At 38.3% G+C, this 219,541-nt stretch overlaps 1 protein-coding gene across 4 annotated transcripts; it reads right to left on the bottom strand.

The window, feature by feature from the left end:
• Positions 1 to 34,343: 34,343 nt before the first annotated feature.
• Positions 34,344 to 216,555, bottom strand: LOC114472209 (teashirt homolog 1-like). Of its 4 annotated transcripts, XM_028461394.1 has the most exons (5): positions 216,388 to 216,555; positions 74,985 to 75,028; positions 71,925 to 72,002; positions 71,520 to 71,720; positions 40,033 to 44,086 (listed from the first exon to the last, which is right to left on the bottom strand). In XM_028461394.1, the coding sequence occupies exons 4-5, from the start codon at positions 71,557 to 71,559 to the stop codon at positions 40,755 to 40,757; spliced, it is 3,372 nt and encodes a 1,123-aa protein (XP_028317195.1). In that variant the 5' UTR covers positions 71,560 to 71,720; positions 71,925 to 72,002; positions 74,985 to 75,028; positions 216,388 to 216,555; the 3' UTR covers positions 40,033 to 40,754. The 4 variants fall into 4 exon arrangements, 2 of the variants coding, with proteins under 2 accessions (XP_028317195.1, XP_028317194.1); XM_028461393.1 differs by having other exon boundaries at positions 71,520 to 72,002; XR_003675070.1 differs by lacking the exons at positions 74,985 to 75,028; positions 216,388 to 216,555 and adding an exon at positions 34,344 to 34,356 and having other exon boundaries at positions 40,131 to 44,086; positions 71,520 to 72,590.
• Positions 216,556 to 219,541: the final 2,986 nt, after the last annotated feature.

The raw sequence follows: 219,541 nt of genomic DNA, 5'->3' as shown, positions 1-219,541 counted from the left end.
GTAACATAAAAGTGTACACATAACACATAGATAGCGTGGTATCGGTCAGTTACTCCTGGTGCACATCAATAAGACAAAGACAAAGCATGCAGGGTGTAAAAGAATCAAATCTAAACACACAAAGGTAAGTCCCTAAGGGAGCTTAAACTAAATGAGAGAAAAAGAAGAGCTTTCTTTTGCTCTAACTAAATTTGGCCTGTGCCTATATAATGAGACGAGTTGGTGGTCTCAGTTACAGGGTGTTAGATATGCTAATGTCTGGGGCCTGATCAATGGGATGGCTGATTGGAAGTTTACGGATCAACCAGCACGGTTAAATCCTGACCCTCGGGTGTGTCCTCGGTGGGACCAGATAGCGTAGTGGATTCTAGTTCCTAGGTCTGAGTTTATGTCGTCCTTGAGGTGGTAGATGTTATTGAACGTGACGACTGGTAGGTTAATTAGGAATGCTATCTCTTGGCTCGTAGGGTTTATTCAGCTCGCGGTTGATGGCTTGTCTGTTGATTTTGGTGTTCTGTATAGCTTAATTTGGTTTTCGGTGGACCCATTTGAGCTTTGATTTGGTTTTTGTGCTCGGAATCTTTATTTGGTACACCACTGGAGACAGTTTATCGGTGACCAGGTAGGGTCCTGTTCATTTGGGAAGAAATTTCTTCTATTTATTTATTTATTTTTTCAGTTTGGTTGCATGATGATTGGTTTTGCCGGCGGGCGGAGCAATGCTATAATACCAGACGCGGTCTCCCACCTGTAGTTCCTCTTGTGAGGCTTTTTGGTCGTAGTAGGTTTTACGGCCCTTCGCGCTCTCTTTGAGGTGTTTTTGAGCAAACGCGAACGTAGCTCGAAGGTGGTTCTCAAGATCGGTCGTGTATTGGTGGGTGGTGTAAGCGGTAGCGGTGTCAGCTTGGTTTTGGTTTTGACTCCTCTGTGTCTGGCGTAGGGCATGTCATGGGCATGTGCCAATATCACCCCCCTTTGGTTCTGTGGGACAACGAACGCATGCGTTTGGGAGTCCGCAGAAACATGGACCAAGGTGCCCTTGACTGTCTGTAATGAGCGACGGGCAGCGAACAGATGGCTGGGTGTGGAGGCAGAGTCAGAGGAGACTTTTAACGTCACTGGGCCATTGTCGATGAAAGCGGGTTTTATCGGTGCGATGACCTGCGAAGACGATGGGGCGATGGTTTCGGCAGCCGCACGAGAGCTCGTAATCGAATTCACTGAGAACGGGTGGGGCTCAGCGAGCTGGGTGGGGTCAAAGGACCAGGGTGTTCCTGATAGCGCCCTTTCTTTGGCGAGAGCATCGTTGATGTGTCGGTTCTGAAACGCAAGACCATCGGTAGCGAGGGGGTTGTTGGTTAACGAGCACAGGGAGGTACTTCTGGTCGTTAGAGTACGGTCTACGGTTTTAGTAGCCGGACGCATTTGGGCCGGAGACCGGCTTGGGGTCTCCTTTAGAGCCCGAGAGTGGTTCAGTTGGTAGCACTGAACTCCGTCGGGTGAGTCATGCTGCAGCGGCAGTGGCTGCCTGACTTGGGCCCAGATTTTCAGGTTCCGAAAGTCGATCAGGGGCTCAAATCGGTTGAGCAGATCGATACCTATGAGAAGAGGAATCTGGTTGTGGTCTGAGATGTAAAACGGGTGCACCAGAGTCAGCTGACCTATGGTGACTTGAACGAGAGCCTTCTTCGTGATAACGGTGGCGTTGTCGCCATAAGGTTTGATGTCAATGTGGCAGTCTTGGAGTATCAACCTTAGGTTGGCCTCCTTGGCTAGGCTGCGCAGCTCGTTGAATAGTTGGGCTGACATGAGGGATATGTCTGCTCCAGTGTCAAGTAAGGCTTCATTGGTAAGCACACCTTCAAAAGTGGCTGATATATAAAACTTTCGGGCGATTCCTCTTTCGTAGAGGTCGCACAAGAATTGGTGAATTGGTGGTTCACCCTCAATGGACTGATGTCCATTGGAAAAACGGTGGTTTGGTGCATGTGTTTGCACCAGCAAGACAGCACTAGGCGAATTATCGTCATCTTTGCATTTTGATCGTTTTTGCTTTCTATTGATTTTGTCATCTATCATTTGTTCGAACATTTTCTTGATGGATGCCATTTCTTTAGTGATTTGGTTAGATAACCTAATTTCTAAACTTTCTATTTCATTAGATTCATCGTCTGATCTTGATCTGTTTGGCTGCTGGTCGTATGACCTTTGAATATTTTTGTGATACCAAGGTTTTGAGTGTTTGTTTCTGAGTGGAGGTGTTCGGCGGTCGTTGTTGTGTCTTTTCCACTGGTCAGAACGGTCGTAATCATACCACGGTGGTCGCGGTCGGCGATCTTGGTGGTGTGAGTTAGGGCGAGAATTTTGGTGCCGAAAGTTTTGTTTTGGCGCATAATCTCGATAATCGGTGTTATCTTGGTATTGTTTTGGCTTTATTCCATGGTACGGTTGCTGGTTGTACCGCGGAGAGGTCTGTGGTGCTTGCGGTGGAGGCATTTGAGGACTGTCGGGTGTCTTTTTTGTGCCTTCCAATTGCAGCGAGTGAGAGTTATTCTTTATCGTGAACATTTCGCGAGGTGTGGATTTTGCCGAATTTTGTTTGTACAAGAGGAAGCCTCTGATTGCAAGATCGCGAAGTTTCTTACTGGACATGGTATAGGGATCTGCCGCGACGCCGAGATGGGTGCTCGTGCTGTGGTGAAGGTTTCTGAGGAACAGTTTTTTGAACTGCTCTTCTTCTTCCATACCTGGGTCGTTGCGATTACCAAAGTATGCCTGTAGCAAGGTGTGGTAATATTGTTGGGGTGATTCGTTTTTCCCCTGTTTAACGGTGTGGGCATAGTCGAAACCTGTTTGGTGAAGTGCGTCAGAAAATTCATCCACCAGGAGGCGGCACAGTGTTGTGTAATCATTTCTGATCTGAGGTAGTTGACGTTCAATGAAATCATTGACAAGCCTGCTCGAGGTTGCTTTGATTAGGTAGATTTTATCTTCAACATTAGCCATTGGATAACTTTTTAGATAAAAATCAATGTCTCTCAAAAATGCTCTAGCATTTTGGGGTTCGTCGAACTTTGGTTCGAATCTCGGAATGTTTCTGGCGATTTTATCCAGGTCGCGGTTGGACGGTCGATTGCTATTCGGGGGCCTGGCGGGCGTCGGTCCGCCGTCAATAGGAGGGTCCGCGGAGGCATCCCGGGGCCTCCTTAAGCGACGCGGACGTACCGGTGGGTCGGTGGTGCGCAGGACTTGTCGAGTTGCGTCTTCACCGTCGGAGTCAGGATCGCCATCAGCCTCCGACATTGACAATGATGAGAGAGCGTGCCCGAGCTCACGTCTTGCGTCTAGGAGCTCTCTCCTGGTGAGGTTCAATTGTCGTTGAACCTTAGCAGTAGCTACTTTACCATCAGCTACTTGTTGTAATAAGTCATTAACCCTCTCTCGTTCTGCGTCTAATTCTCTAGAGAGCAGTTTAGTTTTGGCTTTTGAGGCTTTGATCGCCCCTTCTGCCTCAAGGAGGAGTTTCTTCCCAACATTTGACTCGTGTAGTTGTGCGTCTAATTCCCGGGTGGTGGTGTCGAAATCATGTTCGAGAACGCGTATTTTATCACCGAGTAGCACTTTGGATTTTTCTAATTCTTTATTCTCAGTGATTAATTGATTAACCTGATCTTCCGCTTCTTCTAGGTAAGTCACACGCATTTGGAGCAGTCCATTTTCTTCACGTGTTTCGTCATACTGGACCGTGAGGTTCGCGCAGCGGGCTTCGCGTTCCTCGATGGCTTCGAGTTGAGCGTCTCGTTCGCGCTCGAGGGTTTTAACCCGATCCTGTTCGTATTTTAACTGGGCGGAGAATGCTGATATTACAAAGCCGAGCTGTTTAACCAGCTCCTTATCTTTCAACTTTTTTGAAACGGCTGCAGTGACGCAATCGGCCACAAGGTCTCCTAATTCTTGAGGGGGAGATTCTCGGATTTTGGCATCGATTGTGGATTTGCCGTCACCTAAAATTTCTGTGAGGAGGAATTCTAAGTTCTCGGCTGGATGGTCTTCTGAGGAGATAGACATGTTGATTTGTTGTGGATCAAAATCGTACGAAGAACTCTAAAGAATTTCAAAATTTAAAATAATTTTTCAAACAAAGTTTAAAAATTACAATGGTAGTAAATTGTTTTATCTTATTTCGTTTGTTCTTAGCAATTCACTGTTTGGTAAATAAAAACTGAGTGGTGAACTTGAAAAAGTTTGGTGTGGTTTGTTTAATTTAAACAATTGTTCTTACTCATTTAAGACTTGTTCTTACTGATTTAAGACTTTTATTTAAATTAACTTTACTTTAATTCAATTTCGTTGAATTAATCAACAGATATTTTTAATCAATTAAAAAAAATGTTTTATTGAAATTAAATTCAAATCTTATTGAATTTATTTTAATCAATAAATGTTTTCCTCAATTAATTTAAACTTTAGTTTAAATTAGCTTTACCTTGATTCAGTTTCCTTAGATTAATCAGGTGATCAATCAATTGGAAAAAGAAAAAGAAAAAGAAAAAAAAAAAAAAAAATTTTTTTTTTTTTTTTTTTTTTTTGAAATTAAATTCAAATCTTAATGAATTTATTGTAATCAATAAATGTTATTTTTAATTAATTAAATTCTGTTTTAATTTATCAGTTTTATTTCAGTTATAATTTTCTTTAGGTTGATTTTTAAGAATGGTTTGTGTTTAAATTCGGTTGTGTTGAATTTAATTACCTTAATTAAAACTGGTTTAACTTTTATTAAACTTATTTTAATTAATAAATCCTTCTTAAATTAGTTGCTTTCATTTAATTAACTTCCTAATCAATTTAATTGTTTTTAATCAAATTGATTTGATTTTAATCACACTGGATTAATCATTTAGTAAAATGTGTATTCTACTTTAATCATTACTTTATTTATTTAAACTGTTTTAGTTTAATTATTTTTTCCAAATTGGTTTAAATCTTGTTAAACCTTGATTTTAGTGCGTCACTTGTATTTAAATGAGTTACCTTAGTTTTAATAAGATTACCCTTTTAATGGCTTAACTTCCGTTTAGTTATGGGCCTTGTGTGTGCGTGCGCGTGTGTGTGTGTTTCTGAGAGATGACAAAATCAGATCGAGCACATTTAAAACCACACGATTTCAGCAAAGTGACGGTAAAGACAGCTGTATCGCTGCACAGTTGTCAAGCCAAACGTGTCTAAAAGACACGCTGTAACTTGAATCTGTTTAAAGCCTCACTGGGCACGATAGGTTAGCTTGATGCTAACCGCTTAGTAGCAGGCTGCTGCTGCTAGGCTGAGGCTCTCGTTAGCCTGTTATTCGCGAGCTCGCCACGAGGGGCAGTCGCGTCTCAAAAAGGGACAGGAAGGCCTGTCTTTGTGTATGAGCGGTGGCTTGACACACTTGCTTCCGGTTTCTGGAGCGTTACACACATGTGTCCCAACCACAATGAGCTAACATGAGCTAATACAACGATAGCTTGTCCGTTTTAAGGAACGGAAGATTCAGACGACTTACTCTTTGTTTGCGTCGGCAGATACCAGAGTTTCAGAGCTCTTCGGGGTAGCAAAGTCCTAGTTTGCACTGTCTGCGTATCTTTTCCTTTTATACGGGGTTTTCCCGGTTCTGGCAACTTACTGTTTACCTCTGACGTCACAGTCACTGACGGCGCAGTGATTAATTTTAACTTTTTCTTTTGGCGCGGCGGCCTTTCATAACATTAGCGCTTTAAACACAGAGACACGGCGGTCTTATTTATTCAGTTTCTAAGCATTAGCGCGGCGGCTTTGCTTAGAATACAACATTGGTCGGGGCACGGCGGCTTCCGAACCAATCTGGCAACACGAGTGTTCAGTTTTTAGACCGGCTTTTGATTCCAATGATTATTCATTAACGCTGTGTTTATGGCTTCAGCTGGTCCCATCTGGAGGTGTCAGAAATTATGTAGGAAGATGAGATGAGTTATTATTAATGGGTTATATAACTAAGAATATTAATTATGATTATTAATATTACTTCAAATTTGCGGGGTGCCACTCCTTTTAACAGGAGAAATATGTCTAAGTTTTTAGACTAAACTCATCAATGTGAAACCAGGGAAAAGTGAATTCTACCAGACATCTACACCATAGTCACAGCTTTAATGAATCAGAAGAATCAAAGATTATGTTTAACCTTTTATTCAAAAGTCAACAATTAACACAGTCAAAATATCAATTGAAATGGGATAATTAAATCATGATAAAATGCATTTCTAGGCTAATAAAAGTGAGGATTATACGTAATAAAGTGAAATCACTAATCTAGAAGGATGCTATTCTACTAAATATTGAATAAAAATGCAGGATACATATTCAATAATAAGATCACAAAATCAAAGAATAAAATAAAGAGAGCTCATAACAAAGAGAGGAGGACGGACAAGGGGGAGACGAACAAACATGAATGAGATGTACTGTGTGTGTAGCATGTTGTTAATGCGTGTAAGTTTGTAGTTATGGAAATATGTATGTGATCTATTGTGGATGAAGTTGCTGGTGAAAGTTCGTTCTTGTACCTTGGAGGTGAGGTCAGGCTGGACCTGGAGGTGCTGTTGAAGCAATGTAGCAGGACGTGCCACCGTTGGTTCTGTTTCGGTTCCACAGAATTTAGCCCCTTCAGCCGATCCGGGCGGGTTAGGCCTTCGCAGCTGGCTTCGATAATGGCTCTTGGCTAACCCCAAGGGTCGCGGGCCGGGCTTCCTTACGGCTGTTACGCACGTCACTGGGTGCGGAATTCGTCCGAACCAAGCAGCTGTTGATTACAAAATCTAACTGTTTCAACTAAAAATAAAAATGAAATGAAAGACTGGAGACAGGAGGGACACGTGTGAGCATGAACGCCCGCGTCCAAAACTGAAGTTAGGAACGGCGTTCTTCCTTTTAAAAGCTTATCTTTGGGGTTTGCCTCCTGAAGAGGGAACTTCGTTGATTGGTTTAAAGTTGCCAGCATCTCAGCTGGGTGCCTTTGGGTGTGTCTTGGGTGTGTGTAAGTGTAAGACAGAGACAGACAACAAGGGATGATTCTAAACATAAAAGAATGCCTAATAATTAATTCCACATATTTCAAAACATCTTTTCAACATCATATCCTGAAATATCATGTATTACGAAAGAGTTTGATACCAAACACGACTAGGAAATAGCCTCGAATCACTTTAGGAACTAATTAATGCATTTTACCTGTAATTACTCATAACATAAATGTCAAAAATCATGTTATGCCTCCTCTTAACTATATGGTTTCCGTAGATACCTCAAACTAACTTTTGTGATGTTTTTCTGGTAATTTTAAGCACTTTTAAATGATGAACACTTTAAAATAGCTTTCTGTTGTTATTAAATTACATGACACGAGTGCAGACACATTTGCAATTTCAATTACAGTAGAAATCATTCCAAAAATGTTTTCATTTGTAACTTTTCAGTCCAGCACATGTCCTTTGTTCTCATTTGAGCAGGAGAACTGGGGTTATTCCATTGTCCTGTGTAACCATTGGTTTGGGTTCGGGAGGTGACAACATCTGCAGGGGGTCAAAGGGGTCATTGGGACAGTTCTTTGATGTTACAGCATCCAGAGGTATCTGTTTGAAAAAGGGGGAAGGAGAGGGGTGTTCTTCTTTTGATTGTAATGTAGCAGGGAGATGATAACAGGAGACGACTGGTCTGGGATCCTTCTATCTTTTTGTTCGGCAGGAAGGGAAGAAGACCCCCCTTGGGGCACGTTTGCATTTCACAGCAAGAGGTAGACTCTCTGACTCCACGGACTGGTGAAGCCGGTGTTCTAAGTCAGGTCAACTTGGGGGTTTAGTTCCCTACAGCTTTAACAGAATTAAACTGGGATATGGTTTATTTCCTTGATGATGCCTTCTCAGCCCGGTTGTAAAAGACAAGCTGAAAAATAGTTTTGTTCTGACAATTTTTTAACAAAAAATGCACCTTGTTACACCTCTCAGAGTCATTTACGCATCTTCTCTGTGAACCATTGTTTTCCGTGGTGATGTGCCATCATCCTCACGGCTGAACCAAATAGTCACTTAAGCTCTGGTAACGTTCTTCCCCAGAGTGACAAAATCCGTTTACAAGGAAATGCAGAGAGCTACTAAATTATCAGGTGAGCCCAGACACAAAGAAGAAGGTGATTTACCCTGAGCGGGCCACATGTCAGCGCCGCTGCCTTTGTCTCCCGGAGGTCTGATTTCAACTTAAATTGATTCTGTAGGAACGTGGCTTGGCTTCTCATTTAGTTGCTCCTCCTACTGCTAAAACATGAAGGAGCAACATGTGCGGTGCTGCACTGCATTCTGTGCCGACTCATTCTCATTATTACGACTGTTGAAGCCAACAGTCAACCTGCTGAGAAACATTACAAGTGTTGTTTTGCAGGTCATCAAATAATGCAGAGACTTTCACTTTTTACCTTAATGAACTGTTACTTTTGATGCAAGAATTTGTACATTTTCCTAAAATGTGGACTCTGATATAAATGTGAAACTATACACCAGTACTTTTCTGGTGTAACTTCTATCTAGTTCATGCGACTTTGTAAATAAAATAAAATAAAATAAAAAAACAGATTTTTCCTGATTGTTTTTTGAGTAAATACACCTGACAATATCTGTACAATAAATAAATAAAAGCTCTGCTTTTACTGGATTATACTTTAAGTATGGAATTACTGTTATACAATATATTTTTGAACATTTCTGTGAATATAATATGATATATGATGAATAAACAGTAAATTTACTCAATAATAAAAAGACATTTTCATTGAAAATATACAACCATCATTGAAAAAAAAAGAAGTTCAATGGCTGGCCTGGATTCCATCTTTAATGTGATGATAAAAAACTTACAGCTCCTAAACAAAGCAAAAAACTGATTTTCCTCTCCAGATAATGACTGAGATGCTGATATCTAACACGTAACTGAAAAGATTTTGGTAACAGTGCAAACTCCTGATGTTTGGGTTTTTCTTTTATTCGGCAGGGAAAACATGACCATATCTGATCTTTTTTTTTTTTAAAGAGTAACTAAACCCCTGCTTTCTCTTGACCTGCCACTAGGAGTGAAATTAAAAAAATGCTTTGATTATGGGCGGGGCTCCGGGAGCAGTTAAAGTCCGTGTAAAACAAATTCAGCCATTTTCTTCTAAACACATTAAACTGATCATAAATGTTTTCCTTTAAAACATGTAAAAAAAAAAAATTTCAAGGATCAGGATTTAATGGGCAGGTAAGAAATCATAGCCACGTTACGTAACAGAGCCCTCATTAGCATAAACCCGACCCCGCTGCTGAAACACACCAAACTTCCGCAGCCTCCAGCGAGCGCAATTTGGCCCCTAGCCGAAAACAAACCGCATATTCGGACTCGGGGGAATAAAACACGTCTGCTGGTGCCACAGTTTTTTGCCTTTAGCGGGCGCAGTTCTGACTCTACCCGGGAGGAATGTAAACACCTGAATTCGGACTCAAGCGGAGCAGACCTTTCCTCTGACAGCTCGTTTGGCCTGATCCGAGTACTTTTGGAAACTCTATTGACGCTGGAGCCACTTTCACACTGCTCTCTCCCATTGACAGTACACAGAGGCGCTGTGCTTCCCGCGCGTGGGCGTGGTTCCAGGGCCTCTAACTGTCTCACCAGCGTTGAACTCAAAGGGGAAAATCTGACGGAGGATATAAAGTGTTCTTCAACCCACAAGGCACACTTTCATTCTATCACACTGTTTCTGGTAAAAGAGGGAGGAGAAGAAGACAAAGAAAAGAAACACTGCGCCTCACAGTGGCGAACACAACACATTGCACCTTAAACAAACAAGACCTATCAAAAAGTAAAACAAATTGAGTACACATAATAAAATGAGTCTCTTAACAGTTTCAACCCATAGAGGGCAGTCAGTCTGACATTTTACAACTAAATATGCCAAATTGAAATACTTTGGCTAAAATGTTGAGAGTTGAACCAGGATCAATCAACAGCACTACTTGTCTACTTCATACCCAAATACATTTGTAATCAGCAGAAATAAGTCGTTTGGGGTTTAGTTACTCTTTAAGGCAGAATGTTACATATGCAAAACTAATCCTCTACCTAAAACAACTTCAAATGAACAACGGCCGGGCCTGCGGAAAGTCTCCACGCCAAATAGCAAATACCACATTCCCGGGAATTCAGTCAAATGACTTGGTTCCACCGAGTAAAAAAAAAAAAATGGTGCCCCAGTGGCACATACGGCGTAATGGGCCTCATTCATGTGTTGGTATGTGTCAATGATTCGGTACCACTAACTGTCACAATATTTGACTCACAAATAAATGAGAAATCAAGTTTAATGGAAATTGTCGCCCCTAATCAAATTGTGCGAGGCATCATCGTACCGGAAATGGGCTCATTATATTCATTCATAGAGTATTCATACCTAACTTTATTCTGATCTAACGGAGGAGTAGTCATTTGAAAAATGGGTCCCCCTGGCGTCTCCATGACATGTACGGTGTAATGGGCCCCATTTATATATTGGTTTGTGCCAATGACTCGGTACCACCAATCGTCGTAATATTTGACTCGCAAATAAATGAGAAATCGACTTTCGTTTGCTTTTTCTTAAGCGTTGATACGTACACATCCATATATTATAGCTACCAAATTTCAGCTCGATCAGTTCACGAATAACAGAGGAGTAGCGATTTTAACTAGTGTACACAAGAAGAAGAACAACAACAACAACAACAAAGTGAGGGGCATTTTGAGTCCGGTAGCCCGGCCTAAAAACCCATGCACTCAGACTGTAGAGCTCTGCAACAGGTCGACCAATCACAATAGTCAGAAACCAGATGAGGAAGGATAAAGCAGGAGTCAATGTGTACATTAACAAAACTTGTAAGTGCCTCTCGCCCTCCAACGTGAGCAGTCGTGCAGCCATAAGCAGACGTATCAAGCACACATTACATTCCTGTAGCCTGTATTTACTCTGCCATCCAGCCAGAAAGATTAGTTTAGCTGGAGAGTTGATTTATGGACGACAGAGAGTAATCCCTTTTTGTCCCGCGCTCTGTACAGCCGGGCTTCCTTCGCCACAGCACCGAGCTTACACAGTCTGAAAGCCCTTGATACCATGTTCACCCTAAGGTGGAATGTTTGATAATAGAACGACTGCTTCTGTCACCCCAGACCTCCTCATCTGCACCCACCACAGAGCCTCCACCACCCCTCACAAATATATTACAGCCTTACAATGCTGGGAGATTTATGAGGGAGTAGTGGCACAGCAGAGAGAGTGAGAGAGAGAGGAAGAATATGCATTGATTGAAAGCCCCAGATAGTCCCATCCAATCCCGCCCCGAAGAACATCAGTTATTTTGCATCCTGACAGCGATTGATAACTCATAAATGTGTGCGGGGATGACGAATGCAGATGGAAACTGACTCTGACAAAAATGATAACGGCATCGGTCTTGTGGGAGGTGACAGAGGTGTAGGTGGGATGCTTCTTAAAATATTTAATAATTGATTCCGAGGCAGTGAGATGTTGTTTGACCCCGGAGGAGTGTGAATGTCATCAGAAAATTGCAGAGACTTTGAAGTGAAACCTATTAATAGTGTGTTTGTGTGTGTGCGTGAGCGAGTCAACGGATACATGTTTTAAAAACGGTGAGAGGTGTTGGCCTTCAATGCCAAGTAAACTGTATTTGCATTATTGTTTTATTTTTCCATGAAAACTTTAAGTCATTTTTATTCAATGTTGTTAAAGTGAAAATAAGGGTGTTTGTGCTTCCCAGGCAGGGAATACATTTGTACAGATTTGGGCTGTGTGTGGCCTTGAAAACACACTTATTGAGGGGTTGGAGGGTTGGGGTGGGGGGGTGGGGGGGGGTGGTTTGTTCATTTCTATCAAGTGACTGTAGCACTCAGAGATCTGCTGATGTAAAATGCAACACAAACAAAAATTATTAATATTTTCACCAGCGTTTACTCATTTGTTAGTAGGATTAAGTCAAAAGTGCATTTTAACAAACTTTTTAACAAAGACAAGACCTTACGTCATTGAAGATTCCATTGAATTTTAAAGAGTTTCTAAATCAGTTAAAAAAAAAAAAATCCCTTTCTTCAAAAATGTCAAAAAATCTTATTTCAGTTTGTAAATGACAAATCTCCATGAAATTTGACTCAGTTATGCCGCATTGCTTCCACAATTATCCCATAAAGTTCCATCCAGATCCAGAATTGCACATTTCATCACATTTTTTTTTTTTTCTTAAATAATGGGGGTGTCCCTACATTATTAATAGAGATATACATTCCTCATAAGCCTTTTAAAGTGTGGATGATCATGGTAGCATGATCAGGATCACTTAACTTAAATATCAACTTGTCTAGATTTAGTAGAATGAAAAAAGTGTGGCTGTAACTGTTCATACATTAACCCTGTGACTGTTGTTCAGGATGTCATTTGCTCTAGACACTGGGTAAACTGGGAAAGGCTTCAGTACAGCGATAGTGTTGTACAGAACCAGACACGTTTCAAGTTTTAACTGCACAGTCCCTCAGGAGAATAACATAAATACATATGGCCTCAAAACTGTCAGCAATTTGCTTAAGAAAAAACTTTAGTTATAAAATAATGTGTCAAGCTTTGTTTTTTGATCAGATGCAATAATAAAGTTTCCTTCACTGACGTTTATGATTAATCTATTATTATTATTGACTGAACAAGCTATTCTTAGTCCTCTTATACCTTTGTTGAATATACAGTGTGTTACATTTTAAATGTATTCTAAAGCTAAGTTATACTGTACACACTGTTTATCTTTGATAAGAAGTAACAAAGTTCTCTCTTGTTATTCCAGCTTCCTCCCACATAGTGTTTGAAGTGAGTAACTCTCCATGGAGGCTCTACACTGCATGCTATGCTATGCTATGCTATGCTAGGCTAGGCTAGGCTAGGCTAGGCTAGGCTAGGCTGTGCTGTGCTGTGCTGTGCTGTGCTGTGCTGTGCTAGGCTAGGCTAGGCTAGGCTAGGCTGTGCTGTGCTGTGCTGTGCTGTGCTGTGCTGTGCTATGCTATGCTATGCTATGCTATGGCGACCTTTAACCCTGCAGGTGAGGACACACATGCAGATTGGATGAGATGGATGAATGGAGATTGCAGGCGCTGAGTGGATCAGCAGAGATGTGCTGGAGTCTGCATTTATTCACCACAGCAAACACTTATTCTGCTGTTAATCTGGCATCAGTGATAGATTAGGAGCAGCGTTGGCTCTAGTGTTCTGGTGCACTCCAACATATTGATCACTGGCGCAGTAAAACATTCCCTATGTTGTCCACGAAGATAACATGTGATTACATGTTGTGATTGTGTTCCAAGCGCTCTCTTTAAGAATAGATGCTACACCTACGACCGTCACATGCCCTGTCAGAGATTTGTATCTTTGTATCCTGATCTATGGTGTCCTTTCAAAAATCACCACAATTTTTTGAATAAACTTAGGGATAGCGGATCACTGTATCACAGAAATTTAAATTGTGTAGGTTAATTAGACCAAAGATGGAAATAAATTGCATGTTTCTGAACAAATTCAATTACATTTTACTTTCCTTGGATTGACAGTGTTTGATACGTTTTGCATGCTTTGACTAGCACATTCTCTTTGACCAAGTTAGTCTGTGATGCAAATCATTTTAACTCATTTACTTGGCTTGAATTCAATTTAAATTGTGTTTTCCAAGCACTCCAAACTGACAAACAAAAAAAATCCCATTAGTGTTAAGAGGTGCTTGTTTTTCTTTTTAAGTGCTCTGATTGAATTATTATTATTTTTTATTTAAGAAAAAAGTGCTCTGATTTAAATCAGACACTGTTAATATGATTGTGTGCATTAAAAAAAACTGTAGAAGAAGCAAAGTCATGGTGAATAAGTCACATATGTTTTATTTATTTATTTACTTTGGTTACAGTTTTTACACCTGTGCGACTTCACCTTCCACCTGCTTAACTTGTTAAAAACAAAACGTCATTATTTTGGTGAGTTTCTGCTAACACCTGCTCCTCCTTACAGCTCCATGTCTGCATACGAGTCATTTTTTTTTAATCTTTGACTCTTTCTTTACTTTTAAACCTGGCTGTCTGTCTCACCTCAGATATTGTCCCCTTTTTGATCCATGCGACGACGCAGACTTTCCAAAGAAATCTATCCCTGGTGCTGTTAAAGTGAGCTTAAAGGCCTCCAACCAAAAAGCAATAAAACACTTCAACATTTTAATTGCTGTTAAATGTAGGCAACAGATGCTGCATCGCTGATACTTAAGGCCTCAGGGCAGATTGTTTTAACCTTTTCAGCACATGATAGATTGAATTAAAAATGTAATTACACAACTGGAGAATAGGGTGTGTGGATTCTTTGAAAAAATGTTATGTTAAAAATAAGCAGACATTTTATATTTAGATTAATTTTTAGTTTAGGTCAGCTCATGTTTACATTTTTTGATGCATTTTGAAGTTATTACTGAGATTTATGATGGCAGTCTCCTAAAGCTAGAGATTACAAAGTGTATAAATGAACTACTTTTTAGGGTTTTCACACGGTTATGCACTTAATGCTTTCCATATGAGACAGTAATATTGTAAAGGGCTTAGATTTATATAGGCATGTAACTGCCTCCCATTATAAGATCCAAATTCCTCTCCATATGGTAATTTGTGAGCCCCTGTGGTGCACACAGTGGGAGTCTGAGCGGCTTCAGCCTCATACCTGCTAAACAACCCCAAACGTTGTCTTCTTGTCTCGCTCTGCATTAAACAAATCAGTCTCCGATGTACAGTACGTGAAGCATTTCAATCCTCTTACACGATGTCTGATGTCTGAACGGCAACAGACAGTTAAGAAGTTCCAATTAACAAAGTGCAGCAGATTAAGGCTCATTTTGTCTGCGAAGTCCATTATGTGGCCTCAGGGAGGACTCCCTGGTGAATTATATTATAGGTCCATTTTATGGCTTTATTAGTCCAAGGGAAGATTAAATGTTTCATCAGACTATAAATGGAAATGGACGGACGAAGGTAACGACCAAACAAACGCTCTCATCACATCACATATAATGAACTATCTGAGATGGAAGACAAAGAAGGCTGTGTGAGTTATTATTAATAAAAGACATTAAGTGTTATATTTATTGTCATTGTTTGATTACTCGATGGCTTGTTTGGGCTTTGGCAACAGGGTTAAATGGTATACAGAAAACCAGCAATTAACCTTTTTAATTCGGTTTTAATTATTCCTAATTAAATAATTCCGAATGAAAGTATGCTGCTTTGTTTTTACATGCAAATAGTAACTCCAAATTGAGGTTTACATGGTTTGTTCACCTTCAATTCCGCTTTAGGTCTGGGGGTTGAGAAGGATTCTGATTGGACAGGGGGCGAAAGTGACGTATTCACTTCTATCGGGAAAAAATATAATAAACCTTTTCTTTTCGGCTACAACATAAACATAATAAGAACTATTTTTACTTTTATTTTGATTGTAGTTTTGAAGCAGCTGCTCGACAATAACACACTTTCACGTTTCACTTTCGTCAGCTGAGCAGGAGATGGGAGATAGAGTAGCGGAGAAGGGAGGCAGACAACCGTGCATGCGCAGAATGACCGGAATTCATTTAAAGCGGAATTAAACGTATACCAGATCAAACCAGCCACTTAATTCGAATTTAAGTTTTATTTGGAATGGCCGTTTATATTCGGAATTAGGTGTTTACAAGCTCAGTTTAAAGAGGATTCAACTTTTGTTCTGAATTAAAGGGGAATTAAAGCTCTCATGTAAATGTAGCCACCATCCCTTTTATCAGTGTGTGTGTGTGTGTGTGTGTGTGTCTGTTGTTGAACAGAAGCACACAATACATGGCAGCTTAAGGGCAGCACTGAGGTTCGTCTCCCTGAGGAAGGAGGTGCAGAGCCTTCAAATGGCATCGCTTTCATTAACCAACTTCCTCTAAAAGCTGCGCTAAGATTCTGATTAAAGTTGGACTGATGTTTCTCAGAAGTTAGTTCAAGTCCCATTTTCTAATACGTTTGACAATCCCACCCCCTCAAAGAGGGGCGAGGAGAAGAGGTGAAGAGAAGCACAGCCGAGAGAGACGACAGGAGCAGGCTGTGAAGAGACATTAAAACATTTCAAATGAAAGGTGTGTCAGAGGAGCTTGTCAGTGCATTACCGCCAAGATTAAAGGGGTCTCGGTGTCTTCTGTCGGGTTCAAGGGAGACTGCATGAAGATTTGGCTCAGACACTTCTGTCGACTAAGATTCAAACAAACACTTCAACAATAATTACGTGTTGACTTTTCTTCATTTCTTGAGGAGAAGGTAAAATATTTCCACATTAAAGTCCTTCATTGTTAGCGTAATGCACTCGCTGGTGTTTGTTCAAGCGGGGAAATTCCTAACTATTATTCACTGATTAGGGTGCAGCGCTTAGAAAATAATAAAATAATACGTACACATTTACAATCCTTTGGAGTTCAAGAGGAATAAGACATTTAGTTCAGGTATTAGCGCGGAAATGAAGGTGCCATTGGTTGTCATCAGGAAACAGGCAACCGTGGGGAAATTGTTACTTGAGGGCATCTCGCGTTGACGTTTTGTGCTCGCGCTGCACTTTTCCCTTTCCCTTTCATGTCCTCGCAGCACATTTGTTGTAAAAGTTAGTTATAGTGAGCGTACCTGAAGAAGCCGTCACACTGATGTGTCTCCTGTTCTTCCATCGTCTTTCAACAACGGCTCTGGAACACAATCCATCAGGGGGGGCCGAGAGCTCGCTCTGCAACATTCCTGAGGAAGTCCAAAGAATGAAACATTTTTATAACCACCAACAACTTTCATGTCCAGGATATTTGAAGCTGATAATTTTTAAAGGAAGCCGTCTTCACTCTGAGCTCTAAAGCAGTGGTTTTCAACCTTTTCAGGCCTCGACCCCAAAAATAAAGGTGCCAGAGACCAGGGACCCCCACTATACCTGAATGTGGTTGAACACACACATGAACATTGAAGAACAGTCATGTGGAAAAAGGGTCATCTATAAAGGGGAATAATGGGGAGAGCTTTTGGGGGGCCATCCGTAGAGTCAGCAATATGATGGTCCATTGTTCTATGAATCTGTGATAACCACATTTATTTATTTATCTGATTAATATCCACTGTTATACAGGAAGTTTATTATTTGCTCCATAGTATATAGTTATCTTAAAGATGTAAATCCTTGTTTTAATTAAAAATAAAGTAGGTTAGAAGTGACCAAAAATGGTGCGAAAGGTTAAAAGTTGCAAATTAGAGTGGCCAAAAACAGACGTGGTAAAAAGGGTTCAAAGTGTCAATATTGGAACAGTTAGTTTAAACTGGAAAATAATGGGCATGACAAATCGTGAATGAGGTTAAATTAGCAAAAATAAGCATGAGATATGGTGAAAAGAGGTTAAAAGTGACAATAATGTGAAGAAAAGGCTTTGAAATGTGATGGAGAAGTGGCAGAAATGAGAGCAATGTAGCAAAAATGCATTAAAAGGAGCAAAAATATGGCAAGCAAAAGTGATGAAAATAGGTTAAAATATGACAAGTTTGGTGTAGTTGCAGAAAAAGGGAAAAAATAAGCAAAAATGGATTCAATGGGTTGTTAAAAGTTTCTTGAAGGCATCTGGCGGCCCCAAATGGGATCCTAACCTCGAGGTTGAGAACTCCTGCTCTAAAGCAATCACTAGCTCGGTTGGAAGCCTGTCAACATGGACAGGGCAGCTTAACCGTAAACGTGCTGTCAGACTATCAAGCAGCTGTGACCAACATAAATCCAGCTGTTTGTAGCAACTGTGCAGGCTGAGAGGTAACGATCAAAGCCTTGTTTAAGGGAAACATGTGCTCCCTTTCTGACTGGAGGGAAATAACGTTGCTGGATGACAAACATTAATTATACGTCAATTGATTTTGACAATTTCTTGACCTTTGAAACAACAGCTTGACAAAACGGAGTTAACTCAGCATCAACTTTCATCCTGCTTTTTTCAGAAAAGGCTAAATTTGAATTATACTGTACATGAGATAGAGCACTATTTTTCCCTACATTATTATGATATGTAAATTTAGTTACATCTGAAATATTACAATACAAGGTTTTATGGAACAAACATATTTTCATAGTCTAAAATGTGTTTATTTGGTTACAGGGGCCAAATTAGAAGCTATGATGTCCTAAATTGGGCCCACAGGCCACAAGCGCCACACGTGCAACAGTCATTGGGTAAATCATGATTAAATAAATAAATCTGTTATTAAATGTGTGACACTTTAGGATATTATAAGTGATTTATACACTGAACAAAAATATAAACACTTGTTTTTGCTCCCATTTTTCAACTCAAAGATCTAAAACATTTTCTATAAACACAAAAGACCAATTTCTCTCAAATAATGTCCTCCTTTGCAGAGATCATCCATCCCACCTCACAGGTGTGGCATATCAAGATGCTGATTAGACAGCATAATTATTGCACAGGTGTGCGTGCCTTAGGGTGGCCACAATAAAAGGCCACTCTGAAATGTGCATTTTGGCTTTATTGTGGAGGGGGGGGTTAGAAAACCAGTCAGTATGTGGCGTGACCGCCATTTGCCTCACGCAGTGCAACACATCTCCTTCACAGAGTTGATCAGGTTGATGATTGTGGCCTGTGGAATGTTGGCTGTGTGAAGTTTCTAGATATTGGCAGGAACTGGAACACACTGTCGTATTCGCCGATCCAGATCATCCCAATCGTGCTCAATAGGTGACATGTCTGGTTAATACGCTGGCCATTCAAGAACTGGGATGTTTTCAACTTCCAGGAATTGTGTACATATCCTTGCAACATGGGGCCGTGCATTATCACGCTGCAACATGAGGTGATGGTTGCGGATGAATGGCACAACAATGGGCATCAGAATCTCGTCATGGTATCTAAGTGCATTCAAAAGGTCATCAATAAAATGCACCCGTGTTTGTTGTCCATAACATACACCTGCCCATACCATAACCCCACCATGGGCCACTCCATCCACAACGTTGACATCAGCAAATTGCTCACCCACACGTTGTCACACACGCTGTCTGCCATCTGCCCTGAACAGTGAAAACCGGGATTCATCCGTGAAGAGAACATCTCTCCAACGTGCCAGACGCCATCGAAGTCGGTTATGACGTCGAACTGCAGTCAGGTCGAGACCCCGATGAGGACGAAGAGCATTCAGATGAGCTTCCCTGAGACGGTTTGTGCAGAAATTCTTTGGTTATGCAAACCGACTGTTGTAGCAACTGTATGGGTTGCTGGTCTCAGATGATCATGGAGGTGAACATGCCTCTGAAACGCCTTTGGAGGCGGCTTACGGTAGAGAAATGAACATTAAATTCACGGGCAACAGCTCTGGTGGACATTCCTGCAGTCAGCATGACAATTTCACGCTTCCTCAGAACTTGTGACATCTGTGGCATTGTGCTGTGTGAATAAACTGAACATTTTTAGAGTGGCCTTTTATTGTGGCCAGCCTAAGACACACCTGTGCAATAACCATGCTGTCTAATCAGCATCTTGATATGCCACACCTGTGAGGTGGGATGGATTATCTCAATAGATGAAATATCAATAGATTTAACAATATTTGTGAGAAATGGGTCTTTTGTGTACATAGAAAAAGTTTTAGATCTTAAGTGGTGCGTTTATATTTTTGTTCAGTATATGTACTCTATGTATTTATATGTTTAATTAAAAAATGCCAGTAATTTATGATGATTTTGACCCTGCTGCTCTAAACTCTTGCGATGGGAACGACTGATACGGAGCAGACTTTGACACCCATCTGTCTCAGCACAGCATATATCGCAAATATATTTTTGCCTGAAATCTAAAACATGTGCGTTACTCTCTTCCTGAGCATTTAAGAGTTTTCCTTTTACTGATATATTTTGTTGTTGTTGTTGCTTCTAATCCATCAACTGCAGATGTGAGAGACTGAGCTGCTGTATTAGTTATTCATTCATAGTCCACACTCCACACAGGTATGAAAACATCAATTATTACTCAAGCACTTCTTGCAGATGGCTCATTTCTGCCTGGAATGTAAAACAGTGAGGAGCGACTGAATTACATTTGGTTTGGGTTGTATTTTTTATTTTTTTCATTTTTTTTCTCAGCAACAAGAACAAAAACACACTCCTGTTGTGTGGGAGGTTAATAAAGCAGAGTGCATCAAAACAATCCACTAAAGACAATGGGTTGGAACACATTCCAAAACAAATGGACAAATCATCTCCAATCTAATAACAACAAAACTAAAAAAAAACAGAGTGACGTTAAGCTTCTTAATGTGAATTTTGCCCCAGGGAGGAAACCTGTATTCCTTTTATTTGACCGGTACAAGAACGTACAGATATCACAATACAGTCAGAAAGGATGACTGGAGGATCAGCAGAATAATGGTGGAGACCAAAGATGGGCAACTCTATCACAGCGGGGGCCACAGACATGTGATTGTATCTAATCTGAGGGCCACATGATCTACATTCATGTCAGAATAAATGAGAATAATGACCAATCAGAGCATTAACACTGCGGGGAAAAAGGTTTTTTGTATTTTGGTTGTTTATTTATTTAATAAGTTTATTTGGGACAATGTACATAATACACTGATCTTATGAAAATATGCTAGTGCTAATTTCCATCTGCAGTCCCTGGGCAGGTACACATAGTATTAAAACATTACATTACAAATAAATGTCAGTAGCACTAACAAATACATGCAATATTAGCTGAACAGTAATCGTTTAAAATTAATCAGCCTAAAATCTATACAACATAGTAAAAAAAAACGTTTGCTACAATATTACATTTGTAAAATTGAAGTGTGCGAATGCTGACACAGCAGGACATCGAAGATGTATTTCTTTAAGTTTGTAGAGGAATGATTCAGATCTACAGACAACTTCAGACCGTCAGGGAGTTGATCCCATTGTTTAATGGTTTTATAACTGTGCTAAGGCAGAGGATCTTTTTGGGACGGCACATTTTCTGTGAACAGAGGCGCGTGAAGCTGTTTTCTGTATTTTCAGTCATTCTGCATATTTCTCTTGTTTTGTGTGATGAGTCATTTCGGGTAAATTCGTTTTGCGTGTTTTTTGTTCTCATTATTGTCATCATATTGTAGATATATTTTTTTTCTGTCGCTTTTGTTGTTATTTTGTGTTCTTCTGTAATTTTTTGTCATATTGTAGGGGTAAAAGGTTTTTTTGTTTTTGTGGTTTTGATGTTTTGTCAGTTTTTAGTCATTGTGTGTTTTTCTTTTTTGTGCGTTCTGTTGTAATTTTGTGTATTTTTCTGTCATTTTCTGCATTTTTTGGTGTTGATTTCTTCATTTGTGCGGCCACTTTCTGCATTTTTCTGTCAGTTTGTGTAATTTTGTGAACAGTTTGTGTGTCTTTGGAGCTATTCTGTATTCTGGTTTTGTGTGGTTTATAGTCATTTTGTTTGTTTAAGTGTCTGTCTTTGTCATTTTATGTTTCACGAGTCATTTTGTGTATTTTGGGGGCAACAACCAATTAGAGCGAGGGCCACATGTGGCCCCCGGGCCACCAGTTGCACATGTCTTGTGTACAGTGAAGCAGAAATGGCTGAAAATTGATTTCAAGTTCTGTCAGTGAAGGCGGAGAAAGGAAACACCAAAAGCAACAAACGCTCAGTGAGAAAACAAAACTGTGCCATTAAAAAAACATAATAGGATTATCATTTCTGTTTGTTTGTCACGGTGGATCAAGGAAATTACAGTTAGGAGAAAAGCTTTGAGCCACATTGTTATCACCGCTTCAAGAAGAAAGTTGCCAAAAGACGCACGTCATTTGCATATTCATTTACTGCTTTTTGAAATTTGCCTTTTTAATTACCCGATGTGTAACAATCACTTAATATCTGCAAACACCTTGACACCAACGTGGTCCTCAGCTGCTGAGCACTTAACATGGCGTCGTCAAACAGCAGGGAAGGTTTGTGAGGCTAATGGGAGCCTGACTGAAGTGTGAGTGGGAGGAAAAGAAACAAGGAGGGAAAAAAACAAATAAAGTCAAAGAGATGAAGACAAACAGTCGCTCTCCAAGAATGTCGGAGCCACGTTTTACAAAAACAAACAAAACAAAACAAGACAAAAGCTACAGGAGATCAAGTTATTCCGACAGAGCTGATTCAGATCACGCACGTTTGTTGCGTCTGGTTTTGTTTGTTTGTTGTTCTTTTGTTTACCTTCCTCTGAGCCGTGGCTACAGGAAGTGTCAGGTGGTCTCGCCTGCCACACTGCTGGACCGTCCCCTCCTCTTCCCCTGGTTCTCTTGTCATAATTATCCTGGAGAACAACAGGACGGATCACACATACAATCCATGGTATGCCCGGTGTTGTTGTTGTTGTTGTTTGGCTAGCCTGAGCTCACGGCAGCCGTATGGCTCACAGAAAAAAAGATGATTTTAATTATGTGAAGTTGGCAGGAAGAGTTCACGTCTATTCCAGCAGGAAAAGTAGATGTCTGAACTTCAGCAACTTGCAGGGAACTCAAAACTCTTTTGCTTGTGTAAAGCCTACAAATCACAGCATTAATCCTTCATGTTGTATCTCTACCTCGTCTTTTTTTTTTTTTTGCCATAACTAGTGCCGGGTTATATTAGTGGTTCTTTTTATCAATCATTTCCATTGGCAAAACAAACAAGACTTGTAATTATTATTGAACCAGAGCATTCAGAGAGCAAAGACCTCCAAATATTCTCTTTGTCAGATATTAGCAGTAATCTGGATGATTGTACATAATCCTGATCATGGTACCGTGATGACTCACACTTCAAAGATTTAGAAGAAAAAATGATATCCCCATTAAGATACGTAGAGTAGGTCCAAATGATTGAATGCATAATCTAGATTAGATTAGTATGAAACCTGGTGGAGGAACTGAGGAACCAATCCAACATAACTGAGTGAAATTTCAAAAAAATCTGTCAGTTTTGAGATATGAATTTTTGACATTTCACCAATAATAATAGATTGATTTTTTTTTAATCTTTCAAACTGAGTACAGTATACAGTAAGTGCAGTATATTGGTCCAAATCCCCTCCAAAATGTAATGGAATCTTCCATGGTATAAGGTCTATCTTTGGTTAAAATGATGTTAAAATGTGTTCTTCAGGCAAACACACAAACACTGGTGAAATCAATAGATCTCTGGTGAAGGCATCTAACAGATGTGGTGTTAATTTGAATCTCTTAGGACGTGTTCACATGAACCGCTTAAGGCTTTGTTTAGCCCAGTGTGAACGCGCAACCGTAGAGCGGATCAGAAAAGCAGGTTCTACTCTGGTTAAAAACTGATCTCTGAGCGGTTGCAATTGAATTCACTGACAGAGTGAAAATAAAGTTAAAAACTATAAAACATTATAAATGACTCACATGTAGACAACAAGGGGCAGGTGTGTGTGGCGGTTTGAAGAATGTCACGGTAAGAACTTGTTTATTGGGATGAAGACGTCATGGCTTTAACAACATCTGGGAGAACACACATTTAATTTGAAAATCATATCAACACTGGGTCATTGGCGTAACAGCATCAGGGTTTTTCCTGTCAGTTTGGAGCGATTCCAAAATTGCATTATGAATGCAAACGAGCTTTATTAAAGCTGATATCCGGAGTTTCTGAGAAACGTCTCGATGTCCCGCCCTAAACAGCTCCAGTTCCTCCCCCTGCCTATGCAATCTACCAGAAGCCACACCTCTATTTTTCTGCACGCGCATCGCGGAACATACAAGGTTACATTGGGTCGCATTGATATAAGTCTATGGGTCAGGTAAGAGCCAAAATCATATTTATATGTTTGCTGTTGTGACGCTGTTGTCTCGGCCTAATCCTAAATTACCCATAACTTCCTGTCTAATAAAACGCACAAATCCAAGCACAACAGGGACTAAAACGTAACAGTAAAAGTTGTGGTTCCTTACAAAGCTGAAATATGAATCCTACACCAGTTGCTCTTGTCATTGTAATGCTTAATAAATAAATAAATACTTTATCAATGAAAAATTCATAAACAAACAATAAATGAAAAACTATTGTACAATTTTCATCGTTTTACTGTTTTCCTCTCAGACACGTCACTTTACATTTTCTATTGATTATTTAAACATACAGTATGTTGAGTTTAAATGTCTGTTCTGACTAGCGCTACAATCACATCCTTGCTGGGACTTTAAAAAGGAGATGTTGTTGCCTAATCAGTCCCCAGGCAGTGTTGAAAGAGCACTGGGAGTCATTCATGTTCCAGTCATGGTGCATTAATGTGACAGCTGTCAGTCAGGCTTTTCTGATGTCTCGCCTCAGTTTTTTACAGCTGAAGCGGCTGTTTGTGTGTTACAGTGAACATCAGCAGTGACAGATGCAGCTAATGAATCAGACAGTCAGACGGAGTTTGTCATCATTGGTTAGGACAAAGCATGCTGATGGCTTGTTACATCCTCATCGTTGCTACTTAAACGACAAAGACAAGACTTCAGCAAAGTGGCTGAGCACAAACAAGTATCGAATGGAAACCATAAGAAAATGATAATTACTCACACCAAAAGTCTTTCAGTGCCATGCTGTCCATTGTTCTGACTGGTCCTTCCTCTCTCAGGTGAACACCTGAGTCTGATTAGCTACTTAGCAGGAAGTGAGTGAGAGGACTGAGACCAGAGGTGCATCCCAATACCCACACTAAGCCCTACAGACTTCCACAAAGGGCACACTTGGTTTAAGTGCATACACAAAGGACTTAGTCCACTTGCATGCACTCTTTGCACAGGTGTGCATGAAGAGCGCATAGTGGGCGGAGCTAAAGCACACTTCGTACTATTGGTACACCCTACGCACTCTCACCCTTCAGTGGGACCGCGCAACAGAGGGGCGCATTGGTATCAGGACACAGCACATGAGCAACAGCAGACATTAAAGAGGAGGTCTTTCCTGTCCCAACATGTCTGTTTATTGTTTTTATTTGGGCTGCAGGCAGCTGGTGGTCCTGGTTTTTTTTCACTTTTCATGTCTTGGTGGTTGGACTATGAGTGTGACGGCCTAATGTATGCTGGCCAAGTATCATATCTACGTTTGTTCAGTTCAGAGAGGCTCTCCAGCCCCTTTTGCTTCCTTGATTTGATTATATTCCTAGAATGACTTTTCATGTATTTGAATTAATACAAGCGCCTTTAACAACATTCTTTATATGTTGCAACCGCCCCCCTCAGTCCCTCTGTCAAGCCTTTGACTTCAAGTCGTCTGCAATGTTGGAGAGTTAGCAAGATTTAAAAGTTGAACCTCATCTAAGCTCCATCCACTCCTCCCATCAGTGCTCCATCCAAAGCCACGCCCTCACAAAATTTGAATGCGCATCTATTATTTAAAAAAAAAAAAAAAAAAAAAAAAAAAAAACTATTTCACTCAGAATAACAACAAATATTTTTGAGCAATGTTTCAGACCATACATTTAAGCAGGAGGTCACATCCATGTGGCTTTCTCGTACAGTATTTTTGTTGGTATTTTCTTACAATCTTTAGACTTTTTCTTTTACTGATTGTTTCAATTTACCATTTCTCTATTTCTTAGTCCTTTCACTTCTATTTACTTTGTCTTTATTGGTTTTTGATCATTTTTTACTTCCCCTCCCCTATTTGTTTTTGGGTTTTTTTTAATATCTTGTTTAATTTAAATTTCTATCTGCCCCAATAGTTGCAGCAATGTCATTATAAGGTAACATGTACAATAAATAAATAAAACTACTTCAAAGAATTGACTAATGAATAACATTGTCATCCTGTTACTTAGATTATATGACAGATGTTATTTCAGTTTCAGGCTTCTTGTTCTTCTTTGTTTGGGAGGAGAATAAGATTTGGATCGGACTGAACAGAGCCCTCACTATGTCTGTTTAGTTGATCCACCTAAAAACAGTTTGCCATAATTTCAGGGATATTACAATCAATTGAAAAGTGTTCTAACTATTTGTTTAAGTTACTTATTGCACACTAACCCATTCTCTTCACATTCTCCAACCCAACCTGTCTCATATTAGGGGTCTGCACGCAGCGCTCTGACACATTTGATGTGTTTGCATGTCTCCCTGTGATGTATGTGTACATAAATAACACAACTCTGGGTATCTGTGTGTACAGTGAGGAGGGGTTGGGTGAGCGTGTGGATGTTGCTTCTGCGGTGCCGTCTTGTTGCTGCATTTCCTGCTGACAGGTCTGATCAGAAAGTGATGACAGCCTATGATTGTCAAAACGTCTGTCGCTGAGTGGCAGATCGGCTTTGGCTCTGCCTTATTTCCCACTTCCCTTCCCCCTGGTTTTGTCACATCTCTTTCCCAGCAGTGGGGTTGGCTTAACTTAGAGTGAAGGTAAGAAGAGACGCGCACAGGCAGCATGAGGAACTCAATCTCAGCGTGTTGTGTTCAGGCCATTGTAGATGTCACACGTTAATACTCCCACGGCTGTGGAGAGGCAAGCCGCACACTGACAGTGTTGGAGTTAAACCAGGAGTTTGAGAACTGAGTTTGGTGACTGTCTTGACAAACAAAGCCAAGTTGCTTCCTGCATTGTCTGCTGGACAGGTATGACAGGAGCAATATATGAAGTTTTCCATGAAGAATGGCCCGAAACGGAAATCTGCGAGTGTGCACGGATACGAACATTTCAGTCTTGTGCTGAAGGTTGAGTGGTTTTAAGAATAAATTGCCTCAAATTCAAGAGGAGAATTCACCAACTGGAATATTTTTAGTGAAACTTATGTTTTTGTTTTTACTTTGCAAGCTTATTCATTCTGTATGTGTATAGCTCAGTTTATTTTCAATCTCACTGTACAACCCCTCACTGGAAGTAGACTGGGATAAGTTCCAGTCCCTCAATAATGCTGCAAGATACTGGTAAATACAGTAAAAGTAACAAGTGAAAAAGTTAGGAGTGAAAAAGTTACCAAAGGTTTATGCACAAAGTTTCTTCTATAGGTGGTAAAGTATCAGAAGAGTTGTTTTGTGTATGTCCGGTTTTCAGTTTCTGCAGCATACACATTAGGGGAATGGTCATTCATTATTTGGGTGCTTCAACATAAACTAGACTATATCTACATTTTCAAGCTGACGACAACGTATTGTGGTGAACTCAGGACTAGCTTACTAAAACGGGGTACACACAAGGATTTTCTAAATCTGAAGAGATTGTTGTTAGAATACAGCAGTTTTGGTCGTACTGTGTGTGTGTGTTTTGCTCTGATAATCTCAACACAACACAAAACGATTCTGTCCAACCACCAATTTTCCTCCAAGCCAGAAATCTCACATGATCAAATGAGATCTAACAACGGCATCTAATGCTGCGTTCCATGCGACTTGGAACTCAGGAGTTTCTGATCTCCCGCTTGAAAAAGTGACTTGGAACGCCACCAGAGCCAGGTTTGAGATATTTCGACGTGCTGCTGCTGAACTTCGCTGAACTCACAGATCAAAATTTTCAACTCGGAAATGGTGAGTCCTGTGTTACCTGGAACACAGCATGTGTTTCTCAGTCAGCTCGCTTTTTGATTGGCTACATTATGTTTCATGTCACAAACCACATAATCACGAGTCAGGAGTTGTCGGCGTTCCTCATACACAAAGAGCTTTGGTTGTAAATATTGAATTTGGTAGTGAATTTTGAAGAAATATCAAATAATAAAAAATGTATTTCAAAATTTACAATTGTTGGCCCTGACCCATTTTGAAGGCAACTATCGGGACAAATGTACTCAACACACCTCAGACCAAATGATAATCTTATAAAACACAAGATAATCTGGTGCTTGCCGTCCATTGTCGGGAAGAGAGAAAATCAGGACTAAAACAGCCCGATTATCTTTGTGTGTACCCTGTTTAAGACTTAGGCTGCGTCTAAATAGTCCCTCCTATCTCCTTTCCTATCCACTTTTCCATAACCCCGTGGATGACGTCACGGGTTTAAGGAAAGGTGTTAGGAGAGGAGTAAAGAAAAAGCCATCACTAATGTTTTGACAGTGTGACAACTGATAATGTGACGGCCGCGAAGGTTCGTGACTTCTGCCGTGATGAAAAAACTACAAATTTCCAAAAATAGACCACTACAAGCACATTTATAACACTTTCCGCTGATATAATCTCAAAAATCACAAGGTTCGAATGTAAATTAAAAAAAAAAGAGGCTACCAGGCAACGAGGAACAAAAGTGTAATCAAAAGAAAGTCACATTGAGAACGGTTGCTCACACTCACCTTCCACTCAGAAATATGAAATATGTTGAAAATAACATAATGTGGATAAAAATGTCTCTGATCCCTTTGTCTTGAACCACAGAGTGTCTGTTTTATGTCAGTTATAATCTGATAATATGTCTTACATATCATAATATATGGGTTTTAGAGTATTTAAAGTTGTTCAAGGCATATTATGGCATTTACAACTTACATGACCTCCATTTTTTGTCGGCCATCATGAGTTTCCGAAAGCGCTCGGTTGTGCATTTCCCTTTAAATGTTGTCGCCGCAAGGAACTGTGGGTCAGCATTATCTTGTTTCCTTTGGTAAAGGATGCATCAGTGTTTCCTGGGCTAAAGGATGTAAAAAAGGAAGCATTGAGCCAGTTTTCCTGAGCTTAAAGAGAACTTGGACGCTCTTTATCATGGCCACCACTTAAACACTTCTGTGGGTGAAGGAACAGTGGATAGAAAAGGAGATTTGATGGACTCGGACGCAGCCTAGAGTCTTTCCCTCCTGTACAGGAAAGCTAGTTTATCACAGCTCTAACAACCTGAGTCAGTCAGGTTGGAGAATCACCAGTGGGACCTAAACCCACAGTCTCAATACCATGGCACTGAGCGCATCAGTGGCTCAAACAATGTTATGGTAATTCACTCAATAAAAGCAAAAACCATCCCAAATGTGCCTGTGAGACATCAATGAGTCATTGGTGTATGTTTTCTTCCAACTTTGGCAGGTCACCATCAAAAGGGACAGTATGTTACCCAAATTACCACATTTAATCTGTGACATTATGTGTCAACACCCTTGTCATACTTGCCAACCGATACAGATTACCTGTTTTTGGTGTGAATTTTTGCCATTTCCAATTAGAAAATAGATTTTCTGTGGAAAATAAGTTTGTTTCTGTTGGAGACTGGTGACCACTGTCAAGGGTTGGCATGCATGCATTTTCCATCCTGGGAGGGAGAAAGGCCTGTGTGTGAAAACATCTGTATAAGCGTTTTACTCACATGAAACAAATCAACCTAAAACTATTTATTACAAAGTCTTTGTTTGCCACCATCTCGTCACTTTTTCCCTGCATTTTTGTCATTTCTTCCTCACTGCCACTGCCAACCTGTTGGATAACTGAGTATTAGGTGCAGGCTAACACATGCTAATGATACCAACTTTATTTTAAGCTTGGAAATAAAACACTAAAATTCTTTCCGTTACAGTCAATGATGAAGAGCCAAGCGCGCTAGCAATTTTAGATGAAGTTGGTAATAGATTGAGTCTATCTTTAGTGTAGATGTTGGGCAGGGCATAAGTGACAGGCCAACATCCATCCGCCTCCTCAACTTGTCTATTTATATGTATATTCATATTCATGAGCTATTGGACCATGTGCTGTTGGCGATGCATTTAGCAATATTGGAAAAAGTGAATCTCTGTCCTCCTCTCTGGCAAGTGACAGAGAAAGATTGCTGTGCCCAAGTGCCCAAGGACTGACAGAGACTGGTACTAAATCACTATACCGACATGGGCAATGAAAACTGAATCTCGTTTGTGAACCTACAAAAACGACTTTACTCTTCACTTTGAGCATTAAGTGGATTGGTGGTTATTTTATTAACACATCGCTAAAGGATTGACAAGTCTTTGGCCGGATGTTTGAAGATAGTAGAGGAACACAAACGACACAATCATGTGCTAGAACATTATCTGCTTTGCTCCAATAGAAAAACTTTTACATCAGCATAGCAACAGATAAGAATATTTGGGAACAAAGGCATATATCAAACAGGACACCAACTAACCTTTGAGTCAAAGGATATTTCTCCAAAACAAGCCAACGTGAGAGCGTCAAAGCATCAAAATGCTTTATGAAAGAACAGGACTAAAATACATAATAAAAAGATACAGTTGGATATAAAAAATTCATATAAACCTTGATTTTATGAGTGCATATTTAATACAGGAAACAATGTAAAAATGTCAGGGTTTGGGGAGCTCATGACCTCAAGATGCTATTTGGTTAGCTTTGATTCTGTGAGGGAGAGATTATTCTCATCTATGCAACAGCATATTGAAAATAGACTACGGTATTTCTTTTAAGGGGGGGTATCATGTTTTTTTACAGGCATATACCACCATCCTATAGCATACTCAAATAACTATGTTACCCAATTTTTTGGGGAAAATGCAGCAAATATTAAAAAAAACAAAATTTCCCTCTGTAGGACACGGTTCATGACGTGTCGTTTTGATGACGTCTTCAGTACGTCATACAAAAACGCATGGCTGTTGTTTACTTCTGTATTTGGCTACTTTCTACATTTTAACACTGCTACAATACGTTAGAATGATCATCAAAGTGAGGAATGCTAACGTACGGACTGAGATCTCTGTCACCAACACACACGCGCTTTCCCCTGTTGTTGCTGCTGGCGCTATAGTCTAGAATAGGGATCGCATGCAGGGAGCTACTACGATGAGCAGAGTAAACCGATCGACATGCAGCTATCTCAGCTGTTTGCTGTGACTGCAGCTGATTTGACGAAGCTGGAAGCGGGGGAGGGGTCCCAGTTTTATTTATATTTCATTTTATTTTTATTTTAATGCGTACATTGAGTTCAGACAACATAAGGCATGGGTTTCTTACAAAAGTATTTAAAATAAGTAAATGAAAAGCTAAATCTGCTGAGGCGGGTGCTCTGGGCTGAACTAAGGAAGAGAACATAGGAGGGGGAGGGGCTCTGAGGTGTTTCTAGGAGGTGGGGGCGTTCCTAGGAGGACTATTTACACCTAAAATGGCTGCCGTCAGAGTTTTTAAAGATTACTCAAACATACATGAATGAACCAAGGCAACACTCCAGGCATGTGTTTAATGAGGGAATGACAAAGTAACATGATATAAATCTTGAAAAAGTCGATTTTACATAATACCACCCTTTAATTTAAAAGTTTTCACGTTATTTCAACATAAATAAAAATAAACAAGTGAACCGAATGACAAGAGTAGAATCTTTATAAACGTGCAAATAATAATGAAAAAAGTACAAATATTGTTCTGCAGCTGCTGCAGTGATTATGTTTCATACTAATGTGATGTTTCAGGTCTTCACCCCTTTTTACTTTTGCATGAAAGCGAAAGCATTGCAGGGTAATGTGTGTAAGACATTCAGTTGGATTCTGGCAAAGTAAATCAATATGAACTGCAATATGTAGGGCGAGTTCAGATTTAAAAGAGAAAAAAAATCCACACAATCCTCTAGACAGCAGATTATTATGGTTTGTTTTTATCTTTAATATTCCTATTGAGTTATAAAGGTCATACCCAGAGTAAGTATGTAAGTGTGTGTAACCAGAGTTAAGGTCAAATAAAAGCAGGGTTATTTTTCCAACTGCAATTTTTCACTTTTTTTTCCTGTCCAAAAAATTAGTGTGAACCCATTATCGGCTATTGTATCATCCCACCCCTAATGCTTAGGCTACTTAAAGCTGGTATTTGGACTGGATATTGTATAGAGCCACATGAGTATATAATTACCTTTACCCCAGCTGGATAAACACTGTGTTACCTTACAGATCACTGTGTCCACAATGTAACTGACCCCAGTGCTGTAGACACTCCTGTCTCATGCAAAGTACCACAAACTGAAAGCACTGAAATATGAAATAAAACTGAAACAGTGGCGAAAATTCAGTGGTCTGGCATCATGTAGTCAGTGCCACTAGCACGCCGCTGCTCGGCAAATTGAAACTGACACATGCCCCATTGTGTCTCTAACAAGAACGCCGTCCAAGGCGGAGTGAGTCACAAAAAACACCAGAAAGCACAGGTGGAAGAAAAATGGCTATTGTCCAAAACAGAAATAGACCGAGGCCTTTATGTGTTAGACATTGAAGCATACAACCCAACTTTTAGATATTTGTGTTGCAACCATGACATTGCATTTCTTTAAAGGTCCCATGTCATGCTATTTTTTCACCCATCTCTATTTGATCTAAGAACCTCAAAAACATAGTATTCGAGGTTTTTTTTCCCAAACTCGCCTGTTTTCCAGAGTTTTAGCCTGTGAAAAGTCACTTTCTGAGCAACTCTACACAAACAGGCTGATTTGTGCCCTACTTATGCATATTCATGAGTGGGCGTGTCTATAGACGGGACATTGACTTCCTCCTCCCCACGCGGTGACGTAGGGCCAGAGGACGGCCCGCCCTCCTCCCACCCACTTCATAGCCGAGCTCATGCTGCTTTATAAACACGAGACAGAGCGTGGGGGCGGGGCGTACACCGGCAAATACCTAGACTGTAGAAAATACACACACAGAACTGGCAAAGGACGCTGAAATGCTCACCTTCGTGGGCGTGTCCATTTACATGTCAATCACGGCAGAGAGCTTCCTGAAGGCGTGGCTTCTCCAGCTCAGTGCCGCATCAAATTCGTCATCAAAGTGGGAACGAGGTTTCTGGGCTCACCCTGCAGTAAGAAAGGAGCAAATCACCCTCTAACGATTGAGGGAATCAATGAAAAAAACACTTTAGGCATGTGTATGAATCCCAAATAGCACTTTATGATGTTTAAAGCACAGAAAAGTTGATTTAGCTTAACATGGGTGGGGTTAACAGTACTTGTTTGTGACGTAAGATGGTCCCAAAACATCACATGATCTTGTTCTCAGCCAATAGCAAAAATCAATTGTAATAGCCCGGTTTCAACTCGTAGAGGGCAGTCACTGACATTTTACAACTACAGTAAATACGCCAAACTGGATCCAGGATCAACAGCACTACTTCATACCCAAATACATTCATATTCAACAGAAAAAGTGGTTTTGGGGTTGAGTTACTCTTTAATGAACTACAACAAAGGGTTTTCAGCACATTTTTAGTTTTAAAAGCAAATTCCTTCACTTCCTATTTATTTGCAGTGATTCTCCAAGTGGCTTCCTCCTGTCCCTCCTCCCCCCAGGCTCCTGCACTTCCTTCCTCAGTTCATCTCGGAGCCCCTGACAGTAGGGCGGCTCACATAGAAACTCTGCTGCCTTTGCATAATGCGGATGCTCCTTCCGTAGGTCGAATGAAGCTCCTTCGACACATGTCAGACGCTTCCCGAGTAGGCTTGGACTAATGATGGCACAGCGTCCAGCCCACTGCCCCTCAGCACATGCCCACTCTCTCATACATGTGTGTCTTTCACCATCTATGTGTCTATATGTGTGTCTCTGTGTGTGTGTGTACAGGAGGTGGCAGGGTTCGTCATGCTGATTAAAAGCAACCCCCCCCTCACAAAGCCCCTCAGAAAAAGACAGCAGGGAACATGAACCACTGTCAGGTTGGCCCAGATGAGGACACAGGATCCGTGTCACCTGAATTTACCGGCCTAATATGACAGCCGCGTTGTGATCCCGTGTCTGGGACGTGTCAAGTTTGCAGAGTTTTGGGGCTTATTCTCATGCAAATGATGTCAGGTTTGGACAGAATGTGAATGAGACTCGTCACACTGTCCAAGGGTCTGAACCCAAACACATGACAGTGGTTTCCCCCCACAAAAACCTCCAGATAAAATGAAATACGACATTTGACATTCAAACCTGGCAACTAAACCCAGGAATAGTTGAAAATAATGAGGAATTTGCGGGAGGAACCACAGCCATGAGTGTAACCTATTTACTGTTACTGACGTCGCAAATAGCACAGTTGAGTCTCCAATGGGAACATGCAGAGATCCCCATTAAAGACGTGGATAGCAGGACAATATTAAGACAGATGCTTCCAGGAACTCTGAATCTGAATTATTAAATACTTTGAAGAGACAACTTAAACTACCCGTGGTAAAAAATCATGGACGATTCAATGACTTGTTCACATAAGGACACACACACACACAAGTGTCAGAAATTCAATAGTTTGACACAGCAGTGATTGTGTGGTGCATCACACCTGTGGGCTTTACAGCTGTGGAACAAAGGCTTTGATAGATCCTAAAAGACACTCCATCCATTTGGAGCGCTGGCAGCCGTCATTATTCTCGAAAGGATCTACTTTGTCACTTCTCCATTCTTCAGGAGGCTCCTTCTCTCGGCCTGATGAATTATGTTGTCGGTATCTTCCAAAACAAGGCTCATCCCTGACAGGTACACAACACTTTACAAGATACTTGTGGCTGCCTGCTGATCTCAGCAGGGACAAATATGTCAACAAGCGATCGGATTGAACCCTCTGTCCATGATGAGACGTCTCGGGTGATTTCCAACCTTCATCCTTGCTTCAAATCCGACATCGAGGTGTAGTTTTACAAAAAAAAACTTAAGGTGTGATATTGTTTTGCTGTCAGAACAACCAGAGCCCAAAGAAACGAGTCTGACACCTCAGGTGTATTTATTTCTTGGGTGAGAAATTAGATTTAAATAGGATTTTAGAACAGTGCCTCATAGCATCAACTGTTAAGGAAGCATCATTGTTTGGGATAAAATTAATATTTATAACATTATAAAAAGTTTAAGGAAGACTATGAGACATCAATTAGACGAGGTGGTAAATGTGGATTTTTTTCATTTGCAAAAATTACAAATTTATAGGCCATAAATCTGCAGCGACCAACTGAAATAGAACAACCAAAGAAAAAAGCTGACATCCACCCATTCATCCATCCATCCATCCATCCATCTCCTCTGAAGACTGTTCCAGGTCATTATTTGTAAATGTCACCAACATTTTCCTTTCTTTTTATGTTTTTTACCTCATGAAATGATTCAAAGGTTTAATTGGATAGATATTTGTTGATCATTGTACGCAGTTACAGAGAAACTCTGATATTAAAGTATCATTGTTTAATTGATGGATTAAAAATGTAGGTTTGGTTTAACACACAAACTGTGAAACTCGAGGCCCACGAGCCAAATCTGAATTTTTAGAGCATCAAATTGGGCCCGCAGCATGAAGTCCAAATTACAGAAAACATGAGTCTGGGCCTCCCTGTTAAGGACGCTGCCTCCGGGACCTGGCAGGGGATAAGCGGAGGAAAATGGATGGATAGATGGATGAATCATTGTGTAAAAGCACCAAATAATTCAGTTGTACATATCTCAGTCCTTCCAAATACACAATCTCGACGAATATCCAAAATTTTTTGGCAGCGCTCACAGTTTTCAAATGATGGCAGTCATTTTTAATCGCAAATTGTGGCTTAAAAAATCTTTATCTTTTCTAAAATCCTGTTTTTATCCAATTTTAAAATCCAATTATATTGAAAATATTCCACAAATGCTGCCCAAATTGAAAAGAAATTGGTTACAATACAAAGTCAAGGAAATTTAAAGATTAGATATTGCCTGTAACTTCCATTGCTTTACATATATTTACAGTATAGGGCATAATATTGTATTGCTTGTTTTTGCACCTAAAAATTAAAAAAATTGTAGCCCACTTGACTTCAAACTGATCCATATTTGGCCCTTGAAATAAAATATGTTTGACACCCCAGGTTTATCAAATGACTAAAAAATTATCAAAAGTGGAAAACAGAATTCTAAATAGTTCCCTACCTGAAAATAAAGCAGTAAAAGGACTTTTTAAACAAAATCATGGATTTTTTTGCACCCAAACCCATGAAATCCTCTGGCTCAGTTTGTGCACAGGGGTTTAGAGGGAAATGATTCCACATATATTTCTGGGAGAATGCGTTTAAAAAGCAAGGTGTTACTTTCTGTACTATGAGGAAATCAACACTCGCTTGGCAAGAAAAAAAGCAGCGGAAAAAAGGACGAGGGTTAATTTAGCGAATCGTAGCCGACAGCACGAGTGCACAAGATATGCATGTCATAAGGACTCAAACACTGCCTGCCCCATTGTGTGCATCTGCATGACATGTAATACTTCATGGCTGTACAGATGTTACTTCTCAGTACCCAAACAGCCCTCTGCAACTCCAACTGTTCCGTTTTGATTATTATAAATGGATAACAGGCTGCATCACGACGCCTCTTGTCATAAACAGCCTTTTGTTTAACATCAGATTTGTGCGGCTGTCTTGTGATTCTCTGTTTGCCTGATAATGGTGATGACACAGAGCCAATTTATTTGCGGTGTGTGTTTGTATGTGTGTGTGTGAGTGTGTGTGTTTTAAGGCAGACAAGTCATGTGAGAACAAAAAACAACGAATGGCTGACAAAATCATATGTGGAGCTCTGGTATCTGTTGTGACAACACGACGGCGGCTTGTTGTAGAAGCTTCCACAAGGGGCCGCATGTCACTGCAGCATGTTTACAACACACTTAATGTATCGACTGAATGATGCTGACAACCTTGCAACATTTGTTCTCCCAAACCTAAATAAAGAAATCCTTAATTGGATTGTCATGGGATCTACATATCTGATACATCTACTGCATCTTATTGTGAAGGACCATCTTAACGTGTTTAAATGAATTTGACTCATTAAGGGAGGGTGTGGCATCTGGAACAAAGATGTTTGCAAAGCAGACACTCTATCCTTCATGTTTTACTTGGCTGTGTTTTTTTTTTTTTTTTTTTTTTTTAACTTTTGTAAATAAGGCTTTTGTTTTGAAGTTAACCGGAAGTTTGGTCAGTTGCACAATGGAAAGTCTCTGAAAGTCTCTGAAATGTTGCCATGAAATGTGTTTCCTCAAGTTTTTTGGATCAAATGACCACATGTTGATATTCTACTTGGTCACTTTCTCGCTTAAAATGCTTTCAGAACTTTCAAAAGTGGAGAATTAACAGATATTTAGCCTCAGTGTGCTTCAGGTTTTCCTCATAGGTTCAAAATGCATCTTGGGAAACTTGGAAGTATACATGGGAACGGTCATCCTCCTAATCATACTTACAGTATATAGTAGACAGTGTATACTACCGGACAAAAGTTTTAGAACACCACACTTTTTCCATTTGTTTTACTGAAAATGATTCAGCTTACTGTGTCATTGCACTCTGAAATGAAAGCAGAGAACAAATAAGCAATTTGAGTTGAAAAAGAAATGATGGAATCCATGAACAATACTGTTCACCTAATGCTCATGAGCGTCTGGTACCACATTGTGTTCCAACACTGCTTTTATGCAGACAGAGGGGGTTGGAAGTAACCAACAATAGTTAGAACACCTGTAGGAATTAGTAGCACCAGCTTTAGATTCTACCTTCATTGCTGCAGAACAGCTTTAAATTGTTAACCCACTGTAAAAGGTCTATTTGTATAATTCTGAAATGAACATTAATTTTTAACCTCTGGCTGTTCAGTACTTACCTTTGTACCATTTAAAACTGTTCATTGGACTTGCAAGACTTGAATTGCAATAAATAAGTGGTAAAATTAGGGTGTTCTAAAACAGGGGTTCTCAACTGGTCTCACCCTGGGACCCACATTTTGACATGGTCATTGAACCGCGACACTTTTTTTTCCAAATAGCTGTATAATACAGTGTAAAATATTTAAATAAACATAAATCTATATATTTTCCTGTGCAACATAAATTTCAAAGCATGCCTGTCAAAAGAAAAGTTTCTTTCAAAATAAAAGACAACCCGGTACAGGTCCACGATAGCTGTTCTAAAACTTGTATACTCATTGAGCGTGTAGTGTGTCGTACATTAGTATGCCATTTTGAACACAGCCGATGTCTCTAACATACATGAATCTAATGATGACATTATAATGCAGCTGTACAGAAACCCTGGTAACGAGCCACTCCTTACAATCAGCTGTGGTAGACCAGGGGCGCGTCTAAAATGATGGATGGGGGCTCCCAAGGACCGGACTTGGCCACCCCTGCTTTAAGTTCTGTATGTTGCAAGGAAGTGGTTGGACTTTATCCTCCCACGATTAGACATTATTTCTAGCTATTAAACAGCTTGATGAGGAAAGATAATTATAGAGCTGGCAAGAGATCATTTGCATAAGAAGTACAGATTTTATTATTTGAAGTTATTGAACTTCAGTATTGATTCCAATTTTGAAATTAAAAATAAATCACTGTCTTAAAAAAGGTAGATTAATGAATTAAATGCACCACTTCAAAGTTAATAAACTATGTACACGTCCTCCAGTTAAGTGTTGTCTTGTGTGAATTGTATTGTGCGCTCTTCCTACTCACAGATGTTTCCCTGCCATCCTGAACACGCTGCAAGTCACAGGAACTCCATTGTTTTTTTGCAGGGACGCCTCAGGCTACTGTTCAGGAGCTGTGCGGGGTGGGAAAATGTCGACTTAAATACCTTCAGTGGAGACATGCCATGGCCTCTTATCAGGTGCCTCACTTTGCTGAAATATTAGGCTTAGTGTTAACCTTAAACCATTAAGTCAAATCCTGACATTTTATAACCATTTTTTTTTTTAATTCACTTTGTTCTCTCTCCTGACTGGGATTATGCTGCTTTTTTTTAACCCATGTGCTTGTTTAAGACTTGCAAAAGTTTAAAGGTTGCCATACATCTTTATAGTATATTTAAATTTGTTTTAATAGTGTGTCAAATCATATATAGTGACAAAAGCTGTTGTGTGAAGGAATGGCTGAATGAAAAACTTGGTGAAGATGTTTTTTTTTTTTTTGATATTCATTATGTTGAATCTTGAGTTAGCTGATAAACACATGCCTGTGGCTTTTAATAGGTAAACTATTGTACATTGCCATCTCCATTACAATATGTTGATTAACTCATTCAGTGCCAGCCATTTTCAGATTTTCTATCCCCCTCAGTGCCAGACGTTTTTGAGCATTTTGACTGATTTTTAAAGACCCACAGAATATTCTCTACTATGACTATCTGAAATCTGACACCGGATTCTGAAAGATTGAAGCCTCTACTTTCACCAAATTTGTTTCTGGCTCGTTTCGTTCTTTTGTAATCAGCCGTTGAATAAAGCAAGTTTTACACAAATCTTCAGTTTCAGAGCAAAAAGCTGAGAAAACAGGCTATTTTGGCACTGAGCGTTTGGATTTGAAATGACGAGTGATCTCGTCAATGGCACTGAGTGAGTTAAGAAAGAAAAAGAGTTTCCTTTTAAATATGAAAGCAGTAATTTAAATTACTTTAAAATAAAATTAAAAAAGAACAAAAAGGTTAAGCGTTGCTAAGCGTTTTGCCTGTAATGTCTCAGGCTTTTTCTTTTTGTTGCATTTGTGTGAAATTCACACTCAAAATCACAAACAACAGCAGTTCAATCCAGGACATGGAGTTTATTTTACAACTGAAGATAAAAGAACGTCAATCTGAATAACTGGGTTGGTGACAAAACCTTAAAATTGGTCAAAGTATTTTTTTTAATATTATATACAGTGCCAAGCATCAAAGCAGATGCCAGTAATTTATGTCTTCATTTAAACCACATTGAGGAGTCTACCTCTCACTTAAAGGACCTTTGCAGTCCTAAAATACTCTGAAGCTTCTTACATTGCCACCCACTGAGTACGGTACATTTGTCTAGAAAATAACATTGTAAAAATGCATACAGTACACATTATGCCAAAGTGTGAAGAGCAAGATATGCTGACATACATGTATACACACTTGCTGATAATTCATACAATAAGGTTTAAACTTCATTTACTTTACAACTGTAGAATCACGATTACAAATTATTAGCCCAAAAAAAGCAAATAAGACTGTACATGTTGAAACAACTGGTACATTAGATTTGACCAGAAACACAAAGTTTTGTCATGGTTTTAGTGATTTATTGTAAAATAACAGGAAGTTAGCTTTAATAACGTAGCTCAAAGACAATACAAGTTGTCACTGTGTTGTCATTTCTACATACATTTCTTCATTATTTTACACTTAGCTAAAGTGCTGAGATCATTCTGACATTTTAGAATAACCTTTTTATTTATATATTGCTGTATCCAAAGTTAATTTTTTTTTTTTTTTGACAAGGGGCATAAGTTTTGTCATTATGGATGACCAAAAAAAGATATAAAAGTTGCTGCTTTACATGAAAACATGCACAAACTGCCACATAAATAATATGCAAGAGTTGAAATATATTTGTTAAAATTATTTGAAAAAGTAATTAAACATAAGAGCGTGGCCCAGTTTTTAAACAACTGATTCTACAGGCTCAGATAAAATGCAGTGCATTAGGAAAGCAACAATAGGTCAAATGCTATATAGTGCCATAGCTGCTGCTCAAATATAGCACCGTTTCACCCACTAAAACTATAAACCCTTAATGTGGCTTCATGTTTCTACAATCTGAACTCATGCCATCAAACACTAAACAATTCAATTATGTCTCATGGTTCCATGAGTTATAACGATGCTTGATGCAGTTGTGGCACTATCTGCTTTGGCGGATTGTAGCTTGGAGATATAGTGCAACAGTAATCTGTTATGCAATCAACCTATCTGACTTCACTGTTTATCAAACTTTTCCAGCTCTTTAACAAACATGAGATGGTCCTCGGGCGACTTTCCATGTGTTTTGCAAAGGTGCAATTTGATTGCATGTTTGCTCACAAATGTCCGATTGCACAGTTTGCACTGATGTACTGAGCCAGTGTCTTCATCTGAAAGTCCAGAAGAACTGAAAGTCTTTTCCTCTATTCTACAAATAGCTTGCTGCTCGAGTAAGTCTAGAGAAAGCTTTGAGAGGTCCTTTAGTGTAAACCCAAGGTGGGATTCCAAGTGATGAATGTAGGACGAGGGAGTCCTGAACTGGGAAGCACAGTCACTGCACAAAAACAGGGGTTGGCCAGAGTCAATACTTTTGAGGAACTTTGTGCTGCCTGTTCGCTTTAACTGATATTTTACATTGGCCAGCCAATGTGAGATAGTAGTCATGGAAAGCCCAGTGAATTTACAGATGTGGACTCGTTCTTGTGGTCCCAAGTCATTGATTATGAACTTTCCTTCAGGGCCCTCTTTCAGAGTAGAGGCAAACTGGGCCTGAAGAATCAACAGATGTTGGGGATTCCAGTTTGATTGCCTTCCTTTTCTTCTCTGGATCGGAGAAAGCTCCTCTGTGCCATCTTCTAGCGTAACGCCATCATTATCAGACTTTTCAGAGACGGATGATGGAGTGGTAGATTTTGGTGTCAAACGGCCCGTCAGATTTTTTACCATGTCCGAAATATCCATTAAAGCATTCTCACGAAGAGGCGGAGATGTTGACTGGGAGAAATTCTTAAAAACAAGCTTACTGTTGACATTTTTTGGAATAGGACCCCCCTTACCCGGACTTGGATCTTTGTTTTTGGATTTTGTCAAGTCCATGGGCTGATCATCATTGTCACTGTTGTACTGACTGATAGACTCTGCTTGCTTCATATTAACTGAGTTGGTCATTTTAGAAAGCATTGAAAATGGGTCTATAAAGGGGGTGGCGACCTTGGCAGCCTTGCCCAAGTGATTGTTCATGATGGACTGCAAAGCACTGAGGGGGTTCACAAGAGGTTGCTCTGGTGAGTGATCAGTGATGATACTCAAGTTACTGCAGCCATTGCTTACGGATTTTTTTGGTGAATCAGCTTCATTTTTTATTTTCACATCAAATTTGACCTCTTTCTGCTCTCCTTCAGTGCTTCTTGGCTCATTTTGCTCCTCTGAGATATAGTTTTTTACCACCCTGGAAATGTTTTCTGCTTTTGGTGATGCTCTGTTGTCCTTATGATTTAGAACTGGAGATTTGCCATGCCTATACTTAACATCTACGGGTTTGTCTTCTTTTTCGTTTTTGACTGTGGTTTGTCCTGTCATTTTTTCAACTAACTCCTCCATGGCCAATACGTTACTCCTGTGACTTGGAGGTGGAGACGAACTATTTGGTGAGTTCATCAAAGAGCCCAAATCTGAAGGCATTGTCTTCAAACTGGTACTGCTGAACAAAGGTTGAATCTGTGCTCCTGAGGGCAAGGAAGACTTTAAAGATCCATGGAGCTGATAAGCAGCATGAATGCTCGGGTATCCACCCCAGGTTGGAGTTCCAGTTTGAGCCTTACTGATTGCACTTGAAACTGTGTTCTCTAAAGACTTGAGGATATCTAGACCACCTTTAGGTGTCTCTGCTAAGTCTTCTTCTGTAAGATACTGGGAAGATCGTATTTTCCCAGGTTTTTCACCTTTTTCAACAGGATCTTCTTTTTCCTCTTTAATTTTCTTTTCTGGTTCTCCAAGTTCTATTATTTGTTCTTCAGTTTCCATATCTGTGTTATCTTCTTGGTGTTCATCAAAAGAGGGAGGTAACGGGGAGTCTGAGTGTGGCTTTCCATTGGGTGCAGGCAGTCGTGTTGTTGTGGGAGGAAGAGGGATTGACTGAATTTTTTCTTCAAAGACTGGATCGAACACCAACTGCTTACCCTTTTTAGATGCCGAATTTGTAACTTTAAGAAAGTGTCCCGTCACCATCATATGAGCTGTCAGTTGCTGCAAGGTGTCATGAGAACTACCACACTCCATGCATTTCAGAATCTGTGCCTTCCTTGCCTCAAACTGCCAAGTATAACTGGCACCGTTTTGGTAGCCGTACCGATTGTTTGGTGTGACATAGGGGTTGGCTAGTTTTTGGTCTTTAGGGACCTCACCTTGGAGCATGCTAGGTGAGACGGACTCTGGGGAGCTCGGTGACATCAAGTCTTGAAATGCTCTTTTTTTGGTTGGGGGAACCAGCTTTGTGGCAAGCGCTGGCATTGGCTCTTTTAGAGGCACTTTCTGATAGTGTTTTGTTTTGATCATGTGGACACTGAGGTCTTGCAAAGACTCAAATGAGTGACCACAGTACATGCATTTAAGAACTTTCTGAGCATCTTCTTTGCCTTCCATCTCTAACAAAGAGCGCTTGCGTGGCTTGGACCACTTTTTGCTTCGATCATCCTCTGTATCCTTGTTGTCATCCCGGTAGTGGCCCGTCTCATTCATATGCACAGTTAACCCAACCAGAGTGTCATAGGCTGCACTACAGTCCTTGCATCTAAACTTGCTGGCACCAGTAAACACAGGGCCGTAAAGCTTATTGTTTTGCCTATAAAGCTGCACAGTGCTGAAAAGGCTGGGCTCAGGAAGCAGTTGGTATGGTGTGTGCTGCAGGGTTTTAGCCAAAGCTGCCTGATGCCAGTCATAGGTCAAGCCTCCCGTGCTGCCAGAACTTACGTTGATGCTACTGTTGCTTGAAACTGTTCTTGCACTGCTGTTACTGTTGCTGGTGGTGGTAACACTAGTTGTAGCTGAAGTGTTGGTACTGCTACATCTATTTTTAACATGACTGTTTCCTGGACTGTGACTGTTGAGGACCCCGTTGCTCTGTTTGTGATTGCTCCCGTTTCCATTGTTGACTGCAAAATTGTTTCCTTGTTTACTTTTAAGCATATCCAGAGCAATGCTGGACCAGGAGGCATCTGAAATCAAATTTGCATAGACGGCTTTCATCTTGGCCAGACTGTCCTGTAATGAGAGTCCATTGACGGACTCTGTATCTTCTTTCAACTTCTCTTCAACACTTTCCTGATCAATAAACCCGGAAGTGTTCTTAAGATCCGCCAGCTGATCGCTGGTGGTGCTGAGTGGGGAAGCATACCCAGCATCAGGGTTGGTGCCATTACTGAGTGGGGAGTTGTGGCAGCTGTATTGATCTCTTACATCCTCATCGTAAAGACAGTCACCATCTTGACCGTCAAGGGAAAGGCCATCATCTTGCAAATGCTCCTCATCATCAGCATTTCCCACTTTCAGTTCATCTTCAGATCCATAAGCTAGAAAAACACAAAACAAAGAATTGCTGTTAGGTAATTGCTGTGATTAAGGACTATAGTGGCTTACTTGGCCATGTCAAAATAATAGTATTTTTCACTGTACTGCCTAATAGATATATTGAACAATACTAGTGAGTAAAGTTATCGAGACCAATGAAACCACTTGTAAATCTGTGATGCTTTCTTTTCCCTCTTGGAACATATTTTCAGTTATTGACAAAATGTGATTCAAAAATCAGATTTTGGAGGCTTTCAATGTGCTATGATTAATATTTAATAACAAGGACAAAGTAATACATTTAAATGTTTGTCCATTGGGGATGACTTCTCCTTACAATTCCTAAAAAAAAAAAAAAAAAAAGTTGGAGTCATTTTTCAAAAATAAGTGAAATGCAACCATGATATTTTTCCTGGCTTTTAATATCTCAATTCTTCCAGCATGCCACATATACTGTATGTTCCCCAGTAAAAGATAGCAGGGAGAAAATGCCAGCAGCATTAGCCATGCCAAGCTATAGTTGGCTGGAGTCAGTTTGGCATCTGCTGTGGAAGTCCTCACAGTGTGATACGAGGAAACGGCCAGTGGACATGACAAGCTATGTTGTTACTGCATGCACTCCCCGAGAACCAGCAGCCATGAGTGTGCACTCAGAAAATAGGGCAGAGTATATCATCAATGAAAAACTGAACATTCCTATTTCATAAAAAATGTTCACATATTTTAGGAAAAAGTGTAACCAATGACTTGTAAAACAATAAAGCTGCAATATTTTTAAAGCAAAGGGGGATATTTTACAAGACCACAGAAGAAGATTGAGAGGGAAAAAGATCACTGAAGCATAGAGAGGAAAAATGGAGGGTTAAATATGCCAAGGCAGCTTCCCCATTCCATTCTCCATAAGATGCTTGTCTGGGGTGCCAGGATCAGTCTCCAGAGAGGAGGCAGATGTGCTGTCAGCTTCAAACAGGATGTAGCTCTCTATCCCATAATCGGAATGGACATAATACCTGATGTTTGTGAGGTGCCAGTTACTGCTGCCTGGGAAAAGCTGCAGGTCCTACAGCTGCCTCATCTGTGTGTGTAAGAGAGATGGTGTGTGTGTGTGTGTGTGTGTGTGTGTGTGTGTGGTGGGGGTAATGTGCATGTGTGTAAAGGCACATGATTAACATATGTCCCTTCTCTTCTTAATTACACTTTGTGTGCTAGGTTTGCTTTTCAATGTCTACATTAGAATATTTTCCAAAGCAACTGTACAAGTTTTTCCAAGCTTGTCTCATTTCCACTCATCAAGATGTCGTCTCTTATGAAAACAAAAATGTTAAACTGAACCTATTAATTCGGCTGAAGACAAAACAGCCTTGCTGGCAAAGGAAGGGAATCGTGACAGCGGTACAAACCGTCTCTCACAGGGCTAAAGCACACCAACACTAACTTCTCCTCTATACTTGCCATCCACTGTATGTTTCCTTGACAGGCATCAGTGTTAGGAGTGTGTCAGTGTCAGCCTGAGGTGTCAGTGTCCACACAAACAAGCCTGAGAAGAGGTGGGAAGGGGAAAGTAGCAACAACAAACACAAGTCAGCCATTTTTCCCCCCTTTCCTTCCTTCTCGCTCAAGCCTCCTCCTTCACCATCTGTGTCAGGAAAGCTGCGGGTGCCACCGCCGGCTAATAAGGCAATCAGAGATGGAAAAGATGCTGACACGACGGCTTTTCGAGCGTCACTCAGAACAAAAGAAAAAGAGGAGAGGGAGGGAGAGAGGGATTAAACCTGGGTGGAGGGGAAGGAGGGGGAGAAGTGTCTGTTGTGGTTGTCAGTCAAAAATGTAAGCCCACTTTGTGCTGTCAGAGAGGAGAGGGAAAAGAGGGGAAGTTTTAAAAAGAGAAGGAAAAAAGATTTGATAGGACCAAAGAAGGTGTGTGTACGCATGCTTGGAGATGTGCGTGTGTGTGTGTGTGTGTGTGTGTGTGCGTGTGTGAATATTTGACAAAAACCGGAAGAGAAACAAATTAAATAGCAAAGTAAGGTACTTTGCTCCTGTGTCAGTGCAGATTCGTCACTGTGAATGTGCATGTGTGCGCAAGGTGCGGCTGATTGGTAGCTACGTGTTGTTGTGTGTCAGGTGCGCACGGGGATGCAGTGTGGTTAGTGGGGGGAAAGCGAAGCCATCTGTGTCTGGAGAATAGCCTGTCACTATTGTTGTGCCCAAAGTCCAGGATTTCTCGCTGCCGACAGGTGACACCACAGTGGGACAACCCCCCCACCCGTCTTTGGAAGCACACACTTTGATATGCACGCGCACTCCTCTCCCTTAAGCAACACTCTGTGCCAGATTCTTACTTTGAATAGATTTGCTTTGAGACATGAGCCCAAAGCTTTTATATTCTTTTGACAAAAAAAAAAAAAAAAACTTAAAAAAAGTGAGTGAAATCAATGATCTTCAGGATCCATGACTCAGGATGTGTTTCTGCTATAAACCGGTTTGTGTAAACATTAAGAGGCATTGGCCACGTTTACATGGGAGCTTTAATTCCTCTTTAATTCAGAATACAAGTTAAATCATCTTTAAACTGACCATGTAAACTTAATTCCTAATGCAAATTTAATTCCGAATGAAACTTAAATCCGATTTAGGTGGCTGGTTTATTCCAATTTTAAATTAGAATTAAATGATTCCTCATTCTTGTAAACACTTAATTCTGCTCTTAGTTAATTCTGGTCATTCTTGCTGCAATGACGATATAGTCCAGGAAGGCCGCCCGGACTCTAGCCGAGGCTATTTAATAAGAGCCTTAAAAGACATGGATATAATGAAAAGAGTGGATGGACAGAAGAATAAACATGCTGACATTCACACGGACACACAGACTTAATACATACACATACGGAACAGGCTTCATCGGGGCATGAAGCACCAGAGCTTCACAAATGATGCGCGGATCATTATAAAGTTATTTTTTCACTCAACATCCTGTATAGTGGAGGTAGAACAGCTGTTGCATTAACCGCTAGCTTTGATCGACCAAAGTAAAGACTTCTATCTCCCTTCTACGCTGCTCTCTCTCTCTTCTACTCCGCGGAGCAAAGTGAAACTGCGTGTTATTGTCAAGCTGCTGCTTCAAAACTACAATAAAAATAAAATGATCATCATCATGCGGTCTTCTATGTTGTAGCCAAAAAGAAAAGGTTTGTTGTGTGTTTTATCCCGATAGATGTGACACGTCTCGTTCTCCCCCTGTCCAACCCCCAGACCTAAAGCGGAATTAAATAAAGCAGAATAAACCTGTTTTTCATGTAATACTCAATTCGGGAATTACTATTTCCATGTAAACACGAAGCAGAACTTCATTCGGAATAACTGATTCCGAATTAAAAAAAACATCATGTAACAGTGGCCATTGTGTGAATCATTACCGTTTCAAAAGTGGTCTTAATTGTGGATTTTTGCTGATCCTGCAACGCCAAATACAGAACACTCAGTTTGTGTCATGAGATATTGTTTTGGAGCTTCGTTTGCATCATCAGCAAAAAACAATCCTATTGATGGCTATGCACTACTGCACTGTTATCCTATTATTATTATAATCTTATTATATTATCCTATTTAGTTTTGAACATATTAGTCTTTAGCTACTGTTTATATATTTTCTAGTTGATTGTTATTAGTTAATGTTTATAGAGAGAGCACCGTTCAAGTCAAATTCCTCGTGTGTATAACATACATGACCATTAAAGTTGATTCTGATTCTGATGTTTAGACAGCGGGAAAGATTCAAGATACAAGGAGGTAATATTTTCACTCGCGTTTATTTATTTGTTTTTTTGTCTCTTAGCAAGATCACGGCAAAATGACTGGAGTTTGACAGTTTCAACCAAAGACAGACCTTACACGAGCAGTTTGATATCCAGAGGGCCACAGATTTTGTGGGAAAATGAGTAATTTCAACATTATTGTGACCTAGTTTGCATTTCTACGTATACATAAATTACAAAATGTTAAACCAACCAAATCCAAGCAAAAGTGAAAGATATCAGTCCCAACAGGGTCTTAACTGTAAATTCCCTAGATTAAGTGACCAATTTCTATTTAATTATGGAAATAGTATGTGATAATTTGAGGAAAAATAAAGGATTTTGCGAGAACTTTTAGTTTTTTTCAACTGTTTAACGTAAAAAATGACTGCAATCATGCAAATATTGTTGAGTTTCACGTACACGATTCATGTTTTCATTGGATGCACCTGGGCCATAAGTTTGACACGTGCCTTACATGATGGAAGACATCAATACATTATGGAGGTGATCTGGATCAATATACAGATTCTAGATCAGTTACAAAAATCCCTATCATTATTGGTGAATTTTATTAATGGGATATAAATGTATTTAAGCCTTTAAAGTGTGAATGGTCATGGTAACACAATCAAGATTACTGATCCAGATAACTGCCAATATCTGGCAAAAAAGATATTTGGTGCCACGTGGAGGTTTGCATTCTCTGAGTGCTGTTGTTTTAGTGTATATTGTTTCACACAAAATCCATCAATTCATGACAACACATCCCTAATGACACTCCTGGTCTGTAGTGAGGAACCACTATTAAAACATGTTTAATTGTCATTTGGGTTAATGTGAACATGTGTCCTCCGTTAAGCCTTTTTATTAGTAGAATATACGCATTTTCATCGATACATCAGTGGCAGCTTTCTGCTTGTTCGCTAAAACAGATTTGGTTTCTCTTCAAAATGATAAAACTGAATATTAACACAATGAAAACACTCAATATAAGTTTTATATCCACTGCCTGCTAAAAAAGATTTGTTTTGCAGTTGGTAGGCATTTGTGTCTTGTTTTAACACAAACGTTTGGGTGGAGATGCTAATGTAACGTTCCTAATGCTACCAAACCCTGCACAGACAAACCTTTCCGCTTTGAAAAGCTTTCGTATTTGATGGTGTTGTCTTGAAGGAGAGGGCCAATCCCGGCACTCATTTGCAGTGCTAATGTCCAATTCCGCCAGCTTTCACCCTACTGACCAGGAGGGTGAAAAATGGGAACTGTGGACTGGCAGTCTTATTTCTCTCTCCCGTTACGCTTTGTCACCGTCTTCTCTATTCCCTGCCACTCAGCTCTGATGGCTTTGGACAGGCCTGATCAGTGTGTGTCATTGACCTGTAGGGTGTGCACAAGTGTGTACGTGCTTCAGCAGAGGGAAGGCTGTAAATAAAATGACATTATTATTTCCTCTGTCCTATCATGTAGAAAAGCCATTTATGGTAATGCTGAGTATGTCAGGCAATCTCGTCTCTCTCCTGCTCTCCCTGGTCCTGTTCGTTTCTCTTTTTTTTTCCCCTCGTCTGGAACAGTTGTGGCTGTGGATTCATCGGACCTGACACCGTCTGGACTTAGATTACTTTGCACACGAGGCAAACAGTGGCAGACTAGCAACGCAAACAGCTTTTTCACAGCCATTTTTAGAAGTTGTTTGCAGAAATGAGATTTTAGAAATAAAGCCGTAAAACACACAATTGTAAATCATTTACATATTACGAAGATTATGTATTTTGGTAACACTTTGGTAATACGTTTTACATACATAGATAAGGCTGACATAACGCCATCACTAACTGTCATTTGAATGAATAAGGTGTCATGAAGGCTGTCATTAAAGACTAACTAAACCTCTGTTTTCTCCTGACCTGCCACGAGGAGGGAAACTCGAAAAATGCCTTGTTTATGGGCGGGGCTCCTGGAGCAGTTAAGACACGCCCAGTCTATACTATAAAATCTCCAATGAACAATCTATGCTATGCTAACTAGCTACTCATTACACCTCTCTATTCACTCTTCTCTCAATCCAACCAACTCACCACAGATTGTAGAGCCAACAGGTGCTAGTTTTTATAAAAGGGCCGTGGCTAACAGTGCTTGTTTGTGATGCAAGATGGTCCCATGAATACGTCACATGATCTTGTTCTCAGCCAATAGCAAAAATCAATTGTAATAGCCAGGTTTCAACCCGTAGAGGGAAGTCAACTACTTTTACAACGACATTTGCCAAATTGAAATACTTTGACTAAACTGTTGAGAGTTGGACCAGGATCAATCAATGGCACTACTTCATACCCACATACATTTGTATTCAGCAGAAAAAGGTGGTTTTGGGATTTAGTTACTCTTTAAGTGTTTAAATTATGACACCTTTGGAGCTATGTTAGCATTTTTTGTGTTAGGTGGAAAGATCTTGTGGAGTTAGGTAGGGTTAGGGTTCAGAGTCGGGGTTAGGGTAACCAACAACACTTAATGACAGCCTTCATGACACCTTATTCATGCTAATGACAGGTGTCATGTAATATTAATGACAGTGTAATGTCAGCCTTTATGTATAAAACTTCACATAAAGTGTTCCTGGCATTTTAAACTGCTTCAGAAACCTACAATCTCCCACTATTGAAGGCTTTTTCCTCTTTCATTTTCACTACATATTTTTTTTTACATTTCTGCCAACTTCCCATACATTATAAGGCTCCATTACCAACTGTTACCATGGCTACTGCTTATTAGTAATAATTTAACCCACAGCTTCACTTGAGCAGATATTTAAAAGCTCACCTCACTCCACCCTCTGTAGCTTTGCCCTCCTTCAACCCACACAGAGCAGTCCACCATATGGCACCATAGCTCTGGGGCTTCTAATAGCTCGTATGTTGTACAAATCCACCTTCTCAGCTTCCACAGCTCTTCCGGTTTAGGAAAACAAAGCAGCCGGGACAGTCTGTTCCTCTTAACCCGGGCACTCAAACAACAGTTCTACCCACACTGAAACATAGAGGTGTAATCCGTCTTCAGAAAAAGACATTTTCAGGATGTGTTTGGACAGCGTAGGGAGTTTAAAGATCAACAGTGTTTCAGAAAAATAACATATATACATTAATTATTGAGCAACAAGCTGCACCGAACGTGTTGAAATACTCTATTGAATCCAAGTCAGATGTAACCCTCATAATGTTTTAAAGCAATGCAAACTTCTTTATCTTCTCTTTCTTTTCTATTGTAGTTCTGATCATCCATGAGCTTGTTTCTACACACCATGATGGTCACGGTGGTCTATCAATCACCTTGATCGTGACTTGTCAGGGACTGCTTATTTTGTGCAATAACAGCAGCGTTTGGATCATCCCTACAATATATTCTAACTTTATTGTGTTTATCCAGTACAAACTCAACACATGACGATAGCACGAGTAACGACAACAGATTATTTTTAAGCCGTTTTTCCTTGTTGGCTTTCTAAAATATTCCTTTTGGTGCTTTGGCATCTGTTGAGCTGAAAGTCGATGGAAGATGAATGTGAGTGGTTTGATGAAGAGTGTTTTGAACATGTAGGCTCTGGCTTGGCTCTTTCTCTGGTTTAGATGAATAAGGTTACATCCCACCTCCTTCAGCATAACGTAATGGATTGTTGCTGTGGACAGATTGATGGGCCTCAGATTGTTTGCAACATCACCTTCTGTTGCAAGAAAGTTACTCAAACAGTAAATTATATATTTGTGCACCTTTGGTCACTCTTAGAATGTGTTTGTAAGAAGAGCATGATATACTCCGTACACAGTTTTAAGTGTAAAAGAGGATGTTTTTGCTTATTTAAGCACAAAACGCTTACGAAATGAAACTACAATATGCTCCAGGACTGCAATGTCTGTACATTTACAATAAAGACTTATTTTCCTTTTCAAAAAAATATGATCAGCCACAACAGGCTAGTAAAGTAAGTACCGTGGCTTCTAGTTTGAATTCACCTGCATTGCCCCTGACAGTAAAGCTTCCCTCGACCAAACAACAGCTGCTCTCATTGCTTAGCAACAGCCAGTTGATGGATGACCCTGAAGAGAGATAATTACCATAAATCACTAATGCTGTGTGGAGACCAGAGGCAAAAAAATAAACCCTTGTACAAACTGCAAAAACTATATTAAACACATCTGATTATCGTGATGGTAACTATTTATTCTTTAAAAAAAGAAAAAGGATAAAGAACATCTGCAGTTAAAAACCAAAGCTTCATCAGATAGTTTACAGAATTTTGAAGTTTTTGGGGAGTGTCCAGTGTTTTAAAGGAAGGATTGCTTGATAAAAGGTTGTAAAACGAACCATAATTGCATAAATCATGATAAAAAGAGACAAACAAGCCGGACTGGGGAAGGAAAAATGGAAACAAAGTTTAGAACGTGTATGTCTGTGCGTCTAAATGTATGCATTGTAAGAATACGGGGACATCATTTAGCTTTCTTAGCAGCTTCCTAATGCTACGACCCTCATTTCACATTCTTCTGCACACAAAGGAGATAAAGATGCATAAAAAAGAAAAAAAACATTAAAATTCTTTGATGACAATTATTTCAAACTCTGTAAGTTCCTCCAGTGCAATGTTTACTGATCTTACAAACGTGTTAAATGCTACTCTGTGCAACACAGTAGACTTGAGTAAGACTTCAGGTTTGAAATATTCGTACGGACAATGCCAACCTCTCCTGTCTCAGATACGACAGCTGAGAAAAGCCCGAACACACCACACTAAAAATGTCTTAAGCTGCCTCATCCAGTTTAACTGGAGATGCTGTCAAGAGGATCATTCTAAATTACTGACTCAAAAGTCCCAGGTTACCTAATAACTGTTGGTTAATATGTGACAAATTAGGAGACTTTTTGGAATCCAACTTCTCAAATAAAAAAGCATTTTGTTTATATTGAAGTTTCTCAGTTTATTAAGTTATTACTTAAAACTAATTGGAAAGAATCTTTCTGAATAAACTGAGCAAAACAGAAGGATTGGTCTCTGCCACTGTGAGAAGTTCTTAGGAATTACATCACAATCAAAAGAGTATCACAGCCATTGTTAACGCTTATCACGATTCCTCACAACGTTTTGAAGAAACATACAACTCTCAGGCTAAACTTGGATTGCTTTACTAAAAATCCACAGATTAGTGATACGGTATCCTAAAAATATTTAGATTTATTTAGATAGTGATTGTAGCTAAACTAAGCTAACAACTACTTAGGGGTAATATATAAGTCTCTGATGAAGGACAATAAAATATTATAAAGCTGTTACCCACGATCTTTTTTTGGAAAAAACCACAGTGTTTGCCTCATAGATCAATGAATCAAACACTATTTACTCCAACAGTGTATTCCCATGACTGAGAAGTTAATACGTTTATATGATTACACAGATACTAATACCTAAAACACATACCATAAGGCAGTGGCTCCCAAACATTTTTTGGAACGTGACCCTATTTTTATATCACAAATTTCTGGCGACCCTTAAGAATTTTTCTAGAATTAGTTTTTGATCATGTTTGTTATACTGCGTAACCAGTTGTCCCAGCTCATATTTTTATACTGCCTTTTATTTGAATTATTTATTTTATTTAAATTGATATTTGACAAAGTGAAAGCATAGAATACAGTTGTTTTAGATATGTAATATGAATAATATATTAAAAAAAATAAAAAATCTATTTTTCTTTTTTATTATCAATTACTAGGCATTTCAGGTGACCCCATTTAAACTCCAGGCAACCCTGAATGGGGTGCTGACCCAAAGGTTAAAAAAAGAATGCCATATGGTTCAAACAACTTGTAGACTAGAATAACACCACCCCGTCAGAACAATGAAAAAAATAAAAACACCAACATGATTTCCATCAACCATCCAGTCACTTCAGGGGGAGTTATTTTTAAGCCCCTCCCTCCTGGTTGGGATAACTAAATGTCCTCAAACATTTTAGTGCTCTTAACTACATGTGTCACCAGGGACGGCCCGGCAATTGTTCGCCATCAAAACCTTTATCTTTTATGCATCGCCGCACTTTCCCTTTTCCTCCTGTATGGAAGTCTGGCACTCTATTAAACAAGGTTCTACTGTTTCATTTCAACACTGGTTTAGGAGTTTAGGCTTGATAAATAGCTTGGGGGGTGGGGGGGGGGTCGCGTAACAAATAACATGACAAAAGAATGAGCTGAAACGCACAATAGTTTGAAATGTGTGTGTGTGTGTGGACTTTTTTTTACTCTTCCTTCTTGATGACCAAAGCAATAAAGTGACAAAAGAAGAAATGATGGCAGGGACGAGGCATTAGGGGCAGAAAAAAGGTCCCAGAAGAAAGTCGGTAAATTATGTAGTGGGCTCTCAAAGTCTTCTAGTATCAGTAACTATCTCATTCTAATTGTGTCTGTGTGAGTATGCGTGACTGTATGTGTGTATGCGTGTGTGTGTGTGTGTGAGCGTATGTGATTACAACAATTCACAGTCGGAGAGGGAGAGAGGCAGGAAGAGAGGAAGCAATCCTTCACCGCCGCACAATATCAGACTGTGGACAGACAACCGACGGCTGGAAGGTTCTGGAAAATGTGCCTTCCTCACAATTTAGCGCCAAAGTGCCCCACGTCCAACACACGCACACACACATTAAAAGCAACACAACTCCATATCCACAATCAATCTCTGCTATGAAGACATCCATCTTCAGTAATGCTAATGGGAGTGTTTTAGAGTTTGGGAGGAGGGCTGGAGGACGGGGGAAGGGGGGGTAAAACAGAGGGTATGTGACTGAAGAGCTTACCTCTTAGGTAATACGGCCTCAGAGTGTGTGTGTGTGTGTGTGTAATAGAGACGAGTTAAATGAATAAAAAAGCGAGAGGAGAACACTATGGATCCGTGAGTGCATGTTAGTGTTATTTGTCTGCATGTCAGGAGGTCAGGTGTGTGCGTCACTGCGTGTGGGAGAGTGATTGATGTGTGTCAGCTTGCATCTGGCAGAGAAAATAAATTAGGCTTATGAAGACAAATGAACAGGCTGTGGAAAGACTAAAAATGGGGTGGAAGGAGAGGGACGGGGAGGGGGTGGTGGGTTTAGGCATCAGGAAAAGAAAGAGAAGGAAAACAGGGAGTGACTGAAGAGGTGGCAGACATAATGGAGGAGGACAAGAAGAAGAAGAAGAAGAAGAAGAAGAAGAAGAAGAAGAAGCATATACTGTGTGTATGAGGTGGCAAGGATATAAAAAAAAAGGAAGGATATGAAGCTCGGCGTTTGCCAAGTAAGAGAGAGTTCCTCACGGGAGCCAATGGCTGTTCATTAAGAAGGACGGGGTGGCTGCTGCTGGCAACAGGAGAAGTTTTGGCTGTCGGAGAGGGAAACGCAAACGTGGGTGTTTGAGTGTGGTTATGTGTTTGTAGCGGGGCTGCCAACAAATTCAAGTCGTGAATACAAAAAATTTTCCCTTGGGATTAAAAAGTCTTCAAACAACACAAAAAAAAAAAAAGAAGTGTTGTATAAATTCCAGAGCGTGTGTGTGATCACTGTGTTGGTATCTGGGCTGGAAGTGGCTCCTCTGTGTGTGTTTCCTATGCTTGTGTGTGTCGGCGTGTATCCATGTGTGTTCTATCTGTGTAGATTTGTCAGTGTCTATCCCATGACACGCTTCCCTCTCTGTGAGTGGAGGAGAGCTCTCCTGGGAAGGGGGGGGGGCTTTGTCACGCGGTGAGGCCCTGGCGCCCCCTCGTTTTGATAAATGACACATGTCATTCTGTCAGCCCCTGCTATCCGGGCTGGGAGGCCCCGAAGCTGATGTATGGCCGCCCAGGCTACAGGAAATCAGACGGGTTTTGGCAGCGCCCTGAGAACACGGCCTCTAATAACTGCCTATGTGTCTACTTTTTGTATCTTGGCCAGTGAGTGTTTGTGTCTGTCTGTCTTTGATACCGACAGCATGTTTAATTGTGCGTGTGCCTGTTAGCAAGTGTCTATGAGTCACAGAGTCGGTGTGTGTACATGTGTGTGTGTGCTGCTGCTCTCAACCTGTCAGACGGACGGGCAGAGGGAAGCAAATCATCGTCATGGCCGCCCCAGCTGTTCCCCAAATTTGGTGTGAGGAGCAGAGCGAAGGGAGGGGGGGATACTGCCATTTGAGTTTTAAATGGTTGATGCTTCCCAGAAACAGGAATGAGTGAGTGCAAGTCAAACACGCACACTTGGATAAAAATATACAAAAAGTAAAGCTCGCTACAGTAGGAAAGACTAGACACTAAGCTAAGCTAGGTCTCTATCGCAGATGAAACTGACTGATGAAAACTATTTTTACTAAACTGTTACATTTGAACATGTTTGTTTGATTCATTAGCCTCGTCTTTAGTCCAACACCATTTTCTTCACACATTCCCATTGGAGGACAGTCCCACCTGGAGGTTGTGAACTCTATATGACCTCGTTTGATTGGGTGCGGGCCGACCCCCCCTCCTCACCCCTCTCCCATGGAGACGAAGCGGGAGAAAAAAAGAAAAACAGCGTCATTAAGCTGTGAGTGATGAGTGGCAGCCATGGGTGACATCCTCCCTTCTTTCTCTCCCCTCCGCCTTCATTCTCTCCCTCCCTCAATGTTTTTTTTTTTCTTCTTCGCTGCCTTGATACTTTTCTCCCTCTTGTGGCATTCACCTCTCTCCATCCCTCAACCCCTCAAGTCATTTCTCTTTCACTCCTCTGTTGCTTCGTCTTCTCTTTTTCCACTCCCTCCCTCCCTCCCTCCTGCTTTCTTCACTGCTCCTTTTTGTCTGCTGTCAGTCTCTTTCTCCTCTAGCTTCTCTTTAACCCCCCCCCCACCACCACCACCATCTTTTCCTCTCTCTCATCGACTCCCACACAATGGAGACCCTGCTCAGTCCCGTCCAGCTCTCTGGTCCCACCAATGTACGGTACACACTCTGTGACACAGATCCCAGATATCCAGGAGGGGTGCATGTTTCCCATAGTAGGCCTACTGTCTGCTGCTATTGCACTCATGTATATCCAATAGTAGTTTTGCAGATTTCTTAAAGAATGTGTCAAAATTAAGCTTTTTTTTCTGATCAAACCCGTTCTTTTACACACAAGTTGGACATGTACTCCTACATTTAGCGAGAATTAAACTGCTCAGAATAAATTCTGGAACAATACTTGAACATTGTGGCAATGGATAAATGAAGCCATTATGAGAATGCATGTTTTTATCACGGAGGCAAAGATTGTAAATAAACATATTGTCTGTAAAATGATGGAAAGCATCGACCGCCTTGTATTTAATGTACACCAAAAACTTCTTGTTGCTTCTCACGAACAAAAACAACAATATCGTATGAATGTGTAACTGAACTTGGTGAGTAACCTGAATCTTATCCAGGTATGAAGAAGTTTGGTGACCACTGTACTAGAAGTACAGGATTTATGAACAGTTTTTATAAACAATAGGGTGTTTCATGAATGATTTAGGTATATGTTTATTTATTTTCTATTTTTTGTAAATATGTATTTTGTAATTACTGTATGTTTGAGGAGACTGATTGTTAATGGAGTAGTGCAGAAGGGATGGTGTGTCTAAATACGCTTATGCTTCATCCTGCTCCTTTTCAGACATGTTGGGTTCATTTTATTCAATTATTTCGACAATTCTCATTGGTTTTGTTTGTTTCTTTGTTTTTGTAAGTTCACTTTCTCGTGTCACTCATACTGTGCCAGTTCAAAATAACGCAAAAGCAAACAAACAAGGAAGGGAAAGAGGAAACTTGGGTGCTAACTTTAATTTAAGTTACAATCTATACAATATTAACCAGGTCATTTTAAATATATGGCGTTGATTAGTTGTTTTCATTTCTTCTGCCATATATTCCATCAACAGCAACTCACTCAGTGTACCTCGTACAACTTTTCAAAGGTTCAACTTTTCCTCTATAAACTAAAAAATGCCCATGTCTCCTACAGTCTTTTGCAATTTCTTATTTTGTTCTGCCAGATAAGGTGACGAGTAAATTGAATAAACATGACAAATGTACTGTTAATTTGGTGTGACAGCACAAATTAAACCAGAGACGAGAGCGACACTACCTTAAAAAATAAACAAGGTGATTTACTACAAATGTCCAGAAAGTGCACGTGGCCATTTTGCAGCCACACTTCCTTAGTTTGTCAGATCACATGTTTGGGGGGGGTTATTATTACATAATAAAGGTAAAAGTTTATCTTAAATGTATGTTATTTTATATATGAATCGCAATTAGTAGGACGTTAGAATAAGAGCCTTAGACGTTAAAACCCTTGTACGTAGCTTTTTTTATTAAAATCATACACATTTCTGCTTTAGCCCCTATAGAAAACTTGAAAAATATGCCACTATTTTTCCAGAATAAAAAATATTCTACCCTAAACTGTTAAAGAAAAAAAATCTGAAAGCTGTTAGATCAATGTTGAAACATTGTGTAAGGTATTCAAACAAACCGTATCTAAACTTTAAGTTACAAGCTTAAAATTACCTGTTGCACTCAAAATCAATGTTTTCGGTCTTCATGAAAATGACTGCACATGCTTGTGAGACACTTCTTTGTTGTTTTTTTGTTTTCTTTACAGTTCTACTATAAACTTTAAGCTAAAATTTTGTTTAAAAAAAAAATTATTCCAGCTGTAAACTCCAGCTTTGAAGCAAGGAAACAAGTGATGTACATAAATAAGATGAAAAAGAAACAACGAATGACTGAATAAACATGTCACACGCATCTAGAAATGAGTCACAGACAGCGAATCCAGGAAATTGGCCATCTGTGGGCTTTTTAAGACCAAATATTTTCTTAAATATTCTCTAACTGAAGTTACAACAACGTAACTCTGGCCAAATGAATGTGCAGTTATGATCAACTAGCTACGGTCTCTCTGTATTAGAGCTGGGAATTGATTCAAATTTCCCAAATTGATTAAATTCGCAAGGGCCGGATTTGATTCAAAATTACATTCGATTTTTGATTTGGTTAACATGTCAGTCACAGTACCAATTTTACTTAACAATGAATGAGATTCTGCAGTAAATAGTAGAAAGTAACTCTAACATAACTTGGTGCAGTATTTGAGTTATTACATGATCACATAAACAATTGAGCCCACAGCACTAAATTACACACGGTAGAAAATACATATTAAATAATTGATTTTAGGACTTAATGAATCAATATCGGGCCATTCTAAGGAAAATTGATTTTTTTTAACCCGGCCTTACTCAGTATTAAAACACCTACACAATAAAGTGAGAAACAGCATCATAATATTCTTATATTGATTAATGACAGGTCTATAAATAGCAGAACTCTGTCTTTTATTGGAAGAATTTTCAATTTAATGAAAAGTTTTGGTTTCAAATCAAAACAAAGCAAGAAATACAAGTGGGTTCTGACATTTTGACACACAAGTGTTAACGTTCAGACAAAATATGAATACAAGTGCTGCACTATTGTTGTGCCTCTTAAAGAAAACTTTGAGTATTTTCTTTGGGGAACTTGCGTTGAGGTTTAACATTGACTCTTCACATGAGCATTGTTTACTGTCACTGTTTTCTGCATAGCTAGTTTGACAAAAGGCTGACCTGTCATCAGGTACCTTTGTGATGAAGGAGACAAGAGGCAGATGGGCCGCAGTTAAACAAGTAAACAGGCCAGTGATTAGGTCGCCATACTGAGACAGGTGATCCGAAACAGATGCTAAGGTGGACATCCAGCCAGTGACTTAGACAGACAGCTGGCTCAGCGTGCGAGGGACTGAGTGACGATAGAAACAAGGCTGTAGGAGAGGCCTCCCGCTGTTCGCTAAGAGACAGACGACTTAGTCAGATAGAGCCCAGCTAATGCCCCGACCAACCAGCAACTGTCACCGTCTGAGACGGCGCCGCAGCTCTGGAAAGATTTGAGGGGAATTTCCGAGGGTAACGTAGTGTTGCCGAACCAGGGCCAGGATTCCTAAATACTCTATCCTCCATTCAAACGTCCATCAAATGCTGCACTGAAGCTGAAGACTGTTATGCGATTACTTTATGCAAGCCCAAGAAAACTGTGCTCAATGGGTGCCTTTCAAATGATAATACTGAATCGTGCCACACTAAGAGAATGCGCTTTGATTCTTATTCTGCCTGCTTCACAAATAAAATGTTTGCTCATTGGGAATAGCAAAGAGCCTTAGAAAAAAATGTGACTGTCATGTGTTTAGCGCCAAGACAACATGACAAGACTTTCTTTTTACGCGAGACTTCAGATTTTTACAACTCCGATTCCAACTCTGACTCCAAGTTGTTCAAGAAATCATGCCAATGAGAAGAAAATGCAACAAGAAAGAGGCTTGAAAGAGCAGAGTATTAGGCTCTTCGTTTAACATGTGGAGTTCATGTTCCTAGCCGTGACCAGTTCACTGAGTCTTGAGCATTGGGTGATCCAGCGATGAGGGGCGAGAGGCAGCGAGGAAGATGAAAGAAAATATGAGCAGCAATAGAAAGAGAATTGAGTTGGCAAGATAGAGATTGATGACAGATAGGAGAATGAGAAAAGCTTGCAGAAAGAGAATAAGAGAGAGAGAGCGTGAGGCGGTAATCCCCAAAATCTAGCATAGAGAGAGACATAGGAAGTAGGCCGAGATAAAAATGAAGAGGTGAAAGAAGAAAGGATACGTGGCAGTGGCACGACACCAGGCTGCTGCTCCACCTTCCCCCTGCATCCGTTCTCAAGGACAAAGTGTCATCTGTTAACTGTATCCACTCCCAGATGGCGTATCTGCAGTAAACTAGTGTCCAAATACATGATATTCATGGTTCCTCAACACGCATTATCAGTCAAATAAGCATTCCTCTGGGCCTGACTTGCTGAAACCAGCTATGGCCACTTCATGTGTAATAAAACAAGGACCTATATCTTCTCATGATATGCAGCACTCGTCTTTGCCAGGTTTAGTACAGGAAGCATTCACATTTAACAAGAAAGTCTAATTGTAAAGGCAAATAACTTGTTCTTCTCACAAAAGACAAAGAACATACATTTGCTGATTTGTTTAACCAGCCACAAACAGTGATCTCTCACAGAAAGAAGTGACCCAACTGTACTTTGCCATCTGTTGAATCTGGATTGAGAAACAAATACGAAATTGATTTTCAGAGATCACAAAATAACTACACAGTAGGTTTGTAGTCTAGATTTTTAATTATTGATAAAAAAAATTTTTAGGTGCATTTTGGTAATCCAACCTGAATCTCTGAGAATAACTAATCATAAAGCATCTCTAATGTTTCCAATTGCCGGTTCTACAAACTATGGTGTAGTTACTCAATATGTTGAATATTTACATTATGAGAAGAATAATAGTTAGAAAACCCTGTGAAGTCACACAGCACACCTACAGCTAAAATGTCCCAATCCTATTATAAAAAATATTGGTCCGATATCAGCAAAAAACATAATCAGCATCTAAAGTCTTAACTCTCTGATATTATATATATACTGTATTGTTTTTATGAGATTTATTGAGGGTCTTCCCATTCATTTTCAAATGTATTTTATTAAATTATAGAATGTTCATACTTTTAAGGTTAAAATGTATGTAACCCATTGGTTAATTAAAAAATGGGTTAGTTTTTCTCATACCTACTGCTAATGGCTATTCTCGGTTTGAGTAATATCACTTGATCAAGCCTTTTCTAACATTCCAAAGTAAAAAAAATAAGTAACAAAAGTATGTGTGATTTGTGCTAACAATGTATCGAATCAATATCCATAATTGTTGGAATAATATAACCAAATCGGAAATGAAGAAGTTGTCGGGACACCCCTATCCAACTATATATATATATATGATTTACAGTATGTCTATATGATGTGGTCAACATCATGTTTGCCGATTCAGAATCCCTCAATGTAATCAATGTACCTTCACAAGTATATGTGTGTGTATAAATGATTCCATGTTCACAAACAGGTTTTTTTTCCAAGATGCTGTCTTGCTAATACCACTAGAATGTTTGTTGTGCGCCAGTGTGAGCTCATATTGCATTTTAACGTTACCTTTTTGTTATGAATGGCAAAGAATAATTCTTAGTAGTTTTTGTGTACTTTAAAAAACCTTAACGTTATTGCAACTCAGCCTAAAATTTGGAAGTTGCATTTGCCTAAAAGTGAATAAAAAGAGACGTTCTGTCTCTTATTCCTGAGGGTTAACATACCTGGTAACATGCAGTAAACGTTTTAGTGCTGTATGGCTATGGTACAGCCACATATAATCAGTGGCTAATACCAGCACACAGGGAGTCGCTGGCCCAGCATAAATCAATGTGCAAAATAATTGCTAATACACTAGTTATCGATTAGCGTGCCCGCCATGCTCTCATTTTCTGGGGCGACTGTGCTAAACGTTAACGCAGTGACAAGGGTAAAGCGCTGTTTCTCAAAAAGGCACAGACAGGCACAGAGGAAAGATGACTACAGGGCGGCTGCAGTAATTCCTAATTGACACCTGTCAGAGCGATGGCAGCAGCAGTCACAGCTGCAGCAGGAGAACGTCTACCAAGTCTTGTTCATCTGTCACTTTTAATACCTTTTCTTCACAGACTTTCTTTCTCTCCCTCCGTTATCATCCTCCCCTCACCCACAACGGCTTCTGCCCTTCGTGCTTTAACCCAGATGTTCAAAGCTGGTTAACAGAAGCAACACAACTTCAAGGCCACACAGCACCAGGCACACGCTGCAATCTCACTGCTGTAGTCAGGGTTTCGCTGTCCACCAACTGGCTGCACCTGCTCGCCATTAGGAGTTTCAAATGCAACTAGTTAGTATGTCATACAAGGGTAAACGCTTATACTATCACTAACCTATTAACACCAAGACTACTGAACTAATACATAGTACAACAACATTGTGGACAATTCAGCCAAAAATAGATTTTGCAAAACTTTTGGGAACCTAAAGCCAATTTTTACCTGTAATCTAAAAATATTGTGAACTATTTTAAACTATTTTAACAGTTCAAAGTCCAAATTGTGAAAGGTTTAAAGCTCTATTTTTGTTTTGTATTGAAAAAAAAAAAATAATAGACAGAAGTAAATAAACAAATTTGATAAACCATTCCCAATATAAAGATGGTCATCATCTGTATTTTACAAATGTACAAACTGGCTGCTTTTAGTTACACTTTATGGAAACTAGGGGTGTCCTGATCCGATATTTATATCGGTCAACGGTCCGATTTTAGCCGAAAAACGAATATCGGATTGAAATTTGATTTATTTTTTTTCCCCCCAATTCATTTTTTTTTAATTATTTTATTAAATTGTAGAATACTGTAAATATTATGTTGAAGGTTAACGTTTATTGAATCAATTGGTTAATAATAAATGGGTCATTTTTTCTCATACCTACTGTTGATTATTGTTCTCTGTTTGAGTAACATAACTTGATCAATCTAACATTCCAAACTACAAAATAAGTAATTATTATTTTTTTATCAAAGAAAATAAAAAAGTATGTATGATTCATGCTAATATCGGATCAATATCGGTATCGGCCGATACGCAAGGCTGCAATATCGGAAATTAAAAATTTATATCAGGACATCCCTAATGGAAACCTGTTCTGTATATATTTGAGTAGAAAACTGAAAAAAAAAAAGTTTCCATGAACTTTGCCAATAAATAATAATAGCCCGTGTGCAGCCCCTAAATGGTCCAGAAAAAGGGCCACGGCCCACACTTTGTTATTTCATTAGATAGTCTTTCTACTTTAATAATTTGAGTTTGTCACACTTTATTTGTTGTTATGTAAATAATCTAAAGGGGGATTTCCTAAATAGCCTTTTAAACCCCTTATAGATGCTTAATTTAATGCCTAAATGAGGGATTGATTCAGTATCTATGAAGACTTATCCCATTTATGTAAGATTTATGTTCATCAAAAGCCTAAAACTTAAGCAAGTAGGAAAATGTAAAGCAATTAACTGAATATATTACACAATCCCTGCCAGTGAAGGCTGCACAGTAATTAGCAACGGGAGCCCCCACACCCCTCAGGGACAGTCCTGGGAATTATTTCATCCTATTATTGCTGCCATCCTTTTACATTCCCATTGCACATCGTGGATTTTGCTTTTCCAGCTGTACACAATAGTACTGAGACTCTTAGTGGGTCAAATGGAACACTCCAAAAAGAAAAGATGCTGTTCAGCAAACGTGAACTTGATTGTTTCCTTTGTCAAACCCTATCCGTGCCGTACTTGGGAGCAAACCCAGCTTTCCCCTCGTTTCCTCTGAACCTCATTAAGTTCTGGGATAGTAAAAATGTTGTGCCTGCGAGCGCTGAACGCTTTCACATCTTCACTCGGCTGGCGAGTGTAATTCCCCCCACATATTTTCAATTCGACCGTCTCTTTTACATAAGAGCAGTCATCGATCTTCATTTGTCACTTAACCTCCACGAAAAGATCCGAGTTGTGCGAGTTTGCGCATTAGTGTGTGTCTTTGATTTCCTCAAGGCCAACTGGCTCCGAAAAAAAACCACATGCAAATGAAACTCGGGCTGCGGGGATGGCAAATAAATCCACCGACTCCTTCAGTCAATGTCACCTGTTAATGACACTTTACACACACTGCATTATCACAGGATCAGAATAGCTCACATTCGTATGCACGTGCAGGCGCGGCTGCACAAACGCCTCGTCGAGCTCAGTGAAGCAGAGGAGCGTGCACGTGCTGTGTTCACATTCATGCTGTTTAACTGAAAACATTTCAACACCTCGGAGCACTGCCTCCCATCCTGACAAAATGGTATTAAATCCTTTATCAGAGACATCCTGATAAGACTAACAAGGTTCTAATAGTCATATTTGGGTTCTTGCTACGTTTGTTGACAGATGCCAAGAGCTGCACGCCTGCAGAGGAACACAACAGGTGACGACAACAACAAAACATTGGAACACTGTTAAGGACTTTGTTCCTGTTCCGTCAAACAAACCAAAAACACTGTGAGGAGGAACATCAAAGAGAAACGCTCAGTACTAATGAAACTATATATGCTGACAGCCAGAGGTGTAAAGAAGTACTGATATATCAAACTCAAGTAGAAGTACTGTTGAAATTATACACAAGTACAAGTAAGTCATACATAAAATACTCAAGTACAAGTAAATTGAATCGTACTCAAAATAAAAGTTACTAGTTAATTTCACCGCCCACGTTTATATTTGGTAATAAATCTTGCAATGGTTCCCTTGCATACAGTAAATGTAAGGGACTGAGAAAACACAGATAGATAAACGTTTTTATTATAGAACAGACAACACATTTACAATAGGACTTACTGTTTTATGTTAAAACACCATAAATCATAACGTTTTTCCATCTGTTTTGTATTAAAACAGATTTTATTAAATTCGTTGTCTGTTCTACACTAAAATGTTTAAATATAACTGTCTTCTCAGTCCCTTACACTTCCATCTCATGTTTAAACTTAAATCGCAATATTGAGGAGAAAAAAAAAATCACAATTAGATTATTTTCCAAAATTGTTCCGCCCTAAAGGTGAGTACTTGTATTCAGTTACTTTCAGCACAGCTCCTCCTTTGTGAACAACACCTTTAGGTTTGTCACATGATGCTGCTAAATAAACCTGTATCTTGAGTTTACAGTGGAAAGAACCACAGTGGGTAATTTCATCAAGGCAGCTTGCTGGCTTGACATCTTTCTGAATTTGTCAGCAGTAATCGGTGGACCTGTCACTGATCTGTCAGCTACCTGGTTAATTAGGGACCACAGCTAATGATGCCGTCTTGAAGAAGACCACCCCAACCCCCCACCCCGCCGTCCTCTCCCCCTCCCCGAGTTATAATTAAGAGACTTCTTTTGAGGTAGTGATAGTGGCAGAAAATGGCGATCTGTTTTAGAGAAGTAGGAAGGCACTGATGTCAGAGTAGCCAGGGCTAACGTGTGTGTGTGTGTGTGCGTGTGTGTGTGTGTGTGGGGCTGTTTTAGCCTTCACACTGGACAAATGCTGCTGAGTGCGGTAATTAAAGGTTGGTTGAGCTAGACAACAAATGAACCATTAAAACTCAACACTGAAGGTGACACACCAACAGCATGAAAGGCACGTCGGAAGGAATGAAGACGAGCCACTTAGCAGCTGTAACCTGACTGCTGCCATTCATTTCCAGGTGAGTAAACTCACAATTAGCAGCTTCGTCTCAGCTGACTTAAGACTTTCATTCATTCACTCAGAGCTGTGATTCTCAAATGGGGGTACGTGTACCCCTAGGGATATGTAATGTCACTATAGGGGGTACTTGAGAGAGAGCGAGAGAGAGAGAGAGAGAGAGAGAGTGTGGAAAATTAATAAATAGTCAGTCTTGGTCCCATACCTGGCATGAGAAATCCAAAAATTTAAAAAAGTATAGAAATAATCTATTCAGGAGCCATTAAATAATTTTTTTCAACCTTGGGGTTGGGACCCCATGTGGGTTCACCTAGAGTTTAAATGGGGTCGCCTGAAATATCTGAAAAATTAAAATAGACCTCAAATACTATGTTTTTGGGGTTCTGAGAACAAATGGAGATGGGTGAAAACACACAATCTTAAACAACTGTGAAACATAAATCTAGCTCAACTAAAATGCCATGAGCGCAAACATGATCAAAAACTAATTCTAGAAAAAAAACATTTTTGGGGTCACCAGAAAATATTGATATCAAAATGTGCACTGCACTAAAAACTGTTTCTTTACAATTATTTACAAAATGAGTCTTTAAAAATAATCATTTCATCAATATACTCTATAGATGTTTTTTATAGTATTCTAAACAGAATGCTGTAGTCAACAAAGGGGGGTACTTGGATTCAGAAATAAGAGAAAGGGGGTATTGAGCCAAAAAAGTTTGAGAACCCCTGATTTAGAGAAATAAAAGCAAACTTGTTCAAGTTCAAAATGCAAGGAATCCCAATCTGTATTGTGTTTTTAAAGTAATATCAATGCATATTGATAATTTCTAATAGATATAATAAAACTCTCAGAATGCAACATTAAGTGATAAATGGGGATGGGCAAAAAATTAATTTATCCAATTTGTAGATAATAACTTTTTTTATTTTTCAAATTCGAGTTTAAAAAAAAAAAGAGAAGAAAACATTTTTTTTTTTCCCCACCACAGTTTTTTCTGACTTTTTGGTGTTGTGTCCTCTTTGTTTACAGTGTTTACCCTTTGAGTAGGCTGTACTGTATGTGTGCCACAGGCATGTTTAATGTTTTATTCACACTATGCTGAGATGCTAAAGGGAATAGTTTATTATTTTTTTAATTTTAATGTTATATGTTAGAAAATATGTAGTTTTCTGATTTCTTAATCATAAAATTTAAGCTACTATGAAGTTGCTGTTGCACCTTTGTTTAAACCTGGGTTAAAGCTTGAAACTGTTGAATAACAGAACCTCATTTACTTTTTATTTTGGGATTGTTCTATACATTTTCACTCTTGAGGACAATCACAGCAATAAAGTTGCACTTTTGACAATATATCAATATATCTGATGTCTGCAGTCATTTTTGAGTGCATTGAAAAAATCTAATCAAAACGTGTATTTTTCTTTAAAAAAATCTGAGATTTTTTTTTGTGCAAAATCGCCCAGCCCTTTGATACATAGAGACAAAAATGCTAATCAAAATCAATCATAGATTAGCATAAATGACACATGGATGTCCATCCTGTCTCCCCACAGTGGATTGGTCACCCCACGCCCCCCCACCCCCTCACCATGTGCCCCCGTCACTAATACACAGTGTTGCACAGGTTAAGTCATAAATATGGGTTTTTCTGAAGGCAGACCTTTTACCTCCACAGTGTCACATGGTAATCACACCCGCGTGTTGAATGATTAGTTGACAGATTCATTACCGAGAGTGACAGTGTTTGATTTAAGATATTGCAGCTGGCAAAGTAAAAGCGAGAGCAGACGTGCTGCTATAACATTAATTTCCCAACAGCAATCAAAACAGTGACCTCACTATCATGGCAAACATTGAATTATGGTTGCTTTGTATACGGTACATACAGTGGCTGCTCTCAACTGATGGAAGTAATCGCTGGTTATCTTGCTATTATATGTAGCAGGTTGTATTTTAAACAGGGGTTTGAGGCTAAAGTGGTGTGTTAAGCATTATGCAGCATTTCCTTCTGTGGTCAAGACTTCTTAATATTCTATGTTAGCAAAGCTTTACACTAAATATAATGTATGTATTAAAACAAAGGGGGACAGATTTCTATGGACAATGCTCATTTAGCATTGTTTATCTAATAATTAACTGGATCTGTAAATTAAGTAAATATGCAACTATGTATAGCAGAGATAGGCAACTTTTATCACAACAGGGGCCACACAAATATGATTTTCCAATCTGAGGGCCACATTATTAACATTCATATCAGTTTATAGAATAATGACCAAACAGAATTAATACACAGAAAAAAGTTTTTTGGTTGTATTTTTTTGTCATTTTGTGTTTTGGTTTTATTTATTGTTTTTTTTCTTTGTCAGTTTGTATATTTTTCCTTTCTTTTGAGTTTTTCGTAGTCATTTGTGTATTTTGTTGTGTTTTTGACTCTAATTTAATGTGTTTTTGGAGTAATTTTGTGTATTTCTGCTTTTGTTTTGTTATATTTTTCTCTCCTTTTTTGTGTTTCTGGAGTCATTTTAGGAGTCATTGTGTTCTTTTGTTGTCCTTTATATTAATTTCCCCATTTAATGTGTTTTTATGTGATTTTGTAGCTATTTCGAAAATGTACTTTTGGAACCTCACAAAGTTGTTATGGCCCCCTTGCCGCAGTTACCCATAGTAAGAAAATATGTTATTAATTTTCAATTATTTTAAAGGTTAAACAAGTTAGAGTATTACTTTTCCTCTATGTTAGGGTTAGTGAGTGTATAAGAATCCAGTAAGAGTTTGCAAAAAATAAAAACACTGCTTATGTAATTTACCACTAAATTCTCATAGTTACTATGTGAGTTCACAAAGCTCTGTTTTATACCTTTCGTTACTTACGTGAGAAACGACAACTGCATTTCAGCGATCAACAGTCATCATATAAATCCTCTGGAAATGACGACAAATGACTGCAGCAAAAGTCTCTGCTGCTCAAATTGCACTGCACTGAACTACACTGCCAAAACTAACAGATGCGGTAATGCAGTCCCAAATGAAAGAACACTGATGTATTGTCACTGGTCATGAACCAGATAGGGTACAGCGCCATTACAGGCTCTAAAATCATCACTGTGACTGATGAAACAGAGGCCATTTGAAATGGCATACAAAGAGCTATTGAGACCCTCCTTCCAGTCTTTCTCAGGGGCACATGCAACATTTTGGTTTTTAGTGCTGGCGCCTCCCGACTGAAAAAAAAAAAATCTGTATTGTGAAAGTAGCTTGTGTTTATATCAGTGTTTATCTTTCAGCACAAGGGTTTACATTTATGAATGTGTCACATGTCAAAGCACTGGAAATCATGTGAAGACAAAGACTGACAAGCTAGGATTGACCATTACTTCATGTCATGTAAGAAAAAAATTAAAATATGCGATCAATATTCAAAAAGCTGAGCTGGAATGGGACCACTTCAGGACTTGAAGAGGAAGAAGAATCACACATTTTCTGCTCCTCTTCCGAAGGTTTTGTAGCGGAGACATCAGCAGACGTCATTGTTTTTTTTTTTTTTGTTTTTTTTACCCGTGTAGGTTTGTTCTTCAAACACATTTCTCTTTATCTATCACTAAAACCTCGCATCAATTAAAAATTACAGCCCCACCGAGTTCAAAGTCTTGCCGTCACAACCTTGATTAAGTCTGCTTAACCTCACATTTCCAGCGCCTGCTTAACATTCTACAGCTGTTTTATTCAGCTTTGGTCATTACGGCATGAACTTCAAAGAGCTCCTCTTTTCTCCCGTCATTTGGAAATGTGTGTCAATCACACGCGTCTCTCAGGGACATCAAATGGATTCTGGCAAACATGCAACGCTTTCTCAGAACAGTTCATGCCTGGTCAACTCAGCCATAACACGCAGGGCAGACTGTCTAAACAGAAAATAGTACACAACTGACGGGAAGATTATGGACATAAAACTAAGTTTAAAAAAAACCCTTACATTTATTGTAATCAGAGCTTAAACATGTTTCATAGTTAGCACAACTTTATAATAATGAGAAAACACACAAGGTAATTATTCTGTTTGTGCTTTGTATTTTCATTTTATTCAACTTTTGCCTAAAAAGTCTTAAATTATTTACTAAAGTCATTTTTCTGTTGCATCTAAAACCGTAAACGAAGGCCTATGAAGATGTTTTTACACAAATGTGTAAAAGTCTTTTTTAGAAGTGCTCTGGAGACACATTACAATCTTTAAAGTCGTAGAATCCACACTGAAACCTCCATATTTTGTGTTTTTATTTTATTTTTTACATTAACCTATTGATAAAGGACACTATTTCCTACTAAAATGACTCAAAATCTGCATTCTTAGGTCAAAATATGCATCTATAAATCCAGACACCTTGTTTCCAAGACTCCAGATACATACAGCATTTCTAAGATGTAATTGTATTTAAATGAGTTTTATAATTACATGACAAATTAGTCTATGCATTATAAATGACCTCCAGGTGTAATTTCAAGTAGCCATAGTGTTTCTGCACACATCTATTGTTCTCGTAATCTGTGTTTCACTCTTTCCTGTTTCTGAAAGATAAACACAAAAGGTCAGGTCAAGAGACACCAGTGACCATTGTAGTGGTCACCTCCCCTGTTTACTGGGACCCTCACAGAGGACCCTATGATGGTCCTCTGTGATCTTTGCTACGCCCCAGCACCCTGTCTGCGTGCCCCCCCTCCCCGCCTCTCTCTCCCTGTACTCGACCCCCCCCCCCCACCCACTTGGGGTATTAATCGCCAAGTATTTATCCCGCTTGTGAACTTTTCTTTCAATTTGTCTTTTTCTTTGCCGTCTCGACGGGGGCCAAAAGTTCTCCTCCTTTTGAGCCGGCCCAGCTGCATGGGGCGCATGCGTGCTCTCTGTGGTGAATGATTTACTGATGTTTATCAGGAATGAATAGATCAAAGGAGTTGCATGACAGGCGATCAATCAAGCATCAAATCAAGGATGGCAATCCTGAAGCGGAACATAGGCTGAGAACACTTTTTTCTCTTTCTCTTTTTCTTGACACAAACACATCAAACGCCTGTTTAAAAAAAAAAAAAAAAAAAAAATCAAATAGGATGAGCTGTTTGGAGAACATGGATGAGCTCGTGGAGGGTAGAAAGCTCAGGAAAAGTTGGGGTTTATTGACTGAGGAAGGAATTTGAAACTTGATTTTAGAATTTTCTAATTTCTAAAGGCAAATAACACAAATGTTTACTGAGTTTTACGCATATGCCTAAAAAAACCCTGTTGGATTGTTTGGTTCCTTCACTCTCCTGACTGTGCATGGTGGGAATAAAGTTTGTGTTACTGTGCGTGCGTGTGTGCGTGTGTGTGTGGGTGTGTGTGTGTGTGAGAGGGTGGTGTGTGTTACCTGCTGAGCGCCGCGGTGCTTGCTGCTTTCTCCTCGGCATGCTGCGGGACTTCCAGCCTGACTTTTCATGCAGGGATCAGAGGTGCTGAGGGAAGCCGGTGCAGAGGCTGCGGTGGTCGGACTGTGTCTTTAATCACGGTCGAAGGAGGAGGTGGAGGTTTGTTCACAGTCTGTCCATCTCGGATCGTTAGGAAATGATCGCTTTTCACAGCAAAAAGGACTGGTCCGTTAACTTGTGCGGATCACAACAACAACTCATCGGCTCCGTTTACGGGATGCGTCGCGTTTCCAGCAAAATAATAATAATGAAAAAAAAAAAAAAAAAAATGCGAGCCCAGATTTGATCAGATCAGGGCAAACAAATATATATGAAAAATGAACATATGGTGCTCCTGTTTGACTCACTCGGTGTTGGAGGTGTGTCTATATGGTTTCATTGGAGGGTCTCCAGGTGGCAGATCCGGTCTCCGCGGATTCTACGGTCTTTCAGGAAGGAAATCCGGGGGAAAAAAGAGGAAAACGTGACACGTTAAGAAAGATCTGCGGCGTGTCAGTCAGTCAGTCAGCCCGTCAGTGGTATTTGTAGAAGTATCAGCAGCAGCAGAATCCCAGAAATCAGCCTTTTGGATCAGGCACAATGCGCTTCTTACCGTCCGATCGTCAACACTTCTCTCAAACTCATCCCCCCTCCAAAAAAAAGACAGCAAGGCCCGATCCACACCGTGACAGTTATTATTTGTTGTTGGTTTTTTTTTTTTTTTTTTTACACGGAGCGTTCCCGGAAATTGTCCGCAGTGGAAACACGCGCGTGCAGGTCGGGTCGGTCGGTGATGCGCGGTGCGTTCAGGGTAGACAGCTCAGCTCAGCTCCCACTGACAGACAGACACATCCAGCTGCCTTTCCGGCCTCTTCCTTTACTCCACCCCTCCACGAAGCGTCACCCTGACAGTCGGAGCCCACCTGTCAATCTGCTGCTCTAATTGTTCAGTGGGATGGGGGCTTTCATTTCCAACCTATCTCTCCTCCCGTGCGTCCTTGTGCGCGCACAGCGTGTCCTGCACGTTGGACACCGCCGCGTCACCCAACAATAGAATGAAGGATAGGTTTGTGAAAATGAGTTGACGCGTTTTGGTGTGTGTGTGTGTGTGTGTGTGTGTGTGTGTGTGTGTGTGTGTGTGTGTGTGTGTGTGTGTGTGTGTGTGTGTGTGTGTGTGTGTGTGTGTGTGTGATACAATACTAAACATATAAAAACACACTTATGAGATGTTATGATCTCTCTATCTCACATTAGATTTCAATAAAATCATTTCCCCCCCTTTTGAAACTTTTCATGTGCACAAACTAAACAAACAGTGATCGGATGCTGTTGCTCACATGTTGTTTCTAAAACGTTCTCACTGAAAGCCTCCAATAAGCTGAGGTTTGGCAGGAAAAATGTGTGGATTTGTAGGGTGACCTCTTTTAGTGGGACAAAGCAAGCTGTGGATCGATTCGTTCCACCTTTTTAGCCCAGCTTCTGCAGAAGGGGAGGGGCTCCATTAATAGCCTCCACTCCAACCCAACTATTATCCACCGTAAAGTGTTACAAAGCGCACACACTGCTGGCCTAATGCGATCTATCTGTTCACTGCACAATCTGGGAGAGAGGATAGGGGAAAGGAGGATAGTATTAAATCTATATTTATACATCTATATATATATGTTTTAAAGTCCTAGGATAATGTGGCTGTGCCTGGATATGGGCTCACACACTGAATAACAACCGTCGGACTTTTTAAAGCTTGAGATCGGATCTGGAATCCTCAAAGTTTGCTTCTTTCCGGTGAGTTTCTGCACTTACACACCAACCAGGCACCAGCACTGACGATGATGATGATCGTCTAAAGGAAAGCTTATGATGAGGTGAAAGAAAACACCAAGTACCGCCCTAACATCTGTCCGTCCCCGCTGATTGATGGAGACCGATGACGTCACCAATATTTCCCTCTGAGTGTGTGGACAGACACACACACACACACTTTTATAACACTTTAGGTTTAACATCTCTCTATTCACATTCACACTAAGGCTATTCTTAAAATAACTCATGTGTGACATTTATTTGTATTTCTTAGCTTTGAGTCAACGCACTGTGTTTATAAAAGCCACGTTACTGTTATTGGGTGTTTTCTGTTCTTTTTCTACTTTGTTACATTTGCAACTTGTTTGTCATACATTGCAAATAAAATAAAATTATAAAAAAATAAAATAAAAAAGCCACATGTTTACTATCACAATCGAGGCAGCAGCAACAACAACAAAAAGAAGCAAACCCTGATTTAAAACTTTATTTTCCAAATTTGTTCAATGTTTATTAGCTGTAAAACTAGAAATAAATATATTCTTTAACAGAACAATAGAAAACAATTCCACTTAATCTATTATATTATATTTATACATATTTATTTATCTTTTTGTATACTTCTGTTTTGCACATCTACTTATACTGTCTTGGCTGATTTGTTGTTGTATAATTCCATTGTATCTGTTCTTTTTAACGCATACATATGGCAATGAACTCTATCCTATTCTATTACTAAATAGCCAGTGTATAGTTTATGAATGAAGTTTGAATGCTATTGCCCTTAAGACAAATTAGCACATCTCTACTTTGTCTTTAATGTTATTTGTTTTGTTTTGACTTCAGTTTCATCATATTCTATAGTCCATTTGTCTGCCCTGCTTCAACACATTCAGTCTTATCTCATTTTTCAAATGAAAACATGCAGGATAAATTCTAATCTCTAAAACAAAAGGACAAAAAAAAGGAAAATCCCATTAAATATTTAGAAATCTAAGTTTATATATCTATAAATAATTTCTGTGAGCTATAGAATACCACTGTGGTAAAGATGGAGCATAATCTCATCCTGGGCCAGCAGAGGGGGTGGGGGGGCAGTCTGGTTAGGGATGCTGAGGGTTGAAGCGTCCTCTCTTTAGAAATACTACACAGTTTATTTGGATTAGCATTATTATAGAATGTCACTTTGTTGTGCCGTTATATCACAACACATTTTTCTAATCTCCTTTGGGGATGTGCATTGACTTTTCATGATGAAACAGGGAAGGTTAATGACAACAACCGTCTTTCTATCATATTACCTGTTAGTGTAAAGACGTGAGAGAACATTTCACGCTCAAATGTAATATTTAAAAAAGCAGAAAATGGGTCGTGTACGTATATTTAGCTGAGTTTGTCTAAATAAACCCTGCATCTTTGAGGTGATTTTTGTTGCTGTGGTCACATTTTAGGGAAAGAAACCGTAACCTGATGACAGAGTCCAAAAGTCTGGCTTATATTAAAAATAATGGAGGATACAGGTTGTTCCGGGGAAAGAAATAACAGCTGGATCATTATTATTATTTTTTTTACCCTAGGGCCTAGTAAAGCCTGAATCTTATAACTATTAAAGTAATGTCTCTTACCCACTTGGTCGTCCTCTTTTCCTCTTTTACTGCCTTTTTGTTGCCTGTGATGGAACAAGAAGACAATGCTTTTAGTAAAGGTGACCTTTAAACATCTGTCCTCATGTGTAATCTGTAATTAGGATCCAAATGATCCGCTCAAACGTGTCTATGAGAAAGTGGCACGATTACAAACAGATGTTTGTTGCCCCATCGCTACCAACATGTACACATAGAAAACCCTCGTTTCACGTGGATGTGGAACTGTGACAGCACCCTGACATGCCATCCTGTTCATTTACACTGCAGTGCATGGGATTCTATAGTCCCCTCAGAGCGGCTGAAAACATGCATGTTTATCTACATATACTTCTTTTTCTTAGTCTCTCTTTTTTTCGTCTTCTTCTCAGATCTGACATTTTAGCCTAAAGAAGATGTTCATATGATCTCTACTCAATACCCTGCAGGTTGTCAGATCAGGTGAGGAATAACAGATTTAAATGTTAAAATAACATGATTAAATCCTCCTAAGGTAACTCTGTATCATTGTGTATTGTTTTGTAAAACAATCACTAATGAGAAAAGGAAACAAAAGCCAACATTCCACAAAGTTTGTGCATTTCTAAGTTTTACGAGTCCTGATCTTTGTTTTTCTTTCGCAAATAAGAATTAGTTCTCAACAACTTATCTGCTTACATAAAAGGAAAAACAAATATAAAAATTAAAAATAATTGAGGTTTAAACATCTAAAAACCAAAAGTAGTTTTAGCTTTGTCACTATATGTATTTTTCACTCCGGCCATTCATTTTACTTTTATCCCCCAGGGCACAAAAATTATTCTACTATGTTTACATCAAGAACAAAGTGGGAGAAGTGTTTTAAAAAAGTTTAGATTGTCCATAATTAAAAAAAAAAAAAAAAAACACGTATTGTGACTATTTTTGTAAAAGAAAAATAATAATAATAGAATACTACTACAATGTTTAATTTTTAAATCTAGATGAACGTTTATTGAAAGCAGATGAATTTTCCTCCTTTTCATCGTTAAAAGATTCATGTTATGTAGCGTAAATTAGCCCGTGGCTAACCACACAAGCATTTTGCAAGCATGAAGCACCGTGCTGTTGAGTGATCTGAGCTTTTCCAGTGTGCCAGTACAATTAGTGCACTCCACGCTGGCTGTCGGGGGGGGGGGTTCTGTTTTTAAAGGCTTATATTAAACATTGCTGGACTTACAAACGTTCTTGTAGTGGATGAGAACTGGAAGCTAATGTCCCTGCTAGTGCAACATTTGGGAAGATGAAAGGCTGTAGTTTATGATCATCTACCGTAGGTATAATCATGAGTAATCTTCAATCAATGGTGGGTCCTATCAGATTCCAGGCACTCATTGACAGCCTTAATATAAGGATATATAATAAAAAAAATTAATAAAGTGCAGGATCTAACTTTGACATGAGCTATATCTCCACATCTATCAGATAAGACAGCATAATTAAAATGCCAAGGATGAGTATAGAGAGAGCGATGGAGAGAAAGTGAGGGTTTTTTTTTGATAATTTACACACTTTCACGTCTTCATGACTTGCTTAATGTGTAGACTTATAAGACGACATGTTGCCGCAGTTTTGACAATGCAATTAAAGGTTTGTAATCCCCACCTGAGCGTTTTTTTGATTTTGTCAGTTTTGGACGACGAACGTGATGAAACGCCGTGCAGACGGTGACAGACGAGAGTTTATTAAAGGCCCTGGAGTCTCCGCGGGTTTGGAGGTGTTATTTTACCCAGACGTGAAAACCTCAAAACTAAACCAGATGGAAGAAACTTCAGCTTGTTTCTGTAAAGTAGAAGATATTCACTCAGCCATGCACACATTGACAAACTTTGTGCGGGAAAAAAAAAGGAAAGTTGCTGTTTCTTATACGCGCCTCGCTCGGAACCCACTCTGTGAAAAAAGTGACGTATTTTTACTTTTGAAATACCATGCTCTCCGCATGCCACACTACTTCCCTGTCCTCCTCCTCAGCATTTTGTTTTCTTTGACACGTGCATTTCAATTAGCATTTTCAGCCATTAATGGGGGAAGAAGCCATACAAATGTTTGTCTCTCCGAGCTATATTATAAGTGTTCAGAAAAAACAAAAAAAAAACTATATACTCTATATCAGGGGTCAACAACCTTTCTAAAACTGTGAGCTACTTCACAGGTACTGAATAAACCAAAGGGCTATCAGTTTGAAAAGCACTTCTTAAATACTAAATGTTCACAGTTTTGCTTTAATTAGAGGCTAGCAGTAACTTAAAAAGAGAGGACATGTTGAGGTTTCTACATAAAACACTTTATTTCTTTTAATTTATGCAATTGTATCATTTTCATTACATTTCATTGAAAGTTATCATCTTCCTGTTTTACTAGCTAAATAACAAACACCTTTTAACCAATCGTATAACACATAACTTAAAATTGTCATATTTAACAAAAACTTTTATAAAAATCTATTTTATCTATACATCATATTATATAGAACATACCCCTGACTATACACAGAATCTGCAGGACTTAAAAACATTTGTTACAATGTTTTCAGTGAAAATAACATTTAAAAACTCAGGTGCAGCAGTATTTAACTTCACTAAGTACTACCTACCTCTGTATTTATCTTTGGGACTTTGTACCCTGCAAAGTAAATCAGATTTTAAATTGAGCTCATTGGTGACTAGAGCTCCATCTACATATCACAAACAGTGACTTTAATTAAACTTTAAAGTTGTTTCTCTCTACTTTAGGTTGAAGAAATGTAATTTCATCCAATAAGTCCATGTGATACGAGCACAGCATTCTCATCAGGATAACAGGCAAAAACCAGCTTCATAATGTTGACTTACACAGTGAGACTACAGTAAAAAAAAAAAAAAAAAGTCAAGTCTTTTTGTCATGGAACCTCTGACTTGTCAAATTAGAGCTTCCTAATCTTCAGCTTTTTTCCTTAAATTTAAATCTGCAAACCTTAAATTGCCCAGATCCCTCGCTGCGGGCTTTGGCTGCTAAAAATCTGTCACCACTGCTGCTGTAGCGCACATTAAGAAGGAAAATGCTCTTAAAAGGTGCTTTTGTGACATTAACACGACTTGTGCGCATAGCGCCGCTCGATCCGTGCAGTTTGAGGCATATATTTATGAATAGGAACCTTTAATTAGGGCTTGTGTTTCCTCCCTAGTCACATTGAGGGATGGTCCTCGCCGACATTCATTAATGATAATCACCAAGAGCGATGGCATAGCTACAGGCCAAGTCTCAGGGGACCCGACACTTGAAAAGAAGCATTAAATTACACAGAGGGACTCTTTAATTGCAAAAAGGAAAATATATAGCCATCATGGTTAAATATGATCTTTTGTAAGCCTCTACTGGTTCACGGATTTGTCTAAGGGTAACTTATCCTTACATTCCTTTAAATGGATCTCGGGCCACGTTCCAGTGATAATACACCACAGAGCTTTTGTGAAACAGATTTCAAGGTTTGGTGCAGTGTCTCTTATTACAAAACAGATAACCGAAGCATAAAGAGAGCAGTTCAAAACGTCAACATATTGGTTAAGATTGGTTACATTTGTTCTGGTTTAAAAGTTATTGCCTTAAGATGTCTCAATAAAACTTTATGTACAACTGCCACAGGGAAACCCCCCCATGGCTTTATAACAATAATAAGATATGTAAAATTATAGTAGGGCATGCATTATATGAATAAGTATGAAAACAAAATAGCCAATGCTAAAAAAAAAAAAAAAAAATGTATATATCTTTTTTAAACTGTCGTGCTGTAAATAATCAATCCTGTTCATACCACTTACTACAAAGCATAAGCAAGATCCACAACTCTTCACAGCTATAATGACAGCAGCGTTTCAGAATGTCCATTATTTATTGTCTTACGGGGATGCTCATAACATTTTATATCTGCTCCTGGGTGTTGTTGCTTGGTGTGAACTTTCTTTTTAAATAGACAATTTCTGTAACTAGTCACTGCTAAAGAGGAACATAATAGAAGAATGTAGGGATAAGGTGATATTTTACTTAAATTTAAAATATATAGAAGCAGCACAGCAACTTATCTGTTCTTTAAAGTCTCACTGAATAAAACGTTTCCAAATGAATCAGTTTGTCTAAAAGCAATGAAAGGTTAAAAATATACTATTGGAAAAAGTTATCATTATTTACTTTAAGTATTTATTATTCACAAGGTTTCATTTGTACACTTAGTACAGAGTCCAAACAGTACTTTGTTTTCTTTCACTCATTTCCCTCACCTCTACCCCACAGTCCCTGAATAACTCGTTTCACTCCCGTTCCTCCTTCTTTCCCGTTTCGTTTGCAGCTAGCGCACCGTGCGGCGTCTGTAGCTCCACCCCCTCCACTAAGGCCTGACTTAGCCAGGCGGAGTCAAACACACGTGGCTGAAAAACAAAAACAAATTAGCACCCAATCAGGAGCCGACTCACTTCTATCTATCCCCGACACACAAACGCATGTTTCAATATTTGATATGGCGCACAGTAGTTATTGTGGTGACACCTGTGCACTGTCGCTTAATATGTAAAATATATCACGCAAAACATGCTTGATGTTTGTTGTATATATTAGTGTAAGATTTACACAATTTGTTTGATCTGCATAACACACTAAATATTCATGCACACACAAGGAAACTCATGACCTAATTGCTCAGTCTTACTCCACTAATTAATCACAGCTGACTTAAAATGGTGACACGGTGTGAGGAAGGGGACATTTCCCTAAAAAATGTCTTTCAGTCCTTGATTTCATCCATCATCTCCACTTCTTTACTTTGGTATGTTGCATTAGCTCACACGTATTAAACTCAAGGCTCAAGGGCCAAATCCGGCCCTTTAAAGCTCCCAATTTGGCCCGCAGGTGAAAGTAAAAAATGACAGCAAAAACATGACTCATCGCGTAAATCCTCAACTAATTCTGTTGTACATATCTCAGTACCTCCAAATACACACTTTCAATGAAGCGATATAGACATTTTTTCCAGGGCTCACATTTTCCCTCATGCTTACATCACATGATGGCAGTTATTTTGAACTGAAAATTGTTGCGAGTACTTTCAATTTTTTCCAAAATCCAACTATTTTCCTCAAATTTTCCCCAAAAAAAAAAAAAAAAAATTGGTCACAAAATCAAGGTTATTGAAGATCTATCTGTCACTTATTAATTGGATATAGTCGGTGACTTACATACTTTAAATACTTTTATAGTTGAAGTACTAGGGCACATTATTGATAAAATTGCTGGTTTTTCCACCTAAAATTTGCAGCCCACTTGAGATTAAACTGGTCTGTATTTGGCCCCTGAACTAAAATGAATTTGACACCCCTGTATTAGCTGTAGTATATTTAAGGTCTTTGCCTTTTTCTTTCTCCTTTTTGTCTTGGCTTTATCTTTCTTCCTTATCCGATCATGTCTGGCATGAATCTGAATGAAGAGCGTAACTTGGCCCACATCTATTTTTACCTGTTATTGTGGGCTGAAGGTAGGGGGGGGGGGGTGGGGGAAGGGAGGGGGGTCTCTGCAGAGGTGAAAGTGGGCATGCTGGGAAAGAAGAGGGGGTTATGGGCGGGGTCACAATGCAACATTAATCAAAAAGAGTGACACGTATGTCGTCCCTGACAACCATCCTGCCACCCTCACGTCTGCCCCCCTTTTCCCTCCCCTTCCTCCTCCTCCTCCTCCATCCCACTCAAACAGGACAACTTTACTGACGGGGAGGATAAGGACGACGACATCAGTAAAGAAGACTGAAGGGTGGTGTGGGAGTGGGGTGGGAGAGGGTGTAAGGGGTAGAAAGGTGGGGGTGAGCGAACTTTATTAATCAAGCATCTCAGATTAATTGTTATAAAGTGTCAGCCATAAATTCTCCATTTGGATTTAATAATCGTGGAGGTAGATTTTAACAATCTCTGTCGTGAGCTGAGTTTTATTGAAGGGGCTGGAGAGGGAGAGAAAGAAAGAGATGCAGTGACACAAATAGCTTCTCAGCGGACAGTCCCTCTCTACATGACAGTTATGAAATACAATTATCAGCAAGATCTGCTTAAGAATTCATCAACTGCACCCCTGCTTTCCAAGCAGCCACACACACACACAAAAAAAAGTCCAACACATAAAGCAAGACTTAACTGATAACACTTCTCTTTTCCCAGCAGCCACTAAACTATCATTTCAACATCTCCATCTCAGGCGTGTTAAGTCAAGGTAAAGGTACGCTTTGCTTTGATTGTTCTCCGTGCATTACAATAGGTATAAATCACGAGGTAATCAGGGAATATGGTAAATGACAACACATGCAAATCACTGAGATAGTGAGCAGTTTGTTTGAAATGTAGAACCCCTTGGTTTGCACGAGGGTCGATAATAGCAGTTAATCTCCGCATGCTGTGAGGATAAACTGTCACCGAATTGTACAACATTCTGTCAGCTCTCCAAAGTAACACAATCATAAAACGCAATTGGTTTCAATCAACTGTCGACTAATTGCAGTCACATCTTTTCAAATGAAGGAAGAGCGGACACGGTGTAGGTTGACAGCATGCATAACATTTGCATAGCTTTGCATATTGCGCAGCCAATAATGGTAGTTTTATTGGAGGCTTGGGTTTTCGTCTGCGTGCTGGCATTGTCTTACAGAAACATGGGCATGTGCACAACCGGCCAGATGATAGCTATAAAAATGTTTGACCCACCAGTCATTAGAGCGCAAAATTAAGCTAATTTCTAAATCAAAGACACAAAATCGGGCCTGAACGTTATTTCCTCTGATTATGGGAAAGAAAACCACCTCAGAGGAGAAACAGTCTAACCAAACACCTGATTTAAGAAATAGAAAACTGCTCTGTCTTTGCTCTGAGTGATAATGGAGGGTCTTTAAGTGTCAGTTCTTTGGGGGGGAATGGTGCCGAGCAGTGTTAAACACGTGTTTTTAACTACACGTTCCACCCAGCCAGATATCACCCTGATCAATGACATTCCTGCTCCGTGAGAAATGGCAATAGCCAGATCCACCGTAAATGTTTTGGCTATTGCTGCAGCTTCATCCTCTGTCAGCTCGCTTCACGGCCAATCCTTCTCTGACACTCGCCTTAGCTCTGGTTAAACCCAGACCCATTTCTTCCCATCAGTAATCGCAGTTGTTAGCCAGCGGTGTGTGACTTGTGAACGATTCCTTCACTTTAAGCTTGTCTGTTTTACTGAGTTGAAAGATGTAATTCGATGAGATGCTGCTGAAATGTTCTAATAATTCTCTGATGCTTAGAAGCTTCACCAGGCCAGGGCAAAGGGAGTTTACACACAATGCAATAATGTAATAAAGAGTCAAGTAAAGCAACACAAATGACCACAACAACCATGGTAACTCTTTAACCAAGTCAAATTACATGAATTAAGACGATAATTAGAGAATACCCGGCTCTAATAAGATAGATGACATGTGAATTATACCAATGACTCCTTTCGCATGTTTTAAATTGGAGTAAAAAAGTTGTATGATTCACCATGATTTTTCTTCTTTTTTAGCTGAATGCTAAAAAATACCTTTTCATACTGGCTGCTCACATTAGCAACTAGCTTAGGTTGTCCATGCAATCAATAGTGTAACTTTTGCATGCTCCGTTTATCCTTTTCATGCGCAGTAGCTGTAGTTAGGCTCCTTTTTTTAGCCACTGTCATGACTTCAATGAATGTAATGGTGTAACTAAACAGACATATTATCAGATGATGCATTACTGTCAAAACTAGTAACAAACAAAAATTTTAAACAAAGTTTTAAATTAGACTTCTTATATTTGTGTCAGAAATATATTGAACTGTAGTAAGTTAGCACAAGTTGCTACATTTAGCTAAAAAGCCACATAAATACAATCAATGTAACTGTTACCTTCCAAGTGGATATTTTGCAATTCAATAAAAGAAACGTTTTATTATCGAGCATCAAACACAGCAAAGTCATTTAATGGCACGTATCTTGTAATTGTGTTAATAGTTTTGTTTTAACATACATTTGTCATTTGGATTGTCAACTATACGATCCAAGCTAATGTTTCTACTTGTAAATCAAATGTGTTGGAATGTGTAAGTGTATGTCAATAATAATATCAGACAGTTGTCCATGTATATAATGCATTATGCTGGTCACACTATTTAAACATTTGGTTTTTCTCTCCTATAGATGCGGTCCTCCCACCACTAGACACCTTTAATACATTAAACTGAAACACATTTCATACTACAGAAGAAGAAGAAGAAGAAGAAGAAGAAGAGAAGAGAAGAGAAGGAGAAGGAGAAGAAGAAGGAGAGAAGAAGAAGAAAGAAAAGAAGAAGAAGGGAAAGAAGAAGAAGAAGAAAGAAGAAGAAAGGAGAAGAAGAAGGAAAGGAGAAGAGAAAGAAGAAGAAGGAGAAGAAGGAGAAGAAGGAGAAGAAGGAGAAGAAGAAGAAGGAGAAGGAGGAGAAGAAGAAGGAGAAGAAGGAGAAGGAGAAGAAGAAGGAGAAGGAGAAGAAGAAGAAGAAGGAGAAGAAGAAGAAGGAGAAGGAGAAGAAGAAGGAGAAGAAGAAGAAGAAGGAGAGGAAGGAGAAGAAGAAGAAAGGGAAATATCTGGCTTTCCAGACTGCTGCCTCCTTACTTTACTGTGTCTGCCCCAGTGGTCAAGGACACCCGTATCAGTGAACGTCAGGGTGGGCCCCATCCATCAGAACGCTGTGTGTAATGGAATCAACCGGTGACAATGATCATCAGCACTGCAAACAATGGCCCATAAACATCCTTTGACAAGTGGTCAAGTGGAGAGGAAAGGCAGTGTGGGGGGCTGGGCAGGGGATTCCGTGGGCTACATGTATGTCTGTTCACACATGCATGTGTGCGTCAGTTGGAGAGGAAGAGAGAAGAAAAAGATGTTAATGCAAGGTGAGACAATGCTGGTAATGTAGCGGAGAAAGCGTGAGGAGGATACTTGCCCCAGGGATGATGGCGTGAACCAAAGCACGGCCTATGGAAACAAACGTCTCCTGGGCGCATAGGTGGAGTTTGAGATTCTTGCCGTGGGGGCAAGATATATAGATATAAATATATAGACCGTCTTGAGATTTGCGCCAACAGCAATGTGTGTAACATTTAGGATAATGCAAAAATTATTAGTAAGATAATTGATCATGTTGATGACAAACATTTGTGTCGACACGTTGTTTAATGTTATAAATTCACGGTAAATCAGGCTAGTAGCCGCTTTGTGCTGCAGTACCATACATGAACTGCTGGCTGCAGTGTCACTTCACCTTTTACATTGTGAAGAAGAATTGCACAACAGAAGAAGAAGCCTTGAAAGGAAGACAATGGTCACATGACTTGAGCACCAAAAAACTGTTTAAAAAGAACAACAAATTAATTAATATATAATTGTACAGTCACTGTTTGTACGAAACTTAAATATTGTAGATTTATATTAAGAATTGTATTTTTTCGAATGAATTTGAGAAAACTAATGAATATTTTTGACCACTGGGGTGTGGTGGTGGGGGGGGGGCCTCCGCCTATGCCTGGGCATCTTCGCTTCTTGTCATGGTTTTCCCAGTTTTTTGCTTTTTTCGAGGTCAAGACACCTTTTCTCAGCTTTTAAACATGATATTTATTCTCTAGATTTAATAGAAAACAAGAAAAATAGTTTAGTTTACTATAGTTTTGTAAGGGTGTAAGAAAACTCATTTCGGCAAATATATCGCAATATTTCAACCCGTGATTATCGTGTCGGTCCAACAAACGTCTGAATCGTTTTTTTTTAATCATGTTTTTTTAACAAAAAAAACCCTTATTGATTTCATTAACATTATGCATAGCACGTAAATGCCCAGTCACCAGGTGTCAGTGAACCACATCAGACTTTGTTAAACTACCTCACTCCTCCATGTATTTTAGCTTGGAAGTTTATTGCACTATTTTCATAAAACATACTGGACACTTTTATTGATTTATGTTTTTATTTTATTTTTTAAGATTTTCAGAACTTAACAGAATCAGAATCAATTATAAAAGCAAAAGTTTGATAAACATGAAACTTGTTTCTGATATAGGTACAGTACCTACTTGAATTACCATTAGTTACCAAGCTTGTTCTTGCAAGTAAAAAAAAAAAAAATGAAACAAATTGCATTTCATACCATTTTGTACTTGTGAATGTGAAAATTGTAATTCTTGATATTACGATATATCGCAATGTATATTGTATTGATTAATATCAGGATATATTGAATCATGACTGAGTGAATCGTGACGTATCGTCAAATTCATGGCAATGCACAACCGTATGGTTTTGGTTCAACTGCTAAAAATATGCAAAAAACACAACCACACTTTGATTTCTTTTCTCTGTCAGAGCTCAACAAAACCCAATTAAAGAAGTTAAGGATTCAAAGAAAGATTTTTTTTTTTTTTTATCGTAGAAGTAGTAGTTATTGCTTTTGTCAGTCTGGGTGTTTCATCACTTTTTTTGTCAGCTGGTTTCTCTCGCCACAAAGACACACACACACACACTCCACTTTAATTAGCCACCATTTGTCTCAGCTTTCCCCTTTTTTCCTCTGTTTATTCAAGCGTCAGGAGTGACACTGGCCAATTAACGCAATGAAATAGTTTAGCCCTCTCTAACACTTGGAACGGCACAAACCAAGTGGGATATTTGCTCGGAGCTCAAGAGTTGGTGTGTAGCAGCAGTGTGTGTGTGTGTGTGTGTGTGTGTGAGAGTTGCAGTGTGAGTAGGAAGAGGAGGAGGGAGGGGGGGAGATAAGACAAAAGAAATCAGTAAATGAAGACACTCAGTGGGTGTTTAGTAAAGACATTTTTGTTGTTGTCGTTTTTCTACTTTTAGGCCAATATTATTTGTATAATTTACTCCGAAGCTCATCAAACAAATGATGGCTCTGTTATTAGCAACAAAACATGTGCGATGGCGTGCTAGCAGGAGTCATTATTTTATGTTTTGTCATTAGTGGCAGGCTAAATTGACCTTGAGATTGGCTCACTCTTCAAAAAATCCGGAAATCCAGGGCAACAGCTGGATAATGGGTGCTGCAGTGACTTACTAATTGTCTCCGGGATTCAAATTATTAATTGGCAAAGCTTTAGCTGAAGTGCACATCTAAGTACTCTTTGTCGTTCACTTGTAACTTGTAAAAAAAAAAAAATAAATAAATAAAAAAAAGCACAAAAGGCAGCGGAGACTATATCATTAGCAGACTCTGGAAATTGAAACAGTCATTGAGAGCGTCTTTTAAAACGTCTCCGCTTGAGTGCAAATGACATCTCGCTCATTTTTGCTGTTGGCTACATGACTGATGTGTGGAATAAGGCAGGGCCGTTTTTTTTTTTTTTTTTTTTTTTTTTTTTGACGCGTTTGAAGGATCCCCGGTTTGAAGTATATGATTCTGAAGTGGCGGCATATGCTTAGCGAGATAAGTAATTTGACACACAGACATCACAGCCTGCAAATCTTTCGTCTGGCTGCCTTGAGTGTCCACGTCAGCCGCTTTTTCAACAACACTTTACAACTGTCACACTGAATGGTCAGCATGCAAAAAGACGCACGCAAACGAGCTCATTTTGAACAGAGATTAGGACAGCTGTCACATCAAAAAAAAAGTAGAAATCCAGACTAAAAATAACGTTAATTTGATCTCGAAAGCTTTTAGAAATTAATTTGTTATTGAAGCACTAAGGAATCTTATTTACTGGCATTAATGTTCATTAATTAAATCAAGCACCCATCCTCGGGCGTGAAGCTATGATTTAAAGCTTAACTTATTAAAAGCAACACAACAATAATAAAGCCTTTTACAAAAGAGAAAACATGCCTTCCTGTTATTTTGACTGAGCTACAATTCTTTCCACCATGAACAAATAAAGGCACAGAATGTTGAATGTATCTTCACATGACATTCACACACACACATTGTATACACATTCAACAGCTGGGGGGGTTTGGGGGGGTCAGAGCAGCAAACCAAGTCGCTGACATTGTGGCACTTCTTTGGCAGCGTTGTGCAGGTGTCGCCTTGCACACAGGCTCCTGAATAAATGGATCTGAAATGATTTACCCAGGGTATCTGCCACCTGAGCGCAGACACATGCACTACGCCTCGCACACACACACACACACGACTCAAACTTTAACACAAACACACACAATTACCAGGAGAAAAGTCAAGTCAACCAATGTCCTTTTGTACCACACTCAGCCACATCATGTGGAACACACACATTTACTAGTCTGAGTGCAGTTCAGCAACTCCAGTCCTTCCCAATACTTCAGACATGATTGAAACCTGACACCAAAGATTACATGTTGGCTGACCAAAACCGCATCTACAGTACCAGCTAAAATATTGGTTTTAAAGTGGGGTACGCAAATTGTAACATAACATAACATTGAAAATTAGAAAAGAAGAGAGCGCAGACCTACACCAAGCAGCTCAAGCTCAGCTAACATGCTCCGGACACGGCAACATGGTGGACTCAGGATTATGACTACCTGTCAACATTGAGCTGTGTTACCATGACTACCTGTCAACATTGAGCGGTTGACGCCGAGAATCTATGACATCATCGACAAGAAGTGTGGATGGGAAAATGAATGGGATATGTATATGTATGTACAGTATATATATACATATATATATATATATATATATATATATATATATATATAGCTCCATTCATTTTCCCATCCACACTTCTTGTATATTATCTTCTTATGTATATCTTCTTATTTATTTTCTGATATATATATATATATATATATATATATATATATTTTTGGTAGGCAGAACATCACCAACATTTAATCACCTGTTCCTTGTACCATTTATCAAATTTTCTGAAAATTTCATTTAATTCCATTCATAACTTTTCAAGTAATCTTACTAACAGACTGACAGAATCACTGATGGATAAACGGAGGGTAAAACATAACATTATCGCTCTATGCTCCGCGCTTGGCGGAGTTAACTAGAATATAAATAGAGCAGCAGTCAGGAGCCTCCATACATTGCCATAAACAACACATTGGCCTCTGTAAGACCACCCTCTAGTGGTGACAGGGAAACAATCTCATTTGAAAAGCGCAAATAAGACGAGCGCAACATTGCTTTGTGCTAGCCAAACGTTCTGTCACGACTTGTGTTAAAGTTAATTTTCAGCTTTGATAAACATGAAAACAAAATAGAGAAATATTTAAAGAGTAACTAAACTCCTGCTTTCTCCTGACCTGAAATTAGGAAGGAAATTCAAAAACTGCCCTAATTATGGGAGGGGCTCCTGGAGCAGTCAAGGCACGCCCAGTCTATACTATAAAATCTACAATATGCTATGCTAACTAGCTACTCATTATTCAATATACCTTTCTATTCACTCTTCTCCAAATTACTCACCACAGATTGTAGAGCTCACAGATGCTAGTTTTATAAAAGAGGCGGGGCTAACAGTGCTTGTTTGTGACGCAAGATGGTCCCAAAACATCACATGATCTTATTCTAAGTCAATAGCAAAAATCAATTTTAATAGCCAGGTTTCAACCATAGAGGGCAGTCACTCTGACATTTTAAAACTCAATAGGCCAAATTGAAATACTTTGACTAAAATGTTGCGAGTTGGACCAGGATCAATCAACAGCACTACTTCATACACAAATACATTTGGATTCAGCAGAAAAAAGTTTTGGAGTTTAGTTACTCATTTAAAGACTCAGAATCTCTCAAATTCAGTTCTGTGCATCCTCTCAACCTCATCCTTCTCATTAAAAGTTGTAGTGACGTGTATTTCACAGTTTCATAGTGATGAATATATTGTAATACTGTTATATGTTCAATCAACAAATGTTTGGTAGATTTCTTTTACCAAAAAAAAGAGATTTGTTTCTCACTGAAAATGCAAGTGGGCTAATTTTAACACATTTCACTGTAGGGCTACACTGTATATGACATTACATTATTATGTTTTTAAGAGTGCACAAGTCGGGGGTACATGGCTTCAGGGGTACGGGACTGTGAAAAGGTTGGGACCCACTGCACTATTACATCCTGAGCAGACGAGACGTACTGTACGTGCAACTGCAGCAGCAGCAGCACAAAGGACGAACTGGCTCAGGACAAAACATCTGGATCACAGCAGCTGTTGTCACCAACAAGCCACTTGCAATTATTGTGCAGAACAGCCCACGTCTTTGTTTTTTGAAATAAAAATGCAGCGTGTGCAAGATGATACAATGTGTGAACATACTGTGTGTGCATGTAAACTGTTAGCGCCACGCACACACACAAAAAAAACAAGAAATTGACAAAATGCACTGACAAAGAAGTCGCAGTGACATGAAAAGATTCCCAGAGGCATAATAACCTCAGTACAACTCACAGCACTCAGTTGTTTTAAGCTGTGCATCAAATTCCTGAGGTAGTAAAGTTCTGTTTAGCAGAAAAAAAAAATAATATTTACATTTAACATAGAGCCTGAGTTTCTGTAACTCCTTGAAGTTGCATGATTGACGCAGTCGGCACAAGAAGACACAATAATTCAATGTCGTTGTGTGTTTTTAGTGATGGAAAGGTGAAGACGTAATGACACAGCTGAAAAAACATCTGGAAAACATGGATACATTGTTTAAAGACAGTCACTGTTGCTTTAGGCACAAACTTCAGTTTAGAGCCACTATAACAGTATGAAGGTGGAATACTTGAAGCAGTACTAAGAACAAAAGGCTTTCTATGTAGTGTTCATTTTGACATTTAGTCGTTGTCTTTCAACTAAAAGTTTTAATCAAAATGTAGTCATCAGGACTATTTTAGTTGTAGTCTAGCTTTAGTCAACTGAATGACATTAAGATTGTAGTCGACTATATGCATAAGAGTGTATGCATTATTTATTTATTTTTTTTAAAGCTTCAGATACCATATATAAACCAGATAAAGGATGGTATTAAGGCTTTTACCACCTTCCACGTAACAAAAGTAGCTCAGATTGGACACCTTCCAAAAAAGAAACTTAGTTGAAATTAGATTTCGTCCGATGTGAACATTGTAGCCTAGTTTTTATTAGTCAACGAAAAATAACAATTTTTTTTTTATTTAGTCTTCATTCACATGTACTTTTTTTTTTTTTTTAAATTAAGTCATAGTCGCGCTATTATCATTTAAAAATATAAAAAACAAAAACCAGGATGAAACATTTTAGTCATCAAAATGAACACTGCTTCCATGTCCATGACTTTACTTCATTTGTTTATTTGGAGAGGAGGGTGCACGTTAATGAACACCGGTACAATACTTAGTGTAAATGTGCCAGATTTAGCCCTGAGATGCTCTCCATCCATAGTCCTCATACAATGACAATATAAAAGACACAGACATGAACATAATATACAGTATATATATTATTTACAACCAACCAAAGCAATTACTTATTGATATAACAACTTCTATAAATGATCACACGACTGATTTGCCTTCAAATATCAAGTTTCAGCTGTGTTTTGTCAAAAATTCAAAAACACAATCCCCAAAAGTGCAATAATTATAACAACTGTGTTCATCTAAATCAGTGTTTCTCAAATGGGGGTATGTGTACCCATAGGGGTACGCTATGGCACTACGGAGAAACAGAGAGGGGGAAATTAGCAAATGGAAGCATTAAAAATATGGGGTTTTATAATGTTTATCTTTAGTTAAAAATGACAATAATACAAAATATCACCAGCAACTCACAAAATGACAACAAAAACAAAAATATACTGAATAATAAAAAGAACAAAAATCACAAGATCACTACAAATTACACAAACATAACAAAGAAACATGCAAAACGACATAAGAAACAACCAAACGACACCAAAAACACACACACACTGTGAAAGAATAATTTAAATGATACCAATAACACACAAAAATGAGAACAAAGGCACACAAAATGAGAAAAAAATGTACAGAATTTTTAAAACAGACAAACAACAACAAAATAATTATAACAAAAAACTTATACAAACTATGTAAATAAATCTATTCAGGAGGCACTAAATACAGTTTCATTCCACGCATTTACAAAACGAAATTCTTTCAAATGTGTATTATCACTTATTCATTCCATCATTATGCTCTGTAGTTGTTGTTTTATAGAATTCTGAGCAAAATGTTGTCAGACAAGGGACACATGGATTCTAAAGTAAGAGAAAGCCAAACCGTAAATTACTGTCCTAAATAAAGTTTGAAGATTTAATTAACTTTATTTACAAGTGGCAACATGTGAAACAACACGGCTTCACACAAGGTAGTGTGTTCTTGAAACCACAGATACACATTGGGGGGGGGGGGGGGTTAAGACACTGTCCCCAGCAGATGGGTGAAAAGAGAAAAGGGGAAAAACAACAAAGTCGATAGGTTAAAAATGGAGGTATCAGAGAGATACATCATCATCCCACCTCTCTGACACTCTGCAGGGCTTGACCTTACCAGGCTGCCGACTTGTCAGAGCGTTCTAATCAAGTAGTAGGCAGAGCTGCCAGACCTGCCCTGCTCTGGAAACATGCACAACCCTGACTTCATCAAAGTCCAGCTCATACATGTGCACAAAGAGTGACCATTTCACCTCTCGCCCACGTGCACTTTATGCCTTTTTCCCTCCTAACACTTAGCACAGGGGAGGTGCAGGTCAAAGAAAAGATGGGATATTATTCACAACGGAGACACACAAAAAAATCCTTTAAAGTGGAAACACAACATCTTATGATGTTAAATAAAGGAAGTGTTTAAGACATTTTACTTTGCACGTCCAGCATACAGGCTTATTGTCACTACATCATTCATTTCGGGAACATCATAAAATAAACATTTGCAAAATTAAAAACAGCAACTCCATCACATCACTAAAACAATAATCATATATATATTTTTAAACTTTTCATTCCTTTATAATAGAAATATCCACAATATGCTACGCTGACATGCCAGCACTATTTCTTCCCAGTTGACATAATTAATCCCAATGTTATCCACGAAATCCAATTTAAAGGTGGTGACTAAATGTGTGAATATAATTAGAGCTGCATTAAAATATATTATTGACCTTTCTGTGGCAGTGCTAGTGGACATCGAAGCCAACATTGATGGCCCGTTCCAATCTACAGCATTATTAACACATGCTGCTCTTAAATTATTTCAGTCACATTGCTAAAGAAAAAAAAAAGACTAGCGCATTATATGAGCCTGTAAAAATGAAGGTTATATAACATATGAAGTTTATGCATAGTGAACCTTTTTAGCAGCTAATACGTTATTTTTGCCATAATCATGTATGTTCTTTTTATATCATGTTTAAAGTTCAACTGGCACACACTGTTGAAGTAATATAAGAAAAATATGTGTCAACAGGGTAACTCAACCAATCAATATGAATTTGTATATAACTGGAACATTATCTGATAAAAGTAAGCCATCATTACCTGCTTGTTGTTAGTCTCAGTTAAATCCACATCTGCCAACATATGTAGGTCACAGCACAAATGCAGTCCTGTGTGATAAATGACTGTGTATTGAAAGGAAAACATGATCTAAGCTATAGTCTATTCCAAAATATGTTGCTTCAGTTTGGCACAAATTTGTGTGGAGCTGCTGGGACCAAATTGCAAACGATGTATGTCAGTGGGATTCATAACCCAAACTGACTTCCAACGTCTAATTAAAACATGGGTTTGAAAGCAGTGTCCAGAAGCACGAACTGCACGCAGAAATCGTAAAAATGAAGACGTTCCTTTTAGTGACACTGACACGTTTCAATGTGAAAAGGTGTTGGAAAACGTGGGCCACCTTTAAAGAGTAACTACAGCCGTGCTTTCTGCTGACCTGCCACTAGGGGGGAATTCCAAAAATGCCTTGATTATGGGCGTTACTCCTGAAGCAGTAAGACACGCCCACTCAGGAAGCCGGTCAGAGCTGGCAGTGACCGAGCGTTGTCTTCTCAACTACTACACACAATACACAGCCCACAAGCACAAACCTCAGAACACTGCGGCCTCACACACACACAAAGACACACAGCAGCGAGAAGTACATGCACGTTCATGCACATGCAGAGACAGACAGTTACAAACACATGACGTGTCTGTACATAAACACATAGCTTGATGAACCCTCTGATTAGACCAGAATCAGCTCTTTATAGAAGCACAGAGTCAAAAACATCACAAGAATGCACGGAGCATGCACGGAGCTTGGAGTTCTGTATTTGGGTCGTGAATTAATGCTCACTGAGGGCTGTGATAGGAAACACCCTCCTCCCTCCTCTTAGCTTTTATAGGAGGGGCGGGGCCAACAGTGACAGTTGGTGACGAGCGATGATCACGATAATCTGTCTCAGCCAATAGCAAAATGCAATTGTAATAGCTGGCATTCAACCCATAAAGGGCAGTCAGTGATATTTTACAACCAAATACGCACAATTTAAATACTTTGACTAAAATGTTAAAAGTTGGACCAGGATCAATCAACAGCACTACTTAATACCCAAATACATATGTATTCAGCAGAAAAAGGGGGTTTGGGATTTAGTTACTCTTTAATGACTATGATGGAACCATTTTAATAACATTAGGCACTCACAAATATGGAAATTTATAGTGGACGATGTTTGCACTGTTCATACGCAGGTATGCGCGACCAGGAGTGTCATGCTCAGGCCCAATGCTCCACCCGTGCCATGCCAGCGGAGTGAGCTGAGTTCAAGCACTGCACAGTTTCACTCAGAGTAGCCAGACAATCCGGACTTTAGGAGACAAACGCGCTTGGGTATGGCATAGCACCATCCCTCATATCAGTATTTGTTTCCTCTTGTTTTTCAACTTCTTCAAAAGTAAGGTTTAGCCAAAGTGTTTTTTATTCTGTGTCTGTTTCCACAATGTAAGGGGAAAAAGCTAAAAACGGGTATGGCTGCTCTACAAAATCAGTTCTGACAGCTGAGTGACATGAACACAAGAAGCCATCATTTCTCTGTACTTGACCCTTTTCCAGCGAGTGCGTGCCAACACCAATATTGCTCACCATTGCTGTTAAACTCATGACAGCTGAATGGACATTGAGCGAAAGTTTGGTTCTCTTTCTCACTTTTCCTTATCTGCCTCTTACAACTGAAAAAAAAAACAGGCAAATTACATGCATGGGAGATGACACGCAACAGTAGCATTCACCAATAGTGCTGTCAAACAACACCGTCTCTCTCGGATGTTAAAAGCTTTAAGAGCTGAGGCCTCTGTGACATCCATAGCCTCTGGATGTCAAAGATGGTTGAAGACTTGAGAGCAGGCCTCTGTTTTAAAAATACTGTGTGTGGGTGTGTGCGTGAACGTCTCACAGCAGCAAAAGTGACATTTGAGGGGCACTTTACAGAAGCCAGCAGTTGCTAGGGATCTTCTGTATCACCTAAAGAGCCTTCGTCAGTCATTGGAAAGCTGTCACCTTTCGGGGGGCCGATACGGTAGGGGGAGCCGGCTGACAGGTAGGAATTAATGAGAGGTGTATGACAGCAGACCTTGGTGTTCCATGTGTATGTGTGCGCATGTCGGTGTGTCCACACTTGTGTGAGGTCCTTTGTCTCAAGCGGATAAACCACCTTCTTTGTCATCCGGATGGGGGAAGAACAAAAAAATCATCTGAGGTGAAAACAAAAGAAAGTTTTCTTTTACATTCTTGTTTATGACACTTCTCTATTTTCTTTTTTGACTACACGATGTGTTGGTAAATCCAGAGCATTATTTTACCAGCAGCTGTTGCTCAGGTGGTAGAGCACGCTGTTCATTGGTTGGCAGTTTGAAACTACTGTCATTGCATACATGGCCTGGCCTCATGTAACCAAATGGTGGTAGGAGGGGCGGCACAATGTGCAGATTTGTAGCAACGCTTTTGTCCTACTGTCTTACAGCAACTGTGGCTAGAGGTATAGCTGACCTCCAACATTCAGAGAGTGATCATGTCCAACTCTTGACATTTTAGTCAAAGTATATACATTTGGAGTATTTTATAAAAAAATAAAGACTGACTGCCTTGCCTATGGGTTGAAATCCAGCTATTACAATTAGAGAGTGGTGGTTTGTGACGTTTTGGTGGCTTTGTACGTCACCAACCACCACTGTTGGTCCCGCCCCTCCTATAAAAACTGGCACCTGTGGTCTCTGCAACCTGTGGTTAGTAAGTTAGATTAATGTAATAGTGAATAGAGAGGTATAGTGACTAGTGAGTATTGAGCAGGAATCATGACCATAATCATGAAATGTTTTATCATTTCCAGCCTCGAAGCACATTAGCGACAACCTCAAGGTTTAGTTACTTTAAGTGTCTGAAAGAGGAAGCATTTAACAGCACAATTCCACTTCAATATCATTTATCATATTATTACCAAAGCAAACTGTTAATTTCACTGCAAACACTTGTAATATACTCAGTTACAGTTACATTTGTTCACTTTGTCACTACTTTGCCATTTTAAGTCATGGGATCACAACCACAAATGGATGAATTCTCTTAAAAATAACAGATTCTTTAAGCAAAATTTGGCTGTCTGTTCTTGGTGTGTGTGTGTGTGTGTGTAAAGGTGTGTTTATGTGTTTGTACGAGGGTTTGTAATAATCAATATTCTCCTTCACATTGCAAAGTTCTCCATTGCAGTAAATGAGTTCTGTCACTGTTTCTGCATCTCAATTGAACAACACAAATAACAAGCAGCAGTGTGGAAGAGAAGGAGTACAGGGGTAGGAGGGAGATCAAGTGCACCGTTGATGAGACTCAGCGGCTCCTTTTTGCTTCATGAAATTCAGCATAGGTATCATGATTTATAATCTTTGGTATTTTCAAACCAAGATGTGTAAAACTGATAATAAATGGGCTGTTGATGTGTTGGTTGACCTGCCTTGGCCATTGGATGATTAAGTGTGTGTTGACAGATGTAGAAAAAAAAAATGTGATAAGTGAGTGACCTCTCAGTGCATCTCTGCAGTTGGGATGAAATGATACGTATCTTTGATAAAACACTAAAACAATTAAGCTAATCAATGTATTTCCCATCAGTTCTGAAACCAGAGTGTGATTAAACTGATCAACTTTTCAATTGGCTTAGTCTGAGTAAGCGATGCTACTTATCCACAATATGTTGAGACTGAGGGGGCAAAAGAAGTGGCATTTACACTATTTGTTTTGTCTGTTAGCAGGTTTATGTCAAAGGTAATTAATGGGTTTTGACAAAATTTTGACCAAAGAGAAATTACACCATGAAGGATATTCATTCATTTTTGTCAAAAAATCGGGGGGAAAAAAATGTAATATCTAGGTTCGTAATTGACCATTCTTTATGAAATTAATTACTCCACAGAGTTTAATCTGGATCTGATTTGGATTGCATGTTTCATCACAATTTTCTTTGCAAAATGGGGGTTCCCATATACATTTGGACTTGTATAGTATATATTACTAACAAAAGCTCTAGTGCTTGCAAGTAAGTGTGGCAAAAGGAGGATTGTTAGATGTTGACAACGCCACGTTGGGAGTCTCACCCAAAGAAATTAGTAATATTTAAGTTAACAGAGTAATTATTCATTTGCAAGGCACTCAGACCCGTTAATAGAGCTTCAGCAGCACAGTAGTCCTCAGGACAGTACGACAGTAATCACAGTGGAGGCACAGAATAGCAGCGCCCGTGGAAGCCCGTCTGAAGCAGCGTGTGATGTGTAGCCTGACACACGTCTCACCACCTGCCTTTACGGCAGCACACAGCCTGTTATGTTCCACACTATACACAAATAAACTGCTGCCTTTTAACCACTGAAGCCACATATCGTGAACTAATCTGACCTACCTCATACGAGGGAAAGAACCAGGAGAGACCCGAACAGTACAGCCATGACAATGTTTGGACAGCTAAAGTGCTTTCTGAAAGTCGGGGGAGGCTGGCCCGACTGACCGTTTGTTCATTTTTGCGACAGTGCTGTGGCGCTTGTGGCCACTAGGGGCACTTGACGTGAAAGTTACAGGTCTAGCGCCCCTAGTGGCCAAAGGTTACACAGTGTGCCTTTAAAGACAGTCTGAACAACACAATTCTGATTTTTTTCAAATCCGACCCAGGTCACTTTCAAATGTGGTCCTCAATCCAATACATATCTGATTTTTTTGGACTGCGACTGGAGTCTGCATGGCCGAAGTGCTTTCTATCTGACTCCTACGTCATCACCAACCAAACACTTCGTTGTAAAGATGTAGCAGCAATCAAACTGATAGAGCAATAAACCTGTCTCACCTTTTACACTCTCCTTAAAGTTATGTAGTGCTGAATTCTGTTGGAAAAAACATTCCTACCAGACGCCTCCATATTTACTTCCGTAAACAGTACGTGCCTGCGGGATCATGTGTCTCAGAACCTCTTCTAAGCATGCGGGTCACTTCAGGGTCGCATTCCGTTCATACTCCAAACTGATTGAAGACGCATATAATATGTAATATAAACGATCACACAAAAAATAATGGGATTTTTATGAAAAATGCTTAATGTGTAGTATGAACGTAACCTAACACAAATTTAGCTAATTATACAAAGTGTAGCTGAAAATGGAATTAAAAACATTTGTAAAATACTAAAAAATAAAGATAAAAACTGACTGTCTGTAGGATAAATGTGACTAAAATGCAGCATCTTATTAAAGTTTAACAGTGAGAAATAAAGAAAAGCATTGAAGTGTGTTTATGTGTGTATGCATGTGTGTGTGCCTGTGTGTGTGTGTGTGTGTTTTCCTGAGTTTTTATGTGGGCCTGTAAATTGTGATAGGAAGATGTTGATTTAAATAACCGACTCTCTGAGGATCTGACATAAAACTGTGGCGAGAAGAAAGCGATGAAGAAAAAGTAGGAAAAAAAAAAAAAGCCAGCCTTCACTGAGCGAGTTTATCAGCTTGGCACCTGCTACTGGAACATTCTTGATGAACCAAAGGTTGTCTTCATTAAGCGCATTAATATTCATGACGCATGGTAATTTTGACACAGAAAAGGTCTTGGTAACCTTTTCGCGTGTGAAGAAATTTTTTTACTTCTCAGGGAAATTACAGTCCGGCAATGACTTAATTAATGCTTGCTTTCTTGGCCACGGTTTGAGGGCCTGTCAGTTTGGTGCAGGGCTGGCTGTCAGGCTCGCCCAGGGCTCCAACACAGAAGGATTGAAGGAGAGACAAGAGGAAGAGGGAGAGGAAAAGTAAAAGGAGATGAAGTCAACATGCACTCATCTTGCCCAGAAAACATGGCACTGGCACTTTTACCTTTGTCTCGATCTTAGATTTACAACCCTGTCATTCAGTGTTAATTTTAACCGCAAAATTTTATTTAGCTTTAATCAGTTTTTGACTAAAATGCAACTTAGGTATCTATTCATCAGGACTATTACAGTTACTGCCCACATTTTGGTACGGTCATGAAATGGCGACCCACTTTTTTCCCAGAATTCAACCAACCAAATTTAGTTTTTCAAAAATAACTGTTGAAAACACACATAAATAATATTTTGGAAAACATAAATCAATATATTTTCCTGTGCAACATGCATTTCACAGCATTCCTATCAAAAGACAAGTTTCAAAATAAAAGACAAGTCCAACATGAGAGACATTAGGTATTTTTTTTAATTTTTGACAGGCTGTCCGCGACCTACTTTTGGGTCCTGACTCAACAGTTGTGAATCCCTGATCTAAAGGACAATAAGATTTCAGTCAACTAAATTTGTTACAGATATAAATATTTTGACTGAAAAATAAAGCACAAGAGTTTCTGTATTTTTAAAGATTCAAGTCAACCTGATATTGGAGGGTCAGTTCACACAGACATATTTGATGTGATCAATGTGTAAGAATACCTTATCACATGAGTTCTGATTAGATTTCATTCCATGTGACGAAATTATAGTTTAGTCTTTATTAGTTGATGAAAAATATCAATATATTTTGATTCAGTTCTTGTTAAAAATCTTGAACCTTCTTGACGTACGACATCAAATCACAAAGAATAAAGATTCTACATTTAAGAAACCATTTTACAACCATAATCCGACATGTTTTCTTTATTCTATCCAACCCCCAGCAATAAACACACACATCAAAAACTACACAAACTACTTTCCAATATGGTGAATCATTGCATGTCCAACTCTAACAGCAGGCAGTTTAAAAAAATGTGAACACAAGGTAGCATTTCCTTTATCATGCCCCATAAAAATAGCAATTTGCCCAAGCCCTTGTAGCACAATATGGAAGACGTTGTGTTTGGCTGATAATGTTGCGATGACAGATCGTTCCATACAGGGAGGTTTCTCCGCTGTCTGATTGCCCCTGCAATAAATCGCAGAGGACCGAAAGAGAGAGACAGAGGGAGAAGAAAGAGAGGAGGGGTGTTCTGAAATAAGGAGGGGGGGGGGATAAAGCTGGGGTCAGGGACGTTTTTTGAGATTAAATGTATAGCAAACAATACAGAGGTTTGCTAAAGACAAACACAGGTTCTCCTTATGTTACCTACCTACAAATACTGCTCTGCCTTTATTCATGTAATTCACTCAGTGACAGAAAATTTTGTAAATTTTTGGATGACAATAAAATCACCAATATGTAAAACTTATAACTAATGCTTAACATTCCATACCACAGTGTTGATGGCTCTATTGTGTGTGTGTGTGTGTGGAAGTGACAGATTGTTGATTATGTAAATGCTGTTGAGTCAGATCCTTAGACTGATAATGGAGCTCCACCAGTGTGTGTGCGTGAGTCGCACTCTTTTTTTTTTTTTTTTTACTCCTGATGTGTGTGTGTGTGTGTGTGTCTGTTCTGCCATGCTTTGTTGCTTTGATCACGCTCACTCAGCTCAACACTCACTGCAAAAAGCCAGCCTCAAGGAGTGTGTATGTGCCAGTGTAAACAACGGTGGCCCGTGTCCCCAACAAAGTTACATTTCATCATGTCAGCACAGAAGACTAAAGCTACGTAATCATCATTTATTTCTTTGAAAGGACAGTGTTTCTGAAAAGTTTCCATGCATGATGATTGCTATGAAAACTTCCCACGTCTTCACTGAAGAACCAAAAGGAAGCAGCACTTTTTTTCTAGACCAAGGACAATTTGTTTTGTCTTGAATTGGACTTTCGAACTAAACGCACAAAAAAATATAGTAGACAGTGGGCATAACAGTGTAAGTAAAGGAAGGAATAAGAACAGCAGCGTTGTGAGGAATGAAAAGGTGGAGCTTATAGTTTGTCTAGTATTTGATTCAACGTTATTGTTGATTGGATCTAAGTATTAGTATTTACTAGGAGTGGAACGATAGAGTTCACGATACAATAAACCAGTGGTTCTCAACGTTTTTTGCCTCAAGTACCCCCTTTCTAACCTTGCCTGCAAGATGGATTCTCCTGGTGTTCACAAACACCAGAATCCACTTTGTGCTGTTCCCGCCTTTGCCTTTCGAAAACCGAACCCAAACGGTTAGAACCAATCATGAGGCAGTGTTGTGGTTTAGGGCGGGATATCCGGATGTGATGAAAGCAGAAGCGCCGCAGTAAAACTGGCACATGCCCAGTTGCGGGGAGAGTAACTAGCTGGGCTATCGTATCAAAATAGAAAGATTTTGACGCAGGAGGATGGGTAACGTGCCCTTAACTCACATACTCGTGTTGCAAAAATGGCAAAAGTCACTCGACGACATATTGACCACAGCATTACAATCCCAAAAGAATGTTTTCACCAGTGCATCCGTGTTGTTGTTGTAGTAGCGTCTCTGCAGCGCATGCCAATGACGACATAATTTGTGACTGTGTGATTGGCTAAAACAAATCATGCTGGACAGGCGCTTCGTCCAATCAGCTTCAAGTGTTCTGTTAATGTCCCTCCCTGGTTCTAAAAGGATTCGCCAGGCACAGACACAGACCCATGTGGAGAACTCGAGTTAGAAGGAGGGGCTATACATCAATCTGGCTCTTGCCAGGTTACACCCTTTCTCCTATTTCTGAACCCCCTTTTGCAGGATTCCAACGCCAACATTTTGATCATAATACTGTAAGTAAAAACAACTATAGAGCATAATGACGGAACAAGTCATAACACACATTTTTAAGAATCACATTAAGTAAATATGTGGAATGAAACAGTATTTAGTGCGGTGCTTGCTTACCTTTTTTGGATCTTGACCCATTTTTTTGTTTTTTGTTTTACTGGATTTTAGTTTAACTAGATTCACAAAGTGAATGTATAAAAACACATCAGGTCCCGACCCCAAGGTTAAAAACCCTGATGTAGTGGCTCCTGAATAGATTTATATAGTTTTTATTCTTTCCAGACATCTCCTGCCGGGGGTGGGACCAACTCCACTCTCTCTCTCTCTCTCAAGTACCCCATGTAGTGCCACCGCGTACCCCCGTTTGAGAATCAATGCAATAGACAATAACATGCTCACAATTATGTTGTGTTGTTTTTGGAAAAACAACCATGCTCTCATTTGACCTTAGCTCTGGACATTCTTACTCTGGATGTAAATAGAATAGAATAAACCTTTATTGATCAATTCAGTTGTTGCAGCAGCATGATTAAACAAGAGCAGACAGTAAGAAGCAAAATAAATACCAACATAAATAGATATGCCAATAAATAAATGAAAACGAACAATAAAATAAACTTTTCCAATTTGAAGTGCATAAAGTGCCACTCAGCAAGTGGAATGCAAAAACAGAGACCGACAATTCATGCCAATGAAATTGTGCCATTCTTATGACATTATTCCAAAAAATATTCTTATCAATGCATTAACCTTGCATAATATGTTTTTTAAAACATCAAACTAGAACAGTCTACACTACACACATTTTAGTATTACAGTATATTGTTGCACAATTTATCTTATTTACTGTATATATTATATAATTTACCCTAATAAACATGTGGCTATTTTTAAGGATATTTTGGGGTGATTTTAAAGAGGTTTTTTTTGGGAAAAATCATCAGCTGTATTTTGATAAACCTGGTCAAGGAACCTGTGCAGTACTATTTAAGTTCAGTGGTCCCCAACCACTGGGCTGTAGACATGTACGGGTCCAGCATGCTTGGACTATTCAAGGCTTTTTATTCATTATTTGTGCTCATGTGAACATGCACAGAATGAATGAGTCCCCCATTAAGTCCTTTTACAGTATATAAAGCTTTTATTTTCTTTATTATACTGATAGCTTTTGTAGTAAGAGATTTTTGTAATTAAAACAGAAGACAGGATGGTTAAAAATTCTGAGTTAGTATCTGAAAAAAGAGACAGAATGGTGGGATGGTCGAGCAATCTTGAGATCAATGTAAATATACACGACATTCGTCACAGGAGAAAAGCATAAACTACTAAGTTAATATAAAAAACTTTGATCTCTGTCAACAATAAAAACACCATATTCAAACACATAATTGTAAAGACTTTGTTGACTTTAAAATAAAAAAAAAAACCCACTTTAATCATCAGTTTCAAGGTTCACATTAATCTAGTTTTAAAAGTCAACCCCAAGAGCATGTCTCCTGCAACTGATCTTTAACCAAGGGGCTGGAAAATATCTATATTTCATATTTTTGGCACAGACACAATACATTAGTTACTGACTTACTGGCCTGCGATGACAAATAACATGGGACGACAAGTTCAGTATCTGCCTTTGTACCTTTTTAAAATGTGATGCTCAACCCTTCATCTGTCCTGCTGACTGTCCTCCTGCTTTATTCATCCGTCTTTCCCTCTCTCGCTATGCCTTGTATCTGTCTACCATTAGGCAGATAGTTGCCGGTCTCATCTGTATCATGTCTCCGACCGTCCCCATAGGAGCCTCACACAGTTGCTTGCTTAAGGATTCAGGAGCCACAGCCCCGTCCCATTCACCCATCCCATGGATCAAACTGACACTTGGTCAGCATCAGCACATTATGAACTATGGCCACCTGCCACTGCAGACACATTGTTCCCTCTGTAGTAATGTGAAGAATATAGAGGGGACTGGTGGACTGGGTCTGCTGACAGCTTATTCTCTTTCTTATCTCCTCTGTGGTGTGCGCTCATGAAACGTGGACGTAGGACTGCATTACGATGTGAGGGAGTGGATCCTCGTATAGAAATGGGTTACTTTTTGTTGTTCGCAATTGTTCTCATACTGCAGTTTAAAAAATATGTCAGTTCAGTCAGTCATAAAAGGCCAAACTGTAACATATTTAAAAAAAAAAAGGTTATGCTTTTCGTAGGAAATATTCAAAAAGTTTCTTTGTTATTCTACTTTAACCTGCGTTATGCACGATAAATCATTTTGCCCGAAATCCTTCAATCAGCCAAATACAACCTACATTAAGAGATTACAGTCCTGTCGTGCCAACCAACCACTGAGCACACAGTTTACCTTGGACTTCATCATAATGACCTCCAGTAATATAGTTTTTAGAACAAAATAAAAAACAAAAACAAGAGCACTTTTTTGCCAGTGATGAGAGATGGAGATAACGGATCTAGAATCAGTATACAGACCCTTTCCAAAAAATTAGAATATCATGGAAAAATTGTGTGATTTCCATAATTCCATTCAAAAAGTGAAACTTTTCATTGATTATAGATTCAGGGCCCACAATTTCAACGACTTCAAGTATTTATTTGTTTTTTGTTTTTTTAATAATTTGGGCTTCCAGCTCAAAAAACCCACGAAAACAGGATTTCAAAAAATTAGAACAGTGTGAAGAAATCACCATTTACTTTCCAGTTTTTGCAGAAAAAAAGAGGAGAGGAAGAACTGGACTGTTGGCCAGTGGTCCAAGGTCCTCTTTTCTGATGAAAGTAAAGTGTGCCTTTCATTCGGGAATGAAGATCCAAGGGTTTGGAGGAAGACGGGTGAGGAACAGAACATTGCACCCCAAATCATGACTGACTGTGGATATTTCACACTGGACCTCAAGCAGCTTGGTTCCTCACCCGTCTTCCTCCAAATATTCTAATTTTTTGGAGAGGGTCTGTATTAGGATCCCCTTCATGGCGTAAGGTCTATCTTTGGTTACAATGTTGTCAAAATCCGATAGGTACTAAGACAAACAACCAAACAAAGGACAGTGAAAATATTACTTCACTGGCTGAGGTAAAAACCTAATTTCCAAAGATGAATTTCCAATTTCTTTACTTCCACCCTTTAAAAAATCTTGCACACATGACAAAAAAATGCCTGTTGAAAAAATGTTCTTTCACTTTTCTGTGAACTGGACTCTTCAATTCCCCCCACCAGGCTTTTCTTCAGAATTCAGATCCCGTTGACACCTTTCATGTATGACCAGATGGCACCCATCCACTGAATAATAAAATAGGTGATTAAAGTGACTGATGTCCAGCCATCTATTCTCTCAGGTCTGCTCTTTAACGCTGCCATTAGGCTCTTGTATCCAAACTTAGCTCATCAAATGGCTCATTTATGGTGAACTGATACTGAGAAGTATATCGAGCCCAGAGTGAGCTGCAGTTTTCACTAAATTTAGATTGACACTGTGGGAGACTGAGAAAAATTTGCTTTTCAATTAGACAAGTAACAAATTAAATCAAATTAAATTCTATGGAAGCAGATTAGGGCCAATTTTTGATGGAGAAAATAATTTTGGGCAAATCAAGAATAAAGTCGAAATGTGGAGAATCAAGTCAAAATGTCGAGAATCAAGTCAAAGAATAAAGTCGAAGGTTTGCTATTAAAGTCAAATCTACAGAAGCTGCCTAGGGCCAACTCACCATATACGACAAGAGTCTCTCAAACTGGCCCTAATCTGTTTCCATACATGCTCGACCTCTTCTAAACTTTTTTCCTTCTGAACTGTTACGTTTTTGGCAATATCTCTTCAAAGTCCTTGAAGAGATTACAATGCAGTGTTTATGAGCTAAAAGAGAAATAATCTCTGTTATTAAACTTAACTTTGAAATATAGTTTAACACGTTCAATAATACACAGCATTCTGTAAACAACCACGATCTGCTGTTTGTTGTCATATGGTGAATTGGCACTCGTCAGTTTCCGTAAATTTCACTTCAATAGCAGAACTTTGACTTTTATTACAATATTGTATTTTGAGTTCATTTTCAAAATTTCAACTTTAATCTTGATGTCTGCAGGTCATCTATGTGATCATCTACATACAAACAATTTGTACGAGAGTTTTCTGTCTGGCTTTAGAGCCCATCACAGCACAGAGACTTAGTATAAGTAACCAATAATATCCTTGTAGCCTCAGGGGGTTGATCTCAGTTCTGGTGCTCTTAGATCTCAGTACAGCTTTTGATACAGTGGATCATCATTTGTTGCTGCAGAGACTGGAAACTAGACTGAACAATTGGGTTAAATTTATGTTTAACAGTAAATATTAACAATCCTAAATGACAATGACCTGGTGGATTTTTCCCACCGTTTTGAAATGGAAGAGTGGCAAACCACATTTCACACACTTGAGAGCAGAGGCACTACTTGCTGCCACGATGTAGTATTACTGTCACCTGGCATGTCAGTGCTGTCCATCAAATGTGGAGCTTAAGTGGAAACAGGACCCAAACGTGTCACTAACACTCGGGCATTACAGACAGCTAAATGCTCTAATGGCCTAGCTAATGCAGTGCTATTCACCAGTGGGTTGACCACACACACACATGCGTGCACATACAATGATTACATGAAGTGATAGCTCACTCTCACTCATTTTGTCTTTTTATTCCCAGCACAGGTACAAGGATATTCACTCAGACATTAGCACACGGAAAAGGAAAGGAGTTCATATAAGCACACGGGGCATGTCCGCTCAACTAATCCTTTAACTCCAAATAAAAGCACACGACACAAAGAGCAACTGTATGTGTGATATATCTTAGAAGGAAGAAATTAGTATTGTTTTAATGCGTTTGTGTTAAAAACACTTTGAACGTACAGTACGCTTGTGGATACGTGAGACATGACCGATCGTTTTGAAAGAAATAGAGACTTACTGGTACTTGTTTTAAGGTCTCTTCCTTGTTCAGCCAGAAGACATGAACAGATCTATAGTAAGATGGCTGATAGTTGCTTCTAAATGCTTCACCCACCACCATTTTCAACGTCCGATTTCAATATCTACCAGCTTTAATGTTCCTGGTCTTCTTAGAAATAACGTCAAAATCGTCCAAGGAACTGGAAGACATAAACTGGGCCCGTAAATACAAAGAGTAGTTGACATATACAATAACTTAAGGGTTAGGGGTTGGCTACATTGTAGCTTACCACCATCTGTATGACTGCTGAGATTGAATAATGGTTTCTCTTTGAGCCTCCTTGAAAAAAGCGCTATATAAATCCAAGCCATTATTATTATTGAAATCAACAATTTAAGCAGACAAAATTAAGAACAGTCAAATCAGATGGTTCGGGCATGTAAGACGAAGACCACCAGAACATTCCATCGCTGCGGCTTAGACTGACGATCTTTCCTGGCTGACAGGCAACCATGTAACTGGAGTTTGGAAAGAGGGTCAATGATTGGCTGAAATATCCAAAATGGCATTTGAAGGCTAAAAGTTGATATACAATAACTGACTACACAAAAACTAGACTATAGATCTAAAGCTGAATAATAAAACTAAGTGCATTCATGCAAATATAAATTCATATTTAAATAAGGGACCATACAATTATGCAAACTTCCAATTAATGCAACTGAAGTGTTATTTAAATTATTTAAGCTATTGCTAATTTACAACTCTTGTCCCAAGTTGGGCGTATCTATTAAAGGTCAAGCCCTGACATCCATGTATTTATTTATTTTTTTTTTAAACAAAGTTCACCTGACTCTGTAGGACACTGCACACTTGTGTAGGAAGACAGTAAGAGTGATGCAAGGCTTTGAAAGCAGCAATTAGCACTCCTGGTGGTCTACGCTGTTGTGTGCTGCCTTATTTCTTTTTTTTTTTTTGGAATACCTTCCCCATTCTCTTCTTTAACTTTCCCCTGGGAGTAGCTGTTAAGGGATACAATTAAATTTTTGACACAAAAATGAAAGTGTTAATTCACCTGTGATAATTAGAGCTATTCTTACCGCATGTTGATGAATGTAAAAATGCAGTGTTTATTTATTAATTAATTTCCACACCGCCGTCAAAATGAGAGCTCTCAAAAAATTGTGTGATCTCGAGTTAAGAAGAAAGTCTCAAAGGAAATAGATTACAGACCTGCCCGACTGTAATGAAACATTGTCAAAAAAAAATTTCTGAATAGTTGATGCATCTTCACTTTGATGTTTCTTTTTGAACATGTGTCTGAAGAGTGTTTGATGGGATGACTTACATTGAGGATTCAGGATTTGTATGAAGGAAATAAGTAAGATGAACACTTTTAGCTTTTATAGAGAACCATTCAATCTGGATTTCGAAGGGTTTTAATTGAATTCATTTATCTACTTTAAGTATTTGTTTGTCAAAATAAATAGTTTCATCCATATTCCTCTACATCCTAGTTATATGTGTATGCGGGATCCTGTAGTGTTATCTTTGATAAAAGCAAGGCATATTTAAATAAATATCTGGTACAGTATTACCTGCAGTAATTTCAAACATTTGATTCAAGTTGAACATAAGAATGGATCTTATACCAAAGATGCAAAATAGTGCAATTTTCCATATACGTAAAAACTAAGGTAATTAATTTATTTTAAAGTTGATTTAATACATTTAAGTAAGTTTAAACATTTAATGAAACAGTAATTTGTCAAAATAACCTCAACATTCCATTAAACTCCAGAAGTTTCTCCAGCAGTTACTTCTCATACTTGCTGTAACTGATCCTGATCTCGGGTGATGACGTTACTTCTTTTTCACCACATAAGTGGCGTTGACAGCTGTTAATGCAGCGCACCAGCAGGTAGTGTGGAGACAAAGTGTCTTAACACAGCATGAAAACCTGATGAAGACTAAAACGGCCGTTAAATCACTTTTCTAACGGTCAGTTACAGAAAAGTTCCCACAGAACAACGCGGCAAGACTTTTGATCACTCTAAAGTTTTGCCATGTCTTCAAATATTCATTTCGACTGAGGACTGTGTGGCTTACAGGGTTCTCAGGAGTCTAGTAAGTTCTGCATCATTGCATCTCTAAGCTTGTGGGGGCACTTCAGCAGATATGAGCTGCATGCCATCAATACAGTAGGTGCTCATTCTGCAGAAAAGGCAAAAAAAAGTGTGGCCAACTTTGTCACAATATTTAGCAACTGTGAGACCCTTCTAGTAACTTTTATTTTGCACTAGCAAGTAATCTAGTGATTGTTTTCTGGATTTCCAGTCCATAATAAATCATAACTAACCACTAGCAGAGACGTAAATATGTCTACCTAAACAATTTTGAACAACAGTGATGTCTGTGTATGTTTTTATAGTCCTTCCAACCCCCCATGTTGCCACCCTCCCCTGGTACCCGGTCCACTTTAAAGACACGTTATCTAGCTTCATGGACAAACTATGGCAATTTTTCTCACAGCAATGTTGGCCACACTGGGTGGGCTCTTGCAAGAGGCCTTTCTTATAAACATATTGAGCTAGTTAGCTTAGCATGAAGACTCAGTCAAGCTATAATTGTGTGAGTTAACTCCTCTGCCTGGAATGTCCAGTCACTATTTTTTTCAGATTTGTCTCATTCATGGTTGCATAACTCTGACAAGTAGCTTACTGTTATCCAATAATAATATAAAAGCCTGTTGAGAAACACTAGTCCCATAACCTAATAAATAAAACAAATGCTTTTGCATGAACGTATCAACATATTTGTCTGGTAAGAACTGGTAATAGTGCTGGTATATGGTTTCAAATGGATTTTGAAATATACAGTAAAAGAGACAATATTTTCATTATTACCTGTGAAAGGTTAAAGTAGTGCTTTTCAATTAATTTCTGTTACGCCCCCCCCTTGGATGAAGAAAATATTTTGCGCCCCCCCCCACTCTCAGCCGCGACTATAAGTATAATTTGTCTATAAAATTGTTATAAGTACACTTCTGTATAACATTGCATCCTTAACATTAAAGAGAACAAAGATAAATAAATATAGATCAACTTAAATGGTAAATGGACTTGATTTACAGAATATAGCACTTTATCCCTAAATTGAAGTAGTCCCAAAGCGCTTTACATATCATCTCAATCACCCATTCAAACTCACAATCACACAGAGCTGCCATGCAAGGCACTAGTCGACCACTGGGAGCAACTTAGGGTTCAGCGTCTTGCCCAAGGACACTTTGACACATGGACAGGTATAGACTCTGTCCAAGAAATCTCTCGATCACAAGACGAACCCTCTACCATCTGAGCCAGGGTCACACGCATTGATCAGAAACTTGTTCTTGCTGTTTATGATGTGTTAACTTATAGCACTACATATGAACCAGATGTTTTCTATTATTTGGAGATTGACAAAAGTACACATCAATATTCCCCTGATGGTCTAAACTTTATAGTCTCACATACAGAGGAATGGAAATGTTTCAAGTTTGTTAAAAACAAGAAATGACTTTATTAAGCCACTTTCTTATATACCAATGTTTCGTTCTGCCACAATAATGTAATTTCAATGAAAATACCTCAAGTTGAGGGCATTTCTCAGCAATTTTAAAGTGAGATTAAAAAATACATTATTTAGATTAATTAATCACAGAGCATATTTAATTAATCACACAATATTTTTAATCTGTTGACAGCACTATGCGTAACATGAACTAAGCGGTAGAGAAAGGATAAGGGGCACATGGGACGTAAAAGGTTGTGAAACACTGATGTAGCCTTTCATGTAGCAGGTCAGGATGGATAGTCAGTGAAATGTGGGCTCAATAAAAACTAACACAGACACTGAATACTACGCCAAGGCAAAAGCATGCTGCACCGCTCCGATGCATAAAGGAAGTAAATTAACCAAACTCATCAGCCGTTCAAGCCACTCTGTCTTCTTGATATGTGGTATTGTTCAGACCATGAAAACATTGTCAACATCTTTTCTTGTTTTCTAAAGAGTTTACGTTACGTGAAGCAACAAAAAAGCAGGCAGAAATGCCTCAATGGTAACTTATCGCCCTAAACAAAGAGAGATCCTAAAACATTCTTAGTTCACTCAGTCAAGACAATCACTGTCCGGCCTGGTCCATCCTGTTTCATCCTGCCTGGCAGACACATAAAGGCAGCCATCTTAAATCACGTCTCATGGCGCACATCTAATGACTACTGAGCCCCTGCATATTTCAACATTAATTCATTAGAGGCGGGGATATTGGCGGGGGAGAGGGAGGGAGGGGGGGTCAGGAGGAAAATCAGCAGCATGGAGAATCCTCGGCACACTCTGATTAAGGCCGTTATGTTTTATAGAAGCTATTTTTCAATGCCTCCTCTGACAGCACTTGAGGTTATTAAATTGTGGGCTTCAAGGAAAGAGTAAGAGAGGGAAGGAGAAAGTGGGAAGGAGGAGAGAGAGAGAGAGAGAGAGAGAGAGAGAGAGAGAGAGAGAGAGACATGGTAGGAGGAGAAGAAGAAAAGACAGATGGAGGTTGGGAAAAGAGGGAGAGAAAGAGCGATTAACAATAGCGAGGAGACAGGTTGCCAGGTCTCTTTTGGCTCCTGATAAAGTGAACTTCTGGTGATTTGTTTGTGTGTTACCTGTGGTTTCTGGGCTTATCTATATCTCATAGGGACCAGATTACCGAGTGTGCTGTACTGTACGCAGAATGCAGCTATTTTCTCTCTGTCAGATGTGATACAGGGATGGAGGGAAGATAAGATGAGGGGGACTCGACTATGTCCACTGAATGACCTTGAAGCAGTTCTCTAGAGGCCGGCATGTTTTCTTTTGGTGTATATAAAGTCACATTGTTTCACTTTTGGTGAAAAGGCTTATTTTATGCATATTGATCATACATGTTTATTTGTTGGAGGTTATATTTATTGTTCTTACAGCTCAATGCTATTATAACTATGAATAACAGTATGGTCAGTGTTAGTTTAGAGTCACAGGTTAGAGAAAAGACCATCATTGGTATGCAAACTGTTTTTACAATACATAACAAACACAATAAAGCGGGCAACTGTATATCCGTGGATGTCTGTTGAGTCTTCTTTCCTCCCTTTATAAAAGGCACTTGTACATCTTCACCCAGTGTCACATTTAGGTTTTCTAAATGACCACCAGAGTTATCAAAATGTCATCACATCCTAACAGTTGTTGCTTTTCTCTCCCACATTCACTCAATTATAATAGGCATGTATGAATTTATTGCATTAGCAGAAATACCAATATCAAAACTTTGAAATTAGTCACTGTACCAACAAAACTGAATTATGATTGGCTGTAGTATTTTTAAGCTATAAGGCCTCAATGTATTCAAATGACCTTTTAAAATCACAATTGATGGACAAACTTAGGTATACTTACACATACAAATTGGTACGATTGATTGAGAGACTAGTAGACAGTGAAGAAAGTTTAACATGCAAGTTCCTCATGACTCAGATGCACCAAAACACCATCACATCAGCTGCAACTTCAACTGTCCCACCCTAGCTGTCTAAACGGTTCCGACAGACTTATTAAGACCTCAGATGATGCGTGTTGGTATCCAGCACAACATGTGAACAGCCTAGGCTTTACTATAATGACATGTATACATTAAGAAACCTGACACTGGTGAGCCATGCTATGCTAATAGAGAGCGGGGGCTTTTATCGTTGAGATCTCAACATGGAAACAGGCTGACGGAGGCTGCAGAACCGCAGGCTCCTGGTTATCGCCTGCAGTCTACTAACCCCACCCTCCACCCTCTCCCTCCACCTCTCACCTCCCCCCCGCCAAAAAAAAAATCTTTATCCGCTACATGATGCATGAAAGCTCACTTCTCATCTCATACAACTTTACATGACCTCTGACCCTCCCTGCTCAGATACAATATGACCCAGCCGCCAACATCCATTTTGGGGTGTGAAGGAGATTCAATGAATTTTTATTATGCTGCATGAGGATGTCACTCTGTTTGGTGTTTTCTTTTGATCCCCATCGCCAACCAATGTGTCTTGGAAATACATCAGAAGAAGATTTCACATTTCAAATCAAATCGTGTGTAGCAGCTTTGGATTCTGTGTTCTGAAATCTGTGGTACACATTAGTTTTCTTCTTCCCGGTTTGGTTCAGGACCGGCTCATGACAAGTTAGGTTCAAATCCAGCTCAGAGAGTCATTTTAATCAGTTTTTTCTGTAGATCTACTCAAGTTAAGAAAGCTGTAGTTGTTTACTAAAAGCTTAACTGTGTTCAAAGTAGGGCTGTCCAGAATGGTTTCATTTTTCCTCTACACTTGTGTGCTGAGCATTGGTTATCAACTCAGGCTCAACAATGAAAACAAAATGTTAAAAATGTAGAGCCCTAAATTAAGCTTTGCAACCAACTGACTTTTTCTGCCTACAAAAGGATCTTTTTTCTGTGCTTGAATGATACTTTCCATGATTGTCAGTCTCAGACAAAAGCTTGTACGTTCATCTCCCTTATTGAGTGTCTCTTTTTTGTCTCCCTCAGAAGCCTCTCAGATTGTCAGTGCCAGGCAACGACGATATGTTCCCCAGAGGGAGCCCAAATATCCAGGGAATCAGGCGTCATTTAGCCTGTAAGAGCCTCTTTCTTTCTTTCTCTGACACCCTGCATTGCCTTTTATTCCCGCTTTCTCTTTTCTGCTCCATCGTCTCTGCTTTGTACCATTTTTTGTGTTCAACTGGACAATAATGTATATATGTAGTGCAGAAATCAAGGCAGATGTTGGCGTGCTTAAAGTTGCCTTTCATCAATTAACAATGCAGCACATGGACATGAAAACTTATCTATTTAAAAATCATTCCTTGTGCAAGCACCCTTAAACAGATATTTTAATCTAACTCGACTAGAGTTGGAGAACTTACCACAGATCTTCTGTGGATGTAGGTTTCCAAGTCCCTTTCTCTTAATGTAAATTACAGGAAGTCTATGTTATTGAGATAAGGACTCTGATAGGACCAAACCTGAAAGCTATTTCCTGATAACGATTGCTGTATGTTTATTGTTGCTGTCCCCCTTTGAACAATGAACAAAATTTACATAAACAGTAAGAAGACACAAAAAGTTTTCTAAGTAGAATTTTCTAGGACCAGAAGTAGTTGAACACCTGGCTGATTAGCAGTTGTGTTCTCAAACATTTGCTGGATGTGTAGGACATTTGTCCAACTAATGGTTCTTAACCTAGGTTCCATCAAACCCCAATGGTTCCATGAGACTCGCTCCACCTTGTCATCATTGGCTACAGCTGATCACGTCATTTATGATTATCTGAGTCTTTCAATCTCTTCCTACTAACTATGTTGAGCAACAATAGTCAATGTTTGGACGATTACCTGTAAAGGAATGTGATGGGCGTTAGCATTCTTAATGTAGAATTTGTAATGCCAAGTTGAGCAATTCTACTGGAGCACTGGACAAACTAAATGAACTCTTCCTAAAGCAGCATGAAAATGGGAAATGCAAGTACACAAAGCTCGCTAAAATCAAGGTAAATAAATCGTATTAGGTTTTTTAAATTATGAAGTGTTCGCTGAATGTTTGAAGAGTTCAGTACCACCAATAAGGTTAAGAACAACTGGATGAATACATATAAGCATAATCCAATTGCAGAAGAATGCTTAAAGGGGGGTATTTATATTATGATAAAGCTTGCCAGGTGCCAAATATTACCTCCAAGCACTTTAAAGTTAACAGTTGTATCATATAGTGGTGCAGTTCAACTTCCCAACTAATGGGGCAGTATTTTGCCAGTGTAGAAAAAAAGGCTTTAGATTCTTAAAATAGCAATACACTTGCTTGAGTAATTTGCAATTATAGTAAAATATTTGGATAGCCACTGTGAAATGTAAAAACAAATTAAGTACATCACAAAATAACTGGAATAGTAATTTTAATGTACCTGTTGGTTCTACGTGAGCTAGAGAGACTGAGAAAAATCCAATCATCGGAAGCTGCAAAGCAAGTCATTTGACTTATTCACTTCTTATTCAAATATCCCTGACCTATTTGTTGTTCCACGCCAGCCTTTATTTCCTATGATCTACCCACAAGCCCAGAGCGATTATTCCAGCACAAATGGCATGGACTTGACATGGGCCCAAAAGCGTTCATATACCTCTCTGGCCCCAGGCCACAGTTTGTCATAACACAGGGAATTATGTATTGTGCTTGTGCTCGGTGATGACATCACAATAGCAGCATGAAATATAAGCTGTGATATGGCCAGCTGATTGTGGAGAGCTGCAAGGGCTTTCATTAAAAACAGCATATCGCTCATAAAAAGATTAGAGCTGGACAGCTGTTTCATGATAGCGCGAGGCTTCTGTAGTGGCTTCATCACAAGCTGGCACACCTTAAAAATATAAAATAATGCCACACTTGTCTACACTGTGTTCTACTGCTGTGCAATTGTAAGGCAGTATAGAAGAAACACACACACACACACATATATATATATTATACTGCACCAATTGGTCATTGAACAATTTCAATCGGCTCTTGTAATGAATGGTAGAGTTCGTCCAATCGGATAAATGCATTTATTTACAATTCATATTTGTTATTTGACCTACAATCGTATTTATTAATTACCCTTTAACCAAAGTATGAAAAATTAAAAAATCTCCATCTCTCATCATTGGCCAAAATTCATATTGTGGATCGTAATTGACCAATTTACCACGCCCCTCGCATATGGACCCAGCTTCCAGTCTCAGTACGGGAAGCTGCTACCCTCTCCACCTTTAAGGCTAAACTAAAAACCTACTTATATGCTGAAGCGTATACCATATAATAGCATTAACTTGGGCTCATCCGTAAATGGTCGCATTTTACAGTCCTTGGAGTCGCTGTTAGATTTCACATAAACGGGAAGAGATTCAAATTCTGATGTAGCTGGTTATGAGTTACAGTCTGCATAAACAGGACTGAATCATAACATAACCTAACCGCTAAAGGGGACATGGGTTCATCTGTGAACGGTCGCATTTACAGACCTTGGAGACGCTGTTAGCTTACCAATAAACGGGAAGAGACTCGTCACGTTTATAATAAGTGTTGACTAGGCCACTTGGAGTGAGGCCCAAGGCCAAGGCAGGCTGACTTGATAATACTGCATCATGTTTTTCTGTTTTCAGTGCCTTCTCCTCGCCCTTCTCTCTCTCTGCTCTGTTTCAGGTGTCGTGAAGCTGATGATTCACGGCTCAACTAGTCTGGGACACTGATGTTCTCTCTCTCTATCCTGTTCTGTTGGTCCTTCTGTCCAATAACCCCAACCACTCAAAGCAGAAGGCTGCCACCTCTGAACCTGGTTCTGCTGGAGATTTCTTCCTGTTAAAAGGGAGTTGTTTCTTCCCACTGTCGCCAAATGCTTGTTCATATGAATCTTGTTGGATTTTTTCTTTCTTATTATGAATTATATATTTTAATAAGTGCACTGATATGATTTTGTTGTAAATTGCGCTATAAGTTGGTTACCTCATTTACTCCACTGAGTTTCATCTAGATCAGATCCACATTTTATCTCGATTCTGCAAAAAAATGGGAGGCCCATACATTTCAACCTACAATTGTTAATGGGGATACACATTTCTTCTAAGCCTTTAAAGTGTGAATGATCATGGAACCATGATCGGTATCAGTGATCCAGATAACGACCAATATCTGGCAAAAGGATATTTGGAACTTGGAAGAAGTTTGCGCTCTCTGAGTGCTGTTGTTAATTTTAAGTTATAAAAATGTTCAAACAAATAAACATAACATTTCATTCTTTTTACTTTGTCCTGACTCAAATTGTGCTTGGACTCGTGGAGGAACAAAACATGGACCATTTAGAGGAGAACTTGGACCAACAACCTTCTTGCTTCGCAGGGATGCTAACTGTTGACTGTCGACTGCCCAGTCCACTTAAAGAGTAACTAAACCCCAAACCCACTTTTTTCTGATGAATACATACATATGTATTTGGGTATTAAATAGTGCTGTTTATTAATCCTGAAACTGATTCTTTGGATTGCCCCGCGTCATCAACTTTCACTGTTGCCCCACCCCTCCTATAAAAGCTGAGAGGAGGGCAGTGAAACAGCCCGCTGTAGAGGTGATGTTTTTGACTCTGTGCTTCTATAAAGAGCAGATTCTGCGCTAATCAGAGAGTGTGTGTAATTACAGACACATCTATGTATGTATGAGTGTATTCCCATCGGTCTCTGCGTGTGTACAAGGTGGTGGGAGAGCAGGGCTGTTTGCCCCTGAGTGGTGTCTGTAAGGCTGTGTGTGAGGTTCACGTTGTGATTGTGTGTGCCTGTAGTTGTAGTGACAAATCTCACCTTAAGAACTCGCTAAGTGTGTGTTTGTGTGTACACTGACACATCATTGTGTATATTACCTTCTGTCTCTGCACACAGTGCTGGCCTGCCTGAGTGGGCATGTCTTACTGCTCTAGCAGGGGTTTAGTTATTCTTTAAAGACTTGGCTATAACAGCCCATATATTTTTACTTTTACTAAATGGTTTGGGTCATCTTTTAAAAAAAAATGTCTAATAAACTAAAATTATTTTTCTAAAATAAATCATCTGTTGTCCTTAAGATAACCCTGACCTGGTTTAGTATCCCCACCTCAGGCGACTCTTCAGTTTACAGAAAGCAAAGCCTACACCTCCATCAATGACAAACTCCCCATTTAAATTTTTCAGAAAGCAAAGTAGGTCAAAAGCATGACCAAGATCATGGTTGTCATTTTCTCCTCTACTCATTGGGTTGTATGTTGAGAGTTTGTCCCTCAGGGTTACAGTGTGAACATGCAGTCTGGAGCTGTAATGTTGTGAAAGATTTGAGAAGAAGCAGAGAATATGACAAGGAAGCAGCCAGAGATCATTGTTTATACACTTGTTTCATGGCCATATCCATGAAAATGTCATTAACGGTACATGGCATAGTTGGCTTCTTGAAACCAACAAAGCACAAGATGTATTCCACATATAAGAGAACAAGTGCAGAAACTGCCTAAAAATCATGTTTACAGATTATTAATATTAGATGTGATTATTCCCAAAACAATCCAAACAACAAGTTTGGTTCATCTTGCATAAGCTACTTCTCCCTCTGCCACTTATCCCCCCTCCCTCTTTCAGTGTGCTATACATAATGAAACAAATATGTTATGTGGTAGACAAACAAGAGGAAAGCATTGAACATTGATTGTAAAGGAATACAGGAAGTGTACAGGTGCCATTTGTAATTTGGTGCGAGAAGCAGTGGGAGGACGGTCTTAAGAAGCACAAAGCAGCTGGAATCAGCCTACAAACCCATACAACATCAAAGGTTTTTTTAGTTTGTTTCATCAAAGGTGTCTTCATCGCTTGGCTCCCACTGTCTGCACACACACCCCGACTGTGTCACTCTTGGTATGAGTTTCAGAAAATCTTGGCATGAAAGATTTTTTTTTTTTAACTCTCATCCATGAAAAGTGATATTCCTCAGGCACATTGTTTACATAAGGAAATGAAAAATGAAAGAAGGCAGTCACATCTCCAAGCGGCGCTCGTGTTTCAGCTTTTTCATGGGTAAAGAAAAATATATTGCGCTCCGTCTGAGAAAACAGGAGTCGGATGTGACATTTAAACACCAGTGTGAGCCGACAGTTAATCCTCCAACAGGATGTTGGTAAAGTAAAGTAAATCACCTCCGTATAAGTTTTCTCCCTACATTGAGTAACTCATCTGATTGTCTAAGATTACCAAAACACATCACTGTACATCACTCAACATATTTGATTTCACTTTATAGTCTGAGATACTTTAAAATCATGGTGGATCAGTTTATGCATTCAATCACTCTGGTTCAGATATGATTTTTCCAACAAATTTCATGAGAAAAAGTGCAAAAAAAAGCTCATGCTAACTAGAGCTGGCATTTGCTTGAATAATGACTTAATCAATTTTACTGCAATTACTGTTTATTGTTTTGACGCCATCAATTAAATCACCTAAAATACACATTATTCGGTCACTTTTATAGAATTAGTCGAATACACAAACAGACTTAAATACAGAAATGAAAGCTTTTTGTGTCTAATTAGCAGCTGGATTTCCATTACAGATTTTCGGAAAATAAAAGCGATATTTCTAAATGTCGACAAAGTATAATTGCACTTTGCATGTGCTTCCACTGAACGTTGCTTTGGGCAGGAGCCTCGCAACTCTCATGAAATTTCATCCAGCAAGACTTCGCTGCAGAAAGATGGACGCTCCAAACCTCCTTATAACACTAAGAAATGTCTCGGCCTCCTCTTCTGTTTACACGTATCGCGTCATGTTTTCTCGGAGAGAAGTGGTCATGTGACCAGGTACGTCACGTTCAATGACGTGGATTTGCGTAAAAAGTGTTTCCATAGTGCTTTTGTGACACATTTTAATATCGAAACATCTGAAAAACTGCCTCATGAAAGCTTCAAAATGTTTCCATTACCAGTTTTTATTGAGCTATTTAGATTTTAGACACAGCTATTGTTCCATTGGCATTCTGGTCATTATTTCAATGATATTTTTAACTTATAAGGTGCAAGTAAACAACAAATATCTGACAAACTACAAAATTCCATAAATTAAGATTAAATATGACATCTAGGAAAATAATAAAAAAAATATTAGGTGCAAACTATTGCAGATGAAGAATTCGATTTCAATCTTTAACTGTATCACTTTAATCCACTTTCTCAGTTTACAAAACAGCAACAACCTGGTGGCATGCACTTCTCTCCAAATGTGTCAAATGTGCAATATCTGTAAAAACTAACTAAACTACTAAAGAAACACACTAGACATGATTACAAACATACCCTATTTCGATTGGTTATACATATTACATTAGCCATGGTTTATTACTTATCAAAGATTTGCATTGATGCCTAAATCCCACTGGTCTGTGGGTTCAGTGAGAGAGCAGAGAAGGAGATGAATAAAATACATGTATAGATAACGCAGAATGAAGCTGGGTTGAAAACAATGATAAGATGTCAGCAGACGGAGGCACGGCCATTACAGGTGCGCTCATCACTGAGCGAGCACGTGTCGAAAAGAGAAAAGACACTTTCTCCTGGAAGACAATGGCTTCGGACAGACTCACAATAGCTTCATTAGAGGGTTCATATTACCAGGTCACGGAGGATACGGAGGAAATATCAGAGCGGACACATTCAAAAGATCTCCTGCAACATCCTGCCAACTTGGTGAGGACGGGCCTCAGGTGTGATGTAGGATGATTGCGTGCGTCTATTTGTTTGTGCGTTTGCACTAAAGGGCAGTTAGGCTTTAGCATTGTTGCATTCTATTGTGATACCAACCTCCTTCATTCCTATTTATCAACTAGCTTTCACTTCCCTAATGAAATGTTACAGGTTGGAAACAGCAGAGCAGAAAGTCTTTGGTGTCGTATAAAGGAGGGACATTTCTGAAGAAAAGCAATTTCCTGCAAGGCACCATTGACTGTTTGGTCATTTAGGGGAAAATGTTGCTTATATGAAATGCTTGTATCATTAAAAGGGGAAAGTGAGCCAGCTATAGCAACAGGTTAATATTCTATGTACATTGATTTTAATTATTACTGATAGCACCGTGACACACTTGAATCTAAACTATATTCCTGAGGCTACATTTTATACCCCATACCCATTTATCCTAAGATTACTGTAGACTGACAGGCAACTCAAAATCTGGAATACGGTACAATTCCATACAATTGCATGTATTCTTAGAAAAACACCAGGTTGAGATTGTAAAACGTGTTAAAAACAAAAAATCTAAATAATATTACAGGCCAAACAATATCTCGGAATCATTCTTTTCAAAAGTTTCCCACAATTTGCCACCTAATGTTTTTCAGGTTTTGTTTGCTTATCTATTGTAAATGTATATGTTACCACAGTGGCAATTATTTTCACACTTAAAAGTAGTGCACAAGTGTCTAAAGTCTTCATGTTTCAACTAATAGTCATTATCTGGGCCAGGGATGAGCATCAAAGCAGGGGCAAGAAAATTCTACATTCATGTCAGCATTTAGAATAATGGCCAATCAGGGGATAATAACAGAAAAGAAAAGGTTTGTGTGTTTTTGTTGTTTGTGGGTGTTTTGAGTTATTTAGTGTATTTTTGTTGGCATTTTGTATATTTTTCATCTCATTTTGTGTGGGGTTTTAAAAAAAAAAAATCAAATTTAAGTGTTTGAATCATTTTTATGTGTTTTTTTTTTTTTCAGTCATGTTGTGTATTATTTTAGCTTACTATGGGTCATGGGCTGCATGTGGCCCCTGTGGCCCCAGTTGCTCATGTCTGAAGGAGAAAAAGTTAAGAGATCTTGCTCAGAGACAAAAAACGATTTTCAAATACCGGTAAAAGTGGAAATTGACACAGAAATTAGTAGGTGAAGAAAAGACAACTTCAGGATGACTTTAGTGTCAGGTAACAACAATCCAGAATTAATTACAATATCTGATTAAGATAACATGTAGCTCTGGTTGTTAGGGAGACAAGAAAAGACATGCAGGAGAAGGGTTCAGGTTGGTTTGAGAGCTGGCAGAGAGGACACAAGAAAAAAAAAAAAAATGTATGAGAGTTGAGAGCATTCATCTGACCCGTGGGTTGCCAGGTAACGTGTCACCTGGAAGGCAGTTTTCAACGTAAACTGAGATCACACACACAAAGCTTTCAGCTCCAGCCTGCTTATGGATATTAGCTTGTGACTGCAATTCTATTCAAGAGGATCCTGCAGAACGATGACAATACATAACAGAGCATGACACTTCCATCTATTTAGACGTCATGAGCTAACAGTTAATGTCCAATACAAGAACCAAGACCTCGCCCACCCATTCAAAGATGCACAGGAGCCGCTAAGTCACGTTTTTATACAGTGTTAGGAAAATGACACTATGAAGGAAATAACATCAACCAAAAACTTAAAAGCTGCATAATGGACTTTAACCTATACTCGATGATGCAACTCTACCTTATTATTGGTAATAAAACATCCCTAAAAGGAAGAACTTTTGAGCAGGAATGAAACAGATGTACATAAACATGGCTCCTACAGCTTTTTTCAAATTAAGCCAGAAATCTATAAAAGAACTAAGCATTAACACCACTAAGAAAAGTCGTTCATAATTATTTTAGTTGGACAGGCAATTAACATTTTCCCATGTTGTTTATACATTTAAAGAAAAAAGAAATGAATGTTACCATTTATTTTGAAATGTGAGACTAATTACAATCATAAATTCATTCTTACGTGTTAAAATTTAAGACTTGATTTAATACTTTTTGATGACAATTAAGGCCTTATTTTTAGATTCATGAATTTTAATGCCTTTTAAGACTTTTTAAGGATTCACAGGAACCCTGATGAAGGACAGAGGCTTACACGTGAGATTTAGATTTTTGCAATAGACCTGAACTTTTATCAATTTTATATATGTTAACTGATTTTTATATTGTTCCAAATGCAACCGACACCTTTAAAAATTTTTTTTAAAAAAACTTATTTCAAGAGGTCTCTGCACAGCCCTGCTGAGCATTATAAAGGCACAGAGGTGTTCACATGTTGAAAGATAACATGCTGCCAACCAGCCTTGAGTAAAGAAGCTCCAAAGTATTTCCAAGTAAAAACCCCTTAAATGATTCAATCAGCTGAGTTCATCATTCAGACAGCCTAATGCAGCAAAGCTTTTGCCACTTACTGTATTTGTCATTGGCGATATTCATCTGGATATAAATGGAGCTGTCATCATAATGCTGTGAAGGATCACGCTAACCCCCATTTACCAATCTCTTCGTCAAATCCCCGAGGGTGGAGCTTGATTACTCCCGCAATTAGCGATGTCAGCCTCCTGTATGAATTAAGTATTCAGGTTTGTGTTTTCAAACCAATTAGCCTACTCTCTTGCTATGACTTGTTGATTAATTATAGATATTTAGTTAGGAACGAAGACATTAATTATTAATCAAAATTGAATTATGTGGCATAATTAACAACAAAACTTTTCTATTTTTTCCCCCTCATCTGGCTGCGTTTTCATTTCTATAATCTCAGATTGTTTGTGACACGTGGCAGGGCTGTGAGGAATCTTTGACCTTGGCTTGTGCGAAAAGGCGATGAAAGCATTAACAAGGCGTTAATAGCTTCAGTGCGAGTGTTTGCTGTACTGTCAGCAAGTTGGTGTAAGTGCTCGACACGAACACACACTTTCAAATCCAAAATCAATGGGCTCTTAGAAACCTGTAGTGCTGATGCACTGGAAGACTCTATTCATCACTTGTTTATGGCTACATGCTATCAAGTGAGGTAATGGCATTTATGGGTATTTACAAGTGACACGTGGAGTCCCTAAATGTTATTTATTGTGTCTGCCACTCCATTGCTACTGTAGCCAATGTCCTTGCTCAGATGATAGAACAGATATCTGGTCATAGTGAAGTAAAGGTGTGATATACTGCAAGGTCAGAGAGGTTAGCGATGTGCCTCAGCAGCTAGTGGAACGAGCTTTCAGCAGCTCTAGTAACAACAGGCCCGAGTTACTTCACCATGTACGGTAATTAGCACTGACTGACACGTTATTAAATATAAAGTTTGTGATGTAAAAGCAAAACAATATTGATGATTATTGTTATCTAGATGTTGCTGGGCAGATTCAGATTTGTGACGTCTCAACAGCTCCTCAATATGTTGTCTTTGAAAAGTCAGAAGAAACTTATTGTTGATACATGCCAGAAAGTTGGCAAAGTCGCTCAACTTTTGGGCAACATGGGCCTAGCCTGTAATCCATCCTAATCTACGTGTATTATTCAATGCTTTATACAGCCGATTAGTCTGAAAGTGCTCACAATGCGTTTGAATTCTGGGGGGCTGAGCGGAGCGGGACAAACGCTTGCAGAGAAACCAATCAAACGATGGGCTAACTTGACGACAATAGCGTGACAATCTTCGGCTGCGTCCGAATAGTCCCTCCAATCTCCTTTACTATCCACTTTTCCTCCATCCGTAGAAGTGTTTAAGTGGCGGCCATGATAAGAAGCATTCAAATTCTCTTTAAGCTAAGGAAAGGAGGCTCAATGCTTCCTTTATAACCTCATTTAGCCTAGGAAACACTGATGCATCCTTTACCAAAGGAGACCACATAATGCAGCCCCACAATTTCTTGCCGTGACAAAATTTTCACGAGTTCATTTGAGCCTTCACGGAAACCCACAAAGACTGAAAAGGGAAGCAAATTATGTAAATTACTATTGCAATAATAAGCCTGGAACAACTTTAAATAATTTAAAACCCATATTTTATGATATGCATATTATCAGATTAAACTGACATAAAACAGAGCACTCTGTCGTTCAGGAAAAAGGCATTTTTAGCCACATTATGTTTTATTCAACATATTTCATATTTGTGAGTGGAAAGTGAGTGTGAGCAACCATTCTCAATGTGACGTCCTTTTAGTTTCACTTTAGTTCCTCGTAGCCTCTTTTCCTTTGATTTACATTCAAACCTTGTGATATTTCAAATTATATCAGCAGTTAGAGGCACAGGGGAAAGTGTTATAAATGCCCTTTTAGTACTTATAGTATTTTAGTATAGCATTTAGTAGCCTAGTTTCGAAAATGTGTGGTTTTTTTTACCGCGGCAGACGTCACTAACCTTTGCCGCCGTCACATTATTGTGTCACCTCGTGGAAGTGCATCTGATTGTCAAAACAAACATGATCGCCTTTCCCTAACTCCTTTAGAAAGTCTCCTAATACCTTTCCTTAACCCTGTAACGTCATCCACGGGGTTAATGAAAAGTGGATAGGAAAGGAGTTAGGGGGGACTATTCGGACGTAGCCTTAGATCTTTTTCCCTAAACCTTCCAGTTGGAAAGCATGGCACAAACATCCTTCCTCATTATAAATGGTTTTAAAGTCTCTTCTTGTTATGGTTTCAACCAAATATCCAGGTCTTTTAAAACAGAGCAGAGCTCAGCTCCGAACATCCTGTCCATAACTTGTTTTGACACTGCAGGAGATATGACGTTATTTCAGTAGTGCTCTGATTGGCTTGGTTTCTTTTGAAATGAGGAAGTCAGCAGAAATGGCGGCATTACCATAACCACTTTCTTACAAAATGTAAGGTAGCGGGTGTGGCTTATCACCAAGATAACATCGGCCATTTATAACTGCACTTTTGGCAGTTGGAGTTTGCATCATTCAATACCATCATCATGATGCTGGAACGTAAAGGAACAAAGACTGTGGCATTCGTTGCAGTTTTGCAAAATTTCTGCACGTATTGATGCATTTCATAGCAGTTTTCCACCAAGGAGACTTTGATGAGATAAGGAGATTAGCACACTTATCATAATCACCGTTGAACGGCTTTGAATTTGCATGAACACACAGTTTATTGCTCTAGGATAAGGCTTACAATAGCAGCAGCATATTTGCTCATAACTGCAGGTAAATCTGAATGACAGCTGTAAAATGCAGCCGCTAATGGGATGCTAAATTCACAGACGACGCCTCGGGAGATGCAGATCCGCCGAGCTCCTTTACCTAATAAATTAAACAGATATCTGATAACGCTCGCAGCATATGCACCAAGACAAAACACCGAGCTACATTCAGCCTGACCATAATGTGACAAAGCAAAGACGATCAACACCGGAGAATTGTTTATGAATACACAAAGCAGCTTTTTGCCTTCCATTGGCTGTGCACATTCAAATTAGATTAGGATTAGATTAAAAGGATTTCATGTTTGTGCTTCTATAATTCAGTACAATGCATTAAAATACACAGGCCACAACAATAAATTCCTTTTTTAATCAGCACTGAAGAATGTAGCTGATGTAAACTGCAGATTATCATGAACTGTTCACTACTGATCCAAAACAAATATTCCATACCTTATTTTCTTTACATACGTGAAATTAAAAGCTCTCTCTTTAAAAATGGGAGGACTGGAACTCCTCCAGTAACATCTTCTCTCCCCGTTCTTCAGTAAAACATCTACAAATCAGCCAACCTCGTGTAAAACACAATGACTCCTGAAAAAGACCATGTCTGAGGTAGATATACCCACGATGTAATGAAAATGTTCAGTCAAGCCAATTAAAGCTGAGCCCTGATGCCTTTTTGTCTTCTGTTCTTGTGCCATTAATTAAAGCTGGCCATAAAAAGAATATTGTCCTCTGAATAGCTACAACAGACCTCCAGTGGTCACGCACTAAGGTTGAATTACTACATTGTCATTGGAGCTATTATGTGAGAATTAGGTTTCAGCTTGTCCTCCTTTACAAAATACTATTGTATGATGAGATAATGAATGAAAAAGCCCTGCTCCAATCAGTGTTACAGGCAGCTAATGTGAAATCACGAGTTAATCAAATTAAGCAGAGATTCACCTTTTGTGTGTGTCATGTAATCCTTTTTCTGTGATTCCTTTGTTCCTGTGATCGACCTGCGCAAAGTTGTAACAGAAACTTTAACAAGAGAAACTAAAAGAGTTACTCCACCAGTTACTTTATCAGGTACATCTGCCTCCACTTCATGGTCAATGGACGCTTGTATTATCATTTGAGTAGATTTAAAATGTTGCCATGCAGTCCCAGAAGCAGCTAAGGGTTCTGTTTCTTTCTATAAAAAATTTTCAACACATATACATGTAACACTAATATGACGATGAACAAGGGATGGGACGATACACTGAGCCCATGATACAATAGACCAGTGGTTCCCAACCAGAGGTACTTGAACATATTGCAGGAGGTACTTGGAAACATTGATGAATCTATTTCCAACATGCTGAGTCATTTTTAAGCCTATTCAGACACTGTACATAATTATCCAACATCTTTTCCACCCATTGACAATAAACAGCATTTGTGGAATAAACAATATTGTGGCCTTAAAGGTGCAGTCTGCAACTCTTATAAAAGTGACTTTTTGTCATATTTGCTAAAGCTGTCACTATGTAAGGACAGCTTTACATCAAACTAGTAGTTAAAAAAACAGACTCATTGAGCCCCCCCACTGCTGCTCCTGCAGCCTTTGGCAGATTGCCAGAATGCACCGCGACCGAGCAAAAAAAAAAAACAATCAGAGCTCGGATTGTGTTAGAGGGGCTGTCTGACAGCTGTTGCTCACAGGCCCCACCCCTTTCCCAGGGCTGTAGCACCGTCTTTTTTACAGTGTATGGTCTGGACTTTTCTGCTTGAAATGTAATTACTGCTGCTTGATTTACATTATGTTTGATTTGTAATTGCTTCACTAGAACTCTGTAGTGCATGTGTTCATGTGCGCACACAGCAGCCACATGGAGGCTGCTGTAAGTGACACTGAGTTGTTGCTGCTTCTGCTGAGGTGTGCGCACATAGAGAGAGAGAAGAGCTGCAGTAATATGCTTTTAACAGGCCATGTTATATTACTGTGATGTTGCTGTCTGACTAACAATAGCTTGTTAGCTCCTCTGAGGGAGGGACTTTGGAAAGTTTGGAGGCAGAGCAAGAGAGCAGCACGGAGGGAGGGGGAGAGAGGGATTTGAGAGTCACGGACTGCATCTTTAATATCCTACTAAATTGTTACAAACATGTTATGCACATTACTAAAAATTGAGGTAAATAAAATATTTGATGTACAATAATTTAGTGTGCATTAAACGTACAGGTTGATATTTTCAAGCTGTAGGAGGCCAACATGTTAACAACATGTAAAAAAACAAGAAAGGTTACTAAATTGGAGTGACGAAGGGGTTCTCCTAATCTGAAGAGAGGCCTCGGGGGTACATGAGACAGAAAAGGATGGAAAACACTGCAATAGACGATAATGGGCTTGCGATATTGATACGATACAATATTTTTTTGAAAGGTAGAAAAACAAAGAAAAATTGCAGATGAAAAATAACCATTGCTAGTTAACTTTAACTCTGGACATAGTTACATACTTACTCTGGGTATGACCTTTTCAACTCAATAAGAATATAAGAGCACTCCCAGACGGCAAACTTCCGCCAAGGTTAGAGGCGTCACCAACTGTAGAACCAGCCCAATTTGTTATGCTCCAAACCTTATTCTGGATACTGTATCTACAATACATAATCTCCAAAATCAAAACCGTTCTTTTTGACATCGTCTATTAGCTCACCACATTTTATTAAAATCAGTTCAGAACTTTGAGATATTCTTCAAAGAAACATCCATATGAACAGACAAACAGACAAAGTTGGTGAGAACATTAGTGGAGGTAATTGCAATACCACTCGTTCCCTTGACGATACAACTTGTGATGTTTTATTATTGTGATATCTTTAGGATTAACCCCTTGTTCAATAGAGGTAGATCTGTAAAATAAACTAGGCCTGAGTCATAAGGCTAGTACAGGGATGGGCAACTTTGATCAAAATGGGGGCCACAAAAATGTAAACGTCTGATCCGAGGGCCACATCATCAACATTCTTGTTAGCTTTTAGAATATTGACCAATCCGAGCAGTTTTGTGGGTCATTTTTGTTGTTGTTTTGTACAGTATTTATCATGTGGTGGCTTTTTGTTATTCCAGTGTATGTTATTTGTTAGTTTCTAAGTTATTTGTACCTATTTTGTGTACGTTTAATCATTTTACTTGTCTTTAAAGTATTTTTGTTGTATTTTTTCAGTTGTTTTTGTGTATTTTTTCTAGTCATCTTGTGTTTTTGAAATAATTTTGATCATTTTAGTTGAATTTTGTGCATTTTTCTCAAATTTTGATCATTTTAGTTGAATTTTGTGTATTTTTCTCTAATTTTGTATGTTTTTCTCTAATTTTGTATGTTTTTATAAAGTAATTTAGTGTATTTTTTCAGTCATTTTGTGCATTAACTTTAGAGGACCGCATAAAATGAGACCGAGGGCGACATGTGGCCCCTGGGCCCCTCATTGCCTACGCTAGTACAAACACAATCGGTATGAACTACACTCAACACTTATCTTAATAAATAAATCTCTAAACAAGATTACCTTGATTTTACTCGAAAATCTTGAATATATCACTTGAGTTATGCATCTTTTCTGTGGCGTTCTTACAAATTTCAGGCGGTAATAAACCTGTGATAATTTCACAATGGAACTTTCCAAAAATGATTAATATTACACTAAAGACTTATGTAGGGCTGTGTGTGTTGAAAGAGTGTTGCTCATATATGTTCATACCAGTTTTTTTCCTCCCTATGAAAGCCTCCAGGTTGCCACATGCAGCAAAATGGATATCAACTTATCACCGTTTTATTTTATAATAAGCAGCAGGAGCCCAGCATGGACAGCAGAGCAGAGCCTCTAGCCTCACCACAGGCCTATTTATTATTATTAACATCGTTTGTCTGAATCTCTTGCTGCTTTAACAGACACGCTGTGGATGACATGTTAATAAATGACCCTGGGTTCCTCTTTGGCATAGGCCTGTTCCTCACCTGCCCCCTCAGCCTCATCAGCAACACACACGCACACGTGCATAGACACACATAACATCCAATCCCCAACAGGGACAGGCACCGCAGTGATTTGTTTTCCTGAGGATTCCTACTCTGTCTATCGTTGTTTGCACTGAAGGGGACAAATTCAATTCATTCTTATGACAAGATTGCCGTGACAAACAGGAATAAAGACAGGAAAGGAGATGAAAGGAGGATATGAGGGACTAAACTAGAGGAGTTTCCAGGAAGAAGCCAACAAATGAGGCAAAACACAGAAACTTCTAGAGTCCAGACATGGTTTTTCATGGATTATAAAGGTTATAAAGAGCTTTATGGATTTCAGGAGAACATTTTTTCTATTCATTAACTTCTGTGCCCACTTATTCGTTTAAAGTAGCGTTTTTCAACCTTGGGGTCGTGGACCCCAAATGTGGAATCTAAATGGGGTCACCTAAAGTGTCTAGTATTTCAAATATATATATATTTTAAAATGTCTAATTATTCTTTTTCAAATTAAAAACAACACAATCTATTAATAAGACCATTAATATTTTTAACAAGAGCTTTCTGCTAAATTATGTTTAATTAATTTTATTCGCTGTTGGTTTTATTATTGCTTTTATCTGTTGAATTTTTTTCTTCCCTCGTTTCTGTAGCATCCATCCATCCATCTTCTCCCGCTTAGCCGTTTCCGGGTCGCGGGGGCAGCATCCTCAGTAGGGAGGCCCAGACTTCTCTCTCCCCGGCCACTTCCTCCAGCTCTTCCGGGGGGACCCCGAGACGTTCCCAGGCCAGCCGAGAGACATAGTCTCTCCAGCGTGTCCTGGGTCTTCCCCGGGGCCTCCTTCCGGAAGGACGTGCCCTGAACGCCTCACTAGGGAGGCGTTCAGGGGGCATCCTAATTAGGTGCCCGAGCCACCTCATCTGGCTCTTCTCGATGCGGAGGAGCAGCGACTCTACTTTGAGCCCTTCCCGAATGACTGAGCTTCTCACCCTAAGCACTTTGAGCTTATTAAATGTAAAGCGTTTTACAAATTAAAGTTATTATCATCACTATTATTATCTTTTAAAAAAAACCTTTAATTTACACTTTCACTTTCTCATATATAAACCCAGTTCAAATATGTTGCATTCAAAAAAAAAAAAAAAGAAGAGAGAGAGAAAAAGGAAGAAAAATAAATAAAATGCAGTATAAAAATATCTGAGCTGGCACATCTTGTCACTTTGTGCACTAATCCTAACAACTCTGTATTTGTTACATATTATAACAAACATGATGAAAAACTAATTATGGGGGGGAGGGAGAAATGAGTGATATCAAAATGGGGCCACGATCCAAAAAAGGCTGCGAACCACTGGTGTAGAGGCTTGCAAAGGTCTACTAGTGTCTATATCTATACTGGGCATGAAAACATCATCAGGGCCCTGATATAAAACTTCCCATGATCCTTCCCCCTGAACTGCCAAATTAATATTCCATACGCTCATATTCAAATGTTCTGTCCAACGACTAAAGAGGATTGAGTGCCTCTGCTACTGTGGGGCTAAGATTAAACACATGTCCCACTGACATTGTTAAAAGTTTATGAAAATATATGAATCCACAAATGTCTAACTTGTGCGGATTCCCAGGACTGAACTCACTTTTTTAATAAACATGATGGAAGACCAGCAGGTTGGAGTCCGATTTGAATTAAACAGGTAGTCGCGGTTTGATGTTGAGCATCTGTGGCTCAGGTGATAGATCGTGTAACACAAAATACAGGTGGGAATTTTTGTTCACACATGAGACCTGACTTTAATCTAGCATTTTATGCCCCTAACAAAGTCCATGCTCTTTTAAATAAAGATGTATAGCAGACATAGCGAACTGGCGGCCCCAATAATTATATTTCAAGAAGTTGGAAGGAATATAAAGCCCAACATAAAACACAAAATAACTCCCAAAACACATAGATCGACAGCAAATTGCACAAAGTACACAGAAAAATCCTAAAATACACAAAATGACAACAAAAACAGACACACACAAATCGACAACATGAATACAGAAAATGACAGAAAAATATACAAAATGACTCAAAAAACTGACAAAACAACAAAACCACAGACAAAAAAAAGGAAAACTCTTTCCCTCCCATATTAATTTTCAGATAGATTGTTATTCTAATACAGACAAATGTAAATCATGTGGCCCTCGGATCTGATACATCACATTTTTGTGGCCCCCGCTGTGATAGAGGTGCCCATCCTAGACATATAGGGTCGTATCTGCAAGCTATGGAAAACATTGTGGATATATGGATGCAAAGCAGTGTCAGAAATGAGTGAGGACCACAGGCCATTTGACCCTCAACTTAACCAACAATTCCCCCATAAACCTTATTCCACGGGTCAAAATCGCCTCAAAGTTAATAAATAAACAACTTATTATACTCGGATTCTCTCTGCAAAAGAAAGGGTGTGCTTTGCATTTATTTGTGATGGCAGAAGCTACTGTGCATTTTAATCTAGAAAAGTAGCCAAGCTGTCGCTAATTTATTTTTTCTTCCCATGGCCCGCAATCATCTTAAAAATGCCCCCATTTTTTAGACCACTTTTTTGGCTCAAGTACCCCCTTTCTCCCATTTCTGAATCCAAGCACCCCCTTTTCCAGCACTTCGGCTGCAGCATGATCATAATACTAAAACATCTATAGCGCATATTGATAGAACAAGTGATAACACACATTTTAAAGAATCTCATTTTGCAAATAAGTAAATAAGTAGAATGAAACAGTATTTAGTGCAGTGATTCCCAACCTTTTTTGGATAGTGACCCATTTTGACCCCAGACGTTTTATTTACTGCATTTTAGTGTAACTAGATTTACCATAACAATACAGTTGTTTCAGATTGTTGTTTTACTTTAAAAAAAAAAAGAATAATACTTATAAAATAACAAAAATGTATTTCTATTTTTCAGAAATTTCAGGCGACCCTACATGAGGTCCTGAACCTAAAGTTGAAAAAATTGAAAATTTATTTCTATAGTTTTTATTCTTTCCAGACATCTCCCGCTGGGTGTGTACCACCTGTAGTGCCATCGCGTATCCCTAGGGGTACACGTACCACCATTTGAGAAACACTGTTTTAGAATACTAGAGCCGAAATTGGCCCCATAATATTTTCCTAATTTCATACCCTGATGTAAAGACATGAGTAGTAATAATAATAAAGCCCGACCAATTAATCAGAGTTTGGCAAGTCACAGATGAATCAACATCGGTTAATATGTGACCGTAAGTATTATAAGAATATGTGTATATCAATGTTCTTCTCTCGTATATCGGCAGATTTATCAGTTACCATCCGATTTTTCGGTTATCATATGATTTATCGTATAGGCTGATTAATTGGCTTTTAAAGTTCCCAAATACCGATATCGGTCCCAAAAATCCTGAATCGGTCGTGATTTAAATATCAATATTTTTCCTAATTGAATCTTACAATATCATACTTTTAGGATGTATACTACATTCTCTGTTGATGTAGACTAAAGTAGAACTATTTCTGAAAAAGTTAGCATGTGGACACAGCGTTCCTGACGGTCCAGAGGGAGCTGCTGCTGATAGCGAGCGCCGCTGTGTGACTGGGAGAGTGATGGAGTGCCGCGGGTGTACAGCGGTCGGCCTGTCTGCTTTGTTGCCACTCCGTTCCATCATAGCTACATTTGCCCAGAAGGGAGTCTCCGGAGAAAACAGGTGCTGACCTCGTGCACCTGGGCTTCTCTTGATGAGAGACGCTCACTAACCCCACAATTTTTCCCCCCCAACTCTGTCCTCGACCTATCTGGTTGTTAGTTCACTTCAGGTTTTAACTCCGAGCAAGGACAAAAGACGCAAGCAAAACTATGCAAATCTGCAGATTTAAACCACTTGAGCATCTCTTAAAAGATGTATTATGACTGAGGATAAATGGAGTGTTTCATCAGGTTTCTTTTGAAAGCTTTCATTATTGTGTGGGTGATGCTGTTGATGAGCTGTGAACTGGAAATCACCCAGCGGTGTAGCATCACTGCTAAGGCCTGTCATTCAGTGCAGAGATACATTACTGTGTAGTAACAGAGGCTGGTAATTTAACAACTGTAACAACAATCAATGGAGAATCCCCCTTTTTTCTCTAAAATGTAGTGTGAAACCATCCATTGACAGAGGTTTCATTTTACACTTTACCCTCATTTGCATGCAATACTCCTCAACCAGCCCAATTAGTGGGACAAAGAAGGGCGTAATTGCAGATTAAAAACCAGAATGCTATATGTAATCGCATGGATCAAAACACAATTAAAACTTCATCTCAACCTGTTAAAGCTTGCTGACGAGCCCGAGCCCCTCTTCGACCTTAATACTTTAAATCATATAAGGGAGGGTCGTTTGCCAACGGACAGATGAAAACACGCCTCACGCCCAACAGTAAATTAATCGCGCCAATTATTCACCACCAGGAGACATTTAATGCAAGCCTTTGGAGAAAGGAAAAGCCCAGCTCTCAAATCCCCTAATTTGTAATTGGCTGTCTGCTTCAATAATTGATTGGAACAAATGTGAAATGGATGAGAGGGTCTAAGTGTTCTCCATCACACGCTTTCTGGTTCGGCAAGTTCACGGACGGCTGCTCAAAGAGGAGTCCCACTGCACAGATTTAGCTGATTTTTTTTTTTGACATCGTCTGATCGCTATGCATGTAAGCAGAGGTGATAGCAGCGAGTGTTTGATGCAGGAGAAGCATTTCAAAGACAGCTTGTGTTGATGTCCACAACTGATGCCATGTAGACCTTTGGGGTCAAATGTCAACGCTACACATACAGTTAAGCTGCTGTAGCCCCTGCACTCACTTAAACCACTTAAAATATTAAATAGTGGCGTTTGTAAGATGTTAAGAAAAGGGTTTGAATCCAGACGGAAACAAAAAAAAGCAACACTCCCCTGAGTAATCAACAACTATTGATTTCATAAAAGTTGTAAACAATTTGGACAATTCTGATTTAGTTTGATGAAAAGAGGGTCATGATTTTTTTTTTTTTTTTTTTCTTTCCAATTCAACCAACCAAATTTAGTTTTTCAAAAATTGCTGCTGAAAACACACACATATATATATATATATATAATCTTTTTAAAATCAAATCTATATATTTTCCTCCCTGTGCAACATACATTTCAATGCATGCCTGTCAAAAGAAAAGTTTATTTCAAAATAAAAGACAAGTTCAGCATGAGAGACATTAAGTATTCATGTATTTGTGACCAGTTTTCCACGCCCCACCTAGTACAGATCCACGACCAACTTTTGGGTCCCCACCCACCAGTTGAGAATCCCTAGTCTACTTTAAGTCGACTAAATGTATAATAAGAGTTTTTTTTAAAGTTTTTTAAAAACTCAATTACAGTTGATCAACCATGTATGAAATGGTACTAATGTTTGAAAATACACACAGACTGATTTGATGTGATCAATGTTCAAGATCACATGATCACAACGTTTTGATTGAATTTTATCTCATGTGACAAAATTATAGTTGGACGAAAATATCAATATAATTTGATTTAGTTTTTGTGTGTGATTTTTTTTTTTTTTTTTTTTTAGTCCAGTTATTGTCACTTACAAAAACGTAATTGACAAAAACTATGAAAAACCTTTGGTTTCCAACCTTTAGAGACCTGCCCCACATGTATACATGCATGTTAAGCAAGGAAACCTTGATGAATCTTTGCTTTGATTGAACTCTTACGTGTGTGCATGCTTGTTCCTATTCTTGTTTTTTTTTTTGTTTTATTAAACATGTGTCAGGAGTTCTTTTATGGCGATGGAAGATGAAGTCATGAAATGAAATCAACATGCCCAGTAAGGCCCTGAGGCAGGAAAATGAATCAATGATGCTAAGCAAGAACGCTTAAGGGGGCATGTGGGATGTTTCTCCTCTTTCACCGTCTCGTTGAAGACAACAAAGCATGATGCTACAATGTATAGCTCATAGTCATACGTGCAGTACATGCTAGCTGCTCCAGGGGCTTCAGAGTTAGGTTCTTATGGTAATTCTATACAGTAAATTGTTGGTAATTTGGCAAATAAAAAGAATTTGGTGAACATATGTCAACTTTGATTTTCTAGAAAGAGAGGATCACATCTAAAGTGACTTGTATAACAATAACCAATGTCAGTGAAGTCAAGGTCAAATACAAGATACCTACAGTATAAACCCCTTAATGGCTTAGATACAGTATATATAAACAGTAGGGCTGGGCGATTTTGCCTTAATAAAAAAAAAAAAAAATCTCGATTCGATTTTTTTTTTCTCAATGCACTTAAAAATGACTGCAGACATCAGATACTTTATTTATTGCTGTGATTCTCCTCAAGTGTTAAAATGCATAAAACAATCCCAAAATAAAAAGTAAATGAGGTTCTGTCATTCAACAATTTCAAGCTTTAACCCAGGTTTAAGCAAAAGTTCAACAGCAACTTCACAGTAGCTTCAATTTTCTGATTAAGGAATCAGATAACTCCATATATTAGAACATATAACATTACAATTAAATAATAAACTCTTTCCTTAGAATCTCAGCATAGTGCGAATAAAAATTAAACATGCCATGGGTAAACAAATGTAAATAAAGAGGAGGCTAAGGTAACCCACAGGGACGGAACGCGAAAAAGTCAGAAAAAACTGTGATGGAAAAACAATATATATATATATTTTTTTTACTCAAATTTGCAAAATAAATATCGTTTTTATCTACAAATTTGATTAACCAATTAAATTGATTTTTTGCCCAGCCCTAATAAACAGTAGATGACGCAAGCAGGATTCGCTTAAACAAAAATGCCCTTAACTCAATGAAATATTGACGGATTTACAAACAATTTGCCTTATTACGAAGCTTATTACACGTAAGTATGACATAGGATGCTTGTAGATGTTGAAATTGCTGCTTGCCATTTGAAAATTGAGCAAGTTAGGGTTATTTAAATAGTACATGCACCATTGACATCGATGTCATGAGCGGGGCCAGCTGTCTGAGGTAAGATGGCCGCCACGTTGCTACCCATTGTGTAACAGCGCAGGTAAGTCATCTAGTGTTTTCATATATCTATGGTGGTTTGCCTCCAGGCTAAGCCCCGCCCAACAAAATACATCACAATGTTTACAAACATTCAAAGTGTCTATAGATGGAACATTTTGCTTTTGTTTTAGTCAAAATGTAGTCACCAAGACTATTTCTGTCCACTAAAATACATTACAATTTTAGTCGACTGAATCTGTTACAGATATAGTCGACGAGTTCAGGAGTTTATCAATTTTCTAAAGATTGAATCATCATTGATCATCCTGATATTGGATGGTATTAATGTGTGTAAATACACACAGACAGATTTGATGTGATCTATGAATAACAAGCCGTCTTACGTCCAGAGAAACAATCAGCTTAATTCCTATTGGATCACGTATCAGCTTGTCCCGCCTTTTGAATAACAAAGTAATTTCGATTAGATACCTTCCAAAAAAAACAAACAAAACTAACAGTATTGATTGGATTTCAAATTATTACTAACTCTATTACTAACTATTCTATCAATATTTAGGGCAATGGTGTTCCTTAACAGGTAATGGTTCAATTAGGATAAGTCACTTGTTTTTCGTAAAAAAAAAAATACATATTTTTTTTTCTTCGTCTGCATACCACAGACTGTCGATTCATCCTTCCACTTATAGACCCCAGCCAGGATGAGGAGCCCCAAATACGCATCTAAATGTGTTTTGTCAAGAACCTTCCATTTCTCCCTAAAAACACGCCTCCCTTCTAGATTAGTCATTTACTGAATTATTTGCTGTATTGAATCCGGTACGACCAGCTCAAAGCTGACTAGATGGCAGTCACACAAGTCACTGCCATCCTAGTGGGCCCTGGCACTGTCTTTATTATGTTTTCTGCAGATAGTTTTGCCCGACTCATATTTGGGGATGAAGACCACTGTACTTCACCAGCTTTATACATGAATGTCTTGCTTGGAGTAATAGGAGTAGCAATTCCCTCATCTGGTTGAAAATCAGGATAATTAGAATCAGAAATTAGCTCAAGCTAGTCTTCATCTTCAGACACATCCTCTTCTATTTCACTGTCATGATCAATGATGGCTTCCAGAGCCTCCTGGACTGTCATCTTTTTGCTTCTGCTGTTCATTTTGTAGAAGTCTGCCTGACAGAGTGTAATGTTGGTAGGACTCCCATGCAGAGAATCGTTTATATGTTTTGCCCCTCCCCTGTTGAGTGCCCACTAAATGTGGGTGGAGTTTTCCCGCGAGAACATAAATGGTTCTTGTCAAAAGTCATAACACCTGCACGTGTGTGTGTGTGTGTGTGTGTGTGTGTGTGTGTGTGTGTGTGTGTGTGTGTGTGTGTGTGTGTGTGTGTGATTGGGGTAAATTATGTCTCACAGTTGCAAAGAAAGAAGGAGTCTGACATTTCTGACACCCTTTTACCTCCAGTTTGACTGCTGGGTCAAATTGACCTGGACAGTATCTATGTAATATAAAAATGCAGGGGGTGGTTGCAAATATGCAAGATGAACCATTTTCACATATGTTGATTACACTAATTAAGGCAAGCAGAAGAAGTTTCACACTGAAAAAATACTTTTAACTATTTTTCCTAGATCTTCAAACTTTAAAATAACATAACAGGAGGGTTAAAAAACAAAAAAGTTTGAATTACATTACATATTTTGACCTTTTTGTTATGGTATTTTTTAACTCAGTAACATTTGCATATGTAAAATATATATATATTATCTCCTTAAAATAAAATAAAAATAGCTACATACCTAATATTAATTGGTTAGTGGTTATATATAAACAATTTATACATGAATATGATGAGCATATTGATGTTTTACAAATTGAAAGTGTGACCTTGTAGTATGAATGAAGGGGAGTTTATATTTGCATGGTGCACGTTATGCTCATAACGTGAAAGCACAATATCATTTTCTATAATTAATCTAACTATACAATATAGTAATGTGTAATAAATGTAGCGTTCTCTTGTAAACTTTCCTCCCCTGTGATTTTCTCACACTGGTTTACTTGATCTCCGTTTTCCCGCGTTAGCCCTCTTTCTAATCTAAGCCTCTCACTTTGCAAAAGGACAAGATCCTGTCGGAATAATGCATGATGGGAAAGAGAGAGCAGGTGTCAAAATGATCCCCTTTCATGCTGAATAATTGCATAGCCGTTCTTCCACCCTCCGCCTCTTTAGTTGCTGAGCAAATCCTCCCAACAAGTCTTTGCTGCCGCTTGCTGTGGCGGGTCCTATCCACCTGCCATGGGCTAAACACTAGTCCATCCATCACCGTACCACTTGACAAATACATTCCATAATAGAAGTTTATTTTTTATGGGAGGCTGAATCAGAGGCCTTTCCATGCATACAAAAATGTGTCAAAGTTATTTATGGGACCTGCTGAGAAGCACAATATGTCATATCAAACTGCTATTTTCCCTTTTCCTAGCACCAGAACGCCTGTCAATATCACTGCAGCTATCAATAATGTGGAGCACAGGCAGAGATGAAGCACTGGGTCAGACGGAAGAACGTCCTCTCCTTGTACAAGACCACACACACGCTACACAACGCTGAACAATCACATAAAAGAAAGAGGACAACAAAGGGAAAAGCTTACACATGAGCACATGGTTGTCATAAAAAAGTATTAATGACTGTTACTGGGCAGGATCAGTAACACAAATATAAAAAAGAAGAAGAAACAAATTGTGTAATGAATATATAGCTATTATTACAAAGGTAAATGCCTAATTTTAATGGCTAAGTCTATTTTATTTTATATATTCACAAGATTGAATAAGAAATAACTAATATACCATATTATTATATTAAGTGCAATAGAAAACTGATAAATAAAAAAAGCGACATTTAACATTTTGTGTTTTTCTCATCACTGAATATTCAGTAGGAGTGGAATGAAATAAATAAAAAAATATTAAAACAATAACTTAAAAAAATTTATTCTTGGCAGTAAAGAGATTATTTGAATATTGTAACACACACACCTACAGTTTGTGTGTTTCACAATTGGATAAATTCACAAGATTGAATAAGAAATAACTAATATACCATATATTATTGTATTAAGTGCAATAGAAAACTGATATCATTATTAAAAGCAATTATCCTGTTAGAAGTGAGTTTTTTCTCCCCACTGTAGCTGATGCATGTTCATGAGGATTTGTTGGGTTTTTTCTTTTTTCTTAAGAATATTATATTTTGAGATGACTATTGTTGTAATTTGCGCTATATATATATAAAGCTGAATTGAATTGAATTTAAGGTGTTGCATTTTTACTCATCACTGAATATTCAGTAGTAGAATGAAATAAATAAAAAGATCTTAAAACAATAACTTAAAAATATTCTTCTTCGAAGTACACAGATGATTTGAATATTGTAATACACACATTAAACTTTTAAAGTGAGCAATAAAATGTGATGCGTTGGGGTGGCTTGTGGTCAACACTTTCTGCTGTGCAACTTCTGTGTAATGAAGAAAAATTGTGTTTTCTTAAGTTCTTCCTTTATTAAAAAACTAAGTTTAGTCCTGTTTAACTGTTAAATACAGAAGTGAAAGACACACAAACAACATAGCAAGGGTTATATTCTAAGGTTAAGGCAAAGATTGGTTCGAGTTCTTACAATTATATGAGGATGTCGATGCATAAATTGGTCCGTAGCACATTATACATGCTCTAAATGTGTGCAATAAAGTCACGTTTGCCAGCAGCCCAATTGAATTCAATGCATCGACTGCCTCATCCGTCTCCAGGTGTCTGAATGATTTCATTCACCAATGCACGCCTCGGTTCCACTCTGAAATTCAAGTAGCGCGACATATTAATTGAAATCGAACACTGTGTAACAGTTCACCTTAGAACACTTTATGTTAACAGCAAAGTCCAATAGTGTCACTATGTTAATGATTCTACTAGCTCACTAATGAACAGCTTTGCTGAGCTTGTTATAACAGGGAACGGGCAAAAGGAAGAAAAAGGGGAAGGCAGTAGAAAAGGAAGGATGTTTAGTGAGAACAAAAAACCCTAAAATAGTCCGTTACAGATTAAACAAGAACTCTTCAATAAATATAGGGACTTTTTAGTTCAACTGTTCATACCTATTTCATGAACATTTATCAAAATGGTTTCAACAGGAATGGTTATTCACACAGATGAACAGCTTTTCCAACAACACATGACAAAAAACTAGGGTTGGGCATCATTTGAATTTGAATGATTCCAGTTCCGATTTTGATTCCGATTCCTAACGATTCTCGACAAAGGCAATTGTACAATGTATGTATTGTATACTTGTGTGCCCTCCTGTGCATAATATAATCTTTTAACAAGTGTTGCCGAGTTGTTATTTTTACTATCGCCACACTTTAAACCGCCGCCACACGCTGTTCATGGTTTCATGGTAACGCAAACACTTCTGGTAGATTCTTCTTCCGGTCGGCAGACTGGGTATCAAAAATAGGAATTGAAATTTTAAAAATGTAACGATTCCGGGAAAATCTTAAAGTTAGCCACGTGACCAATCTATCCTCAATGCCCAACCCTTCAAAAAACCCACGAATAAAACCCCCCAAAAAAACACGAATCCCTTGCCTGTTTTCACCTCAAGTGGCCTCTCACTTGAGGTGATCTGAGAGATATTTGCTAAGTTGCGCACCAGGCTGCTGGAAATGATGACGTTTCTACACAGGCCCTGAGGCCTGTCAATCATTCTGACAGACACATCGTCTCAGTGTACAAAAACATAAGGGTCCCCTGATAAAAGCTGACTAAAAACAGACAGAAAGTAGACAGAAACTTAAGAAGGGTCCATTACGTTGATTGGCAGAATTTGCAGGTGACTGATTGCTAAGCAACAGAAAGAATGTCTGCTTTAGATAATTTTAGAACCTAAAGTCTGTGTAAAGCAGAAATAAATTTGTGGTACGAGTTTGTCACACCACAGAAACATGTCATTGACCACTGAGCCAAATTTGAAAGATGAAAAAAATCGCCAAGTATATACAATTAGGTCTCAAAATCATGTAAAAACAAGCACTTCTCTCTGCTCTGAAACGCTGGGGGCGTGTCAGTTAGAGGCACTGGAACCACGGCAATGCACGGGAAGGGCGCCACCTCCTTACTGTGTCGATGAGAAAGAGCAGTGTGAAAGGGGCTCCAGCCTCGATAGTGTTTTCAGAAGTGCTCGGATCAAGCCAAATGAGATAAACAAAATCTGTGCTCATGGAAAATCCGTATATGTGGTTTGGTTTCGGCTAAGGGCCGAATTGCACCTGCTCGAGGCCGCGGAAATTTGGTGTGCTTCAGCAGCAGAGTCGGGTTTATGCTAATGAGGGCTCCGTTACGTAACACGGCTATGATTTCTGACCCGCGCATTAAATCCTGAACACAGAAATTGGCAACCGGTTTTGAAGCCTAGCTCCTCAATTTCATTATAAATGGTGAAATGGCTTTGTACATGTTCTAAGGAAAACATTTGACCTATTTAATGTGTTAAGAAGAAAATGTCAGAATTTGCTTTACACAGTCTTTAACAATAAACTAATTACCTTTTCTTTACATTATAAAATCTCTTCATTCCTCATGTTTGAAATGTATTAGTAAATATAGAGTGGTTTCACCACAGACAGAATCCTCCAGCTACTAATCATGGATGTACGAAGTGTCTACCAGCCTTCCTATTTATAATTCTCCCAATTTTTTATTTTTTTTTTAACATTGTTCCCCTTACCGAAAAAGTAAGTCATCAATACCCAATAACTCCAACTAGTTATAGGAGTAGCAATTGTTTCTAATGTTAAATCCAAAAAGCAGCTCTGATCTCCTGATCTGAAGTTCATTTCATACACCTCAGAGAAGTGTGAATAAGCGTTGGCCTTTGCAGAGTCTCATCTCCATGTAAAACTATTAGAGAGGCTTACTTACTGTAATAATGAGATCCTGCAGCAAATTAAATGTAGAACTCCAACAGAGTGGAAGAATACGCTGAGTTTAAGAAGCAAGTTCTTGAAGGTGTGTTGAATTCATGCAGAGGTGTTGAGACTTGATTGTGTACTTAAAAGTTCTTATTCAAACGATGTATTTTTTAAAGGGTATGCATACTTGGTCACTGAGGTACTATCATTTCTATATTCTACACAGAGGAAGTAATATAAACACTACTTATTTCTCGGTTGTGTTTTTATGTATATTAGAAACCAACTTTGAGTGTCTGCCAACTTTAAATCTGGATACCATCCAGCTACCATGAAAGCAGCCATTGTTACCAAAAATGTATATCAATAATGTTGTGTAAATAATCAATTTCAAGGACAGCATAGCATTTGACTAAATTGTTGAGCGTGTGCTACATTTTGCACTTTTGTTTTGTGGCTCAGTTTTAATATGGCATAATTCTGTGAGGGACTAAATGACTAAAGCCAGTCAACCAAGAGCTATCAACTTTTGCATCCATTTTAAACTAAAAGCTCTTCTTTCACATTAAAAGCCATCTAGAGATTCATAGCCCAGCAGCGTACTGCATTTGAATGCTTTTGCCTCGTCAGACGCATAATCTATTGAATCCCGACTTTCAACCCCCAAGAAAGGTATTCGGGCAGTTATCTATAGACTTTTATTTCTGCCTTGTGCCGAGGGAGCCCTACGTGAGTAAAAGAGCGAAGTGTGAGGGTGCTGAACAGTTAAATGAAGCAAGTATGATGGGGTGAATGAAAGGGCCACTCTGTTGATCATAAAAGACAGCTGCTAATGACAAAATGTAAAACACCAAATGACAAAACTTTACAGTCCTCTGGATGAAATCCCCTGGCAGGGGGCAGAGCATTTCTCCCTGAAGCCTCGTGTTAACAAGCAGCTCATATAATGATCGACAAATCCCCCAACAGTGACTGTGACAGACCACTGCCTTCATTTGCTTTTATGTGTTAATCCTTAAAACATGTTTGAAAGAAACCAAACATCTGATGGTGATAGGGCCAAGTCAACTTTTCCAGTGATTAGGGTGTGTTTGCAAGTGTTGAGGGTTGAACCCAAACTGCCTGGAACTGTTTGACACCAGTTGGGTTGCAATGAGGCAGCATCGCTGGAGAAAATGAGTTCATGCTGAAAGAAGAAGAGCTTGTGTCTGGCTTGTTTTGCTCAGTCGAACGCTGTCTAGGCCCATGTAGTGCACGGTGACACTCAAACAGTTCTAAATGAGCACAGATGCACCGAGTGTTGATGTGTTGTGCCATTTGCCGTTTGCCTCATTCATAACTTATGATATTACTCAGGGTAATAGTCCAGTCCCTTTTGCCAAACATAATGAAACCTGATCGGTGAAAAGGGAACTCAGAGCTGGCTGTCATTTCTGTCTCAGTAAAAATCTCTGTACGCTGAAGCAAATCAACTGTTCAGTTCTTGATCTCACTGCTGTAACTTTTGCTAAAGCCAGATTCAAACGGCTAAGTTAATTCCAGCTTTAAAACATTAATCAATAAACTTCAATTAACATCAGCCGTAAATTAAAGTTTGCGTTATATTTCAGAGGGTTGGCATTTGGCTATATTCCTAATAAGAAGGATGTTTGTGAAGAAGTTTGGCGCCCTATGTGCTCAACTTTTGAGAACTCTACAGCACAACTCCTGCATAATGTTCTCTATTAAAGCAAAAAATAATTCAGTGATAAAAGTCAGGACATTTAGATGCCCTACATGCCTGTCAATTGTTTTTCTTCTTTGTTACGTTCCTCTCAAGATAAAAGGAGCTGTACTTCCTTCACTGGCACTGAATATTTGGCAGTAAAAATGAATTGGGTGGTGAGATCGTCCAAAAGGAACTTGATTCCGAGAAAACTAAACCATGTGATAACAGGCAGATGAGGGCATTTGAAGAGAATAGTGTTTTGTTCCAGTTTGGACAACACTGCACACATCTACAACAGCTGCTCATTTTTAGCTGCTGTTTGAAGGTCTATCAAGTTTCCTGCTGTATTAACTTACTCATAAATGCATCCCAGATTATGGAGGCTTCCATTGATATTGCTTTGGAGTGTTGTATTCAAACCCATGAAACCATCTCCTGATAATGCATGCAAATAAGCTGTTGAGTGTTTTTTTTTCGTCGTTGTTGCAGCAAATGTATCAACTGTACCAGGGTTTATATGGGAGCAATTTGAGATCTAGGTTTTCTAGTGAAATAGAGTAAGGTTGAAACGATTCGGTGACCGATGCTGCTTTAGAACCAGGACAGTCCAGGACTTAGCTCGAATGGTCAGAGAAAACCGGATCATTTTAAAACTTTAATTTGGCACGGTTTGCATTTGCAAAAAAAAATTTTCAGCACGTAGAGCTTAGACTGGATAGTTAACTGTGATGTGTGATACTGATCCCATTTCTGCTAATGTTCATAAGCAGTTGCTGGCAGACTATGGTCGTGTAAGTATGGTTAGGATGATTAGTATGGTGACCGTTCCCACTGAAGTATACTTGCAAGTTTTCCAAGATGTATTTCGAACTTACAACGATAAAAAACAGAACCACACTGAGATTCTCCACCTTTGAAAGTTCTGAAAACATTTTAAGCTAGAAAATGACCAAGTAGATGATCAATTTCTGGTAACTTGATCCACAAACTCGTGGAAACACATTTCATGTTGACATTTCAGAGATTTTCGGAGACATTTAACTTCAAAATATGTGCCCTATTTACAAAAGTCTTAAAAAACTAATGAAGGACAAGAAGATATGCTTTTCTTTAGAAAAGGAGATGTTTGCCTTTTAGCTTGAAGCCGGTCCAAGGACGTTATTACGTTCTGATCGCAATGCATCATGGGGCGGTTGAGATAAAATGTCCCGATATAGTATACTGTACATCCGGGTATTTCTTGCGTACTCGATCTTTCCATACTATCTAATGTGAACACATTACATACTCATTTTGACGTCAGACTTAGTATGAGTAGTACGTCAGTATGCCATTTCGAACACAGCCTATAACTGTTAAAGGACTCAGAAGTTTGTCCCAACATGATCATACAACTGCAATGCACTCAACTCTGAATGACACTTGACCAACGTACAATGATAGCAAATTGGGGTTTGGACATTACCTGTTGAGGAAAACTAAAAAGAAATGCATCCTTTTTCTTCATTCAATTAACCGATTATCAACTAGTAAAATAATCACTCACTGTTGCCCTAAACCAGATTTGGCATCTTTAGGGCACAACAGTCTACTAAAGAGGAAGCATAATTTTAAGGAAACAAACCAAACAGGATGGGTGTAAAAAGGATTTTCTCTTTTGCAGTAGACTTGACAGACAATACCGTTCACGTTCTGACAACATATACTACCTTTTTTCTTCTTTAAATTGTAACAGGTTTAATGTTTTAGGGAGACGACCAGAGTCCAGTGGAGTTCACCCACTGTGTATACTTCAAATGCCACATACATAATTTACAGTGAGAGCCGAAGTGATTTGTAACCTTTTTAGTTTGAGTCGCAAAAGGCTTTTTGTCCTAAAGCGTTAAGTTGTATATCAAAGCTTGCACAACATTACAATTACTTTGATGTTGACCTTATTGTGGCAGTTTATGTTTACAACATTTTTCATAAACGCACTTTTACAACACACTCCGTTTACTGCACCGAGGGCGTGTTTAATGTATGTTGTCCCATAAAAAACATCCAATAAAAGTAGTAGCATATTTACTATAACTCTCTGGGGGCTCTTCAGTCTTGTCACACAGGGTGAAGTCAACATAACCAAAGCAATTTAAGGCAGAGTGAAATTTCCAACAGTGTGCAGAAACTGTTAATGTATTTTGGGTGCATAATAAAAAATGAAAACATGTTGATTGTCGTTGTCATAGCTGGAGCCTTATCCTCCTCACATCCCTTCCTCTGTCCTCTCTCAGCTGAACACCTGAGCAAAATCAGCAATCAGAGAGGGAGGGGGAAGTGGATAAAAAGTAACACACAGGGAGTGTAACAGCCTCACCCTACGCAGCAGTTTGTAGTGTCAGTACCAGATCCTTTCACGGGCCTGACCCTTTCAGATCCTTTAAACGCATGCACGTAGACTATGTCACTTCCTTCACTCGCAATCTTTATGACAGAGCTCCTGGGATCTGATATTTGAATGTAAACCGACCATATGTTTGTTAAAATATTTTAATTGTACACAAACGACAACCAAACAGAAAACTAAACAAAAACCACAATAAATCGGAATTCACGCAAAACCTAAATTTGCAACAATTTTGGAAATAACAAGTATGCAGGGATGTCCTATGATGGGGGGGCAGCAGCAATCATTTATTTGTTAAGTTGCATTTTACTTTGCTTTAAATGGTCCACTTTACATATGAAAGGTCAATGCTATACAATATGCCATGCCCAATATTCACAGTCTCTTTACGATTTAATTATAGAGGACCAAATCCTGTCAGAAACAATTGTCATCACTTTTTTTTTTTTTAATCCATCTACAAAAAAAGAAAGAAAGTTAGCCATCAGCACTATTGGAGAAACCAAGCCTAGAGAAAATCTCCTGTCTTTACCTAATCAAAAATTTCATTTCCTATCATTGTGAAGTTCTTGATGCGGTACAGCCTGTGCTTTTATCCCAGAAGGAGGTTTAATTTGAAGAGGCATGGAAATTAAAAAGCCAGTCTATGTCTACCTGTCAATCAATCGAATGGGAAGCTCTGCTGCTTGGGCACTGACAAGAGCGAGCCTATTTGATCTGTGCTTTTCAGAGCGGAAAGAAGCGCGGATGGCCACCAGGAATCATTTGCTTCTCACCAGGACGTTGGAGTCGAATCTTTACAGAGCACAATCACTCAGCGCTTCACGCTTCAGGGTCTTGATAATCCTTGTACCATTACAATTTACTTTGATTTTACATCAGAATAGTTTTCCTCTGATTCAAACTACCTCAGGATATTTCAACTGACAAAGAAGCCTGAACCATATTTAAAGATATTACAACGTCATCTCCATGTGCTTGATGTACATTCTGGACACACATTAAACAAGTGACCTAGGGCCCTGTTTCCTTTGGAGGATTTTAATCTTCTTTATTAATGATATGTTTCAGTTTGCCCCATCTACCCGACTGTGCATTACTACGTTATTGTGCTACATCCACAATGTTACTGTTATTTTTACCTTGTATTTGTGCATATACATCTTTTCTCACAAAATAATGTACTAATAATGTAATCTACATCAAGTATAAAAGAAACTAAAGAATAATATCTTTAAAATACATAACTCATTTGTTTTGTTTCATTTATGATTAATGGGTTGGAACAAGATATTTCATTCACAAAAAAGAAACGATGTATGTGTTTATATTATGGGTATAGTAATTCGTTGTTGCTTATTCGATTCATTGGTTTTTTCAGAACAATTGATCTTCTGCTTAGTTATTCAACAGAAAAATAACGGCTACGGAGTGGTTGGGAGGAGAGCGGGCGGTCCTCTGGCCCTATGCCACCGTGGAGTGTCACGTCCATAGACATGCCCACTCATTAATATGCATAAGTAGGCCGCAAATCAGCCTGTTTGTGTAGAGTTGCTCAGAAAGTGACTTTTCACAGGCTAAAACTCTGGAAAACAGGCGAGTTTGGGAAAATAAACCTCAAATACTATGTTTTTGGGGTTCTTAGAACAAATGGAGATAGGTGAAAAACAGCATGATATGGGACCTTTAAAGGTGCAATGCGCAACTCTCAGATCACTCTCTCCCCCTCCCACCCCCGCTGCTCTCTTGCTCTGCCTCCAAACTTTCCAAAGTCCCTCCTCAGAGGAGTTAACAAGCGAACGTTAGTCCGGCAGCAACATCACAGTAATATAACATACTCTGTTAAAAAAGTATATTACTGCAGCGCTTCTCTCTCTCCATGTTCACAAACCTCAGCAGCAGCAACAACTCCACATGGAGGCTGCTGTGCGCACTACAGAGTTCTAGTGTAACAATTACAAATCAAACATAATGTAAATCAAGCAGCAGTAATTACCTTTCAAGCAGAAAAGTCAAATTCCATCTTCTATTCCTCCAGACCATACACTATAAAAAAGACGGCCCTCTAGCTCCAGCTGTGAGCAACAGCTGTCAAACAGCCCATCTAACACAATCCTGTCTCTAATTGGATCTTTTTGCTCGGTCGCGGTGCATTCTGGCAATCTGCCAAAGGCTGCAGGAGCAGCAGGGGGCTCAATAAGCCTGTTTTTTTTTCCACACAAACTACGAGTTTCATGTAAAGCTGTCCTTATATAGTGACAGCTTTAGCAAATATGACAAAAAGTCACTTTTAAAAGAGTTGCAGACTGCACCTTTAATATCGAAGTGCAACAAAATCTGTTCAGGATAAATGAGCAATATTTGAACCTGATACTTTTTGTTAAAACATGCATGAGGCAGCTTCTGCAGAGCTAACGCTAACGAGCTAATACTACATGCGCTGCCAGAAGGGCCTGGACCGTCGATAGTTGACACAGCGAGTAACTTCTTTATTAGTACCGACAGCGAGACAAAGCCAGAAACAACTAAGAAGAGATGCATGGATGTAAAAAGACGTTCCGGCGAAAAAAAACCAAAGAACTGGTGTAAATACCTTGTAAAATGGGACAGAGAGTTTACCTTCCTAAAGAGCAGCAGGATGGGACACAGTTACACGTTCTGTAAGAATTGTAACTGAGATTTTAGCGTCTCCCACGGGGAAGAAACGGCGTAAGTCAACCAAGCACAAGCGCCACAAATACACTGCTTTCAAAAAGTGTTAAAGGATGTAAAGTCTGCAAAAATCTATCTAATAAATCATTAGTGAATGCCAGAGAAACACATGAGTGAGCATGAGAAATTAAAAGAAAATATGTAATGAAAATAAAATGTTAATGTCTAACTTAAAGACAAGCCAGGTGAAATTAACAGTAAATATGCAATGTGTATGTTAAATAAACAAATGTGCTTCATATACCCATTTATGTTTTCATTTTGGTTGTTTTATAATGTAGGAATTAGAGCAGGGCAATATATCGAGATTCAAGTGACAATATTGCATATATATATATACATATATATATATATATATATACATATATATACACATACATATATATATACACACACATATATATATACACACACATATATATATATATATTTCATAGCTTATTTTGTATCAAAATACTCATTTTAGGAGTCGCTGCTTTTACTTCTCAGAACAATATGTAAAGCTCAGTTAAATGGATTTCTGAGTGCATTCTAACCCAGAACTTCCCCATAACAAGCTACACCACAGAACTCACTCACACATGCTGTCCCTTGCAGGTGAAAAAGCCAAAAGTGGCACATATTGACCAGCTGTTTGTTAATAAATGTGCCTGTGTGGCATTTTGCATCAGAAAATTTAACCCTGAATTGTCTTTCTGGTCAGACCAATGTTTTTATTAAGATTTTTTACTTATTCGTGAGGCTAAAATGCACCAGAATACAGGAAATTGCATGCATTTTGTTAATATTTTTTGAAGGGGAGGACCCACAGACCTCCCAGAGGGAATTCATTCTCAACCCCCCCTAATATGCAAACAAACGTTACGCGCTTGGTCTGTTGGATCATGGCAGTTACTTCTTTATTATTGAAAGCCCCTTTAAAACATATCCATATAAAATCTGCTGTTCTTAAATCCAATGTGTTATTTCCGTGTATCGATACAATCGATCGATTACCTTTTTAAACAATTTTAGATCGATTAATGTCACGCGGAAAGCCAACTTGCAGAGCACAGATCAGTGTAGATGGATCGTAGAAATGTAAATCCGGTCATCAATCTAATGGCTGAATCGTTACACCCTTAGTTGATATAGTAAAAATTGATTGGCTTAACTAACACAAAATTCCATCCTAAAATACAACATAAATTATGAATCTTTTATAGGATGTAACAATTCACTCAACTCCCGATACGATTCGATTCACGATACTGGGTTCACGAAACGATTCTCTCACGATTTATTTTACAAAATGGGACTGTAGACAAATGATGACTGAAAAATATTCCTGTACTATTTTCCTTTTATTTTTCATTGTCAAAAAAATTAAATAAATAAAAGAATAATACAAATGAAGAAGAAGCCTATTAATTTAAATTCTGGTTCTATAGTAAACAATGCAAAACTGCATAATAGTTCTTTTTCTTTTTAAAAGTGCAACTGAAAATGTATTTTGTGCCTTAACAATTGAACTTAAAAAAAAATTGCACCGTATTTACGTCAGATATTTGTTTGGACCAGCAGAGGGCGCTGGTAACCCAGTGGTCGGTTGGCATGCAGATATTCTTGCAGTGAAGAAGAGATGCTATACTCTAGCAGACAGAGCTAATAAAAAAACGTGACTTTTACAGATATTCATGCAATATTACAAATATTTTTTCAGTGCTAAAGGGGTAAGGAATCATTTATGAACATGTTTAAGAGTAGAAGGCGGCCATTAAGAAAGTAGTGGCAGATTCCACCCACCACCTACACTTCCGGACAAGAGATGGATAAATATATAGCGCCCTTTGCTGTTTAACAAAAAGTACTGCGATTCAATTTTCAGAGAATCAATGTGAACCGTGATACCTATGAATCGATTTTTAACTGCCTTACGATTAATCGTTAAATCCCTAATCTTTTAAATTGTTAGATTAAATTTCTTATCATTCCGGCAGTTTTGAAATGTAAGTGAAAACCACTATTCCAACTATTCCATGCCTCAAAAGGAATTACTGTTGTATATGCTCTCTCTTTTTTTTTTTTTTTTTTAGAGGTCATTCATGTATGAAAACCTCCCCCCCCACTAGAAAACTAGATTAGAGGTTGATAAAAAAATGCTCAATTAAATGTTTTACATGCACATTGTGACATACTGTAGCTCATGCTGAGGGAAAGTCTGAATCGAGGCGACATGGAGACGCACATGACTCATAAATGGAATTGCAGTACTCGTCATACACATAAAACTTGCATAAAAGTGTATTTAAGAGTCAATGTATGTCAGTGTCATAAAGATTCGATGCACGCTGAATTATTTCTGAGGTTAAGTGTGCATGCTCCATCATCAAAGAGAACATGAGATATCATTTTTGTAAAAAAAAGAAAAGAAAAAGACATAAAAAATGTAACTGTCGTAGCAGGAAATGTGATATTTGGCAAACATAACAACACTACGTGTTTGCAAAATGGACAATTTATATCATAGGATGAACAAAACACTGAAAAATCGTCAATAACATTTCCAGATCTAAAGTAATAGGAATAATTCAAAACTGTACCCACGGTTTATCTGAGCATGCATAACCTCAATCTCACTACAATGCCTTTGCCAACAACATGAGTAAATTTGCACTTGTGGCAGATATAAAGAATATGCAGTTTAAAACTATTGCATCAAATGAAAATCAGTGTATGACTTAACATAGCTACTATATACAGACCCTTTGTTTTTACCTTTACAGTGTTTTTATGTATATATTTGAAGCATTGATTTTCCTTCAAATGGAATCATTTCTACTATTCATACAATTAATTTTTCTGATGCATGATTTGCTTTACATGCATCAAATCCTATACTTACCAACAACCTCATAAGTACTTGAACATGAAATGGATAATGGATACCACTCACGTTTGAAATCACAACATTATTCCACTTAACTCATTTTAATTGCTCGAATGGACATTTAAATGAGATTTAAATGAATGTAGACAGCTTCAGGACCACACTAATCGTATAATGAGAGTTTTTTTTTTGTCCTTCCGCACCATGTTAAATTTGTCCATCCTAGAATCCACAACCTACGCTCCTGCAAAAAGGGAAAGCTGACAGTAGCCCCCGGTACCCGCTGCGATCTACTCCACAATGCCCTGGGCAAAAGGGAAAAAAAATGTTAATTGCACTTCTAATGTGCAATTTTTGCAGGCCAGGAGCTGTAAATATCACTTAAAATCAGCAGAACAAACCAAGCAGAGTGACATTCACCACCCATTTGGCACAGTTGTCCAGAATACCGACAAAGAAATGTACCTGTTCGCTCATTCTGTTCTGAAAACAACATTAAAATGAATATTTTATTAGTAAACTCCTGGTAAGGGATTTATTGGTGCCAAGTTTGTGAATTTAAAGAAAACAAACAATAAATATTTGGAGTAAAATCACGAAAAGAACAAACAATGACCTTTAAAAGAGAGAAAGAAGTGCTCTCATTTTAAGTGCTGGTCATCTTGCATTTGTTAAAACTGAACCCTAATAGAGACTTTAAATATATACAGACAGACATGCATTATTTTGACAGTAATGCTCTAAAATGGCCCATCAACAGCAACAACTGTTCATGTCCCTGAGACAACCTATGTAGCTTATTGCTGTACATTAGGACACTAAAACACTTCCCCAATCCCATTAATACATCTCATTGCATAAAATTTCCATTTGATTTGTATGCAGAATATTAGATGACCAGTAGAGCACCAGAAGACCCTCATTATTTCATATTCAATCAATCACTCACCGGCGAGCGCCCATATTATGCCAGTTTTGGCAGTGTATGTTTTCATCTTGATTATGGAGATTGGCATTAAAACCAAGGGAGGAGGCAAACCTCCTTGCACATGGCCGTTCCTGAACATGTGACAATTTCATTAGTATTGACAAGCTGCATCATAATGTGCTAATGTGTCTTTCCTTGTCTTCCCTGGGATCGAGTGAATTGCTGAAGGCACTTTGAGCCTTGTAGAATGTCACTTTATTTTGAATACTGTGTCTTCTTTGGTGTCGGGACAATTACAGGAAAAAGCGTTTTGGTGAATATGCAAAAGCTGGAATGCATGCACTGGAGAGATTCTTGAGTAAACTACATTTAGTACAAAACAAATTCATGAATTTAATAAAGGAAAACAAATAATTGGTTTTTTTTTGTAAGTTAACATTTAAAACTAATATCAGTGTCCTTCCAACACCTTAAAAGATGGAATAAAAAGGCACCATTTTGTACATTTATGGTTAGAAAGTTTCTATACTGACATTCTTGAGGTCATGACATGACCAACAATGGATTTTGAAGTGGAATATTCATACACGAATAGCCTTAATGCACATTTTAGCAAGTTTATAACAAAGCACACCAGTGCTAAACTATTTACATTGCGTTAAATGCAAAAATACTCCATGAGGTTTTCTGGCCAAGTATATTTGAAACAAAAAAAAGAGGTGTCACCAAGGAAACAAATAGTTTTGTTACCATAGTGACGAATGCTCAACCTTTACCTAATCATTGTAGGACATGAATACCAACATTCATCATCTCGGAAATCAGCTTTAAAGTTCATCTTTCATATTGATACACTAGCAAGTTAGACTTTTACAGCCACAAAAATATACTCTTAAAGATAAATTATAAACCCTTAATGACTTAATCCCACATGCTTAGGGAGAACATGCAATCTAGGCACATAACTAGGCTAGACAGGCTCCAAAACTACCGACTTCATTTATTCCACTAAGTGGAACCACAAACAAAAACAAAACAAAAAAATTAAAAACAGACAAAGATAAAATACAAGAGCACTCAGAGAGTGAAAACCTCCGCCAAATGCCAAATCTTCTTTTTGCCAGATATTGGCAGTTATCTGGATCAGTGATCCTGATCATTGTACCATGATCATTCAGACTATGAAAGCTTGGAAGAAATTTCTATCCTCATTAATAACAACACACTAGGTCCAAAGGTATTGGCACTTCCATGTTTTTTGGTTGAAATATTGCAGTGAAATGCGCAATCTGAATGAAAACTTGATGGTTTAGTTGAGAAACCAACTTGACATAACTGAGTCAATTACAAAACAAGATTCATTTTTGAAAATGTTGCTAATGAGAGACTAATCTACAATCATATTAATCCAGATCCTCCAAATATGTAATGGAATCTTCCATAGCGTATGGTCTGTATTTGGTTCAAATATTGTATCGGGACATATTGAATATGAATATTTTTTTCTATATGTTTCGTTAGATCGAGCACATGTAAGGAAATAGAAAATTAAATAAGGAAATGTAAATTGTACTCCTTGAGTGTGTTCTAGCTCCTCACAGTTGGGTACCGCCAACAGCTGGATTTGCACCAGGACATCAATTCGAATGGAGTGACTGATGAACGAGAAATAACTGCTACAATCAAAGTTATTGTAGCAAACAAAGTCGTCGCTGGGGACAAAATTTACAACACTACAGCAGAAGCGTTACTGTCACACCACAGGAACCCGCGAGGGAAAGAAGGTGGAGGATGGGTCGCCTTAGCGGCCACAAACTTTTTCAATTTCACTGTCAATTTCCTGGGTAATTACTGGTGCTTTTGATGGACTTTTTATGACACTGGCTCCCCTCCTGTGAGACAATGTACGTGCTCAGCTGCCAAGAGAAGGGAGGGAAGTTCCCCACTTCTGACACCAATTCCCACCTCTCATAAATGGACCTTGTCATCACTGGTGACCCCAGTGGTTTCCAACAGAATGTGGCCATTGAGGCCAGCTGTAGGTTATCTGCACCACTGGGCTGACGATGGGTCGCCTAAGTTCACCTCTTTGTGTGAGGTTGTATTTGGGTGCAAGGGATAAGTCCAGAACCAAGCACCAAACTTCCATATAAACTAAACCTCAAACAGACCCAAAACGTCACACAGGTCAGTATAACGTCTGTTGGTGATATCTTAGTGTAGAGGTATAGAGCATTTCTGACGACTCATATGCTTTCCAGATCAGCAGGTTTGTTGAATCAGGACATTGAGGGGCTTGTTGGCCAGTGACGTCTGCTCTGCTCTCCGTCTAAAGAGATCAGAACACCAAGCACATCTCCTGTGAGATCGACAGGCCGACAAACAGATGAGCCCACAGGCTGAGGGTCACAGATCATTAAAAGCCATCTATCAGCAGCTTTCAAGGCCTCTAAATCCCCTCGAATCGAATATTTCCATGTAAATATGTCAAAACAGGAATGAAATTAGCGCAGTAGTTTATTGACTGTGATAAAATCTGAAAAGCACCACTGAACATAATTACATACTTGTCAGAGCCATAAAAATTAGCTTTAATATCAATGGAATGGTTTCGTACAACTTCATTATGTCCGATATCTTCCAGATGGGGCTGCTCTCTGCACTCCAGCAGTTTTTATGCAGTCCACACACACACACACACACACACACACACACACACACACACACACACACACACACACACACACACACACACACACACACACACACACACACACACACACACACACACACACACACACACACACACACACACACACACACACACACACACACACACACACACACACACACAACTTTCATCCCCTTTATTCTCATGCTGAGTGGATGAACAGAATCAGGATGATCTGATATCTGAGGCAGAGTTGAGGGCCACACAAGCCGTTTTGATGCCACAAGTTTTTGATCTTATTAATGACACTGCCCTGCATTAGAAAACCTCATCCCAAACAAATCTAAAAATTGCTGATGCTAAAGATGCTGAGGGTAAGAGGGCAGCCAATTCCATTTTATCGTGGAGCTTCTGGCCTTCAACATCTGTGGCTACATCTCACAACATCCACTCATTTTGCTGTATCACCCACCCAGGCTTCCTCACTGAGGCTTCTCTCACGTGTCACTCGGCTGCACTAACAGTTTTACCTTCATCACTTATTTAGCTTTTCATTATTTGCTGCTATTGGTCCATCTTTTTCCAAACTCCATTATCATATCAATTATCGTCTCAGTCACACTTCTTGATTTCCACTCATATCACATCTACATCAAGTCGATAATGCATCCCTCTTGCTGAATTATTTAGCTAACAACTTGAACTAGAAGAAGGTGATTCATATTTAAAACAGACACCTATTCTTAATGACAGCTTCTGCTTAATCCTTTAGTGCAGTCGACGTGCTCAGATTTGGGCTCTCTTTGACATGCACATTTGGCTCTCTGCTTTTAAGAGTATTTCCCCACATACACACCGTACCACAAAGCTCCACTAGACTATGGAAAACTTTATTTCTTCTTCTTTTTCTCTGCAAGGCTCAACTCTGTCAGACTTACGACTTTGTATTATTGTCTGAGTAGAAAGTGCATGTTCTCACTGTGCATGTGTGTGGTATATACCTCCCAAAGTCCAAAAACATGTTTTTTTTTTCAATTTCAAGCAACAAAATTTCACAAATGAAACAATTTTTCGCGGTTTCACTGTTTTATTTTATTGTTTTCTAAAAACAGACTACTTTGTGCATTTTATACTATTAAAACTATAAATACGACAATGAAATTGTTAAAAGCTTTGAGGGTTTTCATAAAAACAAAAACATATTTCTTCTAACAATTCCATAAAGTTCTTTTTGTCTTTTTCAATAATATGTTACAGTTTCATTTATTCAGACAACTTTTTTCGCTTTGATCAAGGCGCCTCTGAAGAAGACTGGCAGTTGACAGTCGAAACATGTCAGGAGATCAAAGTTAATTTCCTGAGAAAAAAGTTGTCTGAATTAAATGAAACACATTAACATATTTCTTCTGCTTGTTCAACAGCTTAGAACAACTGCGAGCAGCATATTGAACAAAGTACCAATAAATGGCAATAACGGTGTTTGGCCCTGAGGATTAGTGTTGTGGAGTCTTTTAATAATCCCAGACAAAAAAACTCAAACAGCAGCAAAACGATAGTGATTATAAAATGTTGTTGCTCCTCCCAGGTTGCCTATCCAGGACTTTCAGAAAGCTGTTCCATAGACTAACCTCTTTCTAATGAATACAGTAATGACGCTACTGCTGTTGAGAATGACTTTCCAGGTTGTTTTGTGGCTACAGGAGGCTCTCCTCTAATACACTTTTTCTTTCAATGTCTCCCATGTGTGCTGTGGCTCCTTTTTTTAAAACCTCTCAAAGGGCAAAGTAAACAAAGCAAAACATGCAAAGAAAGTATCCCATTATTATACAATCAGATTTCAAGTTAAAGGATCAAATTTAATGTGCAGAGGACTAAACACAAATTTCCTCTTAATGTTGAATCGGACACATTTAAAGCAGTTAGATGGCACTTATTGTACTGGTAATATATTATTTATTTTAAAAAAAGTTTCAGGTCTTAAAAAGATATGCAGTTCTTGTTTGATCTAAATTGTAAATATTTGTTTGTTTTTAAAAAAAATAACGTACAATTATACACCTTCATCTCCAAACTCCATTAAAAAAAGTACACACTAGATTTTTCCTTTATGTATATTGGAAGAACTTGTCAAGGACTTGGTAGGAAAAATGCCTTAAAATATACAGAATAGTAAGTAACAAAGCAATAACTAAGTGCTAGCTCCTGGACCCCCCCCAACTTTAAAGGGCCCATGTTAAGGTAAATCAACTTTTCTGTGCTTTAAACATCATAAAGTGTTATTTGGGATTCATACACATGCCTAAAATGTTTTTTTTATTGATTCCCTCAATCGTTAGAGGGTGATTTGCTCCTTTCTTACTGCAGGGTGAGCCCAGAAACCTCGCTCCAATTTGATAACGCGTTCCCACTTTGATGACGAATTTGACGCGGCACTGAGCTGGAGAAGCCGCTCCTCCAGGACGCTCTTTGCCGTGATTGACATGTAAACAGACACGCCCGCGAAGGTGAGCGTTTCAGCGTCTTTCGCGCAATGTATGTACCGGTGTACGCCCCGCCCCCACGCTCTGTCTTGTGTTTATAAAGCAGCATGAGCTCGGCTACGGAGTGGGTGGGAGAAGGGCGGGCCGTCCTCTGGCCCTACGTCAACGTGCAGGGAGGAGGAAGTTAGTGTCCGGTCTATAGACACGCCCACTCATGAATATGCATAAGTAGGCCGCAAATCAGCCTGTTTGTGTAGAGTTGCTCAGAAAGTGACTTTTCAGATGCTAAAACTCTAGAAAACCGGCGAAATTGGGAAAATAAACCACAAGTACTATGTTTTTGGGGTTCTTAGAACAAATGGAGATGGGTGAAAAAAAGCTTGACATGGGACCTTTAAGATTCTATATAAACATCGTAAACCGTATCCACAGCATGGAGAAAATGACTTACACTGAGGCAGACACTGAACAATACCTGTATCAAAAACTGCAGCGTGCTACCTAACTTTTGGATTTATTTTATCTTTTTATCCATTCTTGTGTTTTTTTTTTGTACAACCCAGTCTCCTGTTTGGTCCATAGTTTATTCCATATTTAAAAAAAGATGATAAAGTTTAAAAAGGAAAAAAAAAGAAAAAACTACACACTTCGTGCCATAACATGCGACTCCCCAGACGGTTGTAATACTCTTACCTTTGTGGAATACACAGGGCCATATATTAACTAGAATACTGTCAGGGACAGTGCTAGCGTTGAATAAACAGTGTGCGTCTTGCTTGATTTACACAAAGTCTACGGAAAAAGGTTGTCATATGTTAACAGTTGTTACAGCAGTGCAAATTTCTTTGGCATGTAATGAATGTATGATTATTTATAGAGAACATGATTTACAAATGTGACTGCTGACCAAGAGGCCCGTAAGGCTTTGATTTACATCCTGACGCTGACGATCAATGTTACTATATCTAAACTAAGCTTGAAAATCAACCCAACCAAAGATATGTGACTCGCTGCGTGATATACAACGACCATCGCTGACAACTTGGTGCTGATGCTACATAACAAGTCTTGATGGGTAACGTCGGAGCATTCATGGGATACGTCTCTCCAGCTTCTGGGAATACGTCGGTATAAGTAACCTGCTAATAAACTATTCCATCTCCTTGCGGCAGCATCATTATTTCCATTTCTAATTTATGCCAGCATTCTACAGGATTGTAGAGATGGAAAAGTAGACTCATCAAAGTCAGAGCAGGAATCATTAGGTGAAGAAAACACATTTTTGTCTACCTTAAGTCTTCATCGTCATTTGTCAAAGAGCAAGAAGATCTAGTCATTTCATTTGACTGATGTTCCTCTACCTGTTTGTCCTTCACATCAGAGAATTTCTCTCCCACTTGTCTAATTACCATGAAAGTATTTTTGTTCCCCAACACCGTCCTCCATCTTTCCCCGAAGGAAACCACATGCAACTATAATTGCCTCCCTCATTAGTTATGTTTTCACAGGACGGGATGGGGGCAATTAATTTTATCACTTAATTTTGTCACCAATATTTCCGCCAGCCCCAGAACTGATGCGTCTGCCATGACCAGGCCCATTTTTCAGGAAAATTAATTGACAAAGCAGTAAAAAAATTTATCAACATATCACCAGATTAGGCGACAAATTGATGCAATGAGGGAATCAATTGTGCCTCTGTCATCGTGCGCACAACAGCACAACCCCACACAGCTGAGCCGGACAAGTTGGCCCACTGTGACAGTGACTTTTCTGGCAGGTGCTGTGATTTATGTGTTCATTTGGACAGAGGGCATAAATCAGAATGAGTTACAAGTGTGCTGCTACCTCCCCTCGAGAGTCACAGCACAAAGTACATGTAAGGCTCACAAAGTTCACATACAGGAAGGGACACACAAAGGCAATTTAAAAAAACATGGAAAATACACCAAAGATACTGAAATCTATTTAAAATTTTAAAGAAAAAAGAAAAACTGCTGTGAGCTACAAATTTCATAAAAAAGTAATTTCAAATGTACAAATATTGTATAATTATATATATTCTTTAAATAAATTGCAGTCTTTCGTATGAAAAAAAAGTTATTTTGTCATCTTCAATCCTGATTCACCCAAAGATAATTGCAGTGATGTCCAGAAGCGTAGGCGGCAGGCGGAATCACCTACAACTCTCTTTCTGGCCACCTTCTACTCTTAACATGTTCATAAATGATTCTGCACCCATTCAGCACCGAAAGAATCGTTAAAATCCATGAAAGATTGAAGTTTTTCACACTTTGAGCAACTTTTTCAACGCTATTTCGGTGGCCATTTTCTAAATCTCGTGCAAAGTCTCGTGAGAGCTCATCTCACGCTCCACCAAGCAGCAGTTTTACACGCCTCTCCCATCAGTGGGTCAAATCACTCTCCCGAAGCACGCTAAAGTCTGGTATTGGCAGGGAGAAGATGAATGATCAGTGAATATGCCACCCAAACGTCACACTACAAGCCAGCCATCAATACTGGGCTTTGTAACAAAGAAAAGAGCCACAGATAAGAATATGTATCATTTTTTTTACTTGTAAGAATAATTCTTAGACCAAATTTTAAAAAAGTAGATTATGAAGGGGTTTTTAATTCCTCTCTATGGAATTTTATATATATATATATATTTTTAAAAGACCGTGTAGAGCAAATTCAACCATTTTCTTCTGAACACATTAAATAGGTCACAAATGTATTATTTAAAACATGTAAAAAGCCATTTGACCATTTAGAATTTAATTGTGGAGTTAGGCTTCCAAAACTGTTTAAAATTAGGATTTAATGGGCGGGTCAGAAATCATAGCCGCGTTACGTGACTGAGCCATCATTAGCATAAACCCGACCCTGCTGCTGAAGCATACCAAACTTCCGCGGCCTCCAGTGGGCACAATTCGGCCCCTAGCCAAAAACAAACCACACATTCAGATTCGGGGAATAAAACGCGTCCGCTGGTGTTACATTTTCCATGAAATTAGCACTTTTTTTGCACCGCGATTGTGTGTTTCGCCCCTAGCAATTTCAACTTGTAAATGCATCATGCAAACAAAAACTAGGTGAGAAAATACATCATGCTAAGAAAAGTGCTACAAAATTGAAAGAAGAAAAGCCACAATTACACTAATATAATGCACCAAAAGCCACCATATAGCATAGTTTTTTACAAAATTTGCCAAGGGGGCATGCCCCTCTAGTTGTTGCGCGCAGCAGCAGCATTGCTGCAGTGATTTCTCACCGCGAGTTTCAGCCTTCTACTTTTTTTTTAGCCTCCTTTTTTTCGGGACATCCCCGTAATTGTATTTTTTATAAAAATACAAAATCAAAATTATGCATTCCAGTGCTCGTAATGGGAGTAAAAAGTATGTCTATACAGTAGGGTTTATTTAGTCAACAATTTGGTTCTTCAATTTGTACATTTTGTTTTTCTCACAAAAAATTCCTCAAAAAAACCTACAAAAATGTAACAAATGACAATTGTATTTCCTAAAAATTGGCTGGAGGTACTGTAAAGTGGTGAAAATGTTCATCATTGTACTCTAATAATACTTCTTATATTTGTTAGAGGAAAATAAATATGGAATGATCCAAAGCAGTTTAAACAGTTTAAAGCAAACACCTAAAAGCAGATTTCTCATTCATATAAAGCACGTCTTTATCACTGTAGTCCATCTCAGAACTCTTTGATATAAACAGTGAAGTCCACGGTCCATCGTGGTGCCCTTGGGAGCAGCTGAATGTGTGTAATCCATTGATTTTTCTACAGAAAATAAAAACATATTCAAACAGAAACACGTCCACAGCGTGACTGTCAGATCACAGCTGCCAAACACTGTTTTGGGTCATGACCCACCAGCTGAGACACAGTTTCTCTGCTAACCCCGGTTTTTCTGCCTTTTAGTGTAGTTGAAAGGGTGTGTGATAGTCTCTGAAATGTGTTTCACTGACCTTGTGTGATGCTTTCACACGTTGGGGGAACAAATTGAGGACAAAATGGCCACGGCGCTATCGTCTACTGTTCTATTCTCTGAGGTGGGCACATATTTTATCCTCAGCAGAGTAAAGAGCATGACATAGGAGAAAGAAAAGGAGGGGAAGAAAAAAAACTGTATAACACGGTGTCTCGATGAGCAAGCTAGAGAATTGCTTGGGCGCCGAGACTGTCATGTCTGTATAAACAGGCATTGATTTTTCTGTCCAGCACTGGCACCTCAGCCATTTATTCTCAGCTTTGTGGCTGGGGCCCAGCGGGGATGGAGAAATTCTGTTACAGTCCAGTTGGGCCCTTGAGGCCTGTGTTTGAGAGTAGATTTCACCTGTAAACGAGGAGAGGGACTGGAGCCACTTAACAAGGGCAGCCCGTGTCACTGAAGGGCACGACAGCTAAAGTAATGACACATCGAGAGCAAAAACAGCAACAATGAAAGATAGGAGGAGGAAATTGGTAAAAAGAAAAAAATGATTGATACACAGCAAGGATGGAAAAGAAGGAAAAGAAATGCAGTACAAAATAAGGAAATCGTAAAACATATAGCACTATTCTCCATTGAGTAAAAATTAAGGGTCATTCGACTCTCGGATATCAATCGCATAGCAGTTTGGGCTTCCAGCTCATAAAACCCACGAAAACAGGAATTAAGAAAATTAGAATACTGTGATGAAATCCCAATTTACTTTTCAGTTTATGCAGAAAAAAAAGAGGAGGAGAAGGACTGGACTGTTGGCTAGTGGTCCAATGTCCTCTTTTCCGATGAAAGTAAAGTGTGCCTTTCATTCTAGAATCAAGGTCCAAGAATTTGGAGGAAGACGGGTGAGGAACAGAACCCAAGCTGCTTGAGGCCCAGTCATCCTGGTGAATGTGCGTGCCTATGAGCGTTTCATGGTTTCTCAATAACCCCATCGAGTTTCAACCAGATCGGATACAGATTGTGCAATTCCTCTGAATTTTTTGTAAAAACATTAATAATAGTAATAATGGTTTGGATTTCTATAGTTTTTCTATATTTTTTTTAAGAGACTCAAAGCACATTACAAGAGTTAAAAATCCATTATTCATTCAGTCACTCATATCAGTCAACATTCACAAACAATTCATACCCATTCATACTAGGCAATGTGGGTAAAGTGCCTTGCCCAAGGACACAACAGCAATTACTTTGATAGAGCATGATTCAAACCCCCAACCCTTCTGTTGTTGGATAACCCACTCTACCACTGAGCCCCGTTCGCCTATTTTGGACCAACTGTATTGTTATTAATAGGGATTGAAATTTCTTCCAAGTCGTTAAAGTGTGAATGATCATGGTACCAAGATCAGAATCACTGATCTAGATAACTGTCAATATCTGGCAAAGAAGATATTTGGCATTCAGCAGAGGTTTGCGTTCTCTAAGTGCTCTTGAAGTCATTTTTCAGGGTCTTCCAAATAATGTTTTATTTATTTTAATCAATTTTAGAATATCGGTTAATAATAAATGAGTCAGTCCTTCTTAAACCTACTGTTGCTGACGTTCTCCGAGTAATATCACTTGATCAAGCCTTTTCTAACCTTCCACACTACAACACAAGTAATAAAAGTATGTATCAATCACGCTTATATTGTATCAGATCTATAACGGCATTGTATCGGCATTGTATTAATTAATACAATTAAATACTATTATTTATAACATTCAAGGCAGAAGCAGGATCATTTAATGCAACTGATTCTCAAAATCTAAATGATGAAATACACTCACTTTTTCTTTGTTCATCCAAGCATGAATGTTCAAACTTCTCAAAAAAGCACCAAACTACACTTATAACTCATGGCAGGGAACTCAATGACCATGAAGGGCATTGGTGATAGTTTCTTGCCTCAGATGTATGTCGTTCCAATGTCATTGTGTAGGTAGGTTCATTGAGGAAGTGCTACACACCAGGAGGGTAAAAGCTCATGAGAAAAGACTTGTGGTGGACAACTTTCCCAACATTCTGGCAAAAGATATTTTTAAAGTAAATTACTCACTGAACGTTGTATCCAGCAGCAGTCATCCACATTTATTAAAACCCTGTTTGGATGGGATATTTAGTTTATTCGTGCACGTCCTGATTTATCACATGCTCACAGAGCTAAACTTATAGGGAACGGGACACCTGCATGCGTTATACGTGTTCTGCTTTTTGTGACAAAGGACTTTGGGGAATTATTGCAAAAAACTTTTCAGGAGTCAACGGCTCATGGGAGGAATATATAAGTATGTTGAGTTTGTGCACCTGGCAGTTCTACGAAAGTTGAGGAGGAGTCCAGAAACCATGAACTCTACTCAGAGGAGGATATTCAGACACTTTGTTAATAAATATACAGATTCTAATAACAACTGAGCCTTTGTGTATCGAGTCCTTCTAAAAATCACTGTTATATTTGTCTAAACAAACCAGATCATGTTATAGAAGATGTAGTTTTTTCTTCCAGTTGGCATTTTCAATAATGATGTAAAACTTTGTTGTTGAGCAGATAATTGTTTGATACTTTTCAATATGCAAGGCCTGCAGTCTTAATTATTTCTGGTATTTTGCCCCTTCAGGGTTATTATACAGTACATTGTGTCCGAGAGGGCACCTGTCATGTGTAATGCCAATACTCTCGTACTTTGACTCATATTAGCAGGTTGCAAAGCAGTACATTTTCATTTAGGATTTAAGCTTGCTAAAGTACTATTGACAGGAGGGAATTGATTTTGTTGTAACTCCTCTCCTTCCGCCATTGTCCGATTGATTAGCTTGTTTTGATGCTGGGCAGACTGTATACAGTACCGTCTCCTCCCAGAAACGCTGCCACACCAGAGTTGGGGTTACCTTAGTGCAGCAGAGAAAGTATAGGCCAACTTTGTCAACCTGCATGTTTACTGCTAAAATAGACAAGGACAATTAAGAAGTAAGATACTTTAGCTTTCGATTCAAAGCATTTGAGTTGTATTGATTATTTCTTTAAAATAAGGTTAGGTTTGATTGCTTAATGCCATCATTTAAACTTTTGACGCACACTGGCCGCGGTTACATGTTATTCAATTCGGAATTAAATCATTCAGAATTTAAGTTTTCTGCCACATGTTGACATGGCTTTCATGGAAAAAACATTAAATGGCCTTAATTAAATTCCTCTTTAGGTCTCTGGGTTGTGAAGAGTTCTGATTGGATAGGGGGCGAAAAAAACTTTTTTTTCGTCTACAACATAGAAGACCACAAGATAAGAACAGTTTTCACTTTTATTTTGATTGTAGTTTTGAAGAAGCAACTCAACAAAAACTTTTCACTTTCTTATTAAATCAATGGTCTCAGTTCGAGTCCAAGGCTTGCTTCGGGCGGCCATCTTGTATTATGTCATCACCAGCGCGTCATCGCGACAGGACAAGCATGCGTAGAACGACCAGAATTAATTTAAAGAGGAATTAAACTAATATGAGATCTATGAATTATTCCATTTAGAATTCTGATCAGAATAAACCAGCCACATAATTTGGATTCAAGTTTAATTCGGAATAGCCAGTGTCATTCAGAATTAGGTGTTTTCAAGATCATTTTAAAAATGATTACATTTTTAGTTTGAATTAAAAAGATATCGTGTAACCATGGCCAATGTTAGTAATATTCTGTCAACTTCCATCCAACCACTCACAGTTAGCTTTTATGAATTAACCCCTCAGGTTTGGTTTCAGTTTCACACAAATAAGTCTACCTTCACACTTTTTTTCTTTATTTTTTAACGACAAACGTCAAGGGAAAAAAAAAAACCACAGCTTTAACATCAGACGAACCTGTAATTGAGGGGAATTAAAGACAAACTGAGTTTCGACTAGCGCACACGCTGCAGAAAGTCAGCTGCTCTGTGAAGTTTCAGGAGAGAGTGACAGTAATGATAGTGTGTGAAGGTTAACTCGGAGAGAAACCGGAGCATTGCGGCTTGAATGAGAAGAAGAGAGGCAGGTTGGAAAAGTACTTATTAGTCAAACTGGGTAACAACGGCGCCGCCTGCAAAGTATAATCAAATCACTCCATACCTGGTAGCAGCCCGCCATCTTAACAGACACTCGGGCTGCCACCTTGAAAGGAGGATTGTTTTTACCGATACTTTTCTGCCCATTGTCTTTACTTTTCTTTAAAACTATTTCAAATAACAAAGGAAATAAAGACAATGAAGACTGAATGAACCCAAGAAGGAGGGGCGCATGGTTGGCATCGAAACTTCTCTTCTCTGCCCTATGGGTACGTCTTAAACACGTGCAAAATTAATCACACACGTAGATATCCTGATTCACTTCCCATTGGCTCATTTGTGATCAATACATGGCAGCTTGAAAAAGTATTACCATAATTTACGATATCAAATAAAAGCCATGCAGTAATTGATCTGCTGTGTCCAAAAGGCAACCATGTTTACATGCTTATTACATTAAGAATCACTGATGAAGGAGAAACATGCATGCATGCATAAAAAATAATAAATGAATAAAAACGCTGTACTGCCCTCTAACAAATAAGTGTTTGCTCCCCAGATTTAATATAAAAACCTTCAGGTGGTAAGGTTGTTGTTGTTGTTTTGTTTTAGCTGGCACTGCTGCTTGCGAGAAGTGCACATCAAGCAAATTAACACTTGCAGCTTTGTCCTTAATTGTGCATATGAGGGAAACAGCGGCTTTGGGAGTGTTATATGTAAATGGGGTTTTTCATTTTGTTTTGTTTGATGATACTGTTCTATCATAAAAAACAGGTAGTTCCCTTATTGAATAGTTTCTGCCTCTGAGTGTGTAATAGCGCTATAAAAATGCACCAACACCAATTATTCACACAGAAACCTTATAAAGCACAGATCAATGACGAGGCCTCATATAATTACCCGTGCTGACTTAACAAACAGCTGAGTTACTTTTTTGTGTGAACTTAGAACTTTTTTTTTTTATCATCCTTGATCTTTATTTCTGCATGAAGGAGGAAAGTGTCAGATGAACTGATGATCTGTAATTGTTTTGTTCATCTTCATGTTTTTGTACTGTAGGACTTTTCCTTAGTGTCTTTAAATGTTACCTAGAACATTTTTAAACTGTATCTGTCCTTTATTGATAGACAATTCTGCCCATAATGTAAGTACATTTGTCCTCATTTTCACTTTGTGCTGCACAATGTGGACGAAACAGACTTAAATTTTACACGCATTGCTGTCTGTAAAAGATTGCACTTCCTGTAGTGATGACCTTCGACAGCATGTGCAGACAAAAAAAAAAAAAGTTACTTTCTCATTAAAAAATTGCAACTAAAAAATATGTTTGTTTTTTGTGACTTTTTGGAATAAATCCAGATTTTTCCTGTTATTATTTTTCCAATTCATCAAAAAAATGTAACCTAAAAGACCCATGATGATTTGATAATACATTTATACATTCAAATGCTTTTTTCTAAGCCAAAAAGTCTAACAAAATCATGTTAGGTACTATACGTAAAAAAACTGATTAAAGAAACCCTTGTTGGCAGGTAAACAGTGTTTGTTGCAAACTTAAAGTCCCTGTTTTGTAATTTATTTCTTTGTCCATCTTTACGTTCATAAATTGGACCCTCAGAAATTGTCTAATTGTCCTCTATGTTTCTAGAGTGCTGGGGGTAATGAGCAGGCGATAGCATCACTGTCTGCGAGCCGGGATGAAAGAAATGGCACAATAAAGAAAGGAGAGACCAATGCAGTAAATATCCCTGGGCCACACAGTGCACATACTAATTGCGTTCTTAAGCTGCAGTGTAGTAAATAATGAAAGTTTAATTTCTGCTTACACTATTGCAATATTCTTGTTCAGTTTAGTGAAACAGCATTGAAACGAGGCAGTGTGAAAGTTAAAGGACAGAAAACAAGAGTATTTGATGATCCTGATCACTGCAATCTTTTTAACCTTTTATTTATTTGTGTATTTATGAGTATGTGTATGGAATTTACGGCACACTGTATGCTACCGGGCACTTGAATCAATCAATCAATCAATCAATCTTTATTTGTATAGCGCCAAATCATAACCAATGGTATCTCAAGGCACTTTACAGTAGAGCAGTCTTAAGGACGGACTCTTCATTTTATGGATACACACATATGCATATATACGTATATACACATACATATGTATCCCACACCCAACATGAATTCATCATGGCGGCAAGGAAAACCTTCTGTTAAGCAGCAGGAACCTTGTGTGGATCCCATTCCTATGATGAACAGCCATCCACGTTATGCTGTGTTGGGTGTGTGCAGAGGAAAGGGTGGAGACAGAGCCGCTGAGTCTCTGTAACTCCACACTGAGGATCCCACGGACCTGCAAGACAAAAGCCAGAAGGAGTACAGGAGCAAACACACAAGGGAGTAAGCAGACATAGAGGGAGTGTTTGAAAGAGGAATGGGACCCTCTCCGGTCCCTCTCTAACCTAAATGACCTCTCTCTTAACGCCCTCTCCAACCTCTCTCCAACCGAGCATGCCAGACCCCCCCCCCCCCGGCAGTCTATGCCTATTGCATCTTAATTATGAGCTATGAGCTGGTTCCTAACTAAAAGCTTTATCAAAGAGGAATGTTTTGAGCCTAACCTTAAAGGTAGAGAGGGTGTCTGCCCCCCGAACCGTGGTTGGTAGATGGTTCCAGAGAAGTGGGGCCTGATAACTGAAAGCTCTTCCTCCTATACTACTTTTAGAGATGAATGGAACAACGAGTAGTCCAGCATTTTGAGAGCGTAGTGTTCTGGGGGGATTGTATGGCACTACAAGCTCCTTGAGATAGACTGGTGCCTGTCCATTTAGGGCTTTATAAGTGAGAAGAAGAATCTTGAATTCTATTCTATATTTTATGGGAAGCCAATGCAGAGAGGCTAATACAGGAGTAATGTGATCTCTTCTCCTAGTTTTAGTCAGTACACGTGCTGCAGCATTTTGAACCAGCTGAAGTGTCTTAAGCGACTTGCTCGGGCAGCCTGCTAAAAGAGAATTACAATAATCCAGTCTAGAGGTAACAAAAGCATGGACTAGTTTTTCGGCGTCGCCCTGAGACAGGATAGATCTGATTTTAGCAATGTTACGGAGATGAAAGAAGGCAGTTCTTGAAGTTTGTTTTATGTGAGAGTTGAAGGATAAGTCCTGATCAAATAGAACCCCAAGGTTTCTAACAGTTGTGCTTTGTGCCAGAGTAATGCCATCTAGGGCAGTTAGGCTAGCAAAGGTTTCTCTAAGGTGTCGCGGGCCCAGTACAATGACCTCAGTCTTGTCTGAGTTGAGAAGAAGAAAATTTTGGTCCATCCAGGCCCTAATGTCCTTTAGACAGGCCTCAAGTTTAGATAGCTGATTTGTCTCACCTGACTTCATTGATACATACAGTTGGGTATCATCAGCATAGCAGTGGAAGTTAACAGAGTATTTTCTCATAACATTACCAAGGGGGATCATATAGATACAGAAGAGGATTGGACCTAGCACAGAGCCCTGAGGAACCCCGTAGCTTACTTTAGTGTACACAGAAGACTTATTATTCACGTGTACAAACTGGTACCTATCAGATAGGTAGGACTTAAACCATGAATGACCCCTTCTGGAGATTAATAAAGTATCTATCTATCTATCTATCAGGTTTGAATAAAAGCTATAACAAATAAGAAAAAAAAACAATTTTACTTTCCTCCAACAAACCTCACGCAAACTCAGTTTAACAAATGCACATGATGCGTTTCTCTTTACAATCTCACAGTAGAGCTGGGCGATATACCGGTTCATACCGAATACCAGTATATATTTTCATTGTGATATGAATTTTTAATATACCGCTGTACTGGTGAATTTGATTGTACAACTTTGGGAACGCTACGCTGCACCGCGTTTCAGACCGGACCCTTTTCAACGTTGCACTTCTAAATAGGAAGGTAAACAGTAGCGCTCTGGTGTTAGTTATGGTGTAAATCATACGTGTAAATAGATAAGAAAGACAATTGAAAGCTCTGAAGCTGCATGTGTGCATGTGCCTGCGTGCGCATGCCTCTGCTACAGGATGACAACACTCACGGACACGGAGGCACGGTTAGCTTAGCATGTCGGCAGTAATACACAAAAAAAAGAGAGCAAAGGATCGCAATTTGTAATTCCTATAATGTGGAAATAAGTCCTGGTGGAGCTGCAAAAAAAATGCTACCTTATTCACCATAAGAAACCACCACACCACTGAGTATGCAGCATTTAAAGCTAATGCTAAAGCTAAGCTACCGTGGCAAAGAACCATTGGACTGCTGGTGCAAACTTGTATTACTACTAGTGTGGAATAATTCTACAATATTCACTCATGACAGTAAAATAGACCATCCTAAATCAATCTACTGCAGTAATTCCTCTCTCAACCTGTAGAAAATGCTGTTAACACCTGATTATGCATGAAAAAAAATACCGTGATATACTGTGAAACCGTTCGAATTTGGAAAAATACCGTGATAGACATTTTTGGTCATACCGCCCAGCCCTACCTCATACCTCATTCTGTGTAATGTTTTTTTATTAGGTGCGTGTGTATCTTTAAATGTAGGAGAAAACACTCCATGTTGGATTTTAAGGAAAAATGTTTAATTTAAAATTGTTAATTAATTAATTAACTTATAATTAATTATTAAATAAATTATGATTAAAGATATAGATTTAATAAGAATTTACAAAGCGACCTACGACCGACTTTTGCGAACAACGAGTATTAGTGAGGATAGGCAGTATCAATTTTTACGCACTAAAGTCTCTAAATACACAGGAAAAGACAAATTATGAATTCTTAAAGCCGGTTGTTTGTAGACTACACTTTATTAGACAAAGCACTTTGATCGTCTGCAAAGCGCAGACGATCCATGGTTGGGAAGTTACAGGAGCGAGGGGTTGTCAGAACTGGTTGGCGATTGAGAACCCTTAAAGTCTCTGCGATTAGGTCAAGGACTCCCAATATGTTATTGGGAACAGACTGACCAGAGAATTCTAACATCCAAATCTATTTTCAAGCAAACTTGCTTTGCACAGGCTAGGGAATACTCTGTTGTAAAAACTCCCAAAAACTTCCAGTTGGTTCCACACCAAAGTTAAGTTGAGAGCAGTTCTTACATTTCAGGCTTATCGTGGCACCTACTGCCACCTACAGACATGAAGAGCAATCCGAATTACTTTCATTATCAATGTCAAGAATCTCTCGCCAATCAACAGCAAAATAATTTGCATCATTATTTGACCAAATGATTGCAATACAATCTGGTACAATTGCTTTTCTTCACAGTCCTTCTTAAAATGCATCCACACACAACACTATTTAAATTGCATATCAAATGAAACAGGAACAGACTACTATTGTTTAAAAAGAATCACCCAAGCATCCATTACTGGCAATTGTACTTATTTGATAATGGAAAAAGGAAATAACACAGTATGGTATTGGCCTGCCTTCACTTCCCTGAAATGCAAAGTTTTAGCAGCTAAAGAGAAGTCGCTGACGTCCTGGTGTTTTGGTTCTTGGTGATAAAGTTTAAGCATGTGTCATTAAGTTACAGGCAGTAACAGTTAAACCATGAGCTCAGACTTGCAATAATGCATTGTACAGTTTATGGCGGCCTCTACTATTGGTTGGTATGAGGATTGAAAGCCATTAAAGTACCATGTTTGATCTTTGTACGTTCACCAATATAAGGACTTTAAATGAATCTATCTGGGCTCGACAATGAATCACCTTTTTTTTCCCCAACATAAAAACCCCGCAATCAGAAACTTTATTTTTAATATCGTCTTGAACACAAGGTGTCACTCACCCCAGTGACTCCTCGGAAGTTTCATCTTACACCTTCCTGCCTGTACTGCTCACCTGTGACTCACTGGTAAAATATTTGCAGGGTGTGTTAATCTGTGTTCACAGTTGTAATGGCACTGTTGATTAACAGCCCAAACAAACTTACAGGAATCCATTTCCCCTCTGCTGAGGTGTGAAAAATTAAACTACATGATACCTCAAGAAAAGTTATGCCTTCATGAAGGCATCTATATAATACTGTACTATTTCACAGAACTTTGGTGCAAAACACCTCAAATATATCACACGTAAGCCAAAAACCAATCTGAGGAGGGGATCATTTTCAAAAATCTGAATCGTGATGTTTGCAGGTCAACTGTGTTACCTGCAGGGTGTAATACTCCAATGTCTCAGGGCCAAAATCTAGACAAATCTAGATAGAAAGAATTCACACAATTTTCTATGTGCTATAACCTGCCTCAAAGAAGTCATGATAAACAAAAGAAAAAAAATGACATTATATACATCCTGGCTGTAAATATTGCATGTGCATCCCAGATGTTCTTGAGTTGGGAACTATCTATGTTCAAGAAGAAAGAGTAGAACAAGAAACCACAAAGTTCTGCTCCAATTCAGTGTAAACTTTCCAAAAGTCATGAATTTGTTTTGAAGGAACAAATAAACTATCGTACCTTTTATTTTTATTTTTTCCAAACCACACTCTTGATTTATCTTTATGTTCACATCTGCGATCATATTGCAACGCATCATGATTAACACATCTGTAACACAGTGCTTGAATCAGAAGACATTGCTCTTCTTTTCTTGTGAACTGGCAAAAAAATAAAAATAATCTTTCAAAAAAGGGAGTCATTCATCTCTATCTGCACACAAACAAATTCAAATAAATCAACTCTTTACCAAATATAAAAATATTTGTGTTGTGGACAGATAATTAATGACCACAGCTGCTCTAATTAAAAGCCATCTGAGTTTCATTAATCTTGGTTGTGGAGTCCCATCGTTTCTCAAAGTGGACAACCACGCCTTTCCTGTGCAATGCCTATTGTCCTTGGACTCATGTTTCAGGAGCTTTGGAAGACCAATGTTGCTTTATTAACGTCATGAAAGGAAAATGAAACTATTAATTATCTAATGCAAGATGTGCAAAAAGAAAAGGATTATTCTCTTCTTGTAGGAGCTACCTGAGCACTGTGGGCCAAAACTTTAGATACAGTCTTGTACAGACCACTTTGTATAACTTGTTTTATTGGACACATTAGACAAGTTAGAGAAAACAATGCGAACAACTTGACAACATGTTTTTCCGATTATTACAGGAATACCGAAACAATAAGGTAATGACCAAGTTGTATTAGAGGTCTAATATTACTCAGTGATTTGAATTTTCTTAAGTACAACCCAAGTTATCAATTTATTTTACTCAACCGTCAAATAAACATGCAACTAAATTAGGATTTATTTAAAAATAGAAAATGAATAAATCATTGATTATTGGGAAAGGTACCAAAATAAGGTTCTTGCTTAAGTTCAAGTAATCATCCAATAACTAACCTCACATGATCATTTTTAACAGCACATGTACGTTGGGCTTAAACACCTCGTACGCAGGAAGCAAGCTTTCACAGTTGAACTGCAGCCTCTTTTGTATGCTGAACATTTGGCAAAGAAATGAGCAGGGGAGGGAACCATATGGTGCAAGAATGCCATAAACTGGTTTTATGAAAATGTCTGCAATGTTTATCGAATTAAACAGTACCTAGGGCACTAACGACTCGTCTAATTTCCGACAAGCTTGCCAATAAATCTCTCTGAGCAGAACAAAAGATGTGAGTCTTTTTTTTTTGAGAGCGCTATGACATTACATTGTTCCTTCTGAATCTTCAAATCTATGAATGAATGCCATTACAGCAGGGTCAGGCATAGTCATAACTGACTTCTAGATATCTCTTTGCATCAACCAACATATATCTAATAAATCATCCACATGATTATGTTAGGTTTAATAATGAGTTAATAACTGCGGTCAGGTCCGTCAGAGCACCAGTCTCCAAAACATGCAGAACAGCTGTTCTCCAGGACCAAGGGGTGGAGAGACTTATGACTTTTTGCACAATAATAAGATTTTTATTTTTAATCACTAACAAGATCCTTTGATATGATAGGTTTAATAGTTTGTTTTTCTGCCCAATATATTTATTGAGTTTTAGATATTTCAACAGAAGCAACACAAGTACACATCAAAATCAAACAATTAAGCAAAAACCTAAAATTGTCAAACACACAGACAAAAAAAAGAGAAGAGCAATGAATATAATAGCTGTTATCCAAGCAAAGTAACACATAAATCCGACATCTCAGACTGAGATCCATCTCTTGTTTAAATATGTTAATTTAAGGGGAAAAAAATCTTTCAACTTTCACTCATTCAGTAGAGACAGCTCAATAACAGTCATTCCTCAAAATCATAGTTCTTGACAAAATTCAGCAATGGCCCCCATTTTTTTTTCAAATCTTTCCAGTTTCCCTTTTATCTTCTGGGTCATTTTCTCTAAAGACAAAATCATTAACATTTGCCTTATCCGCTATGTCATTTTTGCACTGTTAGTTTTTCAGTATAACCCTAAAATGCTAAATTCAGGAGCCACTGGAATTCTTTTGTGTAATTTTTTCAATGGTTCTGTGGTTTGATAGTTTAATAGTATTTAGTGTATTTGTAAGTGTAAGAAACATCTTTTAATTGATTGTAAATGTAGCTTATTTTACACACACATATATATATATATATAGTAGAAAACTCAAACATTAAAAGAAATACCATGGGCTAATGAACAAAAAAAAAAAAATGAAACTATGCCCTGATCAATAGTGAAATAAGCTAAAATAGCATCAAATGATTTTCATGACTTAGTCAATTACATGATTTAAAAATAGCATATGTATTACTGCTGGTTTGAAATGTAAAAAACTGTAAATACTGTCATAAGTTTAATAGTAGATGTTTACTTTTAGCAAAAAATACTTTTAAGCTAAATTCTGTGATAAGACGTAGGCCCCAAAACATTTGAACACATTTATTTAGACCCTTACTATACAATTTACTTCCTAGTCATTTTAACAAAATTTGACAATCATTGAAGTTGAAACACAGACGCTCACTCCACGTGCTATTCTCATTTCAGCATTAGCCATGTTATTGTTGTTTCAAACCTTATTTTCCAGCATTCTTAATTATTCATTTGCTCGCTTTGTGCAGTACATAAAATTGTTGACTGTAATCACAGGGGCAATGGCCATTAAGTCCTAATGTGGCTAATGTTTGCCTAATCAAAGTTTTATGGATGGCAATAACTTTGAAATAACATTTTTTAATTATCCTTTAATTTGAGACATGATATTGTTGCAATCTCTCATTGCCTGAAAGACCAAAACAATAACATTTCCCAGGGGGACTGTTATTGTCTTACATATTAAAGGTAAGGAGGCAGGGTAAAGCAGCACAAGACCCCCTATTTTATTTTTCCCCCACAAACATACTTTGGTACTTGCAAGAAAATTTGTCTGCATCTTGATTAACATTGGTAAGTGAAAACAAAAAAAAAGATTGATTCATCATTTTGATCAATGTTTTTTTCAGGTCTTGCCTCATATTTTAATTTAGTGTCTGTGCGTTCAATTTCATCCTGCTGTGACATTTAAAAACGCGAAAGGAGAAACGGCACAGCAATGAAACCTTTTTTTTTTTTTTTACAGTTTCTTCAGCACATGTTGTTCAGAAAAAAACTTTGACTTTTTGGGTAAAAGGAAGAACAATATAGCAACTTTTATTACCTAAAAGCATCAGAGTGAGGGTACATGTTTGAAAAATCAAGCAAAATAGTCGTTTCATTTTTGTAAAATGATAGATGTCAGGAAAGCAGACATCTTGGTTTTGTCTCTCCTCTGATATTACTTTTCTTCCTAAATTTCTTGGTTGAGAATACAGTATTTACCCCTTTGAGAGCCCCCACCACCCAAGCACAGACGTTTGAGTGAGTTTATTAGTTCAAAAGGATTATTATTATAATGTGAAAATGGAACTAATGGTGTGCCAGATGCTTTTTTTGCACAATTATCTGAGAAAACAAGTCTCAAGACAAGTCATGTGTTATTATTTGGTCATTTCTAAGAGACCCTTCAAAATTGCTCAATTATGTTCTATTAAGCCAAGGCCAACCCTGTCAATCAACAACACAGCATTTGCCCCGGCCTTCAAAGACGGTCCATTCAACATTTAATGGCTCTCAGAAGTTTGCAAAGTAACAAAAGACAACGTTCACTATGACTAATAAAGTTTATTTTTTCAGGAGTGAAAAAATGTCTCAGTTAGCTGTCAGCAGTTCATTTTATTTCTTAACTTCACTCAAAAATTGTAACCGAATAATGGAGTGTTTTTGGGGGGTTAGGGGTTGTTGAACACTCGGCGGATAAACATGAAAATGTAGTGTGGGATTTCTGAAGTTGATATGTTTAGAAAAAGACAAAGCTAAAAAATTAAATAAAAGGGGGTGTTACACATATTTGTCACTAGAAAACTGGTGCCTAAACCTAATCCTCCACAATTAAACTTGCAACAAACTACAAAAAAAGAAATAATGGGCGACATGCATATTACGTTACCATTTTTCTCTGCCGAATTATAGAACAGCATTACATGTACATGCCCCTTGTCTACGATATCATTAGATAGTGGGTAATATACAGCCTAGGATATAAATATCTTTTTACCACATCTTCGAAAGTAACTTTCTATCTGGTTTATTGCTTTTTTTGTAGTTCCAATACTGTACAGGGAATTTTTTCCTAAAAATAACATGTAAATAAACAAATCGTCTTGGATAAATTCATAGTTAGACAAAAATTGTGCTCTACTTTAAGAGATCCCCTAGCTTAGTGTATATCAATACAAACAACTTTGAGTTTTGGACATTTAATGACTTGGGCCTTAACATTAAAATGGTACTTTTGAAACAAAGCCTGCTTTTATGTCTGCAAAATTTTATGTCCTGTTTTTCCTGTGGGCAAATCTATGATTGGCCAAAAGTCGTAACATCCCCTGCTGTTCCTGGTTTAATAGAACCTGTGATTGGTCAGCTCCAGACGAATGCGGCACTACTGGGAATTTTTGGCAACACTGTTGTCACATTTAAGCAAAACATCTGTTGTTTCACCAGCATGGCCAACTCCATTCTGTCACAATGAGTTAGGACAAAAGGAAACTGTTTCATCCGTTATTCTCAGTCATTGTTTTATTTGCTTCTACTTTCACATTTGAAGTGAGGGACTAGATTTGTAAAGATATTGGACCAAACAGCGGTGTTTTTGTTCAATTTCTTTTTTGTCTGACGTTCTAAAAATATCAGGTAAATCTTAAGGGGTGGGGTGTTGTAGTGGTGATTCAATAAATAAAGCCTTTGTGACGTGGCACAGCGCTGCAATCAATCTCGTCTCCCAACATCCCCCTTCTCACCATTTCTCTCTTTGTTTTCATATCTCGCAGTACCTCCCTCTTCGTCCTACATCTCTCTCTTCTCTGTCGAACTCTATCTTACTTGAGTGCTAGCATATGCCTCCAATCATTTCCTCCCCTCCTCCACCCTTTTGCCTTCTCCTTTTTTCTTGATTTCCTCTCTTCCCTTACTTCTCCTTCATCTCTTGCAGTTTGACTCAAGCCGTGACTGGTGCAGTTATCAATCACCAAAGCCAAGCCTTGTCAGGGACGACTGAACCCAGAGGCGCCCCTCTTCCTTCACTCCCTCTCTCTCTTTTATCTGTCTCAGTCTCCTTCCTTTAACAAATTTGTTCCACTTAATCAGCCTTCCCAAATGACCCCCACTTCCTAATTAAGCACAGGCAGCATGTAGGGAAATATGATACTTAATTAATGATGAGATAAACTCACTCCCAAGGCCATGTCAAAAAACGATGACAACATGTTTGGCAATTTGAAATCAAAGTAATACGCCAAGAGTCAGAGAAAGTTGATGACCAATCTGGTGTTTGTCCTCCAATCTGTTATCTTAAAAAAAAAAGTATAACCTGTATTTTTGATTTATTTGATTGAAGCAAGTTTCAATTGTTGAGTCATGGTTAAATGGGTACAGAATCATTCACTTGCTTCTGACTTGGAACTCCACCCTGAGGTTGGAATACAATATAGCTGTGAGCCATGTTTGAGTTATTTCAACATGCTACCACTGAACTCGGAGATCAGAATTTTTAACTCGGAAATGCAGAATCCTGAGTTGCCAGGAACGCAGCATCACGCATTTCTTAGCCTGCTTCTTGATTGGTTATATTTCGCTCAAAGTCACAAATCACAGGGTCATGAATCGGGAGTCGTCGGCTTTCCTCATACGCGCGTTTTGTTCCTGAATATTGAAAAAGTTCACTATTTAAATCTGTCAGGCCAACCAGTTTTCTAAGCCAATTATAGGGACAAATTCACTATTAATAATCTAGTGTTTGCCATCCTTGGTCAGGTTGGGGGAAAATCGGGGCAAAGACAGCCTGATTATCTGTATGTGTACCCTGCTTTATTTGATGCTCTAAACTACATGAGCGTTTTCAGTAGATTAATGTTAAAAGGACATACCTTTCTAGTGCAATCTCACCTTTACCTCACCTTTCTTAATGTCACACAGATTGGTTAAGGAAGTGGTTCCCAAACTCTGTGTTTATCTCCCCTTTGAAGAAACAGTTTCAGAGCCCGATCATCGCAATTTTTTTTTTTAACTTTATTGGAAAAGGTAAAAATTGAAATTTTCATGTTCAATGTTCAGCAAGGCCAATTCTTGCATATTGTTTGGCACCTGCTATGTACAGGACATTACGCATTTTAAGGGCCAGCCCTTGCAGTATATATTATAGAGTAAAACACACAAGTTAAATACAAACACCTGAAACAAATTGTCAACGTAATAAATGCAACATGAATACACATCAGTAAAGAGCCACATCTACAAACCACACTGTGACCAAATTGATCCAGCAGTTTCACACCAGTCTTCACAGGCATCCCTCTGCAGTATTCATTTTCTTAGTTCTCATTTAGCTGATCCACTACGCGCCGGCTTCTCCATTTGGAAAACGTACTGAATGTTTCCAAGCATATGTACATACGTCATTGTGCCATCACACATTAATGATTTAATTTATTTATTTTTTAATCATTGAAATTATTTCATTATAATACTGCAAATGTATCAAATGTATCAGAAAAAACAACTCTTAAAGCTGATATCCGGAGTTTCTGAGAAATCTATGTTTATGTATCATTCTTTTGAAATTCATAAAAATACCTAACTAGTCTTTTACTGTGGTCTACTGTCGGTGGTCATTATACATTTATGTATATAAGTCCCTCCTACATGCTATATACCCCTATACAAATAGAAACTTTCGCCAATAGATTTCGACTTTGTGTTTTCGAGACTGTCAATCAAGAATCACAACAGCAAACGGGTAAATATGATTTTGGCTGTCACCTGACCCATAGACCTATATCAATGCGACCTGATGCGCCGTTATGTTCCTCGATGCGCGTGCAGAAAAGTAGAGGTGTGGCTTCTGGTTTATTGCAGAGGCAGGGGGAGGAAGTGGAGCTGTTGAGGGTGGGACATCGAGACGTTTCTCAGAAACTCCAGACAGCAGCTTTAACCTCAAGGGCCCTGGGCACAAGCTCACTTTGCCCATGCAGTCATCTGTCAATGCCCATCATGTCAATAAGGGCCCAATTCTCAGAAAAGGTGTTACAGCACCTCACTGAATCTATGTCACTAGAACTTCAAGCAACCAAGTTTATGTGTGAGTGAGTCTCTAAAGACGTTAAGATTGTGTGTTTTGGCAGGTGTTTTCTCTTTGATGGCCTTTGGTATTTGAAAGTTTTTCACAAGTTGACAATAATAATCACAGTAACAGTGTAACACCATGAAAAAAACACAACCAGTTAATAGTTGTAGTTTATTAAAACCAGTAAGCAAAAGACATCCTTTTTACACCATGTCATTTTGCTGACATTGTAAATAATAAAGCAGCAGTCAAGCTGTAAACCATTTTCTACCGAGTCGAGAGTTGTGATTGTCTTGCCACTTGAGTTTCTCGTCGTGGAAATGTAACTCGACAATGACAACTACATTTTAGCTCTTGTTCCCCCTGATCTTCAAATCAAATTTACACCGACTACTTTGATACGTGCAGAGAGAGCGTTAACATCCCTGTGGACTGGGAGAAAAGAAATAAATAAACCAAAACTATCACATCCGCAAACAACTAACAACAAATCTGACATATTTACCATAACAGCTGCTCTGAACTTTGGTCTAAATGAAACACATCCATAAAATAAGTGTTTGTTCTGCACCGTCCTTTGAAGTTGGATTTGTTTTTGCTCTTTAATGATTTCTTTCTTCTGATGATGATGGAAGCCGTGCTGACACCTTCTTTTGCTTCATCAAGTTCCGCTGCACAATTACATGAATTTACTTTCAATAAATTACCATCTTTGCATACATCAGTCAAATCATCCAGCTGAGGCATTCACAAACAATATGCATTATTAATTTCATTGTCAGTGTTTATTTGGTTAACTTGTAACCGACTTGGACAGCCCATTGCCTTGATGATGCATTTAAAAGCATTGGGGTCGGCTTTTTAAAAGGAAATCAGGGAGATGACATGCTTCCACAAACCACTTTGCTCCCTGCTGAGGCCACAGAGGGAAAAAAATACTGAACTCCAGTGAAAGACCAATCAAAAACTCAAAAAGCAGCATCGCAAGCTGTAGCAGTCAAAACAACAGAATCAGGGAGATCATTCACATCACAGCGATTCACAGTGAGCAGTTGTTAGCATTGATTGACTATATTTCACTTTAACAAGTTTCTGCTGTCTACAATAGTTATTTGAATGTGTTCATAGAAGGAAAAAACAACTAAAGTAAAGACGTTGGGTTGGGTAGGAGCAAACGGCTAAGTGATTTTAACCAGTGATTTGCTTGAAATGAAAAAGGTCCAAACTTTATTCAAACAAATCATCCCAATCAGTTGTCATCAAATACATTATGAGTTTTAAAACTACTATGTTATGTTCTATGTTAGAGTTACTAGTAAAAGGTGTCAGGGCAAAATTGTTAGTTATGTTTCTTAACATATTTACTCATAGACCTTATTCTTTTTAAGGCTTTAAGTTGAGACTTTTCATTTCTGCTGTCTCATGTTTTCTGCTCTCTTCTCGAGGTCAGCTTCCCAAAACACATCTTGTCCCTCAGACACAGAGACATGACACACTCACATGCCTACACACACTCACATAGTCACACATACACACCCAATACACATCCATTCATACACACAAACACCATACACGCACACACCTCCAACACTCACGACAATCAGGAGATACCAGAGAACTGGTTGTTTTGACCTAAAGAAGAAACTGTCTCTTTTCACCCTCTTCTTTCACCTCCACCCTGTCCTCTATCTCCTGGGGGGAGGAGGGAGGGGGACTGAGGGGGAATATACGTGATGAGTTAGAACTGTGCCACCCGGTCATCGGACGTCCGCCCGGGGCGGTCACTAATTTTGTCCATCTTTATACTCCTTTTTATTTAGTTTTATAATAAACCTTTTTTATAAAATCATCAATGCCTCGCCTGGACTCCATCATTCAACCAGAGCAATAAATCATGTCTCCAAATGAGGTCAACCGCAAATTTGCCGTGACAAATGTCATTATGACAACAGGAAAATAGTTCGATTTAGATTAGATATACCTGCTAATGCCAAGGAAAACACAGCTCGTGAAGACAAACCAGAGTAAAGAAGCTCCTGCTAAAAGTGCCACGTTGCTGCCATCCATTTAGCCCCGAGGGCACCTGGAGGCTGCCGCGATGGCAGCACTCATCTCCCATCAAGCTATCATCCCAGATGACAGCTCTTAGGTATTCTTGCAGCTAAATTCCAAACTCACACCGGCTTAGATTAAACACAAAACAAGTGTGGAGGATGGGGAGTTGGCAGCATCTTGTAAACATTTGAAAAAATTATGCTTGACAGCATTCCTCATTAAATTACTAAATGATGAGGCAGGCTACGTGCACAAGGCAAAAAACTTAACTGCTTTGAACCTTTGATTTGGTAGAATTGACAGTTACTGTGATTTATCAACAAAAAATAAGAAATCCTCACGTTCAAAAATGGAAAATAAGTCAAATTTAGTTATTTGACATTAAAGTTGAAATACACCTGCTAAATTGCGCAAACCTTAAAGAGTATATAAGCTGAGGTTTTGGCTGACGTGTGTCTAAGCTAGAAACTCAAAACATGCCCTGATTATGGGTAAAGACAATGCCCAGTATATACTAAAAATAATCTATGCTATGCTAAATAACCACTCAATACTCACTTTACCTTTTCATTCAATTCTCTCAATCCAACCTACTCGCCACTGATTACAGAGGGGACAGGTGCTAGTTTTCTCAGGAGGGGCGTAGCCAACAGTGGTGGTTTGTGACATAAGAAGCCACAAAAATGTTTCAAACCACCATTCCCAGCCAACAGGAAATTTTGATTGCAATAATTTGATATCAAATAAAATATGTCAAAATGAAATTATTTAACTGAAATGTCAAAAGTTGGACATGAATCAACAACAGTACTTCAGATCCAAATACATTTGTTTCCAGCAGGAAAAAGTAATTTTTGCTGTTTAGTTTATCTTTAAAGATCTAAGGTAATACATCAATTAGCAATGCATGCTTTTAAGATTTTGTTCCTTGAGAAAGCAATACAACTATTCTTAAAACTGTATAAAATATTATTTGCTGAGTTGATGAATTACCAATTTCTTTTTCTAAAATACATGTTTCGATCTTGAACTCTTTGCTCTACTACTACTAAATCTAAACCTTAGATAAAAAAAGGAAACTTTTACAAGAGGCAGTATAGGAAGGTGATGAACTCAAGTTGAGTCATTGCTAAACTAAATGGCTCCTAGTCCGTCTGGTGTTGTGTTTGATGTAATGGCATTTCAGCTTCATTCCAGAGTGGATCAGTGCTTGGCGCTGACAGAGAAGCACAGAGAGAGCTGGGACTCTGGGATTCCTGCTTTATCTGCCACATCTAATGATGGCATCCACCTGCTGTTTTATGGCCACAGCTGGAACAGTGTAGCTCCATTTGGCCCCAGTGCGCAATCTTTTTCATCCCCTTGTCTTCAGTCTGCATTTGCTTTTTGTAGTTCCTATTTCTGTTTTGATTTTTTTCTCCTGCTCTCATCACTTTCTCCATTGTCATCTCAGTTGTTCTCTGATCTATTCTCGCAACCATCTTTTTTCCCCCCACCATTTTTATTCACTTCCCTATTCAATACCCTCTCACTTTCCCATCTTTTCTTTGTGGCTCATTGCCCTGATGTTCTTTTTATGGTCAACAGCCATGAGCTCCTCATCTGAGCTAGTCTGGCCTCATGTGTTTCTGATAAGGATGAGTCGATGTGGGGGTGAAGGCCCACGAGGTGCCCAAAGAGCCAAACATAGAACAATATGTCACGCAGTTGCCTGATGACCCTGACCATTCAACCTTGCAGGACTCTGACTGTGTATCTCCATCCTGAGGGTGGTGGCAACACGATGGTGATTTATCTTCTTCTTGCAGCAAAATATTCTTACTTTGTTATCACACAAATCAAGTATACTAAAAGGGCACAAACAATATGGAATCAGGTCATTGTTGTGTGTAGGAAAAGGTAAAAAATTAATGTGATGTGAATGTGATGAACTGATATTTATAGAGGATGGCAAGGTGGTTTTGTGTTCAGTTTTGGGATCAAACGTGATGGCAAGTGGTCTGAGATTTCCAGTTTTCCATGCGTCTTTGTGGTCTTCCTTTTAATGTCAAACTTCAGTTTAAAAAAAAATGCATTCCTTCCTATGACAGAAGTTAAACAAAATCAACCCGTTTTTAAACTATATTCCCCAATCGAGCAATATGAATATACTAAATTGTTTATGGTCCTCATAAAATACCATTCCAAACGCTATATTTTAAAAATCCAAACAGAGTAGAGAAGGTTCAGAAAGTAAACAGGTTTTCAGTAATAGTTTCAAAAAGGTAAAGGTGCTTTTAATACCATTGTACAAAAGATTTAAGTATGAATTCACAGATAAGGAGGGTTGATAATGGAGAGCGTCATAACATATGGACAACAAAAGTCCCTGGCATGCATGTTTGGATCACAGGTAAAACTAGACTACTAGCCACACGTAGAAAACATGCAAACTCCACTAAGTGTTCCACCGGCCAAACTCATCACCATGGGGCACAGAGCATTCAGTCACTCCGCTCTCCAGCTCTGGAACTCTCTCCCCTCTGACATCTGTACCAAAGACTCCCTGCCACTCTTCAATTCCAGACTCAAAACTCACCTGTTCAGTCAGTCCTACACCACCAAGTCACACACTCATCTCAATGCTGTACTGTTTTATTCTGTTGCCCCTGTTTTTATGACTCCACTGTACAGTGTCCTTGGGTGTTTTGAAAGGTGATACTTAAATAAAATGTGTTATTTATAAAGAAAAGTCCTACATGTCCATACCACATACTTGTGGCCATACCAGCCTGTCATTGCCCGATCCCATTAGATCTTTGAAGTAGTTGGATGGGAAACCACTGAGAACAGCAGGTACCACAGTGGGGAACAGTCGCTCCAGTGGTAACTGTCATTGTGTCCTTGGGCAAGACACTTCACTCACATTGCCTAGTATGAATGTAGTGCGTGAGTGAGTGTTGGTGGTGGTCGGAGGGGCTGATGATGCAATATGGCAGGATCGCTTCCGTCAGTCTGCCCCAGGACAGCTGTGGCTACAATAGTAGCTTACCACCACTAAGTGTGAAGTGAAAAAATAATACCTTAATTCTGTAAAGCTATGATAAATCGCTGTATGAAATCCAATGCATTATTATGTCCATCAAGCAAATCAAATCAGTGCCTTAGAACTTAATTAAACATCCCATTCTTTCAAGTAACTATGATGATATATAGATATAAACATGAGCAGCCAGGATGAAGGCATTCACATTGGATGACTGTTATTTATAGATATTTAAAGTAGCAAGTTATAAACGGAATCAAATTGCATTTGCATAATGACAGCGTTGGCCACTGACTCAATAACTATAAATAAGGAAAAAATATCTTTCTTTGTGAATTACGGAAAGTATTTTGCCCTACAGTTTTCAACACAAGTGTTCAAAACTGCAAGTCAAGTTCACATGTTTGATATATGAGAGATGTTATAGTTATAACATAGAAAACAGCAAAAGATCTTTCTAAACAAACTTCACCTTCATCTCCAATGGATTGCACTTCACAATAGTCATTTCAAGCTCAGCCATACAAATCTCAACTGACCAGATTTCAGTCAGGCGATCTCCGAGGTACCTCACAGCAGGTGTTGCAAGACAACTTGTGACTGACTTGACTGAGGGAGAATTGGAGTTTCGACTAAAAATAGGAGAACACAAATCATTTCTGGGAGACAAGCTAAAATTACTCAACAGCAGTAGGGGATGAAAAAAAAATTGTGATCGTAGCTCAGGCCGTCAACAATCCTAGATGTCCTCGGAGAGAGGCTCCAGCTTGACAACATGTCAATATCACTTTGAGTACTTCTCTAGAAACACAGCTCTTTGGGAAATCTCATTTATTTCAACAGCTTTACACACAATAAAGAGCGTCAACATTTGACGAATTCCGTGAAAAGAAAAAACTGAGCAGTTGATCTTTGAGACCGTAGGAAGACAATTTTAAATAAAAAAACAGAAAGGTAAGACAACACTTCTTTGTTGATCACTGTCAATGCGTTTACTGGACCAGACGGTGCTGTCTAAGAATTCGGCAGCTAACGCCCATCTGTCTGAGATCTTACATTTGCAGGAAAGAAATTGTTCTTGAGTTTAGCCCTCAGTTCGACTTCCTCTTAAATCCTCCGTCAGTCACACATCTTTCAGAAGCTGACAGGATGATTGAATACAAACCCGTATTAACGTTGACAACTTCAGACGTGGTTAAGCAGGCCAGAGCAAACACAGCATTGTAGTAGGCAGGCACAAAATACAGACGCAGCTTTCCATCACACTACAGCTGTACAAACAAAACAGGAAAGCAGGAAATTTAAGTAAGACCTGACCCCTTCTTATTTGTATTAATGTCTCACAAAACAGCAGCTTCACATTTTCACAAATGGACAACAGTGACAGATGTGAGGGAGAAAGAACTACTGAAATGTGAATATGCATATTGGAGCATGTCTTGCGATTTCCATATTTAGCTCCACACCCTAAGGTGGTTCTCCCAGTCTCCAGGGGCGACAGCCATTCCTGAGTGTGATTGGTCCCACAGGCTCTCACACATGCTGAATAAACATGAGCCTAATCCTCCTTCCGCTACACTTGTAAGGGGTCAAGGTTCATATTTACAAGAACAGCAAATTCACTTATAATCAAAACCTGCTTTGGGTACAGTCCTTAAACACTTGTCAACACACCATTTTAATTTTCTCTGCATGCATTAGTCACATGAGGCAAAAATCAGGTTGTGTAAAGAGTTGTTACATTTGATCTCTAATCAGCATCTTCTTTTAATGAGTGTCTATCAACACATTTAAAGAAGGTAGACACTAAATGAAATCAATGATTTGAAGCTGTGTGTATTTGTTGTCTGTATGCATTTATATGAGGATAGTGCATGTGAGGTAGTATAATGGCTGTACAGAATGATTGGATCGATCCCCATACTTTTGATGATTACACTATATTTCCTAACTAAAACTGCATCAACTAATAAATAAAATGAAAAAAATCCATTATTAAAAGTGTTGACAAAATGTTTGGGTATATTCCACAATTCATGGGTCACTTCCTGTCTACTTCACAGATGGAAGACATAGATCAATCAATCATTGAGATCATTTGCTTTGTTGGAAAAGTTTCATTTTTACCATGAAGTGTTATTTGCCAAAGTGACTTTCCAACACATTTATGGTGTTTTCATGCACTAAAAGTAGTGGCAAAACAATGGCGGATGTTTATTTTGCGGCTTAAACGGAAAGATCCAAATGCGGCCAAAATCTAGTAAGGTGATAACACGAGGAATAACGGGAACTAACGAGCGAATCACTGTCCTTGTCTGGTAAAGAAACAAAATAAATTACTAAGAATGAAGGAAAAACTCTTCTATGCATTAATCTACGGGACTCAACATCAAAGCAATGCACAAATATTTTTAAGAAATATCAATAAAAGTGCTTTAAGTCGGGCTGACAACATGAAATAAAACATTTAAAAAATACTCCAGCGACAAAGCAAATTCAACAGAAAGTGTTCGCCATTGGGATCATTCATTACAGAGACTATGGTCTAAAGTTTAGCAGTGTAGAATGTCAGCTCATTTGCGACATAACAGAATGCTATAAAGACAATTATGTGCACAGTCAAATCTCATATCTTCATATCAAAATGGAAGTACAGAAAAAGTTTCCTCTCTGGTAGGATTTCTGAAAATAAAGCTAGACCAGTAGAAGGCCATGAGATGTCTGATACTGGCCAGCAGGGACAACAACAAGATTTAATAGGTTTTTTTGTTGTTTTCAATACATCACTGAGCAGACAATGGGAGGTATTTAGCATCATAAATACTCTATGCTACATACGTTTCCATGATCTTCATAGAAGCTCCAACAACCAGTGTTGACCTGCTCTGAAACAAGTTATCCTTAGTAGAAACATCTAAATCAAAAATAATTTTGTTGGAAGTTAAACAAAGCATGTTTATCTATCATAAAAAGGCAGAGCTTTCAGAAAAGACTCACCATGATTACCTTTGCCTGTTTTGTGTGGATTATATACTGTGTTGAAACCGACAAAAAAGCCACCCACTTTTAATTGTCATTTTTATTGCAAATACTTCTTCTCACCAATTAAGGAGATAAGGGAGTTTGTCTTTAGACATTCTCTGAGTGTGTGCTCCATATGCCTACTAAATCATTCAACAGCACTGTGCTTCTCATTAGCCCGCTTAGCAAAACTTCCTGCAAAAAAAAAAAAGAAAAGAAAAAAGAAATCACAAATCTCAGCATGGGAATAGAAATAATAATAAAGTTTTTACTGAAAGCTCGAGGTTTTTTTTGTGCGTGTGGCATTTTTGCCCCACCTTTCCAGAAATATACCTTTACTTGTGATTTATTGCAGCAGGGCTGATGACGGGCTAATGTCACCCGGCAAATCTGGTACATTAAAAGAATGTTACAGTATATGTTCCTTTGCCTTATTATCTCTGTAACAGGGTTTGCGTTCACCTCACTCCTCCTCATGAGGAGACCAAATGCAGTCGTTTAATCTTATTTCTGTAGTTTTCCAAAAACTCCATCCCTTTCATCTATCCATTATCACACCTACTTGAAGTAAAGGTGGGGTTGCAGTTGCAATATAAAGAAACCAAAGGACCTGTAACGATAATCGTCCAGGCGATGAGTACCATTTGTTGTTTGAGTGTTCAAATGAAAAGACAGAGTTATTGAGAAAGGTATATACCAAAGTATTATCAAGACTGTCCTATGTTTAAACTAATATTTTTGTTGCAACAGAGAACTTTCTTGTGATTCTTGGGCTTGCCCAGTTGTAGGTGGGTCCATTTCTAAAATAGTATTGCCTTGAAGGCTTTTTAACCATAAACCTGAAATAAGGCCTAATTAAATGACACATAAAAAATTAAGCAAATAATGTTAAAAATATTAAATTTCCATAATGGTGTTTGTCTTGCATGTCTTTCATAAATATAATCATACACAACATACATATAAAACTTTCTCCTAGTGTTGCCAATAAGATCTAGCTGAGATAATGAATGAATATAATGATGTATTATAAAGAGTTAAAGCAAATGAAAAAAAAAATATTTCCATCTATAAATCTTCCTATATAAAAAATTTGAAGAGAAATAATCGAGCCATGTGGCCTCAGTATCTGTACTCAGACTGATTTTAGGGGCAAAAAAACTTTTCTTCATAATTATATTTTCTTTTGCTCATTGTTCGATTCCCCAACCACTCACAGAAAGACTGTTGAAATGTGAGCCAACATCTGATGTTGTTTGTGCTCAGTTTGTTTATGAACGGTGAGGGCTAGCTGCTGAGAAGCAGGACTCACCTGGGACTTGACCAGTCAGATCTCGTCAGGCCCCGGGTGAGTAGATGAAACAGCCGTTCAAGGCCCATTCGTAAAGGTTTGTGTTCAAAAGACAGCATGGCAGGGGGCTTAAGAGACAGATGCCCATGGTTCTATTTATAAAAAGGCAATAGAAAAAGAAAAAAGGTAGAAAAAGATGTGAGGAATAAATAAATAAAAACATATAGTTTACCATTAACGGTTTTTGAGCTGCAATGAATTTGAAAATACAGATATTAAATCTCAAATAAATTAACTATATTTTAGCATTATTTATTTCATATTTTGGGTGAACTTTTAGTTACATTTAAGGCAATAAATTATGGAAGAGTATAGGACCTTTGTAAATCTATTGCTGGGCTCTTTTTTATAGATTACCCCCTACTTTACAATATATAATCATGTATACTGACCAATAAAATGGTATAAAACATACCAGACTACCTGTTAAGAATCAAGTTAAAATAGTGTCAAAGTTAATTGACATGGGGAGCATGCATCCGTAAGTAGCGTGAGTCATAAAAAAGGTTAAGTATCTCACATTGTATCAGAACACAGTGCGTGTATGGGTCTATGTACAGATGTGCACATCAGTGATGCGCATCTGTAACCAAAATAACCAACGCGCATGAAATCTAATGATGTCACGCGCAATTGCCTACCTACGATTTTGTGATTGGATGGGAGTCAGCTTCATATAGACCCTTTTCAATGTGGACAAACATGAGACACGTGACTGATGTGCGCGCTGTTAAGGCTCGAAAATAGTTTGTAGTATGTATAAAGCTTGTCACCTGAGGATGCGGCCGCTTATTTAAGGAAACTCACTTTAAGTACAGGTGAACGATTGCGGGACCCATGCAGCATTCCAGAAAACGAGAAGTCTGATGTGCGGTCCTGGCCGGATGTTCAATGGTCAGACATTTATACATATCTGAGTATCAGTGTTTATACAAATGAAAACCTAAAAGTAAACAAGTCTCTAGATGTTTGTAACTACTTGTTATGAACGGGCAGGTAGGCGGGATGCTGTACTCTCGTTACCGAAAGCTTTCGTGTATTTCCGCGTATTCTGATCAGTTTCAAAGGACAAGTTTCCATATCTACATTAAGTCTCCTCCTCACTGTCCCACGTCTGCATATTCGTCCATTTACAGCTTTTTATGTTAACTTTTTACTGGATCCAGACTGAGATAGCGCTCCGTTCGCTCCTGTGCACCAATGCCACAGCAGCTATTACGTTAACACGATCACTTCTGAACAAACGTAACGTGCTGTTTATTTCTATCAGATGGGAGATTTTTACTTTATCCGGAATGTTTCAGTGCTCTCTCTCACCGTGTGTGTGTGTGTGTGTCAGATATGTCAGCTGTCAGCCTCTGTTTGATAGCATGTAACATGTCTTGTCTATTCTTCTGAAAAAGGTGCCCACCAGCCGGGATGTTGTAAAATTTAAGTCCTGGATTGTTGGTACTCCTATTTGTGCAATCAACAACTCAACACGATGGCATTGCTAGTACAATGTAGTTTTCCGGTTGTTTTGCACCGAGCCTGCATGTCTGAAAGAGGCGGGGCAACAGACTGTGTACTGTGAGCATACCGAACAGGAAAGAGGTACACAAGAAGACGAAGATATTCAGACACAGAGACTACACATTGGCGGTGGGGGAAAGAAGTGAAAGAAAAAAAAAGAGTGAAGTTTGGACATATTGTCTTAATATCATGGACAGCAGAGAGGAGAAGCATTTCATAATAGTACACAGGCTCCACTAACAACCTGTACATACATATAAGTGAAGTCCATTAATCAGTGACATTAATTGGACTTAAATGACCAAGAGTTGATCATTTATTATTGTTGCATTTTAATGTTAAGTAAACAAATACAACAATCAAAATAAGTGATATAAATCAGCTTTTGTTTCTAAATAGTATTTTAATGTATAATATTTAATGTACTATAAAACTGAGTCACTTGGAAGCAGAAATATTGTACTGTTTTGGAAATAGAGGAAGACATTAAAAAGGAAAGGAAAGAGGTGATGATGACATTAGGATAACAGAAAATTTATTTTCAGATATTTGTTCTTTAATGCCTAACAGCATATGAAGCTCTTTGATAAAACGCCTGAAAACTAAAAGTACAGACATAACATTTTGCTCCTGTTGATTTTTAGTTTCCATATATTCCTTTATTTTGTTCCTCCTGTGAAGTGGCTTTAAAAACATGGATTTAAAAAACACTTATCCCAAAACATCCCCCAGTGCTCTCCTGAGCACCAGACCAAAAAGGTTATGTGCACACCTTAGACAAAGACCAACAGGACATGGTTTTTTGACATGTATACCCTATCCAAGCACTGTTAACTGTGAACCATTAACACTATAAAAGAAATGGTATACCGTGATAAAAAACGTTAAGAAAACATTGATGTAATTCAAACAAGGTATGTCTATTCCAGGACTTGGGAAACAAGCTGCTTTGTCTTGCACACACACTCAAATGAGGCACAGGCATATTTAAGCATTACCTGATCTGTATTTATTATGTTTGTTCAATGTACAAAAAAGTAGATAAAAATGTATCAAGTAAACGATTTTTCAAAAAGTTAAATATTGAAGCCCAATCCACAGTCATGAATCGCAAAGAAAAAGATGAAAACTTAATTAACAGTTTCAAGTTTTCAAAATATGGGGGTGGGGGGAGGATCCACTAAGCTGGATGGATAAAAACAAAACAAGCATAAACAGCATACACTTCATACACCCATATATTCATTTAAAGTCAACTAATTAGGTGCTACATGTCTAACAAATATGTTGCGCGAGTGACAGGGTGTTTGTGTATGTGTTTGCATTGAACCCTTTCATCACAATATCGCTATAGTGATGAAAATGAAGCCACCGCTTTATTCATTACACATCATTTCTACTTATTCCTGTAAATACCTGAACACTAGCTAAGGTTTAAGGGATGATCTGAATATTGGTAAGCGGCCACAATTAGGTGGCTCCATAAATATACATATAGATATAATAGACACACATGCAAATGAAGGTTACCACAAGACTGCTTTGAGGCGACTTTGTGATGCAACAGCTATTCATCACTGTGGCTCAAGATGCTCTCTTTGCTGTCCTTAGCTTTATCTAATGAAGCCCCCATATTCAAATGAGCTTGCCCTTTTTGCTTGAATATTACTCCCTTCATGCATTGATAGAAAGTAGGAAAACTGAATTTTAAATAAGGAAGAAATGTTACTGTGCATGAATTCTTAGAATAACAAGTGTATGGAGGACGCAATTCCCAATTTCATCAAAAAAGGAGTCACATTTTACTTCTACAATTAGCACTTTACATGCACCCACTTAAAAACAGGTGTTACCTATTAGTTAGTCAAAACTTAAAATAGTTGGCATTCAAGACAAAATATTATTAAAGCTGCTATCCGAAGTTTCTGAGAAAAGTCTCGATGTCCCACCCTAAACAGCCTCACTTCCTCCTACTGCCTCTGCCAATCTACCAGAAGCCACGCCTCTATTCTGCATTCGCGTCGCGGAACATAGCAAGGTCGCAATGATATAGGTCTAATGGTCAGGTAAGAGCCAAAATCATATTTACTTGTTTGCTGTTGTGAAGCACAACCTTGTTTCCATGCACAGCTCCGCATTCACTTTGATTGACAGCCTCAAAAACAGGAAGTCGGACTCGGCGATCGTTTGCATTTGTATAGGGGTCTATAGGACAAAGGCGGGACTTCTATATATTAATGTATATGAATGACCACCAGCAGTAGCCCATAGTAAAAAAAAAAAAACGAGGTATTTTTTCGCATTTCAAAAGAATGATACATAAACATAGATTTCTCAGAAACTCTGGATATCAGCTTTAAGCTTTTCCAAAGCTGATCAAGTCATCCACTGCATGAAATTATAATGCTAAAGCTCCGGATATGTGATTATCCGATATGGTGTTACTTTCCTGGGTGCTACGTCGTAATATACCTGCTCATAATAACATATTTTTGAATGTAAATTCAAATTTACCAGGTAAGAATAAAATGTTCCCTCCTTGAAGGGTTTCACTTGGTGAAAACTAAAAAATGGCGAATCAGGGATGTTTACAAACTGATGATACATCAGTAGGCCTATATCACCACACAGCTGAAGAAGAGTCCTTGGATATAGAAAAAGTGCCTAGTCAGCAACAAGGAGGAAGTAAATTGTGCCGTTGCGTAAGAGGAGCACTGGGTTTTGAAGCATCCTCATATCATTATAGGATTTTAGCTTACCACAAGTGGCGAATAAGTAAAAGAACATGTAATGAAGACAGAGCTGAACAGTCGGATGACATATTGCCAGACAGCAGCCATTAGCCAGAGAGCTGCAAAAGCACATCAGGGGAAAACTCAAAGAGATAGAGCGGCAACAGAGAGAGACAGGGGGAAGAGAGAGTGAGGGTTAGAGGGAGAAATGTGAAAGGAGCAAGGGAGCCGGAGCAGAGTGGAGTGTGGAGACTGATTGCCGTTGATCTTCACAATAAGCGGGGCCGACAAGCGGCAAGCGCGCCTCTGCTTCGACACTAATTGCCCGTGAAAGGTGACCCGCGGTGAGGCGGAGGCGCTCAGCTCCGATCGTCCTCGCCATGCAACGTCCGCCCTGATCGCACGCGACACCAGACAGCCGAGCCATCACCCCAGCCACCAGCCCCACCAGCTCAGCAGCCGGAACCCATCCGATCCGGGGAGAGGAGCGCGGATAGAGGGGGGCAGAGGAGGAGGATGAAGGGACCTGGACGGACAGGATTGAAATAGTGAGTGGAAATAAAACAGGAACAGAGGTCAGAGAGAATGAACTCTGATGGAGTGTCGAAGAAGAAAGTACACAACAAATCGGACGATACATTAAAAAAAGACAGTATGCAATGAACTAAAAGAACTAGAACCGATATAAGGCAACTGCTCCAAATTTATATTTTTCTAATTAAATAAAGTCAGGATTGTCTTCAACTGGCGCCCAGTCCAGGGTGTACCCCACCTAATGCTCAATGAGAGCTGGAGATAGGCACCAACAAACCCACATGACCCTGAAAAAAGGAACAAGCGACTCCAAAAATGGGTGGATGGATGATTATCTTCAAACCGCTGCTAATGTGGCATCATACAACGAGAAAGGCATGGCGAACAGAATAATACATCTAAGTTAAACAAGAAAAAGAAAAATACAAAGATGTAGTAGCTATAAGGTTGAGGGCAGCGGACAAACAGAAGGTTGAAGAGAATATTCACACGTAGGGAAAACGAATTGGCCACAAATAATGACAGGGTTAACTTTGGGAAAGACGAAAGCTGAGGACATGCTCTCAGGAATCTTCAGCTTCTTTGTTACCAGCTGGAGTTTTGAAAATCAGTGACACCTTTTTTGTTCTCTAATGGACAAATGATCACACGCGGTCCAGGTTTCCATCCTTAGGTTTGCACAAAACTATTCTCAAGCTGTGTTTAATACCTTCAATAAAAAAGGAAAGAGTCAGTTTTTACAACAGAAAAAACACAAAATGAAACATGACACGTTAAGTAAAGCACTGGCTCACACAGTAACAGGACAAACTGTGAAGAGCCATAGATGTTTGCTTTATTATCTTCACAACCGATTGCATGCTGGCTTCGTTAATCACCTGCATGATCTGTCAAAAAAAAATACTGTAATCTTCACTGAAAACACTCTTATTATATGGGTATTTTGTTAACATTCATCAACTAGTTAGACATCCCCATAAACCTTTATCATTGATTTTTTTTTTTTCTTTCGCGTTTGCTTTTAGGAGGTTATGAGAGGATAGTGAGACACGCCTGGATCTTTTTACACCATGGAGCCAGACAGCTGGAGCCCCGAGTGGGGGAAGGAGTGCGGGTCGGCTGCAGGACGTTTTCCCAGCACAGATACGCAGATATTGGAACGCGGTGGCCATTAATAACAACTCACTTGTCATCTGCGCAGTCATTGACCCCCAGACCGGTCAATATGTGTGGAGAGTGAGAATGGAAAGGAGGTGAATTCTGTATGTGTGGGTGTATCGTTATCATTGAGATATGAGCGAAAGCTTTGCCCCTAAATCACATGTAATAATCTTAGACAATACCTTTAAAATGTGCATAAGTGAAGGATAAATACTGGTTTTATTGTTACTATATACTTCTAGTGACAGAATTTCAATTGTGTGTGTATGTGTGTGTGTGAGAGATATCAATTCAGTTTGTTGTTAGCACCACCCATTGGTACAGCCCAGTATTGTAAATTTGAAAACACTTGCATGTGTTTGTCAAGTTAATAAACCCATACACAATGCAGAAAGCATAAGTTTGAAATTAAAATATCTAATTTTAGATTTTAAGTACAGGAATTTTATTTTACAAAAAAAAAGAAAAAAAACGACTTTAAATTCCTTTACAGAAATGATCTTGAATCAAACTATGTTCTAAGGAAACATTTTTATTTTATTTTATTCAAACAGATGTTATGTGCAGAGCAATTAGTGCAAGTTATACACTAAGGAGAATTCAAGAGTTATTAAACTCGCGATGCACAAAAATCATTGGGTACGATAAAGATAATCAACAGCCGAATTAAAATAATAATAATAATAATAATAAATCTACATATAAACAAGACAAGTGAGACAGTCCGAGTGAATGAAATGAATGAAACTCTTTACTAGTTATCTCCTCAACTTAATACATGTGCCTTTGTGTCTCAGTAATCATCATATTCCTTGCTGTCACTTTCTAATTGTCTAGCTCGGAAACACTTTCCTGCATCATGTCCTACTGAGCACAGACCCCGAAAAAGACAAACACCAATTAAAGAAGCTAGTTTTAGTTACCTGCACAGTGAGCGCCTAACAAATTAATTCTCTGCAATCGTGTCATTTCTGAAGAGGTCGACAATAAGGAACATGCACAGGAATGTTAAGTGCGCTGCAAACAATGTTCAATTACAGTCACAAATGTGTGTGTTGAACACTGAGGTTCCAACAAGGTGCTCCTCTAAGATGTTGAGTTGCTGTCTCAGTTCTGTTTCACAAAACAATCCCTCAAAAGGCTTACAATTGCTTTTAAAAGCAGCATCAAACAACATTGGTTGTTTTTTTTTTTTTTTCTTTTAACTCACAAAAAGCCTACACAAACAAAATGTGTTGATCATCAGTTTCCCTTGTAGACATTAAGAAAAAACTTCTGATAATATTAACAAAAAGTAGCAATGATTTCCATAGGACAGAAAATACTGGTAGTGATTTTTTTTTTTATTTAAAAAACTTAAAACTAATCACTAATAAAACAAAAACCATGTCAAGTGGCTTTTTATTTTTATTATGAAAATTGCTATTTTAGGAAATTAGATGATGGTCCTCTAAAAATGTAACTAAAATGGAATGTGCAGAAATACTGTCATTCCTGTCAAGTATTGACATTTTGAAGGAAATCTTAGCTTTACAGTCGTTCAGTATGTTTGTTTTGTTTTGTCTGAACTATTTTGCTTGCCAAAAAGTTGTCCTATACTTCCATGGATGAACAAAAAACAAATAAAATTTGCTTATATAGAGACATTCATAACCTACACGTCATTCCTGAAGAAGTTCAGTAGAAATCTGTGGCCAGAAATGGTAAGCAATGTTTCAAAGTTCTCCAGATATGCTTCACATCCACAAGCTATCCGGCAGACTTTCTAATTAAGAAGTTACCACTCCAGCACTCTTTAAAGATGTTTCAAAAGTTCCCTAAATTCCTGAGGTCCTGCATACTTTGTAATGCTGGAACATCAACCCTGAAAGCCAAGGAGCTTTGCTACTTCTCCCCTAGAGACCATCAACAAGATTTTACATTTTCACAAGACTACTGAGAGTGGCGAGTGATAACGCGGTTTAAGATGCTAACACCTCGCCATTAACATGTGGCCAGTCCTAACGCCCTCTCATCAGCGCCCCAAGGGTTTCTTTCTCTGAAATGCTCTTTTAGCAGCTCCCTGACAGGCAAGCGCTTGGCTTTCTAGTTAATTAAAGGGAAAAACATGGCCTTAACGGGTGCATGCTCGCACCCAGCCTGCATAAAGGGACGTAATTAACTTCCCCTCATCGTTACTCCACTTCAAAGGGTCGGTTTTGAGTCAGCCATGCAGACACACACACACGCATTAAAATTGTGTATGTATTACTTATGAACCCTGATATGCCCAAGGAAAACTGATCCCAATAATGCTCCATAGGGAGTTGCACACAAGAGCTTCAACTGTTAGAATGGATGGAAAGGATTTGCTTTTTGGGAACTTGTGCGTTAATGTTTGTCCAAGAACCAGGGATTGAGTCAATTACATTTTTAAATTACAATTATCCATACTCAATTACAATACAATTACAATTATGATTATTGATCAGCATTGTCTGATTACAATTAAAATTACAATTATTTCCCCCCTGAAATCAATCATTTACGTTCTCAATTAATAAAGTTCAATTAAAATTATTCACAATTGTCGAGCCATTAATAAAAATGCCCATAAAAGTTAACCTTCCTCTTGTGTTAGCTTACTGTTAGCATATCTTATGATAATGGGTAGGTTCTGACCCATGTCTTTAATAAGCTGTAAAATAGAGAGAAAAAAACATTATCTATCATCCAATTAGTTTCTGACTCTTGGTTACTGTTAGGCTTCCTCATCAACGAAAATATTGGTATTGATATTTTGGTGTGGGCGTCTGCGCCTTTTTTGTGTCTGTATACCCCTTGATTTCAATGTTTAAATAGTAAAATGATCCTCAAGAGAACAGGTAACTTGATATGAAACATATTGTAATAATTGTTAACTACGTAGGCCTATGTGTAAGCCATAGAACTAGAACATGGTTCCCCAGTTTTGTGTTTACCTACATTGTAAATGTTTTTATTGAATGTTCAATTTACGCCAATTACAAAGACAATTAGCGGACATCAATTAAAATTCAATTACGATTACAACAGCAAAAAGATTTTTCAATTAAACTGATGACATAATTGTAATTACGCGATTATAATTATTATAATTGACCCCAACCCTGCCAAGAACACACACTTACCCACATTAGAAACAAGAAGGGATGTGCTCATGTTTTGGATCTTTTGTAACAAACACAAATAAGTGTGTATTCAGTGAAAAACACACCTACACACAGCAACACCTCCCTCCTACAGGCAAAAAATGCTGACATCTGCTGTATGGGTTCACATGCTATATTGAGACTTTCTCCGCCCACTTTGCTTCGAACTAAACCAAGTTGCCGTGAATTACCCAGCTGTGAGCCAACAAGCGAGCGACAAAGCTCAGCCTCTGATGGTTGGCCTCTGTTTGCCATCGACTGTTATTTATTCATGCTGTGTTCCTTCTTCCTGCTGTTATTCCGTCCAATCCAGAGTCCCTTCATCCTCTCCTGTCCCTCTTCCTGTAGGCCAACCAGGAAACTGTGTCCTGTTCCATCAGGGGTGATGTATACCCTGCCTTTACACTCTTTTAGCTCCAACAAATACATTGAAAATATTTGTTACAAAACTAAATTCTATTCATTTTTATATAGAGCTAATTAAAACAATAAGTCATCACAAAATATATTTAAAAAATATATTTGATAGGCAATACAAATGTATTTGTATCGCACATTTCATACACAAGGCAATTTAATGTGCTTTACATGAGTAAACAGTACAACAGAAAACATTCAACAGTTTAAACTTAAATCAAATTGAAATCAGCAGAAAAAAAACATTAAAATCAACAAAGATGTGATTCAAAATCTCCCTCAGTAGAGAAAAAGAGTGCCTTTAACTTGACTTTTAAAAATGTTCACATTGGATACGGACTAGATAATACATATATATATCAAACCATTTGATTTTGTTTGATGCAACATTTTCCAGTTTTCCTTTTTTTTTAAAAAAAAAAAAAACAGTTTTAATGCCAGTATATCATTTTGATTTGTTTAATTGTCTGCCATAAAAAAAATCTATGCTACTTGCAATATGATCTCTATTAGTTACAACAATTAATGAAAAGTAATCTTTTTGACCAGAAAAAATAAGTTTTCTTTTAGATTGAAGAAACATGACGTTTTTGATTTAGTGATATTTATGATTAGTTAAAAGCCTAACATGACTGTTCCTCATTTCTAAGGTATTCATTGTTTACAAATCGTACCAATGCAGTGCATCGAGTGTGACATTGTGCCTTCATGGTGTTTGCATGTGATGACACGCAAACACCGTCAGGTTAATAGTGGTGGACGCCTCCAACACCCCCCCCCCCCCCCCCCCCCCACCGTTGCCATGAGGCAGTCGGTTGTCTGTCCCTGGATGTTCCACAGTTAACCTGGATTTACATGTGTGCTAATTAGACTGGAAGAAATGATTGGCTGCTCACAACATTGCAGTAAAGAGAGCCCAGATGCACGCACACGCACACACACCCACCCCTGGTGAACAGTAACATATAGAGGCGTGCCCCTTCACTATGTGTCAAGAGACACACCTCAGCTCAGTTAGGTTCTGTCACATATGATTTACTCGTCGTCATGTAATGTCACTTTGTGTGTGTGTGTGTGTCAGAGGTGTAAAGTACTGATATATTTACACAAGTAGAAGTACTGTTACTTATTTGAAATTGTACTCAAGTACAAGTAAGTCATACATAAAATACTCAGGTATAAGTAAAAAGTAAATCAATTAAATAGTACTCAAAGTAAAAGTTACAAGTTACTTTCACCCCCCACGTTTATTTTTGGTATAAATCTTGCCTCGGTTCCCTTACATACAGTAAACATCTCATGCATAAACTTCTGTATAAAATAAAATATTTGTCAAACAGTACACTTATCTTTAAAATAAAACACCAATGAATTTAATTCAAAATAAAAAAAGATCAGATTTAAGTATAGCAACATTTATGAACTCTAAAACAGAAAATGCAATACTGTTTTGGCACAGTTGATTACGTTTAATCTGATTGGTCGGCTATGATGTCATACATTTGATTGTTATCTGGTCATTTCATTTTTTTTGTTTCACAAAGTCGGTTGATCATTTTAAAACAAACTCGGTAACGGTGGAGAAATGTAACAAATGACTATTTCTTTTAAAATGTACTTAATGCATGTAGAACTAAAATGACTGATTTAGAAATATACTCAAAAAAGTACAAATACCCATAAAAGCAATTCAATTACAGTAATGTGAGTAGTTGTAATCCATTACTTTCCTCTCTGCTCTGTGTGTATCAACACAAATACCTCCTGGTATTTTCCCTGTGACTCTTCTGAATACAGAGCAAATCCTGGATGTAAACCACACTGTCTATTAACTGTGCATGTGTGTGTGAGCGTTACGTGTGGAAGTGGCTAGTACTTGAAACCCCACTGAGCTTCTCTGTAATGGCTATACTTACCCAGTGAGATCTCTCCCCCTTACCCCAACTTCAGGCAAATAGCCTTTTTAAGGTCTATAAAGTGTTGGTAGTAACGGTATAGCTCCTTACTTTGAGCTGCAAATACACTGCTTTTAGAGAGGAAAGCACATGGAGAGTCACTGATAACAGCAAAGTGTTAAATCCATTCCTCAAATGTTGGTTTCTCGCTAATGCACACGTCTTAGTTTTTAAATGCAAATATGGGCAATGTTTACATTTGAAATGTAAAGGTACAAACTCTTGTGTTCAAATGAAAGTATTGTCCATTCAGCTGGTCAGCCAAAGCCGACTAAGTGGGTCAGGAGTTCTGCCCCAGCCGTGCTGACCGAATGCGATTCATCGGACCGTCAAGTCACAGACGAGGTCAAATTGGATTACTCAGTTCAGAACCTCTGTGTTCTTTACCATTAGTTTCACACCAGTGCAGAGCCCTGCCTGCCTCTGTTCTGCTTCAGCTCTATAAACTAAAAGCATTACACAAGGTCAGATGTTCACAAGTCTACTCATTTTGTGCGTGCGTGCGTGCGTGCGTGCGTGGCACATGGAAAAACAACAGCTCCCACAACTCCATTCTACAGCGCAATTTGAATATTGCTGAGGCATCCTTACTTGATGCAGTCAGACAAGGAGGAAATACTCCTCCAGCACTGTGTCAACTCTTTCTTTTCTCTTGCCTCGTCACGTTTGGTTAGCCTCACAATGTTTTCTTTACCTTTTTTTCCCCCCCCCCCCCAAGCTCTTATTGTTTAATTAGAAAAGGAGAAAAAAAGCAGCACAACGTTTTTACATTAATTTTAAAATGTGTTACATTTTTAACAAAAATTGTCATTCAGGATGGACTACGTAGCAGAATCTGCACAAAAAGTATTTTGTGGTAAGTCAATAACAGTTATATATCACAACCATCCGTGTACATTAAGAATGAGCTATAACAGCACTTCTTTTTGGGGTTTTTTTGCTAAAAAATGTCAATTTCACCCCCAGAAGTTCAGAGGTACCATCAACCCCCCAAAGAAGTATAAGGGGAATCGTCCAATTTTGAAATCGAGAGACGAGCAAAAGAAAAATTTGAAGCCCCAATTATGAATAATTACCACTTTTCCTTCTCAACATGGTGAAATGATTTGATGTGTTTCAGCGGGTAGTCTGCTTTAGCTCAATGGAGACACGTCCTCCTGCCTTCTGTTAGTCTTTGACTGTGGTTATTACAATCATTTGGTGAAGATAAAAGACAGGGCCTTTTGAAGTGACTGCGCCAAAGTTAGATGTGCTCGCTGTAGATCCTAACGAGGTGGTACGTGGATGGAGCTAAAGGTACGTGCCGTCGCTGACCAGAGAGAAAAACGCCGTCAGGAAGTCAGTGTTTAGGTGTCCGTGCAATGTCTGATATACTGTAAGCAAGCTAACTGTTAGATATCTAGTAATGTGAAGTATACTGTATATAATGCATCTTGACCCCTGGAAATTAGCTTTTAAGCTAATGAATGAATAAATGAAATTAAGTATGTCTATTGAATGGCAGGTAGAAATGACCTCTGCTTCTACTAAACCATCAACACATCTTTTCAGATCCTGTGGTCATACTAATATGTGAAATAAAATACGAGTAGAAACAATCCTCTCAAAAACCTAATGTCAGATTAATGTAAATTTTTAAGAATATATCGATACAAGTAGAAAATATTTAAGCATGTTGTAAGATTTTCTGCATGATTGCAATGATTACAACACCTTTTGAAAAATGTATGAAATCAATAATGAGTAATACAAAAATGATTCAACTGTAAATGTTTATATCCTAGACTTATTATAATAAAAACAGAAAAAGGCTACATTGTTTTCTTCCAAATGCAAAATACTACAAGTCAAATGTATTTGTATAGCGTATTTCATACACAAGGTTTACATGATTGAAAGTGAAACCAAAGGAATTTGAAATTCCAAGGCTTTGATATTTGGATTATGTTAAACTAGCACAATTTAAACGTAGTAACATGAGTCGATAACTTCTAAGGCCTTTGTTCTATCTTTTCCACATTTGTGTGATGTATGTGCGTGACAGTGTGTACTCTCACACTGGCAACAACCACGTAGAAGATCCTGATTATTTGTGTGATTAAACTTATCCCATAAACAACTTTGTTAGTAATGAGCACAAATAATTTGAAATGTATGCATTTAGAAGTTCTAATCATGTCATCTAGTTTTTTTTTTTTTTTTCCAAACTGAAAGATCACAAGTGTATTTGCCACACTTTCCCTCCTTTGATACAACCTTGTTAAAACATTTTGCTGTCATTATTACATTATGAAGTAGGCAAAAAAAAAAAAAAGTTCCCCGAACAGTTTAATCATTTTATTACATCATAGAGTGAATTAAAGGGCTAATTGTTTCAATGTAGAGAGTAGTATCATACACATATGGGTAAATGTGTGTGTATCATTATTATTTTTTTGGAGAACCTGGACATTTCTCGTAACTTTGTTTTTTTTTTTTAACTTTCTGATTTTCATTATATATACACACACTTTTCATTATATATACACACACGTCAAAAGTTTTAGAACGCCCTAATTTTTCCACTTATTTATTGCAATTCAAGTCTTACAAGTCCAATGAACAGCTTGAAATGGTACAAAGGTAAGTACTGAACAGCCAGAGGTTAAAAAAATGCATAAAAGCAGTGTTGGAACACAATGTGGTACCAGACCCTCATGAGCATTAGGTGAACAGTATTGTTCATGGATTCCATCATTTCTTTTTCAACTTAAATTGCTTATTTCTTTTCAGAGTGCAATGACACAGTAAACTGAATCATTTTCTAAAACATTTGACCAGTAGTGTATATAATTTTTTTTAAAGTTTATACATATACAAAAAGGCAAGTTTTTACATTTTTGGCTCAGCATCTTGTTAAATTATTGACCTGTTGTAACATTTCGGGTTGTATTACATTTCGGGCTCAGAACTTTCGTTACACAAGTGACCCATCATTACATTTAGGGTTTTATTATATTTTTTTTTAACATTTCTTGTCGTTGTTACATATCGGGCTCTAACAAGGCTGAACAAAAACCGATAATAAATATCATGGTATTGCCAAAGAAAGCTGTTTATGAGTGTCTGTTATAGGTTATAAAACAAACAATATAAACTCAACCAAATAATCTAAAAGCTCCTCATAAACGGAGAATGGAGCGTTTATCACAGCACTGTTTATTCACAATGAACTCCTCGTATCAGAAAGCCAAGGAAAATGCCGAGTTGTCACAAAGAGAGGTAATAATGGGAGGAGAAAAATAAAGCGTACACACACGCACGCGAGCGAAAGGTGGATTTTGTCCAGCAGCTACAGTGTCAGAGGGATTGAAAAGCAAACTTGTTTTGAGGGTGACGTGACCCCTCTTACACTTGAAATCACAACAAAAGCCTCTGGAGAGAAGCAGAGAACGCCTGTCTGTCTATCTCACAACACAGACAAGATACAACTTACACAGGTGCGCGCGCGCGCGCGCACACACACACACACACACACACACACACACACACACACACACACACACACACACACACACACACACACACACACACACACACACACACACACACACACACACACACACACACACACACACACACACACACACACACACACACACCTCAGTATCAAATCTCTAGATCAACTCAAACAAGCGCACTTTATACGAGGAAACGCACACACACAATTGATTTTATTTTCCTCCCTCCCTCTCCTCTCCTGGCTCTGCTGGCTGTGCAGAAATCCATTAAGCCGACACTTCTTGTTTCTATTGACTGACAGGTCCTGACGGGCTCGGGCTTTTGGCCCGCCCGTTTGACTGGCAGCTCGACAGTTAAACAAGCCCTCCAGTTGCTATAATAGTTTAAAACACTTTCAATTACCCGCGTCAAACAAATCCATCAGACGAGCGCTCGGGTGCTTCTCTAGGAGCAATGCCCGCACCTTCCCCTTTGGTTTATCTGGATATTGCTACACTGAGTGGGGAAAATTCTTTTGGACAAAGAAAGCAGGAAGTCTGGGAATGAAAACCAGAGAAGGGAGATGCTTTTAGGATTTAAATGTTCTGTCTGAGTTAGTGTGTATGATGCATCATCCTCCCACGTACAGCAGGCAAACACCTACGTCTACCCTACGTCCATGTAACCAAGAGATTTACAACGAAACTCACTAAACATTAAGAAAATCAGTTTTGACCAACCCCCCCATGACTTCTACAGTAAATATCGCACAATAACAGCGGGTGGGCATTTTCCACAAATCAATGAAGTCTCACAGTAATAAGGCAGACTCATAAATCACAAGTTAACAAGCGCTCCACAGCAGCTCAGCAGCCACGTAAAATGACTTGCGGTTTCAACAGCGTACGTGACTGTAATTACCACAAACTATATCCATAATGTGCTAAAAATGCCAATTTATGCCCAGAATTCAAATAATCTACATTCCACACACACACACACACACACACACACACACACACACACACACACACACACACACACACACACACACACACACACACACACACACACACACACACACACACACACACACACACACACACACACACACACACACACACACACTTAAATATTGAACAACAATTACAACTTGGATTTGTCATTATTAGTCACTAATGATTGTCTACAGGTAATTGCATTAATTAAATATTTTAAAAGTTGTTTGGTTTGCTTTTGTCTACATCCTAAATATCCTGAAAAATAGCAACATACATACAGGAATTGCAAATATTCACAAAAATACTTCTCAAGATTCTTTGTAAACTAAAATAATAGTGCAGTTACTGGCCAGTGCTTTTAAGTTCCATCCTGTTTCTAAATACCAAGGAAATTACCTCAAAGTCCAGAGATTTATTAACAGGCATGGTCGAAATATTCCCAAGTAAACAAAAACTTTTACTGTTCTACAAAAGGAAAACTTTTCCCCCTTTATGGAGTAACTACCGAGCCCCAGATATTACATGGTAAAAAAGATTCACAAACGTAGTATAATGTACACATGAAAGTCATATCCCTGCCAGTAAAACAACATGTTATCCTAATAACATGTTATTCTGTTTACAAGCCTCTTGGTAATAATGATTCCTTGCAATGTCAGGCTTTTCAGAATGTCTGTGTAGCTCATTCTCAGCTTAAAATAATAATAAAAACCAATCACACTGTTATCCCTGTCCATCATGTGGCTTTGACCTTAAAGAAGGTGCACTTGATTTGAATACCCAGCTGTCCAGGATCTCCATGTGTGTGTGCACGTTATACTTTTTTCTTGGCCACAAATTACTGTTTTATGCACATCATACTTTTTTTTGTTTTGTTTTTTTTACCATGTCATGTCTGGGGCTCCGTAAATAACAGTAAAAACAACCTGTGTTTTTTTTCCTAATTATAAGCATTCATACACACGTCAGTATAAGCTTGCAAAAAGGTTTTGCCCATGTTATTCAGTTTGTTAACACAACTGTGTCCCAAGTCCAGTCAATTATAGTCATTACAACAAGAGTTATTAGAATATCCAATACTGGTTTTCAAAGTCGTGTAAGAACAACAATAGTTTCTGTTCCAAAAACACTCCACTCTTCCTGCTACCTGATTTTGTCTTTAAGCACTGCCAGTGTTTGTTGGTGCATAATTATCCAGCAGCACCTACAGCTTTTGCTGCAGTTAATATTTTCATAGTTGCCGTAGAAACCCATCACACAGTGGCAAAACAGTGAAGTCATTTCTTTTTGTCCACGATGAATGAGTCACAGAAAAAAAAAAAAAGGCCAAGCGTGAGGGAGTGAAAGCAGTCATGACGTTTACTGTTTACTGGGTAATAGAGACAACTACAGCATGGTGAATAATACTACAGTATATATATATATATATATATATATATATATGTGTAATTAGAAATTTGCTTTCTTCTGTTGCCCGAGAAAGTAGACCTATTTAAGGGGTTAAAATTAAATAAGTACTTGCCATAACAGAATAAATAACCAAGCTATTATACATTTTAGCAGTTGTCATTTGTATTAGCAATGGAAATTGAGGCACAAGTACCTGATGTATAGTGAAAACTCTAAATGGAGGTTGAAAACTTTTGAGTAAGAAGGTTTTAATGTATGGAATTCAACATTTTCAACTGGTGGTTTGTAAAACCAAGAACCAAAAAACATGCACAAAGGTAATAACCTAAAAACCAACTCACAATATTTAGCAGACCCCAAGAAAAGATGACAAAAACTGTGACTGTGTGTATGTTCAGTAATGTATATCACAGGGTGTTTTCAATTTTCAAACTACAATATCATATCAAGGTGTGCACAATAATAGAAAAGAGCAAAGAAGGAATCGTTATCTCATAATCAGAAAACTATGGAGTATTACATTAAAATTAAAGTTCATACATGTCCTACGCAGATTGATGTTGCTATGAAGCATGAAGCCAAGTTACGTAAGAAAATCCACACAATGGCACAAAATCTAAATGGAACGAGACAAAAAACCTAAAACAGTTTGTTGAGTTTTAGTTTGAATTACAGATTCACATTTTCCCACAATTCCCTTATGTAACCTGTTACCAGGTTATCCATGACAAAAAACAAAAATACATTTGTCCAAAGAAATTCCAGCCATTTTGGTTAACGTTCAAACAGATTCACTCAGCAGAAATTTCCTTTACATCAATTGCAATGAATTCAACTTTAAGTTTTCCTTCTGAGTGAAATAGTTACAATTACAACAAATCAAACAGTTTCAAGCATTCTCAAATTTTGACAATGTAGACCCTTTTTTCTTTGCTTAGGGTCATGTGGGAGGTAATTGTTAAATGGGCAGAAAAACTAAAGATGTCAAAAGTGGCAATGCAAAGAATTGCTATGCATTGAAAGTCTGCCAGTAAATCTGCAGTTGAACTACAGTATAGAGTAAATGATACACTTTGGTCTTACCGTTTTATTTTCAGTTTACGTTGCCAGTACTTCCTAATTAGCGCTTCCAGCTAGCCTGTGACTTACAGGAACGACACAATATTGTGACAGGCAGCCCCAGTGCACATGACTTATGTGTTCAAAACAGTGGAGCTGTGGGAGACTATCTTCACACATGCCTGACCATGAATGTCATTCAGCTCACTGCGGTCTGGTATGGCTCAAAAGGCATTTTCTTCCATTAGGGGCTTTAATTGTGGCAAACCAAAAGTGCCGCACAGATGATTAGATCAGAATCCAACAAAGCACAAGCGATTAATACAAGATCCTCGTAGGACACTGGGAATTTGTGTGTCCCATTTACAGATTTAGGAATAAGTCTTTTTACTATATTATGCCTTCATATGATCCTATTCATATGCACTCGTCATAGGGTTTGTTTAGCTTCTGTAATGTCAATATTTTCAACTCAACACTGGCCCAACACCAGCAACAAACTTTGCTTTTCCTACAAGACATAATATAAAGATACATTTATTTAATCCTGCACATCATGCAGTTTGTTTGACTTATTTTGACAGAGGCTGTATGCATGGATTGCAACAATGTCACTGTTCCTTTAAATCCTACAGACCGTATCACCACCACCACAACAACAAACCTCAAAATACAGCGTTTACACTTTCACTCATCCCGACGCATGCTGATGATCTCTCCGTAGTATTGTAATTACAGGATGTCCAGCTCCAGAGTTTCTCTAGCGGTTATACATGTAATGTTTATAAAACCTTGCACAATCTCTTTTCTTAAACTGTTTAAACTTGAGGCCTCGCTGTGTTAAAATAATACACTTCTTCCACTTAGTTGAAATCTTGAAAACGGACTGAAACGCATCATTCGGGAAAATTCTAAAGCTTTCCTGAGCATGTTCTGGCCCCTTAATGGAACCCCCTCATAGCGCTAGCAGCATGCGATACACTCTGCTACAGACTGAAACTTGTACTGCAATAGGTTGACTTCTCAAACCGTATCTAGCCCATGTTTATTGATGTTTGCTTAAAAAGGCGGTTCATGGGGTTTATTTCCTAATAACCCACTCCTAACTTACTCTGTCTTTTGTATACACAAACACATATCGTAAAATTCAAGGAAATGTTTCCATAGGCAATCCATTATAGACAATTTATTTTCAATATCTGTAAAGCTCTGCACAGCAGATAAAAGTTGTTTTAATTTTTTCAAATTAAGAAATTCAATTGTTTCTAGATGGACATAAAAAAATACTAGGAATAAAACTTTTTAAAAAATCCTTATTAAGTAAAAACATGAAATTAATTCAAGAATATGAATAAAAAAATGTCTCAAATGTTAAACTACAACAAAAACATACATAGAAATTATGAATACACTAAAAGCACAATTTAGATGAGGTTAAGCTTGATAAAATGTATGCGAACTTGTACAGAATAACAGATTTTTTGTTGTCTGGAGCATTTACTTACATTTCAGAACATTTTGATAGTGGTAAAATATTCATCAAAAGCAAACACACTAATTCAGTTTGAAATTACACGTGAACTCTTAACCATGCAGCATAGGCATGCCTGAGTTTTATTATTGAATGACTCAGAATCCACCCAAACAGCGTCTCAGTTCAGTGGAAAATTGCTGATTCTAAGACGAGTCAGGGAACTATAGTGGCAACATTCTCACTGCAACCTTTGCTTTCCCAGGCTTCCTATCCAGGTCAATACACGAAGGCGCCACTGCGCAAACAGCACAAAACACACCATGTAAAGTGACCCCACATCCTCCACCCCCCACTACTCTTGTCAGACACTACTCGCCCTTAACAACAACCATATATTGATTTTTTTTTTCCCCCACCGATGAGAGTCTAGGCGGTATTTAATGTGTCGTACCCTCCCGCGGTAGGCCATGACTGAGCATGTCATGGCGATCAATTGGTCAACACAACCTGTGGTGTAGATTAGACACTTAGCTTTAGCTCTGGAAAACAGCACGGTTTAAATGTGCATTCATTGGAAAAACTAAAAGAGGGTGATTGTTTGATTCTGTTGCAGGTGGATCTAATTAAACTTCATTTATCAGGGTTTTTTTTTGTTCCCGCCATCCTAACATTGGCTGTTGTCAGCAGAAAGTGGCACTGCGGGATCCACCCTCCACTCTGATAAAAAAATATATTACAATACAACTCGTTTAGATATTAATGAATGACCTTCAAAACAAAATACTTTCAATCCAAGCACCTCAAAACATTGTATACTATATCCACATATAGAGTATCATTAAGGTTGATATTACTTGTTATATTTGTCATGGTTTCATAGTGCAATCATGACCATCAGATTTAATGAAATATTGGCATTTTTAACATAGCATTTAAAAATTTTACATTTGATAGTCAATACTGGTTTACATAATCCCTTTAAATATGACTTTTTTTGCATCTCTCTGATTATTAGAGCCTCCTACCTGACTGTAAACATGAGTATAAGCAGGTGTGTCCAAAAGGCATAGATATATTTTCATTAATATATATATAAATTAAATTTAGCACCATAAATTAGAGCTGGGCGATATGTCCCAAAACTCATATTGATGTTTATTTTGTCAAAATAGGTCTGGGTTAGGAACGCACCCAGAATTCCTAAAATGAGTATTTTAATACAAAATTAGCTATGAAATAAAAATATATCTTTAGAGGCAATGTTGTCATTTTCTACATTGCCAGAATAGAAATCTCGATATATCACCCAGGTCTACCATAAATCAAACATTTAATTATGTGACGGTCCTCTTTATTAAATCTGAAACTTTTTACTGTCTTTCATTTATTTGCTAGGTAATATTTCCCCACTACTAAATAATTTTCAGCAGGAGATCTAAAACTTAAAGAATGTATCTGATTTGCACAGGCACTTATGTTTCTATTTTATATATTTTTTTGTTTACCATGAATCTCACACAAACTATGCAGCGATAAAAAATAAGACACCATTAAAAAAAAAAACATTTTTATCTAGGTCTCCTTTTCATCAAACATTGCATCTCCATCAGCACATGAATAAATAACCAACATATAGACTGTATTCCTATTGTATATCAAACACAACTGAGATTATATGTGACAGGCCTTGGCAATTAACAATTTCTCTCACTCTGAATTCCAACCATAAAAAGAGATGATCAAGGCTCGCTGATATCCACAGACCATGCATAATTTATGTGGCTGATACAAAATACCGTTCTGTTGCAGTTCTGTTCATTCACTCGACTAATTCATTGAAATAAAGCGTCCCAAAGGGGCAGCCATGTAATCAAGCTTAATCCCACATTGATTTCACAACGGCTCGGAGACGGAAAGAGCTGCAGAAAAATCTGGGAAATCTCTCGGTCCCAGAAAAGAGAGAGAGCGAGCGAGGATGCAGGATGATCAAAAGAAACAGTTTAGAGGCTTCGCTTTAAAACTACACAAATAAAAAGCTCAGGGGGGGACGGCAAAACTACTGAGGAATGAAAACCAAATTTAAATCTCAGAGTTACTAAATATTAGTATTAATAATTGTCATTTTAGGTTTAACCACCACTTTTCATCACTTTTCTCTTGGCGTTTTATCTGCTATTGATAATCTCTGCAAAAACCTCAAATTTCCCTGCATGTATACCCTTTGATGGCCCACAGCTCCTTAGACCAGTATTTATCAAATGGAGGTTTGTGTAACCCTAAGGGTACGCCATGGCACTACACGGGGTACTTGAGTAGAAAATTTTAAAAAATAAAGTGAGTCTTGGTCCCACTCCAGGCGTGAGATGACCAGAAATGATAAAAACTATAGAAATAAATCTATTCAGGAACCTCTAAATCAGTGTTTTTCAACCATGGGGTTGGGACCCCATGTAAGGGTTGCCTGGACTTTCTGAAAAATTAAAACAGATTTTGAAATGTGAATACTTTTTTTTTTTTTTAAATTAAAACAAAAACACAAACAAACAATTGTATTTCTATACTTTCACTTTGTGAAATATAAATCTAGTTTAACTAATTTTTATTTATTTATTGAACACTTTATAAATCCCATGGGGAAATTCGGGTTTAGAAAAAAATAAAATCTGATCAAAAACTAATTCTAAAAAATTATAAAAAAAAATTAAAAAAAAGTCTAAGGTCCAAAAAGGTTGTGAACCACTGCACCAAATACTGTTTATTTCCACTTATTTACAAGATGAGACTCTTTAAAAGGTGTATCACTCATTCATTCCATCATTATGCTCTATAGTTGTTTTCTAAGCAAAATGTTATAGTCAGACAAGGGGGCGGGGGGGGGGGACTTGGATTGAGAAATAAGAGAAAGGGGGTACGACTTGAGCCAAACACTGCTTTAGAGAGAACGACAGAGGTTTTTTCTGTGACTGAATGTGAGATATCGCACTGGATTCTCCATACACTGCTAGACTTGATCAAATAGATGGAAAAACCACAAATATTTATGAGAATTATTTCATTTCTCTCTGGTTTTTTTAAGACGACAGAGCTCCGTTTAGCAGACTGCAAGGACAAACAAAAAAATAAAACAAAACGAGGTCTCACTCTCCACTCAACTACATGCTGCCATGTTAACCTGTTCTCAAACGACCTTTTCTCTCCATTAGTGTAGCGATGGGGACAAATTATGGCCTCTGTCTTTGTCTTCATTGCAATTACCCTCTTGACACACGCTCCTTTGCACTCAGGCGGCCACATGAGCGTCACATACATGCGAGCCGAGGACTTCTGCAGGAGCTTCAGTGCATTATTATCATCCTTTTTTCCCCACAAACCCTGCAGCCTCGGCTTGTCCCACTTTGACGAACACGTGGTGGTGGCCTCCATGTTCCTTTGTCCCTTTCTGCCACCATCTAACGGTGCAGCGGTGAAAAGGTTTCAACTAAGGTTGTTAAGGATTTTACAGAGACAAAATATTCTAAATATGTTGTTTTTTTTTCCTTCATGTGAGTCAAGATATCCAACAATATTTTTTTTAAAAATGACTATGCACTAGCTTAAGAACTGTTATTCTGCTATGGTTGGTGTCTTTACTTTACATTATACAGCAGCTTATACCAAAGCACACGGGTGTGAAAATGCAAAGGTCGCCCTCAGCTTTATCTGCTGACAATGCAATGGAGAAACACACACACACACACACACACACACACACACACACACACACACACACACACACACACACACACACACACACACACACACACACACACACACACACACACACACACACACACACACACACACACACACACACACACACACACACACACACACACACACACAGTCTTTCAGCTTTGATTCCCAACAGTTTTACAATTTTCTTTGTTATTGTAACCTAAACAAAATGCAGAAAATGAATAATTATATCCCCCAAAATATCATTTAGGACAACACTTTAATATATATATTTTTTAATAATAATCCGTTCCTCACTTCTGACATAATTCTGAATAACTTTTCTTTATAAATTCTAAGCACAGTTAATGTTGATGCTGTTTAATAAAGGCAGAATTTACTCAGCTGTGCAGAGATGACATAGCGCCATCTACTGTTATAACCTGTGTATAGGATCAGACTGTTCAGTGTTTACTGAATGCACGTTTTACTGAGACAAACACTGACAAACACAAGTGGTAAACATCATTTAACCAATATGGATTAGTAGGGATGTCCCGATACAACTTTTTCATTTCCGAATTGATACCTATATTGCAGCCTTGCACATCGGCCGATACCGATATTGATCCGATATCAGCATGAATCATACAGACTTTTATTGTTTTTTTTTTTTTTTTATCTTTATAAAAAATAATTACTCATTTTGTAGTGTGGAATGTTAAAACGTCTTGATCAAGTGATGATACTCAAACAGAGAACAATAGTCAGCAGCAGTAGGTTAGAGGAAAAACTGACCCATTTATTAATAACCAATAGGTTACATACATTTTAACCTTCAACATAATATCTACAGTATTCTACAATAAAATAAATAAAAAATGAATTGCAAAAAAAAAAAAACAATAATAATAATCCGATATTTGTTTTCAGGCTGATATTGGACCGATATCGGATCGGGGCATCCCTAAGGATTATATAGATAAATTAACAGCAAATAAGTTATGAAAGCACAACCCACTGATACTTAATTGCATTCATATCTGGGACAATATTAAGGTAAACTTATGATTTTAAACTACATTTGTATATGTTATAAAATTCCCATTGATAGTGCTTCAAGTTGTGAACTGGTCGACAGCAGTGCACGTTCTTGGGTTCTTTATTAACTAGTTCAAAGATTGTTTCCATATTTTATTCGAAGTGTCAATAGTTCCGGACCCAGACCTCAGACAAACCTGACTATAGTTCCAGCACTTCCTGTATGCGCGCAGTTCCGTCACTGCCAGACCTTTTCTCCATAAGCATAATGTGGCCGAGTGGCCTGTCAATTTTCCTTCCACTGATGGTTTGAATCCCACTACTGACTTTTTAAAAAAAAAAAAAAAAAAAAAAAGTCATATATTTAACACAGCAAATTCCACCTTTAAAAATACATATACAAAAAACAGAAACATTTTAGGGTATTTCCTGGGTTAGGGATAGGGCTAAAATAAAACTGATGGAACTATAGCTAGAAGAACACGGGTACGCAGTGACAGAACTACTTCCTGTGCGCATGCGGACAATATGTAATTTGCTGGTGGATATGTCGCAACCAATGACAGATTTTATTTTATTTTATTTTTTACATTGCATTCTTCCTCTTTACTTTCTTTTTCAGAATCAGAATTCATTTATTAATCCCAGGGGGAAATTGCTTTTGTTACAGCCACTTAAGAAAAAAATCACAAACAAAATAATAAAAACATTTATCGAAGACGAAAGAAAGAATAAACGTTAAATAAGTGTATAATTAAGTAAAACATAAAGTACGATGGATAATACTAATAATAATTATACAAATATGATACAGATGGTTTTTTTTTTTGCTTCTATTATTATTATAAAAACCTCCTGTGGACAAATTAATTAGCATGTGCTAAAACATTCAAACAATACATCTTTGTTTGTCCAATGTAATTATGATGTCCAAACCAAATAATAAATCAATTAATTTAAATTACTGTCTTTCATAGATGTTTCTAATTGACATGAACAATGTGCTTTCTGTGGCCAGTATCAGTGGAAAAAAAAGATCAGTTTGACGATTGTATCTACTTGTAACGAAAAGTAAAAAAAAAAGTGTATTAATTTATTTAATGTGGACATCACAATTCTATTGTTTACGACCCAGATGTATTGTTTTTAAGTGTGTTAGCATGACGTACACTTTGTACTGCACGGGAGACGAGTTAAAGCATGTTTTTATATCACAAATTTACTGTACGTAAAAATAATAGAGAGTAGACAGGATTAGTGTGCACCAGCTCAGATATTTTCTATACTGTTTCTCTTTGTCCTTTTCTTTTTACTGCAATTTAAACTAGATTTATATTTGAGAAGGTGAAAGTGTGTTTCAATTTGAAAACGAATTATATTTCAAAATATATCAGTTATTATTTTTAATAGATTCCAGGTGACCCCATTTAAATTCCAGGCGATCCCACATGGGGTCACGACCCCAATGTTGAAAAATCCAGAGTTAAAGTGTATTTTTTTCATGATTAAACTGAAACACGGTGCAACCAAGATGTGGACAAGGAGATGGAGTGTTTTCGTGGCGCCATCCTGTGGTGAAATGCGGTAAATACAAGCTGACATACTATTAAAATCATTATTACAACAGCTGACACACATTTAGCTTTAAAATCCACAAACTAAAAGTAAGGCACAATAATATGGTGAAGAAAATAATGTTATTTTGAGTCCAGGAGTATTATTATGATGATAAATAATTTTCTACTAAATTTTCTCAAAACCTTTTTTTAACAGCTACATTATCATAAATGCAAAACTAAAAGTTCTCATTAAAATCAATAGCCTGTGCTTTACAACTTAAACAGCAAACACAGCACAACAGCCTGCACTGTTGATTTACCATTTACTCAACTCAAACTTTATTTATAAAGCACATTTATACCAACTGGAGTTAAAAACTGACCATATTTCACAAACAATGGCTAAGGTATAGTATGAAGATACATAAATAGTGAAGATATCAAATGGAGTGAAATTTTTTTAAAAAAAAATACGAGGAGTGTGTATTGCCTGGCATCAGGCGATACGATTGGTATACCGATACGATACGATATACCCCGATATTAACGTATGAGGCGTTTATTGCAAAAAAAAAAAAATAAAAAAAAATTATATATATGACTTAAGAAACAACTAATCTGTAAATTTGTACACCTTGATAAGAATATTATGTATGAAATATATTTTATTGGCATATTTTACACTCAAAACATTGGCTTTAACATGCCATGTGCCAACAACTTAAAATAAATAAATAACATACAATCTGCCTGTGGCTTTTTAACCACCTTTGACTTTAGTGCAACCTAACTGAGGTATATGCCTACAACAGCAACAAAAAAATGCAGAAAGTTAGTACTTTCTTTTAAATTTGACTGGAAAAACACAAGCTGGTCAACATGCTCAGGTTTCAGCACTGCTTTGTGCAGTTACAATGTCTACTGCAGTGGAAAACACTTTCCTGGTTAAATAAAGGTTTAAAAAAATAAAATAAAAATCATATGGGATGCATTTAAAATCGATCCGAGAATCGCGCGACGTAATATCGCGATATATGGATTTTTTATTTTTATTTTTTTCCCAACACCCCCAAAAATTACTTGCGTCTCAATGGATTACAATTAAACTACACTAAACACCTAAATTGTTGGTGTAACTTGTTATTCTATGTTAAAGACAAAGTGTTTAGGTGAATTATTATAATCATTTAAATGGTAATATTTGAAGGGGAAACCATTTTTCAACATGGCAAATTCTGGAATAAAAAAATTAAACTAATATGTATCAATCAAGGGTCAAAATAATTTAAGAAATAAATTCCCTGTGGTCTATGGTAAACAGAATGTTACATAAAATTAAATTTTATTTTATTTATTTTTTTAATTAAAAAATAAATAAATGTTTTAATGTCTTTAAACAGAGCCCAGGCGTTTCCACCTAGGAACCATACACTATTTAAATAAACTATATTTGTTGTAGCATGTTGGGCTTTTGTTTTGTATTTAAAGGTAAAGTTACTTAAATAAATAAAATAGCACTTTGCTCTGCTTCAAACTCAGCTCCTGTAAACTAAGTTAAACGGTTTTGCAGGTTCTTTAACAAAGAAAGAAGATATATTCTACTTACCATAGCAGTAGACGAGGTAGCAGGGGGAAAAATATATGTTCCAAAAGTACGGAATGAGTGATAAATGTGTTTTAAATCAGTCCAGTTTAACAGAATGTAGACAGAAACGTGGAGCAACGTCATCACAGAGAGAGGAAACCTGCTCACATCCTCACACCTGATTTCAGTTCAGTTGATTAGCTAATATGCTATGCTAACGCTAATGCTAACCTGCTAACTGGCACATTTCTCCTCTAAATTGATATTATTTTCAGATTATTATTATTTTTAACTGCCTTCAATTTAATTAATTAGTTTAGTATATATATATATTCTAAAGCAGTTCGTTTTTAGTTTTATATTTGTAAAGAAAACCGTTTCTGTCTCCAAAACAGAGTCACTAAAGCACTGGTGTCAAACTCAAGGCCCGGGGGCCAAATTCTGCCCTTCGGAGCATCCAATCCGGCCCGCAGGAGAAAGTAAAAATGACAGAGAAAACCTGAACCATTGTGTAAAAGAAACTCAACAATATTTTAAAGGGATCACAGTTTTCCTGGTGCTTATTTTTTATTTTATTTTATTTTACTTTATTTATTTATTATTTATTTGCATCAAATGACAGCAAAACAGACAATAAATAATTACAAAATACATAAGGAAACACAACAAAACACAACACACACACACGACTGCAGTTCATCACATGATATATATATATACACACACACACACACACACACACATAAATAGAACCATATACACACAGACATCACCTATGATGAAAAACATGCATGATTGTAGTAATTTTCTAATGTTAAATTGTTGGGAAAAAAAAAAAACCTCACAATTCTTACAAAATCCTTCAATTTTCTTCAAATTATTACAAAACGTTTCCCTTAATCAATTAAAAATTTGGTCACAAATTCCTGGAAATTTACAGTGAAGATCTTGTTGGGACTTTTATTTGTCATGTATTGCTTGGATATTGTCAGTTTGTTGCATATTTAGTATTTTATGTATAAGTAGAAGTGCATACTAGGGCATATTAATAAACTGGACACCCCCGCACTAAAGCCTCATCCAGCTCCATCCCTAACTCATCTCATTTTGAGGCTTTGTTAAGTAAATATTTGAACATATCCATAGCCCCAAAAATATTTTTTCAATTTATAAAATATATATATATTTGAACTCATTTAAACTCAGAAGCAGTATTACTAATATTCTGTTTCCCATAATTTCTCCATTTATAATTTTTTGCATGTCTACATGAAGCACTTTGGCTCCCCCCTGTGGCTCCCAAATGTAACAGGCTGCTACACAATTAATACAATATTAGTTGTAAAAAACAAAAACAAAAGTTGTTTCCTTTATATTAAATATTTGACATAAATAAATAATGTATTATTATTGAATAATATAATTGGACACAACTATATCTGGATATAATTACGGCTAAACTGAGCCGAAGAACACTATATTAGTCCAATAGAAAGAGGTGAAATGTTCAGGAGGTGAATGCCTTTTTTATTTTTATTTTTATTTATTTTGTCAAAGCATGTAATTGAATGGGGATTATTTTAAAGTGAGATTATTTGAGTATTGTTGATACACAGTTCCTGTTGAAGAACCTGACGGTGACCAAAAATTCTATAATCTATTAACTGCACATAGTTTATGAATATATATATATATATATATATATATATATATATATATATATATATATATATATATATATATATATATATATATATATTACATGTAGATTATATCAACAGACATCAAACTGTATATATTTATGTATTCTGGCTGCTTGGCTATACACTTATATTTGAAGTGATTCTTTAGTGAATGTGTCTAAACCTGCTTCCTGTGTGTTTCAGGACGGATTTTAAGTTTCTCTTTCTGGTTTTTAAGTGTCTTAAAGCTCTTCTTATCTTTCAGAACTGCTTTTACCCTGTGAGCCTTCTCTGGTCCTGAGGTTCTCTGGCGTTGGTCTTTTAATAAACTCCAAAGGTCAGGACACGCACTCACAGTGAGGCGTCGTTCTAGTTTTACGGCCCCCGTCTGTAGAACAGTCTGCAGGAGAACCAGGCTCAAGACCCACCTTGTTCAAATGAGCTTTTCACTAATTCTTTATTAATTTTAGGGTTGTTATCGTTCATGTTTTTACTGTTATCTTTTATATTGTTTCGATAGTTTTAGGATCGTTTTCTTTTCTATTGTTCTTATAGTTTAGCTAAGTTTTAGGATTGCTATCCCAGTGTTTCCTCAGATGGAGCCCTCTGCACTGGGGGCTGTGATGGGCCGTGGCTCCAGTGGGGCTGTCCGTCTTGTGGCCCCCAGTGTTGGTGAATAGTTCCTGCTGTTTCACTGTGCCCACGTTCTGTGTCCTGCTCCTGGTGCAGACGGTTCCTTGTGATGATCCTCTGTACCCAGCCATGTGCCATTGTCCTTATTTGAATCTGTGTGTGGTGGGCTGGGTTTGTACTGGGTGGGTGTATCTTTAACTATGTAAAAGCTGCATCTATTTGTCTGAAAAGAGCTTTTTATCAATAAACATTGATTGATTGATTGATTGAAAGAGTCACATTAGATATGATTCTAATATTTAAGATTATCATCTGATTTGATCTAACCCTATTTAATACGTAAAAATACAATTTCTCAGTTGCCAGTTTTGCCAGTGCCAGTGTTGCCAGGCTGGGTGTATTTCTGCCCAATTGTGCTTCTTTTGAATTAATTGGGCTGGGAAAATAGCATTATGTAGATTAATAAAATTTGGGCCATTTTCTTTTACATTTGGCAATTTTTAGAACATATTTTTAAGAAAAAAAACTGGCAAAAAAAAAAAGTGAAAATGTGTAAGTTTTAATAAACTGTTCAGTCCTAATATTGGTTCTTTTATTTTGAAATGAAGGGAATCTGTCCCTCGTGGCATCATCATTGATAGTGATACTAAAGTTGCTGAACATGCAAACTTGTGATTTCAACCATTAAAACATCTGTCCATCCTCCAAGACTATGTTTAGAAACTATAACATCACTTTGACATTTGTGAATGTTTCCCTATCCTGTCAAACTGTTATTTCTTCCTCAGTTCAAAGCAAAAAAAAAAAATATATTTTAATCTGATTTATCATCTCAGGTTTTTAATATTTGTGCATGAAAC

This window comes from Gouania willdenowi, chromosome 11 (genome assembly GCF_900634775.1).
Source record: "Gouania willdenowi chromosome 11, fGouWil2.1, whole genome shotgun sequence".
NCBI lineage: Eukaryota > Metazoa > Chordata > Actinopteri > Blenniiformes > Gobiesocidae > Gouania > Gouania willdenowi.
This window is presented reverse-complemented; position numbering and strand designations above follow the sequence as displayed.

Bases quoted from the DNA above. Each gene is read 5' to 3' on its own strand.
- LOC114472209 (XM_028461393.1), bottom strand. From the start codon at position 71,559: ATGCCGAGGAGAAAGCAGCAAGCACCGCGGCGCTCAGCAG. The intron at 44,087-71,519 runs GTAACACACACC...GTGTTTTTCTAG, and splicing joins AGCACCGCGGCGCTCAGCAG to CTTATGGATCTGAAGATGAA.